We start from the raw sequence: 249910 nt of genomic DNA on the forward strand, positions 1-249910 counted from the left end.
TGCAACATACTAAGCAATAGCATGCTTTTGGCTTAGTATAATATCTGAAGCCAGTAATTATATTTAAACCATAGTTTAAAGCTAATGGCTAAATGAGATGTACAAAGACAGCCAGTGGAAATTACGTCTGACTAGACCTGCACGGGAGCGATTGCTACAATTGTGTAAGATCGGATACTATGGCCATTGTCCGAAGGTGATCTTGTGCAGAAAAACACAACTTCCTTGTGAATGTTTTCCCTAAGACAGACTCATGTCAAGTGATCTCTGTTGGGAGCCGTACTTGGCTGCAAAGCTCCCCTTAACGTTACTGGCAGTTCCTCTCATATGCTTTGACAGAAAAGATCTGCCTATGTCTATATTTTTGGATGGCACAATAGCATCCATCCACATTTTGTTCCAGTCTTTCTGAGTGTGGGGCTCTTTTGGCTTAGCTTTATGTGTGAGCCAGAACATGATGTACTGTTCCACAAGCTATGGTTAAATGAGGCCACCACTGATAGCAACAGACATAAGGGTTCATTTTGAGACTGGGGGATGAATATGGATTTTAATAAGATTATGCCCATTTTTCATTACACTGTATACATCAGGAATGTTGGCAGGAAGGGTTAAAAAAGACAAGATGGCAACTGGAACTGTGCTGTTGAAGCCCTGCCTCTTTCTTATATGCTTCATGTATGCGAGGCACGTAAGAAGGGTAAGGGCTTTATTTGGGCTTTAAACTAGTTTGCATTGTTCAAATCTGTTACTAATTATTTTGTAAGGCTTTTTATATATTTAAATGCTTTCTTCATTCGTATTTCTCATACTGTATTATACACTTAATCTTATTCTTGACAATATGGTATTTAGTTTTAAGTCTGTTAAATGAAAAAAACAGTTTAAGGGTAAAATCATCTCCCATCTACTTGGTAAATAGTAACTGGGCTTATCATAAAAATGTACTATAATAAAGGGAACAATCAAGTTGTCCCCTCTCTCCTCCCTGATTTCTACTGGCATTAGAATCATTGGCAAATAAAATATGACAAGAAAATAAAATTTCAGGAATTAAATTATCCAATCAAGAACCAATTATAATTATATGCAGATGATATTGTACTTATAGTTACCTGCCCAAAGGACTCTTTAGAACTGATTATGGAATATATACAGCAGCATAATTATCTCAATATCAGTTTAATAATAAAACTCAAATTATGATACAGAACTTATCTGAAGAGGAAAAACAGTACTTATAGCAAATAATGGCTTAGGGTTAATGAATGTCGGTATTTTACAGAAAATAATAAAGATTTAATCAAGAACAATTATTCCCAGACTTGGAAAAGTAAAATGGTAGATATCTTAAGATGGAGAAAACTGAAACTGTTGTGGTTTGGTAAAATTGCAGTAGTAAAAATGAACATTTTACCTATGCTTAATTTTTTGTTTCAAATGATTCCAGTAAGAATTGAAGACAAACTATTGGCAAAAAAAAAAAAAATCAACTAATTTTATATGGTCTAATAAAAGATCTCAGGTAAAGCTTAAGATCATACAAAATTTAAAATATCAAGGTAGACAGGATCAGATTTTAAATTGGACTAGTGTGCTTGTTGCTTAACTCCAATAGTAAACTGGATTATAACACTTTATGGTCAGATTGCTTCTATGAACTTCCAGATAGTTTGCACAAATATCTTAGGTCTGATACAAATAGAAAAATACAACTTATCAGGGATATTCAATAATAAGTAGCATTCCAAAATTATATGATAAATACAGACTAGAAAAATAATAGTCCAGGTTTATCACCTTTTGCTTCAATACTAACTGTCTATGAAGAAGAATGTACAAAGAATTTGACCAGCGGAGGGATAATAATACTTCATACAGATTACAAGATTTAATTATTAATAGAACAAAGATGAAATCCTTTGAGATTGTCTCATCAGCATGGCTCGAACCCCACTCACTGGTTTCAATAGTTACATACTGAAAACAGTATAGTCTTAAAGAAAATTACAAAAACAAGGTGAAACACTTAGAGATTTCACCAAATTCAAAAACCTATTCACATAAAACTCAGATAATTTATTGCTGGTGAAGTACAATTCAGAAAGTGAACAAGTTAAGGATTTATAATCAAATGGATGCAAAATCTGAACAACTGATATTCAATAAGGGAGATATCAACAGAAGAAAAATATCAAATTTACAGTTAATATTACACTTAGAGAAAATTGGTATAAAATATTCTACTGATGGTATTACTCCAGTGCTAATTGCCAAAATAGACAATTCATTTTCTAAAACTGTTTAAAATGCAATAATCAGGTCCCACATTTGGTGGCAGTGTTGTAAGGCAAAACAATTCTGGAAAATAATTGATAATAGAATAAAATAGATTTTAAAGGTGGATTTGTTTTTTAGCCTGTTATCTTTTTACTAAATATTACTAAATCTTATATTCCTACAAAATATATTACTGGCTTTGTACGTGGTTAACAGCTTTTTCATGAAAACATGACTAATTCCATCCATACAAAAATGGCAAATTAAGTTATGGGGGTATGCACTGAATTAAAAAAACAAATCTGATATAGAATTTAATTTAACGTGGAAACCATTTTTGGATTATAATCTTACAAACTCGTTGCTAACATATCCAAAATTTGGGTTTCTCCCAATATAAGATTATTTCTCCCTGCTCCTGCCTTTTTTCCCTTTTTTCCTGATTTGCCAAATTTGTTAATTTTTTTTCAGACAGGTAGAACTGTATTTTTTTTCTGTTTGTGAATCAAATCTTGCTGATTAAAGCTGTCAGTTACTGTACATTATTCCAATTTTAATATTTATTTTAACACTGATTTTAATTGCTATAAGATACAGTACTTATAAACTTCCTCTTTATTTGCAACTTGCTTTCTTTTTCTGATTATATGTGTTAATTTAATAAATACTAATTAAAAAAAGAAAAGGATCAGGGCTTTGATCATTCACTTTTGGTCAGCACCTTGACTTTTTTTTTTTAACCTCCCTTTGTGGATGACCCCAGTAAAACTTTCAAAAGGTCTTTACTTTTGTTGCAAAAATCAAACAACACAGACTATTAGTTTCTAAAAACAAAGGATCTCTGTGTTAGCTGGCCCTGGGTGCAAGGCAGCACACATACGAAGAACACTGTCAGGGAAGGAATTGTATTGAGGGAGATTCTTAGGGTCTGGTTTCATTGACAGGTTTGTAGTTGGAGTGGTAAAAAAACATAAACTCGGTATACGAATATCATCCTTCATTGTGAAACTAAAGTAATAATTCTGTTCACTGACTGATCTGCTTATTGAAGGCAAGTCTCTTAAGTGCATGACATCAGTTCAGCTAAGCCTGATTATCGGGTTTTTCTATAACATATTTTATGTTCAGAAGGGAAGTGTAATATCTTGCTCTGCTCAAACTTAAGGAACAGAAAGCAAGACCTTTTACAACTAAAACATGTGATGACAGCCTGTCCTTGAAACAAAAAGCTGCTTGTTGGTTTAATTATGATTTTAACTGACCTTGCCAATTTGGTCACTATATGTAGTAGAAATCTTTTGCTGCTGTTGCTTCCATTAATTGCATTAAACCAGTTTGTTTTTTGACATCAAGTCTAGCGTCAGACCAGTCCCTTCAAAGATTCAAAAATGATAAAGAAACCTACCACCACTGGCAGCATACTCCAAGTTGCCCTTTTAGTGGATACTCGCCCATCCTTACTAATCCAACACTACCTTAGTCCTGTCTTTACAGTCTTTAGTTATTGCAGTGGTTCAAACATGGAAAGAAATATTAAATTTGTCCAACCTCTAGACAACACTCCCACCATGTGGCCGGTGGAAACTTCCTGCCACTGATTAATCAAATATGAGTGGTCATATCTAATTCAAGTCAACTTTTTACCTTTAAGACTTTTATTTAAATGTGAGTATTCTTACACTCTTCCTTCACTCTCATCAGATATTTGCATTTTTGAATTGTGCTAGCAGCAGGCTCCCTGCAAGAGAGGCAGAGCAGTTTTAAAACCAGTGATGTGGAAAAGAAGAAAATTACTGTACACAGACAGCAGTCCCCCTGTAATTTTATTTTGACATAAGGCTGTCAAGGTTTCTTCTCTCCTTCTTTAGGTTTTATTGAATTTCAACACAAGTCTCAGGAAAAGTGCACCACAGCAAGAAAGCAATTCACTTTTCAAGGCTCATTTTTTTATTTTGCTCAAGGGATTTATCTCTTTTTCAAGGATGGTAACCTTGAGAAGATCAAAACAAAAATGACTCAAGAGCAGAACGAGTATTCTCACTTTTGTAAAGCTATTATTTGCAGAAGAAGTCCTTTTCCCCCTTTTCAAATGAGCCAAGCTAAGTTGTATTTTTGTTCCAATACATTCAAACGTTTTAGCATAAATTCCATTACTGGTCACAGCACTTTAGGAAATTGGAGGCATCTGGCTAACAAGTATGTAAGATATGTTTTATGAGAAATCACAATGCTATGTTTTTTGGAAGATTATGTTCTCTGTTCATTTCTACCTAATGAAGGGTGGGATGATAGATGGAGAATTATAATTAAGCCTGGATCCAAATAACAGCAGAGGCATGGATGCATCATTTGCTTTTATAAGCGATTCTTCTCAACCACAATATTCAATAGCTGGGCTCACAGTAACGCTAAGCCATAGTTAGCTGCAGAAGCCAGATACTGAAAAAATAGTGTCCTGCTTCTCATATAGCACTAAACCATAAACTGTGGCTTAAACTTCACAACAGCCATTATGTTATAACAAACCAAACCAAATTAGGGATACCAGAATAAGTAACCATGAGATGCCATCCAGAATTCTGTAGTATCCACTGCAGAAACACACAAGGAAGCTCCCTTGTCCTGCAACATGACAGTGTGGAGACTTTCTAGTCACAGCTGGTGCAAAAGAGACAGACACAAGGGCAAAGGAGCAAGTAGAAAGCAATAGCCATGCAGGACAGTTTCAGGAAACTTAAAAACATAGTACTAGTTCCCAGACTCAGCTAGATAATCCTTTATATAGCTCCTGCAAGGACAAGATTACTCTATGTCTAGTATTCCAGGATTTATTCTGTAATCAAGGTAAAAAATCATGCATGATCTTTGCAGCAATGTAACTGAGAGTCTTAAAGGAATTTGTTGCTTACCCACAGTAAAAGTTACCTATATGTATGCTATTCAGCTCAGGCAAATGGCACATAGCAAGCCTGGTCTTCATGTTTTCAACTAATTTATTTTTAATATTCTTAAGACTGCTGTACTTGTACTTTATGCATGAAGGAATGGGTAATAAATTTGAAGGTGAGAAATCATGGGCATAATTAGGTATGCATGATCCATTAGGCACAATTATTAGGCACAATTCTTTGTGATCTATTTTCCAGAAAGAAACAAGGTTGGCCTAATCTAAAGTCTACAGAGCAGTTCTTCTCTGGAACAGAAGTCCATTCGGAAGGCATACAATCTAAAAGACTATAGGCCGTTCACATGTAATTCTAATCCATAGCTAACATTACCCATAAGGAAAACTCAGCCATGCACAGTGCATCAAGTAGCACATCAAACTGCTCTTGGTATGGTTTGCTGGTCATTCATCTCCCTGGCTGATCGCCCAGCCATCTTTCTGGTGGGTGGCCAGCTGGCACATCCTACATTTTGTTTTTTTTTTAATAAAGAAAACTGGCATATGGCACTCAAGAGTGGAATGAGGCCAAGCTTTAAGGTTAAGAAAGGATAAATCTTTCACTAATTTGATTATAAAAATACCCCCACCCCACTCTGCAAATCCTGGCACAACTGCAAATACCACTTTCTGCTCTTTTTCATCCACCCCACCATTGTCCAGAAAGCATATGGGATAAGACTCCACCTTAGCCTCAACCTTAGCACAATTCCTCATCTGAACAAGGAATCTAATCACAGCATGCTTCCCACCTCACCCATAGTGCGGGGCTTGCCTAACCTGTTTAGAGAGCCTTTTCCAATCAGGTTGAAATGGGTTGCCCTTCAGTTCCATGATACTCAGCCAGCACGGCCAATGCATTTGGAGACCACCAGGTTATGGAAGGCCACTATTTCCTCTATCAAAGAAGTTTATATATCATTGTCAAGCCCCACCCAGCTAGACAAGATAAGGAAGCAAGAACTACAGTGATTTCAATAAAGTATCTTCACTGCTCATCTGGGGTAATTACAGAAACTTGGAAATTCCCATGCTTATTTATAATGGGTTCATTAAAGGAGAATCTCTTTGAATGATTTGAAATGCTTCTTCACAGGTTTTTTTTTCACCTGGGCTAAGATGCTATTTATGAGATAAGCTGCCAATTGACTCACCTGCTATCTCGATTGTTTATGTCTGCTCTCTCTTCCATTCCTTTCCTAGCATCCTTGCGATTTCTCAGGTCTGTCACTAACATCTGTACTAGGTAGCCTATTGATCTCTGGAGGCTGAAATAGATATCCTGACCTGTGAAAGGAAGTTGAATGAGAACTAGATGATCTTCAGCTCTTTCTTCCAAATCAAATTCAAGGCTTCCACAATTTCATGCAGGTGATTTACTCCTGTCCTATCCCATATTGCACATTGTATAACATTGTTGGTTTCAGACCCAGGGTTTTGAAACAATCTCTTCACTGAAGGCAGTTTAGCTGGACAATTTTATAGTTTAAATATCTGCAGCAAAAACCTAACTCTGGCACTTTATTGATATCCATCTGTGTACTGTAATACGATATAATATGTAAGATGTACATTCACTTTCAAATTAATCATTTTGCAGAGAAATTGCTTATTACCCCGCAGCAATCATATCATATTGATTATCTTCTTGGCCAATCTCCGGTAATAAGAATTTAGATTGTGTATAATTGGTAGAAATGCCTGGGAACAAAAATATACAACTATGGACTTATTTAATCCTTTTCATCTTCCCGTTCAGTAGAGAACTGCCAAAGTGCCTAATAGCAATCATATAAAAACAAGTGTTGGACCATTTTTCCCCTGCCTGGTACCCTCAACTATATTGGGGCTACAATGCAGCCATTTATAGCGTAACATTTCCACAGATAGGGAAAAGCTATGCAGTAATATTAAAACAAGGTTCTTCTAGATCAAACTCATGGCTTAATTCATTCTATAGAAATGTACTATGTTTGAAGAAATATAGCTTAAGTATGTATCAGTGATATATACAATGAACGTTTATCCTGTGTTCTCAACTTCAGTTTTTCTTTTATCCTAATGTAACTCTTCCAAAAGTTCTCTTATAAATTCACCTCTTCCTGCATCCATAGGCTCTGATTTTTAGTTTTTTTCCCCCTTAAGAAGTGCTGAACTTACACAGTGACATTCTTCTCTAATACACATTTGTCTCCCGCTATTCGTACACAACATAGTTTTGCTGTGAAAAAAATACATGAAAGAATATTTCATCCAATAATATATATTTAATAAATTAATTAGATGGAATGGTATAATATATATTATTTCATCCAATAATATAGAAGAAGTTGAACAATGGTTATGAAAAAGATAACTTAAGAGTTCAACCATCAAACCAACTGTACAGAAATGAATACCCACTAATTTATTATTAAAATTATATCTAATTTGGGATCCAATGCATTCTTCAAGTGTTAACATTCATAGTGAAAGGACCATAAAACATATTATTATTTCTCTAATTAAAGTAATCCTACAATTAGAATCAATGCATGCCACAACTAAAATAATCTGTTAAGAGCATTTAGAGAGCTATACTCATTCCCAAAGATAACTTTCTAAAAAGCTGTTAACATTTTGCATTTAGTACTGTATAGAATTTTAGTATAGATATTTCTTCAGTGATCCTGCTTAGTGAATAAAGCTACTAATGTTTCAACCAACTTATTGCATCTTTCAATACAGTAACATCTTGATGGGAATGTTTAAGTAAAATAATGTTTACTTATAAAAGTCTTCTGTGGCAGATGGCTGTGTCCATACATTGGAAGGCTGGACATCTGAAATCTCTCCTTTTTCTCTCCCTGAAGCTCCCTGGGTCTTCAAGGTCTGGCCAGCCTCCTCCTTTGAGGTAATGTCTTGATAGTCCCCCCTTGATCACCTATCTTCCAAGGGATGCCTCACCTGGTGTTTGAGAAACAGGGCTCTCACAACCTGTGCTGCCTTTCTGCAGATAACGTACAGTGAAATACAGAAAGTCAGACAACACAACAAGGGAAACAAATCAACAATCTGGTGCAAAATCCTGGCTAAACGTTTACCTATTTCTACAGAAAGCAAGGGCTCTTAAATAGGTGTTCTCTCTGATTCAATTACCTGGACTTTTGCCTTGATTTCTGGAGTCATATTTCAGAGGTTGTCTAGGGACATGTTAAACTCTACACTTTTCCACCCTTAGTTCAGCAACTTGTCTCTAAGTTTCTCTTCAAGTTTTGCCACTTGTTTTTAAAAGGATTCTAATTTTCTATCTCCAGCAGAGAAATCTGATACTGTATGTGACCAAGAGCCGAGTTTCACTCACGGATGTGGAACGATTGTCCAACTGGCTTTGAATGTCAGAGTTGCAGCGTCCGCATTCACAACACCTTGATCTCTGCCCAGTTAGGGAACTACACCTAGTCGACTATGGCTAATACAGTAAGCAGGGATACACCTAGTTAGCATTTGGATGAGAGACCACAATGAAAAAAACAGGGCTGTACATTAGACTGAGAAGTTTAAAAAAATCCTGGAAAAAGGTAATAGCAAACCATTTTGTGATTTATTTATAAGTATTTTCATATTTATATCCTGCCACAAACCCAAAGAACTCCATATTGCTATCAAGAACTTACATGAATGTATCCACCATCATTAGGAATTGGGCTCAACATGAATGAGATTTGTTACTGATTTCTACATTTTACACTTCCCTTAAAAGCACAATGGCAAACAACGGAGCTCCCCAAATATTTCACAACCAGGTTATTTACTTTTTGAATGTCTCTCATGCATCTGCTTAACATGTCATAATCCCTTGGGAACTCCAGGCAGAATGCTAAATCCAAACACAAATGTAGTATTATTTTTAAAAGTTGGTTTCAGTTGCAATGGAGCCTAGTCTAAAAATGAGCATGCAAAACAAGTGTTTGAGCCAGTTTCACCTTAAACTGACGGTCTTTCAAAGAATGAAACAAAAGAGATTGCACGGTAACAACCCCTCTTCTTACAATAAATGATGGTAAATGAACAAAGACTGCCTTCAGGCTGGTTTTTTTTTTTTGGGAAGGCTCCCTATCTTTGATTGAAATTTTTAGCTGGTTAAGATCTGAATAAATGACAGTTATGGGTCATTGAGTATCAGTGCAAGCAATTTTATTGTGATTATTGCACCTCTGAAATTTGAAAATGGATCAGACAATCTGACATTTCTGAAATAAATGGGAGGCAGAGCTGCAGTACAAAACAATCAAGTATAAGCACACAATAAACTGATGAACAGCAATCCAACAACTTCACATTCCCATGACAGGGTAACTTTAAAAGAAAAGGCAGTTAAAACAGTTTGAACAGCTGCTTGGTTAGGTCTAAAACACCCCTAGGATTTGGAGAAGTACTACTACTGTGAGGGACCCATTATAAGAAATTGCAATCATAAGTCATTCTACTAGAGAGAAAGATGTATGTGGTGAGATTTGGTCTATCTCAATTTTTGTTTGTTTTTGGACTCACTAGCCTGCCTGGGATCTTTAGAAAGGGTCTCTCCTCCAACCTGGAAAATACTTGTATGGTACATCACATATTAGAGCTCTTATGTTTCATAATAATGATAAACATTTCCTTGTTGAAACAATCTCTAATGAAATAATTTTCTGGACTTCCATCTACAGCCATGCACATTTCAAATACTGATTTGGAAGTACTGTTTCAGATCTCCAAGTGAGAGCACGGTATCTCTCTGACATTAATTCAGGTACACCATGTGATCCAAGAAAAATATTGAAATAAATAAAGCTTGGCATCTTTAAATACAACTCTTAAAGCAGCAGCATCTTTTTTCAGAGTCGTGTGGAAGTGAAAAAAATATGTGCACTTTAACAAATAGCAGAGCGATACTGCTTCACATAAGGTCCAAAATATTTCTTCCAAGTATTTTCAAAGGTTACACAGTTCTACTCCATCTACTCATAGGACAATTCCATGGACATCTTCTCAGAACTCTTGCTGCATTCAGTGAAGTTGATGTATATAAAATCCATTAGTCTTATTTCCAGGAAGACATAATGACTACCTTAAGCAGAATTCCCCAACCTGGGTGACCACCAGACATTTTTGGCTAATTCCCATCCAGCGTGCCTAATTTAGTTATGATGAGAATTATAGTACAAATGTTTAAGGGGATATCATTGGGGAAACCTGCCCTTCACCATGCTTCCAAAATGTCCTACTTTCTAGCTTTCTTAGCCATACTTCTGAAACAATCATGTTGCCTTGACCACTCTTTTTTATAAAGAACAAAACATGGAGTTCTATTTTGAAATACTGTTATGTGGGCAGCTCTAATGAAACATACTTAAAATGTAATACTACTAATTGAGGGGGAAAAGAAACTCCCTTGTTATGGCCATTAGTCATGAGTAAACTTATCTGATAATTAGGATGAATTCGCATATCACATGAAGCCATAATTTCTTGTTGAACTTCATCAGGAGAGCAATCTGACTCTTGTGTGGGCTGCAGAAAGAACTTCAGGTAAAGACTTGTGCCCTTCAGATTTGAAAAGGCAATTAATCTGGGGCATATTTAAACCACAGAATCAGGAAGAATATTAAGCCAAAATTCATAGCCTTTGCTGACCATACAGCATATTCCCATATTCAGTGGGAAACAAGATAAGCTTGTACTGGAAAGCAGATACTGTGTACACAACAAAGAACATTTGATGGTTTCAAATTCAAACAAAATACATTGTGCCTCAGAAGTTCTGCCAAACGATTCTACATGTTCTACAGTTCAGCAGAACTGAAATCCAGAACATTTTCAGTGTTTGAAACAAAATCTGGAGAAATCTTATTGGGTGAGTAGAGAAAATATGGTGTACCTTGTCTCTCTCTCTCTCTTCTCCTATCCTATCCTGCATGGCCTATGTGCTGGTTTACCTGCACTTTATTATCCCCACATCTGTTGGGAGACAAACCCTGAAAGCATGGTCCTTCCAAGATTTCCTGACTGTCTTGCTAACAATCTTTTTTCCATCAGAGTTGTGGAAGAGGCTGTCAAACCCTGCCAAGCATGGAACTTCCAAGAAATGAAAGAACTGTTGTATTGACTAGTTTTATTTACACCCTTCTCATTCAGAAGAGGAAGACTATCTCTGATTTGATCCTAACCCTTAGGAAAAACTTAGCAGGCAAATATAAGAAAAAGGAACTGGGGGTGGGAATGAGCAGCTAATGCAAGAATTTTTGATGTTAAGGAAAAATGAAGCTGAGTGGCATATTTTGAACTTTAAAAAAAGATTATTTTTATGTATTCAGAGCAATTATAAGCAGGATTCCACCACAAGAGAAGCTAATGGGAAAAAGAGCACAAGATGGATAGGAATTCTAAAAATGAAATACTGAAAGCACAATCACAAACAATTCCAATGAGGAAAAATGGAAACCAATAGAAGAAGGTCAGTGTGACTACCCAAAAACATTTGTGAAAAACAGAAAATCAAAAGACACATGCAAGAAGTAGAAAGAGGGACAGGTCACCAAAGAAGGATACATATGGCAATTTGGGTTTGTGGAGATGATGCCAGGAAAGCAAATGCTCAGAATAAATCCACGTTAACAAAAGATACTAAGAATAAATGGCTTTGTCATGTATGTTGAAAAGAAAGGGATGAGAAAAGAAACCATGTCAGCTGTTCAACAAAGATAGCAAAAGGATATCAGATCAGAAAGAAAAAGCAGAACTCAACTCTTGTTTTGGCACAATCTTTTCTGAGCAGTGTTCCCTCTGACAATTTAATTAGTTATTAATAGTTAAAAGAGCAAAATTCCAACTTGACAGGAACACAGTTCAGATCTCCAGGACCAGATGGATCACATCCTAAATGTTCAGCTCTTCACAGCAGAAGCAAGAATTACATAGCCCACAATATTGATTAGCAAGCTAGTTAAGTATGGCTACATGGCATGCCTGTTAGGTGGATCCACAACTGTCTCGAAAATGATACTCAAAGTATGTTCATAAATGGTTCCCCATCAAACTGGAGTGATATATTGAGGGAAACATTCAGCTAAATGGTACCAGCTACAGGACCCTGGATAATCTCAAAAACACTAAGCAAGATTTCACTTGGTTAAAATTTTAGTGGGAGACCACATAGAATCCCTGGACTATAGGCTAGACTGGAAGGATTGAAATTGGTATTTTTGTTCCCGCCTCCCATATATGCAGGAACCTTTTCTAAGACGCTGATGTGAACAGCCCCGTATTTTTATCTCCTCTACCAGGGAATATTTTTGTTGTTTTTGTATAATATTTAAAGCTAAAAAGACATTGCATTTCCTTTTTAAAAAATAAAGTTTGATTCTATTAATCTCTTCTACCCACAAAGGAAAATGGGCTGATTTCCCCTTGCACACAATTACAGACCTAGAGATGGCTACAGAATTTCTCCTTTTATCATTTTTTTTCCTTTACTCAACAAGATGCACATGCTGTGGGAACCCCTTTTCTCTCATACACTGGAGGTAGTGGAGAAGAGGCTAAGCAAATGTTTCCTCTTGGAAGATGGCGGGAGCCATAAGAACTACCAAGCTACTGCGCACCAAGGAAGGGGCTGACCATGGGTGTGCAGACCTAAAAGGTTTCTGGGACAGGAAGTTTGAAACTTCCAAACTTTCACCATATGGGCTCCACCATGCTGCTATATACTGGCAACAAGATAAATCTTGGAATTATAGTTGATCCCAAGAGCCGGTTTGGTGTAGTGGTTAAAGGCAGGAGGCTAAAAACCAGGAGACTGTGAGTTGTAGCCCTGCCTTAGGCATGAAGCCAGCTGGGTGTCCTTGGGCCAGTCTCTCTCTCTCTCAGCCTTGGAAGCAGGAAAGGGCAAACCACCTTGCCAAGAAAATTGCAGAGACTTGTCCAGGCAGTCCCTGATTTGAAGTTATCCAATCAAAAAAAAAAAAAGTTGATCCCAAACTAAGTATGAGTTACAGTATAACATTGCTGCTAAAAAGTCAAATGTACTTTTAGGTTGCACTGACTTAGGTTTCCAGAAACTACGCATTCACTTACTTTTGAGCGGAATTTATGTAACAGATCTAAAGAGTTTTCACAAAAGGGACACACAGATGCTGTTGCATCAACCAAGACAAACAAAAACTGTTCACGTGATGCCCTTACTCATCATCAACTGAGCCAGATTACTCAGTTGGGCCACTTTTCTGATTTTTCATGGCACGTTGAACCGCAAATCCCTCAGCTACGTTGTGGCTGAATGAAGAAACCTCTCTTCCCCTCTTTTGCAGCCAAACTCAACCAAACCATTAGCTCCCTATTTAAAACTACCCCAGCTCTTTCAGGGCAATAGCGACACAAAACCATCACAAGCCAGCCTCGCTCCAGAAACCCTCGCGCGCTAAGGCGGGGCACGGCACGGCACGAGCCATCCCGGAGGCAGAGAAAGAAGGAGGAGCCACCCGTCCTCGCCCCACCCAAACCTGTCCAGCCTCATTCGTGGAGCAGGGAATAAAAAGAGCGGCCGGAAGTGAGGCAGCGTGCATGCGCGTGAAGGGGGCAGCGTGGCTGGGAAGGCCTTTTCCGCACGTGACTGTTAGCAGCTGAGGGGTTGGTTTTGTAGGTAACGGGCGCTCACGTGGTGTCGAGGGTTTCGCTTCTCATCTCTCTCTTTCCCCGATATGGGGTAGTGTTTTCCAAAGGGCAGCCCCCCCTTTATTAATTTCCCGCGCCTTCTGGGGCTTTTCTCCCGTCCTCCGCCGAGCACCTCCATCGTTCCCGCGATGAGGGTATAGACTCCCGCGCTCACTGGTGAGCCTGCGGGCCTCCATCTGCTCGCGGAGATGTGCGAAAGAGGGGAGCCGTGGGAAACAGGATTGACCCGGGCCTTGTCCTACCTCGTTTCTGTTACTTGTTCGTTTATTAGACTTCTACCCCCTTTTCTTCTGGGAGCGCCAAGCGGTGTACGAGGCATTCGATTCCATTTTTCCTCACAACAATTACTCTGCAGCAATGGCTTCCCTTTGGAGCGTCGTCTTTCTCTAGGATGCGTGGGTTTAGAGTGGCTTAGTGATGGTCCTCTTTCTCTTGGTATATTTAGTCCAGCTATTTCCCAGTTGACAGTGACATCCAGAGCTTCATGTCTCCAGAACCAGCAATTTATCTGCTTCTGAAATGTTATCTTCCCCTTTCGATCCTGGCTCTCAAAATTTAAAATGGAAACAGTATGTGGTTGCAGCATTTTTCACACGTGTCCTATCTATGCCTGTTCGATTTCCTGTTTTTCTTCTCTCTGGCTTCCATCTGTTTCCCCCTTTACGGTTTCATATAAGTTCAAGAGCAGTTATAAATCCAATTCTTGTCAAAAGAGCTATTCTGGTAGTAATTTTTCTGGTGTTCTTTCACTGAGGTCAGTCCTCTGAGCCGGTGTAATCACCTCATTATTTGTCAGATAATGTCTCTGTTCAAGTGGCTTTATAATTTGGCTTTTGGCTCACCCGCAAGGCTGTTTTAAGGGCTGTAGACATCTTTCCCACTTTTATCCAGGAAATATATTGTGTCAGGATCTTCTGTACTACCATTTGGAAAGCAGGCTATTATCATTTTATTGCACTTTCTGATGATAGAATGTTACAGCAACTGTCCTATAATTCTTTCAAATGGTCTTAGGGCAAGCTGTCACATGTGCTTTGTACTATAGAGTTATTGTTGATGTAATTTTTTTATAGAGATTAATTATACTTTTGTAAATACTAAAAGGTTTACTGAGCAAGAACATACGAATAATGCTGTCTTTAAAGTGTCTTAGATTTTTTTAATTAAGTAGACTTAGGTTGCAAATTTGTACAAGTATTTTATATCTTTTGAATAGCAAAATGGCAAGACTTGGAAAAATATTTTTGCATATACAGTATTTATGTAATGCTAGAGAAACTTTAGGAAAATATATGCAATTGACATTTTATTCCTGGAAGGTGAAAATGTATTCCCCTGTTCATCTCCATTCAATCTGCCCATACAGTGATGTGAAAAAGTAAATACACCCCATTGAAATGTTTGACTTTTTCAACATTTTTCAACATACATATATCTGATCTTCATTTTAACAATACAGTGGTACCTCTAGTTATGAACTTAATCCATTCCGTGACTCTGGTTGCAACTCGAGTTGGTCTCAAGTCGAGGTAAAGTTTCCCATAAGGTTCAATGTAAATACGGTTAATCCGTTCCGCCCTCCGAATTTGGTCGCACCACGAGGCAAATTTCCCCATAAGGTTCAGTGTAAATACGGCTAATCCGCCCTCCGAATTTAGTCGCACCCCGAGGTAAATTTCCCCCATAAGGTTCAATGTAAATACGGCTAAACAGTTCTGAAACATGCATTTTATTTTTAAACCTCAAAAACATGAAAAAAAAGTACAGTACAGCACAGTATGAAGAGGGAGAATGGGGTGGAGAGGCAGTTATTGTTTGGAGGGAGAGTCCCCCTCCAAAGGGACATCGGGGAGATCTCCTTCAGGGGTTTCCTCTCTTCTTTGCCTCTTAGCTGCAGGCTCAGTTCTGGGGAAAAACCTGTCTAAAGTCAGTTGCCAGCCTGCTCTGCATTTTCTTTGGAGCCATGCTGACAAGCACACCAAAAACCTTCCAAACGCCACAAAACACACCACAAGCCTCACCGAACGTCTCCTTGCTACCGCGATCTTGCCCACAGGAAGCCGCGACCGCGTGGCAGCAGGGAAAATGGCTGCGGATCCGGTTCGTAACTCGAGGCGGAGTTCGCAAGTCGAGGTAAATTTTTGGGGCCGGAGCTGGTCGTATCTCGAAAAATTCGTAAGGAGGGGCATTCCTAACTAGAGGTACTACTGTATTGATAAAGGGGATATAATAACAGATCATGCACCATTTACATTTTGTAGTCTGTTGTATAATTTTAATAAACCTAAATGTGAATTTCACATGTGGAAAAAGTAAATACATCCTTACATTTATCACTGCCTCAGGTACCTTAAATTAGAATCAAGTGTACCAGATCAGGTGTAAATGATTAGAACATTAGAGAGAATCTGGGAGCAACCTGTCTTATTTAAACCTCAGACCTTTAGTTTGATTTACTCTTTATTGTTGAAGTATATGGAGGCAAAGATAGAGTTATTTGGCCACAGTATCAGAAGACATTTTTGATGAAAACCAAAGACAGCATTTCACCAGAAGAACCTGATGTCAACTGTAAAACATGGTGGTGGAAATGTTATGGTTTGAGGCTAGTTTGCTGCATCAGGACCTGGGCATCAGGACCTGGGCTAGTTTGCTGCATCAGGACCTTTTGTTCAGTTACTCAACTTTATATGCTGTTTGAATGAAGCTAAAATGCTGATATGTCCACATATTGTAAAAAAAAAAAAAACTTGGGGTGCACTTATTTTTTCACATGACTGGAGTTCTATGAAAGGGTTTTATTAATACAGCCGATTCTTGTTATTCGTGGTAGCTACATTCTCTAAAGTTGCTGTGAACACTGAAATAGCAAATACTGAACCATTGCTCCTAGGAGAAATAAAGGACATTTGTTTACAGTATGAAAACTGAAACAAGATTGAGTGTGGCCTTGTTTGACCTCAACTGGGAATGTGTGCATGGGACGACTCAATTTTTTTGCCCTCTGTACATGTCTGCAAAATACCACAAAACTGCCATGAGTATTGATTTTGGGGTTACAAATGCACTTTAGCAAGTAGGTGAATTTGCAAATATGGAATCTGTAAATAATGAGGATCAACTGTATCTGGTTTGTTTTGCTTAGAGTTAGCATTTTGTCTGAATCCAGCTACTGTTGTTTCTGCTTCATGATTTATAGCTTGGTTTATTGTGCAAATTTGAGAAGCTATTGTAAACAAATTATAATCCAAGGTGCAAATTAGGCCCCAGTCCAGTATCTCATGAGAAAGTGAAGTAAGCTGCTTTCATGTCAAGCACAAGCTCTGTTGGTAGAGTGTACTCTGGAAAGAACCACTAATCAACTGCTATTGTATCTGTGTTTTAAAATGCTCACTGTAGCATCATAGGAGTAAAAGGACTATATTGTAATGTATCTTGAGCTGAAAGACAACTTTTCTGCATCAACTGTCTATTGTCTTCTCATTTAAACAGTTAACAGCTGTTTGTTTCAACGTAGTGCTTTCCTTGTGCATATAACTCATCCTGGTTGTGCTGAAAACAGAGAGATAGAAATTCAGACAAAATTGAGTTCTTAATGACAGTGTTTGAAAATTCTGAGCAATCTTTTTGTGCCTTATTTTTTGTGCTAACATGAATAACAGTAATCTTAACAATAACCTTAAGAAATGAGTTATTTCAGGTTTGAGCCTTGTACCCTTTTTTACTTTGTTGATGTTCTCAACCCAGAGATCATTTTCTTTTATCCCAATTGTTTTGCTACCCAAATAGCACTTTTGGGTGTAAGCTGTAATATTCTAGTATATCGTATAAGTTATTTCAATATCTTGTTGGAATCACAGTAATTGCTCAAAGGAAAGGTACCAAAAAGTATTTTAGGGACCACTGGTTGTTGGCTGCACACTAGGAGACAATGCTGCTTTATCCTTTCCCCTGGTGTACACTCCCTCCCAATTATTATTTTTTTTATAATGGTTGAAATCTTAGGTGATCTCCAAATCTCACAGGTTTTTGGCATTCTTGCCTCATATATCTCAAGGCTTAAATTGGGAACACAAAAATCTTGCAAGGTTTGGCACTCTTGCACAAGTTGAACCATTTTATGTGTAAGAATTAAGGATATTTTATGAAGCAGGAACACTGAATTATGGCCCATAGGTACCAGTATGCCACTTTTAACACAAATAGTGGTCTTCAGTTTTCGATTATGATACAGTCTACATAAAGGAAAATGTGGTGAATTGCTTTACAAAATTAGGGAGTGTGTTTTTGGCTGTAATCTTTTTTCAAACATTTAATTCATGCAAAGGTTTGTAGGGGAGAAAATCTGTTCTTAGAGTTTACTGTATATGGCAGAAACCTTTTTTAAGACGAGAAGTGTAAGTATAGGTAAGGATCTACATCTCAGTAGTTCACTGGACTAAATCCATATACCCCCAGTTCCAAAGTTGGGTATTGTGAAGAAATTTTGATTGAAGAGAGGACTTCCTAGCAGTCCTCTTTGGAAGATGGAGATTCGGTCTCTCAAATTCTTATTTTCTCCTGAAGTACTTTTCCTGCAAATTGTTGGCCAGGATTTTAAGTAATAGGGCTTTTATCTTGCATCTTTTTCCCTATCAGCAGCATCAGCGCTATGACACTGAAACACAATTTCAAACACATTTGAGTTCATAGTTCCAGAGAAGTAATATGTGGTGAGTTAATTCTGTTGGTCTGAAACAGAATAAACAAAATTTGTATATGTTCTTGCTCCCCCAAACTCCTGAAGCCTGTGGCTAAAACACTGTTACTTCTGCTCCCCTACCCCAATTCAGTAGGTTTTTCTTATCCCACAGACAAATTAACAAACCTAATTAGAGCCTGACAGAAAGCTGGAAGATTAGACTGATTGTCTAATGTATTTATTGGCTACCTGTGAACCTGCACATTAAAAAAAAATCTATTTGTATTAACTGCTCTAGTAAATATGGCCTTCTAATTTTTATGCCAAGTCAACAACTAGCAAAAAACAGGGTAATTGTAAGTATAACTGACTTTATTGTAGAACATATCTGAGTCTGTTTCTTTTATTACCTATTATGAAAACTAAATAAAATACCACTTTCTTTTAGAATTGGTAGCCAACAGTTCTGGGGCCCATTTAGAGAGTATAAGAGGTATGTGTAATAGTTATTTGCTGGATTATTTGAAGTTTCTCACAACTTCTCTGTATGATTGCCTCCCACCCAGCTTTTCGGACAACTATTTGTTATATGTGTAATAGCTGTATGAACTATAAAAGGTATTAATTGAAATAATTTTCATTATATCCTGGCTTCTACTGTTTAGAAGATTGGACTCACAGCAGAGTTAACATAGTTTTGTGGAGGCTTCTATCAGTTTCCAAACTATGGATAGAGAAGACAGCTATGGTAAGATAAATTTAGATTAATGAAAGTGGCTGCTAGATGTGACTCTGCATGAATGAATATCATGTGTTTGTTTCTCCTTAATCTTAGCTGCCACCTGGGGTCCTCTTCATAGTCATCCCTGAGCAACTTGGAAATTAAGGGAAAAAGAAGACATTACATATCCAAGGGGAGGGAGGAATAAATATAAATAAATGCAATAAAGTTTGGTGACATCAAGGCTCACACACATTATGGTGGGTCTTCATAGTCAAAAGTTTGTGTTGAGCAGAACCCTAACTTTCCTACTAGATCAGGAGCAGGGGGGAATATTTTGTCCTTGACCTTGTGCAGTTCTAAAACACAACAGAATGCCAAGGACAATTCCTTGTTCCATTGTCATCTCAGTGATTGAGAGTAGAGTGCACTAATCTAGTAGCATTACTGCTCATCTTCATTGTATTGCATTTCTGCAGTGCTAACAGTTTTTCAAAAGTATAGTGTGGTGCAGAAAACCTCCAGCTGTGTTTGAGCTGGTTGACTAGTCTGGAATCATCTCTGTAGGTCACTGAGCTTCTGAGTCCCATTAAACACCTCTGCAATTACAGTAATGATTCTCACATCCTCTCCAGCTTAAAGCTTAACAGAAAATCTGCTTTCCATTTCAAAGGCATCCAGAACACTCAAAAGCGCAGTGAAATTGTACATATAATTCCACTTGTGAACTTCACATTGGGGGTAGTGCTGAAATTCAGTTGTACCTGCTCTGCTTAAATGTGCTGTGAGCTATAGAAATGATTCCTCCACCCATAATCCAGTCCCAGAGTCAGGAGAAAGGCATGTCATACTCGGGCTTTCTTTCTACAACACGTTTCATTATATGAAGAGAAGATAACATGCTGTGTGAACTCATTAACCCAGTCAGTGGGTGGGAGGGGGCTTATAAACTCAGTTTGCCCCCAAACAACTCTGTAGGATGAGACTATCTCCCTAGGGCAGCCATGTTATACATATGGAACAAGAGAGTTGATAGAGAGTTATCCTTCCCATCCAGCTGTTGAAGCAGATGAAGTCTTAAGACTGGGGCTTCTTGTAGGCACTCAGTTCCTTCTATGCCCCTAGCAGCCAACTGGGAGTTGGGAATAAAAAGGTGGGTAAGTCCCAACCCTAATCAGGGTAATGCAGAATTTTAAACATTTTTTCTTCTCTGAGGGGAAAAAACCAAGTGACAGCCTCCTTTGTGGCAACTAGAAGGACTTTGCAAATACCAATTTTCAATTTTACCAAGACATTGAAGAACATGCACTTCCAGTGCATGGGGTAAGTCAGTTGCCAGAGGAATGTTTGGGCTGATTTAGTTTACTAGTAATAGGCATGAGATATAACAGGAATTGGATGCCTTTGTTTAAAAGCATCGCGTGCTTTCAACTATAGATCATACCTCTAAAAACATGTCAAGTAGATATGATTTTGCTGCACTTGGGGCAGTGTTCTGTTGAATTGTTTCATTTCTAAATGGAGTATAAATATACTAAATTATATTTCAGTTGTACAATCCAAGAGCATCTCACGTATGCTATTTTGTTAAATGCAATCTTTTACACTGATGGAAGAAATTTTGTTCATATAGCATTTCATTGGAAATACCCATACTGAAGAAAAGAAAAAAGAATCAGAACAGTCTGCTAGTAAAGATTCAATCTTAGACTTGCTTTTTATAGAACACTTGAGATTTTAATGATGTTCTCAGATTTTTCCTGTAACAATGTGTTGTTGTGGTCTCTAAATTGAAAGCACAGAGGATTTTGCTAAAGGTGTAGTCCAACACAGTGACTCCCCCACTTGGCTCAGAGATAGTCAAACAAATGCCACTTATCTTGTAAGGCCAGTGGGGACCATGCAGCAGCACCTCTTCAATTTTCTTGAATAACTCTTTTAATTGGACTGTCTAATTGAGTAGCTTCAGGGATGCAGATTCTCTGCAGCTCTCTGTTCATTTCATAAATGTGCTCATTAACATCTGCAGCACTGTCTTGCGCTACTGAGTACATTTCTTTGTTTAGTACCCTAATCACCTAAACCTTCTGAGTGAATTTAATTAGCCACCAAACTTGAAGTAATTTTGTGGTTATGGAATACTAAGAACTGATAGCTTTTCTTACCTATCTGATTAATTCCAATACATTAGTGTGTTTTTGCATTTCATTTACAAGAATACTTTTGGGATATTCAATAGACTTCCATGTTCTTTTCTAATAGATGCTTTGGATCCTGAAAAGCCAGTGCAATGTCCATATGACAAAAACCACCAGATCAGGGCTTGTAGATTCCCTTACCATCTTGTCAAGTGTCGTAAGGTAAGGTATGGAAATATTTTGTTTAAATGTAGTTGCTGATACAGGATATCTGCCTACTTGCTTATTTCCCAAATGATACATTTACTTCTTTTTTGGGTATGTCAGTGTTACTGCTCTTTCCCAATTTCTTCAGGGTATGTTTCAGTCATTCTTAATCTCCCTCATTCCATTCCCTCCTTTTTAAAATGTGGCCCTTTTTTCTATGTATTTCCAAATGACAGAGAAAGATTTGGCTATCCGCATTGGGTCTGAGTGGTACCAAATTCAAAACTGCATTTTTAGTCTTATAAATATGATTCTAGTATGAATCATTTTCCAGAACTTTACAACAATGTCACCAAATAATGAAAACATAATCTGACCTGCTCATTACATTTCCAGCAATTTTTAAAGAATTAATAAGCCATTTTAACCATTAAGACTGGAATAATATACCAACGATGGAAAAGTAGTATACTGAGTAGCTGGATCTGGAAAGTAGTCAATGGCTTGAAGGGAGAGGGGATGTTGCCAGCTACTTTGAAAGAGCTGGTAGTATGCCCTCTTGGATCCAACCAATTTAGACAGATGTTGCTGAGTCTTCAATCTTCCTTTTTTAGGAAGGTTGCTGAGAAGATGGTGAGGCTTCAGTTGCAGTGTGCCCTAAGTGAAGTGAATTATCTGGATTCCTTCCAGTCAGTATTCAAGCCTGGGAATGTACAGAAATATAATTATTTGCTCTGGTCGAAAACCTTGTCAGGGCTTGGATGGAAGGAGAATATGTCCCTCCTGGTCCTCTTAAACTTCACAGTGGTTTTCAGTATCGTTGACTGTGGTATCCTTTTGTACTGCCTATGAGGGTTGGGTGTCAGTGGTACTGTGCTTCAGTGGTTCTGCTCCTTCCTAAGCAAGACAGTTCTAGTCAGTAGAGTGGAGTGAGGAGGAAATGTCAACCCAGCAGTTACTCCATGTTGTCAAAAGTAAACAGTCTGGCCACTCCATTATCAGAAAGAGAGAAAGAGTTGGAAACAGAGTCTCTTACCCCCCAAAAAGAATGGCATTTAACCTTTATGGATAGAATGCCTGGAACCTGTGAGGGACTGAATGAGTAAGAACAAGATGGAAGTGCCATAAGGCTCTCTTGGCTTTTGGTTACTATCCTGAAGGAACAGGTCTGTGGCTCGGTCATGCTATTCATGGTTACTGCTAGATAGGCAGGTGGAGGCCATGGCGGGGGAGGGGGGGACTTTGCCCAAATTTGGCTGGTGCACCAGTTTCAGCCTACCTGGAACAGAAAACCTTGATAACAGTTACACCACCTCAATCCATTTAGACTCTGGATGGATGGATGGATGGATGGATGGATGGATGGATGGATGGATGGATGGATGGCAGGCAGGCAGGCAGGCAGGCAGGCAGGCAGGCAGGAAGGAAGGAAGGAAGGAAGGAAGGAAGGAAGGAAGGAAGGAAGGAAGGAAGGATAATGTAACAATATAAAAGTATAGTGAAACTTCTAGGCTGGACTACTGCAATGCACTCTGTATGGAACTACTTTTGGAAACTATTCTGAACTTATGCCTGGTACAGCCTGTCTGCTAGTGTGTGAAAGCTTTCTGAATTATGTAACACTGATGTTGTGAGCATTGCATTGGTTGCCAAAGCCCTACATGCTTTGACACTTAGGTAGCTTTAGGACCAGTTGGTTCAAGTGGAGTGGACCCACTCAGTGAGTGCTTCCCATCGGGGATAGTGAGTATCCTTACATGTTAAATCAAGGTACAGTGGGTTAGAAAACAATGTTTCTTAGTTTGTGCACCATCCCTGTTTAACAGCTTAACTCCCAGAACTTCAGATGACATCCCCTGCTTGCTTTTAGAAAGATAGTTAAAACAGAACAGTTCTAAAGAACATTCTTAATTGATGTTTTAATTAATATTTTATGGTACTATTATTTGGTGACTTTATATAAATTGCCAAGAGTCCATATATAGTTAGCAATATACAAATGTTGTAATAAATAAATATTTGTAGACTAAATCCTTTTCAGTATAAAGTTACAGTAATTATAGCCCCATTTGTGGTTCAAAAAAGATGGCCTCTGGGTTCATGGAAAGTATCAGAGTAATTCTTGATGGTATGTGTAATAACTCCACGTAAATATAATTCTTATTTAAAATAAAGGGCTTCTCTAATTGAACACTTTTATTTTATATTCTGCAAATAAAAAGCTAGGTCAGAAAAGAAATTAAGATAGAAATGTTCTATGAGATAGTGTATTTACTTATAGGGCTTTTTTTTGTATGGGAGATGTTTCAGACATATGTAGCCCATGCAACTGCAGACCTAAGTGGCATATCTCAGAAATAGGTTCATCAGTTTAGTGAGAATTAGGCCATAGGCATCTGCTGTGAGAAATTAGGAAGGGATGTGAAATAGTATATCTTCATTTACAAAAATCTGCCTATGCAGGTGCTGATTCAATCCCTTGGCCTGTTTAATGTAAGCTGCTTATTTATTTATTTATATTTCAAATTTAGTCACTGCCCATCTCACTCAGAGAGCAACTCTGGGCAGTTTACAATAAAATAAGAATAAAAACCAGTAAAAATACAATAAAAATAGTATTCATAAATACATATAATATTTTATATTAAAGATAGTTTATAATATTATTCAGATGTTATTCCAGTATACTTCATAGCTCCTAAATAAGCAATCATGCATCAGCTCACACAGCCGAGGCACAATCTGCTTTATCTGAGAATGTATTTGGGAGTTCCTTATTCCCCGCCCCCCCCCCCCAAATACAGTATGGCATAAGCTATCCATTTATTGTTAGGTTGATGTAATGTGGAAACCTTACAATCAATGATTTTATCTACCTGTAAAAAGCTAGAGAAGAAACGTTCGCTTAAACTTTAAAAATAGTGAATTCCCTTTCTGGCTTTCTTCCAGCTGGGAGAAACTGCCAAACTTGTATCTTTTTCAGTGAATCTAAACACTTCAGCATATTGTCTTAGCTTAGCCAGCATACTCCTCAATAATGAGCCAAATCTTCATGTTCTTCTTTGAGATCTTTTCATAATTTTCTTAAACTGAAGGTTCCTAAAAATGAGCCACAAATCCTTTCTTAGTACCAACAAGATCAATGACCCATCAGCAGCACTGAGACAAGTGAGTTTTTATATGATAAAGGTTTGCATTGCAAGCAAGAGTTACATTTGGAAAACTCAGACTCATACATTCTTTGATAATCTCCAGAGATTAAGTTCCATACAAGCAGTAGTCAGTTGAGCAGAATAGTTTGTCAATTGTCTCATCACCAGCCTTAGCAGTAGAAGACTGACTCTGAAGTAGTTTGTCCTCAGCCAGTCCTTGAATTGTGACAGTATCCTCAGAACCTAACATGTTTAATCTCTATTCCTATTGCCAGGGAAAATGCATTTTTAACCACACTTTACAAACTGGTCCCTTAATTGCAAACTCTGTCTTCTTCCAGTAAATTTGCTTTCTTAAACTAATACAAATTGTATTAGCTTCTGAACATTTTGAATTTGATAAAACATTTCAAACTGAATTCAACTTCTTTTTAGACACTATTCCTTTCCCAGGAGCCCCTGGCCTTCAATTTCTTCATGTAACTGAGACTTGGCATTATAATCTCTTTCAATGTTTACTTCATCAGAGCAACTGATTCATTGGTAATGAAGCAAACTGGCTGGCCTTTCACCTCCCTGCAAAATAAATCAGTTGTCTAATTCTCTTTTAAAATATGGCCCTCAAAATGAAATGATAGAAATTCAAGTTACCTCACTTCAAGAAAAGCACTATCAGTATGTCACCATCATGCAGCTACAAGCTTTTCCTATGTAAATCTGCTCAAAAGTGAAATCAGCATTACAGATATCCCCAGTACCTATCAGTGCTGAAATACCTAGCCTGTGCATGCCTACTCAGAAAGAAGTGCAAATAACAGCCCCAAATGAAATGTTGTCAAACTAATTTCTCTTCATAAATTACAAAGCCACATCTTTAACCTTATAAATAGGTAGATTTATTGTATTAATGCACTGATTAAGATTTAGTCATGTCCAAGAAGCAGTTTATAGAGGTGCATTGGCAGCTCTGGAGAATAATGAAAAGGCTTTGGAAAATAATAGACTGCCTAAGGTATGGGGAAAGCCCCCAAAATCAAGAATACATAGGAGTAATATGTCTTGCTAATCAAAACCCACCTAATAGATCAAAGAGAGGGAGAAAGATAAGGAGAATGATGGAAACTAGTATGCCAAGCATGAAGGGGAAATCCCAGTTTCAAATCATGATTTGGATGACCAGATAAATTTTTTGAATGTGACCACTATGTAGGGATTTTTGCTTGTTGAGCTGGTGGTGGTGGCAGTATGGAGAATCCAACAGGAAGAGATTTCTGGGATAATTTTTTTCCTGTGTCCTATCCCTCTATAGAGTTATTTTAAGAGAATATAACTGCGCTTGTTTTATACCGCCCAACTAAGTAATGGCACTTAGCTACCTTTGGCTGATCTTGAAAAACAAAGCAAGATTGGATGTGGTTAGTAGTTGGGCTGTAAGCCAAACGGGGAAATTTAAAAAAAAAATTCCCTGAAGAAGATGATGGCAAACCACTTCTTATTTGTGCCAAATGGATGTTTCATGAAGAAATAAAGTCGCTACTTATTTTGTCTCATAGCTATATTTCACTGTTTGTTAAAAATTTGTTAAATGTTAAAACAGCATCCTGGTGGTGTGTCAGTGAGACAACTGTGACTTTGTTATCTGTACTTGTCTTCCTAGAATCACCCTGAGATAGTGCAACAGCTGGTCACTTGCCCATTTAATGCTCGTCATCAAGTCCCCAGGGAAGAGATCAGCCAACACATATCAAGCTGCGATGACAAACGATGCATTGAGCAGGACATTGGTAAAAATAAATCTTGTGAATTGACTGTTGACAGCTATAACTGCACCTTACTTTGTTGTTAGGATTTCAGAAATGGTTTGTTGAATGAGTTGTCTTCTGTCTTTAAAAGACCTTTCAGCATCTATTATAGGTATTATAGACTGTCTGGTTCTCTGTTGATTGTGATTTGGAGTGGCATAGGTGGAATAACTGTCTTTTTTCTTGATGACATAGCAGATCCTTTGAGCCTTTAGCTTCATAAACCAGTGACTTTTTATTGTTAAACATTGCAACATAAATTGTGCACGTTATAGTAAAAGCTACTTGGGGTTAGGGTTATTACCAGCAGAAAAGAGCAGTGGTAATAATACAGTCAGGTCCAGAAATATTGGGACATCGACACAATTCTAACATCTTTGGCTCTATACACCACCACAATGGATTTGGAATGAAACAAACACAATGTGCGTTAACTGCAGACTGTCAGCTTTAATTTGAGGGTATGTACATCCAACTCAGGTGAACGGTGTAGGAATTACAACAGTTTGCATATGTGCCTCCCACTTGTTAAGGGACCAAAAGTAATGGGACAGAATAATAATCATACATCAAACTTTCCCCTTTTAATACTTGGTTGCAAATCTGTTGCAGTCAATCACAGCCTGAAGTCTGGAACGCATAGACATCACCAGACGCTGGGTTTCATCCCTGGTGATGCTCTGCCAGGCCTCTACTGCAACTGTCTTCAGTTCCTGCTTGTTCTTGGGGCATTTTCCCTTCAGTTTTGTCTTCAGCAAGTGAAATGCATGCTCAATGGGATTCCGGTCAGGTGATTGACTTGGCCATTGCATAACATTCCACTTCTGTCCCTTCAAAAACTCTTTGGTTGCTTTTGCAGTATGCTTTGGGTCATTGTCCATCTGTACTGTGAAGCGCCGTCCAATGAGTTCTGCAGCATTTGGCTGAATGTGAGCAGATAATATTGCCCGAAACACTGCAGAATTCATCCTGCTGCTTTTGTCAGCAGTCACATCATCAATAAATACAAGAGAACTAGTTCCATTGGCAGCCATACGTGCCCACGCCATGACACTACCACCACCATGCTTCACTGATGAGGTGGTATGCTTAGGATCATGAGCAGTTCCTTTCCTTCTCCATACTCTTCTCTTCCCATCACTCTGGTACAAGTTGATCTTGGTCTCATCTGTCCATAGGATGTTGTTCCAGAACTGTGAAGGCTTTTTTAGATGTCGTTTGGCAAACTCTAATCTGGCCTTCCTGTTTTTGAGGCTCACCAATGGTTTACATCTTGTGGTGAACCCTCTGTATTCACTCTGGTGAAGTCGTCTTTTGATTGTTGACTTTGACACACATACACCTACCTCCTGGAGAGTGTTCTTGAATCTGGCCAACTGTTGTGAAGGGTGTTTTCTTCACCAGGGAAAGGATTCTTCGGTCATCCACCACAGTTGTTTTCTGTTGTCTCCCGGGTCTTTTGGTGTTGCTGAGCTCACCGGTGCGTTCCTTCTTTTTGAGAATGTTCCAAACAGTTGTTTTGGCCACGCCTAATGTTCTTGCTACCTCTCTGATGGGTTTATTTTGTTCCTTCAGCCTAATGATGGCTTGCTTCACTGATAGTGACAGCTCTTTAGATCTCATCTTGAGAGTTGACAGCAACAGATTCCAAATGCAAATAGCACACTTGAAATGAACTCTGGGCCTTTTATCTGCACATTGTAATTGGGGTACTGAGGGGATATCACACACCTGGCCATGGAACAGCTGAGGAGCCAATTGTCCCATTACTTTTGGTCCCTTCACAAGTGGGAGCCACATATGCAAACTGTTGTAATTCCTACACCGTTCACCTGAGTTGGATGTACATACCCTCAAATTAAAGCTGACAGTCTGCAGTTAACGCACATTGTGTTTGTTTCATTCCAAATCCATTGTGGTGGTGTATAGAGCCAAAGATGTTAGAATTGTGTCGATGTCCCAATATTTCTGGACCTGACTGTAGTTCTGGGTCACTGGCATCTCCTGTTCAGTGGAGTGAAGCAAGCAGGGCCAAAAGCTATATATTACTTGCCCTTTTATGAAATAAGCAAATGTCATTGTGTTCTTAGTCCACAAACATCTAACAGACACTAAGCAAGGAAACTAAACATGAGTATCATACTTCGAGGTTTATTGATTGATTGATATAATCATTTGTAGACTGTCCATTCCCTAAATAACTCCAGATGGTTTACAGTGCTGTACAGTGATTAAAAACCATCAGAAACCATTTAAAAAGCTAATGGAGACAGCCCAGTACTATCAGCACCCAAATGATCCTGAGGCAGCTCCCAACCCCTTCCCTTGCTGTGCTATGGAAACCCTCACTTTTAAAAGATTGCATGGAGCAGATTGAATCTGGACAGGATAGACAGTTCTGTAGGTACCTGGGTAACTTTTCCCATCTGCAAGCTGGACTTATACTGCAAAGAGAAAGCATTCTCTCATTTTGCTCTTTTGATTGAAAAAAGTAGCAAAGATTTAACCACTTTTGTCATGTTGAAGTACTTTGGTAATCAAAACCTCACTAGATGTTTAAGGCCTCTTCTCTAATATGTGTAGAAGTGTGCCAGGATAAGTAAGTGTGAAAGAACCAATACAGCTTGAATATCATTTGGCATAAACCTGAATACTTAACCCTAATTCATGTACTGTAATATTGAGAATAACTACTGCTGTAACCAGGCCAGTGCAGCTGTACCTCATAGTAAGTGAGTATTAGATTGAGGCCTGTATTTGACAGAATATCATCACACTGACTTAATTGTCAAAAGGTTTATTTATTTATTTATTTTATTTTCAGACTTGTATGCTGCCCATCTCCCCCAACGGGTGACTCTGGGCGGCTCACAATAATAAAAAAGAAGAAAAAACACAGGTCTCTCCAAACATGGATAAAATCTATAAATGATTAAAAAAACATATATTAAAAATGCCCTAAAAACCTCCTGTGATTTTAGCCCTAAAAAACCTGTAAGATGCTGGGGGGGGGGGACAACCCATCACCCCATCACCCCACCAGCCATCTCCACAGGTGCGGGGCCCCCTCTGGCCCCCAGGCCTTCTGACAGAGCCAGGATTTGATCCCTTTCCTGAAGGCCATGAGGGAGGGGGCACACCGCACCTCAGGAGGCAGGATGTTCCATAGGGCAGGCGCTGCAGCAGAAAAGGCTCTCTGCCTAGACTCCACCAATCGAAATTCCTTGACTGGTGGGGTCTGCAACCTGCCCCTTCTGCTGGACCGAGTGGGGCAGGCTGAAATGACTGGGGCGAGGCAGTTTCTCAGATAACCTGGTCCCGTGCCATGAAGGGCTTTAAAGGTGATGACCAACACCTTGAATTGGACCCGGAAACAAACTCGTAACCAATGCAGCTCACGCAACAGTGGTGTTATACGTGCCCTCCTAGGGGCATTAAGAACTGTCCGTGCCACCACATTCTGCACCAGCTGTAGCTTCCGGATACTCTTCAAGGGTAGCCCCATGTAGAGCGCATTACAGTAGTCCAACCTGGAGGTGACCAGGGCATGAGTGACCGTGCGGAGGTGGTCCTGATCCAGGAGGGAGCGTAACTGCCGCATAACACGAAGTCGTGCAAAGGCCCTCCTAGCCACGACTGCCACCTGCTCTTTGAGCAGGAGTTGTGAGTCCAGGAGAACCCCCAGATTACGCACCGGGTCTGTCTGGGGTAGTGCAACCCCATCAAGAACCAAAGATGACAAGCTCCTAGATCTTGAGGCTCCCCGTATCCACAGCCACTCCGCCTTACCAGGGTTCAGCTGAAGCCTGTTGTCCCCCATCCAGACCCCCACAGCCTCCAGGCACCGCAAGAGGGCAGTCACAGCGTCACTTAAGGCACCTGGGATGGAGATGTATAGTTGGGTATCATCAGCATACTGATGATACCTCACCCCATGGTGCTGGATGATCTCACCCAGCGGTTTCATGTAGATATTAAATAGGAGCAGTGAAAGCACTGACCCCTGTGGCACCCCACAAAGTAGGGGCCAGGGGCTGGACCTCTCGCTCCCTATCAACTCTGATTGGGTTCGGCCTTGGAGAAAGGAGCTGAACCAGCACAACATTGTGCCACCCAGCCCCAACTCCTGCAGCCGACCCAAAAGGATACCATGGTCGATGGTATCGAAAGCCAGCGAAAGGTCAAGAAGAGCAAGGATGGATGCACTGCCCCCATCCTGCTCTCGCCAGAGATCATCTAAAAGTGCGACCAATGCTGTTTCTGTCCCATAACCGGGCCTGAATCCTGACTGATAGGGGTCCAGATAATCCGTTTCCTCCAGGATCCTCTGAAGCTGCCACGCGACCACCTTTTCTACCACCTTTCCTAAAAAGGGGAGGTGGGAGACTGGACGAAAATTGTCCAGGAGGGTGGGGTCTAGCAACGGTTTCTTGAGTGGGCAGACCAAAGCCTCTTTAAAAGGCTTCGGAAACACCCCCTCCTGCAAGGATGAAAACCACCGCCAGAACCCACCCTTAAAGTCACCTCCTTGGTAGCTTTAACTAACCAGGAGGGACAAGGATCTAAACCACAGGTGGTCGCACTGACAGCCCCGAGGACCCTGTCCACTTCCTCAGGGGCAACAGGATCAAACTGTTCCCAGATAACTGGGCAAGAACGCTCCCTGGGCAACTCCCCTGGACCTACTCCACGCTTGGCTTCCAACTGAGAATGGATCTGAGCGATTTTATCCATCAGGTGTTCAGCAAATTCCTCTGCACGACCCTGCAAGTACTCCTCCGCCCCCCCTTTTCCCAGGAGAGCCTGGGTGACCCTAAACAGGGCTCCAGGGCGACACTCTGAGGATGCAATGAGAGCGGAGAAATGTTGACGTTTCGCCATCCTTGCCGCCACTAGGTAGGCCTTAATAGCAGCTCTAACCCGTGTTCGGTCTGATTCGTCCCCAGTTTTCTGCCAGCGGGGCTCTAGACTTCTCTTAGCCCTTTTCAGCTCCCTCAGCTCCTCCGTGAACCACAGGGAGTGCTGGGGGTGATGGGCCAAGAGAGGATGCACAGGCGCAATCCTGTCCAAGGCCCCAGCCGCCTCCTTGTTCCAGGCTGCGGCCAGAGCCTCCGCTGGGCCGTGCAGCAAGGCCTCAGGAACAACCCCCAGCTCCCTTTGGAACCCATGCGGGTCCATCAGTCGCCGGGGGCAGACCGTTCGAATAGGTCCCACCTCCCTGCGGAGGGGGGCAGCATAGGAGAATCCCGCCGCCACCAGGGAGTAATCTGACCATGACAGGGGGGGTAATATAAAATCCCCCACCAGATCACGCTGCCACTGCTCCGACAAGAAAACCATGTCTGGAGTGTGACCACTGTCCCAGTCGGGCCATCGATGACCTGGGATAGGCCCATGGTAGCCATGAACTCCCGAGCCGCCTCCGAGGCCAACCCCAGGGACAGCAGATTAAAATCCCCCAAGACCATAAGTCTGGGGAACTCCACTGCCAACCCCAAGATGGCCTCCAGCAGCTCAGGTAGGGAGGCTGCTATGCAGCAGGGAAGCTGGTACACTAGCAGCACTCCCAACTGATCCCATGTGCCCAACCTCAGGAACAGGATTTCACATCCAGCAACTTGTGGAGCAGGGCCCCTGAACTCCAATAGGGATTCCCTGATGACTACTGCCACTCCCCCTCCCCTGCCCTGGGGTCTCGGCTGGTGCCACACCCTAAACCCGGCTGGACACAGTTCCAAGAGGGCTACTCCCCCCTCTGGTGCCAGCCAGGTCTCAGTGATGCACGCCAGGTCAGCCTGCTCCTCCCCAATAAGGTCGTGAATAAGGGGGGCCTTATTATTGACTGACCTGGCATTCAGCAGCAACAGTCGAAAGCCCGGGCCTCTGTAGGCCTGCTGACCAGGGTCTGGGTTTGAGCTCTGAGGGCCAGAACACGCCACCGGTATAACGCATCGGGGGCGTCTTCCCCTGAAACGGCCTGCCCTACCAACCTTTGTTGGTACCAACATTAATTGCAGTTAAGATTGGCCAAGGATTCCCTTGATCTGAATCTGAAATTCTCTTCACACAATTTTAACTTGAACTTTATTGGCTACAATGTAGTATATATCCAGAATTAAAGGCAGGAGAAGGGAATTATTCTGGGGAAGTAATATATGTTCTTGCAGCTTGACTCCTGATTGTAAAAAGAAGTAAATTGGGATATCAGGAATAAAGAGAACTAGTATATTTGTAGTTGCCTTCAGACATGCTTACAAAATGAAAAACAGACAGGTCTGCATGTTGAGCTTCTTTTGAAAGGGAGTACAGTGTAATAAAAGGAAATGCTTCTGTCCTGTTTAAATTAGGAGAGTGTATATTTTGAACTCAGAATGTATTTTAGAGTTTTGGTTTGGAGCTTGAAGGAAAACAGGGTGCTTTAGTTTCATGTTCTAAGTGTTCATGTGTAGGAAGCAATGAGGACCTGAAATGAACTCTTCTTCATTTTCTAGGACCTCCAGATAGATGTTATAGAAGATGTAAACCATGCTGAGTGCTACTTATCACTCAACCAATGGAAGAAATGGTCAAGAGGATTTTTTTTTACAATATTTTAAACATTATTAAATTCCTGTAAAAGCAATGGAAGCAACAGTTAAACCCACTTGTTATAACGTACTGACTTCAATATTTTTAAAAAATTAAAACTCATTTCTTGGTCAGTTTTTCTGTGGGGTAGATGGTAGGTGCTGCTTTATATAGATTACCAGCTCACCTACATTTATAGCCTTATAACAAGTAAGAAGCAAGAAGCTTAGTTTGAATTCCAGTTGTTTATATGGCAGAGCACTTGAAGCATTTTGAGTTTGTTTGAACTGAGCACAATCCACTTAAGAGTAGGGATGTTTTTATTTCAAGTGCAGAAATATTTTGTTTTGTGTATATTCCTACTTATTGCTGTTTAAAATGAGTAAGATCACATTTTGTTGCTATTATCATATTGTTTATTAAATTTTTGTGCCATGAAATCAATAGACTAATGGCAACTTACCAACATAAAATACAATAAAACATCCATGGTAAAGTAACAAAACAGTTCATAAATCAATTACAACAATATACAACATAATGCAAAATAAGCATGCAGGTAGTCCTCAGTTAACTACGGCAATTGGGACTGGAATTGCAACACGGTCGTAAACCGCAACATCACATGACCATGTTGCTTAGCAATGGCAATTCCAGCACTCCTGGTTACCGGTGTTAAGCAAATCAACACAGATCGTTAAGTGAGGACTTCACATGGTCACCATTTGTGACCTCCTGCTGGTTTCCCCATTGACTTTGCTTGTTGGCAGCTGGCAAAGGCCACAAATGGTAACCATGGGACACTGCAATGTTGTAATTGTGAGCTGGATGCCAAGCACCTGGATCACAATCACATGACTGCAGGGATGCTGCAACAGTCAGAACTCTGAGGACCGGTCATCAGTACCACTCATTCAGCACTGTTACAAGTTCGAAAGGTCACTGAATGAGTGGTCATTAACTGAGCACCAATTACAAATAAACTGGCTAATAAAATCCAGGTTCATACAATATATAGTCATTGCCTAAGAGCCTCTGGAAGAGTATGAACCTTCTGGAAGGCTAGCATTGAGCAGGCCAGCCTGGCTCTTTGAGAGAGGCTGTTCCAGAGTATTGGCTCCGTAGTTGAAAAACAGTATTTTCTGATTTCAGCCACCTTGATCTCACAAAACTGGGATACTACAAGCTCCTTTTTCCAGGAGAATCTCCACTTATAGGTCAACTCTGACTGGAGTAGGTGATTCTGAAGATATCTTGGTACCAAGTCATTTAAATAAAAACTAGGGAATCTTTTGGTAACCAGTATAGGCCCCTGCAAAATAGATGGAAATATCTGAAGTGAGTAGTTCCAGTCAGCAGGCAGACTGCTTTGTTTTGGACCAACTGTAGCTTTTGAGATTTCTTCAAAGGTGGCTCCATGTGGAGCACATTGCGGAAGTCTGAATATGTGGTGATAAGGCATGAGGCATAGTTAATATTTGGGTGGACCCATGTCAAGCACATGAATGAGGTCAAGATTTACTGTACTTCCTTGACTGGGGAGAGTGCCTATTTTTAAAAATGACATTAAACCCATGTTAGTGTATGGTTTTTGTATGTTTCCAGCTCCAAATGGAGCAAAATAATGTCAGTTGTTCTTGGAGGCAGCCGTCTGAGTGGGCTGGGTGATGCAAAAAAGAGGATCATCTAAAGAATAAGCCTGCAGAGCATGTCTTTATTGAATATGAAGTCTTTTCAGATGAAGTACTTTAGTTGCTGAAACTCTGGAGGTGGTTTTGCAATATACTCTTTATATATTTCACATAGTTTATAGTAGTACTTATGAAAATGCCTTAAAACGGGGTTTTAAGAGTAGGTTTTTATCATTTAAATAATACTTTCATGTTAATGCAGAGTAGATGTTACAGTATAACCAGAATATATATCTGAGTAAACATAATTTAATCTGATTTTTCAGATATAAGAAACAAAAAACATTGATTAATACCACCTATTCAGTATTTCAAACATGGTTCTACAGGTTTAAAAATAAAACAGGAGTGAGATAATATATGTTATGGCATCAACTAGTATTTTAAGATGCTATGAATAAGTTCCTAAAACTCCACAGAACTGCCCTTCAGTTCTTCATGCATAGAGTAAAATAGAATGACTTGATAGCCTAATTGGATTCTAGAACTAGTATTGAATTTGAGCAAACAGTAGTAATTACATTCAAACCAAGAGTCTATTCCAGGTATTTGTAATTTTTTGTATACACACATGTGTGTGCATGCACACACACACACACACACACACACACACACAAGCAGTGCCCTGCTGAATTGGACCCCTGGCCCATTAGTTCAGCAGTCTGTTCTCACAGTGACCAACCAGGTATACAAGGAAGCCTCCCAGCAGATGACCTTCAGAAGCAGTTACACAGCCACCAAGCCTAGTAGCTGTTGAGCCCCATGACTTCTGTGAATTGAAGCCATTTGTAGGTTACCCCTTAAGATAGGTTTTGTATAATGTAGCCATGTGTAGTTCCAAAAGATGCGTGCTGACAGCATAATGCAAAATTTGGTTCATCTTAAAAGCATTTTTTTTCTCCTCATGAGTCTTTTTTGTTATAGCGAGTCAGGCAAAGAAAAAAAGAGAAGTGAATATGATAAGTTCATGGCAGTCTCCTCCATGTGAAGAAGATTGGGACAAAGGTGAGGACCATGTAGTTGATACTTTATTAGAATACTGCAAGATTGAGCCTTCCCTCTTCAAACTTTAATATTTAATATGAAAATGTACTCCTACCAAACATCTGTTCTTCCATATCCATTATTTTCTACCACCTGTGCTAAGCAGAAATTGGAATGTTTTACAACCCAGGGTTATGCAGTCTCATGTTAATTAATTATATTTTTGCACTGCTTCCTTTGACAACAAACCCTAGATCAGTTTTATTCTTCTCAATAAAATAAAGAATTTCTTTTCTTTTCCACAAGTAAGAACTGTAATTGATATTTTTGTGCCATAACAGATATAGGAGATCAGTCAGATTCTACCTTCATTTGGGGCACAAGCTGCTATACAATGAACAGGTAAGTTGTGTTTCCTTTCTATTCCTAAACTAAAGGTCATTCTCCCCACTCCTGTGCATTCCTGTTTGCTCTATATAGAGAAGTGGTTTTTAGGACTTTTTATTGAAAAGTTTTGCTATAAATTAGAGACATTGTGACTTTTTGTTGACATTTAAGAAAGATATTTCTTTGTTCTTTGGTATACTGTTACACATTTCTATTTCCATCCTAGTGGGAAGTTGGGGGAAAATATATAAAGGGGCTCAGGACTCTATCCATCTGTCTTAGGACCAAATTTGCTACGGTGAGATAAGCCAGCAAACAAAAGGGCATGTTTGAAAATGGGCCAGCTGGGGCTGCAGGGAAAATCATTCCAGAAGATGTTTCTCTGAGACACCCCTACGAGAGAGATAGTTGGGCATTACTCAGGATATTGCCATCTCCATTTCTAAGTCGTCTTCCATTTTCTCTCTGGTTATGTGACCCAGAGTGTGGCATATGATCCCACCATGTGCTGTGCTTGCCCATGCATATACACACACAAACAAACATAAATAAAACATGAGGGGAAAGCAGAGATGCACCACATTATTTTGTTACTCAGTAGAAAATACAGACACCACCTATAGCCATTGTTGGTAAAGAATCTGGAAAGAATTCAAAAAGCCAAATTGGAAACTAATGATGTGAAGTGGGTCAAGACTATCCATCAGCATGTCAAGTTTCAGAAAACAGGAGAAGTGGGGGGAGAAGCTGGCAAAATAAAGATAGAATTCAAAACTGAACTAGATCTTGCCATGGGCTGCGGAGGAGAAATTCTATGATAATTTCCTCAATTCATCTCTTATGGAAGAGGCAGTTGGGCCTCTTCCACTCCAGACTGGAATGTTGCTGACTCCTTTTTGTAAGCCCTCCTACCTCCCAAAGCAGAACTACTGTTAAGGGGTTGGAAATAATTTTAGAAGCCATGCACTGCAAACTCCCCAATCCCACCCCGATATTGAGAATGACAGGGTACAGTACAACCTGACACCAGCTACAGTTCCCTAGCTTTATTCAAGATGGCTTATTTCATGTGTTCTAGAAGCAGGACCTGGAAAAATTAGGATTACTACTATCTGGAAAAGCTAGCTTCAGTTTATTTTTCCTCTATTGTATAAGCACAGAGAGGTCAGACCCTCCTTAAACTTTTGGATTGTTTTTTCCTTGAGACTTCTCTTGTCTTTTGCTCTCTTCCCCAACCCCAAATTAAAGTTAGCTGTATAGGTCAAATGATGCTTTTAGGCATTAGCTAACAGTACAGATAGCACCAGATCCCCCCCAAAGCATAGTCAGTGTTCCTAATAACCACTCTTGAAAATTCAGGAGAGCAAGACTAACACTCTCCTCCTCCTGATCCTGATTTCTTGATGAGACTATTTCTTTTCACCTTCCCACTATCACCACCAAGTGGATGGCCAGTTGACTTGTCTGCATTAGGCAAGCAGTGGCAAAAGAAATTGGGATATTTGAAATCATCTTTCCTCACAGAGGTCAAGAGTTACTCATCTCAGGAAAGCCACTTTTACAGTCCAAAATAGTTTTCTGTGCCATCCATTTATATGGGTCAATTACATGTTTGTCTTACTCCAATATCTGTGAAGACATTTGGAATCATCGTTCTGGAGGTTCTTAATGGAGCTCTTCTGCTTTCTGGTAGTGACTAGCCTCAGTCTGTTTGTGCAGATTTAATAGTTAGCATCCTGACTCTGTTACGGCAGAAGGTCAGACATGATGATCCTCACTCTGTAGAACTCAGCAGAGACAATAAGGCCATACAATGTGGATTTTTGCTCTTAATGCATAGCCAACCCAATGGATGAAACCTAGTTATTGTCAAAAAGAGCATCTCAATACCTGTGACTGAGAGGTATGGGGATGTAGGAAAAGCAAACACTGCATTTAATAAAGCAATTAGGATACAAAGCTAAGTGGTCCGGAGCAGTGTTCCACAACTTTATTTATGACAGGTATTTGATTTTCCTATGATAAGCATGATGGACCCCAGTGTTCCTCCCAGATTTGAATTGAGGCATGGGATAGTTTGAGAAACTTTTATAGTGTTTAAAGCCTAGGGTGATCCCCATCTTTGGAGGACTGTATCTTATTCTGCTCCTAATTGCAGGAATGGATGCTCAAGTCCAAGCTGGAGTTTGGCTGTGGGGTGGGGGAATTTTTCTTATCTTTTAGTCAGTGTCAGGAGTTCATATCTTTCAGGAGCAGACCTAATAGCCACACATTTTTAGTTGTCTACCATGTCCAGTCAAAATTAGTGGACTCCATGGAAGGGGTTTACATACAGGTAGTCCTCACTTAACGACCATTTGTTCAGCGACTGTTCAAAGTTACAATGGCGCTGAATGAATGGTAGTTACAGCCGCTCCTCAAAGTTAAAGCTGTTGCAGTGTCCCTGCAGTCACATGATCAAAATTTGGGCACTTCGCCTAAATGTATGACCTGTAATGGTATGTGGAAATGATCTTGGGAGATGGGGGGAAGAGATGCTGCCTAGGGAATGATCAGATAAGAAAGGGCATAGCCCAAAGCTGCAGAATGGGTAGAGAAAGAGACTCAAAAAGGAACCACCCTAAATTCTCAGGTGGTAAAAGGGACAGTGGGAGATTTGTACTATCAGACTTGCAAGATTCTGTTAATATAGCCTTACAATAATGTAGAATTAGGTTATCTGGTTGTGTTTCCTGTCTGGTCTACCTGGGATGCCTGACATCAATCTTGTAAGTCTGAAAGTACAATTCTCCCGCCATCTCCTTTACAGCCCAAGAAACTTGGGAGGGTCTCTTCTGAGCCTCTTGCCCCATCCACTGTTCAGCTGTGGGCTATGCTGTCTCTTATCTGATCATTCCCTAGGCAGCATCTCTTCCTCCGTCTCCCAAGGTCATTCCCATGTACCATTACACGACCACAGTGTATGCTTCAACATGCTGCGGCCTCGCAAACGGCCAGCAGCTGCCTCAACCGGACGTACCTCAGCAGCAGCAGCAGGAGGAAGATGGAAAAGGTCAGCTGGGATCGGTAGGGGTAGGCAGCAGTGGTGGAGTGCCGGGTAGCCAAAAGGGCAGAGAGTGGGGGAGAGATAGGTGGGTGGGGGAAGTTGAAGCAGAGGTGAGTGCAGCAGGGCAGGAGAAGCATCAGGTCCTCACCTAATGACAGCATGGTCCTTGCCTAATGACCACAACTGGGACTACCAGAACTGCTGTTGCTAAGCAGTGTGGTCACGTGATGTTTCATCTAACGACCACGTCACTTAGCGACAGAAATTCCGGTCCCAGGTAGGGTCATTAAGTGAGGACTACCTGTAGCTTTCCATCCCTCAAATTGTAATTTTGTTTTGAGTACACATACTGTGGAACTCAAATGGTTCCAAGTTTTAATGAACTATGTTAGGTAGTTCCCTGCAATGCTTCTTCCTGCCACCACTTCATTGTAACACTGAAGAACATTTGCTGCTACACCTGTTTTGTTTTGTTTTTTTATTAAGGCCATCTGATATTAAATTTGTCATGACTGAGATGTGAAAAGTACTTCCCAGGCTGATAAGGGGATTAGCAATTATCAAAATTACGAGCATTTGCAGGTTGCCATTTCTCCTCACCCCTCTAAGCCTGTTGCATTGCAAGAATGCCAAAAAGCACTACCCAAATAGAATATATATAAAGAGGTTTCATTTGAAAGTAGTTAATCACTCAAATTTTTGTGCTGTGATCTAATTGTTTTTTTTCCTAATAAACCACAGCAATCTGAGTTTTTTAGGTTGATTTCTTAGATTGACTATTTCCTGCTGGATTTGGAGGAAGACTATTTGAGATTAATTCCAATGACTCCTTACTTCCTCTACAAGGGGAACTATCTTGCTGCAAGTTTTGATATCTGGACCATCCTCTTATTATGCTGTTGACTGCTGAACAAATTGTTATCCAGGAGACCTGCTCTAGAACCAGGTAGACATCCAGATTGACCAACTGGCTCAAGCAGTCACCCGTATGATGCAGCAGACAAGAAAGATTCAACTCCCGTTGCCTGTCGCACTCGTGATTATAGTGCCTCCTGTGACTATGCTTTTTCGACCTGGTTCCTTGCTTGATAAATATGATGGAACTCTAGAGAAATTTAAAGCATTCATCATTAACATTTTATATGAATTACATATATCCTTGGGACTAAGTTTCCCAGTTCTCAGATAGGATTTCCTGTTAAGAGACAGAGCTGCCAGATAGGCAAATCCAGTTTTAGACAATCTGTTCTGAACAGTTATAGCAATGTTATGCTTAAAATTGACATCTACCTTTAATGATTCAGCCAGAAGGGTGACAGCTAATTGAAATGTACTGATGGTACCAAGGTAAAATCAAAAGTGTGGGTGTATGTAGCTGTCTTCCAACTTTACTCCAGAGATGTGGGCTAGAATAAAGCAAGTTTAGTTGACTAATTTAAAGAGGGCCTTTCTAATGAACTGCATCATAAGCTGGTTTGATAGGGCACTCCAGGCATCTTAGCATAGCTAATCTAATGCTGCATATCCATAGGCAGAAAATTAGATAGACCTGGGATGGAAGGAGGGGAGATTTTATATCCTATTGGCATCTCTTCTCTTTTCTTCTGCCTGCTCTTCAGAAAATCCTGAAGATGAGCCTATGCAGCTGGGAGCAAGTAGACCTCCACTGTCAGCTACAGAAAAGCAATACAGATGCATGCTAGGTCTCTGTATTATGGAGTTTCGGGATATTTTGCATTTATTTGCCCTGCTAAACTTTCTTTCTCTGAAGTGTTTTTGTGGAATGAGAGGTTGCTATGCAAATAAATGCCCAAACCAACCAAGCTGGGTTTTGGGGAAAACAAACCAAGCCTTTGGTTCAACAGCCCAGAAAGGGGACCAGTGAACAGTTAATAGGACCTTGCATGTACAACTCAGTGCAACAGAAATTTATTCTACACGTTATTCTTCACTTTCAAATAGGCTCAGACAATCCATCTTTCTGCCCTACTGGATTTTGGAGCCATAACCAACTTCACTATAGCATGCAGGTATGGCTTGGCCACTGAGGCAATAGATGCACTGATGCAAGTAGAATGGAAAGCCCCTACACTCTGGTCTGATTATTGAATATACCGTTCCTCTTCATCTTTTTATTTCCAACCTTCAGAAAAATCTTATAGTTCTAATTACCTTTTTCTTTGCATGTCCCAGTAGTATTGGGACTTAAATCCATAACCTAAAGATTGACTGGGAGCAGGAAGCCATTTTATTTAACTCCCAGAATTGCCAAGATCTCTCTCTGCAGCAGTGTTTCTCAACCTCAGCAACTTTAAGATATGTGGACTTCAACTCCCAGAATTCCCAACCAGCATTCTGGCTGGGGAATTCTGGGAGTTGAAGTCCACATATCTTAAAGTTGCCGAGGTTGAGAAACACTGCTCTGCAGGGTTTACATTCTCACCATCCTATTCCCACTGACAAAGACACTTCTCCTGCTTTACCTGTAAAATATGCTGTTATTTTTGGAAAAGAAGAGGCACTCACATTGTGTCCCCCATCATTCTAGTGATTGGGTTCAGGAGCTCAGATCCCTACTAAATGCTGATATTCTGCGTCTTCTCTTCACAAAAATTGGCTTGTGTAAAGGACTTTGTGATGATAATTTACATAAGGGATTTATTAGGTACTCTGCTAATCCAGATTCTGCTCTAATGTTTTGTCAAAAAAAAATGATTACTCTCTTGAGTTCAGTCCATGGTTTCAGACTCTTGAACTCTTAACTATTAGGGATCAGTACTCCTTCCCACTTATTGCTGAACTTTTGGAACAGTTGCAAAAGGCAAAATGTTTTTGCTAGGAGGGAAACCAGATTCATTTGAATAATGGCCACAAATATTTAACACTTTTGTTAAATATGCTTTTGATACATTTTATATAAAGTTGAAACTCTGCTTTTCAGTTTGGTGAACGTCTCTTTGATATTTATGAGATTCATGAATGAGATTTTTATGATATTTTGGACTCTTTTATGGTTGCTTATTTAGATGATATTCAGATGGATTTCAAAAATCCATCTATTTACAATAAACATGTCAACACTGTCCTTGAATGCCTTCATCAGCACAATTATATGCTAACCTTGAGAAATGTATCCTTGATGTTCCTGTGTTGGATTATTTGGGATATCACACCTTTACTGTTAGCATCCAGATGACCCTGTTAAGGTGAACCCTATCCTGTCCTGGCATCCTCCACGAAATGTCAAAGAAGTCTAGCATTTGGGGAGATGTTATAAATTTTATTAGCATTTTGTACCTGATATATCCAACTTACTGAGATTCCATACAAGTGGGATTTCTAAGCATAGGCATTTTTAGTATTGAAATGTATATTTACCTCCCAACCCCTGCTTTGCCACCCATTCCCAAGACATTCCTCTGTTGTTCAGATGGATGCACCTGACATTGCTCTAGGAGCTATTTCTCAAACTGCTGATGACTTGGGATACAATATTTTACCTTGTGTCTTTTATTTAAGACAGCAAAGGGAATGCTATGTATACTATATATGTATACTACCTTGAGCTTCTAGCAAAAAAGGCAGAATATAAACCCAAAAATAAATAAAATAGCAAATACAAAACAAGGAACTCTTAACAGTAAAATATGATTTTCAAAATTGGAAAAACTCTTGGAGCTTGTACATATCATCCATCTCTGTATGGCCATAAAAATCTGGAAGTTCTACAGACCTCACAGTAACTCATGCGGTAGTTAAATGGTGGCCAGTGCAGCTCCTGCTGCAGTGGTGTTACATGGGAAGACTTTGATACCCTTGTAACTACTCAAGCTGCTGCAGGTTGTACCAGGTGAAGCTTTTAGGTGATTTTCAGGGGCAGCCCCATGTAGAGCATATTGCAGTAATCCAGCCACAAGGTGACAAAGTCATGAGTCTGAGTAAAGTCTCCTGATCCAGGAAAGGCCACTGGCAGACAAGATGTAATTGGGCAAAAGCCAAAGATGGACTGTCTGGATTCAGTTGACTTTTGTATTCATAGTGGAGGTTGGAGACCAGTCAATAGTTAATTAGAATTGCTAGGCATCAGTCACACTAGTTACAGCACACCAGGAAGTCAATTCCACAGGAAGACTAGAGCTACTTTTATTGAGATTAGCTACAATAACAGTCTCACAAGTCTGATTGTGCTGTACCCCCCAATGTGCTAGTGAAGCAGGTGGTCTCTGCCTGAGCTGCTTCCGAATGTTATCTTGTGTCAGGGCTTAAAAAATGTTTCCAACCCCCTTTGCCTAGGTAACAGTTCTTATATATTTCTGTCAAGATCATATTCTATACTCTGCACTAGGTCTACTAATGACTTCTTGAGAGGGAATGCACCATCAAACAAGGTAGGCGGCACCACCACTTGATTTAAGGTTGCATTGTCTGGCCATGGCATAGCGCCTTGTTATCTGAGGGACCACCTATCTCCAATAGTTTCTGTCTGCCTGGTATATTCAGACAGAGTGGATGTGCTCTAGGTTACCTCCATTAACTATTAACTTTTGGGATCAAGTGTGCCTTCTCTGTCACTGCCCTTCCCTCTGGAGCAGCGTCTCTCCAGAGATACGTATGGCACCCATTTTCCTGGGGTTCCAGTAGGTCCTTAAGATCTGGCTCTATTCTCAGGCTGGGGATCACTGTGTCTGTGGAGCTCCTGTTGTCTTTTTATTGTTACAGTTGATTTTAGTCTGGGCTGTGTTACACACACTGCTCCCAGGTTCGGCTTATGGTCACTCACTCACACACTCACAGCCTGTTGAAGCACGCGGATCTTGCAAGCCCCCCTTGTTTTCTACCTGGTTTTTCCTGATAGGTGCGGCTACAGCAGACAAGACACACAGCCCTGGTCAACAGCCTGGAAATAATTAGGGACACACACAAATCACTTCCAACCTAACAGGCACAAGAGGTTCTTTGTAATACATGGAGACCCAGTGAATTTAAAGTAACAGCAAAACTCTACTGGTTGCAAGATACATTTGCTCTTTCTCACACACATGCACACACATGCACTCATCCGCACTTGCCCATGTCCTTCCCAACTAGGCTGCCAGGCACTAGCTAGAGGGATAAGCTACCAAGTCTGGATCCAAAGATGACTCAGATGACTCAGCTCAGAGGACTCAGAGTGGGCAGGCTTTGGGACCCCTTTTATCCCCAAAGGTCCTTGCTTGGTTGATTTACAAGTTGATGGGATTGGGATGAGGGTTTCCATGTGCTCAGGCCCAACTTCTTTTGTCTGGTTCAGGTCCTTTGTTTCCTTAACGACTTGCTTCCTTCTTATCTACCTCCCCAAAGGGATCTCATAGACAAGTTTCCTGGCTTTTGTCCTCTCTGCTTACATGCCTGCTTCATCTTTAGGTTATGGCAGCTTCAGCCTAGTCTCATTGCTGCCACATTCTGTTTCATGCTTTTAACATTTTAATTGTGGATATTGTAAGCCACCTAGAGTTTTCTGGAGTGGGAGGCTATAATAAAATTCTTATTAACATCTGCCCACAACTAGCTGCCTGTCACCTCCCTAGTCATTTTTACCATCCAGGTAGAGGAAGGATCTAATCCACAGGTGGCAAAATTCATTGCACAGAGGATCCTGGCTACTTCCTCAGGATCTAGAGGTTCAAACTGATTCCAGAGAACTCCAAAGATGAAGCCTCTGTAATCTCAAGTCAGTTTGCCCAACTGTGTCTAACTCCTAGTGAATGCAAGCAATCTTATCTTCCAGAGGCTTAGCAAATTCATTGCAACAGCCCAGCAGACTTTCTGGTTCAGTTTTCTATTATGGGTACCAAGTCACTTTAAACAATGCTGTTAGGTGGCTATTCTGTATCAGTAAGAGCAAAGAAGTAAGCTCACTTTGCTACTTTTACCACCATGATATAGGTCAATGTTGAGTTCTTACCTATATTTGGTCACATTTGTTTTTTATGCCAGTGTTATTGTATGCATCTCTTCTGTCACTTCATCTTCCAGAGCTTCTCAGTAAACCAGGTTGCTCCCATGGATCAGCAGCAAAGGAGAAGTCACTCAGGAGCAATCCTGTCAAATGGCATTGCCAACCTTTTATTTCAAAGGTTGACTAGCCACTCAGCATAACTACTTGTCAGGGCAAGAAACTCCCCAAATGCGCTTGGGAAGCCAAAAGGATCCATTAGTAATCTGGGGCAAACTAGTTGAATAGGTCCTTCCCCTCTGCTGAAATCCATGCATCAGCTACCTCCATGGAAACCAGAAACTGATCATGGCAAGGGACTGATGAAAATGTTCCCCATCCTCAGTTCAAGCAGACCCAGAGTTCAGTTCAGTTTTTAAAACTGCCTGCATTTCACTTCAATATTTTTGGTAGTCTCATGTTGCAGTAAGTTACAGCCTGTTTTCTTGCCACACCTGTCATTGTGCCAAGGCTTTGGCAATTGAGCTAGTTGGTTTGTTAGCTGAAGATATTAAACCAGGAAATTGATTTGGATAATTTTTTCTTACTGGATATACAAAAGAACTTGGTTATGGCTTTGAAAGACTTCATTACAAGTGACAAACACAAGGAAAAACTCTACTTATTGGATATACAAAAGAAACTTGTTGAAGTTCTGAAAGATATTTGCCTTGAAACACAGATGACCAGCAAACTACCTCTGGGACTCTCTTTGAAGGGGCTAAAGAATACTTTTAAAAACTCTAGGAAGGAATACAAGGCTGGTTTGTTCGATCAGGGATAAAAGAGGAAAATAGTTACATCTGGTTGCCTTTACTGGAGTTTTGCTGACAAAGAATGATTGACAAAGCATTTGGATTTTGTTTTTTTACTTAACAGATGAGTTATGGGGAGAAGAGAGATGTTGTATTTAGAGATGGTGACAGGCTATTAAAATTGTCTTTACTTGCTAGGATGAAGAGGGAAGTTACTTCTTTTTTTATATATTCTGTATTGGCTTTTATTCTTTCTATTTATAATTCTAAATAAAATTATTTGGAAAAAAATACTAGCAACAGAATTTGTGTGACCTTCTGCCTCAGTGTAAATTTACATATAACAATTCAGTTCATACTTCTACTTGCATGTCACCTTTTCGGGTTTCTTATGGCTACTACCTGTACTTCTACCACTCTTTTTCTCATTCCTGAGACCTCAGACTTTCTGCAGAAACTCCATACAGCTCGCCCTATGGAAGGCTTCAAAGCTTCATGAGAAGGCTGCACGCGATTGCGCCTTGCCCAAATTCTGTGTGGCCTTCTCATGAGGCTTTGACGCCTTCCAAAGCCTTGTGAGAAAGCTGCACACAATTTGGAGAAGGCTGTATGCGGTCTCAGGAAGGCCTGGCGCGGCCAACAGCCGCCTTTGAAGGGCCACGCCGGGTGTGCCTCACCAGCAGCAGGAAGAAGACGACAGCAAAGGTCATTTGGGGGCAGCAGAGCCAGCAGGGCGAGTGAAGCCCAGGGCGGCAGAGGCAGGGGAGTATAGGGCGGCCAAAAGGGGAGATAAGTGGGTGGGGGAATTGAAGCACCCCTGCAGTTGTAAGTGTGGGTGGGTTGCCAAGCGCCTGAATTTTGATCACGTAACCACAGAGGCACTGCAATGGCTATAACTTCAGGGACTGAGTATAACTGCCATTCATTCAAGCACCGCCATAACTTCAAACAGCCACTGAACAAATGGTGGTTAAATGAGGGCTACCTGTATATTAAAGATGCTTCTCCCTCCTGTAAAAATAAATATGAAATAAGAAAAGCAAGAGCACAAATGTTTCCTTTTTTCTTTTCCCTAGCCCAAGATCCAACGCAATAATGGGACATAGGAGCCACCTAGCTTTAGGTCTGCGAGCTCCTAGAACCTTGCCTTACATTCTACCATGGAAGAACAGTAAGTAATGTGGGGATGTTCTCTGCATAGTAGACATCGGATTGTGTACCCTGAAGCACTTCCATACAACACAGCGTTTCTTATTAAAATCCCCCAACTCTTGTTTTTCTTAAAAAACAAAACAAAAACCCAAAGCCCTTAACCTCAGTGCAGTATGTGCTGCAAGCTATGTCTGTCCTTCCTTCCTTCCTTCCTTCCTTCCTTCCTTCCTTCCTTCCTTCCTTCCTTCCTATATTATAGATAAATAGATAAGAATCTGGGAAGACTTATGTATGCACTTAACCTGAAATTAATTATATAGTTTATTATTTATTGATAACATCTGATAGAAGTATTTATATGCCTGAGCTTTATAGCAATCATTATTTGTCATTAAGAGGAACTCATAATTGCTGTTCGGTATATGAATGTATACTGTCTGTTCGCCTTGATCAGAGGCAGCTGTCTCTCCTAAGGGGTAAGGGTCGCGCCTTAGAAGTAAGACGTGGCCCGGCTGCATATGCAACTAACTAATGTGAATGTGGGTCAATAAATATGAGACATATTTAAAAATAATAAGATTTTATGAGAACAAGCTAATTTTAATTGTCATCAAATTGAATGCTTATTATGAAAGCCAGTCACTGTATTGTGAAAAAATGAAATTGGTTTTCAAATGAATAGGGATTCTGTTTATGGGAATTATTCTCTAGGCATATAATTAATAAAATTAAAAAATGCTGTGCTGCTCTGTTTGTCTCAGTTGATGCAGGAATAGAAGGCAAGTAGACTCCATTGCTAGCCTTGCTAACAAACAGCAACAATTGTTTTACAAGAAGATTGCCACTTACATAATGACCATGTTTCAGACAGAATGCTAATCCATGATTATGTGGTCTGTGAGTAGGTTTTTCCTCCTTTTGCTACTTAGCTAAGGGAAAAGGAATTTAGAAACTTTCACCTGTAGTTACTTTGAACTTGGCTGGTTTAAAGTTTATAAAAATTATAACAGGATTGTGCAAAGCAACTAAAGGTAACTCCTGTTTTGCCACATAGCTGTAGCTCAAAAAAAAAGGTAGATTTGTTCTTATAGTGGTAAACCATAGGTAAGTAATATAAAGCCACATTTTCTTGGTTTCTTTTTCTTTGACATCCCCTGTTGATCAATCCTGAGATTTTTTTCTTCCCATTCTTTGTTTTCCATCCTTAGCCCATCAATGTGCCATGAGTACTACATTTAAAAAATATGTGTATATTCTGATTCCACTTGATAAGAAGCCAGTCTTGATTCATATTTTAGTCATTTCATTCTGGAATCCACATCTAAGTGCATGATTATTAAGGGCAGTTAAAATTTCCAATCACTCATGGCCCTCCTCCTGAATATTTCTGGAAAGGGATGAGTTTCTTATATGTGCTGGCTATCCTGGGGCATCAGATCCCCACATGATACCAGGTAACCACATTTGTAGATCCATCTTCCATGTTCGATGTTGCATCTCTCTCAACGTTAGTGGTCCTTTATCTGCATTGGCCAGGTAGGGAGCAGTAGTGGGCACAGTTTGACCACTGCAATGCGGGAGGCATTTGCAGATACTCCCATGCCTTAGTTGTAGATTCTATAAAGAAGCAGGTAATGTTTCCGCTGCTCTGCAACTCCAGCTTTCTGCGCCCCATCCAGTGACTAGTTGTATATGTTTTAGACCACAGTTGACTAGAAGGAATAATTTAATGAACAACTGATTTGTCCCCAGGTAGTTTGGGGTTAACAAGAAGCTTTTTCTGCCCAAGACTGACTAGTTTGGTATGCTTGCACAATGTGCTGCCCCCCATCAGTGACCTGTTTAAGCCTGTTGAGTGGAATCCAGCCTTTATGTAGCTGTAATGGAAGAAGAGTTTTATTTTACTCGTGTCTCACTAGACAAGAGAGGGCGCCATTTACCTCTAACTTCCCTGAAACAGCTGCTTTGAAATATAAGTGCTTGAGAAGAAGGGGCATAAATAGTATCTAACAGTTGTTAGATTTTCGGTATTAATTCCTGTTAAATTTGGTAGGAGCTTCATAGTGAACAGCTGCATTAGGCTTGGTTTGTAGAGTCTTTCCCTGTTCAGCTCTCATAGACTATAACAATCTGGAATATGTTGCATCGTTATTCTTGTCTCTCCTTGGGTGGGACAAAGGGGAATGACTGGACTAGCATCATTTTTTTTCCTTTCCTGTTTTATCCCTGAGGTAACAAAATGCTTCTTCCATTTCTAAAGTTATAAACAGATACAAGGAAGAATGCAAAGGTTTTCCCATGCTTCTTTTTTCTGGTTATAACACATGGCTGGGTTCATGCAAAATGGGACCTCACAATTTCGGGAGAGCTAAAATTATGATTGCTCCTTGTGTGTCCCAAAGATTATATTTGCAAAACTAACGTGCAACAAAGATTTAAAAATTGGGCTGGGACAACATTGGTTGAAATTTAAATATAAATAATATTATCTATATTTAAATTACTTCCTATGAATGCAATTATTTTCCTCTTCTGTCAAATTAAAGATTTGTGGTATAAATGCAAGGATATCTTCTTACATTTCCCACTTAAACATTGAGATAGGTGAAGATGTAGGAGGATTATTTTGGAATTTTTGCCTTTTTGAACAAAAGAGACCCATCTTTTCTTAGATAGTGGCATCCATGAATCAAGTGATTCCAGCCATGAAATATTGAAGGAATAGAACTATCTACCCATTCCTTAATGAGTCCATCCTCCAATTTCTCAGGAGATCAGGTGTCAAGCCAACGTAACTAAAGTAGATTTGGCTATGTAGACGTATGCAACATAAATCAATTTATAAATCAGCTTGCAGTAGATGAGAATGAATGTATGAAATATGAAAAGGTGTTTGGGGAAAAGTAATAGATAATTTTCTCTGGCATGTAGGTACATGCATATTTGCATATGTGCTAAAGGAAAGGGAGGGAGAGAAAGATAATTGAGGTTGTAATAAGTAATTATTTTCCTTGGGAGATCTTTGGATAGCTAAAAAAGGCTATTCAGCCTAAAGGAAATTTGAGCTGGGAAAATACATGCAAGAGGTAAGTCTTAAGATCCTCAATCTTTTTCTTGTGCTTTTATTGAAAGTTCTGAATTTTTCAGAATACAACTTCACTGGTCTTATTGGTGCAAGGCAGCTTCCCTTCTAGCTGTGTGAGGCTAGAACATTTACAGTGGAGTGCAAGACATTAACTTAGCCTGCGTAAGGTAATCAAGGAAATAGTAACAACATCAGCATTTGAGTTGAGTCATGGTGTCATTGAAAGTAACTTAAGAGTCGCTCTTCACTTTAAAATGCTCCATTAAGCACAGTGTTTTTAGAATAGCAATCCAAATGTCTCTTCTTTTCTTTTTCATTAATCTATCTAATTGAACTTTCTGGAGAAAATTGTATAGTGGGAGTTGTATGTCAAATCTGCTACACATTTTTTAGGAAAAAGTATGTGTTGTATAGATTATTCTCATCTCTTTAATCTATCCAGAAGTATATGTGGGGGGAGACTTCTCTGCTCCGTAGTCTGCTTTAATTGCTGCCATCATTTCTTAGCTGGCTCTGGTGATTTTTCCTAAACAGTAGAAATAATAATACTTTCAAAGTGTTCAAAAGAAGGCCTGGATCCAGACATTGTGTCATGCAGACTTTAAGGCTCATCTGCTTGCCTTGCCCCAACTGTGACCTGCTAACAGTTTCTCAAAGACAGGAACACATGACATTATTCTCAACCCATTCCAGCCCATTGCAAAGGAACCTTTGCCCATCTTTTCTTGCTTTGCTTCCAAAGTAGTGTTTTCAACTTCTGATAGCACAAGTCATGCTATGTACTCTGGTGGTGTACTTAATTTCATTGTAACCAAATGCCTTCACTCCAATTGGCTACTATATGCTTTGACAAGAATACCCCCCCGCTTCTTGTCACTGGTTGCTACCCTCCCTGGATGTGTTGTGTTAGGCTGCTCGCCTCCTTATGAAGGGACTTTCCCGTAACAGACCAGTAAAACTCTGCACTCTTTTTGGGGTTTTTTTGTTTTGTTTTGTTTTTTTTAGGTTCAGTGGACTAGTGAAATACTGGACTTTTTAAAAATTTCTTTGTGGATCTTTCCTTTTTTAACCTTTCCTTTGTATGAAATTGACAGAGTTCTACTAGTTTCCCTTTCTAGCCTTAGAGAGAAGAAGGAAAGTAAAACTGGTGGGGGTTTGGGGTTGTTTTTTAACTTGTCCACCAGTGAATGAGCCAGAAGGAAGGTGTCAAGTATGAGGAGGGTTCAAGAGAGGGTGCCTTATGGAAATGGAAGCCATGTATCCTCAGAGACCAGTCCATGAAAAGGAAAGCATTTGGGAACGGTAAAGAAGCAGGGGAGTGTAGTAATTGAGGCCCTGATAACTGCTATGCACAAAGACCATATGACTGGCATTGATCAGTTGGTGAATGTTTGTTTGTTTGTTTGTTTGTTTATTTAAAAGATTTGTGTGGCTACCCATCTTAAAGCACAACTGTGAGCGGCTCACAGCAACAATAAAGCCACAGAACCATAAAAAGCATAAAACAAAAACCAGTCACTGCAGCCATTCTCCTGGGATGCCCCAACAACCAACCTCAGACACCCTCACTCTACCCTTGTGCCTGGGTAAAAAGCTAGGTCTTGATGGCTTTTCAGAAGGTTAAAAGGATGCGGGCCTGTCAGATCACTGGGGGGTAGGTGAATATGGTGAATTCTGAACAGAATTTCTTAAGCAGTCTTTATTTCCAATCAGGTTTGGCATGGGAGACAAGCAGCTTAAGGGTGCTGTGCAGGAGAGCCCACAGCAGATAGAAACTACAGTGACAAATCTCTGATTTAGAAAGACCTTAATTTTCTGCAGAATGTCTGCTGGAATTAAATGTCTTGAAATAAAAGGCTTTGAATGGAAGGTAATTCCAGTTAACAGAACTAAGTAATTCAGTATCAGTATGGGTATTTGGATTGTGTGGATAATTAAATCATTAATAATTAGATAAATAAGTTTAAGTGTTATGTAATCACTGCATTTTTGAGACAACAAAATGAATTGGTATGTGAATTTCACTGTCTTCAAAGGTAACTGTGGTAGTTCTTTTGGTTCGTAAACTTTCCTAACGTAACTTTAGGAATGCTGCATTTCAGCATCAAACCTCTCAAGGCATCTGGAATATGAAAATAGTATTTGTTATTCTGTATATACCTAGAACTCTGCTACTGCCTTTCAGATGTTCAGTGTACTTTCCAGTATGACTGTAATCCTTACTGTAACTAAGACAGCGTTATTCTCGAACTACAGTTGGGGATCTGAGACCAAGAGAACATTTGTTAATACAGTAGTACCAGTGAGCCATAGATGGTAGTGAAATTGAAACTGACCCAGGTTCAAGTCCTGCTTCCATTCAGCTATGGAAGCTTATTGGGTGATTTTGGGCTCTCAGCTCAACCTACCTCTTAAGATGGTTGTTGTGGGGGAAAAGAGAATGATGTGTATGCCACCTTGAGTTCCTGGAAGAAAGGCATGATATAAATCTAATCCACACAGGTTTTAAAACTAACTCTGTGGTTGTATGTACAAATTCCACTTTCTTCTCCAAGGGTAAATGTTACCTTCCACAAGAGTCACAATCTCTGCCTATCTTTGTTTCTGCTTGTGTCCAGCCATATTGCTAGAGAAGTGGAGGCCTAAGTTGGATATCCAAAGAGCCATCAAGGTCTGCCTCAAAAGGACCAAGGATTGGTACTGATCAGACTTCTCTTAGATAAGATCCATTCAAACACAAGGGGCCTTATGCAACAATTACTAGGTGGATCCAAATCTGCATTTTTCATAGCTAGAAAACCCTGGTCTAGCAGATATCACAACCTTTACAAAAAGGAGCATGGGAACACTGCTATCTCTGTCATCTTTTCTACCTCCACTGAGCAGCATTTGCAGGGCATCAGCATGGTTTTCAGTCTCTTTCTTTGTTCTCTTAATTCTAAAAACTCAGTGCATCTTCAGCAGAAGAATCCTGTGACAAGTAGTGCCTCGTTTGTAAGTCTGTGTAGCATGTAAGTTACCTTTATAGTGGCCCCACTGTTCTAAGTTACAGCTAAGATTACCTTCCAGCTACTTAGAAAAAATAAACATTGGGCTAAATGTGAATTTCTTTTTTTAATATTGGTTCCTTGCATCTGTTCCTTTTATGAAACTTACGTTAATATTGCTTCTGAGTCCTTAAACCGGCTAGAGGTTGCTCTCTACTGCCACTTAGGGGTTTGCTGAAGAAAAATAGTTGGTTCTTCCTGCTGGAGCAAATGAAAGAGTAACGCTACTAAGTCAGTTGTGCTCCAGCCACAGCAGAAGGAATTTTCATGGAAAGGCGAGTGTTCTGTTCAAAGCCTTTTATTTGGTCACTGTTGTTGTTTAGTCGTTAAGTCGTGTCCGACTCTTCGTGACCCTATGAACCATATTGCGCCAGGCCTTCCTGTCCTTCACTGCCTCCCTGAGTTTGCTCAGTTTCATGCTCATTGCTTCAGTGATACTATCTAACCATCTCATCCTCTGCCGTCCTCTTCTCCTTTTGCCTTCGATCTTTCCCAGCATCAGGGTCTTCTCCAAAGAGATCTCTCTTCGCATTAGGTGACCAAAGTATCTGAGCTTGAGCTTCATTATCGATCCTTCCAATGAGCAATCAGGGTTGATTTCCTTTAAGATTGACTGGTTTGACCTCCTAGCAGTCCAGGGGACTCTGAAGAGTCTTCTCCAGCACCACAGTTCAAAGGCATCAATTCTTCGGCACTCGGCCTTTTTTATGGTCCAGCTCTCACAGCCATACATTACTACTGGAATTTGGTCACTAGAAATATGCAAACAAAATTTTGTGTTTTAGCAAGTTATTTTCAAGACTTCTGTTAGATCAAAGGTGAGGGACTTTGTCCCCTCCAGAAGTTTTGAACAATCCCACGTAATTTTGTCATTAACCAAATCTAATGGAAGTTTAAGTCCGAAACATAGAAAATACTAGGCAGCCAGTGCCTCTGTGTTAGACATTGTGCAACTATTGTGAAAGTGCTTTGAAAGCTAATGCATAATAGCTAAGTATTAACTACCGATAGCTTTCTGTGTTATCTTCTGATAGGGAAGTACGTCATGAGAAAACAATCATCTTATTTATTTATTTATTTATTTACTTACTTACTCCCCCGCCCATCTCCCACCAATGAGGGACTCTGGGCGACTCACACAAAACATTAAAACCATAAATACATATAAATACATAAAACATCAAAATTTAAAAACATTACTAAAAAAGAGGAAAAGGAGGGTCCAAGATGAAGAATCAGGGGCTGAAGACAGCAGGCCTCTATGGGGCTAGCCATCCTCACGCTTGAAGTATTCCCTCCCCACCCCAGGCCAAGTGACAGAACCAGGTCTTCAAAGCCCTTTGGAAGGCCAAGAGTGAGGGGGCCAATCACACCTCCCAGGGCAGAATGTTCCAAAGAGCAGGGGCTACTGCAGAGAAGGTCCACCTTCTGGACCCCACTAATTGGAGTTCTTTTACTGAGGGGGTCCAAAGCATGCCCTCTCTGTGTGATTGGGTGGGATGGGTTGAAGTCATGGGGGAGAGGCAGTTCCTTAGGTAACCTGGTCCTATGCCATGTAGGGCTTTAAAGATGATGACCAACACCTTGAATTGGACCCGGAAGCAAACTGGTACCCAATGCAGCTCGCAGAGCAACGGCTTTACATGGGCCCTTCTTGGGGCTCCAAAAATAGCCCGCGCAGCTGCATTCTGGACCAGCTGTAGCTTCCGGATACTCTTCAAGGGTAGCCCCATGTAGAGCGCATTGCAGTAGTCTATCTGGGAGATAACAAGGGCATGAGTCACTGTTCAAAGGGCATCCTGATCCAGGAAAGGGCATAACTGATGCACAACCTGAAGTTGTGCAAAGGCCCTCCTTGCCACGGCTTCCACCTGCTCTTCAAGCAGGAGCCTTGAGTCTAGGAGGACCCCCAGATTGCACACTAGATCTTTCTGGGGCAGTGCTACCCCATCCAGCACCAAAGATGACCAGTCCCGGATATAGAGGAGCCATTAACCCACAGCCACTCCATCTTACCAGGGTTCAGCTGAAGCCTGTTGTTCCCCATCCAGACCCTTACAGCCTCCAGGCACCGCGAAAAGGCGGTCATGGCATCACTTACTTCACCTGGGATGGAGATGTATAATTGTGTATCATCAGCATACTGATAATACCTCATCCCATGATGGTGGATGATCTCACCCAGCGGTTTCATGTAGATGTTGAAAAGGAGCGGAGAGAGAACCGAACCCTGTGGCACCCCACAAAGGAGGGGCCGAGGATGGGACCTCTCACTCCGTATCACCACCGATTGGGATCGGCCCTGAAGAAAGGAAGTGACCCAGCACAATACTGTGCCGCCCACCCCCAATTCCCTAAGTCGTCCCAACAGGATACTGTGGTCAACAGTATCGAAAGCCGCTGAGAGATCAAGGATGGTCACACTTCCACCATCCCGCTCCCACCAGAGATCATCCATAAGTGTGACCAATGCCATTTCTGTTCCATAACCGGGCTTGAAACCTGACTGGAAGGGGTCCAGATAATCTGTTTCCTCCAGAACCCTTTGGAGCTATGATGTCACCACTTTCTCAACCGCCTTCCCCAAAAAGGGGAGGTGGGAGACTGGATGAAAATTGTCCAATACAGATCTAGAGAGGGTTTCTTGAGGATGGGGTGCACCAATGCCTCCTTAAAGGCAGCTGGAAACACTCCCTCCTGCAAGGATGTATTAACCATCGCCTGGATCCAACCACATGTCACCTCCCGAACTGCTTTCACCAGCCAGGAGGGGCATGGGTCAAGATAGCAAGTGGTGGCCTTCACAGTCCCCAGGATCCTGTCCACTTCCTCAGGATCAACAGGATCAAACTGTTCCCAGATAACTGGGTAAGAACGGTCCCCCAGTATCTCCCCAGACCCTGCCCCACGCTCAGAGTCTAGCTTGGAATGAATCCGAGTAACTTTGTCCTGCAGGTGCTCCGAAAATTCCTTCGCACGGCCCTGCAAATGAATCCCCACATCCCCCTTGCCAAGGAGGGACCTAGTGATCCTGAACAGGGCCGCCGGGTGGCATTCTGCGGACACAATAAGGGCAGAGAAGTATTGGCGCTTCGCCGCTCTTATCGCCACAGTGTAGGCCTTGATAGTGGCTCTAACCTGTGTTCGGTCAGATTCTATCTTTGTCTTCTTCCAGTGGCGCTCTAGACTTCTCTTGACCCTCTTCAGCAGCCTCAACTCCTCCGTAAACCACAGGGAGTGTCGGGGCCGATGTGGCAAGAGAGGTCGCGTAGGCGCGATCCTGTCCAAGGCCCCAGCCACCTCCCTGTTCCAGGCAGCAGCCAAGGCCTCTGCTGGACCGTGTAGCAGATCCATGGGAATACTGTCCAGCTCCCTCTGAAACCCTGACGGGTCCATCAGGCACCGGGGGCGGACCAATCGCATGGGTCCTGCCTCCCTGCGGAGGGGGGTGGCATAGGAGAAATTCAGGGTCACCATGACGTGATCTGACCATGACAATGGGGAAAGCTGTAAATCTCCCCTCAGATCACTTTGCTATTGCTCCGACAAAAAGACCAAATCCGGCATGTAGCCACTGTCTCGGGTTGGGTCCAGCACAATTTGAGACAGGCCCATGGCTGCCATGGTAGCCATGAACTCCCGAGCTGCATTTGAGGACTGTCCCAGGGGCAGCAGGTTGAAGTCCCCCAGAACCATAAGCCTGGGGAACTCCACCACCAGCCCTGAGATGGCCTCCAGCAGCTCAGGCAGGGAGGCTGCCACGCATCAGGAAGGCTGATACAATAGCAGAACTCCCAACTGTTCACGGGAACCCAACCTAATGAACAGTGTCTTACAGCCAGAAACTTGTGGAGCAATGCCCCTGAAGGCCACTAGAGATTCCTGGATCACAACAGCCACCCCTCCTCCCCTGCCCTGGCATCTTGGCTGGTGCCACACCATGAACCCAGCTGGGCACATTTCCGAGAGGGGCACCCCCCCCGGGCCCCAGCCAGGTCTCAGTAATGCATGCCAGGTCTGCCCCCTCCTCACTGATCAAGTCACATAGGAGGGGGGCCTTGTTGTTAACTGACTCGGCATTAAGCAGCAGTAGCAGCCGAAGGCCAGGGCTCCTACGAACCTGCTGACCAGGGCCTGGGAATGAGCCAGGAGGGGCAGAACACGCCACCGGTAACACACACCAGGGGCGTCTTCCCCAAAGATGGCCTGCCCTCCAGCTCCCACCATATTGTCCCCTACCCGTCACCACATTAATAGTGTAGCCCAACGCATAGTCCCCAGGGGTTCCAGGCCCAGATGCCTCCAATCCTGGATCTCCAGGGTCTCTAATCCGGGGCAAGGGTCCCTCCTTCCAACCAGTCATCCTCATTCACACCCAAATGCTCACAGGTGAGGGAGGGTCGCCCCAGCACACCAGCTCACGCTCTCGGCGCTGCCAGGACCCACCCCCCACTGAACCTTACACTCCCTCACACCCTCTGCCCTCCTGCACGACCTCTCTCACTAGTTGGCAGGGTGGGCATCCCGCCCACTCCCTCACACCTCCTGTCTCTCACCCACAAGGTGGATCCTAGTATCCTCATGCACTCCCAGACTTCCTCCCAGACTCTGACTCCCAGGATACAAGAAAATAGCTTAATTACAGAAATAACTGTTGTTCCTTGGTATATTATTTAGCTTGATTTTTTTCTAACACTTTACTGCAGCTTAGCCATAATGACTAGATACAGATAGGATCTGATTGTAAAGGATCCCCAGCTTAACATTTCTGTTCTAGGGACTTGCTTATCTTTCATCAAATATTGTGATTTTGCTAAGTGCAGATATATACTGTAATAATTCTGCCTTCACTATATTTCCAGTTTTGTTTTTGTCCTACCCTCTGTTTCCTACTTTTATTCTAATTCTACTGGGGAGCAGTGGGTGAGAAATTAGCAGAGAACGTATGGAACTTTTCCCCCCAAAAAGACTATGCCTTAGGATTACAGTTTCTCCATGACAAATATAAATATTTATGCATTCGTTAATTTGATTTATACCCCATCTTTCATCCAGGAGCTGAAAGGAGCATGTATAGCGCCCTTTCTTCCTATTTTTCCTCAGAACAGTAAGCTTATGAGCAGCTTAGTCTGAGACATAGTTATACATTCATTAATTTGATTTATACCCCATCTTTCATCCAGGAGCTGAAGGGAACATGCATAGTACCCTCTCCTATTTTCCCCAGAATAGTAACTTTATGAGTAGCTTAGTCTGAGACATTGTTACCCACTGAGCTTCCAATGGCAGGGATGGATTTCAATTGGGTTCTCCCTACTAGTCTCCCAATATCTCAACTATTGTGCCAAATATGGAAAAGAATAGGGGAGAGCTGCTTCCAAACTATTTTCCTGAGTGCTTCAACCATTGCTTCAAACTATAGCTTAGAAAGACTCTTCTAGGAATATATTTGTCAGACTAGGGTTAATTCAAAGAATGGTTTGACAGAACTTGCTTTGTTCAAGTAGATTGCAAAAATCTCAACCAATTTCCAGTTCCTTGGATGACTATAAGATCTGTAACTTCAGGCCACAATACATATTGGTAAGACAGATTCTGCACTTGCTTATCATTCTGGTTAAGATGTTTTGTTTGACCTACCTATCACTATAAGCGTGCTGTGTAAAGAATTGGTGGTGTTTTCTTGAGGTAATGGCTGTTATGCAGCCACAAAACTGGTTTGCCTGACACTTCCTGTGTGTGGATTATCATAGCTTCTATTTTGAGATCTAAAACTGCTTGCTTTTAATTTAATTGCAGATGCTGAAAATTGAAGGCCATGGCAGAAGCTGTTCCTTCCATTGGTTCTCAAGTATTCATTACCTACTCTCAGAAAGATTGAAGTGCCAGCAAAGAGACTGAGACCAAATTGCTTTCCTCTTTGAGGTGGCAAAACTAAACAATTCAAGCTCTTAACTGTATATGCAGCAGTTAACAATATAGTTGCCAACAGTCTATTACTTAATTGTTACTATGCACACAGAACCTCACACCTAAAAGCCCCGTAAAATAAATGAGCTTTATATAAAAGCAAGGATAAAAAGTAGGAGAAATTTCCAGACAATGAAAATGCTTTACTTTAGTGTTGAGGACCCTGGAGCTTTCTAGATGTTATTGAAGTGCAATTCCCAGCATTCCTTATCATTGACAATGCTGGCTGCAGCTCCCAAGAATTGGAATCCTGCAACATTTGGAAAGCCACGTATTTTCCACTCCAGTTAAATGCCTTGATATGAAGAATCAAGATTCATCCCCTTTTCCAAGATAATCTATTTCCTAGCACACAAATCTGATGCTGCAATTTTGGGTTATTTTCCTGAATGATTTATGATTTAATTATTTGATTTAATTAAGAATAATTCTTAATTATTTTGCTTTTTGTTGGTTTATTTTATAGAAACAAGACAAGAAGCAGTGCTCTACTCGTATTCCTTACACCTTTGTATATGCAGAAAGCTGTCTTTTAGCACGTTCAGATGTATTTTGATAAATATAAGTTGGTCATTGATGGTCCCTCCTACAGGTTTTGGGGGTCTGTAATTTGAGGGGAAATGACATCTTCAGTTGCTGAATCAAGACTGACAGTTTATTTGAAGAATTTCTTCATTGCCCCACTCTGGCTAGTTTCAGTGGTTAAGCCCAAATACAAATGTATTCTTGTTTAGGAAGGTTGTAAATTTTTATGTTGATACAGTCATTCTAGATGCTGAGGAGCAGTTATTTCAATTTCTGGTAAAATATCTTTGTCCCTTTTTCTGACTGTTTCTGCAAAAAAGATTACTGAAACTCAATTTAAAAGTTTTATTAAAACATTTCTTAGTAATCAAGTTGTTGACTCTTAATTTTATGAAAAGCAGTTAACACAGAATATTGGAAGGCAACCAGTTGGTGTGGATGAGAGGCCATTTTCTAGCCCTCAGAAGTATTCTGGTCCCCTTACTACTTATTTAGCTATCTGAGCAGTACTGCAAGGAGGAATAAGTGCAGAGTTCATTTCTGTTGGTGTGCAAAATAGGATTCTATAGCACATTGAATTTGCCTTAGAGCATGGAGGGGTGCACATGCACAGCAACTCCATATACCAAGCAATTTTTCTCAGGGTCTCACTGTGGCTAATGTGATCCTGGAAGAATTACACAGATACTTTAAGGAGTTGTGGGGAAGAGCTGCGCAAACATCCCAGCACAATCTGGGGGAGATCTCTACCTTTAAATCCAAAGTGCTGCACAGCCATAGAGTCAAATATGTCAGTAGTTTGGACTTTGAAGAGCTTATTTTTTGAAACTCAAAACTTACTTTCTTCCAACCAAAGTTAACCTAATCAAAGAGGTTGGTATTTATTTTTTATCAATACAGCAAAAGCTATCTCTAATAACCTTAAAAATATTTATATCTCCAACAGTGACTGCAGCAAACCATAACACTATCAAAAGGTTAAAATGCACAAGTGACATAATCGTACTTGTCTGATGCAAGTTTGTAAGTTATGGTACTTGTATGATAACATCACTTGCATATCAGTTGGATATGCATGCAAGGGGACCCCTTGCATGCATATCCACATACAGGTAGTCCTTGTTTAGCAACCACGATTGGGACTGGCAACTTGGTCGTTAAGCAAAGCAGTTGCTAAGTGAAACTGCGATTGTGCTCATGATCTTACTTCAGCTTTCCTTTATTTTACAGACCTGCGAAAATCATAAATGTGAGGATTGGTCGCAAAGTTACTTTTTCATCACTGCCGTAACTGCAAATGGTCGCTAAACAAGGCAGTCGCTAAATGAGGACTACCTGTATACCCCTACCAGAGCTGTATTGCAAAAGATTTCCTCAATTAAAAAAAAAAAGACAATAGGTTGACACCTCTCAAGTTGAAGTAACTGAAGTTCATTATCTGTCCAACTTGCACTATCTGCAAGTTCTAAACTATTCTGCCAGACTCCTCCTTTCGGTTCCTTTCCCCTCCTTTCTAGGGGAAAGACTCCCCCTCCCCTTCCAAGTCTAGATATTCTTCCTCCAAACCCAAAACATAAATGTGAAAATGCTGTGAATGTAAGGGGTAATTGTGTACTATACAATCTTGCATTTGAGGAGGTCTTTAGTGTTTCCTTTTGAAATAATAAAACCAAAATTTTAGATATATAAAAGTTTATTTGGAGAAAAGGAAAACAGAACAAGGTAAGTAAACAACTAACTGTATTATATTCCAAATCAAAGTCAAAGTTAGTTACATATGAACTGCTTGTATAGAATTTTGGGCTTCTGAACAAACTGCAGAGACAGCTGCTAGAGCATCTTAGCCTCCTGCTTAAATGCTATTAGGTAGGCTCTTCAATTCATATAAATCTCTGTGGTTAGTCCCTTAGAGGAGAGGTGCATTTGTTGCCTGCCCAATGATTTATGTCATCCCTGTTATCAGAAGCCTAGCCAGCAATTATAAAATTTCCTAAGTGGGCTAGGTCCATCTAAGCAAACCTATATCTGAATAATGGAGTTAGCCAATTAAAATTAGACAGGCTACTGTGCAAAAGAGTTTTGCCTTGAAAAGGCACTAAGAATTTGAGCCTCTCAGACTTTCCATTTTGGGAAACAGGGCATTTGGGGGTTCTGTCAAGCTTTAAAAGCATGTCAGGGTTTGTCACAAAATGATACTTCAGTGTCATGTGACACTGGAGAGGCTAAAAAGACCAGTTGGGATTCCAAGGATGCTTAGATTCATTTAGACAGATGGCGGTGGTAAACATTTTTAAATACACAAGTCCTGTTGTCCTGCTTGGCTGGAATGTTCCGTATCACTGGAATGTCACCTGTAAATCAGCCTTGTGCTCCTTTGTGCCACAGGCTTGTAACTGTTAGTCAGTTACAAGATAACACTTCGTTAAAGCACCAGTAGAAAATCAATTGGTAACTTCACGCTCTTATAATTTGCTAGATAGTCTTCAATAGGAATGTGGTGGCAGCTGAGAGAGCTGGTCTGCTCTTTTTCATGTAAAGTCAGTCTTCTGTCTGCAAAAGTAGACTTTGCTGCATTACAGCATCTGTGATTCCTTTCTCCTCCGCCCCATGGAACATTTGGGAAGTAATACATGGACTGAAACAACACTGTTGTTTCCATCCATATATTCTGAGTGCAGCTTGTTCCTAGTACTAAAACATTCATTTAAATTATCAAAGTTTACTGCAAATATGGGACTTCAGATAGCATCTTAATTAAGATGGCTTAACTTCTTGTAACTGCTTATTCAAAAATGCACTGACTGTTCATATAGACATAGCAGTTGGAATAACAAATGTATTTCTGCAGTGGTATAGGTTTCTAGGGCATGACACTTTACAAAAATGAATAGTCTGTATACAACTAGAAGAAATACTCAATGTTAGCAAAAATTCTTAATTTTTTGAAAATGTAAACTAATACAGAAGGCTGAAGACCCTATCTTTGATATTTATAGTGTAGAGTTGGTTTTTCATTTATTTATTTATTTATTTATACACAAACGTAATACTTTTTTCTGTTCCTTAAAATGAGCAGAGAATGGAAGAGTCTTGAGTGAGAATGAATTACTGATCCTTTCTCGCAATGGTGTGATATGTCACAGGTAGGAAGAGAGTAATGTTTTATTATGTACTGTGGCTAGGATAGGCAACTTTTGGGTGAAATTGTGGACAGCTCTGAAATGCTGAGAGCATGTCGTAGATCTTTCTCTCAAAATGGTCGCCATGGGGAGGGAAAAGATGAGGTTGTTTCCCATTCATCCCTCTAACCTTCTACCGTGCTCTCTCTCATCCCAGTTTACCTTTATGCTGTTTCTAGGCAAGTGAGCATATGGCCATACAAATGCTATACTGCAACCACACATCATTTCTATTTTCTGGGAATGCCAGTAATATCTCTCTCATCCATAACTGGACTATGGATGAGAGGGCTGACTTGACATACATAACTGAGACCTGGGTTGAAGACAAGGATGATTGGGGGGCGGGGGCGGTATTAGTCTCTCCCAGCTGAGCCTCCCTGGATACTCTGCAACACCACCAAAACAGGTTTGGGGTTGAGAAAGAGGAGTTGATGTAGGAGTTTACAGCATTTATGTCTTCGGTATCTAGGAAAAACTCGGGATTTTGCTGAACTGGCAGAAATACTAATGTATGTTTCTTGTCAATTACTGTCTTACCCCATTCTTTGTGTGAACAGATCACCGGTACAAGTATACTATCACATCTAATGTCTGTTTTTTAAATGACCATTGTCAAGAAAGTAATCACTATCTGAAACTTCTGCTTTTCATCTCCTTCCTGACCCTAATTTAAGCAACCAACCATTGCAGGATAACATTCAGTGCTTCTAATAAAAGGGACCGTATGCCACAAAAGTTTGTGTCATGAGAGTTCTCCTTGTTTTCAATTCTGTGATTTAGGTAGGCTCACTTTAGTAAAAGTCTCACCTATCTTAATAGCATGTTAATATTGAAAAGGTGTACATTTCCTTTATTAGAGGGAATCGAGATTGTGGCTATCCCAAAGAGCCTTTGTTGCTTATGTTTGAAGTAGCACCGGCTAAGTCCATGAACTTTATTCCTTTTTGCAAGAGGATCTTTCCAACTTCTTGTGCAATTTTATAGAAATGAGTTAATTGTAAGTAGCACTCTACAGCTGTGAAGTTAGAAGGGCATTACAAGTAAACATGAATATAGTCAAGGCTCTCCTTTGGATAAATATTTCTCAATCTAAATACAGGCCAAATTTTGCACTATAATTATTCTGTCTATGACAGATGCTGAAGCCTGTCTCATGAATAAACAGAGAGAGATACTTTTGCCATGACTTTATTTGTGGAACTACATATTGATTAATAATGGTGGGCTTTGCTTAATGTGAGAGTTCTGCATATTACAAGTCTCACCTGTACTAAGTGACTGACATATTCTTACATTCAATCTTGTAGTTCACTACTTACAGTACATGAGATAATTGAGTTGAAGGAATTCATGTTTTTCCTATTATTTAAGGGTGCTCAGGTCAGTACATAATATAGAGTAGAACTAAAGTCTTTTATTAAAGTTAATTTATATGAAAACAGCTGTAGCTTCTCATCTAGACAATAGTATATAAGGAGTCAGTTGATTCCATCAGTAATATTTTAGTCCCTTATCAGTTCTTGTTCAAAAAAAACAAGACTGACAAAAAAAGTAACTTGGTTATTCTGAGAAAGGAACAAGAAGAAATTAAAGGTTTTTACTGTTGGTACTTTAAAAAAACAAAAATGATGATGGACAAGAATCTGCAATCATGACCTGTAGTGTTTGGGTTCCTGCCTGAAAATAACCTGGCATACTTTTGCACCAAGGTCAAGCCTGCAACATCCTTGAAGACAACACTGGAGGAGTGAAGCAGTGAATGGCCACATTTCAGTACACGAGGAGAATGAAGATTTATCAAGTCAAATAAAGGAAGTGCTACAACAGAAACTGTTAGAGGAAGCAATACATAAGAAAAATGACAAAAGAGCAAGTTCAGGGGATGAGAATAACAACTAGAAGCAAAAGATACAAAAGGTAACCTACATCACGAACTCAGGAATCATTTTCAGGGCCTCACGCAAGAACCATCTCTTGATTCTTCAGGGTTACTGAAGATGCTATGGAACAGGAGCTAGGATGATGGATCTCTGAAAGGCAAGGGATTGGCGAGATTGATGTCAGGTTCAGCCCAATAATCACCACGAGACAGTCCAGAATTCAGCTCAGCTTCTTTATTAGCTTGCATCTAATAGACAGAATCTTGCCAGACTAACTCTAATCCCCCAACGACAGCAACTATAACCATCATGCCCTTTGGGGGGTGCCAGACTCCTCCTCTTGACTTTTATCCTGTCCATCTGGGGCCAGAGGAGTTGCTTTCCTTGAAATGTCTCTCCCTCCCCCCTGCAACCTTGAAACTCCATTCCAGAATCCTCCCGGCTCATGCCCTCCATCACAGGTGGGGATATAATTGTGTAATGCTGGTGTTCTTGATTAGAAGGGAAATAAAAGCTGAGTGTAGTTGAACAATGGTGCAATATACAATGGAGGTCCAATATGGTGTGAGTCAAACCCAGCATAGACAGAGTTTGTCATGACTGGCAAAATTTTCTACAGATATTAATAGAAGAAATATGAAGCAGTCAAGGAATATAGTAGTAAATAGAATACAGGTAGTTCCTGGGTTAAGAACGCCCAGTTTAAGGATGACCCATAGATAAAAATGGAGCCTATTGTGGCAAAATTTGAGTTAAATACACAATGGTTCAAGTTAATTATACAATACTACTTATACAATATTATACAATAATACTGTTCTAGCTTACGTACAAATTTGACTTATGGACAGACCTTGGGAACGGAGCTTGTTCTTAAACTGGGGACTACCTGTAACAGAACCCCAGACTTAGACAGAGCAAATCCACCAGCTGCTATAGCCACTGCTATAGTTAAACATTTTGTGACCTTAGCTATTTCAATATATTGGTCTTGTAGCTGCTTTATAATCACTGATTATGATAGGTGGGAAAGCTTGCTAACAACTAATTGTATAAGTTCAAGATGGGTGTGATATAATGGGCAATTTAGCAACACATGTGCCACAAGTTTGATATCTGAGTATACCCAGAGGTAATCCTGGTAGGGAATCTTGTTACCTAGTTTCATCACTGAGGGTGGGACATCAGTATCTAGATATAACAAAAGGAGCATGCACAACCTCATGATACTGGAGATGCGAAACTTTCTATCTTTTTGCTCTGCCTTAGCTTTCCCAAAGAGCATATAGCTAGGGGATAACCCCAATAAACCAAATAATAATCTATCTGTTTTTTCAAGGAAGAAATGCGACTAAGAGTGTGAGCTGGACCATGGACTCACTCTAACATTTGTGTTTGAACCAGAATTGATGTTGGCAGAGTCCCAGTCAGACCTTAAGAGATGTAGGCAAGAATAGATCCTTTTGGCTACTTGGAAGCCTTTCAGGAGAGCTTCCTTCACAATGGAAATCCTTCCACAATAGAAAGATTTGCCCCAAACAGCTATTTATTACCTGCAATATCAGGTCCATCACATTTTGGCCTCTCTCTTGCACCCATTTATTATTATTTATTGTTAGATACATAGTTTGCCTTTCTGTTTATGTAGCCACTCAAGATAGCTTATGCAGTAGAACAAAATACAGAATCTAAAACCATAGGAAAATCAGTTAAAATCAGTATTTAAACTTGAAACAGGCTCCTCCTTTGCTGTCATCAGGCAATACTTTTTTCCAACCTTTTGTGAAAGGCCTAGTACATCTCTATGTCCCATCATTCCTCTTGTTTCTGACCTGGGGCATCTCCTGTTCCCTCTGTGTTTATTATCACTATCCTTTAAGATATCCACTGGTCTGATGATCCTCATGGAAGATTGATTTGTTTTGATAGTGTGACATAAGCTCAACCAGGAGATCTTCTCTTCCTTAATGAAGATGGGAAGGTTGGAAAGATTGAGCTTACAACCAATCATGCTTATATTTTGATCATAGTGGTGTTATTGCTTTTCTCAGGATAAGGAACCTAGTCTGAATTCAACTTCCAGCAGCTCCAGCCAGCCTAGCAAATGATGACGTGTTGAGAGCTGAGTTTTAGCAGTATGGAACACCACTAGTTCCCCATCCTTCTTAGTAAACTACTGTATTCTGAAAGGATACTACTTCTAAATAACAGAATTTTAAAAAGATATTATGGATAATTGTCAAGTGTATTTTAACTGCATTTGTACTTTATAAAAGTTACTTTAAAATACAGCTTTTAAATGCAGGAGAATCACCATCTCTCTTCTACAAATTGATGTGCTTTGATGTCATACAATACTTGGAGTTTGGGAAGTTTCCAACTCCTAATTAGAATCATAGATATCCCTAATAAGTAGCCCTGGACAAATAACTGTATTGTCAGTTCCATCTCCTGCCACTGCTACCCTCAGATCATAGAAATGGTGACCAATAAATAGCGGTGATCTGTCAATCTGGAACAGATGTTTAAACAGATTTTTATTCTATGGGAAAATATTCTCTATAATAACAATATTGGAGGAGCTACTGGAAATGCATACAATTCCACTAAAAGTAAAAAACCTTTGTTGAGTTATTTTGGAAATAGATTTGGCACCAGATGAATAGGAACTGGAATGGAAGTTTTTCTAAATAGAAAAATATATTTTCAAATGGCTGAGAATATGGAGTGGGTGTTTGTGACATATTTGATGTGGGTGGGAACTATTTTGATTTTGGATACATGATGTTGACTGACTCTTGGAAGTCTTCCAGACATACCTATTAAACCTTTCCTATAATTTGTTTTTTATGTAGTCAAAATTGGGTATCTTATGGTGCCATTTGCCTTGATTGCATCTCGAGTTCTTGAGGTTTTGTTTTTTTCCTGGATTATTTGAATTTACGTAAAAGCAATTTTCTTGTTTGAAATCAAAACCAAAAGAGTTGTTTGGCATATTCACTGCATAAATTTGTTACTTCCTGAATTATCCTGCTGATGTATCCACCCTACCTGCTTTTTAATTTTTAAAAATGTAATAAAGAAATAATACACAATTACTTGGGGTAGTATAAAAGAACTTCAGATACGGTATGCGATTCGGTATGGACGTAAATCATTGGTGGATAGTAGAAGCTGAAAGTAACTTGCATTGTGCTCCCAATCTTGCCATGAAAACGAAAATGAATGTTATATTAGTTTTAATCAGCCTCCAGAGCTCCAGGCCCTTATCATTCATACACAAGCAGAATTTGAGACCGAAATCTCTCATGCTAGGTTTAATAAGGTTATGTTTATAAAGTGTAACCAATATATTTTCACCCAAGGTGTGGGGACTCTGGGGCAACGTGGCTGTGGGACCTACTCTTGCTGTCACTTGTGGGCTCATACCTTTGTCTGTGGGTTTAATTCTTGCTGCTCCTCAAAAGGAAAAGGGCAAGGGAGTAGGCTGCTGTTCATTGTTAAAACATGTCTTAGCTTAAGGTTATGTTCAGAAATGTCAAGGAAGAGTAGCTGCAAAAGCAGAAAACTTTAGCAGTCAGTCATGGGAATATGTAGAGACACTAGCCTTGGCAGATGCTTTATAATGCCACATCCTGATCTGTTATTTCATTATGGCCAGGGTTGTCACAGGGGCGCACTGTAGAGTAACCTTTCCTGACCATGTTTGTCCCATAGACACTTTGCAGCTCCCATCCACAATATAACCAACAGCTGCCATGAAAAGCTGTATTTTCTGATGTTGGTCACTATAGCTTCTTGAAGCAACTAGTTAGTTTGGTTTGATGCAAACAATCATCATCAATATCATCATCAAAATTGGTCAAATCGCTGTTTCTTCCAAAAGGCTTATTCAAAACTTAAGCTACTCAGTGACTTGCCTAGCTGTTTTATAATTAGAGTGCACAGGACTGTAATTAAGATGATGAACTCATTTGCTAAGTGCTTTGCTAGTTTCTTAGCTAGATGTCAATCATCGGAAATGGAAGCAGGGTGGTAAGAGCTCTCTTTAAAGTGACTGGCTTGAGTTATGGATGCAAGCATGCCTACCTAGTCTGGAGTTAGCTTAATTCTGGCTTCATTTCAATCAAATATCGTCTTTAGGAGACCTGACCCCAAATTCATAGCATCCTTAAAGCCCAACTATGGTAGATCTGCTTTCCCAATGTGTTCAAGATCCAGAGATGGTTCAGAGTACACATAGGTGTGGGACTGACATCCTCCAAGGAATCTGCATGGGGGTGAGGGTGTACAGCTTAGGGACCCCTGAGGTAAATACCTAAGCTTTCTTCTTGCTCATAGGAGCAGCCCTTACAAATTAAGAGCTTATTGGCTGGATGGCTGATGCTGCCATGGTCTGTTAGTAAAGAAGCTAAAAATCTTCTCTCAGTGGGTGTAGGTATAAGAGGTGGTACTGGTGAATGAACAGCAAATGTTCAGTATGTGTATGAAAGAGAAATACTTGTAGAGAGGAAGAGAGTCTGTGAGGTTTGGTGACTACACATCTAACGTTACTTTTTATTGTTACAGGATTTGTTGTTGTTAGATTCATTTGTTAAAAGAAACCACAAACAAACTGCTGTTCTTTTTATCATGTCCTCCTCTTGGGGGGAATTTTAAGGTCCACCCTATTTGATCCAGGCCTCAGTCCCTAGCCTGCGGTCCCATATTCTTAGAGCATGGCCAGACTAACAAAATAAAAGCTAACCTGCTGGACATACAGGCCTGCTCTGCTACCTACTAAGTTCCTCAGCATTCCATTTGATTTTGCTGAATTATTTTTCTTCAGGAGTTTGGGTGAGAAAACCTGAGGTGCCTGCTAAGTGGATGGAAAGAAGCCATAAACTATTAATAAAGGTGTATTAACATATTTCAAAAATATGATTTCACTGCAGCAAAATTCAATCAATGTGAAAACAGGGAAAGCTGCTCATATATCATGGAAGGAGGCCAGCTCCAAGAACTGCATCACAAATATTTAAATGCTTCATCCTGTTATAAGAAGCACTTTTATGGGATATCACCTGCAGCAGATGGATATATATTGTGTTGGACTATGAAATATAGCTGAGCTCCCAAGAGCACGGTCTCATTCTACTTGTTTTTCAGTTGAGTACACTAGACACAATGGAAGTGATGTTCCCACACCGTTACCACCACCTTGTTTTACATAGGGCCCAAACTACGTATTACATGAAGCAATTGATGTAATGTTGAGGGTAACTAATTTTTATTAGAATTAGTAGCTGCAGGGTGCTCAAAACAAGCTTAAGGTGGCTGATAGATGGTGGGATGAGTTTAAACCTTTACCCCATGTCCATCTAAATAAAATTTTCTATCAGAAATGCTATTTGCAACAGGATAAAAATTCTCATCAGCTGTTCAGAGAGTGATGGTGTGGGCAGGGCCCAGGGACTCATTTCTATTCAGGATTTGAGCCAGCGGTAATAGGATGGAATTAGAAAAGCAAAGAGACAGAAAAAGAAAGAAAAGAGGAAAGGATGCCTAGGAGAATTCCACACACACCCCTTGTTTTCCCTTTGAACGACTAAAAACTGAGAAGAAAAAAATGTGTCTCTTAATAAAATTCATATAAGAAAAAAAGTTTTAAAACATAAAAACTAACACAAACTAATACAGAATAAAGAGAACAAAGACAGAAAGAAAAAAGTTCAGAAAGAAGGATTAAAAAGAAATAGAAGCAGCTTCCGATTTCCTTTGCAGCAAATATAAGCATGATTACAAAATTATTTCTTACTCTGATTACAAAAAAAAAGTGCTCTTTTCTATTATCTTGTTTTTTCCTAATCATCAAAACCACAAGTCATAAGTGCATCTTTTCCCATTTCATGCAAAAAAGTCTATAAGGGGTTTCCAGTCAGCCATAAATCTAGATATTGTCTTAGCTCTGATCAAAGAAGTTAATTTAGCATCTCTGTAAGTTCCATCATCTTCACCAACCATTCCCCCATTGTGGGTAGTTGCAAACCTTTCCACTTTTGAACATATAATCTCACTGCAGTTGTCATATATAAAAACAAAGGTTCCATGACTTTTTTCCAGTTGCCTGTCCATTAGTCTGAAAAGAAGTCTCTGGTTTCAGTTGTACTTTAACCTTTAAAATCTTCAGAATTAATTTATGCATTTGTATCCAAATTTTTTTAGCCTTTTTACATGTCCACCAAACATGAAAAATGTTCATGTTGTACACATTTCCAGCAAAGATTCGAAGTACTTTTATACATTCTAGACAATTTTCTGGTGACAAATACCAATGATACATCATTTTATAAAAATTCTCTTTAAGGCTAAAATTTAATGTGAATTTCAGTCCTTTCAACCACATATTTTCCCATTGATCCATTTGTACATTATAGCCAAAATTTTTAGCCCATTTTATCATACATTATTTTACTTGCTCTTCTTCTGTTTCATATTTCAGCAAAGGTTTATACATTTTAGCAATAACACGTTCATCATTGGTGCATAATTCTGTTTCAAACTAAGTCTGTCTTGTTCAAAACCATAAAATCTTTTATCCACTTTAAACCTTTCTAATAATTGTACATAAGAAAACCATTGACCTTCTGTTGTCAAATTTTCCTTTTGTCAAATTTTCTCTTGATTTCATTTTACAATCCCCTTGAGAAAAATCTAGTACATCATGATAAGTTAACCATCTATGTTTACTTATCATTTCTCGGCCTCAAAATGCTTCTTGTGTTGATAGCCACAGAGGTATTTTTGGGCACAACCTAGATTTATATTTATTCCATACAGATAGTCCTCAACTTACAATGACAATTGGGACCGGAATTTCCGTCACTAAGCTATGCGGTCATAAAGCGTGACCACATTGGTTAGTGATGGCAATTCCTGCTGTCCTGGTTGCTGCTGTTAACTGAATCCCATGGTCGTTAGGCGAGGCAACTTCCTGCCAACTTTTCACAACCAAAATCAGTGGGGAAGTTGCAGTCCAGGCTGGCAGGCAGGTAAGTGGCTATTGCTGGATGGGGTAGGGAGTGCGGGGGTGCAGGAGAGGGTGCACAGGAGTGCATAGGGTATGCAAGAGGTGCTGTGCAAGTTGGGGAGGGTGTGCGGCAGTGCAGTGTGGGTCAGGGAGAGTGCATGAGGATGCAAGAGGTGCTGTGCAGCACAAGCGCAGAGGGGCTGGGGAAGAGTGTGCAAGTGGGGGTGTGGTGCAGGTCAGGGAGGGTGCATGGGGATGTGCAAAAGGTGCTGTGCACTGTGAGCACAGAGGGGCTGGGGAAGGGTGTGCAGGTGGGGGAGACTTACCCCAGCAACTTGCGATCTCTGCCAGCTTCCCCTTTGACTTTCTGGAGAAGCCAGCATGGAAGGTTGCAAATGGTAATCATGTGATCATGGAGTGCTTGGCAATTGATCATAAGTGTGAACGGGTTGCCAAGTACCCAGATCGCAATCACATGACCATGGGGGTGCTGGGATGGCCACAACTTCGAGGACCAGTCGTAAGTCTCCTTTTTCAGCACCATCATAACTTCAAATGGTGGTAAGTCAAGGACTACCTGTACTGTAGGATGGCCCGACTGACATAATGATTTTTGAAATCTATGTTAACCTTAGCTTTGTCATACCATAGGTATTCATGCCACCCAAATCTCAAATCATGTCCTTTCTAAGTGGAAAAAACATGTTGGCCTGACCCAGCAACAGAGCTGCTTGTCCATTAGTTCCACAAGATGGAGATTTGCATACAGGTAGTCCTTGCTTAGCAACCACAATTGGGACCAGCAACTCCATTGCTAAGCGGTTGCTAAGCAGAAAATCACATGACTGCAATGGGCTTATGACGTCACTTCCCATTTAGCTGTTAAGTGAGACATCACGGGACCACAACTTACAATTTTACTTCCACGTTCTTCGTTAACTCTGCTTGTCAGAAGCTGGTTGTGAAGTGCACAAATGGAGATCACATGACCACAGGACACTGCAAAGTTCGTAAATGTGAGGATTGGTCACAAAGCTTTTTTTTTACACCATCATAACTTTGGACAGTCACTAAATGAGGCAGTCAGTGAGTGAGGCCTACCTGTAAATGCATACCTGGCAAAAAGTCGATAGGCTGCGCTCTTGCATTCACTCTCTGAAGGAGCTTCTGGCACAGCTGCCTGTTGCATTTCCCTATTTTATTTCCTTGACGCTCAACTGTTCTCAATGGATGCTCCTAGCACCTGCTTTCGTTGTTCATTTAATAGCTATTGATCCCCCCGGATCAAATCAATAGCTTAATGCAGCTGCCATGGCTACAGTTTCCTCTCTCTCTCTCAGCTCCTTTCCAGCACTTGCCTTCCCCTGGAGGGCTTGGAGGAAAAGCGATGGATTGGCTGGGCTGAAGCTATTTCCGCGCAGCTGCACGGAAGCTTTGGCGAAAGATGGGATTTATTGGCCTCAATCGTTTGTTTGTTCTTTGTGCATCCTCCTCTAATGTCTTCCCTACAAGGGTCTACATTGGAGCCAGAGTGTGATGTAGTACTGGAGACTGCTGATAGATGGCAGCGCAGCGCTATTTTGTTTCTACAGGGGCTATTGTTAGAAAGCCAGCCCTGCTGCAAAGGAGAAATAGTTTATAGCCAGCCAGGATTGCTGGGTTTACTTATTTATATTAGGGAAGCTTTATAATAGGAAACTTCCCTCAGGATGGAGAACAAATGTTTAAGCTTAGCCAGTTGCTAAATCAAAAGCTGCCACACCACAACAAGCAGGCATTCTCATCACTGAAACATCTCCTTTTCAGTCCCTGATAGGAAGGGCAACAAAGCTGCTGTGGTTGGTAAGCAGTTGGAGTGCTGTGTGTGCACGGACATTCTCTTAATTCCTGCATGGTTGAGAAAGTTGGGTCATGCAAGTGGAAAAGAAGATTGAATTGCCCGTCCTCTGAAGAAGAAGCAATACAGGAGTGGTTCCAGGTCAGCGTTGACTTCCAGAACCACCGATGAGGAAGAAAGAAGAGGCTCGTAAACGGTGGCATGAACTTTGAGAGAAAGTGAGGACAGCAGAGGCAGCAATTATGAGCTTACGCTGCATTTAGCAGAAATAGGATTGGAAACTTTTAAGGGAAATGGCAAGGCAGGGGATTGTTCCTGTAAGCAGGGCTACCATATCTGGGCTGCAAAACTCAGGCCAATGGCTGGAGGGCAACAAGCAGGGACTTATCTCTTCAGTACTGTAGTTGGCTGGGTTTTTGCGCCCAGATATGGTAGCCCTGTTGCCAGCACCAGACATTGGAACATTCTGCTACAATCAGGGGTAAAGCACGTGCATTATCTCCAAATGTCTGGCATTTGATCCATAGCACCTCCATATGTAGGACTTGGAAAATCCCTGCCTGAAATCCTGGAGCACTATTGCTAATATGTGTAGATAACACTGGACTAGATGGGGCAATCTGTTCTGTGCATTTCTTTTCGCACATTCTTAAGCAATTCTTGTTTTTTGGTTCAGAAGCCAAAAAGAAAAAAAACCCAAAACCAAAAAACCCTCTTTTGTTTTCCTGTACTGCCTTATGGTAGCAATCAATTTTAGATTTTGCAACTGGGAGCAAAGAAATGTCTGATGATGTCCTTTTAACAACCCTTACAGTTGCCAATTCCTGCAGGATAAAGCAGGCTGGCTGACATCACTGAGCAGTCCCACTTTAGAGCAGGAGGGCACAAAAGTATAGGTAGTTCTTGTTTAGCAACCACAACTGGGAACAGCAACTTGGCCATTAAGCAAAGTGGTCACTAAGTGAAACCGCAAGTGTGCTTATGATCTTACTTCAGCTTTCCTTTGCTTTACAGACCTGCGAAGGTTGTAAATGTGAGGATTGGTCGCAAAGTTACTTTTTCATCACTGTTATAACTGCAAACGGTCATGCCACCAGTGGGCTCATTAGTATTCAATCCTTGGGGTTGGGGTGGGGTAGGAATATAATAAGGTGCCATATACTGTATAACCATGGATTCATCTAATCATATAGCTTTATTGATTAGTCAATTGACCATATCAAGGGGATTCGCCTAATCCTGCATCATTGAATTAAACCATAATGTGACATTTGATCAGTTTATAGTAGGAAGCCCAAACCTGTACCCTGTGGGCCACAGGTAGCTCTCCAAGTAATTTTTTGTAGCCTGGAAGAATACTGTGTAGGCCCTGCGGATGCTGCCCTGGGAGACCACAGCACCGAGAGCCACAGAGACATAAGGCCTGGGCTATGGAAAATACTCCAGGAAGATGAGGGGCCTCAAAACTCACCTCAGCACATCCACATGGATCTCCTGGGGCCTGTGGGGCCGGTTAGCCAGGCCTCACCATTGGCACCCTGAGGCCTAAGCTGCGCTGCTCCCTGGGAACCCCCACCTACTCTCGGGCTCCATGGCAGTGCTGCACCTGAGGGCAGTCCTGGATTTCTCCAGGTAGGGGTAGTGGGGAAGACAGGCAGGCCAGGAAGATGGGGCTGCCTAAGGGAAGGAGGTGGCCAAGGAGGAGGGCTGGGATCCGGCTGCCCCGCTGCAAGGATCTCTGTGCCAGAAGGAGCAGAAAGACCGCAAGCAAGTGAGATTGCTCCCTCAGGCAAAGGAGCGAAGGATGGACTCAGCCAGGCAAGGGGAGAGAAAGGCAGGAAAAACAAACAAGACTGAAGGCAAGAAAGTTCTCTGCTTAGCCAGAAGAAAGAAAACCACAGGTTTTGTTGGCAGCTCTTAGTGTGGTTTATCTAGTTTAGTTCTCTGAGAGATGATCTTGAAATCAGCCCAGGAATTAAAAAATACTAGTGTTCTAATTAATAAAAGTCTGGGGACGTGGTGGTGCAGTGGCTTAATGACGCTGAAAGTTGCCGGCCAGAAATGGTCGACACTTCAGCGGTTCGAGCCCAGCTCCACGCAGCAGAGCGAGCTCCTGCTTCCTCCCCAGCTCCTGCCAACCCAGCAGCTCGAAAACTTACGTGAGTAGATAAACAGGTACTCTCACCCTGGTGGGAGGAAAAATGCTGGCGGCGCCTTGCAAAGGAGATGGGAGCAGTTGCTGGTAGCACAGAAGCTGCGCATGCCCAAAAAAGGCGTGAAGCAACGGAAACCCCGCCTCCTGCGCTCGCCAGCTGGAAGTGGCCAGCTGCGCTCGCCAGCTCTAGGAAGGAGGCCATGGCAAACCACTTCCGAAACACCTTGCCGTGAAAACTGCAGTGACTCATCCAGGCAGTCGCCGCAGAATCGGTAATGATTGAGTGTGGATAGAAAAATAATAATAATAATAATAATAATAATAATAATAATAAATGCTGCCAGCTAAGTCGCCAAAGTGAAATGGCTCTGTTTCACAGCTGTTTTCCATGTAGCTCTGGTGTGTGTGTGTGCGTTTAAAAAAATTAATAAAGGTATGTTTGAAGGAAATTGGGATAATCTTCATTCTTGACTTAAGGCTTTTGTATCTATGTATGAAATGGCTTTGGTATCCCATCCCTCAGGCTAGTGAATTAGTTCTCATGAGGCATTTCTGACGATTTGAGTCTGAGACCTTTTGTTTAGAGCTTAGTGTTTGATGTATGAATCCAGCAATTGTGATTTGTTGACGCCACAGCTAAAACAAGGCAGGTTCCCAGCTATGTAGGAGATGCTAAGGATGGGACCTGGGATCTTTGGCATTGCAAAGCACATGCTCCGTCCTAGAGCTACAGCAGGGAGACACCAAGTCTGCTCCTGGACAGCCACTTTCAACAAAATGGAACTAGCAGCTCATACCCAGTAGTTCCATTTTACTAATTTAGTCCCTCACCCACTTTCTCCTTTCCACTCCTATTCATTGCTGGACACCAGCTGGACCTTCTCTCAATTCCAATGGTTAGACCCAGAGAAGGAAGTTCCATTGAAGTTCCATTCCTACCCATTGGGTAGGCAGTATGGAAGGAAAATAATTTGGGAAACTTGCAAAAAGATTGGAAAATTGATGTTGACTGGAGGACTGAAAAGAAGAACAGATGGATTTTGGTCTTTATTATCAGCATTAACTTTGCTTTACCATCACCCCGCCCCCAGCAGCATCTAGCTACCAATTACTGCTAAAATTACTTAAGGACAGAGTTATGGCTCCATAAAAAGGGCAGGCATGTTTTTCTTTTGAATCATGGATGCTAGTCTTTGTCAGCGCATTGATAAGGAGGGGGAAGAGATGACACAGCAGTTTTCTGCATATCCAGAGAGAATTCCCACGATGACTTCACTTGCTGGCCAGCCCAGAGCATGTGTAGGTGGTTCGAGCCACCCACAATAAAGTATCTGGCTTGGACTTGTGGGAAGATCCCAAACTCCTCAGTTTCAGGGTTGAGCAGGTCATCAGCAGGGGAATTGACTTACCATAACTAAGTCTGTGGGCTGAGGTTGCTTGTCTGTGCTGTCTTTAAAAAGCCAGCTCTGATTTCAAAACAATCTCACTCTTTACAGAATGTCTTTTTGTACTGAAGCTGCCCTGTAATGAGCTGGAACAGAAAATAGAAATAATTCAGAGCTACTGTAACATAAGATTTGGAGGGGGGAACTGATATACTCTCTATCATGTATTATTGTCTATCATTTGTCTCAAGTTCTTGAAGGGTTGGCAAACAGCAGAATGCCATAACCTATGTTATTCCAGAGTGTAGGGTGCAGAGCATTGGTCTTAAGTTACAGGAAGGCAGAGTTTGGTTAAATGCTAGGAAAAACTTCTTTATAGTAAGGTCTGTTTGACAGTGGAAATCATTACCCAAAAATGTAATGATGTGTCTGAGCAGAGGCTAGACAGCTATCTCTCAAGGATGCTTAATCTGGATTTCTGCACTGAACAGCAGTTTAGACTCAGAGTTGGAAGGGTTAAAACCCCTTCCAACACTAAGGCTAGGTTCACAAAACACACACACACACAACATGTCTCCTGGGTTCACAAACATGCTATCCCAAACAAATCAACCATATTATGGCTTAAAAAGATGGCCTAGTTCCTATAACATGCTCTTAACAATGACTACGTTTCTGCGACATGCTAAACTTAAAATATCCAACTCCCTCTTAGTGTAGTGTTTGGTTTTGAATCCAGCCAATTATTCTAAGTCCTAATGTATTTTCCAAGGGTGGATTCTTTTGTAGCCAAAGTGGCATTATCCATCTCCAAGAGGAAGATAATCAGCAAGTTTCTGGAAATGTCAAGGTTTATAGAAGTACAAAGTCTTATTGAGAAGGAAAAGTGTCATACTAACCCCACTATGTTTAGCTGTTCTAAAGGGAGCAGATTCATAACTGTTTTCCTTTTAACTATAGGAGATGTATCAATAAGCAACAAGCCATCTTTTTGAAAATTATAACCTTAAAGCAAGCTGGTTTGGTGTAGTGGCTAAGGCATCAGGCTAGAAACTGAGGGACTGAGTTCTAGCTTTGCCTTAGGCACAAAGCCCGTCGGGTGACCTTGGGCCAGCCACTCTCTCTCAGCCCTGGGAAGGAGGCAAGGGCAAACCACTTCTGAAAAACCTTGCCAAGAAAACTGCAGGGACTGGTTCAGGAGTCAACGTTACTGGAAGGCACCAAAAAAGCCCCCAACCTTAAAGCATGATCTTAGTTACATTGATTGCATTTCTGTTAGCTGAAAAGGCACCTCCTAGACTGGATTAGCAATAAAAGCACTCCAACAATAGAATCCATTAATTCATTCTACCTCTGCATTAATGAGGGGGTTGAACTACAAAGCTCCCTCCAGCTCTGTGATTCTACACCAGCCTTCCCAAATCTGGTGCTCTCCAGAAATGTTGAGACGATCTGGAAAAATTAGGTATTGCAGTCCCACTCATGAGTTTTGCCAAGGGTAGTCTACACCGCTGGAGATGTATTTTGCTCTGTAATCTGCACTGGGACAGTTTGTTCTATGAAATGTGGTTTTAAAATATATTAAATAGTCAAACAAAGGTGCTTGGTTAGACCAGACTTCATGAGGACATCTGCAGCAGTGATTAATCTTGCTAGGGCATTCCAAAGGAACGAGGCAAACAATGGAGATGGAGGCTGCTGAGTTTTTCCTCTTCTTGATAAGTCGAGGCCAGTCTGTGTCTCACTGCCCTGCTGCAGGACACTGAGGGCGCCAGCCTGCTAAGTCAGCATCTTTATCTGGTGAGGTTCATTTGTTATTATAACATAAGCAGGCTTCACGTCTGCCAAAAGGAGTAGCTGCTTTGTTGAAAATAGGCTACAGTTCTTCCCTAAGGGTAATGTTGCATTTCTAAACTGAAGACATACTGTATACCCCAGGATTTCAAAACCTGGTGTCTGGACTATAGTTTCTAACATCCTGAGAGCAAGATTGTGGATTAAGAAGGAAGTGCGTGACTGTTTCTCCCAATATTTTTATTTTTCCTAAACAGGGAATTGTAGGCAAGGGGGAGCTTCAGTTTGATTAGACCATTGATCCTGAAAAAAGGATGTTTAATACTTCTCTCTTGTGACATTTTCCTGGCATGACTCTATACCCAATGCTTTACCTGCCTTTCTTGATTGATCAAAGGCATGGTCAGAGAACAGCAGAGCATGCAGAGATGCAGCATCACCCATGTATGGGATTAAGGAGCTTCCCCCACTCCTGAGTTACTGTGCGCTCCACCCATCCTTGAGTTGGCACAAAACTGACTCCGTATGAGATTTTCCCTCCCCGTTGTCAGTCCCTATCCAGCTGATTTTGCCTTTGTTCCCAGTCATTGCAGTCCCTATAAGGTAATAGATGACAAAGATGAAGGGAATGCACACCCCTTGAAGATGTCCTAAGTAACAATAGTAAGAAGGGGGTAAATCCTGCTTTAACACAGGTAAAGCTAAGGATGACTTAGCCCTCTCTCACTCACAGGCTGGGATGAGAGGCTGTTACTCTGGTGCCATAAGTATTGCCAGGCCTTGATTTCAGGTTCAAGTGGAGACATAATGCATGTGGCCTGTCCATTATTTTCTATAGGCGGAGATAACTCTGCTGTATAGCAGTGTGGCCACCAATCTGCCTTGGGTGACTGACCAACGAGAGGAAAGATAGGGTTAGGATTAGGGTTAGGTTAGGGTTAGGCAAATTTGGGAACTGAAATACTGTATGAATAGTGCAGCAATATTTTATAACGTGGCGGCCTCACTGAGTGGCAGCAAAGGGCAGGGAGGAAGACATTTGGCTCAACTACTTGCAGCAAAATCTCTGGCTTGTCATCATCCTTAAGAACACCATGTTGCTGCTCAATTTATGTATGTATTTTAAAAATAGGCTGCCGCAATCTATCATGATTTTGGATGGCCTACAAAATACAAATAACAACAACACTTAGAGGCCACCCAACTCCAGATGACTCTGGGCAGCTTGCAATTGAAAATGAGAAAGGAACATAAAACCGAGCAAAAAAGAACCACGCATGTCCAGAGAACATACAAAAACAACCCACGGGGTGACAACATCCACTATTGCCACAAGCCTGGGAGAAGAGCCAGGGTCTTCACGGACTTCCAGAGTGTCACCAGGGTGGGAGCCATATGGATCTCTGGGGGGAAAGTGTTCCAAAGGTGCACGCATCCAAAGTCCCCAAAGGTGGCACTCTTTCATCGAAGGGACTGGAGTACACCCACTCTGCCCAATCTCACTGGCCAGGCAAAAGCAGTTGGAGACAGAAAGTCCTTCAAATAGCCCAGCCCCATGCCATGAAGGGCTTTATAGGAGCTACCCAGCACCATGAATTGTACCTGGAAGCAAACAGGCAACCAGTGCAGCTCACAGAGCTGTGGAGACACATGGGTATACTGTGGCATGCCCCTAGGATAAGCAACAGATCTCAGACCTGGAGCTTCTGCCGAGATATCAGCAAACAATTTTGAATTAACGGAGAAAGATTCAGTGCTGCAACAATGAAAGGAATATTCTGCAACATAAATATAAGTTAAGGTGGTTTGCTTGCTGTCTCTTTCAGTACAGGATAGGCTTTGGTTTTGAAGTAACGCCCTGCCCAAATTTTAGATTTCGTTCTTATAACTGTGCTTTTCACATAATTCAAACTAATCTTGGACTACACCCCCATCTGCAAAAATAACAGAGAGAAATGGAACAGAGTCAGTCCATGGGCCAACTTGCTGCATGAGGAAATAGGCCTGGGAAGTTCGGGAAATGGTTGCACAGCAGCTGTTTGGGCTTGGAAAGCATGTCTGCAGTGAGATAATAATGGTTGGGTGAAGGGTCCCCTCAAACTGCAGCTGGTGACTCCATTAACCACTTCCAGCCCCTGACTTGATTCTCTGTGGCAGGAAACGGTGATGTGTTTTACACAGGAATGTCTGACCTAGACTGAATGGTCAGGCTGTGGGTAGGCCTGCTTTTTTTCACTGGAACCGAGTGGCCACATTTCCCATCCACTCAACTGAAAGCTACGTGCTCCCCAGTGTCCACACATTAATTCCTTTAAAACATTTTCTTTTCCTGCTTTCTCTTAAAAAGTCCATAGCAGTTAATGAGGAAGAAACACTGTGATTCTGTTTATGCACACATACATATGCATGCATGCTCACACTAAGATTCAAGAAGTAAAAGAAGGGTGATAACTTTTGGCATGTTGGTGCTGCTTAATTGGACCGAGGGCTGTAGGGCAAAGCAGTGACGTAAAGTGGGTGGTCCCTTCCAGCCAGGGGCAAGATGAAAACCGAAACGGATCCTTTTTCTTCTTTTTCAAAAGTGTTAAATTCATTTTCATCGCAAGTCTATGTCCTTTTTATTGCATAGCTGCTTTGATTTTTGATTGTATGCTTTGATTTTTGATTGTATTTGCTGTATTTTTTTTGTTTGTTAAATTCATGATTTTTAAAAAATAAATATAAATTCTCATGGGCAAGATAAGGTTTTCTTGGGGAGGGGGAGAGTTTCTTTCTTTCTGAACCTGTGTTAATGTTGTAGAGGCAGTTGAGTCCATGGAGTAAAAGCTTGGAGGTTTCTACCTCCTTTCCCAGATGAGTATACACACTTTAGCTCTGCCTCTTACCTTGATGTGGTGATTTGGGGATGTCTTTCCCTAATATCCTCCTCCTTAACCCCAACGTCTGGGAAATATGGGATTCCCCACAACTTCTACCCTTACTGACCAATACAAAGGATGATAACAATGGAATTCTACAGCACCACGACCCAGACCTGAATCATGGAGGTGTGTGACTAGGGGAAATCAGCACCACCACCTCTGAGAGGCAGATCAATCTCACAAGGGATAATCAAAATCGATATTTATTTAAAAAAAAGAAAAGTAAGACTGTAAAAGAATCCTTTGTAACTTTAGTCATGTGTGGATCCATTCCTTGTTGGAGCAATTAAATATATAGCACTGCTAAAATTACATAGTGTTTTAAAGGACTCTCTTGTAGAAAGTTACGGGGGAGAGGGGAAAGTTTGGGACAGGCTCAAGATGATGTTGGTTTTCCCTTAATTTAGAGACTTCCTCTGTAAAGAGGTTCCAAGCTGCATAAAAACACAAAAAGTACTGAGTATGTAAACATAAATACCATATGTAATAATCAGCGGCGATAAAGTACACTTAGATACACAGAAAAGACATTAAAAGTAATCTTACATAATGCTTCTAGCTAAGCATGTTTTGAGACCCAGTTTGGTGTAGTGGTTTAGGCACCAGGTGAGAAACCAGGAGACGGTGAGTTCTAGTCCCACCTTCCCCACAAAGCCAGCTGGGTGACCTTGGGCCAGTCACTCTCTCTCAGCCCTGGGAAGGAGGCAAGACCAAACCATTTCCAAAATCTTGCCAAGAAAACTGCAGGGACTTGTTTAGGTAGTTGCCAGGAGTTAACATTGACTTGAAGGCACCAAAAAAGTTTTACTTATCCTTTCAAAATAGCAGCTCTTCCCAGTTTTTCCTAGACTCCCTCCAGACCCCTGATGATTCAGTCAGTTAATTCTGAGACAGCTTGGAAGGCAGAAGGTCCCTCTTTTCTCTTCTCACCCTCGGCTCCCAACTTCTTGCTCCTTTTCTCTCTGAGCCTTGGCTGCAGAACCATCTTTTACAAACCACGCTTTGCAGAGGAGCAGATGCTCTTTCATTTGGAAGAGGAAAAGGTGAAGGGAACCTCTTTTGGCAATGGGATTCAGGACATACAACTGACCCTCCTGTAAATGCAAATTGGGAGGTTGAAAGAATATGTATTGGAAATATTTGTGCACTGCCAGCTGGCATGAGATGCTGGCAAGCAGACAGCGGTCTTGGAAAGCAAGCTGGCTGTTCACAGCTGGTTGGGTGAGCCCAATCTACCGCAAAGGATGATGGGGGGGGAGAAATAAAATGGAGCCCCAGGTGTGTTGCCTTCAGCTCATAAATGAAAGGTAGGATAGCAAGCTAATAAGTCAATAAGCAAGTCCGTTGCCATGTTTACATCATGACGTTGGAGTGGCAAGAAAACCCCACCGCTGCATTTTAGCAGAGGGATTCTGAAAGCCACAAAAAAGGGGTTTCAGAGGCTTCTTGTAGGCCGTGGGTTGAGGCCGCCTTTCTTTGAAATAGGCTATGACAACTCTAGGAAGTAAAAATCTGGAAAGGGCAAAGTAAAAACAACAACAGCTAGACGGAGAGAATACAGCAAACAATATTTCCCCAGGGCTTTTTTTTTTAGTTCTTCTGAGAATTGCCCCTTTTCCAAAAAAAAAAAAAAATTCTCTGCATTCTTCAATGGCAGCCCTTAGGTGGTTCTCAGGATATTCCAGATTGATGCTCAATATGGGAGCTTTGTGGGAGATGCAGGATGTTGGACAGGCTGCCAACACAGTTGCTCTTTTGAGTAATAGCAGAAGATAAAGATGTTTCGGAAAAGAGAAGTCAGGCTGCTGCCATGATAGGCTAATGCTCCCCCCACCCAAAAAAAAATTTGGAAAACATCTCCTTCCACTGGAGAATATTAGAAAAGTCCCTGTGCCTTGTGGCTGTCAAATAGGGTGGAGGCCTAGGAGGGGTGTGTTTCGATTCCATTCTGTGGCATCGTTAAAATTTCTCCAAGCAGCAGAGTTAAATCTACAAGCCAAATTCCTGTATCCTACCAAGAATGCTGAGACGGAGATTTGGACTCAAGCAAAACACACTAAGGGTCAGAAAGCTGGGGTCTCAAAAAAAGTCACAGAATTTCCCAATCAAGGGACAGGGCAAAGCAAGAAACGATATATTTTTTTCTGGGCCTAAGAGGGGCTGTGCTTTTGACAGGAAGGGCGGAAGAATGAAGGGAACTTTGGCAGCTGGGAGAGTAAGATCCAGGAAAGTTTATGAAGCAGGATGTGACCTTAAATATCCCATAATTTTAACCATTCCGCCAAATCTTTGTTTGGTGCTTTGTTAGTTTATATTTCCCATCCTTCTAAGTTCAGATTGGGTGGGTGATCTGAGTTGTGCACACAGAGGAGTTTCAGGCAGGTAAATATGTATTGACACCCAAACCAGTTTATGTGATTGATGCTTTTGTTATTCCAATCTCGCTTCAAGATGAAGAACGTTGGGATCTGCCATCTTTGCAGAGATGCCGAATTATTCATGCGTACCTTGGAATCACCTTCCCTTAAACTGGCTCTCTCCCTGGCCACTTCTCTGTGGGTGCCCTCAGTTTTCCTCTTCCATAAAATGAAACAAGCAAAGTCTGTGCTTCCACTGAGCTTTGCCCATAATACATTCTTTCTTTAAAAAAAAAAAAAAGTGAGGGGTTTGGGCATTTCTGGAAGGAGCATTTCTGTTTGGAAGTCCTTCCTAGCCTGCAATGCACATTGCTTTTCTGAAGCAAAAGAAATGCCCTTGGCGCCTGTTCAGAGACCCTTCATTTATTCCAATTTTATTTATTTGGAATTAGAAAAAAAGGCTGGGGTGGAGTCCTGGCCACAAGCCCTGATCCTAATAAGTCCTACATTCAGCAACAGAAAGGGGAGGAGTCCTCCTTCTTCCTGCCTTGCCAATTTCTACATCTTCCTCTGTAATGCCACAGGAGGGGCACCGGTCACCTTTCCAGAGGCATGTTTTGCCCCCTGGCAGGCGGAGCACGCTCGCGCCATCTGTTTGCTTTTTCAGAGGCAAAGGAAAGCTGCTTCTCTCAGCCAGAGCTGCGTCAGGCTGGATTTATGCTCCTTGTTCTGCTGGGGGAGCGCAAACCAGATGGAGCACTGGCGGTCTGATTACCTTTGGCTGCCTCCAATGCTCTGCCCATGCGGGAATGCTTTCTTCTGCCTTCCCCAGAGGCTTGGGGGAAGAAGGAGCCAGGGTGGGGCTGCCGGGCTTGGGGAAGGAGGTCCGACTAACACACCCGGATTGGCGAGGCTTCAGCTGCTGCAACGAAAAGAGCAGGGAATGGGAAGGGAGAGAGTGGGTTTCCTTGGAGCACATCTCCAGCCTATCGTTGTGGATGGAACAGCCACAGCGAAACCAGGTGCTGCAGGAAATAGCTCTAGCCAACAGGGAAACAGCAAATAAATCTCCTTCACTAGAGAAAGGAAAATGGCACGTACTTTTCCAAAAAGTAAAAACGCGCCCCTTCTTTCTTCCTCTCCTTCCCATTCCTGACCTATGTCAGACCATTTTGCCTAGTGCTGGGAAGCCTTTGAATGTGACCAGCTGCCATTTGCAGGACTGGCCTTCTTCTTCTCTGATGCCCTCATCAAGAGGTCCTCTCCATCCTTATAATGGATTGAAATGGGGCACTTGGCGGGCAGTTTGTCTGCAACCAGTGGGTGAGAAAAATGCTCACATGGATTAGCCTTAAATCTGGAACCATCTAAGGACGCAGCAGAGGATGATGGTTGTCCCCAGTTTCTTGATAAGCCAGATGTAATTAATGAGCTTGATGAAATGAAGTCTCTTCTTGGGTCATTCTTGCAAGCTGTTCCTGTCTGAATCCTGATGGTGATGCCTAGGTTCTGGTCCAGAGAGATAGGAAGGACCCTGCTTCTCCCCTTGATATTCATTGGCCTCCCTAAGTAGCCTAGAGATGGCTACAAGTGGGTCCTTGGAGAAAGGGCTCCACATAGCTGCCAGCTTCATTGTGACCTTGGGGACCATGAACATGAGCATTGTACAAAAGGCTTTCCCTTACCATTGCTTAATCCAACCAACCTCACAGCATCAGTGATCAGGGGGTGGAGCTTCTGAGCCAAAAGCTGATGCCTCCACTTTGCCTGGCAGATGTTTGAGAACTGCTACAAATATGCCTGGTACTAGTGGTGTATGGGCATTTGCAGCCTATCTCTGCTCACTAGGAAGGAAGAAGGTAGCAAGAGCCAATGCTGGCTCCCTCAGTGGTCTCTGTACCCTGTGGTTGACTTTGCCAGTTGCTGATGCTAAGAAGGAGAGGGTTATTTTGGAATCCACTAACACAGGTGAACTTTCACCCTGGTTTGGTCCGGTCCCTGGAGAATCTTCCCTGGAAAAAGTAGACTTAATAAGCTAATCTACTCAATTATTTCTGGATGAATAGTGAGGGAAATCAACTCCTCTATATTATTTCACATACATTGAAGCTTTTATGTAATTTTCACATTGTGTTTTTTTCTGCTTTGCATTTCGCTCCAAACTCACTGCATACTTTTTCCCTTATGTGTATATATGCCTGCCAGCTAAGAGTAACTAGTCAAGAATCTACTGTAATTAAATAGTCTCTGCTAATCTACAAAAGCTCACCCTGGGACCAATTTGTCAAACTGCCACAAGACTCTTGTGTTTTCACCATATCCATACAATTTCTTCACCTAATCTATCTCTAAGGGAGCTCCTTGGAAGAAAAGTGGGATAAAAATGTCAAACACAAAGAGCAGAAGGAGAAGAGGCTCCAATGGATGGTCAGCAAAAACAGCATGATTCCTATTGTTACAGCGGGGATGGGGAAACTTTGGCCATTGAGATCCATCAGGCCACAGGAGAGGTCCTACCACCTCCCTCAAAGCCTCCCTTATCCCCTAGTATTATTTGTTTGTTTCTTTGTTTTATGACATTTATTATGGCTGCCTACTCCAGAAGACTTTGGGCAGCTCACAGTATCCAAATACAAAATTACAACAGTTAAATTCAGGCCTGGGAACAGAACCAGGTCTTAAGGGCCTTCCAGAACCCCAGGAGAATGGGTGCCATAGATTTCTCACCATATGGGGGATGCTGTTGCAGAGGGCAAGGGCAGCAACAGAGTTGGCCACCCCACTATGGTCTGTCCATGTCATGCCTTTCCTCCTGAAAGGGAAAAATAGATGTATGGCAAAAACAGCAGAAGGTGATCTTGTTGACAAAAGTATAACAAACTGCAGAGTCCATTGCATTTCATCCCTGCCCTGTCTTTGCTCTTTGAGAGACAAGCGTGGGGCACAGATGAAGCCAAGAGGGTCTTGGGAGCTGGCCTAAACTTCCTCCTAATAGAGAACATGTGGTGTGGCACCTGTCAAATGTATTTATTTATTTGAATTATAGACCTACCCAACCAGCTAGCGACCCAAGATGGTGTACAAGAGGGTTAAAAACATAATTCAAGGCTACAAGACAAAGCAGCAACCATGTCAGGGCAAGATAAAAAGCTAAAACACAGACCATCCAGCCTTGGCCATGTAGCTGCTGGAAGAGTCAGGGTTTTAAGACCTTCCTAAAGGACAGCAGAGGCAGGACCATATGGACTTCAGGGGGAATGCTATTCCAAAGAGCAGGCATGTTTACAGATAAGGAACATCTTCTGAGTCCTATAAGATGACACGGTTTTGTTGATGGGACCTGAAGCATGCCACCCCTGTCAGACGTTATAGGATCAGCAGAGATAATTCGAGCTGGGTGATCTTGCAGATACTGTATATAAACCATGAAATGCCTAGACACCCTAAGCCATGAAGGACCAGGTACTTTGAATTGTACCTAGAAGCCAGTTGGCAACCAATATAGCCCACAAAGTACAGGCATCACATGAACATACGAAGGTGCGCTACATTCTGGACCACCTGCAACTTCTTAACGGTCTTTGAGGAAGTGAAGGATCTCTGTCAATTCATCCCAGAACGCAATACATAGTGAATGAAACAATACTTCTTTTTGCACCAGCTGAAAGAACATGCCAACTTTTCAGCATTTTTTTTAATCAGGCAGAATAGTGGAAGGTGGGGAGGCGAAAACATATTTAGCCTTATTTTCACTTTTGCTGAATAAGCAGACCCCAAGATGCCACTGAGTTCTACTCACGTTTATTCAGAGAAGGGAGGAGGGGGAAGTCAAGAAAGTGCTTTCACACAGAAAGCCACATGACCCCGTTGTGCGCAGCTCTCCCAAGGACTCCAAGTCCCAGCGTTCCAGCCCAAAACATCCGAGCACATGAGGGAAAAGTTAGCATGAGACGAAGACGCAATAGACACCAGATTTTGCTGGCAAGGCTGGAGAAAATTTAAGCCAAGAAAACAGAAACAAAGCCAGACAGTTCAGGACTGGCGAGAGGGAGGGAGGAGGGAGAATCTAATCAGGACCTTTCCAAGATTTACACAAAGGAATCCAACCCGGAAATCTTAGGCATGAACAAAACAACATCGTTAGGAAAACAACTAGTCCTGATAGAACACCCTCAGAAAACAACAGTAAGTCTCCTGGGCACCTCAAGACAATAGGGCACGCTACGGTGGGACCCCGGCTGGAATGCAAAACCAGGAAGTTGCATGAATTCCAAGTGTTCAGCCAGCTGGGATGCTGAAATGCCAGATTTGGATGCTTTCAAGATGCTCTTGATGAAACAATTCACATCTTAATTGGGTAGCCTTGGAGAAGTCAATTGCTGTTAATTTGCCATCTTGTAAACCCAAAACAAAAAAGGACCCTTGCATGTTTACTTAGAATTTCCACTGCTCAGTTTCCACGTGGTACTGAGGTCCTAATATGGTCCTTTGGTTGACTCACTCAACAGATTGTGATTAAGACAAACTCAGAGTTGAAGTGTGAATAGTGGAGGGATGAAGTGTGATGCAAACTCATTCAGTTGCATGAAGACTCCATTAATGTTTTCCATGTGAAAGGGACAATTTAGTAAACCTCTGAATCTCTCTTGCTCTGCTGATTAGGAATTTTATTTGTGACTGTTTTATCATGCTTCTCTTCCAAGGATCTCGGAGCAGAGTGAATGGCTTCTCTTAGCCAAGCTTATCCTCCTAACAATTCTAGGAAGTGGATTACGCTGAGAGATAATGTGAGACAGGGTGAGCTTCATTTGAATGGCAAAGTGGAGAGAGTCTTGTACACTTGGCTGTCCTGTCCCTGTGCAGTTTTTGGCCATCATAGGAGAATCAACGTTCTGGTATTGTTTGTGAAATGTTTGTTCCATCTTTCCGCCAAGACCTCAAGGTCAATACAGAGCATTCCCTTCTTCATCTTTTCCTTACAAGAAGAAGCCTATGGGGTAGACTGGGTCACCTCTTGAGCTTTTCTGGCTGAAGGTGGATTCACACTTGGGGCTCCCCAGTCCTTTGCGACACCTTAACACACTGGGTATCATTTATTCAAATGCTGGAGCTGAAGCAAAGAACATTGTGTTATGATCCCTAATGTTTTATGAGGACCAAAGAAGGTCAGGGTTGAGTCCTTGGGGTTCTCTGAGCTTGGTTGTTTTCTTGCAAAGGTTTCATTACCCGGCTAGGTAACATCTTCAGTGCATGATGGTCAATGTTCAACAGCTGGAGCTTTGCCTAGCGGGAAAAAATAAAAATGCCCCTGACAAATGTGATCCTACTTCAGAGTTGTTCATGGGGAAGGTGCTCTCTCCCTGTGTGGAATAGAGTCATACTGTCCTGCACTTTGTGAAGGAGGGAAGATGATGTTGAGGCATGCAAGCAAGACTTCGCCATTAGGGGGCAACCTTGTTCTAATCAGTAGAGTTTGCTCCCCAAATAGGAAAGGGAGCAGCATTTGTTTAAAGGAGGCTCGAAATGTACACATTAACATTTCTCTTGGGAATACTGAGTCAGCACTCTGTAAACAGACCATCCCCAAAGTGAAACATTCCCTTAGAACTCAAAATGACCTACAGGCTTTTCATGTAAGAGCGGTTTGCTATTCAGGCTGCTCCCATCCTGTACTCTCTGCCCTCAGGAAAGATCACACTACACTCCGTGAGGTGACATGCTTTGCAGCAAGCACACAGCGGCAGGGCTCCACCGCCAGGTGTTGACATTTTGCAACATCCCACAAGGGAGACAATTGTGGACAGAGGATCTGATTGTGCAGAAACGGAGCCAGTGCTCTCTTTATCTACCCCTGTCCCTCTCCATCACTTCATCTCAGTTCCAGTATGGGCGCTCTTGTAACAAACAGAAGAGCCTAGGAGCCCAAGTGATGTGGTCCTGCCTATGCTACATCATTGGCCCTGGTCACCAAAGCCTTAACTGGAAGGTACACTGCCTCTGAAAAACGCAGGTTGCAAATCACATTGCTTTATATATGTATATGCTTTATATCAGCTTATATATTTATGTGCATATATATATATATATATATATATATGTGTGTGTGTGTGTGTGTGTGTCTGTTTCAAATTTAGTCACTGCCCATCTCACTCAAAGAGTGACTCTGGGCAGTTTACAATAAAACCACAATAAATACAGATTAAAATACAATAAAAACAATGTCCATAAATAAACAATGTCTTCCAAGGCACTGATGGTAAATAAAGGTTATTAACCTACAGGAGCGTCTTCAGGGTGCCAGCCACCCCGAGGGTTGGTTACCCCCCTTCACGCCCCACACAAGTTGGCAGAGCCAGGTCCTCAGCCCTTTCCAGAAGGCCGGGAGAGTGGGGGCCTGCCTCACCTCTGGGGGGAGAGTGTTCCAGAGGGCAGGGGCCACAGCAGAGAAGGCTCTCCTTTTGGGCCCCACCAGTGGACATTCTGTCACAGATGGGGTCTGTAACAGACCTTCTCTGCCTGACCGGGTGGGACAGGTCGACGTAATGGGGATGAGACGGTCCCTCAGGTAACCTGGTCCCATGCCATGTACATATGCTCATAACCCTAAAAGACTTTCAAAGTCTAGAGGCCAGGATTATATCTTACAGCAACAGGTCCTATCGCTTAACTCTTTGCTGCGGGCCTTTCTTTATCCTGAATCTCCCACTTCACTGGATGACCCCCGCGTTCAACTATTCTGAGAAGGAGCCACACGTGTCTCTAGCCACGCTCTGTAACTTTATTGTTTGCGCGTAAGAGGCGTAAACACAAGCCTCGAAACAAACAGCCCTGCTATGCAGGCACATATATCATGTTTCTCCCTTGGCTCCAGACCAGACTGGTTCCTGGAGACAGAATGTCGTGCCCTTGGCAGAATCGAAGGAAACACCTTGTTCCTTGGAAGGCTGTATTGCTGGCCAGGCACAGCGGCCTCTTCCTTCGGCTGCATTGTTTGGAAGTTGGATTTCCCTTTTTATTGCCTTAGAGCGACTCGTGAGGGAACCCCATGCATAAAATGTATGTAAATGCACCTATGTAGATTTATTGGGAGCAAGTAGGCTCTGAGGCCTATTGAAAACAATACATTTTTTTTCTTTTTTAGTTTCAGTGGTATTAAGGCACAATCATCACTTGGCCGAGAGCCCCCCCAAGTTGTGTTCACATGATACACTGAGTCACCAACTTAGTCAACAACAGGACAAGTTACAATAGAGTAGTACACAAACTCAAGCTGCTTGGTTAGTTTATAGTTCATGTGTTGCAAAAATCCAGAAAACTGCCTGTCAGGGTGATGCGAATAGAGCCCCTGGGGTTTATTTTCAGAACAGGTAGGATTTCAACCTAAGTCATGATTAAGTTACTCTGGAGTAAGCTTCATGGAATTTAGTGGGACTTGTTTTTGAATAAACCTGGGATCCTCAGTGTAAACTCAGTTTGTTGTAGGTGACCGTCAGGTTTGTATCATCAAGTGGTTGACAGCCAATACTTCAGGCACAGAGGACTAGAGGCATTTGTAACCTATTATGCAGGTTTCCTTAACCTGACACTCTCCAGATGTGTAGAGACTGCAGTTCCCAGAATTCTAGAATGGCAGCAAGAAGACATCTGGAGGGCGCCCAGTCAGGGAAGGGTGTACTAGGAGTCCTAGCGATTCTACACTAGGAATGTTGTACATTTGGCCTTCTCCTGTTCTTGAGGTGCTACCAGGTAAAGTCTGAGTGAAGCTCAACTCCTGGCAACTTCACAGACACATCCATGTCATTTCTTGCCAGTAATATAGAAGTGATTCGCCACTGAATTTTCCCAGGATGCATTTTTCCCTCTAAGTCTAGCCCACTACCCAAGGATTACCTGGTGGTCTCCCACCCAAGCACTCACGAGGTGTGATCTTGCTTAGCTTTTCCAAATCCGTGGAGGTCAGCTAGGTGCTTCTATCTATCTGGGCCCTGTAATATTATAGACTGGGATCAACCCACTTTTTTTCACTGCTGTTTGCCATTCATAAAGTAGAACTAGTAAGCCATAAAATGAGAATGGCTGATTTACTGAGTTGTTTTGAGAAAGAACATAAAGGTTAAGTTATTCCATCCAAAGGAAAGCACTTTATGTCCCACTGGTTTCAGCAGAAGCTGTTTGGGTTCAGTCACCGGTACTTACAAAATGTATGGAAGGATAATTTGATGTGGCTGGCTTTTTACATATCATGCTGATGGAATAACAGGATCCTTTAAATCAGTGTTTCTTAAACTTTTTGCTTTCAGGACCCCTTCCCACTTTTAAAAATGACAGAGGACCCCAAAAGGGCTTTTGTTTGTATGAGTTATGTTTATCAATATTTAGCGTATTCAAAATTAAAACTGATGCATTTGTGGAATATTTATTTATTGACTCATTTAAAAAGAACAATATTAAACCCAATAGATATTAACATAAATAAAATATTTTTATTTAAAAAAAACTAGTTTTTTTAACAAATAAAAATAATAATGAGAAGAGTGACATTGTTTTAAATTTTTGCAAATATCTTCAATGTCTGCCAAATCATTCTGATTTCGCAGACCTCTGACAGCATCTCAGACCACATTTTAAGAAACACTGCTTTAAATAACCAATTATTTATTACTGAAAACATGATGTTGGACCCAAAACGGGGTTCTTGCCCGGAGACAACTGCCAATAACTTCACCAGACATGAGAAACCTTTAGAAGTTTCCTTTATTGTTGCGCAGCAGTAAAGGGGCTACCTCTGTCAAAAGAGGCACCCCGAACACAAAGAAATTGGGTTTTTTTATACATGGAGTTCAAGAAAACAGAATCAAGAGGAAGGATAACGATTGGTTAGGAGCCTCTTTATGAACTCGTGCATTGGATGGCATCTTGTTATCAGGGAAGGTAATTTACTTACTTTGCATTTCTCTCTCTCTACCATAAGGGAGGGGCACCGAAAGGAAAGCAAAATTACAAGCTAATTCCTCCATGCCTTGGGAGGTTTCAGATATGGGTTACTGCACCCCTGCCCTAATGACAGATGGGTCACTAAGATTAAAAGACCCATTTAGGTTAAGGCCAGGAGGGATTAACTATAGATTCTTGCTTTTCCACAGGAATTGCTCATACAGTGTTTCTCCATTTCATGCCCCTCAATGATGCAATCCATTAGATCATGCATAGTAATGAATGCAGATCAGTTAACTTTTTACCATTCCTGTATGATATATATACAATTCCAATAGAAATCATTATATATATAAAAATCACTCGTCATACCAAGTATTGTAAGAGTTGCTCCCTGTGAATCTGCAACTCTAGCAATCTTCTGTTGGAATAATGTGTTCACACATTTGCAAAAGGAAACTAGCTATGAATTCTTCAGCTCCACCTAACCTCTCCTGCAAGGCTTCCTGTGGGTTTTTTGGTCTTTGAAATGGTAATGATTTGACCCCACAGCACAACCCTCCCCCCCACTTTTTTCCTCCTTGCTCTTATAATGTTGTTGTTACCTGAAGAAGTGTGTTTATGTGTGTGTTCTCCTGTAGCTTTGCTTGCAATAAATAATTCTAAGTTACTTACCTAGCGTTTTTTTAAAATAAAAAGCAAAACTAAAAGATTTAATCATTGGGCAAAAACAACCAATAATAATAACAACAACAAATGCATATAAAGCCATAATTGAAAAGACAGCAAATGCCGCCTCTGCAAAGAAGCTGAAGAAACAGTGGACCACCTAGTTAGCTGCTGCAAGAAGATCACACAGACTGACTACAAACAACGGCATGAAAAGTACCAACAATTGTGCATTGGAATATCTGCAAGAAATACCGTTTGCCTGCAAGCAAGAATTCGTAGGATTACAAAACAGACACAGTAATAGAGAATGAAGAAGCTAAAGTGCTCTGGGACTTTAGAATTCAAACAGACAAGCACCTGCCACATAACACCCCAGACTTAACAATTGTTGATAAGAAACATGAAAAAGTCTAGATAATGGACATTGCAATACCTGGAGACAGCAGAAGAGAGGAGAAAGAGAGGAGAAAATCACAAAATACAAAGACCTGCAAATAGAAATAGAACAACTGTAACAAAAGAAAGCAAAGATAGTACCAATAGTAAGAGCCGCCTTGGGTGCAATCCCAGAACATCTGGAGCACCACTTGAAGACCATCAGCATTGACCATCAGTCAATTGCAAAAGGCACCTTTACTTGGAACAGCTTATATCCTGCGACGATACCTTTACCACCATCAAATAACGCCTATCCCAGGTCCTTGGGAAGGACTCAATAGGTGGATAAAAATGCCAGATCCAGCCTAAACATCTGGCTGACTGTGCAACCAACCATAATTTCTTAAATGTATATGCCGCCTGATTCCCAGCGACTCTGGGCAGAATCCAATGGGACTAGGATTTCATTTCTACTGCTGGGATTCAAATTTGCATAGGAAGTTGCATCCTCAGGACTGGAAGATTAATTTCTGGAGGATGAGGAATTGAATACCATGGCTAGAAATGCCGTCAGCGGTGATCTTCTTTGTCAAGTGCAAACCATTCTCAATATGCTCAGATACTCTCATCACTGCACATTTTCCTAAACTGAGCCCAAACCTTGAAAACCAGCTTCACCGCTAAGCCCTGATAATTTTTGACTGGGATTTCAGTTCTGAATCCATTGCCTACCCCTGAGTCCATGGGTCCAAGCTTTTAGAACACAAGCCAATGTTTGATCAACTGCCTTCTTTCATCTGGAAGCCTGTATGCACTGGTGTCTGCCTTACTGGGGTTGAAATTACACCTAGATGATTGCAACAGAGCTGACAGCTTTTTCCTCTCAGGATGATTGGAAGGGATGTGAACAAGACTGCAGTTAATCAGTTTCGTGCAAAAGATGCTGTCATTGCATTCTTAGAGAACAGGCTCAAGTCTGTGTGTTTGTGAACATTCATTCTTCCCAGAAGCCTCTTCGCATTCTAAGACATCCAGCAAATTCCAGTCTATCTCCCACTGAAGCAAGGGACACATTTCAGATCTTTGTATGTTGTACCCGCTATATTCACTGAACCCACTGATGGCTTCACAATGATTATAATGAAGATTATACAGGCAGAAGGCTCACACAGCCAATTGGTTCCTTTTCTGTGTTCCTTTAGATAACCAGGATTCTCTGAGTTAAGGGGTTTTTTAAAACAAGCAGTAATCAAGTCAGGATCTCCAAGCCCTCTTGGGAGACATCTCCTTCCTGCATCCCCCGCTTCAGTTGTGTTTCTCTGAACTTACGATCCAAATCCAGGTCCCAGGCCTGGTTATCCCATTCCTCCCCAATCTACACACACAAACACAAATACACACATCAAAGGGAAATGTCAAGGATGGTGTCTCGGCCACAGCGCCGCCTCGGTCTCCGGGGCGGAAGGGATGTTGATTTAACAGCAGCAGCTTGGGGGCAAAAGCCAAGGGGAGGCCGCCTGCGTTTGGCTGATCGGCAGGGGTGTGGATGCCTGCCCAGCGGCAGAGGCTGCCAGAGTGTTGAAAGAGCCCCAGTGACAGAAGAAGGAGCCAGCTGCTCTGCCGAATGCCAGCTTTCCCGCAGAAGCAGTCATGTGACAGCCAGGCTCCAGCCAAACCAAACGGGCCACCCTAGGGAATTGGGTAACGTCTTCCTTTTCTTCTTTCCTCTTCCGTTCCTTAGCGATGGCTTTCTCTCTCACACACACACACACACGTTGACATTTAACGGTGTGCAATTTTAACAAAATCCACCAACACCTAGGACTGCCTTGGTGGATCATTTCACGCATTGCCTGATTCCAACACAAGTGGCCCAAGGCAATTTGGTTCCATAGCTTTCCTGGCCAGGGACAGATAATGTACTCGAAAACCAAATGTGTATGAGAATCCACAATTCATTCCTGCTCCAACTTCTACTCCACACTGGGGTTGTTGGTAACGTCTGAGGTGATAACTTCTCTAGCAACCACTTCCTTATGGGATGAAACTATTCCTAGGCGTTATGGCTTCAGGCTCTAAAGAAGGGTGTTGGCAGGAGAATGACATGAATGAAAACTCGGATATTGAAAAGGGAACTACTAGAAGCCAGGTGAAGAAGAGTTCAAATTCAGCCTTTCCTCCAATCTTCTAGTTTTCTGTGGTGGACTTTAGAGACATTCCATCTTGCAGACCCCTCCCCCCCATATGCCGTGTGAAAAATGGTATAGTCCGAAACGTTATGAATTGTTTTCATTGACAGAGCTCCCACCTGGAATGTGTGATGTCACAATAATGAATTGAATATAGATTCACACAAGACCATACCATTAGGCAAAGCGAGGAGGCGGCCACATCTCACAGGAGATGCCGGGTGACAGGAAACAGCAAGAATCTGCAACGTCCTTCAGTCTTGAAGGAAAGAAAGGGTTGATTTAAGATGCAGGAAAATATTAGCCCTTACAATATATCCAGGCTCCACTTTTTAAGGGGTGGGACAGTGTAAAAGACTTCTCTTTCCCCAACAAACTCATTCTTCAGTTGTTATTTTTGGTCAGAGACCCATTGTGCAGAAGAAGGTCAAAGCCAGTTTTTCATTCCAGAATGCAGGACCCTGAACAATGAGAGGCATTCTAGGAAGGCAGATTCTGACTGAATGTTAGAATGAACCTAATAATACAAGCAAATTATCCAGAGAGGTTGGGGGGCTCACCTTCTCAGATGTGGTCCAGGGGAGGCTGGAATGCCATTTGTCAGCAATGCCTTAATTTGGATTTCTGTATTGAATTGGGGGGGGGAGGGGCGGTACTTGGATTTAAGAGTCTTGGTGGTCTCTTCCAACTCGGTTATGTATGGTCTAGTGCTGGTGGTTTCTGGAGAGACATCTTGCTTAGTGGTGACCCCCAAATTGTGTGGGATTGTAGGACTACCCTGAAACTATCAGAGGAGTCTTCCCAGGCTATTAATGGCCAAAGTTCGGCAGCAGAGGCTCCCTCTTTCTTGAAGATGCTGTGTTAATCCCTGAGCCCTCCAGCAACAGGAGTTTGGGGCAGCGGGCAATAGGAAAGACCCCTGTTAGAAGCACTGTAGCCTGAGTAGAAAATGCTAATTAAGACAGACAAAGAGTCTCTTCCTACATTTGGAGGGTTGTTAACAGCCGCATTTTAAAAACCGAGGAATCTTTTGCTCAGTTTTTGTTACTTATAGGCAATTTGGAAAACTGCATCCTTATTGCTGTGATGTTCCTTTATATATCCTAAAGAAACCATTAAATAGCCCAGGGCTATTTGGCAAACTGACCAGGTGGGGGGGCGGGAAGCTAACTGTGGAAAGTGGTTTCCCCAAGGAATGGAGAACTGTACAGTTGTCACACCCAGCATGTCTCTGCCTGACCCAACAAGAAGGAACCGGAAAGAAACTTTTCCTAGGCATATTAGTTTAAAACCCTTTGCCTCTGCGAGGAAGAAACTCAAAAGCCCATCAAAACTGCACATTCCTACAACTGGATATCCAGTTGGAAGCATCCATGTGCTTGGTCTGTTCTGACTCAGCAGTTGAAACTTGAGGAATATCCAAGGTTTCCAAAGGATACTTGGAAAATCTGACCTTGGGGTTTCCTGTTGGACAACAGAGAGTGTGGGATGTTCATGTTCTCTCTCTCTCTCCCCCTCTTTTCTCAGCTGATCCTTACAAGAGTCTGTTCCATCCCACCTTCTGTGCAGCTGCTTTTTCCATATTTAATGGGCAACTTGTGTTCTAAAACTCCTTCATTGGACTGTCTTCCAGGGGGAGGATGGTGGGGGATAAGGTCATCTTCCCTCTCCTTCTGGTGTCCCCCCCCCCCTTCTTTTCCTTGATTTTTTTTTTTTTTAATACTCGTGTGTATGTGTGAGTGATGTCATCTGGCTATTAAGATGCACGTTCTCCTCTAAGAATTCAGACAGAATGTTGGACGCCTTAACCGCGCAGTCCTACGGAGATTACTCAGAAGGAGACCCCCTTGAGTTAACTGGTGATTGCTTCAAGGCAACTGGGAATAGGATTGTAGCCTAAATATCTGTATAAATTTGCTGACCTGCCTGATTTATGGTGTTCTGCTGCAGTGATTTGTTTGGAATAATGTTGGGAGGAGGGAAGGGAAAAATAGGAGGGGGTTTATTGTCATCATAGTTTCCATAGTGGAAGAATAAGAAGCGGTAATGCTTATTTAAAATGTGGGGAGCTGCAGACAGGTCCTGCATAATTGTGCAGCCCCCTCCATCCTGCATAAAGTGTGTGCAACACAGAGACCCTTACGTGGCAAAGGTTTTCCATCAGACCTGCCTTCCAAACAATAAAAGAATTGAGCTTAGCTGCAGGGCCAGCAAGCCAGGGACCCGGAAAGACCTGGTCAATTGTGGCTGATCTCAAAAGTCAAAGAGAAATAGACCTGGTTAGGACTTTGATAGGCAACCACCAGGAAACCCCAGAACTGTAGGCTAGGTTGGGAAGTTGTCCATGAAATCACCAGAAGTCAAGCTTGACTTGAACAATTTTTTTCTATCAAGCTCAAAGAGGTCAAATGTAGACACAAGCTTTTTTTTTTTTCCCCTATGGTGGTGTCATTTTTTATTTCTGCTATTGCCGGGGACCTCAAAAGCTGGCCCTCTCTGACTCTCTGAGTTCTTGCGTCTTCCCTCTTCCCAGCTGCAGCAGGTCAGGTGACCACAATGGAAGATTCCTACATGCTCCATTAAATACTGGTGCTTCTCCTCCCAGTGCCACCCCCCTTGGCCCCAGATGTGATCTCCGATGGGTTCTGAAGACGTTAACCTGTTGCTTATCCATATATAGCTGCCTTCTCCTCCTCCCGTCCCAGGGACTGGGATTCCTGGACTCATGCCCAGGCTCAGGGGTGCGATTCTAGGGAGTATCTTCATTTGGGCATTTCCGAGTACCATTTTGTGTGTCTCTGGGATGGGCTCTTCACAGTGCAAAGCTGACTCAGAGATGTTGTAACATCCTACCAGTTGGGACTTAGTCCCTAAGTTAGACCTCTATTTCAAACCTAACAATTCTCAGTTCTCAGGAAAGGGTGCTGAGAGTCAGCTACCCTTCTATTTTATTTCTCTTCCATTTCTCTTTTCCTTTTGAAAAAATGATGATTGGAGGAATTCTAGGAAATGGTACATGGGTATATGAGCACCAGCCTCGAGTGTGAAGAGGCAACCATAGAAGGAGGAAGCATGAGAACTTTGGTTCCCCCATCCAACTCCTCTCCTAATTCCACTGCTGTTGCCAGAAGAGAGTTCTCAAGGTGCCCTTTTTCTCCTTAAGCGTGGGTATGATCAGGGGGTGACAAAAGACCGTTCTTTCTGCTTCTCCTGTGCTTGACCTGGTGGTTGGCTGACCACAAGCTAGAGTCAAGATAACTAGAGCAGCCTTCTTAATGAATCTCTGGGAGGAAATGATGGCTTGTTTCCTTCCACTACAAACACACGTTCCCTTCAAATGGACTTTTTGGCTAGTTGATGGGGTGTAGCAGTAAGAGCAAAATCGACTAGGCCTTCATCAGACTCTCGCCCGGTGGCTCTCAGCCACTTTGCTGACAGTCTGAGATAACCCTTGGAGCCAGAAACTGGCCTGAGACGTTGGGGCTCCCTCCTTGGCCAAGCATAGACTGCTGTTTCTTAAGCTTACCTCATTTATCTCTCTGTCAGCTACTGCAGAACCTGTGCCTGATTTACTGTATAACAGGCCACCTCTCCTCCATTTTCTACATCTGCATTATCAGAGGCAGGAACAGAATTAAGAAACTTTGCAAACCTGGGTTCCACAGCCTCTCATCCCATTTCCTCCAAGGAGCTGGGAACAGGATATTAGAGCAGGGCTGCGTTCTTTTAAAAAAACAATACATGCATTCACATCTATATTGTACATACACATAAACCCAAAGAAACAGCCTCCTGTTAAAGGGAAGGGGAGTTTGCAGCATGGAAATATTCCTTTTGAATTGCCTAATTTATTGCATTAAGTATGATTTCAGGTTTTTCAAGAACAAACTTTTCGTAAGAACATAGCGAAGATAGGAATTGGGGAAGTTTAATCGCTAGCCATTTTGAAGATTTTACTGTAACTGTGAGGACTAGGAACTTGATTAAAGAAAGCAAAGCATAGTTTCTCACACTTCCATTTAGGATTCCAAATTCTATCATGATATACTTGCAGATGATGAATGACAGCAGTTGGGTAATCCATATTAACCACTATCAGTCACTTTCCTCCTGCATAAAGAGTTCTGTAAGAGCCAGGTTGGTGTAGTGGTGAAGGCATCAGGCTAGAAACCAGGAGACCACGAGTTCTAGTTCTGCCTTAGGCACAAAGCCAGGTGGGTGATCTTCAGCCAGTCCCCCTCTCTCAGCCCTAGGATGGCGGAAGGGCAAGCCACTTCCAAAAAACCTTGCCAAGAACTGTCCAGGCAGTTGCCAGGAGTCAATGCTGACTTGAAGGCACAAAAACAAAAAACCAAAACTTTTGAATATCCATCCTCTTTTCCCATTTTCACTGACATAGGTTTAAATCCAGAATTTGAAGTTTTGTTTTATAATTTAATTGCAATTTAATAATAAAAGAATCTAGCAAGACTGTTACTCCTTTCTGTTGGCCTCAGTCAAAATGAAGGCTCAGTTTATGGCCTTCAGCTGCTAATGACGATAGAATCATTTTTAGCGTTTTTGAGCTACAGTGGTACCTCGGTTCACGAACTTAATTCGTTCCACGATTCTGGTCGCGAGCCGAATTGGTCGCGAACCGAATCACATTTTCCCATAAGGCTCAATGTAAATAAGGTTAATCTGTTCTGAACCATATGTATTTTTTTTTTAACCACAAAAATATGAAACAAAGTACAGTACAGTACAGTATGAAGAGAGAGAACGCTAACCTTGCTTGAGGCGACACCAAAAAGCTTCACAGCAAGTGTCTGTCTGCGACCGTGATCTCGCCTAGAGGAAGCCACGACCACGTGTCAGAGCAGGGAAGATGGCCGCAGGTCGTGTTCGTCACCCGATGCGGAGTTCACAAACGGAAGCAACATTTTGCGAATGCTGCTGTTCGCGAACCGAATTGTTCGTGAACAGAAGCATTCGTGAACCGAGGTATTACTGTATTTGCCAGCTCACAAAAATACACACAATCTGATATTATGCCTTCAAGAGGCAGCTTAGCTGCTTTATAGAAATCGGGGGATTTTTTTTTTCCACATAGCACTATACAGTAGTGTATTCTGCAGTGTTATGTAGCGTAGTATTTTGTAACGGACTATCCTGTGAGTTCCTATAAATGTGGTGGTTAGAATGCTAGAATTGGCCTAAGAAGGGAAGAGTTTAAACGGTCTTAGAAATATGAAATTCACTGAGTGACTTTAGCCTAGTCATAGTCTCCTGATCATTACCTCTCAAGGTTTTTTAAAGACAAATTCAGAGAAGAAGGAAAATCATTTATCCAACCTGCAATTCTTGGAGGAACAGTGAGATATAAAATTGTGAAATATACATGCAGGGACATAGAAAAGTCAAAAGTTCATTGTTCTATTTCAAAAATATCCAACAAAACCAGGGCAAAGTAATGAACATCCTTTATTAAGATGTTTTTTAAAAAAAGTCACAGATCAATGCGTTCGTTCTGGAACTTTTCGGAATTTTTCTTCTGTGAACACCTCAGGCTTTAACATGCGGCTCTAATATGCTTAGCCTTTTGTTTTACTTAACATCCACCCTGGAGAATTCAAAAGAATGTTCATTGGTCCTCGGATAATAAGCCATTACCATGCAGGAATCTGAGCATAGCCACCTTGTGACAAATAGCTCGTGAAAATAAACCCTCCTTCAAGTCAGGCATGACCCCCGATGACTTCCGAGATGCAGCCCCCTCGTTTTCTTGGCAACGGTACCAGAGAGGGGGGAGTTGCCTTTGGCATCTTCTGGGATGATCCCACATGAAGTGAGGGGTGCTGGGAGTGATAAATCAGCACGATCTGCAGGGGAACAACTTCCCTGACTCTGTGCTACACCAAATAGGCTAAGTGGACCATTCCAGTTGCCTTCAAAACAAGAAGAGCTTCTCCAGTAGATTCCCAAGGAACAGACCTCTCTTAAAGAGACAGGGCTGGCTGCTGGACCTTTCCCTCCTTCCTTTCCTCTTGCCAGCTGGCAACCTGATCAGTGCTTAACTGGGTTACTCCAATTCCAGTTTCATTCCCCTGAATGGGCTACAACTTCCAACCCCTGCCTGTCCATTCTGCTGAGCCAAGCTGGGTCTCGACCATGTCCTCTCCTTATCTTTCCACCCTCCCTCCCCAGATGCCTGTTATTCCAAATATATCTTATCAGCCCCAAGAATCCAGTTTGGCCCCTGGTGATTAAATAGCTGCAACCCCATGGCTTCTCTAAACCCCCCTTAATGACCCCAAGATTTGGCCCAGCTCTTTCCTTGGCTTCTTTTTTAGTACGATTTATGCTTTGCTAGATTCTGATGTGCAGCCCGGACACCTTTGTTGGGTCACAATTCAGCCAGAATGTCCAAATGGAGAGGAAGAGGGGCGGAAAAAGATCTGCCTTCACACCAATTTTTTTTAATTTTTTTTTTTTGTGCTCCGCAGTGATTTATGCCTTTGGAGTCAGGATGTCTTCAACGTCCTCGCTCGGGTGATAGCAAATGTCCCTGTGGCTCCAATTCACATTCCATTTCAGTGACACCAAATGGATGTCGAATAAAGCCACCATGTGTGGGCTGAAAAAATCCAGACATCACCAGATGGCAGCAAAGAAATACAGAAAACCCTAACTCTGCTCCCATCTAGTGGTCATCTAGATGTTTGCAGGCCAGATTTGATAGTCCTAGTCCTAGGATCCTTGTTCTTGTTATCGTTGCAGAGTAATCACCATGATATCCTACTACACTATTCCTTCCTCCACATAATTAAGAATGCATGTCCTTTCCTTTCGTATTAACCTTTCAAGTGAGAACAGGCAGAAAGGAGATTAGGATCGATTGAAGATTTCCAGGTGGTTTAAAGCAAACACGCATGCATTTCTGTCTCCTCATTGTTGTGCAACAGCAACAAAGCAATCCTAAATGAACTGCTCAACAAAACGCATAGAAGGGCAGCGAAGCTCAACCTTAGCCTCGGCTTCATAATTCTTAAATTCTCAGGATTCTAGGTTTGTTTTTGTTTTAAGCAGACCAACATCTTAGCCTGCCAGAAGGGAGCTGCAAAAATCTGAATAACCACCAGATGGAAACAAAGAATTATTCTGTAGCTCTTTGCTGTTATTCAAGGTGGCTTCAAGATTTGCAGCCCAGATCTGGTAGCTACCCTTGTTTAAAGCAAACCACCTCCTGGTAGACCAAGGAGTACTCTTTCCCACATTTAATTAGTCCTCATGTTTAACTATTTCAGGGGTTAAAATACTCCACATAGTGGGAAACACATATCACAAATCTGGAGTTACTGTGACTGGAGATAGCTCTGGGGATGGCAACAAAAGATACTGGAGGACTGCACAGCCCTAGTTTATGCACAAGCAGCATGTGTGAACTCAGCTAATTGGGGCCTACATGGTAAAATATGGAAAACCAGTTGTGGCCTTTGCATAATTATACAGTATGATAACTTGATGCGATAAGTCAACCTAGCCCGGGTTTCTGGAATCCTGGTCCAGACTGAATATTACTTATTCTGATTGGAAGGAAGGGGGAGAAAAAATCTCTCTCTGTCTCTCTCTTGTGATAATCAGTCCCTTGCTGAGAAACATTTGTCTCTAGTTTCCGGTGTGAATTGGTGACATTTGTAGTGGGCAAAAGGGCTTTGAAGTTGAACAGATGGAAGGAAGGGCTGGTCCTCACCAAAGCGGGCACGATTCCTTGGTTTGGAACTCTCCCCAGCCCACCGAGGAACGGGAGGCAACGGCTGCAGTTCCATTTTGTACCTCTCCAGCTGTAGCCTGCTGACTTTTATTAGCAGGCAGGGATGTTTGTATTTTGCAATTCTGCAAAGCTGTTTGGTGTGGACTTTGGATGCCTGAAAATTTCCATCACTGGAAAACACAATGTGATCTGAAGGTTCAAATGGGTAAATTGCATTCATTGGACACCCTTCAACATCTCCATGCCACTACTATATATCACAGCCACGGTTAGAGCCAAGAGTCGTCTGCCAGACGTCGTTAAAATAAAAAACTGAGGAGGAGTTTTTAAAATTTGGTCAGACAATATTGTCTCTCGGTCAGCGATGATAAATCAATAGGTATAGGCTGGATGAAACCTTTGAAATAATATTCTTTGTTCTACAAGTTACATATAACTGACTCGTTCAATATCAAAAAGGGAATAATTTATTTTTTAAATTGCAGTAGTAGTCTAGCTGATAGGCATTCAGACACTGATAACTGCATTACACATTGAGGGAAGCTTATAATTTTTAAAGATTGATTAACTAGTTACAGTTTTCAGCTGCATTCAAATATGATTAATCTAATTAATCCATATCTGGATTTGCATAATACATAATAAAGTAATCAACCAGACTGGGTTCGTACAACATGATAAATTATTACAAACCTAACCAAAATTAATGCTAACCTAGCTTTACAGTTGCATCTACAACTGCATCTAGGTTAAATATATTGATTCAATATGTTGCATGCACAAAACCATAATGCTGATTGACCAATAAAAGGAATTTTCTCTCCTTTGAAGTTGCAATGGTTTTTATAGTGTTACCATAAATAAGAAGGAAAACAGAAATTATTAAAGATGTTTTGACTTCTAAAAAGAAATTTTAATTTTTGCTGATTAAATCTTCTCACTTGATGCTATATTGAAACATTTGTTATGTGTAAATGTCCTGAATTGTCCTACGTTCAAAAAATAAATATTAATAAAAGAGCCTTTAACTTTTGGGCAGTCAGGGCTAGAAATTACATTTCTGGCCTTCAGCCTGAAAAATGGAGTGGCGCCTTACTCTTCAGAAGTTTTAAGAGTCTTACCTGCCCTTACTTGGGAGAAAATCCTACTGAATTCAGAAGGTTTTTTTTTTCTGAGTCAACCTGAATAGGACTGCACTCTAAGTGGGTAAGTGAGGAATGAAATCCAAAAGGTCAAGGGACAAGGGAGAACGTACTGCAACCAAGACCTTAATGGTGGTTCAGATAATGTGAGCAGAGAATTGGACAACTCTGAAGGAAAGGCATCCTTGTCAAAAAAGAAAAGGGTGGGATGAGGGTAGAGACCGCTCCAAAGATGGGGACCAGCATGACAGAAAGTTTAGTATTAGCGGTGATGTCTGAGCAACAATAAAAGCCACTAAAAAGGTTCTTTTTAAATGGGGAACCCAGAAGATCTTCTACCTCATCAAATTACTCAGCTTTGGGAAAGATTGCTCCTGGAGCTATGTTAGAACTCAGAAGTCTAATTGCTCCTGTAATAAATCTGTTTAAAAGCATCCTGTCCCCAAGAAAATAATTAGAAACTCTTCTCAGGAACATGGGATGGCAGCCATTCACACAGGGCCATGAAATCTTCCAAGGACTTGTGGATGATTTAAGTATTATTGGACTGGCTATTCACTCAGAATGTAAAATTCCTGCCTTCACTACATTTAAAGAGCCCGTTTGGTGCAGTGGAAAAGGGGCTGGCCTAGAAACCAGGAAACTGTGAGTTCTAGGCCTCCCTTAGGCATGAAAACCGGCTAGGTGACTTTGGGCCGGTCGCTCTGTCTTAGCCCAGCCCACCTCACAGGGTTGTGGTTGTTGTTGTGGGGAAAATAGGAGGCAGGAGTATTAGGCATGTTTGCCATCTTGGGCTGACCCAAATAAATAGATAGAAGATAAGTTAGATAGATAGATAGATAGATAGATAGATAGATAGATAGATAGATAGATAGCTAGCTAGCTAGCTAGCTAGCTAGGCAGGATAAAAATCAAATAATAATAATAATAATAATAATAATAATAATAATAATAATAATAATAATAATGCATACATTTCAAATACTTTCATCCTTAAGGCAGAGTTGGACACAGCAGGTAGTATTGCCCAGCCAACTGATCTTGAAAAAGTCCAACAGGGTCTGGCTTCATTTGTATTTGGATGGGAGACCACCAGGAAATGCAAGGGCTCCAAATTAGCGAGTTGGCAAAATATCCTGCAAAAAGACAACAGCAAATCATTTCTGTAATGCTGCCAAGAACGCTTCTTGGACGCAGTCCCCAGAACTGAGCTCAACTCAAGGGAGACTTTAAAAATCCAGTGTGCTTTATTTGGATCCTACAGGGAGGAAATATATTAGAGTCGGTGTGATCAGGTTCTTGGTCGAAGCAAAAACAAAGCACAATATCCAAGGAGGCAGTCTGCTGTATAGTAGGGAAGAAGTAGAAAAAGGAGGATGAAAGCTGGTTGTTAAGGGCAGCAATGTTACCTTGGAGTTTATACCCCAAAACACTTCTGCATTAAAATACCCCATCCGTACCCAGAAATACAACATGATATTAGTAAGGATAGTGTTGCCATCTAATTTGCAAGATCCAGAGCGTGGATGGTGGAGGAATGGATTAGTAATAATACCTGATGTCAACCCCCATCCACAACCCAGAGTGGGAGAGATTCAGTCCAGAAAGAAACAAGGGATCCCTCTATCTGCTCTTTGGAATGAGGGCTAAGGATACATCCAGAGAGATGGCTCCAACTGCCGCCACCAAGGAAAAGGCCATTATTTTGCTTTTCCCTTCTTCTCTGGGGGAAGAAAAGGGGGAAGAAATGGCAGGAAAACACGGGGAGGTTATAAATCAGAGACAGTGTCTTCCCCATAAATTCTGTGTTGGGATGGCGAAATAATGATGATGAAGATGATGATGATAGTAATAGTAATAATAATAATCATCATTGAGAGCCTGGGGAATTTGTAGCATACAAAATAAATAAATAAACACATCGATGGCTGGTGTGGGTCTTCCGGGCTATGTGGCTGTGTTCTGGAAGTTTTGTTTCCTAACGTTTCGCCAGCACCTGTGACCGGCATCTTCAGAGGGCAGGAGCACAGGCAGGAGCGGTTCTCTCTGTGGCCAGGATGAGGTGACCCTTTTGTGGGTATTTATAGAGATCAGCGAGGGTGCCTGAAGGGGGTGGGGGAGGTTGGGGGGTGGGGGGTTGGGTTAATGAGTGGCTGCTTGTGCCACCCCACCCCCTTCAGGCACCCTCGCTGATCTCTATAAATACCCACAAAAGGGTCACATCATCCTGGGCACAGAGAGAACTGCTCCTGTCTGTGCTCCTGCACTCTGAAGATGCCGGTCACAGGTGCTGGCGAAACGTTAGGAAACAAAACTTCCAGAACACAGCCACACAGCCCGGAAGAACCACACCAGCCATCGTATTCCAGCCGTGAAAGCCTTTGACAACACAAATAAACACATCCTTTGAGTTCCACTTCAAGGGCTTGTTTTTACAACAAAGATGGACTGGGTCCATATGTGTTTGACCATAATGTTTTCACTATACTATGATTGGCTGGACCGACACATAAAGCCAAGCTATATAACACAGCTTACAAACCACAACAGCCGAATACATAACCAACTTAAGCCTCCCACCCTCCCAAAATACATTATGCAGTAGCACAGTATACAAACTCAGACGGGGATCATTTCTTGCCTTTCCATTCAGAATGAAGTCAGCCTGATTCCAACCTCTGGAATCCAGTTTATGACATCCGTCAAGTTTTCACTGATGGTTGTCAGCTTCTGAAATACCATGTTGCAGCTGGATCTCTCGGTGGAGTTTGAGGGAGCCAAAGGATGGCTCTCACAAAAGATGCTCAAATAGGTATAGAGCAGGGGAGAACATCCTTTTGGGGCAAACAGACATGCTTAACCTTTTTGGAGAGTGGAGGGTTTCAAAGCAGGGGAAACCACATCACACATGAAAGATGCTTTTGTGAGGGACTTTGTTTTTTTAAAACTGATAGGCCTATTCCAGAGCTCACACTATAGGTCTCATCTGCTTTTCATCTCAAGCTGGGAGGAAACAGTATTGTCAGTTTTAAGCAAAAGGTCAGAGGAGTCTCCAAAGGCCACGAAAAGGCAATTTGAGGGCCACGTAAGGTCCTGGGATTGCCCACGGTTGATGTCCATCTTGCTCAAGTCCAAGCCCTGCCAACAAAGTAATATAATCATGCCTTTTGTTTCTTTATTGAAAAAAACAAAACCCTGCACCATCTCCAACTGACAAGGATCAATATAGCCCAATTCAAACAACACCTGTACTTTCAATAATCTGCACATTTGGGAGCTTTAACGAGATTATAGATTAAAACAGAGCTACACACTTGATTGCAATTAGATGGCTGCTGAATTTTTGCAGCCCAGATCTGGTATGCTGTGGTGGCTAAGGTTTTGAACTAAAACCCAGGGAAATTCAGGTTCAAATCTACCGCCAGCCACAGAAGTTCTTCTCTCACCCTAACCTCTTGTTTGTTTGTTTGTTTAGTATATTTACATGGACACCCATCTATCAAAGGGACTCTGTTGATAAAATAGGAGGGAGACCCTACGGTATGTACAGCATCTTGAGCTCCTGAAAGAAAAACAGGCTATAAATCTTAACAAATGAAAAAGTAAAATAAAATAAAACAATGAAATAAAATAAAGGTATATAATCCTGAAAATTTATTTTAAAGGGCCACCCACAGTATTCCAAAGGCTTAAAACCCCTTAATATTCCGCCCTTGACTGTTGTTATGTGACATTCCTAATTTCATCAATTTACAGGATTGGAGCACACCAGAACACAATTCCTCTTTCTGAGCTCAAGCCTATTTGGTTTGATTTACAACAAACCTCTGATCTGAGCACTTACTGGAGCTGCTAAAAAGGAAGCAGCCTCAGACTGGGCCAACGGAGTCAGAGCTGCACCCAGATGTGTGGGAGAGTAAATGAGACAGCCCTCTTGCTGTGAACGGGCTGGCTCCTTTTCCTGCCTCCCTGGAGTCCTTCACGCTGTGTGGAAGAGATTTAAGAAAAGGGAATCTGAGACTAGGGCAGAAGAAAGCCGAGGGCTCTCTGGAGCCATGCCAGGCGCACTTCCTTGGCACATCTTTGTCAGGCAAGACATCCTGGGAGAACGCACATCAGTTCTTCACTGTTCCGGTACGCCAACATTTGGCTTCCGTTCCCATGGGGTTCCCCAGGGACGCAGGATTTATAGCTCCCAGCTGGGGAGCATGTGGTGACTGCTTGATTGCTCGCACATTTCTTGCTTCCTCTGGAGGGATCTCATCAATTAACTCTTTTTGTTTTGCTACTTCCTTGGTTCAGGGAAGGAGACTTTCTGATAGGCTGGGAGAGAAAAATCTGGGTTAATCCACCCAAAGGAATGGGTCAGACATCTCACTAATTCTTTATAATTTAGCACTGAGGCTTGGAAGTTCCAGTCCAGGGCCTGCATTAAGCAATCATAGGGCACTTCTGGTCATGCACAGAGCAGCTTCTCCATCCTTAGGAACAGTGGCTGAATAAAGCAAACTGAAGCAGCAAGGGGGAGATTCCACAAGCTTTACAGGACAAATTAATCCCCTACTTTGCATCTTTCTGGTGTAATCCTATCCATCTTCTGTCACTGCTGTTAACGTTCTCGCTACTGAAAGTGGTAGTACACATCTGAAGATCTGGATTTGGAGATATCACAAACATTAAGCTTTTTGTAAATGCCTTTTAGTACTACAATGCATATGTGTGTGTTCGCACAAATTCTGCCCAACCATTTAGGAATGTAGGGGTTCTAATATATGTTGCTCTTCCCTCCTATTTTTCGCACAACCATAACCGTGTGAAGTAGGTTGAGCTGAATGGGAGAGACTAACCCAAAGTCCCCCAAGCAGCTTCTGTGGCTGAGGGTAGACAAGAACCTGGGTCTTCTCATTCTCAGTCCAATGCCATCAGATTTTCTTCCAGCAGAACCTGTGATCACCTTCAAAGTGGTTCTGAGTATCATTGTTTGAGCTACTATAGATGTGATTGCCTCCCACAGACCCATTCCAGCACCTTCTTGGCACAACAACACCTTTTTACAATTCTCATCCATGCAACCTGCCCCACAAAGTCTTAAAATGGGCTACGAACATTAGAGAGGACTATTTCTCTGGAGTTAGCATGGCGTTACTACATTAGCTACTCTGCTTGCTTGGTCTGAGGCAATGTTCTCCAGCCTGGCCCTCTCCAAATATATTGGATTACAATTTCCATCATCCCCCACCCAGGCCATATTGCCTGGGGGCAATGGGAACTACAGTTCAATATATCTAAAAGCTGTTGTATCAGGGAGGCAGGAAGCTGCTCAGCTCTTGGAAAAGCAACCTCAGCTTTATCATCCTACCCAAAGAGCGTGTGGTTAGTTATCAGCAGCGATTGTGCAGCGAAAGAGAAAATTCCCAAATGAAAAATCTTCCTTCACGGAGAGCAGCAGCTAATGAATTTCCTGGGGGTGGGGGGAGGAGGAATGGAGTGAGGAGAGGATCTAAAAGCTTTGTCTAAGCCAAGAGATTTGTAATGGCATCCTCCGGCCTTGAAAAACTTGTGGAGAATGGGCAAGCTGGATCATTTCAACCTCAGAGTTCCCAGACCAAACTGAGCACTGACCCTGAAAAAGGTCATTTTGGAACCTTCCAGAACTCTTCATCCAAACGATTGTCTCTGGTGTTTGCTCTTTTTCTTCAAACTTTTGTTTGAGGGTGAGCCTTGCTCAGAGCCAAAGCCGACTCTGCTGGGAATCTTTCTGCTGTGAAACCTTAAAGGGAGGAGCCCTCCTTTTCCTTCCTTGCAGGACAGAAGTGAGTGTTACCCTAGCAGAATTTATGTTTCTTATAATGCTCCTGATACATTATTTCCTAATAGGCTATTTATTAATCTTTCCTATAATGCTTATTTCTGTTTCCTACAATGCTCCTATCATGGTGTTATTCGGGTGGTGCTGGGGGTGGTTGAGAGAAATCTAGGATCGTGGCGGTACTTAGTCATGTTTCGCTCATCTCAGAAGCTAAGCAGGGTGGCCCTCATGGAGAGAGACTCATCTGGGAATTCCAGATGATTAGGAAGTCCCCCAAAAATCCCCCAAATAAGGAACTGGCAAACCCACTTCTGTATTGCTGCCAATTGCAGTCACTGGGAATCAAGTTTTATTTCCTAGTCACCCCTGAAGAATGTCATTTTAATGTGGAAATGTATCTCCAGAAGGATTGGCTTTTTGCACGGTTTACCCTGTTGACCACTAAGGCACTGTGAGTATACAAACATGCAAGGAACTCATTCTTTCCTCATATTCTCTCTCCGTTGCTTTCCTCTGACTGGAAGACTGACCCGCTAGGCTTTCCCCCTTCCTATAGTCCTGATTTCCTTCCTTCCATTTACCTAATATGAGAATGGGAAGCTCAGAAATGCAGGCTTTCTGCAGAACGTGTAACTTACTTAATATACTTGACTTATCCTTATGGACCTGAAGCATCTGTTGTAACATCTGGGCTTGGTTCTACTCACACCCTGCTAAATACAGTTCCCAATAAATGAAGTGGAGGTTTCCAACCGAGATTACTTTAATCGTTTTCCTACAAGCCATTCTGTAGGACATTTAAACGGCAACTTCTAGCTTCACCTCCCTCCCTGGCACTAATTAAAACAAAATCAAGGTAAAAGGCTTACTCATCCCTCCTATCGCCCAAGGAATTGTATGAGCTAATACTGGCGTGCAAACCACCAAGCATATATATTGTGGCTTGCCAACTGTTTGACAATCACTGGTTTTTGGTAGGAGGTGTTTTGTTTTTTTAGTGCCAGGCAGACTCTGTTTTGTGTGCCAGAAGGTAGGGTAAACTTTTCCTAGTGACATATGCCTTTTTGTAAGGGGAAAAAAAATCCCAAGAAGCTGATGGCCTCTAGACAAGCTGAACAACAGCTTCTATCAACTGCTGTAGGCTGTCCAAGTACTGTCCAAGAGTGTTCAAAACACAATTGATCAAGACCCTCCCCTTAAACCCATCTCTAGAAATAAAAATAAATAAGAGCTTTGGCTTTACTTATCCAAGGCCCACCAGATTATGGGAACTTTGCTATTGATGCCAGTGCAATTCTGACAAATCAATGAAACCAACTATCAAAATACAAATAATATTTTGAAATTAGGGGTTGGCGAAGGGGGAAGATAGCAGTCATAATGTTGATTCACACATCATTCTAAACCAGAGTGTGGTCTGTTTTCTTTGGCTACGACTGATGTGTGAATCAGGCTATCGTGACTTGGAAACTATTGTTTAAGGCTTAGCATTATGTGTGTGAACCCAGCATTGTGATTTATCTTACAACTTGTGGCTTAGTAATATATTTGAATTCAAGAGTTCAAATTAAAAGGAAAAAAAAAGCTGATAACTTATATTTTACCTGCTTGAGTGAAATCTTAAATTTCAGAATTCATTGTAGGAAGAATGATCAGAGAGAGAGAGAGAGAGAGCACACAAAAAGATCCTTGGACTTCTGCATTGAATGGCTCCAAATAGCCCTTGCTGGCTACTTAAGAATGTATTTAGAGGCTGGTTTCATCCCTTCAGTTATCTATGCATTACAAAAGAACTAGCTAAGTCCAACCAGATGTGTTATTGTAAGGAAACAAAAACAAACCCTGTTCGTGCACATGTGAAAATAAAAGACATGAGAATTCAGGACTTCACCCCTCAGCCACTAGGATGCCAATCACAAACACTCAAGATAGTGTTATTAGGGATTCCTAAAACCCAAGATAGGAAGCTTGGCTGGCAGACATTTTGTTTGATGGATGTCTAATATAGACCTGACACAGAGATGAAACCCAAATGCCAGCAGACTCTTCAAGAACCGGCAAGTGTTCCATGTGTACTAGGGCGTACTAGGACTACTACAGGTAGTCCTCACTTAATGACCCTAATTGGGACCAGAATTTCCATTGCTAAGCAAAGCAAAGCAGTTGTTAGGCAAAACATCATGTGACTGCACCGCTTAGCAACAGCAGTCCTGGTAGTCCCAGTTGCAGTTGTTAGGTGAAGACCACACTGTTGTTAGGCAAGGACTTCACGCTTCTCCTGCTCTGCCATGCTTGCCTCCACTTCAACTCCCCCCCCATTCTCCCCCCCCCCCATCTCTGCCCTTTTGGCATACCTCATCAACAGCAGAAGATGGTGAAAGTCAGTTGGGGGCAGCGGCAGAGTGCAGGGCAGCCAAAAGAACAGAGATGGGGGGGGGAGATAGGTGGGTGGGAGGAGTTGAAGCTCACCCTGCGGTTGTAAATGCGGGTCGGTTGCCAATCGCCCAAATCTTGATCACGTGACCACAGGAGTGCTACAACAGCTGTAACTTTGAGGACCAGCCATAACTACTATTCGTTCAGCGGCATCGTAACTTTGAAAAGTCACTGAACGAATGGTTGTTGAGCGAGAACTACCTGTAGTTGCTCAGATATCCAAACCTGGCCTTACTTCCTCTTGGTGCTGCTTTTTCCCAAGATTTCTCCATCACTAACGTCCTTACCTGGGCTGAGTCAACTCATGTGTGTGAAGTATGTGAAGCCCATTTGTCTCCAAACCTGGGAGGGGTGTGTCTTAGTTCTGGGACTGCTCTCTGTGTCTGCTTTTTTTTCCCATCCAATTTGCCAGTGATTATTCTGTACCAGTATGTACTAGGAGTGTTATAGAACAGGTCCAATGGGGTTTCTGTGAGCCTGCCACTTTAGGGGGGGACCCTGGATTGTATCTCACCAAGAGTCCACCCAGATGGCTTTCATTTGCAGTGATCAGGCGAAAAATGTTTTATGGCATAATGCTGTTTTATGTTATAGCTTTTAAAAAAGGAACTGAACAGCTGTTTTTGACATTCTGCATTAGATGGGGGATAGTTACAAATCAATGTATGAAGCTATTGTTCATTGAGTGGGATTTTGGAAAAGCTCTCTGAATCGGTATATATGGTACAATTCTTAATGATACACCTATATCAAAAAGAAACTGGCTGGTTTGTTTAAGTTTAGATGCCACTCCATTCCCCAAAGTTCTGCATGTCCTTAATGCAGAGCAAGATGGAATAAGATTAAAACAATAGAAGTAACAGGACAAATTAAGGAACAACCTTAACAACCAGCACGCTGTGCCTCCACTTCATACATTCCCTCTCCCCTCAAATGGTCTCCTGAAAAGCTGTGTTTTCACAACTCTTCAGAAATATAGTAAGGAGAGAGCAGTCTGAATATCAGAGGACAAGCTCTTCCAAAAGTTTAACAATCATTCACTCTCCTGAGAGAATCCTGAGAACTATAATTCATAAAGGAGGTAGCTAAGGATCCCTAAAAGTGAATTCGTGTCTTCAGCAAATCATAATTCCTAGGGATTTTGAGAAGGCCCATCACCATTAAGAAATAATAAAGCAGAAACGGAACAAAACCCTTCAACACTGAATATGCATCAGGAGTGCAAACTTTCAACACTAAATGTACATCTTTAATGCAGATATACTTTCATTGAACTTAGGTTCATTACTACAAGCCATCACCTATTATGGACTGATGAGGTAAATGTTCATATGCTTACATGATGAAATCCATATTACCTTGAAGAAAACTGAGAAACTACAGTTCAGCAAGATTTAGAGATTTACAGGTTTTCCATTCCTGCTTTTAAAAAGATCAAAAGACGGACTTATCTGTACATATGCACATTATGGTACACCATATAGACACAAAGTGGAACCCATCCACTCACCCCCAAACATAAGCAAGTTTAAGAGAGCTTTAGATTTCATAGAATTACAAACCAGTGATGGGAGGGAACCCCCAAAACAGAACAGAGAGGATGGACCTCTTCAGTAGGCAAGAAACGTTGGCTAACTTGGGAGAGATCTTCAAAAATCATAGGTCTCACTTACTTCACAATATTTTACATAAAGGATATCTGATCTCCAATCCTATGTTAGCATTTTTATTAATAACATTTCTGCGTGCATGTTTTTAAAGGAGATACTGTTTTAATATTTCCAATTTATGTTATCTCTCTCTCTCTGTGCATCCAAGCTGGCGCTGATGGACCCCTATTAAAAATCTTAACCACGAAGTGTTAAGGTTTTCTGGCTTAATATCTTGTGTTCTTGCTTAAGATCCTGTTAGATAAGCATCGATATGTTTATTCTTAAAACATTTTAAACTTTCAGTTTAAAAAATCACAATCATTGGGGTGCTTGTGCATCACACAAAATTGTACTAACAGCGGCAACTGTCTAGGCACGTTCCTGTTGCTAACTCCTTAGTGCAAGGTGTGAGCCAGTTTGATGTATTCTTCACGCATTGTTCCTCACCCCAGCTCTCTTGGGACGAGCAGGCTAGCCATTCAGATAAAAACTAGTAAGCAAACAAAGTGGAACATTTATTGGGAGAGTTGTTACTCCTGCAATCCAGACTGCTGACTTCAGGAGAACCAATTGCAAGGGAAGGCCCCTGCTGGGCTGTGGAGAAGACCCAGACAAAGAGGAACGGAGGCAGGAATAGACAATGTTTCTGTTTGCCTGGGCCTTCTTCTTCCTTAATTAAGGAATGCTTGTTGCCTGGGCTGGAGAGAATTTTCCAGCTGCAACAGGAGCTTGAGGAGGTGGAAATGACAGTTCAGAAAAGTGTAGAAATGACATCAGCTAATCAGGTATTAACTTGTACTCCTGGCCACTTTGATGTCCTGTTAAGTTCCATCTCTATACATTACATTTGCTGCCAACTGCATCCAGAGGGTTGCAGCGCTCCTGTCCTCCCAGCCAACCCTTGCCATACAGTACAGTCGCTGGGAGGTAGGTGGCATATAAATTTAATAAATTGCTACTGGTCGCACCGTCAGTCAGATGTTTAGACTGGATTTGGCATTTTTATCCCCTATTGAGTTCTTCCCAAGGACCTGGGATAGGCTGATGCTGTTGTTTGATGGTGTTAAAAGTATCAGTGCAGGACGTAAGCTGTTCCAAGCAAAGCTTCCTCTTGCAATTGACTGATGGTGATTTTGTCAATGCCGATGGGGTTCAGGTGGTACTCCAGATGTTTTGGGATTGTACCCAAGGCGCCTAATACTATTGCAGGCCTTCCACCAAGGAGCAGACGCCTTACCTGCAGGATTGGAATGTGGCTCCTCCGTTTACATATTTCCCAGGCCCAAGGTATGCAACGTTGGGAATGAGCTGCTGGACAAATGCTCAGGTGGAGGGGGAGAAGTTTTAAAGAAGGCAGGTTGGAATGAAGGCCTTGTTTTACTCTGAACATTGAACCCTGTGAAATGAGGGCGCAATGTTTACGATGATTTATATAGCCTTTTATAAGGTGTTCATGTTTAATTAGCCCACTTTGTTTGGGAAAACAAATATTTTCAGTACAAATATTTGAGCAATTATGGATGGCAGGCAGGTTTCTTTTGTCCCTCTTATGGATGTGGCACAGAGCAGGATAAGGAGGAGGAGGTTAAAATAGGTCCTAGAATGTCACCCAGAAGCAGAAACTGAAAATGGGACTATTTTCAACAGTGTGTATTAATGATGCACATGTGTTCTGGTTTAATAGGGCTTATCAGCCATGCTGTCTTTAATTGGTGGGTGCCTGAATTACTATCATTGTTAAGTGCCTCTCAGTGCAAATCTTTTTTGTTTAGTTTTGGCTTACGATATGTGAACCTAGTCATTTTGGCTTATGGCTAGATGAGCAACCATTGACAAAAGTCTTCAACTATTGATGGCAAAACTGTAGGAAAACACCAGCCTCAGCAACCATGCTGGCCAATCCTAGCAGAGAAGGGGGTGAGTCAAGGTTGTATCTGGGCCCTTTTTCTGTTTAATATTTATATACATTCCTTAGTTAGCTGTCTGCAAGGCCCAGACAAATTGCTACCAGTTTTCTTTTATGCAGATGATGCTGCAGTCTTGTTCCTGGAACGAGGTTGACCTCAGGAGAAGGCTCAGTACTATAAGGAGGAAGATCTGACCATAAACTAATAGAAGAAAAAAGTCATGGCATTCTCAGAGAGCAATAAACCCCATAATTGCCACAGAGATCATGATAAAAACCAAACAAGTGTTTTAAATATTTAGTCATGCTATTTCAAGCCTCTAGAAACAATAAAGCTCACGCAAATTATACTTCCAATATGAGCCATTTTATGTTTCTATCAGAGCCAGAGAGAGCGCTTGATCCCAGCTACTAATAAATGGTTCGGTGCAAAATCTGCTATTCAGCTATGATATGAAATGCAGCTGGCATCTCATTCCAGTTTTGTATCCTATGAAAAAATGCAGCCTGCGTTTATGAAAACTGTGTTTATGATAGCCAGATGTATGTGCAGTGCAGCACTGAGATTGGAACCAGGATGCACCAGAATGGAGGCCAGGGTTTGGCTATTGATCCTATGTATGTGGCTACAGATTCACCTGACTCCAACTGGGTTGATTTCCCTAATTACAGGGGATAGATTTAAAGTAAGATGATGGATGCATGCAATAAGTAAAAAGTCATCTAACTGGACTGAATTTCTGCTAGATTTTGGTTTGAATAAGGCCAAGGAATTGATTGGATAACGGATATGAGCTGAGCCATATTACGATTCCCAACCATAGAGGGAAATACAGATGCTTGCACCTGGAAAGTACTTGTATTCTCTATATATTTCAATTATAGATGGCCTCACTTTAATACTATCCCTTCTACCTACTTGGAGGGCAGATTTTAAAAAATGCCAGTATTGCAGAGGTAATGCCCAAGTGGATCAGATGTGATTCAATCTATGCAGCACCTTTTTTAGATTGTGCTTTTTATTCTGGTGTGAGATGGCAGCTCCTTTAGCCATTATTAAAGAATCTCCTAGGTCACCCGGAGAATTTTATGTAGGTTGCCATATAGCTGACCGAAATCCTAAAGTCATCTATTCTGTGGCAAAATGTGGTTAAGAAGCAACAGGGATAATGCCATGAGAAGGTCATCATTATGGGACAGAATGATCACTGGCAATTTTGCTTATGTATGAGAAATGGCAAATATATTAAAATATTTTAGGTTTTATTTATTATATTGGATTCCTGGCCAATGACTATAATAAAGTTTGACGTTAAAGTCTGGACATCTTTCCAGTCCTAGTATATATCAAGAAGGTTAGAAACTGCCTAATAGATGATTAAGCCTCTATAACTATAGAAGATTTATGCCTTTATCTCCCTCCCTAAAAGATTTTCTATTAGACTATTTTGATTTCTCTTAGAAAACTTGGCAATGGTCATAGAGGATCTTGTGCCAGATAGGCTGTGGCCACAGCATCAAGTAATGACTTTCAAGTGTGAAAGAGGTATCACAGTTCCAAAAAGCCAAGCAATGACCTTATCACAGAACTTTTTTCAGTGAAGGCAGTTTCCACAATGCACTGAAACAATCAAGTGATGTATTACTGAACCATGTATATATCAGCCATTATGTTTCTGCATTGTCATCCAGTGGAGAAGGTGTGGCCAAGAGATCATTTCCAATGGTATGGGAATGAGGGGTTATCGTATGTTCGAAATGAGGATAAGATAAGATAGAAGTTGGCACAGGTACTTCACCTCCTACTAACCTCTGACCGATCTCCACACTCCAGGAATCGTATGCTTCTTTGCCCAAATCCAGCAGAGGCCCCAAAGGCATATAATGATAACAATGTAGATAACATTCACTCTCTACTGGAGAATTTCCAACAACCTAAAAGAAGGAGCCCCCATATTCCCCATAAATCCTGCTTTGATCAGGACTGCTTATTGGCTAGAACAGATTTAATTTCAGCCTTTAAGGCACACAGAGTAAGCAACTGCCCCCTCACTAGGAATCTTCTAAACTGTCCAAATAAGAGTTATGAAAAATTAATTTCAAGGAAAAAGCAAGCTTTTATTCAAGTTAGTGGGGAGCAACTTTTCCTGGCTGCTAAGGACAAGCATTCTTCTTTCTTCTGGAAACTGGCTGGTGGCCTGTCCTACAGAGGCAAGTGTTGCTTAGAGGCTAAGATTTCTGCCACTACTTGGGAAGAACATTTTGGTTCCCTATATAATCCCCCTCTTTCTACTGTGCAGTCCCCACCCATTAGATACCACTGTATTCCAGTCTCCCATTTGGAGATCACCAAATTAATTAACCAACTAAAATATAGGAAAGCAGCTGGTAGTAACTATATGACTGGCATGCCCCTATTTTGGTAGACTCCCTGTTTATCCATATCAACAATACTTAAGCTGAGTGAGTGAAGTTGCTTTGTTATTATTCTGATTCTCCAAAATGGAAGTGGAACCCCTCAGACTGCAGCGCGGTCAGCCTCTTAAGGATTCCTAGTAAAATCTATGCTCTCTTCCTTTACAAGTGACTCCTGGATTACCTCAATGAGCAAGTAGGCATTAGATCCACTAGGGATCATTGTGCCCTCATGCAGTTTTTAGTTGGTAAATACGCATGCAGGCAACATCATCCCCTTTAAATTGCCTACATTGATCTAAAGTCAGCCTCTGATTTTGTTCCATGTGACAAACTCTGGTGGAAGCTGTCAAGCATCACCATAGAGTGGTGGCTTCTCATGCAACTCCTTGTATCTGTCATATCCCTAGGACATTGCCCATTTCATCCCTTACACATCAGTGAGATAGATTGAAAGCACCCTGACCAGGGCTGTACTTAAATAGCATTTCCCCTTAAATTATGGGCAGTCTCCAAGAATATAAAATTGATGAGGTTTGGTACCCACTACTTTGAAGGAAAGTCAAATGACTGGGAACAGAGGCAATAAAGACGGGATAAGGATTGGCAGTGAGGACAGCAAGCCTCATGCCTGTAGTTTTCTGCCAGCTCAAGGATGAGTGGGAAGCACTTCAGTTCAATAGCAGGAACAGTCCTGGAGAGACTTCAGTTGGTTATGCAGAGCGCAACAGCAGAGCAAGAAAGATGTCCCTTCAAAAGGCAAGTGCACAGTATTGAAGTAGTCCTACCAAAACCATGAGAGAAACTGCACTGTTACACCTGGCATTTGGCAATTTGGTGCAGACTTTTTAAAGGGGGTGAGTGGGAGGTGGGAACAATTGCTCAGGGCCCCATCTGAAGTACAACTCAATATTTGAAATGATCACATGGATCAATATTTTTCATTCAAAGCAGAAAACCAAATCAGCTAAAATGTCATTTTTTGACTGATTATGCCATCAAGTCAGTGTTATTGATCACAAAGACCGATTTTCTCCATGATGATCTGCCCCTAACCTGCTCCTTCAGGTCTTCCAACAGGGCACTCATCACCACTGCTGCTGGTCGTCCTCTTCTTCTCTTTCCTTGCACCTTTCCCAGGATTAGCGCCTTCTCCAGAGAGCTAGGTGTTCGCATAATATAATGTCTAGTGCTATTTTATTATTTCAGGTTTCTGCACACACTTGAGACACAAGCAACTGACTTCAGTGAAAAGAGAAAACATTTCAGTGACATAGGATCCAGTGAGACGAAATAGTGGTGTGTGAGAGGAGTTTCAGATTGTTTTGCTTTGTTTTGGTTTTTTTTGCCCCCAGGCTGCACAAAGCCAGATTCTGTACTTGAGTAACTCTGGAGTAAATGCTACCCCTTGGTTCTGCAGCCACAAATGGCTATTACTGATTGGAATCCTTACCCATAGTTCAATCACAAGGAAGAGGAGGGAAATCCACTTGCTTACGTATCACTCTGAATATACAAGCAAAAGAGATGACACTAAGATGCTTTAAATCTCAGTAGTACACTTCTTACTTTCATATAGAAGGTCTGAGGATCAGTCATCTGTCTTTCTAGTTATAGCATCCTTAGACAGCAGAGCTGGGACTAAAGGGTCAAACAATGGTCTGATTCAGCATCAGACAGCTTTGTATGAGCTGGGATCTCCCAGTCCACAAAGCCTTCCGGTGACTTGTTTGGCTTGTGTATCTTATGTTGTGTGAACCTGGCCATCATGACTGGTGAACAACAATTTATGCTTGATCTCTCCCTGTTGACCACTGCTTGGCATTCTGCTCCTGATGAGCTATTCCACATAGCTAGCTGACTGTAGTGGGCTCAGTCCCTTATGCTCTGCTCCTCTAAGTCTTTCCAACTGGGTTCTGGTAGGGGATGCTCCTCTGAGCCATCACAACAAGCCATATCCCGCCAACTAGGCAAGCAGATCACCAGGACTGTATTTCTCCTCTTATGGCAGGGGGGGGGGCGGGGAATCTAGCAATGCTCTGGTGTCAACCCCACCTCAAATCCCACTCTCCCAGGCTGAAGTCATCATGGTTACCGTTGTGTTTGTTTACATTGCTCCCCATCATCTCTGAGGACCCGCCTCTCTCTCTCTCTCAGGCTCCCCATGTCGGGCCTCTCCTGGACCCTGTACAGGAGGCGGGGATGGGATTCAGTGATGACTCACCTCATTTTGGGGGAGGGAGGAGGGCGGGAAGGAATTAGGCTTAGAGAGAAGGCCTTCAAATCAGCTGCTCTAACACCATTTGCTGCTTTGCCAAAATTAAGGAGCTGCACGTGTGGCTGGGCACCATTCCCATTCCCAAAACTCAGCTCAGCTCAGAGCATCACCATATGTCCCCTCCCCTCCTGCCCCCCCCCCAAGCAGAAGGAGGGGGAAGCCTGGAGGCACCAAAATTCCCAAATGCCAAGGAAGAGTACCCTGAGACCAACAAATTCAAATCAAGATCCTTAAAAAAGGTATTTTCCCTTTCAGCTCAAACCAACACATTTGCAAACTTGGAGGCACACCATCATTTCTATTACTGAATGAAGAAGAAAAGGTGTTTATCTGTTTTCTTTATGCTTACTGAATTGAAGCCATGGCTGTGTAAAGGTGGCTTCTTGAAGGAGCCACACTTGGCTTGGTTCACAGATTGTGCTAAGCCACCATTCAGAGGTACAGAAAGTACAGCGCCAGGGCTGCATGCAGACAATCACCATCCTTTCTGTGGGCCCTTTGGCACTCCCGACTTATGGCTGAGCACATAATCCCTTAAGGCAGTGTTGTCCAAACTTGGCCACTTTAAGATGAGTGGACTTCAACTCCCAGAATTCCCCAGCCAGCCATGCTGGCTGGGGAATTCTGGGAGTTGAAGTCCACTCATCTTAAAGTGGCCAAGTTTGGACAACACTGCCTTAAGCTGAGTGGGGCGAAACAATTTTTAGAATGAGGAGCTTATTTGGCAAAGTAAGAGCCTTAAAACTTGATTTAGGCATCCACTTTGCCCCTTAAAAACCCCAACTTCTCTCAAAATTATCCTGGCAATACACACTTTTAAAGTCCCTCCCTAAAAGCATCAGAATTGTTATATGCTAGCGTAGTAACAATAGTAACATGCGTTTACAAAACACAGTGGCTGGGTTCACACAAACAAGCAACCTGCGTTACTGTATATTTGAGTGCAATATGTGAACCCAGGTATAGAATGCTCTCTGTATGGTACAGCAGGTAAACAAGAATATGTCTAGGAGATCCAGGATTACAGAGTCTATTAGGTATATCTGAACAGTTCTCCCAGATATCAGTCTGTAGGACAGTCATTCTGAGAAGCTGTCTGCTGGGCCCATCCCTCAGATATATAGTTACTTATTTCACATATTAACAGTCATCCTAATTCAGGCATATTCAACCTTTCTGAGATAGTAAGAATCTTTTTTGTTCTGAAAAAGCATCATAAGTGACACCACAAAATGTCTGCAATGGGATAAGGTGCTCATTTACAAAATGGCAACTGGAGTAGGTATAATCATGAAAGATAAGCATTTGTATCTTTGAATAATGCATCAAGAAACCTAACCAAGACTGACACTAATCAAGCTGAATATCTCATGGTGAATGCATCCACCAGGACTTCTCCTTGCCTGGCTAAGCATGTTGTATGAACTCATCTTTAGTGTGTCTGTAAGCATGTTCAAAGTCTTTTGATCCCTCCTGAATTATCATTATCAGTAGCTAACTATTCATCATCTGTCAACAAATGTCTAAGTTTGGCTCCTGGCACATCCCCAAACTTCAGATTTAAGTATGCATCTTTTTTGTTAGAAATTAACTTCTACTAACATTAATAGTCTCATCTCGTCTCTTTGGTTGTCTCTGTGCAAGGGCGATATTGTGTTGCTAAGCAACCACAAGGTGTGGACCAAGAGACATGCCTTCTTTCCTTTCAAAACTGGACAGGAAACAATGGCAGAGGTGAGTAATACAGCCAGCCAGAATCATTTTCAAGATACAGCCAGCACAAAATAGTGATAGAGATGAAGGAAGTTCTGGAACACCGTATCCAGGAGAATATTGGAAAAGGCCACTACAGAATTTCCAATGGATTTCTTGAATGGAGGGTCTGTTCCATTCAAGAAAGCAATCTGTCTGTCTATCTGCACAGCTTGACCTACAAGATCCTTGGAGACTGAAACTGCTAAAGCAGAATGGCATTTATTACACTCGTATTTAAAAAGAAACCAGTATAAAAATAAGTTCCCCACAAAATTACAAGGATAAAAATGCATTAAAGCAGTTGAAGGCTGCATCGGCTTTGGTGGGGCAGAAGAACATTATGCAGCAGATTATAGTTTTGGGTAGGAAAACTCTGCATCTCGCATCCTCTGCCTTCTTCCACAACTGGATGTAATTAAAGGGACAGCAAGGGACACATCCCCCCATGTGATCCCTTGAGGGGAGGACTCATACAGATGGGTATGCAAACAGCTGGTCTAGTTCAAGAACTCAGCAAACATCCCATGATATGTAAAGAGAGAAAGAGCTCACCAAGTGTGAATTGGATCCAAACAGCATCCTATGGCATGGGGTAAAACCTAAGATACCAGGATGGCATCTGAGAGACCCAGGTTCTAGTTTGCCCTTAGCTGTGGAAGCTCACGGGGTGACTTTGGGCCAGTTACCCTTTCTTGCCCAACCTTTTTCATAGGGTTGTTGTTGTGGCACAAAAATGGGAGCATTATGAACTGTCTTGACTCCACAGCTGTCCGCAGGGGTGTCAAGGGGAGAGAAAGGCAAAACAGCCTTGCCCTGTGGCATGGCAAGCTCTGCTCCTTTCGCACATGCATTGTGACATCACATGCCCATACAAAAGGGGTGGAACTTACCGTGAGACTCTGCTGTCATCATTTCAACCAAGGCATTGAATGCTGCAAGTGCCTCTGCTTGACTCCTGAACAAAAGATGGGGCTATAAATCTAATCCATAAATTTTAAATGTATGGCTGGCTTCATGCATCATACTAAGCCATGATGTTCAAACCATGATTTCTTGTGTGAGTCACCATTGGCTACATTCACCCAACAAGCTAAGCCCAAATCAAATACGATTAGCCCAATTCCTGAACCCAGCTAGGCTGTCTCAACTTTTCTGAGGAAACCTTGTGCAGAAGTTGTCATTTGAGGTTGCCATCCGCAGGGACAGGCACTTTGGGGTGTTGCTCCACAGGTATTGTGGCTCCTTAGTACCAGCCTTGCAAAGTCAGTGTCTCCCCTCTCCTCAAACACACCCTGATACAAGAGAGGGTTTTACATCTGAATTAAGAACAGCAACAGAAAAGTTTCAGGGTAGGGTGGGGTGCAGGAAAATAAAATTTGATTCAAAAGCAGATAATTTCCTGACCAGTCAAAATGCCAATTGATTAGCCAATCTGATCACTTGAGCTTTTCTGAAGAGTGGCTGTGTTTATATAATGCATTATGCCATGGTTTGCTTAATCATAATTTATTGAATAAACCATAACTGGGGTGCACAACACCAAGCTACAAACTATACATTGCAAAGTACATTGGTTGAGTTCTACAGCATGCTTAGCCCAAAACAAATTACATTATGGTGAATATATTGTGTGAGCCCAACCAACTGTGGTTTATGAAATAAGCTGTAGTTAAGTACAACATTGGCTTAATACAGAGAATGAACCCAGTCAAATTCTGGGATATATGCTAACTACACAATGTGCAACTTCTGTTCTGGGATATTTTGGAGGAAATTATTTTCAGTGGGTAATACATCCAAGCTTTACCAGCTGGATAAAATGGTATTCTGAGCCAAGGAATTAGGAAATTCAGCTACATTTGTCACTTCCAGTTCTGACCCAGTTCAGTCTCTAGGTCTTTTAAAAGCTACTAGTTCTTCTTGTTTATTTATTGAAAAGATGTGTATGGCCACCCATGTTATATAAAATAACTCTGGGCAGCTAACAACAGTTAAACAAATAACAAAAGGTAAAATAATTTAAAACCTTTTCAAACCACCAAGTGCCATAACAATCACATTACAGAACCACAAATGTTGGGCTTTCCTCCCCATCCCTCCTGACTGAGCACCAGACCCTAAGCCAGGTCTTACTGGCCTTCTGGAAGGTAGGGAAGGTAGGGGCCACCCATATCTCAGGGGAGAGGCTGTTCCATAAGGTAGGCACAGCTACAGAAAGGGCTCACTTCCTAGGTCCCACCAGGTGACAACATTTAAGAGAGGAGGCCTGGAGCAAGCCCACCCTATCCAACCTAATGGGGTGGGTTGATGTCCTCAGGCAGAGGCAGTCCTGCAGGCAATTTGGCCTCATGCCATATAGGCTTTAAAGGTGGTAACCAGCTTTAAATTGCACCCAGAAAGAAACTGAGAGCCAATGCAGCTCACCCAGCACACAGTGTAACATGGGCAAACTGTGGGGCATCCAGAACTGCACATGCTACTGCTTTCTGGCACAGTTGAAGTTTATGGGTGGTCTTCAAGGGCAGCCCCATGTAGAGCACATTGCAGTAGTCCAAACAAGAAGTGACTAGGGCATGAGTAACTGTAGAGCAGGGCTCAAGGAATGGGTGCACTTGGTGTACAAGATGAACTTGTGCAAAGATACCTCTGGTCATGGCTGCCACCTGCTCTTTGAGTAGGAGCTGCAAGTCCAGGAGGACCCCCAAATTTTGTGCCAACTGTGTCCAAGGGAGTGCTACCCCATCAAGAGGTAAATATGGTCTCTCCCCAGATCCAAGGGACCCCAAAACCAAAGCCACTCAGTCTTGCTAGGATTGAGTTGTAGCCAGTTCCTCCCTAACCAGATCCTCACAGCCTCCAGGCACTGGGTAAGAACCTAAACAACATCACCTGTCCAGCTGAGGTGGAAATGTACAACTGAGTATCATCAGTGTACTGATCATACTGCACCCCATGCTACTGAATAACCTTACTCAGGGGCTTCATGTAGCTGCTAAATAGGAGGGTGAGAGAATTGAGCCCTGAGGCACCCCACATAAGAGAGGCCTAGACCTTGACCTCTTCCACCCCCCAACTCCCACTGGAACTGGCCATGGATGAAGGAGGAAAATCAACAGTGTCCCCCACCCCCAAACCCCTAAGCCAGTCTAGAAGGATACCATGGTCGCTAGTATCAAAAGCCACCAAGGAAGGCTAGGATGGACACACCACCCCCATCCTGAGCCCTCCAGAGGTCATCCACAAGCACAACAATGCCATTTTGGTACTATATCCTGACCTGAACCCCAACTGAAAAGGAGTCCAACTTCATCCATTTCATCCAGGGCCCTCTGAAGCTGAGGGCTTACCACCATCTCAACAACTTTCCCTAGAAAAGTTGTCCAATGGTCAGGTCTAAGGATAGACGCTTAAGAAGGGGACAAATCACCACCTCCTTCAAAGTTGGCAGAACCACCCCTCCTGGAAAGAGGTAACCATTGCTTGCACCCAACAACACATCATCTCCTGGGAGGCCTTAACCAATTGGAACACAGGTGGCAGAACTCACAGCCACAAGGACCCTGACCGCTTCTTCAGGACCAACTAGCTGAAACTCCACCCAAATAACTGACCAAGAATGTGCCTGAATCACTTCAGCAGGACCTGCCCAGCTGGAATCCAATTCAGAGTAAATTCTAGTGATTGTATCTGACAGATGTTGAGAATAGTCCCTAAGGTGCCCAGCAGGAGTTCCTCCAATCTTTCCTTACCAAGAAGGAACCTGGCCACCCAAAAGAGGGCCACTGGCTGGCCAGCTGCAGATGCAATAAGAGTGGAGAAGTCAGTCCGCTTTCCCACTCTTTTCACCACAAGGTAGTCCTAATCAAGGCTCACATGGGTTCCATCAGATTCACTCCTTGTCTTTCTCCAGTAGTGCTCTAGGCATCTCTTGCGTTGCTTCATCTCCTGTAGCACCTCTATAAAACAGGGGATTCTAGTGGAATCCATAAGCACAAAGAGTCTGCACAGGAGCATTGTAGTCTGATCCAAGGCCCTGGTTGCACACTTGTTCCAAGCTGTGACTGAGGTCTTAGCTGAACCAGGCACCAAGACTTTGGGAATAACCTCAGGTTCCCTCTGGAACCCCACTGGGTCCATCAGATACCTGGGGTGGCCCTTCCTCCTTGCAGCAGTGGGCAGCTACAGAAAACTCCAGGACCAAAAGAAGGTCCGCTGTCCATGGCAGCCCTTTTCCAAGGGTTTGCATGCAACTTTTCCCAATATACTGTATATCCCATATATCCTACCCTTGCAAGTGTCCATAGCGTGTCTCTCTCTGAGTCTTTGCAATACATTTTTTAACCACCAGATGTCCTTGCATATTGCATTGTACTTGCACTTGGGAGATGTCCTGAGCACCCCATGTGTGAGGTACTTTGTACCAAAATTAGATGTATACTGAAATTACTTGCTGGTTGCAACAATGATAGTATAAGATTTGCAACTACCAAATGAAGAGCCTCCACATAATGCAACAATTCAGGGCTAATGTGGATAGGACCCAGGCCAGAGGGGTACTTCCCTCTGTACTTCCCAAGGGCTTCACCTTGGATCTGGTTGTCAACAATCCTCCTAGCTTTTGAATACCTTCTTTTTCAATTACATTTCTAGCTTACTTCACAACTCTTTTATACTGTCATATAAAAGATTCAACATTCTTCTAGGGCAGGGGTTCCTAAACCTTTTGTATCATACCTCCCTTTAGTGTAGTCTTAATGTACACACCTCCCCTAAAAATCCAAAGACCAAAATGAACACAAATGAACAATGAAAACAATACAATGAAACCTTGGGAGATGTGGATTTATTGTATCAATGTACAACTAAAAGGTTCTTCACACATCTCCTGGACAATGTCTACACCTCCCCAAGGGAGGAACACCTCACAGTCCTGGAAACCTTATTCTGGGAGACTAAAGAAGTAACACAACACTGGACTGCAGGTCAATGCTGCTAGTCTGCCAAGTAAATGTGACTATTTCCCTTGCTAGAATTACACCTCTCAGGCTTCCTGAGACAAGGATCTTCCAAGCTCAAAGTCCCCGGAAGTTGCTGGGGGATCTGCTCTTAAATGCAGCCCTGGTTCTGTCTGCTCAATAACCCTGAATAATCACAGCCATTGCCATGAAAGATATGGCTTTTAGACTGCTTGGATTCACAATGGATCAGTGTCAGAATATAACACTAATATGACATTGAAATCTTTTCAGTAAATGCACAAAGTTCTTTAAATTACAAATTAGTGCAACAAACTATACAGTCCTGTTAGGTAGGCTACTGTCATGATCTTCAAGACTCAGTTTATCCCATCCTGTGCAGATTTTCCTGCTGGCTGAAATTGAAAATAATTATTTTTATTTGCTCACAGAGCCACGAATGCTGGACTGTTTTATGGTGGCAGGTTAGACTCTTGAATGGCCCAAAGAGTCTGTATTTACAATCCCATGTTCCTTCGCTTTATTTTACAGTGGGGTCTGCCCCATCTGCCATCAGTACAGTTTTTGGCAAAAGAACGGGGATAAAGGGTGTTGGTGTGTGTTCCCCATACTGAAAAATTCAGAACAATGAGTAGAGGAAATGAGCATGGGAGGCCCTGCCCATCTGAAGCAGCACAAATTGCACCAGAATGGGCCAGCAGACAAGGGACCTATATGCCCTCTGCGCCCTCCCCTGGTCTGCTGACACCAGCTGGGCAGGCCTGCCAAGAGGGTTATCTTGGCAGTTGGCCAAGGAGATCTGCAATAGCTAGGCATCCCTCGCCTATCCTGGCCCAGTCAGTCAAAAAGGGAAATGTTAAGTAAGGCTGATTTCTTTAAGCTGCAGCAGTAGGGTGTAGGATTACACCTCTCATCATTCTCAGCCAGAAGAGCTTGCTGTCCGGAGATGATGGGAGCTGAAGTCCAAACACCTCTGGACAGCAGCAGCTGGGACTGTGTCAGTGGTAGTTGATAAGCCCATTCCAAGCTCCCTTGGGAAAATTTGCCTTTGAAAGGCAGTGGGCCCCTTTTTAAAATCAAATAAAGAGTATATGATCAACACACCTAAGTGATCAAGGGGATACTGCATTGTCTCACTTAAAGACATGAAGAGAGACTAGATGTTTAGCATTTGCATGTGCATCTGCCTTTGGGTCAATATTGACTTCTGGTGACTGCCTGGACAAGTCCCTTCAGTTTTCTTGGCAAGATTTCGGAAGTGGTTTGCCCTTGCCTCCTTTCCAGAGTTGAGAGAGAGTGACTGGCTCAGGATCACCCAGATGGCTTTGTGCCTAAGGCAGGACTAGGACTCATGGTCTCCCAGCTTCTAGCTGATGCCTTAGCCAGTACACCAAATTTAGCATTTGCTCCCCCCACCAAAAAAAAGGTTGCACTTTTTAAGTCCAGTCCTCTCTTTGCAAAATGCCAGTTCAGCAAGGGCTCTGGGTCTAGATGTTCTCTGTGCAAGCTGGTTTCCTCTTCCACTGTCACCACCACTCCTGCCCTAGCCCTGAACAGACTCCCCAGCCACCAACTGTGTGAGCGGATGATGATGGTGAATTGTAGTCCAATGTGTCAAGAAGAGAAGGCTGCTGCTGTAGTTATAAACACAGTTATACTGTAAACATAACCATAACAGGGCTTTATTTCCCTTCTTTCTCATGTACTCATTGAAATAGTCATGAAGTTGCTCTGAACACAGTGGAACTTATTTTCTGAGTCAGACTGAAGTCCCTACTCTAGCAAAGAACTGACTGGATCAGCCAGTTTCTCTCTCAGCCCAACCTCCTTACAGAGTTTTTGCAACGGGGGGAAAAATGAGAGGAGCCCCCTTCGATATCTACTACCTTGAGTTCCCCAAGGAAAGGTGGCATTTAAGTACAATCAGTAAAATACAGAGGAAATAACAGGTACCAGATTGCACGGTTCATCTCTTTGCTCCTTCATGGGAAGAGCTCCTTGCTACACTGCAGAAGCCCCATGGTTTGGCTAAGGAAGGGGCAAAGCCCTGAACATCTCAGATTAGAACAAAAGCATTACCCTGACAAAAGCATGACTTACCCTAAGTAAACACATCTGGTGGTGCAAGGGCAACATCAGTCTTGCTAATCCCCAGCCAGCATGGATTTCTGCTGACAAGGAACAAAGCCAAAATGATAGGTTTTCTGTGATTCATTCCATGGGGTAAGATGTACTGAGTAGGTTCTTACCCAGAGAAGTATTTGAGGGAGATATTTCTCAAGAACTCTCTTTTTTTCATGACTCAAGAAAAATGTTCCAGTCTCAATCAACCCTCAATCGAGTGACTCAGGGCCTGGTTGGTTCAGAAAAAAGTGCCTTAGGGGCAGAGCTAGCAATGATACAGCAGGGTTTCTCTGTGCTCTCGTTTCCTTACTAATATTGTGGCACTTCAGTGATCAGTATTAATCTTCAGGATCCAGGCACCAGCAACCGGATGAGTTTGCCCAAGCAGGCAATAGGGCTGTTTGGAGGGCACCAGGTTTCCTTATGCTGTTTTAAGGCCTGTTTAAAACTAACCCTAAGGCTAACACACTGTTTTTCTTTTAATGTTGGAATGTACATAATTTGGCAATTTGTTCATAAATTTCAGCCATACAATTTTGTTCAATCCTCAAGGCTGCAGAAAAAGAGTCGCGGGTATGACAGATTGCCTGTAATCCTGGGAAGGCTGCTTGGCCCATCTGTAAGTCAAAAGTGGGCAATATGGTGCTTTGTTCTTGGATCTGCAATCCTCATCACCCCCCTTGTTGGCTTGTTGGTTGGGCTTTGGAAAGTCTGAATTCAACAACATCTAAAGGGCTAAATGTAGCCCACTCATGTAACAAACATACCCTTATCAGGAAGTATTCAATAGGTTTTATTTTTAAATAGGCATGTGCCTATTAGTCACTTTACTCTTTCCTAAAATACCCAGAAAGCCACACTAAAATTATATTAACAAGGACAAGATCTAAAAAAAACAGGAAAAACATACAATGCTGAACTTCACAAGGTCTGTGGTAGTCTCTGCAAAAACACTATGGATTGTCTGTTGCTTCCCAACTGATGATTTGGACTAGTAACATGTTCTCTGATAGCCTAGGTAACTGTCCCACCATTCAGGATGGTTGGGGCAGGCAACGCATTAAATATAAACCAGAAGAAATGTGTCTTTCCAAAAGACTACAATGGTAAAGGAGCCAGCAGGCAAGAAATACCCCACAGACCAGCACTTGGTAAAGCAGCAATGAAGCCCTCAGAAAGGATATTCAGATGCCAGGATGGGTCTATACTTACAAAGAGAAGAATCAAGCTGGCAGTGGTTTTCCCTGTGTCACTCTATGGAAGTGAAAGTTGGACTCTGAAGAAGCAGGGCAGAAAGAGTATTGACACTTATAAAATTTGGTGTTGGGGAAGACACCTGAGAATACCAGGGATAGCCAAGAAAACAAACAAATGGATCATTGAAGAAATCAATGCAGAGTTCTCACTTGAGGTACAAATGACTAGGCTTAAATTATCACATTTTGGATACATTATGCAAAGGCATAGCTCTCTTGAGAAGTTATAATGCTGGGAAAGGTGGAAGGAAAGAGGAAAGTAAGATGACCAACAGGATGGATAGACTCAATGACAGTAGCAATGGATTGAAAGAACTAAGGACCAAGATTAGGATGGATCCTCCTGGAGAAGATCTGTGTGGTTGCTAAGAATCGATATCAGCTTGACAACACACAACCGTCAATCAGCACTCCATGTCTACCATATATCCAGAGATACATATTCCCTTCTCTATGGGTTTATGTGTTTACTATGGTAAATAGGAATATCCCCCCCGCCCCCGGTTTAGGAGTGTCTTGGATAAGACCCCTTCCCTGGTTATCTCCTCCTCATTCTCCCCATTTGTAATGGTATGTGGGAAGAAAGAGAGATGCTGCCTAGGGAATGGTCAGATAAGAGACAGCACAGCCCTCAGCTGCATAGTGGGAGGAGCAAGAGGCTCAGAAGGGACCCTCCCTAGTTTCTCAGGCTGTAAAGGTAACAACAGGAGAATTGTAGTTTCAGATTTGCAAGGTTCTGTTAATGTAGCTTTACAATAAAGTAGAATTAGCTCATCTGGTCGTGTTTCCTGTCTGGTCTATCTGGTAAGGCTGACACCATTGCTGGTGCCCTCTCTTACAGAAAGTAAGCAAAAAAGCAGCATCAGAAAGAAAGAGAAGAATCTAGACTCCCCTGCTGTTGTTGTGGGGGAACCTTGGAATGAATCCAGCAATGTCAACTTCTGCTTAACAGCTTTCTTGCTCTAAAACATGCAATTCCACTCTGAGATAAGTTACCAATGTTTAAGCCAAACTTTAGAGGTTTCGACTTCCACAGAGCCAGTGTGGTATAGTGGCACTGGGAGACCCAGGATCAGGTCTACCCATTTGGTGACTTTGGGCCAGTCGCATTCTCTCAGCCCAGGCTACCTCACAGGCTGTTGTTGCAGGGAAAATGGGGGGGGGGGGAGTGCTATCTACACCATCTTGAGCTCCTGAACAGAAGATGGGATATAAATCTAACAAACAATACAATGAAGCAATCAATAAGGCAGCAACCTGTAGGTAACTGATTAGATAATTCCAAAGGTTCACTATTGTGCAGCACAGGGGATCCTGGAAAATTCAGCAGCAAGAGTTTTTTGATGGAAAGATTAAATCAGATGGGCACACTTTCCAGGAAAGTTCTTTTGCCTGTTGTTTTTGGTGCACCGCCACTGAGTGTTAGAGCTTGCTGCTTTGACAACTGGTTGTACTCCTTTTTCGGGGGGCAGCAAACTCTGATAGTCAGTCAGCCAGGACTTACCTTCATGTTAGGGAAAGCTTTACTTAAGGTCCATAGTTCCAGTGGTGGTTAAAGACCCAATAAACTAGGTGTGATTTTAATTACAAACCCTAGTTGGATACATGCCAAAGGGCACTCTTTTTCTCATACCAGTTGCCTGCCAGCTAAGGAAAGGAACGTGGTTGGAACATGCTGAGAAAAGTTGGAAGATTTGGAGCAGGAGTCATTGGCAACATTCTCACTTGTCCTATTTCCCTGAACTGTCCAGCCACCCTCTGTGTGTGTACTCAGCGACCAGGCTGTTGAATTCAATTCCAGTCCATCATACTGTTGTATGACAGTTTTTGGCAGCTTTCTGGACTACAATTCCCATAACTGTTTGCCATGCTGCTTGGGGTTAGTGGGATTTGTAGTCCAAAGACTCTGGAGCACACTGCATTGCTGCTCCTATGCAATCCATACATTGCTCTAAAAATGTCCCTACTTGTCATGTGCCCTATTCATGAGGAATTGTCCTTATTTTCTGGCATTTGGTAAATCTCACACACACACACCCATTTTGCTCTTTAAAGAGATTTGGTAAAAAAAAGGTTCCTTCTCCCTCTACTCTCAGATTGTTATTAACTGCTCTTAATCCCAGCCAGTCCAGCTGATCAATAATGCCATATGTGACTATTGTAAAATAAGCATGTCCAGGATCCGTTGTTAGACTTAAGATGGTGTTGCATCCTTCAGCTCTAAAGAAGGAAATGGCTGTGGTCAGTTTAGTCACACCCTCTCCTCTGAAAGCTAACACAAGGCAGCTGATTGTAGACTATAGTACATAGCAAACATCTTCAGAAGTGTGTAATATTACAAATCATAAATCTGTTTCCATAACACACTCAACCCACTCAGCCACCAAGGAAGTCAAAGATCTGACTAATGCATCTGAGATCACACAGTCACACTGAGTGGGACAAAAGTGCCCATTGGGGGAATGTAAAATCTTCTCCCACTTTCTCAAAGAAGTGCATAGGACCAAATGAACCCATGGAGCAGGAGACTACTGGCAAGGCTTCATTACATCACTAGCCCTATTGCCATCAGCCAGCCCAGCAGCAGGAAGTGTACCCTGGCTGCTGCAGCCAGGGAGCATTCAAGAGGTATGCTCTGTGCTACGAAGATTTGAGGGTAAATTCAGTACTGAAAAAACTTGCTTTCTTCTGCTGTTCTTTCTCTCGAGTTCATTCTCTCTCTCTCTCTCTCTCTTTTAGAGGACTAGGTATGCACAACAGTTAATTGAGTGGGTTCCATGGTTCCATGATGTAGCTGTCTCAGTGTAGTTTAAGTCTATGTAAGACTGGGACTCTTTGGGTCAGCTGAAATGTTTTTTTTTTCTGTTCCCACAAAACCTAGCCCCCCATTCGGCATGTTGTGAGAACAGGGCCTGCATGTCCATCTAAATTTTTGGTTGAAGCAGTGGCTTCTGGAGAAAGGGAGGCATTTTCATGCAGCCTTCCCTAGTTTGGGATCACAAGTGCCAGCCAGCAGGAGCAGACCCAATTAGAGCAGTATTTTATTTCTAATTTAAATGTACAAGGCCACCAAACTCACGGCGACTCTGGGTGGCATATGAATTAAAAACGATGTACTACATCAGTAAACAAAATAAAAAACTAAAAAAAAGATGCCTATAATCGGGGGAACAAACAGATCACAAGTATACTTAGGCCGCCAGAGTCGCTTGTTTTGTGAGATGGGTGGCTATATCAATCAGACAACTAAATAAAACATTTTATTTATTTATTTATTTATTTATTTATTTATTTATTTATTTGGTATGCTGTCCATCTCCCCCAAAATAAATAAATTAAGTAAAATACTAAATGTAATCCTGTTCAGGTGGACACCCACCCGAGCCTAATTCGGAGCCTGGGGAAAAAGCCAAAAACTTGGATCTCTGTGGGCAGCTTCACTGTATCTTTCAGCTTCTTAAATCAATTGCTCTTTTTCCTGAGCTCACACAGAAGCTGTGCAGGCTCAGGAAAGGACTTATCTGAGTTAAGGAGGTAGTAAGGAGCTGGTGACAGGACAGCAACACGTGGTCGTACCCTGCCACCGCCTGCTGCACTCATATTTTCCTGATTCTGTACAGCTACTGTGCAAGCCCAGAAAAAGCACGTCTTCTCCTTAAGAAGAAACAGATATTGGAATCAAAATCGCTTGGAGAACCATCGACAACCTCAGATATGCTGACGATACCACTTTGATGGCTAGAAGTAAGGAAGACTTAGAGGAATCTCTTGTCAAAGATGAAAGAAGAGACTGCAAAAGCAGGCCTGCTTCTCAATATTAAAAAGAAAAAAAACACCCTAAGATGATATGCCAGCTCAGTGCAAACCAGAAGAGACATTGGTTGCAGTAACAAACTAGACTTTAAATTCCACAGGGATAGCAGCTATAATAATGAAATATAGGGTTATGTGCGACTTGGGTGGAAGACTGACTAAATAAATAAATAAATAAAGTACAGAAACTTCGCCCTGATGACAAAGGCATGTTTTGTCAAGTTCAACAAATGGCTGTGAAAGGTGGGGCATCAGACAGGCTGAACAAAGAAAACTTGATGCCTCTGAACTGTAGTGCTGGGGGAAATTGTCGAGAATGCCTTCGACTGCAAAAAGAACAAATCATTCACAACCAGACAAAGTAAAGTCAGACTGCTCACTAGAAGCACTAATAATGAAGCTAAAACTTAGACACCAAGTGTGAAGGCTCAATGGAGAACACCCTAATGCTGGGGAAAATCAGTGATAATAGAAAAAGAGGTAAAAGAAGAGAAAATGGCTAGTGATGGCTCAAGCATCAATTTACAAGAATTCAAAGAAGAGTTATGGACAGACATTCCTGGCAAAATTATGTCCATCAGATCACAAAAGGTCACGGGGGACTGAATGATATAGCCCATTGTTTCCCTGAAGGAAGTCCATATTCAATCCTCAGTATCTTGAAGTAGAGATGAGAGCCACTTGTTAGGCAAAATAATGATTCGTAGATAGATGGGCTCCAGCGATATGATTTTCTTGTTATGTTCATATAAGACACTTAACTATATTGCTTCCAGCCATAGCATTGCAGTCATAGAATACACTGCACCTGGCTGGTATTAAATGTAGTTGTTTTTTATATAGCATAGCATGCTATGTGAATGCTGATGTTCCTAAGACAAACTAAGATGAAAAGTAAATGTAGCCTGGATTGTTCCTTATGGGTGAGACTCTAAAATGTCAAGGAGCCAAATCACATCAGTCACCACCCAACTGTGATAACAAAAGGGAGCTATTAATACTGATTATGCTTTTGTTGAGACCTGCAGTCTTTTATTTTGAGACATTGCCCCTTTGATTCACAGCAGCTTCTCCTCTGTTTACATGCTGAAGGGGTGAATCAGAGTCTGGATTCAAGGAAATTGCTAGCAAGATAAGGGTATCAATTATCTTGATTCACCTAGGTTCCAGAAATTATATAAACAACAGCAGAATTGTTATCTGGAGTCTGTAAGGGTGGCCAGACCATCAGAGATCTATAAAGACTCACAATATCTTATGGACAGACCATCCCAGCTTAGGTCTTCTTTCAACAGTAGAAAACAAATGTTGGGTTTAACAATTCCTTCCTTTGAGGAATACAGGAAGCTGCTTTCTACTAAGCCAGACTATTTGTTCATCTAACTCAGTATTTGTCTGCATCTGTGATTTTTTAAAAAAACAACAAGTTGCAGATGATTTTGGATTAAATTCATTATCAGCCCCAACCATCATGGGTATTACCTGGAATCATGAGGTCTGAAGTTCCTATCAGCTGCCTGATCTCCAACATTTCTGGAGGCCTTCAGGGCTGAACTTGGGATCTTTTTCAAGGGAAAGCATGGACTCAGTGGCTGAAGTGTGGCCATCTTTAGGGGTAAAGAAGCCCACTCCAGTATCCACAAGTAAGGGTCACGGGGCCTCAGGACACCAAACAGACGCCCTTTAGGAAGTGAGCCTAATTGAACCACGAGCTCCAAATAATCTGGACCAAGGGTCCAATTGATCCATGAGGCATGAAAATGGAAGGCTGCCATAAATACAACAGGCAAGTGCAGCTTCATAGACAACAGGGGCTCTTGCTCCATAACAGGGACTATGGCAACCCAATGGTGGAGGAGACTGAGCAAAGTTGGCTGGTTGGGTGCAGAGATTTTGGGCACCCACAAGCAGCAGAAAATGCTCAGCCCTCTTGATTGCATCTATTGGTACCTTGCCCTTGCCAACCTACCCAGAGTGCCATATGCAGCTACACCGGTTCACATGACAAGACTTTGATTTAGGGTAACCATCTCAAGGCTGCAAAAATCTGAACGATGGGCAGCAAAGAGATACTGGAAACTTTTAACACTTTGCTTCTACCTAGCAGTGGTCTGGATGTTTGCAGCCCAGATATGGAAGTCCCTGATCATCATCATTACTCATGTAATTCAAGTTATTTTAGCAACATCAGTGTCCTTTTGGAGGTATCTTACAGAAGCATAATGGAAATCACCAAGACCACTAGAGAACTGCTTTCTACAAAGTCCTTGGCCCAAGGAGCATTGCAATTCAAATACAATTTGAGTGTTCTTATATTGCTAGATTTTTCATCACTTAAATCCTCAAAACATTAGGGATTGGATATGCAAGTGATCTGGATGCAGTGGTGTATCTCATTAAACTGTAAGATAGTTTGTTTAGTTTGGCTCAGTATGTTGTGTGAACCCTAAGTGGAGTGTGTAGCTTAGCATTATTTATGAAGTTAGCTAATTGTGGTTGAGTTAATAAACCATGGTTAAATAATCCAGGGCTTAGTGCAACATGTAGATGAATTGCGATATGTGTTGTTGTGCAGGATTGCCTGTGTCTAATCATACTGGAACAACATGAACCACATACTACAGATACAGTTGACATCACCTAAACCGCAATTTGCAGGACATTAGAACGGGGATCAATACAGGTCTGAGCAAAGAGTTCTATGTCCCAAAACTGACTTGTCCGAACTGCAGCACAGAATATGGTGGCAACATCTCCTTCTAGAGAATCTCCGGTTATTGCCCCATTAAAATCTCTGAACCATAACTCCTTGTTTCTGGGAAGGAGGGAATGACTGCAAAACAACTTGTTTTGAGCGGATGTTTTCTCCGGTGTCAGTAATGGCACTTGTGTTCTTTGAGTCAAGCCAGACAGTGGCAGTGGCCCTTATTTCATTCCCTTGGATCTAGGCCGAGCCTGACGGAAACCAGGTTCTAAACATAAGGCAAGCTCCATTGTTTGCTTTATGGCCTTCTCTTCTTTGAAGTCGCTGGAAGTTAAACACAGGCAAGCGGGCAGTTCTCTCCTACAGGCATCTAAGCCTCTCTTCCTGATAAGGAAATAGCATGCTGCAGGAAAGGAGGGCCAAGGGGATTAGGGGACATAGCAGAAGCTTGAGGGCAGGCAATGGGCAGCAGCGCTGATGTCATTGCATCGTATTCCCGGAGGCATGGTGTCTACGGATTCCATTTTCTGTATGCAACAGGAAGGCACTGCAGATGTGTTTCTGACCATAGGGTGAAAAGGAATTGTGTTACAGGAAAACCAGAAGTCTACAACCCAAAATCTGCCTGGTTAGTTCCAAGCCATTTATCAACATCAGCTTCTCTTACTTCTGTAGCCAATACAGTTTCTCTTTTCTGATTTCCCTTCCTGTGTCAGGCGCCTTTTCCTTTCCTATCTTTCTTATTTTCCTTGGGCTACATCCTCTTTTTCTCACTCTTCTGGCTGCCTTGCTTTCTCTGGAAGCAGAGAAGTTCAACCTACTGCAGCCAGAGATGTGTGCAGTTAGAATAGCTCAGCCCCAGAGGAGCCATTTGGTTCAGAGGAACAGTTAACTGCAGTCATTCCCAACCGGTGCTCTCCTGATGCGCTGGATTACAGTTCCCATAATCCTTAGGATTTGTAGTCTAGTCTTTCTGGAAAGTATCAGACAGAGGAAGGTTAGGCTACAACCTCCAGACATGTGGCTTCATGCCCAACACAGAATCTGTTAGCGCATAAAAATCATAGATTAGTAGATTACAGAAAGGGATTACCCAAATGGAACAGTACAGACCTAACCTTGCCTGAAATTTAGATATTAAAGATGAATGCCCCTGAGTTTGTGTGAATTTTCCTCTCCCACTTCTTCCTTTCTCACACACAGATCCCCTTCTATTTTTGGTCAGGAAGAAAAATCATAGCTAGCCTTAAAATGTGTATGCTCTGGCTGGTTTTGCACATTGTGCTATGCCAGGATTTTAAAAACACGTTTTATTGAGCTAATTCATACAGTTCAGCCAAAATGAGTGGGTTCATCATTCAGCTTTTGAAGCCAAAGGCTTGAGTCCAGCCACTCCAATGCGAACCACAAGTAGTGCCTAAACATGATTTGTAACCATAAATAGAAGTGGGTTTGCAAACAGTGTTGAGCATTAAGACTGGTGCTATAAAGAAATGTTCACATGAGAGGAAGGAAGAAGGGAGAAAGATGACTAACCATGGTTATGCAAGAGAGCATCATTGCATCAGCACTGGGCCTACAAAGTATACAGCAGTGTCGCTGAGAGAGGCACCAGTAGAAAGGCAGACGGTGCTTCTGAGCTGCTTCTGTAGAGGTTCACCACAGTACGGAGAAGTTCAAATGCTTGCACATTGTCCACCAAGCCATACTTTTATTACTATATAAGATACAACATGTATGATGACATATGCCCAGATATATGTATCTGAGTGTATGGATATATGTATGTAATAGAATACACATACATACATGGAAACACAGAGGTAAGCTATATACACAGAAGTAAGCTATATATAGAGGTATATATACACACACATACTCACAATAGAAACGTGATTTTAAAAATAAATACTCATTCTCTCTACTTTGAATCTCCTATCCTTGGGATCAACAGTGCTAACCTCTGTCTGCTCCATTTCCTAATAGAATCCTGTTTGGGTTTTATAGGCAAAGGTCACCCTCCCAGCCCCCTTCAACTATGCACACAGTTTCACCCACCAGTACAAAAAAGAACAAATAGAGTCACCTTCTGGGAAGTCAAGAGGACGTAGCCTCTGCAAGAGGAAATGACACACAGGAACTTTCTGCTGGTGGCAACACCAGACCCCCAAGTCCCATCCCCAGCTGTTCAGTTCCCCCACACACACACACTTAGGGTCTTTGTTTTCACTGCTACTACTACCACCACCTCCAGGAAGTAGTGTGAGGGTTTCTTGAACTCTTATTTTAAAATGGGCTTATGTGTGCAACAGGAAACAAATTTATGCTAAGACAGACCGGTATGTTGTAGTGGTTAAGAAGTTGGATTGGGAGGGGGAAGTACAGGGTCAGATCTATCTCAGCCAGAGCAGCTCAATGGATGCCTATTGGGCCAGGTATTATATCTCTGCCCAACCTTCCTTTCAGGGTACATGTTCTGGAGAAATATTGGAGGAGGGAATGCAACTTCTGTTGTCCTGAGCACCTGGAGAAAAGGTGAGAAATGAATAAATAAAATACAAGGACTGGCCCACCTAGCTCAACATTACCCAAAGTTGCAGCATCTCTCCAGGTTAATGAACAGGGTCTTTTCCCACCAGCCTAGAGAGGCGAGGAACTTCAGATCTTGCACTTGGATGTAATTACCGAGCTATGGCCTCTGGCCTTGTTCTGAGTCAGAACATACAGGCCGAAAACAAACTTTGATCTGGTTCACACATTGCACTAAACTGTAATATAAACTCCAACCAACTGTAGTTTATTTAATCAGTGAACTTGTTCAATGAATATGGTTGTGTTTTAGTCAATGAAAGTGAAGTGTAAATTGAAGGTGATTTGAAAGAAGAATCAAATGGATGTTTGACTTGTAGCAAATCCGATCCTGATGAAATTTAAAAAAAGGGGGCTTCTGATGCTACTGATCAAAAGACATTGTGTTCACATCTCATCTTTCCATCTTTGATGGGGTTTCTGTAGAAAAGAAAAAAATGAAACAAGCGGAAAAAAAACACAGGAGAATTACTAGGGGATGACATTGTCATCTGGGCCTCTCCATAAACTTCCCCAAACAAAGCAGGTCTATTCTACCATAGAGGCCTCATCTGGAACCATTCTTGGTCTATCTAACTAATCTGGGCGGCAACGGCTCTTCATCAAGGCACCCCATAACTGGCATTTCACCAATAAAAAAGTATCTTGTATATGCATGTTATTATGCAGCCTAATCCAGACAGCCTAATTCTAAACAAACAATCCTAAACAGGCCAGGCAATCTTCTCCTGCATGGCATCCTCCATTCCAACTCTTGAAATCTCCAATGAATGCCTGCTGAAGATAACAGAATTTGAAGGGGAAGGAACCATGTGGGACAAGCTGCAGCCTCGCCGAAAACAGCAAGACTTTATTCTTGATCAATTTGCACACACGCATAAATATGCTGGGATGCAACTTCTAAATCAACACATGCTTCGTTATAGCTTAGCGGGTTATACAATTCTATAATTATGGTTTATGCACATAACTAATTGTGGTTTATTTAATAAAACATAGATATGCATCTCATGGCTTACTTAGCATAACATATGAAGCTAGATTTCACCAGAAACTAATGTCAGCAGCATCACAGGGTCAGGACATACATTCCACTCCTTTTCTGTGTGTGTCATGATGTTGTGTGGCCATGCAAAAAGTGTGACACTGCTTTTGTCATTCTGGTGAAAGCAGTGATTTCATGTGAACATTGCTGTCAGACCTTCTTACCAATGGTTATTGTGATAGCATACCACCAGAATTCAGTCATGGCTTGGCATAAGTCAAAGGTTACCCTTTTGGGAATGCAGAGTCCCCATCCATTTATATTGAGTAGGGACTCTGTATTCCCCAAATGGTATTGCACCAGAAGAATTAAAGCAAGACATCATGACATCACCAGCCCCTTCCCCATTGGCCAGGCATGCAGCAGTAGGTGGGACTTGGCCACTGCAGTCATTCAGTATGTGGGAAGAGTATTGTGCGCCACCAGGACTTGACAATGAAATCTGTAATGGAGAGACTGACTTTTTCAGCTGCTCTTTCTCTGCAGAATGTCTGTGTGTATATAGGATGTGATTAAAAAAGAGGGGAATTGGCTGGTGTTCTATGTTCCCCCAGCATAGCTGACTGATGGAGTTAATTTAACCCTATGCAACATTTGGGCTAAATCTAACCCCCTCAGGCAGCCAGTCAAATTGCAGTGATGACACAAGCATGATGATGTCGTAACCTAAGTGCCATCGTTGCACACTGGTGTCCCTCTGTCTGGCACAATTAGGTGGCATTTGCATGATGACATATTACCACCTCAGGCCGAGCTGAAGATGCTGTGGAGATCTTCAGCCAGCATCTGGAGCCTGTGAGAGACCGGATGTGGACAACAAGCTGAAATTAAATCGTAGCAAAAGGGAGTTACGGTTCGTTCAGAAATATCTTGGCACTCATTTGGTTCCAGCGATAGCTCTGGTTGGAGTTGCACTCCCCAGAAGAACATACCTCAGACTTGGGGGCTTTCCTAGCCATGCAGGTCCTTCTAGATCAGCAGGTAGGGATAGTGGCTAGGACAGGCTTCGCCCAGCTGGTGCTGGCCCTTCCTGGACCATGAGGCTTGCCAATAGTGACTCATGCCTTTATCTCCGCACAGACCTCTGTAACACGCGCTGCGGCAGTTGCCTTTGAAGATGGCTTGGAAGCTTTAATTGGCACGAAAGGCAGTGGTTAGGCTGCTGGCAGGAAAATGCTGCTTTGGCATATAACAGCAATTCTTTGACTGCTCTGCTGGTTACCTATAAACCTCTGGGTCCAATTCCCAGTGCTAGTTATTATCTGTAAAGCCTTATCCAACATGGTGCCAAGTTAGTTGAGGGACTGTCTCTTTCCAAATGATTCTTCTCATCCCGTGAGGTCATCAAGAGTGGTGCTGCTGTTAAGGTGAAGGGAGCTTGGACATAGAGGCAGGCTTCCTCCACGGCAGCCTTCATGTTTTGTAGCACCGTGCCTCAGAGATATGACGGGTCCCCTTGTTGGCCTTTTGCAAAGCCATCAAAACCATTTTATTTAGCCTGGGCTGTGGTTTTGAGGTTTGGTTTAGTTTTGTTTGATGTTGGTGATTTATATTAAAAACTCTCCTGTGACTGGGGCAGTATACAAACATTTGTAATCATCACAATAACCATGATAATAATATGCCCCAAACCCACTAATGCATTATAGCGTGGACTAAGCTCTAGATAGGTCCAACCCAAACATTAGGCAAAGTGAACCATCTTGAGCATCTGATCACGGAAGTACTGAAAATGATTAAATATTGCATAAGAGAGGAGGAGCACTGTGGAATGCTATGCTTGATATTTTGAAGGGGGGAGACAGGGGTGTCCTTTGCTGGCCTTGGTCATAGATACTAGGCAACTGCCCCCACAGGGCCAGTCATGGACCATTTTATCTTGAGAGGAAGACAAAAAAGATGCTCCCTCCCTACCTGTTTAAAAAATGTAAACAGTTTTAGGACATTTATGTAAAGAGCAGCATATAAATACCTTGTTTAGTGAATTAACTGGGGCTGCTACCCACAGCTTTCCCTTGTTCTAATGTATTATGGCAGCGACAGTGTTCTTTGGTTGGGAACTTAAGGAAGGGCAACATCTCTTACAATCTTGTGCTAAAGCCGCACATGGCTCCATGCAAAATTTTAGGATGCCGATGTACTATCCTCAAAACACCATAAATGTGCCTACATGTTGTTTTGTTGGAAAACAGAGGAGCACGCACCATTTTAAGTTAACAATATTTCCAAAAGTTAAAAAAGGAAGTCCTTTGGCAAGGCGCACCAACAGACTCCACAGAAGTTGCTCACATATTTGGCTGGCTCACCATCGTTGCTATAAATCCCTTGTTTCCTTAATGCAAAACAAGTGTTCTTATTTTCCACTGTAAAATATAGAAGGGGATAGTTGCTGAACAGAATGTATGGCCAAGAATTTGAGCTGGGAAGCCCTTGGTTTCAGCATATAGCCCTAGCAAATATACCTGGGAGTAAATCCCTTTGAAATTAACAGCATTTACTTCTCATTAGTTATGTATATGATGGCACTACATGATGGCTGGGAATTATCCACTTTCTATTAACCACCTTCTCTTATCTAAACATAAGAACTGGCAATACTGGCCTGTTTCATAGGATTGTTGCAGAGATTACTTTATTTCCCAACGAGCTGGTAAGCAAAGATCTTTTTTAAAATCTGAAACATGCTTTATCTTACATCTGGGAAAGGTTTAAGGGTACCAACATTTGAGCCATCCATCCATAGATGAATTGCTGTATTCCCATTCTCTGCGAGCACCGGTAGGATGACTTCTCGTCACGCGCTTGAATAAGCTGATCATAATGCATAGAGACAGCTGTACTCACCATCCCCAGAAAGCCAGAGCACAGGTGCATGCAGAGACACAACAGCAAAACTCCTTAGGGGGTATAGCTGCTTTTGGGCCACCCATAGTGCAAGCCTATGCATGATTACCAAGAGGTTAGTCCCATGGCATTTGCTGGGGCTTAGCTACTGGTATGTGTGCCTGGAATTGCAGCCTTAATTATTCAGACCATGCGTTTCTCAGTGCAGCAGAACTGATTCTTGGCTGCCAGTTTTCACTGAACGAGGCTCAGAGCCACTAACTGAAGCGGCCATTTTGTGGGCCTCTGCTCAGGCCTGCTTGGAGAAAGATAAGCCTTGGAGAAAGGGTCAGCTGAACTCTCGGCCTCTATTGATGATTTCATTTAGATATATATCCCATCATCGCTCCAGGAGCTCAAGGACGCACTCCCTCCTTCTATTTTGCCCCACAACAACAGCCCTGTGAGGGGGGAAAGAACCATCCGCCTAAAGTCACCCAAGGAGCTTCCATGGCTGAGGGTGAGCCCAAACCTCTCTATTCCTAATACAACCCGTTAACTACCACATCACCCTGGCTCTCTTGAAACTTTCTGCTTCTCCGCTCAAAAGTCAGGAGAAAACCCTCAGATTGTTTACACACCCGTGCAGTTTCCGGTGGGCTGAGGAGAGGAACTGCCTTGCTGCTGTGCACTCGGTCAAAAAAAAATGTGCTTGCAAGGCTACGCTCACAGGGACGCACAAAGTGTGGTCAGGGTAACTTCTAAAATTATTAACGTTAAGAAATAATATGGATTAATAGAAATAACGGAATTGAGGTTTTGAATTTAGAGTAAGAGTTTGGTGTATATTGTTCCTTATATCTGTTGCAAGCAGGGTCGGAAATCATTTTTTTTTCCTTTTGTTGTTTCCCTCTTTTCCTTTTCCTTTTTGCCCCTTTGATCTTTACAATCTTCTTTTTTCCAGTTTTCTTTTTCTTGTTCCTACTCTTCCTCCTATTAATATTTGTTAGTTCTTACTGTTTTTTTTTAAATCAATAGAGTTATTTAAAAAATAAAATGATAAAAGTTAGGCCTCATCGAGGACAGAAACTGGGAGCTTGTCTCAGTGCTCCACTCCATATATGAGGGGCTGCTGGTGAACAGCAATGAAAAATAAAGTCTGTATGTGCTCTGAGGCGATCGCTTAGAATTTCTTAAGCCCCTAAAAGGGAGGTCAAGCGTTGGCCTCCCGTTTAGACTTCAAATGCATTGTCAAATACCTTGATCAGTAGGCCAAAACTGAGGGTATGTTTGTGTGGGGGGTATGTTTGTGTGTGTGTGTGTTTGCATTCACTCAATCTGTTCAGAAATAACAGTCTACCCTAAATGGAGCTAAAATTTAAATGAAGTGAGATGAGAAATAGTTAACGGCTGTTGTCCTCCTGAGCAGCATTCCTCACAAGGGACAACATTATGTGTAAAAAAGTAAATTCAGACATGATTGCAATTCGTTCTCTAGACAAAATAGATCCCAAATGGGGAAAAATTCTAAAAACAACATGCCCAGATGAGAACTGAGCATATTCAGTAACCATAGAATGTTGAATGCCAATTTCTAACAACAACAACAACAACAATATCAATAATGAAGCAAGAGGGACGCAGCAGAGTATACTAAAGAAGGGCATAATTGAATGGCAGAAATCATGAGCAACAGTCTGGGTTTTTTTTCAGGATGTATGATTTCATTAGAACATTTTGTTACAGGGAACATATGAAGTGGTAATATAAGTGCTTTAAAGACCCTGTCATCCTGAAAGACAGATAAATCTATGTCGCATTCATAGTAACTGTAAGGGTGATTCCTCTGAGAATATGCAGAATACTTTTCATCTTACCGCTGAGAGTGGCCACGCCTAATTCCCCCACACCTTTTGGGGAAATGGGGGAGATCTGTCCTTTGTCAAAGTGTACAATTTCCAGGCAGGCTCGAGTGCCGGGCCTTATAAAAAGTTGCATATTGCAAGAAACCCTGAGGTTTGTTTTCAAGGGAGACTCAGATCAGTTTTTGGCATGCCTCATATATATAAGTCCAACATAAAATTTAAATTGGCTGCACTGTACATCCAGCTTCAAAATGGCCACCTTCCAGGGGTTATTGTTCATTACCGAGACATTTGGGTTTTTTGGCCGTAATAAACATTACATTCATACATACGTTACAAAGACATAATGGATCCACCCTGAGGCCTCGTGCCTGGCTGAAAGCCTCGTCTGGAAGTCTCTCTTCTTTGGAGAAAGAGATCATCTTCCTCCTTTCTCCAGCTAGATTTTCTGAACAGGGGAACTGGGAAGTAGTTCTGTGTGTTTCTCTAACACAGAGAGCTGTTCCTGGCATTTGCACCATAGCGCCAGGCTTTCCAATAGCTCCCTCCAGATGTTTGTGTCTACAGCTGCCCATTCCCATACCAATGACCGTGCTGGCTGAGACAGGTTGGCATTGGAACCCCAGTCATCTGGAGGACCTCAGCTTGCCTGCCTCTGGTCTTAGGCACCGAGGATGAAGTTGATGACATTGCTATGCTCTGGATGTGGTTACCATTGAACTGAGGGGCCTAGGGATGGCATCAGTGAGATTTCATCTCTCCAACTTCTATATGGATGAGGCCACAATAGGCCGAGGAATGTTGCTGCAAAAGGCAAAGTGATCACCATTCCTTTGTGACTCCTCTGTGCCTTTATTTAAACCAGGCTTTAGCTTGGCTTGACCTATCTCAGAAAGTTAAATAGGTTAGTCCTTGCATGTGGTTAGTCCTTGGATAGGAGATCACCAGGAAATACCAGGGTTGTACATAGAAGTCAAATAAATTTCCAGAAAAAGTCAGTAGCAAACTCCTCTCATGTTATTACCAAGAAATCTACTCAGACATTCAGAGAAAGTGCTTTGGACTTTCTGTGAATGCAAGTGCTGCATCTCCCTGACACTCATTAAAGTAGCCCCATTTTGTTCAGGCTTCCTTGTGAGCCTGAAAAAAAGACACTGCAGCTTTAAGAAATTCATAGATTAAAGTGACCACAGTTATTAAAGCAGCCATGCCTCTCACCCACCCTTGGTTCTTGGGAAGCCTGAAAAAGCTGAACTGCTTTAATGAGCAGGAGAGAGGCGTGGGGGTAGTGCAAGGTCTGAAGCACAACTTCCAAATAGCCTTTGAACCCTGTGGCATGTCCATAAAGTCAGAGTCAAGGTTGGCTCAGCATCCTGAGGCCCAGCTCTTGGGTCTCAGATCAACCATTCTTTGTGAGGGAGACAGTGAATTCACCATCCACCATATCCCTTGATATTTCATGGATAGAAGCTGACGTTTCAAGGGTTTCCCTGAAAGGAGAGCCATCCAGCTGAGGACAGGAGTAGATGTAGGCCAGGCTGTTTTGTGAGAAAAGGAGGCTGAAAAAGATGGACAGAGACTGGGATGTAGATCAGGAGCAGGGAGGTGTCCTGGAAACCACAAGCAAATTTTGAGGGTACTGCCACCCTAACAACTGGCATTAGATGATAACTGGCTTAATATAGTACCTAGAATGACTGATAGCCCCTAGTAACCTTAACCTCCATGAGTTTGCCTAATTCCCTATTCAAACCTTCTAAATTGGTGGCCACCATTCTATTCTGGGGTAACACATTCCAAAGAGTAACTTAGTGAATTGAAGGAAAGTGTTTTCTCTCATCTGTCCTGAATCTCCCATGATCTCACTTCATCAGAAGATGCAGTGTTCTAGTATTTCAAGAAAGAGTTATTCACTTTTCACCACACCCCATGTACCCATCACACTATGCCCTTCCAAGTGAGCAGGATTGTGCAAAATGCAGAAAAAGAGGAAGAGGTGGTGAGCAAAGGAAATTAAAAGCAGGTGACAAGAGAGGAGAAAAGAAAAAGAAATTTGACTAAATATAGTTTACAGTAACCACTGTAACACCACTCAGTATACTGCATCTCACTATTTATTTATTTAGTCCTGGCAAAGCATCCTTGCTTCTGCCCCATTCACGCACCACTTCATACCCCACCTTTTGTTCTTCAACCTACTCACTTCTCCCTTTCTGAGGATCTTCTCAGGTCATTCTAACCACAATTTTCTCAGTCACCTTCTTCCTCCTGACCTGCTCATTTTTCTTTCAGACATTTGTCTATAGCATATCTCCTCTGTCATTTGTAGGTGCATAAATCAAGATTTTGCTTAATTAATTAATTTGTATATTTACTAATATTCCCATGATGGCCAACAACATTTTAAAAGTAAACCAAGCCAATACTACAAAGACAGCTTAAGTCCTTTGTTCTCTTTCATCAAAATGGAAATCAAGATAAAAAGCTTTCATCTTGCCAGAAGAGGCAATCATCTTTCACTAGAGCTGAAGGATAAAGAGCTGCAAGACAGGAAATAAGAATGGCCAGCATGGCGTACTATTTGACTAGGACTGGGAAGGGCCTGATTTGAATCCCCGCTCAGCTTTTTAGCTCATTCAGTGTCACCATCTTTTGGCTTAGCCTACCTCACAGGATTGCTTGAAGAGATAAAGTTGGGGAAGGGATCTCAATAGTTGCAACATGAATGCAGTTAATCTATTTGCAAGGAAGGATCTGCTTCTGTATTTCTCTTTTTAAGAAAGGAACTTGAATAGAGTTGTTGGAGTGCCACCATACACATTTGGTTCAGTTCTGAAGTCTTTGCACGGCACAAGAGAGACAGGACACTGCCTTTGGCAGATGAGAAACGTTAGCTTTCCTTCTTGCCTTGTTTAGCAAGGAAAACCCCCTAGCTCTCCTCCCTATCTTCGTAATAACTCCCTCCCTTCCCCATGCAGCCCACATTTGCCTTTTCAGAAAAGCAACAAGTGTTAGAGCCATGAAGTTCTAAGCAAAAACATTTCCTTCTTGGAAACGGGGTTGTTGTGGGTTCCCGTTTTCTGCCCATCTCTCTGACTAAGGAGTGATGGGGAGATTTGCATTCCTTTACTTGTATGGTAAAGGCAGGCTGGATCCCCAGGGTTGGGAGGGATGAAAAGGGAGCCGACGTGCTGGGCTTCTGAGCAAGCACGGATATATCAGTGCCAAGGGCCCCTGACAGGCTGCGTGCAGGCAAAAACACCCTGGGTTGCTTCACAAAGCCTGGGCTGACACACTGGGATGAGGTTGTGCCAGAGATCAGAAGACAGAAACAGGCACCTGCATGTTCCCCAGACATAAGAGAACCCACATTTCTCTGGGTGCCTTAAACACCCCTGGGATCAGAGCCAGGTCTTTTTTAGGCACAGCAGCAAAGCACAATATTAGATCCTACTCCCAGGATCTCAGAAAAGCACTGATTCACTGCAATCAGTCATCCTGGGTCCAACTCACCAGACATCCTGATTCATGAGACATCAACAGCTAGAGAACTTCAGGGAGAAGTTAGACATTCCTGCTGACATGGAACAAAGTTGGACCCAGTTTTCCTGCAGGAGCACAACTTCAATAGCCATGACTCAAACCAGCAGTTTCCCCCGCTATTGTTTTCTTGAAATGGCTACTCTTTGTTCTTCTGTGGCCTGTCCACGTGGTCTTCATCCAATAATCATCCCTGAATTTTCCCTTTTCTTTTAGGAGTTCATGAAATTGGAGGAGGAGGACTGTAACCCCAATACAAACTGCCTTAATGTAAAGCCTCCATCTTCCACAAGAGGTTCATTTTCACATATACAGTAATGCCACTCAGTGATAGTGTTCATTATTAGGATTGAGAACCCTTTGAAAGTGATTTGGAAGATGGGCTTTGGACCTCTCTGCTATTCATTAAGGCAGCTGAACTTTTTTCCACATGAGCCTGGAAAAAAAAGGTGTGGCTACTTTAATGAGTGGATACTTTAAAGCAGCAGCATCCTTTTTTCCAGACTCAGAAGAAAACCTGAAAAAAGGTGACTTTAAGGAATAGCAGAGAGGTGCTGTGCTTGCGTGAGATTCCAAGCCCTTTTCTGAATAATTTTCGGAGGGTGAACAGACATATTAGATACTAAATTCCTGATTACTGCTACTTTGGCATCATGTTTTTCTAATTTATTTTTTTCATTTCAAAACATTAGAAGTATAGGCTTATGCAATAGCACTTATGTGAAAAAGCACTGTAGTGCAAATGTTAAAATAAAACTTTAAAAACACCATTGAAAGGGTTACTAAAGTACACTGGCCACTCCCTGGTCATATTTGCACAGTTTAGAGTTACCAAATCTGGGGTGCAAAAGTCCCAAGAACTCTCTGCTGCCATCCAATGGGCATCTGCATTTTTGCTGCCCAGATATGGTTGCCCTAGCACAGCTGAGTTAAACCCAACAGCATGACTGGAACACAGGATGTAAAAACCAATTTCTCCCCTCCCCCACAAAGTGTTGAAAACTTATATTCCAAGCCTTGTACTCTATTTGCCAAAAACTACAGAGAGGGAATTTCATTTAAAACAGTTTTGATGCCTAGATATGAGCCAGCTGCCTTGTGTCCTTTAGAATCCTCCTTAGTACTTGAGTCTTTAACAAATTATAGGCAAAATAAGCCTATAGCATGTATTTATGTTTATTAAATTGAATACACTAAATTAGAAATCCAAGAGTATGCAGAGACATGGAATAAGAAGCTAAAGCAGGTATCTGATGTCAATGAAGGCCCATTTTGTCATCCATATGTCTCATTTCTATAGATTTAAAATTACAATTAGAGTTAATTCAACAAAGGTGCTATTTCGCATTTATACATCTTCATGTGAAGGAACAACCTGATCATGCTCTATGAATTCCTTTGACTATCTTGTCAGAGGATTTTAGGATCCTAGTTAAAAGGAATATAGATTGTTCATGTGCCTAAAGTTTAACCATCTGACTCTGATTGAGAAAATACTCATTCTTTTAGACAGTAGTGAGAAATCTGTGACCTGTAGCGTGGGGGGTAGGGCAATCAACTACAAGTGCATCATGTTATCGTCACACGAAAGGATGTGACTTATGTGGTTGAATCAGACATCATTTATTTATTTATTTAAAGAACTGATATGGCCACCTATCTCACATAGTGATTCTAGATAGCTCACAACAACCAATAAAAACAGGAAAAAAATAGAACAAGCCTTCCTACCAGGTGCAAGACTAACCAAACTATTAGCCTCCTGACTCATACCCCATCCTAACTCAATGCTTAGGGGAAGAGCCAGAAGAATAAAAGGATAGGGGCCTCTTGAATCTCAGGTGGGAGAGTATTCCAAGGGCTGAGTAGCTACAGAGAAGGTGTGCCTCCAAGGTCCCATCAGATGACAGCATTTAAGGGAGGGACCTGAAACACACCCACCCTGACAGGAAGATACCCTCAAGGAAAGGCAGTCTTGCAAATAACCTGGTCCTGTACCACGTAGGGCTTCAACAGTGATAACCAGCACCTTAAATTGCACCCAGAAAGCAACTGTGAACAGGTGCAGCTCACGCAACAGTGGCCTAACTCAGGAGAACCGCGGGGCACCCAGACCTGCACATACCACTGCATTCTGGAACAGCTGCAATATCCAGATGGCCTTCAAGGGCAGCCCCATGTAGAATGCATTGTAGTAATCCAATCAGGAAGTGACTAAGGCATAAATGACCATGAGCAAGGCATAATTTCAATGGCGTCATGACAGGCAGATTATCATTTTGACATACTTGTTACAGGCACCTACAATACCTCTCCTTCCGCCTATTTACCTACAGTAGAACTGATCTCCAATTCAAGAGAAAGTAGGATTACATGACTGAAATAAAGGAAGCACATTGATTGACCTGAAGACCTGGAGATCAGAATACATGCTCCGAATTTACCTTGCAGAAAAAAAAAAAAAACACCACTTCCAGGATCTTTCTAGTAAGTGTCATAAACTCCATGAAGGCTCCATACATATTTGCATACTGTGTGCCCAGAAAACATCCTGTTCACAGCAAGCACATGTTCACTACACTGCCACCATTCCCATGTGAAGCTTTATTCTAGGACATTTATAGATGTTTAGGACATTTATAGATGTCCTACAATATTATTCATACATATATTAAAGTACAGGATCTGTTGGTTTTTTTATCAAAACATTCTGACAACAGGCCCAGACTATTACAATGTTGGCTCCATAGTAACTCTAAAAAGAGAAAAAGGTGATCTTACTTACATGAACATTGGTAATCAAAAGTATAATGAGCTTTGTTCTTCAGATTATTCAAGAGAAGGTTCTTACCTTTTTTGAATGCATCAGGATGCTCTCTTCCTTGTGTTTTTCACCTACAGGGATCAAATGCAATGCAGGTAAAAGACATTATTTCAGAATTTTTTTTTAGGGATAAGTGCATATGTGGGTTAGACTGGAAAGAAAACTTCACTGTATGGCAGATGAAGGCACCCTAGCAAAGTGTGATATAGATTGAACCCTGTACAGTAATATAGAGGAACAAATCAATCGGGTTCATTGCATTCAGTTTCTCATTTTTCTCATCTTAAATTTGTTTTATTTCTGCATTAGTTAAGCTTTTTTGTTTTTAACAGACTACCCAGAAATGTGTATGCATCGTCATGCACCGTTTTTCCTAATGTTTCCCCCAATATCCACATTTAATGTAATATTTCTGTAATTAAAATCTGATTTGGTGCAAATCTGTCATAGTCCTACACACACATACAACATATATGCCCACAAACACATATTTTGAATACAAATTATAATTCAGCTGCTCATTGCATGGTCCAAATTCAAAAGAGTGTGGACCTGGGGGAATAACTTCTTCAGCTCTGTATAGATTTGAGAAGTGTTCATGGTGAAGTGTAAATCTAAGCCGTCACTTGTACATTTCGATAGGATACCGCCAGGAATCTCAGGGCTGGGAAGCTGAAAAAAACATCCTAGAAGACGAGAGCAAGTTGCTTCATTTTTGTTGCTAAGAAAACTATGGTACCTGGGTATATCCAGGAGTTGAGCTGGACTGTAGGGAATCTGTACTTTTATTGCATTAATATGTAAACGGAGTAAAGAAGAAGATTCTTTTAAAAGACCCAATCTCTTAAAGATCCGATCTTTCCTACCTTTCTCTCACTTCATTAAATAGTAACGCTTTTCCATTCATTTAAATATTTTCCAGATGGATAAATAATTATTTTGGTGACTTTTTTTTTTTTTAATTGCAATATTAGGATTGCCCATTCACTTGTGGCCACACAGCCTGTTTATTCAGGAGTAACGTCCACCGTCCTGATGGAACTTAACTCCAAGTAAGTGCATAGGACTCCACCCTTAATCCAGAAGCCTGATGGGTGGGGAGCAGACTTGGCAGGACTTCTTGGGTCTGGCCAATATCAGAAGGCAGCCTGGGGTCACCCCGACTCCGACTCCTTGATCTTACACACAGGCACCCATTGCCTTCCAGCCTGCACAGGAACATCCCGCGAGGGGGAGATGCTGAGAATCACGTCCCACATGCAGGATGGGCCCCTGCTTCCTTCGGCCTACCTCCCATGGCTATATAGGGTCTGTGCTGCATTCACTGGCTGCCAAAGTCTGGGTCAGGCCTGGCTCCCTGTAGCACAGAGGGGCTGCGGTTGAGCAATGACTCAAAGGAAACTCTTTGTAAACACAGGTCTGGGATGGAGATCACCATAATTAGCCAAGGAGAAGAGCAGTTGACCCTCTCCCCCACCCCCATCAGACTAGGAGGCCTTCACAAAGCCCCATTTCCCCTGGCAGTCTACCCTCTCCACCCACCAGCCCCGTGTCACTCTCAGCCTCCCACTTTCCATGAACAGATTAATGCCGACGAGCCGCACCACGGATAGGGCTCCAAGCCACGTTATACGACCTCCCATGATCCTGCATCTGGGAGGATGGTGCTCTTGTGCAGTTACATCCAAAGGGCTGCCATCCTGCACACGCTGACATTGTTCTCAGTAAAGTAGCTAAACGCTGTGAGTGTGCAAACGTCTCAGAACACAGTGAGTGTGGGCTTTTCTTCAGGGCACGTTCAGCTTACTAATACAGCCAGCTTCTGAAGCCATCGCCAAGCCCAAGTTCTTGCTGAGTAAGATAATACCGCTTATTATAGCATGCAGAGAAGTCTTTTTAGCACTGTTCAAAAAGATTGGGAGAAGGTTCGTGTTGTGATCCTTGGCATAAAGATAGAGATAGGGCTGTTATAAGTGCAAACTTCATTATTTCAACATCAAGTTGAAACAGACATTCTCTCTCTCTCTCTCTCTCTCTCTCTCTCCTTCTGTCTCCCTCACTACACACCCATCCATGTATATAACGTCAGCCTTCCTCCCTTAAGCCCCTGCCCTTCCCCAACTTGCTTTTTACAACATCTTGCCTGATTAAGATATTTGGAGATCTTTAAATCTGGCCCAATATTTTCTACCCCTTCATTCTAATACTTGTATTTGGCTGACTATGGTTTGGAATTTTTCTTATCAACCAGCACGGCTTCCTTTCTTTCAAAGGAAACCCATTTTTGCCTGCAAAAAGTTGGAATGCATCTATTTCTTCTTTGGGTCAGGATATACCATTGTTATCAGCAACTCTAAAACAGACCCACATGTTTTCTTAAGGTCCTGAACAACAGGAATTGCAGGTCTTCTGACTGATGTAATGGCTTGGTGTACAGGGACATATACATTTGCATAGGGAACAGCCTTATACCAAGTTAAATTGTTGGACAAGCTAACCAGTATTGTCTGCAAGGTTTCTCCAGAGTTTTAGCCAGTAGTCTTTCACATCACCTGACTGAATTTCCTTTTAACTAGAACTTAAACCTGGGACCTTCTACACCCAAAAAATGAGGTCTGTTGATGAATTGGAGCTACCAGACCTTGGCTGCAAAACGTCAGCCCCCCACTAGATGGGAATAAAGAGTTACAGACAAATCTCTTTGCTGCCATCTAGTGACTTACCAGATATTTGCAACTCAGGTCTGGTAGTGTTGAGCTATAGTCCCTCCCTGCATGCACTTGTCAACGAGATGTTGCAGCTCTCCTACTGCCCTGCTATTGACAGGACAGGCTCCAGATCTCAGAGCATGCTGGGCAAATGAACCTGACAGGCTTGAAGTTCATTCTTGGCAGAGCTGGTATTCAATAGCCATGAATGGCATGACTCAGAATGTCCAAGGGTCACTGTGTCATGCAAATTGTGAGAAATTATATGGCAGTTACAGTCAGCCATTGGGTGCTGGGTCCATTAAGGTAGGATAGACATCAATACCCAGAAGTCATCTTTCTAGAGAAAGGGAAATGCTTGTCAAGCTTTCTCCTTACTGTCTTCTATCAGCCTTTCCCAATCTCATGCCCTTCAAAAGTACTGGTCTCATCCTCCAGTGCCACACACTGGCTGGGGTTGAATATTCATGTGGCATGGCCTGGGGAGCACTTGAGGGGGTACTCTAAAGGAGATCAGGTGAGCTGTGTGTTTTGCAGCCTGCCCACCTCTGTCTTAACAACTGAACTTCACCAAATGAAGTTCATAATTGGTCTGCACTTGGAAATGTCTTATGAGAAGAGGCGCATCCTCCATCCCCTTCTTGCATTTGTTCCATTTCAGGAAACCTTAGGTTTAGAAAATTCTGTTTTACAACTTCAGTGCAGGATTTGCCTGAATGACGTATCCTGTCATATGAGATGATGAATTTCACCCGGGATCACAGCCATTTCCAATCAGTCACAGAGCTGGTTGAAAAGGGGAAGCGACTATGTAAATATTCCAGGGGGAAAAATAAAATAACATAAATTCTACACTGACCATGCAGGTCATTATTATCCACTTTACGAGTGAATACGCACTCAGCAGCTAAGAGGACAGTTGATTCAGTAGCTCATCACCAAAGCTGGTTCCAGGCTTTAGGTGGGCCTTGGCAAAGGACCCACCAGTCAACCCAGGCAGGCTGCCGTTTTAGAGTACCAATAATGCTTTGGAGCGGCTGACACTGCAGTGCTCTGAAATAGCCATCTGTAGCAGCACACTAAGGATCAGTGTTTCTCAACCTCAGCAACTTTAATATGTGCAGACTTCAACTCCCAGAATTCCCTAGCCAGCATGTCCACACACATTAAAGTTGCTGAGGTTGGGAAATACTGCTATAGATCAAGACAAAATAGATCAGCTTCTTACACTCCCTAACCTATCTGGCATCCTCAGCCACAGAAGCATAAAACTTGCTTATTGGATCAGGCCTTAAATTGAGAGCGTGTGCTTACAAACAGCTTGTCCTTGGGAAGGGAAGTTGGTGGCAATTACTAGGCTGTGTGGTTACACACCATGCCTGAAAGGCAGAGCTCCACATGAAGACAGCCAGCTCCTAGGAGAGAGAGAGAGGGAAAAAAAACCACTGCGGGAACAGACCAGAGCAATAATGGGAGGGAAGGACAAGATGCCTGGGAAAAGGAGTTAAGGATAGGGAGGAGATGGCTGTGGGCCAAGAGCGAAATGGCTGAAACCTAGGCTCCAACAAACCTATCCTTCCACATGGTTCGGTGTTTCATAATCGCATGGGAACATCAAACTGTTGGGAACTCATATTCTTCCCTTCTCTTATTTTCCCCCAGTGTCTTCTGTCCTTCCCTATCCCAGCCAGTTGCAAACAGTTTCCAAAGCTACTTCCTAGATTTCGTGGTTCCGGAAGGCAAAATTCCAGGGTGCTGACGATGCTCTCTGGAGAGGCAGCCGAATTGCATTAATAGTAGTAAGAGTGATGATGCACATCCAGAGAAGATACTAGTTGGCTGAGTAAGACGGACCCACACACATAAACACGCACATGCATACCCAATCACGTGACAGTCACTTTTCTCCTTCTCAGAATTGTTTGGCTGCTGAGCGATGTGTATGCAAACAGATAATCTGTGCCCTGCCAGGCCAACGTCTGCTTGTGGCTACCCACACAACTGGTCCTTGTGCTCTTTGCCAGGAGTGGATACTGACTATGCCCACAACAGCACTGGGAAAGGGCAGGGAAGGTATGCCAGGGCACCTCCCATACTTCAACACAACTCTTGACCAATCTTTCCTAATCTAGTGTCCTCTGGAGGTATTAGGATGGCAGTGCCCACCATTCTCAGCCAGCATCCTAACACACGTGGAGGGCAGCAGATTAGGGAAGGTTGTGGCAGAGAGCAGAAACGAAATGGGGGGGGGGAGGAAAAAAAAGCTTGTCCAAAACCCTTTGGGCCCCTTTTGAAGGACAATGAGGTGAAGGTGGCACTGTTCTTTCTACACTTTCTACCGTTCCAGGGCTGAGCAATGGTTTTCTCTCTCTTCCTCCTTCTCAAGGCCAACTACATTCTACATCTATGCCTGAACCCCTCCCCCAACTGGTGCCCTACCAATATCTACAGCTCCTACCTTCTGCCCTTCTGTGCAGAGTAATGAGAACTCTGGCCCAAACTATCCAAAGGATGTCAACTTGGAGAAAGCTGCTGAGTTGAAGTACTGTCTGCCCATCCATGAGTTGGTAGAAAATTACTGGGGTCAAGTGACTGGCCCTGTTCCCAATCCTTATGTTCCCAGTCCCCTGACTTCCTTCCAAATAATGGCTGAGAAAGCCTAAAAGAACTGACACACCTTGGATTGTATTAGAATAATGCTATATTAACAGTAGTACAGCTAAGCATGGCTTAAGGATGATGTCTCATTCTCAGGCTGAAAATGAGATGAAGGAAACCTGCAGAAAAAAGAGGTTACCAGGTATGTTTGTGCTGTGCATAGGTGCAGGTAGGAAAAGGCTCTTGGGCAACAAGGTTAGTCTTATATCCTTAAGGCAAGCTTTGCCTTTGGCACAAATTTGGATTTAAAGGGCAACATGTGATTGAAAACACAGTAGCACCTGAAGAAAGAGAGAGAGAGGGAGAGAGATGGAAAAGTACTAGCATGGAGGAAAAAGTATAAAACCCACCAATAAATCACAAACTGTAATGACTGTACCTTGTCCAGGTGGAACTTGTGGTAAGACTCCTAAGACAGAGCCGGATGGAATATCAGAGGAGTAGATGCTGCCAGAAATAGCATGGTTTTCAGACCACAATGTCTGAATTCAAACATTTTGCTAAGCCAAAACCAAACCAGACCAGACCAAACCCTCTATTAGCACCATCTATGAGCCTAATCTGCATGGCCATAAAACTTAGGCAGCATCTTCGTAGTATTCCCTGAAGTCAATCTAAGCACCACATTTCCCCAGATCTCTTCCCTGCCCTAGGGAAAAACCCTGCCCCATTGAGAGGTTTATTATTTTTCTACTTACCTATGTTCACTACGCAGTGACCAGGAGAGTGAAAAATCTAGTAGCTTTCCCTATACAACGTGAGCAACTGAATTAATTTGATGAGGTTTGGGAGAAGTATAGCCTGAAGTGGAAACCCAGACTGTGTGAGTAATTTATAGTTCAAGGTATTTTGCCAGCCTAGGAAAGGAGCCGATTCTGTAACCAACTTAAACATGCCATGCAAATGCAATTATCCAATTCAGTTGCCAACAGATGAGTGGAATTTGAATTGTGCCTCCATGGTTCAACAGATAAACAGCCACTGTGGAAGGGAAAAGGAGATGTACCATAATACATTTTTTTTCAAGTCACCACTTGTAGGTTCAGTGTAATCTTTCACTGAGCCTTGGATGTAACCTTGGATGGATAAGCAAACATCACAGAAGGCAGACAAAAGATTTTATCGGTCTTGGTATCTTCCTATAATTCCTAGCTAACCTGGGAGTTCTGTTCTAACACATCTGGTGGGTGTCAGGTTAGAGGAAAACTGTTTTAAATCAAACCTAGAGTAGGCCAACATGCAAAGGAGGTTCAGCCTGACAGCAGTTATGAAGATTTTGGTTACAGCTTTAAAAGGAATTGGAACTTGTGTATGGCCTTTGCTGTCTATAACCGACTCTCTCCTTTGTTATTCTTTAGTTCACATTTAATCCACTCACATTGTTCTTTACTGAACAGAAGGGTTGCCACCCTTGGATACAACAAAGCCATACAATGTGCCCGATAAAATTAGAGCATCCATAGCAAGCATTGGTCCTCTTCAAGCCAACTGAAGAGAATGACCATATGGGGTGGAAGAAATCCAGGGACATTGACTCTCCTGGAAGAATCCTCCAAGGAGAACTTAATTCCTCCCAGCCTTTAGTGGAACATAATTAAACATAACTACAATTTATGAAGTGAGAGCTAAAGCATAATGTAACTCTCCAGGCAGCCTGGCCAATTCTACTGCCAACCCTCTCACAGCTGCCAACTGGAACGATTGGATGGACCTCTGCACTTTTTATAGTGATGTAGAAGAAGGAATCTCACTGGACTTGCTGGTATATTTTTTCAAATCCCAGCTGCATGTTCAGTGCAACATCTCATTGATGCATAGATATATCTTGCGTTTTGTCCATATAATTGCAAAGGTGCATGATCCCTGCCTTCCTTTGCAACTAGCCTAGGTTCCTCTGCTGGTTTCTGGAGATCAGACCTCTGTTAAACACAGAGAAGCTTTTCCGTATCGATCACCAAGGGTTGCCAGCTTCTTTGTAACAGCAGCCTGAACTCCAGAAATCATAGGTGACATTTTCATAATACTACATAGTGATATGATTAGGATAATCTTCACGGTTCTTAATTCTTATTCATATTCTTTCATCCTACAGTATTATCTCATTTCTAAAGTGCTCAAGGTGGTCAGCAGGCTAATATAAATAAAAGAGTATAAATAAAATACTTGAAATGAGATCATCAGATGAACCCAGCTCAATAAGTCCAGCTTTAAAAGGCTTGGCTGGCATCTGCTTAGGCACCCCAGAAAACAGGAAGATTGATCTTCAGTCCTATGCAGCAGGTGCTTCTTCATGCTTTCAGAACTGCTCTTGCATTACTCCACCATGATGATTTCTTCTCCACCAAGAAGATTTCTTCTTAAGAGGAAGTTGCAAAGAAGAGCTGGGTGGGATTCAGTTTTTGCAGTTTTGGGGCCCAGAAATGCACAGTGATTATGGACATGGGACCGTTCTGTACTCTTTGAGGCCAAAGCTATTATGACTCAGCCAAGGTTTTGTGACTTCCTGGATGGTTGGAATCCAGTATCTTAAATCTGGAACAGCTGGATGATGAGGATTAAATTTAAGCCAGTGTATGCCAAGGTTAAGAATTACATTCAGATCCAGGCAGAGATTAAAATGGTTTTTACACTATTTGTCAGCACCTGGGAAATGTTGCTTTGTTATTGCTCAATAACACATTTTCTTGTTACATAAAGGGACTGTAATTGATTAATGGGAGGAATGGCCTGGAATCAACTCCCAGGAAGGAGGGGTGAGTATTTGATGCAAATGTGCAAGTCTGCAAGCACTCCAGCTCAAATTGCTATGTGCAAACTCAAGGGGAAGTCAGCCCAATTGAAGCATCCTGCTCTTCCCCTGCTTTGATTCTGCTCATATCCAATCAGTCTTTCTCTGCAGGCAACTGCTTCCTACTTTCCAAAGGTGGAAGAATAAGAGGAGAAAATCAGGGGTCATCTCAGCTGAAGGACCAGGAATGTTCCCAGGCTCAGCTTAAGCATAATAACATATTTCAGCCTGATGCCCACATACTTAAAGGCAAGGTTCCCTACCAGACTGTTAAGGAAGAGTAAGTTGAGATTCTCCTTAGTTGGGACTTCGTTTCTGAGCATCATTTCCAAAGAGGTATGACATGACTTCAGCCTTATCTTCCTTCATGGGAAAAGAAGCTCAAGGAATAACATTTCTACAGGATAGATGGAGAGATGTGGAAGCTTAGTAGGGAAGGGGACAGTATCAGAACAATATTCTTCCCCATCCATTTTCTCTACCCTAGATCTTCCTTTTGAAATGTATAACACCTTCTGAAGTCAGGAAAAAAGAGCATAGGTGAGAAAATAGGGGATCCTAAATTTTTATAGTTGTTTGTCCTCGAATCCCTCATAGCTCTAGACAGGAGATGTCTCCTTGACATCTACTACTTCTTGGTACATACATACAGTACATATTCCTTTTTAGAATAGGTAACTTTATGACAAGCACAGAAGAAGAGTAAGAGATAGTAAGCAAAAAAAATCAGATATTGATTATGTGTCATCAAGTTGTTTTTGACTCCTAGTGACCACATAGACAGATTTTCTCCATAAATTAGATGTAAGAAAATATAAAAGAAAATATGAAATTAAATCTAGTTTACATTCATTATATCTTACTACATCTCTCCATGCCTTTTCAGCCTTGTGAACCATCTTTATTTCTACCACATCTATACATCAATTCATATGTTGTCTTTTGTTCTTTAAACATCTTGCCTCTCTCATCTTGAAAATCTCATCTCCATTCAGTCACAAGTTTCTTGGTCTTCTCCTTCCTCAACCCATTTGCTTTTAGTTTTATTGTTTGATCCTCTTTCATTTTCTCTGTATAATCCAGCCACCTCAACAGATTTCACTTGTACTAAGCACTCATTTTTATATCTTCACTCATTCAATATCCATTCCTTCTTGACCCTATCTTATTACACACACCTTAGGTACCCCATTCCTACTGCACTGCTTTTATGTTTCTCCTGATACACTGAGCTCTGACTGAGCTCTTTCATATAAAAAGTGAGCAGATGCATGCTCTTATATAGAACCATTTTTGCTTCTTTTGACATATTCATTCATTTGAGCAGACCACATACTACCTACTTCTTGTCTACCAGTCCTTGCATCTGTTAACGTTTTTCCATCCTTTCCCCCTCTTTCATAAATATTCTATCAAGGTCTACCTATTTGTATAGTTGCTTTACTTCTTTATCATTTATGTATAACTTGCAATTGATAGTCCATTTTCACTGTCAAATGCAACTATCTTGATTTATCACTTTCTACATTTACTCAGGGCCCCAGGTTGAGAAGCCTGCTCTGTGTTTTGTTTTTATGATTTTAATTATTGATTAAATATTATCAGGTCAATGTCAACTCATAGCAACCACATAGTTAGACCTTCTCCAGGATGACCTGTCCCAAACCTGGCCCTTCAAGTTGGTGCGCCCATCACCCCTGTAATTGAGTCCATCCATCTAGCTGCTGGTTATATGATCCATTGGTTGGTTTTCCTGTCTACCTATCATATCCTCAAGAGTCATCTCAAGCACTAACATTCAAAATGTTCATGTTCTTTACTACTTCTTCAAAGTCCAACTTTTGAATTCATGGAGTGTCATATGGAAAACCATTGTCTGAACAATGCTAATCTTTGTAGGTATAGACACATCACAGCATCTGAATATTCCTTCCAAAAGTTTCATTGCACCCCTACCAACTGCTAGTCTGTGGCATACAGGTAGTCCTCAGGTTACAACCACTTGTTCAGCGATGGTTCAAGCTTATGATGGTGCTGAACAAGGGGGACTTACAACTGGTCCATGAAGTTGCAGCCATCATAGCGTCCCCACGGTCATGTTATTGCAATCCAGGCACTCAGTGCCCAGCTTGCGATTATGATATCACAGAGAGCCACAGTCACATGATCGTGATTTCCGACATTCTCTGCCGGCTTCCCACAAGCAAAGTCAATGGGGAAGCTGGCAGGAAGTCTGAAGTTACTCCCACTGCTGCCACTTTTTTGTCCGTCCTCAGTACACACACCCTCCTCAGCACTTGCACACCTGCCTGCACTCCCTAGCACCTGCCTATGGCATCCTCTGCAGCACCCATGCACCTGCCCATGCTCTGTGACACCTGCCCATGGCATCCCCCCACCCTGTGGCACCTGCATACCTGCCTGCACTCCGTAACACCAGCCTGCGGCACCCCCACCCCCCACGGCACTCGCACACCCACCCACACAGTAGCACCTGCCTATGGCACCCCCCTGCCCACCTGTAGCTCTCACCCGCAGCTCTCACCTGCTGGCCTGCTTGCCTGGGACTCCCGTCTCTTCCCACTTAACGACCCACGTGGTCCTGGGGTTACAATGGCAACCAGGACTGCTGGGATTGCCGTCACTAAGCAATGTGGTCACTTGACGTTGCGCTTTACGACCACATCGCTTAGCAACAGAAATTCCAGTCCCAGTTGCCATCATAACCCCAGGACTATCTGTATTTCATGACTGCTGGATTCTTTACTGTTGACGGTTGATCCTAAAAGGCAGAAGCTATCCACCATTTACACTTTTATATATCAGCCAGTCCTACTCCAGTTGTGAGAGATTGCCTTTGAACCCCAATAATATGGATACATTAGGCCACAGGAGATTGTCAGAACCCTGGACAGGCTCAACTAGTATATAACTAGCTCTTAACTAGAAACATCACTTGCAAAAAGCACCCAGGTTGAAGAAAGCACATGGAGTATTCTGCATACTGTATTGTAGTGGGATTGCTTCATACTTTGGACTCAACTTGTAGCACCCTTCCCAAAAAGATTGGCCATGACTGCCATGGAAGCGGCTGTGTCTCAACTTCCTGAAGGAAGAAGGAATGTACTTGTGATAAATAAGTCACAACCTCCAACAAACTCCAGCCCTGATATCTCTTTGGTGCTTAGATTTTAGAGCCTGTGTATGTCTGGCCCCATCCCAAGATCACTGGAATTCTTTGGACCCTGTGGGTATCCAACTACAAGTTCTCCTGATTATCCCAAACACCAGGGTTGTAAGAATCTGCCATATACAGTATTATTCATCTCCAGTCTCTCTTGACATCTGTTTGGGCACATATATCTGCATCTTCCAGATATATGTGCCAGACACACAATCTCTACATCTTCCAGCATGAAGACAGAGGCAAATATTTATCACACTGGCAGCCTGTCTTTCCCATGAACTCAAGGTAACTTGAGGCTCTCCCTCCATTTTATCACCTCAATGACCCTGTGAGGTGGGGTTGGGCCAGAGAGAAGACAACTGGTCCCCCTGAAAGTTTATAGGAGAATAGGAATTTGAATCTGGGCTTTACTGACCCAAATCCAACCCCTGAACCACTATATTTTATTCGGTCTCTCTGCAATCACTTTACACTATTTTAGAATATCTTTCACAACCTTATTCTCTAGTGGTCTAACCACTTCCTATACCATGTGCTGCCAGTGCTGTGTTTAAATGTTTGTTATTGTTGGTTTAAATATTTTAGTGATATAGTTGGTGTTATCACAGCCTTATTTTCTGTTTGCATTTCTTTTACCAAAAATTTGTATTCCTCCTTGTTAGCTCTGTAACATTTTACTAATTTTTATTACTGTTGGTTGCCTTGAGAGTTAAACTGAATAGAAAGGTGAAATTTAAACCAAGTCAATCAATCTATCTATCCATTCTTCCCACTTCGTTGAAACAGTCTTGACTTTCCACATTAATTATATAAATTGGTGAATTTTGGTGGGATTCTTCCCGAACTAAAAAATATATTCCAGCTAAGCTTTTCTTTTCAAGATTTTGAATAACCCTGAGATATGACCTTCTTAGCTTTCCCTTTTGAATTCCTCCTTACCAAGCTTTTCACTTTTTAGAAGATCCCTCTTTTAATGTTAATTTCCATTTATATGTCCGCCTACCTAAAAATTGAATTTTGTATCACTATGGTAAAAGTTTCTTGTTAGGTCAATGACATATGTGTCACACAAGATCTGGGACTTCACTGATGATTAAGCTTTGAGAGATCATCCCTCTCTTCATTCATTGCCCAAGTGTAACACAGTTGTGGGGCATAGTTCTTCAAGATACTTAGGGATATTCTCTCTTTGTTCTACCTTTGCCAGTATATGAAGTCATCCATTACTATAGCAGTTCTTCTATAAATGACCTCTGTGTTTTATCTGGTTTCATTTCATTGCAAGGAGATCTAGTTTCTTTTCTTCAGGTCTGGTTTGTCCCTACCAAATCCAAATCCATACTCTCTAACACCTCAGCTCTACCACTTCTAGCTGCTGTCCTGTACATTAGACAGATAACATTTCAGACCAAAATAGAATTATAAAGTTGGAAGGGATCTAGTCAATCCCCCTGCTCAATGTAGAATCCGCTAAAACTTCTCTGACAGATGACATCCGGCTGCTGTTTGGAGACCTCCACCAAAGGAGAGCTCACCACTTCATACCACTGGCTGACAACTTATACAGTCAGGAAGTTCCTCCTGATGTCTAGTCTGAACCTACTTCCTTATAGTTTTAACCCATTAATGTTGATCCTGTCCTCTTGAGTGATGGATAATAACTCCATTCTATCTTCTACATAGTATCTGAAGACTGTTATGGTATTTCCCTCAGTTGTCTCTTCTGTGAAGTAAACATACCCAGATCTTTAAACTGTTCTCATAGGGCTTGGTTTCCAGACCCCTTACTATTTTGGTAGCCCATCTCTGAACTTGCTACAATTTATCAGTATCCTTTCTGAATTGTAGTGCTTGCACCTGGGTATATATTTCAGATAGATTCTGACCAGGTAGAGTGGAGCAATTACTTCCCAGGATCTTGACTCTATGCTTCTGTTAATGCACCCACGGTAGCATTTGCCTTTTTAGTAGCTGCACCACATTGCTGGCTGATGTTTAAATTGTGGATGAGGAAAGCACCTATACATTTAAGTCCTGGATTTCAGCTTCCTATCCAGTAACCTGCATATTTTTTCCAGCACCACATATTCCCCATATCATTGGTGCCACTGCAGGCTAGGGCCACTGAGTATGTTCTTACAGACCTATCACAATGAAGTGCTGCCCTACTGTTGCATCAGACAGGGAAGTCATCATACCACCTCTCACCAATCCATCTTTGTGAAACATTTCTTACAAGGTTCCTACTGGAAGTGCATCCTTGACACAAGAGGACATAGCATGTCTCCAAGTTATGGGTTCTTTCTGTTCCTTTTCCAAGACCTCTGTGACAGCAGCGAAGGCTATCCCACCTTAAATGACAGTCTTGTCCCCAGCCTGCCTCTGGCTGTGTGTTGTACCACAGACCAATCCACCATTCTCGACTACATTTTAATCTAATATATTGTGCCAATTTCAGTCAATGTGATTACCGTATGGTTTAGGGAATCATACAAAACCTGAAAAATAGGTTCATTAAGTAAGGTATGCTTAAGTTAACCACGGGTAAATATTTTGTGTAAAGACGATCTTTGCCCCTCCAAGATAGTTGCCTGGGCTTCAAAGAAATAAATTTGTTCTGTGGGAGGCAAGAATACATTGCACTGAGCGCACATCCATGACATCAGTCCACCAAGAAGAAAGTGTCACGTGTGATATTCTGCACAATAATTTAGACATCTCTCCCTGCCCTACACACATACACCTATGCCTTGATTATATTTAGCCTCCTAGCTGGGTCACATAGGCATCTCATACGATAACTTGAAGGGTCGGGGTCGGGGCGGGGCGTGTGAGCCAGCACAAATCAAGCACAACATGTTGAAATTTCACTTGCCTCAAACTCAAGGCATTTCAATGACGTCAGTTCAGGCAGCAAATCTGTACCTCATCAAATAAAAAGTAACCAAGCAATGCGTAAACGTGCATGAACAATATAAGTTGACGGCTTTAAACTAATGTACCTGAGGCCCCTCTGTTAAGAGAAGAGCACATCTACATTTCTCCAATGATCTGAATGCCAAATCAGATTCAAGCCTCTGTTTGGAAATGCTGCTGTGTGCAGCTTATTTAACATTTTTGCTTGCAGGGGGCCCAAACAACAGTGAAAATTAAGTTCGCGTTGAGGGCAGCTCTGAGCCCCAAGGAGTGAGTGGGGTTCTGCCTAAGCATCACTTTGTAGCACGTTGTGCCATGTGACCCCAAGTGGTGAACGATGGAACGGCATCTGTTTATACCCTACGGTATTAACTTTCTAGGGAGGAACGAAACAGAGATTAGAGGAAAAGGGGGGAACAATATGAATCACAGAGGATAGCAGAATGGGAATGAATGAGAGACGCAGAAAGGGAAAGTAATACCGTATCCAGAGCTGACGGGATATTAACGAAAGATCCACCAAAGGATAGTAGGAAAAGTTAAGCGGTGGGTGGAGGTGCAGAGGAGATGGTGTGTCGCCTGTTATGTCCGTGCAAAGAAATCACGCTCTCATATGCGAAACTGTGCTGCGTGGAGGTGTGCGTGAAGGTAAATATGGCATTTTTAAATGTGCCCAACCTGAAGAAGAGATGCTTTTGTATCAGAAGCATTCTAAAACGTACATATAAAGACAACGTAGGTAAAAAGCTTCTTGGGTAGCGTAAGCCAGCTTTGCTTTCTGTAACAGCACGCACATTATAGAAAGAAACATAATTTTTCATCATGGGGCATGGTGAAAAAAGGAGAGAGTGAGATAGCACACAAACAGTTGCATCAAATCGTAGCTCGGTCGGTACGTGTCAAACGTTTGGTCACTTGAGATACACAGATAACAACCTTGTCATACTGTTTCCAAGTCCAACGTATATCAGTCATTGCATCTCTCTAGGACTGTCCATCTGTCCGTCCAGCCATCCACCAATCTCTACAAGGTCTCAGCCCAATTAAAGCACCTGCTCTTATACTTCACTGAAATTAAGGAAGGTTGGCCATATCAAACCCATCTGACTCATTTCAGTGGGCCTCTCAATCATAGTTAGCTTCTTTTGGATTGAAGCCAGAAAAGTTGCATGGGAGTTGGAACTGCACTCTCTTCGATACAGCTGGAAATGAGTTTTCTTCAGCCACTTGGCAAAATTGTCTACCCAAACTCAAAGAGTTCCATCTGCCCTAGCCAGCATGTCCAGAACTAAGAGAGGAGGGGAGCCAGGGTTTCTCAACCTCAGCAACTTTAAGGTGTGTGGACTTCAACTCCCAGAATTCCCCAGCCAGCATGGCTGGCTGGGGAATTCTGGGTGTTGAAGTCCACACATCTTAAAGTTGCTGAGGTTGAGAAACACAGCTCTAGACGGTCCTCATGAGCAGGTAGAATTCTGGCAAGGGGGATCTTGATGATCTTTAAATTCTCAGGCAGGTTTTTTTCTGCACAGCCCTAATGCCACATGAATGCTGGGAAACACTTGCTGAACTTCTGATAAGCTGAACATTCAAATATGGCAATCTATCAAATGGCAGAGGAGAGATGATGCCTCCTTCCAGTATTATTGCACAAATACTTTTGCAATCAAAAGCAGTTGTGAGATTAATTTTTTTCTGGCTGCCTGACAAATCCCTAAGTACTTGAATACACTTACAGGAGTACATGAATCTAAACCCAAGTTAATGCCACCACCCAAAGAGGAGTTAGAATAGGGCTTGTCCACCACCCTGGTTGAGAGGGAAGCAGGACATTTCTATCCCCATCCGGACTGTCTCCCTTTCTCAGACAGCTTTGTCCAGCTGGGCAAGACTAGGATCATGTCATCCCAACTAGCAAACTGTTGGGGGATGATGGAACTTGTTGTCTTACATATCTGGAGAACCCCAGACGGGGAAGTCTGCTATAAAGTAAAGAAGAAACCTAATTTTGAAAGCAGATATGGAGGTTGAGGAACTAGGGAAGATTTTTAATGTCTCTAAGGGCTATTCAACATAGACGGGGCTATTTTTAGTCCGGCAGGTCACAAATCATGCTGATGGATCCTGATTTTGCAAACATATAAAAACCCAAGTCCTGGAATATAATCTTTCCAGGACAGATCTCTTCGGCACAGCAATACCCCGCAGCACAATGATCAGGAACCTACTTATCAATTAAATATTCTCACATTTTGCCAAATGCCAGGATGTTGATGGCACAACATCAATAAGTAATAATAAGATAGTTGACATAATTTCTCCTAAATGTCCACAGCACACTGGCTCATTCAAATGAGCTGCCAGAATGTTTTTCAGAGATATAAGGGGAAGGAAGTATTCCAGTAACAGACAGAGGTGGGATAGAGACTTGGAGGCAAAATTTCTGGAACAGGAATAGGAAGCATTTCTTCCTAAAGAAACGCAAGGTTCAGCTCCCTTGCCTTTAGATTACCCTCTTGTTTGCTGTCATTTTTATTGTCTGGACACCACAGATTAATCTGTGTCTCCATGTGGAAGGAGAACAGACCAAAAGAATTTATTTTAACAGTTTCCCAGCAGCTCAAAATTCATCTGGTGAAGATTCATCCCCATGACAAGAAAACATCTCCACTTGAATTTCTGCCTACCCTTCTGCCATTAAGCATGGAAACCTTGACAGGAAAAAGAAAATAAAGCTGGCAACCCAATTCTTGAGACCTGAACCAGGAGGAGGAAAATGTGGGACAGGTATCTGACACGCCTGGATGGGACCTTGAAACTTGGGGCCTCCCTTCAGAAGAGTTATTAAGCAGAGCTGTGACATCAATGAGGCAAGAAACGATTTTCTCTTGCCCCAGCCTTCTGTCCTGCAACATGAAGAGAACTCTTGAATCCCCTGCAAAAGATTTCTGTGATAAAATTCCAGCAAGATAATCTGAATATTTGAAAGGAATTATTTCAATATTATAGTGCTTGAAGACTCTAGGGGGGACTTCTCTTCCTCCTCCTTCCTTCTTTATTTTCATAGGCACCAGCCACAGCTCCCTGTAGGCATTCAAAGTAGGTTGCAGGGTGGTGTCCCGGCTCAAAAGAGCTCCTGATGACCATCTAAAGACAATCAGCTTTTCTCCTGAGGATTTGCATCAGGCTCAGATCCAGGGTGGGACATGAAGGCTTTCTTTGGGGCCAAGAATGCATAAGCTGTGGAACTGGTCTGTCCCCAATTCAGTTCTCACCTCCACAGGCCATTGGTTATTTATTATTAGCATGTAATGTTTTCCAAGGCTTTTGCCTAAGCAAATGTTTTGCAACATTGGCTGAACCCGTTCCTTTCCATGAGCTCAGCCGAGTCAGAGAAGAAGCTTGGCCCGCCTTCTGCCCGAACACCCCACCCAGGGGCCCAATTAGAAAGGGTGGGCAAGCAAACAAAGCCATGGCTGCCTGTGGGGAAGCTGAGCCCAAAATCCCACCCGCCTGCTATTGACTGCAACCGGAGAGCTGATTTTTGTTCCTAAGAAAAGGCTGTTCTTGACCTGTGACTGACAGCTCTCAACACTCTCTCCTCCCTTCTGCCAGCACTAGCGACAGTTTGGAAAAAATTATGCCACTCGAAGTTGCTACGGTGCTTAAAAAAATAAAATAAAATAAAGAGCTGCACCAAATTGCTCGTTTTCTCCACAAGGAGTCTATGAGTCAGCTGCTTCTTCCCATTTTACAGCTGGGGGAAGTGAGGCTCAGAAATCCAAACTAGGTGGCTGCGGTGGGGCTTGAACTCAAGACTCCCCGACTTTATTTAAAAGATCTGCACCAAAAAAACCCCAGCACTAACAATAAATAGCAACTTTCCCTCTAGTTCTTAGCATTCCCTGCCTGTTGCTCTGCAAACCTTTGACTCATGTGCATTAAGGGGTATCCCAGTGATATGGCTGCCTCTATATGAAGAGTTGCACATGTAAAGCTCCACCCCCCTGCACAGTTCCACACTGTAGGCAGGGGGTGGGGCTTTACGATGCAGGTAACTAAGGGTGGAGCTATACAACCTGGTCCCATTTCTCCGCCGCTGTTTAAGCAACCATTCCTGATCATCTCCACACTAATGATGCGGAGCAGCAGAAACCGCCAGAAGGGACAGCAAAGCTCCTAAGACAGGTTTATTTGATCCAGGGTGGCTGAAGGTGCATTAGTTAAGAAGTAATTCTGCAGGTATGAATGAGCCATTTGAAACCAGGCAAAAAGTTCCCTTTCATGCCCGTTCCCCACTTAAAGGGTCAGGCCATTTACATCGCTCTCTGCGAGAACATGGTTCTTGGCACATCTCTTGAGATCGGAATCCTCTTGCATCCATACCAAGCTCTTGTTCAGTTCCCGGCTTCTCCCAATCTGCCCATTTACTGAAGACAGTGAGTTTTCCAAACAGGGTCTTTGTCACGTCTAGCTTCCCCAGCCTGCTGGCTGTCTGAATCTGTTGCAGAAAACTTGGCTAAATTCTTGCGACACCTTGAACGTTAACCACTTTATTTTGGTATAAACTTTCATCATGGGCCAGTGCCCGCTCTTGGTCATCCAGCATTGGCAAAGAGATATACACACACAGACAGAAAGAGAAAATCAATGTTAAACTATTGGGTCTGTGACAGCAGTTAGCACATCTGACCTTTTCTTCCATTAACAGCTGCAGAATTAATAGAGAGGCTTTTGTTTATACAGCAATGAAGTAGGTCTCTCCAGATTTCCCCAGTGCTGCTTCTTTCCATATGATTCCACCCACCCCCTTTAACTAATAATCATTATAAACACAGCCACACACATGGGAAATGTTCACAGTTGCATAAAACCTCGGCTGAAGCCAAATGTTGAAATCTGCAGCAATAATCACCGTTACATAAAAAGTATTGTTGGTTGACATTACTTAATGAATCTGATAGACGAGTGGGAGGAAGGTTCACCTAGTACTGCGTGGTTGCTTTTTATGTTGGTAAATAATGTGACAGCCTTCCCCATCCTGGCTTCCCCAAATATGTTGGGCCTACAATTCCCAGAATACCATAGTCTTTGGAAAGGCTGGAATGGACAGTACAGGGGCGGAGACAAACAGCAGATCCACAGAAATTCAGCAGTGCTCTATAGAAAGAAGGGATGATTCCGGGATTATGAAATTCACAACCTACATTGCACCCCTCGTAGCCAAATCACTTATCTCACCCATAGCTTTTTTAAAAAACAGTACCTGCAAAACAGGATGGGTCTAAGGTAAAAAAAAGGGGGGGGGGACCTCTGATCGACAGCAGCCATGATGATGTAGATGAAGTCTCATGACCATCTCAGAAATACAGAGAAGGAATTAGATGGGGGGGAGGTTTAATGAACTCCATAAGTCTGATCCTTGATTGATGGATCAAGTTGCACACATCCCGTTGTGAGTAGCTAAGGATATTGTACCAAATGTAAGGTCCCTCTGTAATTCAAGTGCTGCTCCATCTCCATCTGTTTTGTTCCTTATGGCACCTTTTGTTCAAATAGAAATCCAGTCTCCTCTTGGTAAACATAGCAGTTGAATCCTATCACCACCCACATGCCTTTTTCAGTACACTGAGGTGCTCAGCCTGTGCAATTCCAGATGTTGCTGAACGACAGCTCCCACCATCTTTCACCATTGGCCTTGTGGTCTACAGCTGTTGGGAGCTGTCGTTCATCAACATCTGGAGCTTTCCTGGAAAACAAGGAGATGGAACTGGAGGCTGTGCACCAGTGACTAGTTCAACCTTCTTCAACTTCGTATTGATTTGAAGTTTTCATACAATGGATAAGAAAGGCTTGTTAAAGTGGGCAACCTATGGCCACAGGGCTACGTGTCATTCACTGAGCAACTTTTTTGCACTCTTCAACCCTAACTGGAATACACAAAAAGTTTAGTGCAAATGCTAACTCCAGGAAAATCGGAAAATCCTGGCTTTGTCCCTATACAACCCCACCCCCATTTTACATCATTACCTCACCCACTGTAGCCTTTGTTTTCACACACACACTAAATAAGTGAAGTATAGCCTCCAGCCATCAACAGGTTACTCTAAGCAGTGTTTCTCAACCTTGGCAACTTTAAGTTGTGTGGACTTCAACTTCCAGAATTCCCCAGCCAGCATGCTGGCTGGGGAATTCTGGGAATTGAAGTCCACACATCTTAAAGTTGCCAAGGTTGAGAAACACTGCCCTAAGGACTAGCAGCCTTTATTCCATTCACCAAACAGGTTCCTATTGATGGGACAAAACCATAGAATGGAAGCTAGAGTGACCTTGTGAATCTGCAAGGTCTTGTCTTCCTTTCACTTGCTTGGGATTGTTAAACTCCAGTATCTTAAGGATGTAGGTATCATATCTCACCAGCAAAAGTTGCTGGTCTATTTCATCTAAGCCAGAAGACGATAAACTGGTGTCCTCCAGGCTGACTGCAAGAGCACACTGGATAATTTTGGGCCAGCCACTCTCCCTGCTTAACCCACATGACATGTGGTAATAAGATTAGAAGAGGCCTTTTAGTATGCTGCTTTAAGCTTTCAGAAAAAAGGGAACCATATAAATGTAATAAATAAATAAAGCCTTGGTCAACATGGTGTGTAGTTCAGGGTTGGTTGGAAGGGCACCCATGTGCTTATGCCTAAGGAGATTTTTTAGGAAACCAACCTATTGTGCTTCTTTAATTCTGAAACCATCTGACAACATGATTGGAGGGTTGGCAGTGCATATCTTAATACATAAATAACATTTCCATGGTGGAGTTTGGGAGCAACCTTGAACAAAGGATGCAGTTTTGTACCTGTCTAAATGTAAGTGCACTGTTTTCAAGGGTGTTTTCTCACGGGTGGGTGTGTCTAAGACTGCAGGCTGAAAACATACGTCTACTTGTTTGCAAACAGAACCCTCTTCCATTCATTCTGCCACACATCTCCAGCTTAGAAGCATTCAGAAAACCTGAATGGCTGCCACTTATGAGGAGCACCACTGGATGAACCAAAATGGGCTGACTCTTTGTAACGAACCTTTTCAGATTTAAATTCCTGCAACGCAGCCAGAATGCTCAGCACATTTCTTTTTTTTGGGGGGGGGGGAAGGGTATCCCTCACATTTGATTGGATTATGCTATATTAATCGGGTTAAGATTGGGAGTAAAGTCACACAAGACTTTCCTCTGCCCAAAGTCACAGCATCCTGGATGATGTGCAAACAGTTTTCCAGTGAATTGACAATTCAAATGTGGTGAATTTGGCAACTGAATCTTAAGGGTGGGGCAAGACTTTAGTGAATCGGAGAGGACCAAAGATGTCTGTATCTTGCTTATAAGGTTGGAGGAATAGTATACCTGGGAATTCATTCATTGAATTCAGTGGGATTTATTTCCAAGTTGACTTGCATAGGGTTGCACAGTGAAAGGTTAAACCAGGGACAGATCAGGATCAGTCGTTGGCACCACCAGAACCTCACCCATGAACACAACCAATTTGGATTTCTGGTCCTTGTTTTCGGATCCTTGAAATAGTCTGGTTTGCGGGAGGGGGGGGGAGGATAAAAAAAGCGCCACACTTGACTGGGTACCCTATTTTTTTTCCTCAGCTGAGCATAATTTCGTTTTTATGGTAACGCGGGGCAACCAATCACGACCAAACCGTCCGACTTTGGCACCGAGCGCTCGATTCCCTTGCAGGAAGGAAAACCCCAACGTTACATCATCCGCGCTGCACAGCCGAAGAACAAGAAGTTCAACACAAATCTCAGACAGAGCAGTTAACATTTTTGGAAAATTCGCTGCTTTGCTTTCAACCCCCCACCCCGCTATATCGAAGTATTCATCGGAGCTCTTCCTGGCTCCTCTCCAAAATTTCCAGCGCTGGCAGTTTAATGAGATCCATCCTGCCCCCCACCCCACCCCACCCCACCCCGCGTCCCGTCGAGGGGGAGGGCGAGAAACTCCTCCTTTTGTGAGTCATTCCCGGGGAAGAAGCGAGAGAGGCGGGGAGGCGCCGAGCACTCACGTTCCGGGCGGCTTGGAGAACGATTGGCGCAAACGCTCGTGGCGACCCGGCTGGGATGGTTTGGGGCTCCGTGGCCTGCCGCGCATCCAGAGCACCGTTTCTTCCCCCGAGCCCAGCCATGCTTTACCGGGCGCTGCTGTTCCTTTTCAGCGGGCTCGGCGCTTGGGGCTTCAACCTGGATTCCAAGGCGCCGACGGTTTTGCTCGGCCCCCCAGGCAGCTTTTTTGGGTTCTCAGTGGACTTTTACCTCCCGGAAGAACAGAGGTGGGTCCGATTTAGGCGGCGCGACCAAGAGCGCACCGGGGGGCATTTCGCACTTCTGCGAGAAGGGGGAGCCCAGCTGGGTACTCTCAACCCCACTGCGCCCCCCTCCCGTAATTCGGGGATCCTGAGTGAAAGGATTAGTGATCGGACGCGGGGGGGCGCATACGGTCGCAGGCACGGTTAAAGGTGTTGGACCCTTTGGTAACACTTGGATCATTTAGCCCGGGGAAGTGAAATTGCATTGGCTTTGCTTGAATTGGCTGAGAGAGCCGCGTTCTCCCTTCCAAATCACGCCCCCTCCACTTGGCCTGGCCTGGCGCCCGCTCCCTCTTGCTAGCCCCACTAAGTGGTTGCAGACCCACCGTCCCTGCCTGTTGCGCGCTTCCTCCAACCCGCTCCCGTTAGTGGGGTCTCCACCCCGCACGCTCCCCCTTGGCGGTAGCGGCGGCGGCTTTTTCCACGGGAGGGGACGCGCGACGGTCCAACTTTTCCGCAGGCGAGCCTGGCGGATTTTCCGTGCGCATCCCCCCTTTTCCTCTCCACTCGTTCTCGCCCCCAACAGGCTCGGAACCAAGCATTTCCTGTAATCGGAGCTCAGCCCCGCCGCTCTTGCTTCCAGGGGTGGGGGGGGAGAGAAAGAGGGGGATCGGGCTTGGGCGGGGAGAGCTGGAGTGGGGGAGAGAACCCGTGCCCTTTGTGGGGGAGGTCTAAAAAACTTGCTATTTGTCCTGGGAGGGAATGGTGGAAGAAGGGGGGGAAGCTCTGACCTGGACTCCACCAGGTGTGTGTTTGGCCAAAGGATTTGGCAAAATAACCAGCCCGCGTGCTCTCCCTCCTCACGTACGGCGTCAGGGAAGGGGGAATCCGGCAAGGGAACTGGCTGGAAATGAGATGGGGGGTGCTATTCTCGGATCTCCTCCCTCTCCTTGGGCTGTGCTGAACTAGAAGCCTCATCCTGAGCCGAACGTCCAACTTGTCTCCCTCTCCGGTGTAAGCCTTGGCAAAGCTGATGGGGCCTGGCAGAAACTCTGTGGGATCTCCTTCCCCTTGAGCTGGGATGTTCCTGGCATCCTGAGGGCTGGCTGTGGACTCCCCATTTCCATTCTGGGGTGGCTTGCAAGAAAGAAAGGATGCTGCTGGAGACTACCCCATCCTGAGTGGCTAGTTCTGCATTTGCACGTGCTTTTACACATTAATTGGGAAGGCTTGTGAAAGTCAGCTGCTATCTGGCAGCAAAGGGAGGAACATGGGGACAGTGTGTGCATTACACCCAGATCTCACCCATTCCAGATTGAAAAGCTGATGCTGGGCAAGTGGGTTGGGTGGTTGATAAGTGTGCTAAAGTGCACACACAAAGACACTGCCCCGCCCCCCATATCGCAGAGAGTAGATTTAGCACCAAATTTCTTCTTCTGGACTAACTTTCCAAAAGACTTGTCCATAGTTGCTGGCAAACAAGTCTCTTAATTTATTAGGGCTTATTAAACATGTACAAAAGGGCTGAAAACTTCTAGGTGCAGGCTAAGCACTTAAGTTAATCGACTGACTAGCTGCCTTGCTCCTCTGCTCTGCTGACAAGTAGAGAGACATCTTTCAAAGGAGGGCTGAAAGATTTTTTTCTTGTAAACCCTCTCAGGTTCCCCTTTAAACATTCCAGGATGGTGTGAAGAAAAGAATGGGTTTTGTGAAGAAAAATGTGTAGAAAAGAATGGGTTCTGAGCATTGTTTTTAAAGCCGTAACTAATCAGCAGCGATGATCTTCAGGCCACACCCTACTAATGTGACCATTATGCCTGAAGCTTAAATGAGCCAGCACAACTTGGCAACCAGAGAGTAAGGTTAGGAAGAGCTGGGAAACCCAGTCTCAAATCCTCACCTCAGATTTTACAGAATGAAGTGAGGAGGGAAAAAGAAGTGGGGGGGGAAGGCACTCTCTCAGCTGAATTCTAGTGATTGTGAAGCTGGAGAGACCCAGATATCAACCCTTTGGCCTGATAGGCAGGGCTGGAGAAAGACTTCTCTTTAGGATAGCCATCCTTAATGTGCTGCTCAAACTGATATCCACGTGAAACACAAATGTTTGTCTGCTGCAAAATGGGATGTTAGCTGGGAATGATGCAATTGTGGTCCAGTGGATCTAGAGGGATCCAAACTGATACCTTCTATTCATTATGGCTTGCTCAGTGCAGTGGGTTTCTCCAGCCTTGAGGGACTCCCTGTCCTAAACAACCCCTTTTGTCAAAAGGCCGACATTCCTAGTTACAATAGTAGCATTGCTTCAAGCACCATTGGGTGGACAGGTCTGATCAACTACCCCGTGCTCTGGATGATGCTGGGCTAGGGGTATTGCGCAAGAGGAGAAAACAAGGGGGTGCAGAAGAGCAGATACCCAAGGATGTCAGGATGCTGACATTGGTGCTATATGCAGTCTCCTCCTCCTGACTTGCTCTCTTTCTAGTCTTCTAGGGAGATGGGGGTGGCTGGTGTCCTTCTCCACATGTCCTGGGAAAGAAGAAACTAAGGTCTAATCGGGGGGAAAAAATCAGTCTATGCTCATCACTTCCTTGGCTAACTCCAGTTGTCCCAGTGAGGTTGCCACAAATGACAGCAATGTGTCCCTGCCAGATTCTTGTATGTAGCTGAGGGACAGATGTCAAATTTCATCTGAAATATTCCTTTTGTGCATCTCCCAATGCTACTTTCGCCACAAAAAAAGTTCCCATTGAGTCATGCTTGCAGTGAGCTTCAAAGAAGCCAACAGGGCTGTTGGCTGTACTCCCTTCTCTACTTTGCTGATCAGAAAAAACTTGGTCATCCTGGGCAGGCTGTCCTTCCTTGGTGTTATGCCCTGGCCCTGAACCAGTCCTTCCTGCAACCCTCCAGGCCTTGTCCTTTCTCCAAGAGCTCAAGCTACAGTTGGATCCCCTTCCTTCCTTCCTTTACCGGGCCGGGCCAGGTTGTACCGTCACTCAGAGCTTCTAGCCACAGTCCTCCGGCTGAAAGAAGTCAGCTGCAGTATGTGATGCTCCGACCAGCACTAAGTCTGTAACTCTGTGGCCTGTCGCAGGCACTTCCACAGCGTTAGCAGGATATTCTGAGGTCAATGCCCTGAGGTCTGATGGGAAGATTTTCTAAGGGAGCTTTGCCAGCAGGGCTGGCTGAGATGCAGCACAGCTTCCTAGCTGGAAACATTTGCGCAGAACACAAACCAGGACATGGACCATCACCAATGTTTGACGCCTATGTGCGTGCACTCCCATACTGCAGAGTCACACCCGTGCATGGGCGTGTAGCATATCATCTGTGTGGAGAAACACCCTCCAGCAAGTCTCTGGATAGCATATTGTTTTCTACATACAAGGGGCTTGTCTAGGAATTTTTGTTACTTTGAAGGCAGTGCTGGCATTTCCACGCCTGAGCTCAGGTTATTGTCAATTGTTGTATACTTGATTTGTTCTGATTAGACTGGTAAGCAAGAGAGTGGAGTGTTGATTTTTCCTCCACTGCTGGATGCATTTGCACGTACGTTAAGCCCCAGCAAGCACTGCATCTTTTCTATGGACAAGCAGAGGAGCCTTTCCCAACCTGGGGTTCTCCTTGTGTTGAAATACAGTCCCTAAGAATTCCCAACCAGGTTACAATATAGACAGAGAAAAATGCAAAGATGTATAACCAGTATCTGCCTCTCTGCTTGAACTGCAGAGCAGGTGCTCGACTGTTGATCAGGATCATGAGGATAAGATGAACTCCTCCGTAATTTAGTATAGGTTTTCCACTTGCCCCCTAAACTCCTATTGAAGTCCTCTGCTTGATATTAGTTCAACTTTCTCTTGTGTCAAGCTTAACATCTTTGGACCCCTCTGACACCTCCATGTAATTTTCTGGATTGCATGATGGAATCTATGGTTGGCCATTGTCTTCTTCTGGAATGTTTTTCAACTTCCACATGTAACCGTGGGATTCCTTGTAGTCCCCCTTCAAAAACAAACCAGGTCTGAACCTGCTTAGTTTCCAAACCCAAGCAAGACCCACCAGCTGCTGCAACATTGGACTTTCTGGGCCTTTGCTCCAGTGCTGATTTTGGAATCTCTGCCCTCTCGGACTTCCTAACCTTTTTGTCAAGCAGGCACAACTTTGATTGTCCCAATGCCCTCTTTTAGTTAATTGGAGGGCTGGAAGGGGTCTGTTGATGCCATGGCATGCAACCCTGCCCGCTCAGTGCAGGAACCCAAATTGTCTACCTTGCTCAGAACAGCCTTCTCTGTTTGACAATTACTCATCAAGATCCAAAGCAGAGGTCTTTTTCTCCCAATGCGAGATTCCAAAGACTGAACCTGGGATTTAAAGGGAGGACCTGCAAGTCTTCCTTCAACAACTGGGCTATTGGTTTGTCCGTTATTGTGCCAAGCAATGTAAGATGTGCCAAATGTGTCCTTTCCCCCCAAGCAGCCCCATCATCGGAAAGTGCAAAATGCAGTAGCTCTTGCAAATGTGATCTTTTTTATGGGCTGCAGAGGAAAGCTTGTTCTAGGGCCAGGAAGCAACAGCATTTGCCTTTTTATTGCAGGAAGGGGCAGGAGGTGAGTTTGCTGTAGGCTGCCCTAGCAGGAGCTTCCTGCCAGGCTCCTTAGGCTAGATTTTTAGGCATCAAATGTCTGTTTTATGGATCCTATGCCTGGTGAATCACTGCCTTCCTTTGGCCTCTTGAGAAGGCAGTGCAAATGCGTTTTTTAAAAATAACCACTTGTGTGTGTTACAATTCCACAAACTCCCTCTTTCTCTGATTCTTAAGAGCCTGTGTGTGTTTGTGTGTGCGTGTGCATGCAGATCTTGATGGGCAGGCATGTAAATATGCACCCGTGGACACCCAGATCCAATTTATTGCTTCCTTTTCTTCCTTCCTTCCCATTTCTGCCTATTTGAACAGTAAATGTAACTGAATGTGGTAGCCATTGTAGCACTAAGTACAATCAGACTCACTGTAAAATTGGAACAGTCTATTAAGCTTCTTAGAGGGAAGGGAAGGGGGAGAAATTGTATGGGGCAAAAAAAAAAAGAAAAGAAAAAAGACTTCCAAAATCAGAGTAGGGCAAACTGCAGCCAAATAAACAGTAGCAGTGCTTGGATCTGCTAGCATAGTGGATAGAGCTAGCAACCCCAGTGCTGTGGGTTCAAAACTTGTGAAGGGAACCCTGGAGAGTTTCAAGCAACCACTGTAAGCCTCCACATTCAAGGACAATCATTGAGAAAGAAGGGTGGGGAGTTAGTCCCGCTCTTTGCCAACCATCTTGTGTTGCATATGGAAAAGGGAGAACTTGCCTACTGACCTACCTCACGTTGCCAGGACCCCTGGTTGAAGACTGCTGGTTTCCCACTGCAAAACGCCAGTTGTTTCTAGCGGGATCACTGGGAGGGGAGAGAGGGCTCCCTTGGCCCAAGTTTGAGATAGCTGCCCCACCCCCAGCTCAATACTGCTAATTTTTTCCGTTATTGTTAGTGAAATAGCAGTGGTCTATTCTCAGCAGCCCAGCTGATTGCTCCTTCCCTGGACAGTGGGAAGCTGCATGAACCGAGGGCCTTCCAGGAATAGCAAGAGGAGCGCCTTGAGCAATGCGTGCCAGAATAGAGGCATGCCCCTGTTTAGTCTTAGAGGGCATGCTGGTAGTCCCAGTCTAGTCTTACCATATCTGGGTTGTAGGAATCCAATGGCCACAGGTTTATCCCTCTCTGTGCTGGCATGTAGTGGTCATCTTGATTTTTGCAGCCTGAATATATTAGGCCTATTTTAAGTTTGTTACCAATACTTTTCTTGCCTAGCAAAGAGTGTGCAGTTGTTCTAAACTGTCAGTCCTGTATTTAATTCCACAACTACTATTGTTGTTATGGTCCTTTGACCGTGGTCCATATCCCCTTCCCAGGGCTGAGAGTGAGTGACTGGCCCAAGGTCACCATGCTGACTTTGTGCCCAAGGGAGGACTAGAACTCAAGTTCCCCCACTCCTACTCCAGTGCCTTTAACCACCACACCAAACTGGCTCCTACAACTGCTATTTCTTCATGCTTGTTTAATATCAGTGATTTGTTCCCTGTTAAGTGACATATCTCTGTCCCAAAGAGCTTACAAAAAGATTAGCAAGGCGATGGTGTAGCATTTACTAGAGAATCCTATACATATTTACTGGAAGTTCATTTCTGTTGCCCAGGCTTATCCTCATTGGAGCATATTGCTGACCTTGGAATTAGTCTCATTAGATGCACTGGGACTTCTCTCTGACTAAATCCTGCATTGTAAATGTTTAGAATGGAAATCATTGGAGTTCACATCTTCTGTGAAGCTGCTGAAGATCTGGCAGTCTTGTCCTCAAAGCCCAGATCACTGTGGGTACCTGTGAGAGACAGCTCAATAAAACCTCCCTGTTTAATAGCAGTATAGCTCTGAGTACTAGATGGTAGGGACAAACAAGGGTAATCATGCTTGTAAGAGTCTAAAGGCATCTGGCTAACCAATATTTAAAAAACAGAATGAAGGGCTAATTGGAACTTCTGTCTGATTCTGTAGAGTTGTTCTTAAGATACAATCAGTGTGTCCAGAGATACGTTGCATGTGTGTTAAGCCTCCTTTTCTTTGCTCAGAGACATGAGTAGCATGCATGGGATAATGGCATAACAGTGGTAAGGCTAGGATTTGTTCAAGAACTATGGTTCTTGCACACAGCTGTTTCCCATTCCCTGGTGGAAATTGTTTCTTGCTTTTCTGTGGATTGCCTTTGCAAAGGTGAAATCCTTCTGTTCCCTCCCCAGTTACATATAATTGCTAGCTCTGAGAGGGGATGCTGGTAATTATTAGGTTTGTATGGAGGGTGGGAATGGGATGGATACAAATTATAGGACTCTCAACCACCTAGTAGGTTGAATGGAGAGTTGTTAATTAGCCCATTGTACGGAAGAGGAGATGATAGCTGGGAGAGAGAAAATGCCATGGGTTACCCTTGATTTAAGCATTTTAAATCAGATTTAAAACTCTTTTTCTGATCTTCCTGAAGCTCATAACTAGTTGACTGGTTTGAGGGAAATGGGAAACTATTGTGAAGTAGCAATGCCCTAGGTTGATTGCTTGGGCCATTGATGGGAAGAGTGGAGGAGTCATTTGCATTTTGTCTTAGTAAGTTGTAATACGGTGGTCTGAACCAGGCCATGGAGTCAGTATTTGTATTCAGAGTTGAATATATAAGCCATCTGCATTCACTGTGAATTAAGAAATAGGGCACATGTGTATCATGGCCATTGCACACATCCATAAGCTCCTGGTTCTTAGCTGGTAGTACTCTGGCTTCCAGCTGTGGCCAGTGGGACTCTTTGGGTATGTGGTTTGCTGGTTGTTCCCTCAAACCATTCCCCATGCAACTCATGGGGCTGGGTGGGAGGCAGAAATCAGCTACAGACTGAGTAGGGAAGTTCAAGAGGACTAGAGATGTTGGCAGAGTGAGAGGGGAGAACTCTTGCACAAGTTTAGGGTAGCATTCAGCCCCACCACAGAAAGTGTGAATGATGTGATAGGGCAAGTCCTTACCATTGATTCTAGGGGAGAATTAGAAGGAGAATAGGGACTGACTGCTGCTGGTTTGGTCTTTGCTCATCAGCCAGGGGTGTGCACCTCCTCTGCTCCATTGGCATGACCCCAAATGGCATCAGGCCAGAGTTGGCTTTGTGCACTCTTTCCCTCTGTCCCATTCCACACACACACACCCCATGTGGTTTTATCAAAGGCAGGCTGGGCTGGGTCTGAAGAGCGTAAAATTCCTAGCTGTGGAGGGATGAGACCAGGAGGTACATACAGTTAGGCGGGTAAGCTAGCTGTACCTCGTTGTTCCTAAATATTTTCCATCTGCGTTCACTGCTGAAAAAAAAATCATTAACTTTTGCTAAGGCAACCTCCTTTGCGAGTGCTTTGACTCATTTTCCTTTCATGTTAAGTGGCCACTTCAAAGCAGAGAAGAACTTCATAAGGAGGGATACCACTGGAGAAATGGCAACATTTGGGCACGTCCTTTTCCTGGAATGACGTACTCTGGGCCTTTATCCAGCCTGTACTGTAAGATAACTCCTACCGCTCCTCTGATCAACAGGGCCAGTGGTAATTCTGACTGGGGATGGTGGGAGTTGTAGTTGGTCACATCTTAAAAGAAGTGAATTGAGAAGGAAGGATGCTGTGAAAACTAGAGCAATGGGCACAGAGAGAATTGGCTCCTTCCACCTCCCAGGAGACTCCTTAGCTGTGACTGAGATCCATCTATGTAGGAGGTCAGGAAAGGACTTCTCCCTGACCTCTGCTCTGCTACTGACCTCTCCTCACTTCAGCCTCTGACCTCTGTCACCTTTTTTGCCTTCTTCATGTCAGATGCCTAAATAGGCTGGCTTCATCTATAGGGGGCAGCTATGGCCACTAACCCAAACAGATTCCTTTGGAAATGGTTGTGCCCTCTGGGCTTACTTGCTATCTTTTACCCTTTGCCCTTCTTTCTTCTATGCCCAAATGAGAGGCTCTGCCTAGCCAGCTCAGCTTCAGTTGCTCAATGTCATGACAACTTGGGTTGGGTTCCTAAAGGTCCATCCTCCAAGCATGGAAGGGTGGCTTGGAGTAACACAAAGTTGTCATTGAAAAGCCATATCTCTGAGTCAAAAATATCCACACCCGTCTACAAAGTTTTACAGAGTAGTCGTTGTGTTCCACTCAACATAATCTCTCATAAAATATATCTTTCCCTTTGCCTCCTCACATAAGCTGCCATGTGTCCACCACACCTGCTCTGGTGTGTCCCCCAATCCTCTGGGATGGGTTTGGGTGAGCACAGGGAGAAGAAATGTTCCCCTTGCTCTGCCAGTGGTTTTCTTCTGCTAATGGGAGGAACAGTCCTATATGCCATGTCTGGAGTTTGCATTCTAAGGACGTCCAACCATAGAGTTAAATTGGGTTTTTAGTTGTTACTTCCTTTTGAAGATCCAGGACATGATGGATACAGTTCCACACTGTGTCAAACTATGATTCCTAGTAACATTTGTAGGAAAGACTAAAAAATGGCAAAAAAGTTATGTCACAGTTTGGGGACAAGCATTGCTGCATGTTATGGAAGTGAAGCTGATGGACTGACCCGGTAACAGGAGGTTCATGGACAGCCCTGGGTCTCCTGTAACATGTGCTGCCTTCCGGTCTGGCTTCTAAGTTGCCCAGCTGCTTTGTCTTTTCAATTCCTTTTTTAGGCTGAGGGAGCTGAATTTCTTTCAGTGGCTGGGAGAAGCGGATGCTTATTGAATCCAGCCATTTATTTCTTAATTTTAGTTCATTTCAATGCTGCCTTTTTTATTGTCATGGAAATCAAGTAGAATACATGGAGGTTTAAAAATCAGAATAATCCAAAATATTGGGAGGTTAAAAAAATACCCAGAAAAAAATGCAGGGAATTTTTTCCCCCTCTCACAACTCCCTGATCAGCTATACTTACAGTTCTCAAGAATTGGGGTCTGCCCTTTACCTCAATAGAAAAAGCTTTGAAAGCCAAGATTGTATGCCTAGCGTGTTTGCCATTTTCAAAGTACCGTTCTGTCCTGCTGGTGTGAAAAGAGATCTATAACAGCCTTTTCTGCCCCAGGAGGAACATGTCTCTCTGGGTGTGCATGCACTTCCAAGTCACCAATCTAGAACGGGATGTGAGCTGGGAATTATGGGTGTTGAAGTCTCCACTACATCTGGAGGACACAGGAGGAAAGCTGTAGCAGCTTCTCAGGTTGTTCTCCTTCCCTCTTTTGAAACCGACAGTGACCAGTGGGTGGTAAAACGGGCTGAGGAAATGAAGGAAAAGGAAACTGATAACATCTAAATGACTCTGGCCTGGTTTGTGGAGAATTATCTGTGGTAGGAAGCTGATTATGTATTTGATGTTCAAATACTAGGGTTACACTTTCCCTATCAAAGTTATTCCAGCCTCTGAAAGCTAAAGTTTATGTTAAAACAAGAGGCCATGCTGTGCATATTTAGGAAAGATAATTTGCCCATTTGGCTGAGAATAATCAGGGATCTGATGATGTATACTTATATATTAATAATTGATCCCAAGGAGCTTATTGTGTCTCAAGCTTCTGGAGGCAATTTGCATCTTCTCACTCATGAAATGGATTCAGAAAGCAGCAGCTAGAATGGATCTCCTTTACTGGATCAGACCATTGGTGCATCTCAATCTATGGAATCTGCCTGAAGGGAAGCCACTTGGTGCCCTCTGGAAGTTTTGCATTACGTTCCCATCAGCCCCAACTAGCTTGGCGGATGGTCAGGGATTCTGGGACCTATAGCTCCAAATAATGGAAGGTTGGTGGACACTGACCAGCAATGGATGTCAGGTAGGGATCAGTCTTAGCTGTGCCCGGAGACGTTAGAGCAGTGTTTCTCAACTTTGGCAACTTTAAGATGTGTGGACTTCAACTCCCAGAATTCCCCAGCCAGCCATGAAGTCCACACGCCTGAAAGTTGCTATGGCTGAAAAACACTGTGCTGGAGATTGACCCTGGGACTTTAGCTGGCAAAGCAGCCACTCTGTCACTAAGCTACAGCCTTCCATCTTGTTTTACAACTCTGAAAATAAGCTGCGTCCCCTTTCCCAGGAAAACATTTAGCTCTCTTTACATGCCATCATTATCATCAAAGGCCTTGCAGGGGACCAGTGGCCTTTCCAGCAGGTTGCAGATTAACCAGTCCTGCTTAGTTTGGGCTATTGATTCACCCACCTGAGAACAGCGGTCCTCTTCAGAGAATGGCCATGGCCCCAGGGCAGGCACAACCCCACTGTCAGATTTATTTGGCCTCCTGGCATGTGACCAAGGGGGCCCAGATTGTGGCATGCAATGGGGAGGAGGAAGCCCTTGGCTGCCTAAGCAGAAGTCGCTCTGCTTTTCAGCTTCTTTTCATGCTTGGCAAGCCACTCTTACGATCATATCTGCTTGCATAACCCTGCCAGTGCCTTCTGTAACTCTCCAGGCTGCCTTTAAGATGGAAGCTTGTCATAAATAATGCCCTTAAGGGAGCGTTTTGCCTCCTGATGTATGCAGAGATAGTCAGACATGCTGCTGATGGAGAATGAGGGTCAGTGGGGTACTTTCCCAGACGACTGGGTTGCGAGGAAGTATCTGGAAGCAAACTCACCTGTGCTAAGCAGCACCTGTCCTTTGAGAGAGCAGTTCCCAACTGGGAGTTCATCTGCGCAGGAGCCCTTCATGCGGCGTGCCTCACCTGTGATCAACGGTGCATCTCAATCACTTTGCATGCCACACTTAATGAACTTCCTCCCCCTTGTCTTTGGAAGGCCAGGGGTATCATTTTTCTTCCTTGCTCCCCCATCCTCAGACAACTGTTTCAGAGTTACCGGCCACTGCTGCTGCTGCATTCCTGATAGGTGAGAACAAAGGTAATTTTCTAAGTGCTTGTTGGCTTGGATAACCCAAGGAGTCATCTCAGCACATTCTCTGTGGCACATTTTAAATCCCCGTATATCACAGCACTGTCGTGGCCACAGGGAGAAAATGGGAGTTTTTACTTTTTCTTTGAAATATTTGTAGTCTGCCTGTGAGCCAAAGGATCTTGTCACGGGTTACAATCCGTCAGATAGGCAAAGTAGAACATCAGGTAAAATATGTAATAATTTAAATCTGAATCAGGGTTGGGTGGTGACTTGCTTCTGAAGGAGCAGAGAGGTTTGGAGCGTGCATGGGCGCTAACCCTGGGTGCTCCAGCAGATGAAATGTATCTTTTCCTGGGATTGTGCTGCAGCTGCAAAATTAATCCAGGAAAAGGCACAGCTGTTTTATGAAGGAGTGAGCACCCCCCCGAAGCATCCTATGAATCCAAAGCATTGCCCAACCCTAACAACAATTGTAATGACCCTGATAGAGAAATCTTTAAGAGACAGAATATTTTCCCTATGCATGAAAGTACCTTAAATTTGTTTTTTTCCCCCTAAATCTCATCTGTGGAGCCCTAAGTGAGAATGAATTCCATAGTGAAATCAGTGGCAGGTCAAAAGTGCCCCAAATATCCCCAGGGGATGTTGGGTATAAGGAGTGAGAATGAAGACACCTTCCCCCCCCAGCAAAGCTCGGATGAACCATTGAGAGCATTGCCCAGAATCCTTTGCAAAATAAAGGTGCGCTTTGCTGAAAGTTCAATGGCAACCACTTTGTGTTTGCATGTCACAAGTCATACAATAGTTAAGCAGTGGTTGCTCCTTGCTGGTGCCCCATGGGCACATACTGGCTTCTTCCCTGAATATGGTTTCCATCCACTGATTTCCACCCATTCTGACCAGATGATTTCCATCCATGTTCCTGAATGGAGTTCAGGATGATTGATTCCACTAGTTTATTAAACACAAGCTAACCTATGACAAATCATGTGTCCTTGGTTGGGAGCAGGAGGGAGTCTCAGTGTGCTGTGTTTGGAAGATACAGGTAATCAAGATAAATGAATATAACAGGATATAGAGTGAAGCTGAGTACTCTCGCCATATACAGGCGACATGGAATGGACAGCAGAAAGATGTGTATCCTGTGTTTTTATGGGCCCAGCATAATGTGGGAATGGGCTTGTGGATGTGGAAAGAGGTCCTTGAGTGCAGAAACTTGAAACCCCAAAGCTTGGGTTTGATTTGGCACCACCATCCCTGAAAATAAATTAATTGCTTTCCCACATCTTTCAAAAGTCAGTTTAGGCTACAGCATGTAAATTGACCACATGGTGGTTTCTTGCAGCAGTTTTTCACAGTGAGTTAGATCATGAGATGATGGCTTGTTCACTCAGAACATTGTGGCTCTGAAAGTATTGGAGTCTGGTTTCACCACCTATCTGTTTGGCCTTCCAATCACTTTGAACCACTCACATGTTTCCATTTGAGACCGGGACACTGCCGTTGTGTCACAACATCTCTATTTCCTCCTAAGTAAGGTTCATTTTGCTGAGCTGGAACTGGATTGAGTGGCTTCCTCGGGAAGCATCAACCCCAGGACTCTCAGCCAACCTGACCAAAAGAACACCAGGAATTGTAGTCCCAACATTTCAAAGAGATGCCAGTTTGGAGAAGGCTGGGCATGTAAGCGAACATGGGTTTGGGCCACATGGGCCCCCAAGAAAGGTGGAAGATTACAACAAGCATATATAGCTATATGGTTACTTCTGGGTGGCTAGCAACCACAATTAACTCCTTTGGAAAGGCTGAGAAGCATGGAGGACGAAGGGATGATGGAGAGTCCAAGGGGGTGTGTCAGCATCTAGGCAAACCTGGAATTGTCCTTCATTCAGATAAAAAGTGGATTAAAAAGAAGACGTTTCTGTAGTTTGGTGGGAAAAACAGCGGCAAATGCTTCCATATTGTTGCCAAGAGAACGATGTGGATCCGTCATGTGAAATGCCAAGGAGTCAAGCTTGACTTAAGGAGACTTCGCTTTTCCAGTGTCACTTTGGGCTCTCCAATACAATTTCTGTGCCTTTCTTCCCTCAAAATGGAAACTGTACTATTAATTCTTTGCCACTGTGATTTTCAGCAATCGTGTTCAACAGGACTTTGGTAAGCTCCAGAGGGAGCAGAGCTCATTCTTCCAGCAGTCACCTAAAGTGATGCATATTTATTTGCTATGTTTCTGTTGCGCCTCGGTGCCAAAGAACACAGGGGGATGGGCAGAATTCTCCTCCCTAATTTTTTGTCCTTGCAACAACTCTACAAGGTTAGTTGTTGTTGCCTCTTTTTGTCCATCTTTTTTTTCTCAGCACGCACAAACAATATTAAGTAACAATACAGTGAAGACCTTAGTATTAAGAAGTCAGCTTAAGACAGAAGCCGGTATTGTACAACAAATATTTTGATGTAATTTGCAGCTGCTTCTTAATGTTATATTCAGCTTTGGCTGTAAAAGCGAAATAATCTTATGCTTATTAACATCAACATTTAAAATCATAGTTAATACTGATATAATACCTCCTTAAATCTTTAATGGTCAAAGGTATCTAAGCATTAGAGCGCTCATCATCTCTAGTCAACACTGTATAAATAGCAATGTATCGAAATAATATAATGGATTAAGCATGTCTTATAACAATATAATAAAACTTTTTTTAAAAAAAGGTTAACTGAACTCAAAGATGGTGACTGTTAGAAGATCACCCAGACAGTTTCTTGGCTAAATGGGAACGTGAACCAGGATTTCTCTGTTTCAGGTGGGGCTCTCTAGCCTCTACACCACACCGGCATGACCTTTTGTAGTGACGCTATGTGTGACAGTCTTTTGTACATGTGTACTCATAAAGGGGTTATGCAGTTCAGATTATGCGTGTTAGCTAAAAATGCTGCTACAGACTTTTTCTTAAACAAAGCCAAGCTTGGCTTTGATATTCAAGATTCTGATCACTGTCTCCACACAGTTAACTTTATTTCATGCTTTGAACATTTCCCTGGATTGTCTGACATTTTTTTTCTGATCACAAAAGGCTTTCCTCTTTGAAACTAGAAGCAGAGTACATCTCTCCCAGTGGGCAGGTCAGAGGATTGAGTCTTATGTGGGCAGTGGACTGGATTAAGTTTTTCTCTATTTGAACTCCAAAAGTCAAAGGAATCCAAATGTCTGAAAAAATGTAAGTGCCCCAAAGTAATAAAATGCATATATAAACCAAATATTATCTGTTTTATGATAAAATACAAATTCCATAGATGTTCATCGGCATACCAACCTAATCCTTCCCTTTGAAACCCATCCTAGTCTAGTATCTTCTGATATTTCTAGAATATGTTCATATTTCTGCACGCCTGCAGTAGAAGGGAATTCTAACTCCACAGTGAGGGGACTATATAGCCAAAGAATGCCTCTCCAAATGATGTTGGGGGGGCAAGATACTGGACCCCAATATAAAACAAACATATAAGCAACATGGATCATATTTATGAGAACATTCTCTGCTCTTATATACTTGAGATTATATTCTATATAATAATCATGGTTTTGTACTCCCATGTTTTAGCTAAGGCTGTACAGCTTGTATCTCTCCCTGTGATGATCAGGAAGGCAACTTTGCTGTTGACAAGATACAAAGGAAACAGTGGTCTTTTTGCAATGGAGGAACTTATCTTTCTTTAAAAAAAAAAAAAACTTGCATGGTGTCTGGAAAACACCTAGAGAGCCCACACAGAGGCTGCCGTGTGTTTAGCTCCATTAACTTCTGTGTTACCGCACAGCAGCAGTAGGCAACCTGTGCCATCTGTCCCCCAACCCGCTGATCATTTGATGGGCAAGCTGCAGGAATTCACTTCGCTACGATGAGGGAGCATGATGTAAGACCAGAGGCATCTGCGGGGGGGGGGGGGGGCGGTCAAGGGGATGAAAGGAGCCTCACGCCAATGTGGTGCAAGTTCCTCTGTCTTTTGCATGCGCTGTGACCACACTTGCTTGAAAGGGGTGGGGTTCATGTCATGGCACTGCGGCTTTTGTGATTGCCACTGCATAAAGTTTCCTTTTTCCTCCTAGCATGGTAATCCTGTATCATTGCCTTCTGGTTGACCCAGGGGAATGAAAAGGTTGCCATGTTGCCCTTCTTCACTTGGAGGTCAAAGGGAGTCCCAGTTAGGGCTGTGCAGCGCTTCAGGCCCCAAAACAAAAAGATGCTTAGCAGCATGTGGGCCACTCAAGTAGTACTTGTCTACCCCTCCTTCTACCAAATCAGTCTTTTCCTGGGATTGTGATGTGAAGGGCAACTGTGCAATCCTGGGAAAAGATGCAGCTGGTTGCAGGTAGGGACTACGTGAGCCCCCTTGGGTGCACCTTCTGGTATCTGAATGCAAAGTGCTGCAGAGCTCTAGCAGATGACCCCTCTGGATCCCTGAGGCTCCCTGATCTCTCTGTTGGAAGCTGTTCTTGCATGGAAGATTGGTCATGCCCTGCAGTGAGTGGCAAGGGTCTCAACTGCCAATACTACCCCCCGAAGTATCTGTCAGGAGCATGGAGCTACACACTTCCCACTTAGATCAGGACTGGTAACCTGGTGCCTTCCCTCGAGGTAGCCATGTTTAGATGGCAGTCCCTGACATTCTTGCTCATTTGTCATTCTGTTTCTCCTATATACAGAGCTGTGGTCTGAAATACCTGCAAGTAGCCACTTTGCCTGTTTCTAAAGTGCTTACTTACTGGCTTTCCCCAGGCTTGAGTCCTGTAATGGGGACAGTGGGAATTGCAGTGTGTGCAACATCTGGGGACCAGACAGAGAAAAATGGTAGATATTTCCTGATGCTTAACAGCTCTCTTTAAGAGCCCTGCTAGATTATAGCAGAAGCCCATCATTTAGTTGAGTGTCCTCAAATCGTTTAGTTGAGTGTCCCACAGGCATCCAGAGCCTTCAGGTGCTGCTCTTTTCAGCTATTGTTAACCTTAACCCAGAAACAGGTACTGAGAGGTATCGTTTCTAGCAATCATTTTGCAATGAGCTGTTCACAAAATGAAGTGAGCATTTCATGCTACAAGTCAGCAAGAAACCAGCGTGCTTGGCCCCGAAAGCCTAATTCCCAAATAGGAAGAGCAATGAGTTTGATCTCTCCACTCCATTAAAGATGATATGAAGAGTAACAACCATCTCCAACTTGCTGCCCTCCAGATGTGTAGGGATTATAACTCTTGGTGGCTGGGAATTCGGAATATTGCTGCTCCATCCCAAGGGCCACCCTGCTAGGGAAGGCCAGCGCGAATGTTATAATCCAGAAGAGTGGAATCTCCTAAGGAATCCAGCTGCTGCAGGATCTTTCTGTATATGGTTCCCATGTGATAATATCCACAACATGTCCTCCTGCCTCAAGCTTACTGAGATGCATGGTTGACTTTCTGTTGAGTGCGTACAGCATCTCTCCTCTAATCTGTGGTGGATGTTTACCTTCTGTCATACCAGAGTAGTTTATATGGAGGAGGACCTTGTTCCTCAATGCTGATGATACCTCTTGACTCTCAGTTGTTCTGTGAGGTGTCCACCTGCTTGCCCCTCTGGAACCAAAGAGAGAGAGTGGATGAATCCTGATGTCTCCACTGCCGGTCTTGGTGCCAAGAAGATTAGCTGAAGGAGGAATCAGGTTCAGCAAACAGAGATTAGATAAAGACTTCAGACATGACAGTTTGTGCTGCTTACTTGTAGGAAGCTTGATAGAGAGACTGGTTGAAGCATTGGGGAAGGGAAAAATCAAGTCTACATTGAATCCCATTCTCAATAAGACGGGTGCTCTAAATTATGGTCAGATTGCTACACTGGTACCAGTGCTGAACCAGGAGTGAGCACTGAACTTAAATCTTAATTCCTAATGTGATACCTGCGAGACCTCAGACTTGTGATATCATATCTAGAAGAGCATGTTCCATTATCTCACTTCCCCTGGATCTTGTACTCCAATTATTAATGTAGACTGCAAGTCCAAACATGATCTTCCATATTTCTGTAATCCTTTATTTAAGATTTCCTAAAAGTGATTTATGTTTGTGCACAGCCTTTTGCAACATGTTAATTAATTATTAACTAATAATTAATAAGTAATTTTGCATTCTATGGAAAGTAGTTTCTTTTTTGTTGTCTTATCTTTAGCATTGCTGGAAGAGGGAATTTTGGGAGATGGCACTCCTGCTACTCTCTGCATTATGATGAGCAAGAGATTCTCCACCCGGGTTAAGTCCAGGTTAGGAATGTTTCCATGATCACAGATACTGATTGCCATTCAGTGGTGGAAGGTCTTGGCTTCTGAGATCTGGTTCAGTCTGGTGGTTCTGTACAAGAGTCAAACTCTGTAGGACTTCTCCAGGTATTAATATTTGCAAGCCAGGCCACAGCTACAGAAGAAATCAAATCCCATTTAGGAATCCTGCGGAATGATTGCACCCAAATTCCTTTGTTCGCTTTCTTGTACCCTGCTACCTTGATTTTGAGCTGGACAGAGTATACTACCTGAAGATTTGACTTGCCCTGTGGGTAAAGCTATGCTTGATACCATTGATACATTTTGCTCTAGGATGCAAAAGTAATTTTGCAGGGGGAGTTTGCCCTTGATCTCCAGTTTCCACTTTTCCTTCTATTCTTGTTTCTCTTGATCCCAGATTTATAGTTCTTAAGCTTCTCAGAGGTATGAGTTTTTCTGTCAAAGTTTGAAGTGAGGCTGGGAATCCTTGCACAGTTCTCCCAGTGACTTATGCTTTGGCTAGTACTTGGCCGCCAGCTCCCTGCAGAGACTGAAATGGGAGATGGTTTGAGTTCCCACAGATCACTTTAGCATCAAATGCATCTGGCAGGTTTGCAGGAAGGAGGCTGCAGAGGCAGAGATTCTCCTTGCTATCGTGCCTGTCCTCTCTGCTTTCCTACGACGGGACTTTCTCGGCCACTGTGGAGTATTTTAAGCTCTTTCCCAGGCCTGTGGGCCCCAAGAGGGGTGGATTCACTGCTTGCTTGCAGCTGCTGAACCGTACACCTGACTGCCTGCACAAGGATCCTTTGTCCTGCACCAGGGAATTCTACGGAGGGGGGATGGTGAGTGGGCTGGGGGGAGAGGGTAGTTTGAAGGGAAATGGGGAGGTAGCCAGGAGTTGGGGAGCAGAGGAGGAGGAGGAGACTGGAGTGAACGTGCTTCCATTTTACGCAACCTGTTCCTCACATAACAAGCCGAAGATCCTAACCAATCTGCAGATATTCTAAAAGGAAGGGACCTATCTATCAGGTTCTCACCTAGGGGAGATACATTGCAAGATATAAGGGGGAGGGCAAGAAGTCTCCCTGTGGAGCACTATGCTGAAAGTACTGCATGATTTTAACAGACCAGAGTTTAACCAAACCAGAGTTCTCAGCACCATCACACAAAAACAATTCCTTGGCAGAAGATCTGGTGCTTAGAGTGGCTTCAGTTCAGTTTAGGTGCATGTTAGAGATGTGGCTCCAATCAGGGTTATAATTAAACTGGAAGGTAAGCCACTTTGGCCCATAATCCACCCTGTTATTGCCACTGTCTCTATTTGGAAGGGATTGGGTAGGGGTCAGTAAAGTTATTGAAAGAAATAATACGGTCTGGTGTGTCCTGAATTGCCCCTTGAAGAAGGAGAATCTCAGCCACTGTTTCCCAGCTTGTTGCCTCATTGAGTGGACTACAATGTCCAGAATTCTCACTTGGACTTTCTCAGGGATTACCCACCAAGAGCTGTCTACCTTTTTGTTTATTCCTCAGACTCGTTATTCCTTGTGGGAAAATTGAAAAGAGAAAGAGAGTGAAGAACATTGATCAGGGTGTGCTGAGATCATACAATGGGGCCTGGATACCAGATTGCCAGGGAATGGGGAATGCAGATGATCAGGGCAAGTCCCAAGCAAGGTGTTGTAGGAGGCACCCTGTCCTAATCCAATTTCTTCCATCGAGGCTCAGCTTTCCAGGAAAACATGTCTATTCCAGTTCAAAATTACATTCTTAGTTCAGAGTGAACTTAGCAGGTTGATCCGTTTTTGTTCATAGCTGATTCTGATTTTGCAAAGCTCGGGAAAAGGTTATGCGTTAATTGGAGTACTGAAGCTGGCATTACTCTTCTACTTTTAAGCACAGGTTTGTCATCCTGCGGATTAGAAACCTCTTCCGTCTATTTAAATGAAAACTGTGATTCTCTAAACAAAAGCATACTGTATTATACATTTGGTGGTGAGGAATAGCTCTCTAAAGGACAAGGATCCTGGTCACAGACCAAATGGTTTTTCTTAGTTTCTATTGTGTTTTGTGGCCAACCAAATTGTGCAACTATAAAAATATCACTCTCAAAGATGCACATTTATTTGTATTCACTTATTTCAGTTATTGTCACCCTTTCTCTAATAATGATCTCAGTTGGTGAGGGCCAGTAGAATTGAAGCCAGAAGAGAGCTATTGAGAAACAAGGAGGTATGAAATGTTTAGCCTCTCATCTTTTACTTTAAAGAGGAAGGGATTTAAAGGGGTGTAGATGGGTTGTCTGAAAACACTGTTTTACTCTCCAAGAGAGGTGTGTACCCAAAAGACAGCTTCTACTATTTTCTCCACATTGCTTAGCATCTGCAGTCTACAGCTACCAGTTCAGTTTTGCCCAATGGTTGGGCTGGCCATAATTGGCACCACTCAATTGGTGGTCCCTGGTACTCCACATTGGCATACATAGAAGACTTGCCTTGTCAGTACCAGATGGGTCTGTCGGTAACAAGCTGGTAAGAAAAAGCAGATAGAGAAGAGCTCTGTTTTGCTTTAGTATGTTTTTGGATTAGCCTCCCCTTTTAATTCCTGTCTCTTTTTTTTCCCTTTCAGTGTCAGTATCCTCGTTGGGGCGCCCAAGGCTAAAACAAACCAGCCACAAGTTAAGCAAGGGGGTGCTGTTTTCTATTGTCCCTGGCATCTTGGCAACAACAGCTGCACACCCATTGAATTTGATAGCAGCAAAGGTAAGCTGGGTAGATCTCAAGTGGAAGGCTAGCTATCTGCCTGTTCTTCCCCCTAAGTTTGTAGCTGGGTGTCCTAGACCCTGAGGTAACCCACATTCGACCTAGACCCATTTTCTTCCTTTTACTGGTTTAGATCTTTTTAACAGTATGGTTTTCCTACATCGACAGAATTTGCTGAAGTATGAATTCAGGCTTCCTGAACCAATGTAGCCAACAGTGAAGGATGCCAGGAGTTGCAGTTGAGCAACCTCCTGTCCTACCTTCAGAGCACTTTTGTGTGTGTTTCTAGGAGACACACAGCTGGCCATAGAGGTTTGATGGGAAAACCAAAGCAATGCTGGGAGATCTGTCATCTTTAGCCAGCCTTTGCTGCTACCATCTGGAATCTGGAACAAAGTCCCATGAAGATCTGCCAGCCACATCGATTTAAAATATAATCAGATACCGATGTTGACTGCCAAGCCTATTAAGTTGATGCGGCCCTCAACTCTCATTGTCATTTGTAAGATGCAAGCCCTGTTTCTCTGCCGCTAACGATCTGAGTGGTGTGTGTCTTCAATTTGATATTGCGAGCACTAATGGTACTATGCTGGCGTTGGAGTCCCTTCCTAGGCATTTCTGGCTGGGAGAAAGTATGCAAGGAGTTTGGTCTGTGGCAAGACCTCAGTGAAATTTTTGGTGTTCAGCTGTAACTGATTGCCACTTCAGAGACTAATGCCAGTTTTGCTAAATAAGTACTAAATGAAAATCCACAAACGTGTCACTCTCAGTCAGCCCTTCCCAACCCGATGGCCCGCCTGGAGTATTGGAATACAACTCCCAGCATCCCCAGCTATCAGGGCGAGTAGGAATGACTGCAGTTCCAGCACAATACATTGGGAGGGCAACGAGCCGGCGGTGGCGGCTCTCGATTCTTTTTCTCCCTCTGCGGTTGATGGAGCTATCAGTTGCAAACAGGAAGTTCAGAGTGCTACAACTCTTCTTGCCTATCTGTGGTTGCTTAGCAGCAAAGGACCGCCCGTTTCCTCCCTAGGTAGCTTAGTGTGACAAACAACATTAGCTGCTGATTGGCCGGGCTGAGCTCAGGAGGGAATGGAGAATTGCTGAATGTTGGGATCCTGATTTTTGCCATCTGCCTGGGGCCGCCGATTTTACAGCCCTAAGCAGGGAAAAAATGGGGCAGAACTGTCAAGGATCACATTCATATTTTTACAGAGGGCTCTCCCTTACTGTTCAAAAGTGAGTAGTAACAAGGGAGAACTTCTAGTAAAAGCTGCTTCTCCCATCATAATGACGGGAGGCAGTGGTACCTGCTGATATTCTCTTGTTTGTGCTGGTACTAAAAACATAAGAGGGTATTACCCCACTATTTGGCCAGGATGCTGTCTTTCCTCAAAGATTTCCTTGTGGTGGAGGAAATGATTTTAGGCATCTGAAATTTGAGTATTTCTGTCATAAGGGACTGTCTTAAATCTGGTTTATAGACTGAAATCTATAAACTTATAGATGTATAGACAGGTTTATAGACTGAAATCTATACGTTTATACAGGTAGTGCTTGTTTAGCGACCACAACTGGGACTGGGAACTCAGTCATTAAGCAAAGTGGTCACTAAGTGGAACCGCGATTGTGCTTATGCTCTTACTTCAGCTTTTCTTTGCTTTACAGACCTGGGAAGGTCGTTAATGTGAGAACTGATCACAGGTTACTTTTTCATCACCATAGTAACTGTGAATGGTTGCTAAACAAGGCAGTCGCTACAGACTACCTGTAGATGTATAGACTGGTTTATAGATGGAAATCTATACATTTATAGATTTACAGACTGAAATCTATACATTTATAGGCATACAGACTGGTTTATAGACATATCTACAAACGTATAGGTGTATAGCTTATATACTTAAATTTATAAATTTATAGAGTTACAGTCTGAAATCTGTAAATAAATAGATTTATATCCTGCCTTTCCTTCAGGAGCTCAAGCTGGCATACATTAGCATTTCTTCCTTCCATTTTCCTCACAGCAACAACTCTGTGAGGTAGATTGGGCTGAGAGAATGACTGCTCCAAAGTCCCCCAGGAAGCATCTATGTCTCAGGGTAGACTTGAACCTGGGTCTTGCTAGTGCCAGCCCAGCACCTTGACTTCTCCATCATATTGGCTCTCTAATGCAGTGTTTCTCAACCTCAGCAACTTTAAGATGTGTGGACTTCAATGCCCAGAATTCCCCAGCCAGCCATGCTGGCTGGGGAATTTTGGGCATTGAAGTCCACACATCTTAAAGTTGCTGAGATTGAGAAAGGCTTCTCTAATGTATGTAAGGGCAGTTTTAGGATCCGGGATAGGACAAGCATGCAATCTCTGGAAAGCCAGATTGGTAAAGGTGTCATATTGAGCCTGGAAAGGCTGGTATTCATGAAAATTCTTCTAGTCCCCCAACAGGAGAAGCTGCTTTGTTTGTACCGAAATCCCATTTTGCTCTTTGTTGCCAATGCTGACTGGCAGAGACTTCAGGATGTTATAGCTGTGTCTGGAGAAGCCAAAGAGTGAAATGGGAGTCAAAATAGTTGCCCTGCAGAGAGCCACAGTCCCTTCCCATAGTTGGGATAATGAGGCTCTTCTTTCAGGCCCACTTTAAAGGGCTGTTGTAAGGATAGAATGGGAAAGGGGAGAATCACATGCACCACTCTGAGCTCAGGATAAGCATAGAAAATACGGAAGTTATAGGGCCATGTGGTGCTTTGGATTTGAAGGCAAAATATTTGGCACATATATGGGCCAGCTTGGTGACTCCTTAAAATAACAGCATCTTCACCAAATCCCACTGCAGCTGTGGAAAGCAGCCGCGTGATCCCTAGAGAAGATGCAGCTGCTTTAAGGGGTTGCCGACAGATGCTACACAAGCGCCTCGGCGCACTCCAAACAATCATTTTCTTTTTGAATCCAAAATGCTGCATAGCGCTAGGGGGAAAAAAGTGCTGAGATAATGCTCGGTCAGTGGCCTGTTTTTAATTTGCACATGCTGAGACTTGCGTATTGTAGGCCCTGACGTATTCTGTGTAGCAGCAGAATTCTAGATTCCCCAAGCACGCCCTCTCTCACGCATACATGCACGCACACACGCATATGCACACACACATGTGCACACTTGAAAAACCTGGACCTTTGGTGGCCTGAACTGGCACTGGGTTTCCCTGCCTTGGCACTGTAGCCTTAACTTGGACAGTCCCTGATGGAGATGGGCCAGAAATGCAGAGATCAGATTTCAGCCAGAGAGGAGAACAGATCCCTGCGTTGGGAGGCAGTGTAATCTGATCTGGGGGAACCGGGTAGCTGGTAATATCTAGGCACCTCTATGTTGGAAGCGGCCCTCCGCTTGTATTATATCAACTACTGTTCGCAATCTTGGAAGCCGGCCTTTTATTTATGTAGACTGATGTAATTTTGTGGCAGAATCGCTCAAAGCAAGGGGGAAAAAACCCAGAAGGAAATGAACAGCTAGAATCTGGAATGCGTAAATATCAGTCCAAAAAGGCTGGTGCAAAAAACAAAATTTAAGAAATTTCCAGTCACAACGCCGGCCCTCTGGAAGAGCATTCCCCTGACATTTGGAGGACTCTAACCCTGTTCGCCTTTCGGAAAGCCTTAAAAACCCGGCTCTTCCCCCAAACCCTGTGGGCAGGACGCGAGGTGAGCCTGACCTGAGCAGTTTGAATAAGAAACCTTTTTCGCAGGCTCCGGTGCACTTTATATTGTACATTTGTTTGTTGGTTTCTTTGTTGGTTTTAACATATTGTTAGCCACCCAGAGTTGTGAACACGAGATGGTGGCCATATAAATTGCTGAAATAACTCCAATCCAGAGAGTGAACAGGTATTTTAAACCTCCTCTGTCAGCTGAGCCTACCACAACTGACTAACAGTAAAAAACCTTATCTGATCATATACCAAATCAGCTGCATGTGTTAGAGTAAACAGGATACCCGGAAAACTTCTTAGGTGAGGAGAAAAGGTCTAATCAGTGTTTTATTTAATATCCACTGGGGGGGGGGGGGTTGGTGTCCCCACAGAGCAAAAGTGTGATGTCAGTTGACCAATTATACAAAAATTCCCAACAGTCCAATAATGTCATGGAATCATGGTCTAACTTAAGTGCTCTTAGCATAGGGGTTTTTGATGACGGTTTTCATGATGACGGTTTTTGTAATTTTCCCCTCCTTTCTTCTGAAAAGTTTAGTAGGACACCTGCTAATTTCCTATCCTGTCATCTCTTTTTAGTCCTGTGAACTGGCTAGACTGAGAGAGATGCTGAAAGGGATTGTACATAAATAACAAATAAGTTGCACCAGACGGGCCCAGGATGCATCCTGAGAAAGCAAGGATTTGAATCCTTTTCCAGCACTCTTTTCAATCACACCTTGCTCTCTTCCTTTGGTGGATTCTTTGTGTCTTCATAGAAGAAAGCAGAGATTTTTGACTTTCAGGGAATTTATTTCCCTGTTGAACTTGCACAAGTTGGACATGTGTGGGCTGTAGAACTCCAACTGACTGCTAGATATCAGTAGGGGGTTCGTTTTCTGTATCTCTTTGCTATCATCTAATGGCCACTCCGTTTTTTGCAGGCTAGAAATGGCAACCCTACATGAGCCTGACTGCCAAGTAACACACACACACACGTCACAAGCATCTGCAATATATGTACTACGACATGGGTGGGCAAGTTTTGTGCAGTGGTGGGCCACACAACTTTCACTTCATTGTTGCTTTTTTGATCTCCAAGGGTGAAGAGGACATGTCCAGTAGTTCCACAATCCTTCAGTGGTGGGCAAGGATAGTTTGATCCTTTTGGGGCATGGTTTAAGTGGTGAAATGATTGCCTTACATAGAAACCTAAGGGAGTTATTTTGTCCCTTAAAACTATAAAAAAGTAGCTTGGGGAGGGGGTTTAAAGACAAACTCCCTGCAAATTGAAATTCTCTCCCAAGCTTTCAGAAAGGGCCACAGATCTTAACCCTGCTTGCTGGGGGATGCTCTAGAGAATATAAATAGGTTTGCTAGGGAGACCACATGTGCTTGCAAGACACAGATTAACCATCTCTGTAGTAAGGCAACGCCTTAAATCCCATAGGGCATTGGCCTTGTTGGCTAATTGTTGCCTCTCATCATTGAATCCTGGCCAGGCTTGGGTGTAGACATACGAAGGTCCAGAGCAAAGTAGCTTCAGTCAGTTTCATTCGGTGCTGGTGGGACTCTTCCTTTTTACCCATCCATAACCCCAAGCAGCTGGATTCTAGAGCTTTGATTTCAGTTGACCACAATGCTCCCAATTTAATATCACTCGGGAACATTGTGGAAAATTAAAATGGCAACTGCTGGTTTTTTAAAAAGGAGGGCACTGGGCAGGTGTCGGGGGGACCCTACTGGGGTCCTGGCAGCTGCCCAGAGATGTGGGATGTGAATACTAGATTAGATCATAGCCCACCCTCCCCTCTCCTGCATGATGTAGGGAAAGAACAGATCTTTTGATGCAGGACTTTTGGAAAGCTCCAAGGGGCCTTGGGGTATCGTGGATCACAATTTGGAGAATTACAGCAATCATAGGTGTAAGACAGATCAGGAGGATTGTGGTGGTGGACTTCAGGGTGGGGGTCAAGGGGGTCATCTGCCTTTTTGATTCGCAAGAACTTCCTCTGCCATTCTTTGCCCTATTTTGATTCCTCCCCTCCTCGCCAAAGGGAAACAATGGGAAATTTGGGTGGGGGGAATGGAAAACAATATTGTATTATGACATATTTTTCTCTCTGAATAAACAGTGAAAGAATTTCTGGAGTCTTGTTCAGAGCAGCGTTGTGGGATTTTTGAAATCATAAACAATGAAAGGGTTTTGCTTGGTTTTTTTTAACTTTTCAGGCACCGGTGTCAACTGAATAAAGCAGATGGGTGGAAGTGGAGAGATTTGTATAGAATCAAACAGAATTTTTGGCAGTGGAGGAAGAGAAATGGAAAGGCCTTTCCAGACCAAAAATAACTGGTAACCCTTTGGATTGCTTGCACCTGGTCTGCAGCAATTCGCTGAGTTCACCCCCTAATGGGATTTTGGGGAGAGGAAGAGGACAACATGGAGTCTTATTCCAAGACCCCAGGATGCATTGCTCTGTTCTTCTGGATTGTTGCCGTGGTGCTGAGCAGTGGGAATGTTAGCGAACTTCTCTAGTTCAGAGGCAGTGGGATGCCTTTTCAGGTCTGGATTGAAACCAACAGAAACAGTTACCAGGAAAATCAAGGTCCTTGCTTAAAATCTCTAGGCCAGGTTTTTTGGAATTTCTGACAGCTGAGGTACCTCTTCCCCCCCCCCCCCCAATTCTCAATTAAAATGTGATGAGTGTCTTCAGGAAAAGTGTACTTTTAGAAAGTGCTTAATAAGAGAGCTTCTGCTTGAGTTGCTGATCAGGACAAGTTTAGTCTTTGGAAGAAGCACTGAATCATGCCGGGAGACAACAGAAAACCTCCTCCAGGTGTTTCTGCACCGTCCAGGATAGAACAGTTTAGTACAGTGTTGTCCAAACTTGGCCACTTTAAGATGAGTGGACTTCAACTCCCAGAATTCCCCATGGCTGGCTGGGGAATTCTGGGAGTTGAAGTCCACTCATCTTAAAGTGGCCAAGTTTGGACAACACTGGTTTAGTATATCCTGATGTGGCAGAATTTCTCAAAAGCTGAGGAAGCAAAGCCAAAACAGTAACTCATGCAGAAACCTAGGAGCATAGGAGACCATACATAGGAGACAGATTCTAGGGTGGAGGCTGGTTGCTTTGATTCAGATTACTTTATTGGTTCCTTTTCAAGCCAGCAATTTTTGGGGGACGGAAGGTGCTAGACTGCAATGTTTACAGAATCTCAGGACTGAGATTTCAGGTGTTAAACAAAAGCCCCAGCAGAAACTACAGCTGAAATGTTTATCCACCCTGACTCTGTTGTGTGAACTCAGCTCATTCGGTGTATTCTTTAAACCTTGGCTAAGGAAAGCTTAGTGCAGTATTTAAACCCTAGCAATTTTTTCTTGTCTTGAGACTAAAACCTGGCTTTTCACCAAAGACAAAAATTGTGTCCCAAATACTGAAATGTTTAAAAATGCATATTTAGGCCACGTTTGTCCTTTGTGTTACAGGATCCCGTTTGGAAGAATTCAATGGGACGCAGGAGCAAATGGAATTTAAATCCTTTCAATGGTTTGGCGCCACAGTGCGATCGCACGCCAACTCCATCTTGGTAAGTGTTGGGTGCCATAATGGATAATTGAGCAGGAGGTGCTGTGCAAATGTCTGGAGTTCAGTCCCAGACACTTTGCTTGCTCCCTTCAGCGATGGGGATCCTTTGGATTGGAGATGTGGGAGTGGGAGCACAAGGATCTCTGATCCCAATAAAGATGCTGCAAGCTGGTTGAAGTTGTCATAACCCTGTTGTTGGCTGTTGCACAACCAGCTGAATTCTGAGAATGATGAAATTGGACTCCAGAAATAATGTATTTCTTCCTATGTCTTGAGAAACAAAAACCACAGTGCCGCTGTATTGATTCTGGAGAAACTTGCCCTTCTGACCTACTGTGTGGAAATAGTAGGTCTTTCATCCTCATGGACTCATGGCAAGTTTATAGCTTTGCAGTGACATATACCCTTATCTAGGAGTAAGGCTCTTTGACCAAAGCTGGACTTAACTTCTTAGTAAACAAGCTTAAGACACTGCTAACTCCACTGTCTCTCCCTCCCTTCTGAGCACCTTCCTTTTAATTCATGTGCATGTTTGAAGACCAGGCGTCTCACTGTTGGAAATTCTTGTTTAGGCTACCGTTGCAACTCTACGTCTGTGGTCACATCATATTAAGAAATTTTGTGACAGACAATTTTAAGGATGACTGCAGAGCACCCTTCTCCAGTCTGGTGTTCTTTCCTATTGTGCCAGCAGTGCAACTCCCATAACCCCAGCCAGTACTGCTGTTCTGGCTGCATGATGGGAGCTGTTGTTGAACTTATCTGGATGGGGAAATCAACGCAGATTATTCTTATGCTGGTCTTGCAAACAACTTTTTAAAAGGCATGGTCAATAAAGGAAAATGGAAACTCTGGATAAGCCAACTCCTAGGTTAGTCTTTCTGTTGGTAAACATACTACTTATTTCCCAGTTGCTAAGATTGTTCCGTGTTCTTCTTCAAACTTTGTTTTAGGGTTGCCAAACTTTTAGGTAACTCCCTTGGAAACAAGGAATTCAGGATTGGACATATTCTGAATTGGTTTTCATTTTTTAAAAAATATGTAAGTAGCCAAGGGCAGGCTTTCGGAGCAAAATCCCGCTCCTAACAACAGAGCAGACTAAATTATGCCAATCAAGCATACATTTGCAAATCCCTTTGATCTGGCAGATTTGTAAAATTCATCTTATCTGGATGCAGAGTTTTGGTTACCTTAGGTGGGAATCTTACTGTGGGGGCTGTCTAGTATGTGCTGCTCTCTTTTAACCACATGTACTGGTGAGAGGAGCCTGTACAGACTGAGTTACCTCTGACAGTTTAGACTGCAAAGATAGGAAAAATACATGGTACAACACCCAGCCCTGCCATTAGCGTGCCTCTTGCCTTGTGATTTTAGGGCAGAAACAGATTACCCCTTGCTGCTTGCTCTTTCTTTTAAAATGCCCCATGTGATTTCTCTAAGCACTTCCGGAACTGGATCATGGTCTGCAAGCTTAGGGAGCAATAGGGATGTGCCACGCTGAACAGCATGGCAAGATTTGTCCTGCTTTGTTGCCTGAACTAGTTTCCTATCAGCTGCTCCTGCTAAGTGAGGGTCAGTTCTTTGTTTCTGGGCTCTAAATAAGGAGAGCCCTAAGACAGGAGCCAGTGTGGTGTCATGGTTAAAGGTGTTGGAGTAGGAAGATCCAGGTTTATGCCCACCCCACTCTTGGCCACAGAAGCTCCTTTTTGGGGACTTTAGGATAGTCGCCCTTTCTCGCCCTACCTAACTCAAAGGGTTGTTGTTTGGGGGAAAAATGGAAGAAGGAGTGCTCTGTATGCCACCTTGAGCTCCTGAAGGAAAGGGGAGAGAATAACAAGCAAGCAAAAAATAAAATCAGGCAGTTGAGGATGCCCCCAGTGTGTCTGTTTTCTTCCCTCTCACTACAGGCTGCAAGAGTGTGTGCAACCTGTGTCTGAAAGTTGCATAGAAGCGCCTGAAACTGCAGCTGTGTTTGCAGCCTGCCCTCAAAGCCAAGTGTGACTCTCTGCTCCCCCCAAATTGCACTGACTTCCAGACTGGAATGCCCCCAAAGGCCCAGAATTCTCAGCAACGGCCATACGGGCTGGGGAATTCTGGGAGTTGAAGTCCACACATCTGGAGATCGCCAACATTAGGAAAAGCTGCTCTATAAGGTCAATTCAATATTCAAGATGACCTAGGCAACTTATGGATTGGCCCTTTCCATTTTTTAATTTGGAAATACTTGTTCTTCCATTCTTAACACTATTCTTGAGTCAACCTTCCTGCCATTTAAGGAATTGGCTCCTTGTCCAGTTGTTTGTGGTAGCAGTGGTCTTCCTCCTCTTTGAAGCAGCTAAGTATTTAAGGATAGCTATCCAGACCTGCTTATTCCATTGCTCACAGGCTGTCTCCTTAATGGCGGGGCTTTTCAACAAAAAGAAGCTGGCCCATGTTTTATGCCAGCTGCTTTCAAATCAACAATGTGTGGAGGGATCTGAGTTGTTGTAAACTCCTGCGTGCATGAAATGGCTTTATCATGCTAATTGTTTATTCCTTCTGCTTGTTTTTTTTTTTAAAAGAAAGAACATTGCAAAATGTATATATTTTATTCATTGTTCTGCTTGTGCTATTCAATGGGAGGGGCAGGTCTATACAGGGCGATGAAATCCAAACCCTGACATTTTGGACTGCGGAGAATCCTGCTTAGATTCCCTCCCCCACCTTTTAACCCCTCTCTACATACAGTATATTTGTCTTCTAAATCTATGGATCCCAGCATTTTCAGCATATGAAACGTTTTCATATTTTCATAGTTAGCAACGTTGCAGATTAATCCTGTTGCCACGAGCAGTGAGCAGAGAAACTGGCTGATCCAAACCCCTGCCAGCCTTGTGCCAAAAGGGAAGAAGAGATAAAGGAGTGGCCTTTGAGGTTTTCATCAACCCAGCACCACTTTCTAGTTTAAAAAAAAAAAAAATTGTTCCATAAGTTTTAATGGGAGAAAGTTGCTCAACATCATTTTTAGGGTTGGTGTGAATATAATGCTGGTCTGAGATCATGCCAATCCGTTGCTTCTTCCAGGAAGCCTCTACATACATTTGGAATGAAGAATGTTTTTCTGGCTACTTCAAGGGGAATTTCAGAAGAGTTTTCCCCTTTCTGGAGGGGGGGGACCCCACTCTGGAAAGGCAGAGGCACAGAAAAGCAAAGGGATATACTATGATACTTAGATTATCCTAGGGCTGATAGGAGTGCCACTTTTTTAAAAAAGTTTTTCATTTGATATATTCTTGATTACCACATGTCTCAAAACAAAACTTAGAAAAGATTTTCTTTATTGACATTTGCATTTAGTTTACCTGACACTGACTGCAGGGTCTCACGGGTCAAGAAAGCTATTGCTAGGAGGGCTGTTGTTTTTTTCCTACTTTAATCATCGCCTTGCTATACTGCAAATTGCTGCTTCAACTCTACAACTTCCTAAATTCAAGAGAAAGAGAGGTGGAGCTGAAATGGCAATTTCAGGAAAAAAAAAAAAAAGACCCTCCAGCTCTTTAGGTATGTGGGTTTGGGGTTTGGGGCCATTGTACAGGGAAGGAATTCCTTTCTCTTCTGGTGTCATTGGGTCTCCCCCATCCTAAATTATATTGGAGACATATTTTACTTTGTAATTTGTTTAAAATGTAAGGATGTAGGTAGAAAGCTAGGTAGATAGATTGTTCTTCCTCAAATTTGTTTTCAGGGTGCTTTACAAAACCAAACTCTCAAAGCTTGAAATACAGATAGCTCCTGTAAGAAAGAAGTAACAGCAAAAAATAGAAATAGTCCCAGGGAGAAGCAAGAATGGGTTTTAGCCAATGGTGAGGCTTTTAAGCAACTTTCATGCTTGTCAGCTTTAGCAGAGGCTGCATTGGGAAGTCTCCAAGCAGTATTTATGTATTTTAAAAACTTATATCCAACACAGGAACTCATGTTGATTAACAAATCAGAAGACACCTTAACAGGGTTTTAAAAGCACTGTCAAACTCATCATGTCTTAAACCTATTGCCTCCAGTGATGAGGCTAGAGAGATAGGTGTGGCCTTATTTTTCTAGATGTGCAGTCAGGACTGAATCAAGGCATTTTGATGCTTCAGCTGAAGGAGAGATTATCAATCACTTTCTTATTCCACAGAAGTAAGCTGACTTTTGTCAGCATCAGCAACAGAACAGGATTTTCCATTGCAACTTAAGACAGAGACATAGCAAGTCTCTCTGTGTGTATGTGTGTATAGGCCACATGGCCTCCAACATCTGGCTGCTACCTCCTAACATCTGCTGCCTGAGTTGGCTGCCTGAGAGGAAGGCTGATCCGGCATGGGAATTGGATAGTGTAAGAACACATTTGCTTGTGAATGAAGGTGCTGGAAAGGAAGTTGGTTGTGGGAGAAGCTGTGGAATAGTGATTCTCTGAAGGTGGAGTTTCCCTCTGGTAGTGCCTGGCCTGATTGATCTAATGACAACAGTGGAAAAGTTGACTGTGGGTCAGATGTCACTCAGTGACCCTTGAGCTCTCTGCCTTTGCTTACTAGGCTGATCTTTTTCCCACTAGGCCTGTGCCCCCTTGTACAGCTGGCGAACAACTAAGGATGAACCTCAACGTGAAGTTGTGGGCACATGCTACCTGTCAGTCAACAACTTTACTAAGTTTGTGGAATATGCTCCTTGCCGCTCAGGTAACACACAGTCTACGTGAGGAGGGATTGTTGATGAAAATACTATTGAATAACTTCAACCTCTAAAATCATGAATAGTCACTGGGGCAGGGGAGGCTCAGCACATCTGGCTGGGGACTCCAATGTTTGAGGACTATTGGACAATTTGGTATATTGAGAACATGCTGTGGGCCCTCTTACAAAATGGCTTCCGTAGGGGAGCTTGCCCATTTGCAGAACAGCAGCCATGGGCCATATCTCTTCCTTGTATAGCCTCTCTTCACAGAAGACAATCACTATTATCCCTGGTTGCTTATGACTTTTTTCTGAACAGGTGGTCCAAAAATGGCCCACTGGCACTGCTAGGTTCCATGTTGGAGGCCTTTATGGCTCATGGTAGTCTTCTCAACTTGATTCTTTCCAAATGTGAATTCTAAACTGTAATCCCAAAACACTTGTGGAAGCATGAGACTAGGGAACGTTGCTCCATGTTTGTGCCTTCTGGAAGGTACAACTAGTACCTCTTTCCAGATGGCAGTGAATTAAAATATTGTTTTAACTGCTTCCTAGCAGAATTCTCTTTCTAACTTCTGTCATAACTACAGATGTGGAAAACTACTTTGGGAATGAAACATTCCTTTGAACTAAAGAACATTCTATTCCCCTCTGGACCATGCCATTCTGGTGCAGTATGGTTGTTTCTGAAAGTAAATTCTCTGAATTGGAAACAGTTCAATGTATCCTAGACATGGCATTCTGGACAAAACAGGCCTGTTTCATGCCCAGACCACACCCAGGATGCCTCAAACTGCTTCCAGTTTAGAGGATTTACTTCTGAAAACCACCAAACCACCCCTGGAGTGGCATGGTCCAAAGGAGATTGGCCTAGTTTAGAGAAGAAGCAGAATGTTCCTTTCCCAAATAGATGAACTTTGCACATCCCTACTCTTAACCCATTTTTCCATTTTTATCATTCAGGAAGTGTTAATGAAGTGTTTAAAGAAATACATTCCACTGTGTTACTAGAATAAGCAATTTGTGTAAGGCTTTTTTTAGCTCTGCACTACAGGATGGAAAACCTGTGGCCCTCCTGATTGTTAATGAACACCACATGTTCCCCATGTCTGATGCTCATTCATTATGATTATGAAACTTTGCTCAGTTTAGCTCAGATTAAATGATGGATTTAATTTGAAGGACAAAGAAGCAAGGGAGGTAGAAGAGATAATTTTGGAGTCTTACTTCTTGATGCCTAAGTAGGAGTTTTGCCCTGACCCTTCCCATGTGCAGAAAACACAACTGAAAGACATCTCATCAAAAAATTCAAACTGAAATATCAGTGGTTCCTTATATTACCCACATGTTGTTGCACCATGATTTGATGCCACTCATTTCTTGTTCAGCTTCTCTGAATTTCCCATCTCTCTTCTTCCTGTTCTTTCTCCTGCCAGACCTGAACTCACCTGCTGGACAAGGGTACTGTCAGAGTGGTTTTAGTGCTGAATTCACAAAGGTCAGTTTCCATCCTTCTTGAGTGTGGGGCAGATGGTACTAAGCTTCTGCATTAATACACAGGAGAGAAAGAGGATGCCTTGACAAGGCTGTTAGTCTGCAATTGCTGTGCCTTATGGGAAGGGGCGTCCCTCCATAGTAGAGCACATGCTTCCTATGTAAAAGATCCCTGAAATCTCTAGGAATGGCTGGAAAAACTCCTGCCTGAAATTCTAGAGGCCTGCTGCTGGACAATATGGGCAACACCAGGATGTGTCTGACTGAGCATAAGGTAGCTTAAAGAAGACCAAACTAAGGACAACAGGTACAGCAACCAACCTTAGAACTGACAGTGAAGATCAGTATCTTGTGGTGGATAGCTTCTGCCTTTTAGGATAGACGTATTAACAGTAAAGGAAGCAGCAGTCAAGAAATATGCCACAGACTAACACTTGGAAAGGTAGTGATGAAAGCCTTGGAAAAGATATTCAGATGTCATGATATATCTGTATCTACAAAGATCAGAATTGTGTAGGTAATTATTGTTCCTGTGACACTCTATGAAAGCAAAAGTTGGACTTTGAAGATGCAGGACAGAAAGAGTATTAATGCTTTTGAACTTTGGTGTTGGAGAAGACTCTTAAGAGTACCAAGAAAGCAAACAAACAGGTCTCAGAACAAATAAATCTGGAGTTCTTACTTGAGTCACAAATTACCAGATTTAAATTATCATATCTTGGACACATTATGGGAAGACCCAACTCCCTTGAGAAGTTCATAATGCTGAGAAAGGTAGACAGAAAGAGGAGAAGAGGAGAAGAGGAAGGTCAGCAGCAAGGTGGATGGACTCAGTTATTGCAGTGATGGGTATAATGTTGGAAGACGTGAAGGGCCAGGTTGGGGACAAATAATCCTGAAGAAAGCCTATCTATATGATCACTGAGTCAATGCCAACTTGATGGCACATAAGCAGCCAGTCAATAGGTACAAAAAAGGTACTATGGTTATAATAACATGAAATTTGCTGCCCCAGAGGTGGAAATGTCTACAGAAACATTGTGGACATGAAGTGGTACATATCAGCAGTGATGGAGAGAAATTCCCCTTGTGGAAGCTGCAAGTGTTGATTAAGCCTCAAAAAATTTCCAACAGTCATTCATATAAGAAGGGAAAAAGCACAAGCTGAAATTTATAGCGGCATGAGCTATGCAAGTCAGGTGCTCCCCAAGGAAGTGCCATGTAGAATAAACCTGCATCTTGGCTTTTTTGCTGTTAATGCATGAAGTTTCTGCTTGACAGCCATAGTTAGATGTTGATTCCAGGAGCATTTGTTCTCTTGGTTTAGTATTTGGGTTATACTGAATAGGGAAAGAACTTGCTAAAAGTTTGAGGAGACACTAAATCCCCTAATACTTGTATGTATGTAAGTTGAGGTGTCAGCTGAAGGCACTTGGGTTATTGATTTCAGGCCTCTAGAGCAGCATTTCTCAACCTTGGCAGCTTGAAGATGTGTGGACTTCAACAATAAGAGCTCTGTGGCTTCTAAAATTGTCTTTCTCTCAGCAGGCAGGACGAGTTCTTCTTGGTGGCCCTGGAAGCTATTTCTGGCAAGGTGAGTGGGCACCCCCAAGCACTAGGACTAAGCCTACCCATGAACACAGGATGTAGGTCAGCCACGCCTTCCCAAGGATAGCTTGCTTTCATCTCCTTCACCTTCAGCCCAGGTTATGGTGGGAAACAGCGCTGTGAGGAATTTTAGTTTGGAATGAAGGAAGGGAAGGGAAAAGGCAGCAGAGTGAAAGACACTAGGGAAATATAGATATATCTTTAAAAAAAGAATACTGGGAATTCGGGATAACAGCTATAATGATTTTTGTACGTATGGGGCTTTCTGACTGGAGCAAGATGGATGTTGCCATATTGTCGAAGTGGCTGTTCATGCCCTAGAGGAGTCTGTTTTAGCAAAGCTTGCAAAGGAGAGCCAGTTGGGTCTAGTGGCTAAGGCACCAGGCTAGAAACCAGGAGACGGTGAGTTCTAGTCCCGCCTTAGGCATGAAAAACCAACTGGGTGACTTTGGTCCAGTCACACTCTCTCGGCCCAGCCCACCTCACAGGGTTGTGGTTGTGGGAAAATAAGAGGAGGAAGGAGTATTAGGTATGTTTGCCACCTTAAGTTATTTATAAAAATAATAAAGGGGGGATAAAAAAAAATCTTTTTTTAAAAAAGCAGATCTCATGGAAATATACCTTTCTTTTGCTTCCATGTCTCCTTTTCCTCCCTCCTCTCCCTCCCCTGTGGTGTCTGAGAACATGCATTGGCTGACATAAAGGGCCCTCACAGAAAACTAATGACTTTGACTCAGAACGCTTGTATCAATTTGATGTAGAGAAAAGGAGGCCTCCATGGGATCCAGTACAATCCCCTTTTGAGGACTAGGGAGGGACTGGAATCTTTCTGAAGCATATTTCCCTCTGTTTTTGTTACTTGAAATAAATTGTGTTTTATGTGTTTATTATATGACAATGTTTATTTGCCTGATCAGAAAAATCCTATTATTATTTGTTCTGTTTTCGAGCATACCTTCTCATCCATGTGGTTGGAATTCCTTTCTTTAGTTAGAACAGGAAAATGACAGCTAATATTCACAAACAGCATTATTTGAATATATTTTCTTTGCACTGAGTTTATAATTATTTGAATATATTTTCTTTGCAACTTCTGTGTGACTGTTGATATCCATAAGCACCAGCTGCCTCAAATATCTGAATATTGTCTCCTACAATCTTTCTCTGACATCTCTCAAATGTGACATTACATTTTCAATGTGTTATTTTATTTCTTGCCTTTTTTTTCCCCAAGAAGCATGCGTCATCCCCTCTCTCATGTGTATCTTCATCTCAATCCTGTTGTGGTAACTTGGGTTGCAAGAGATTAATAGTTTCTCTTGCCCAAGGAGTTTCCACCTTAAGTGGGGATTTGAACCTGGGTCTCTCTGATCCTAGTCCAATGCCCTAACCATTGCGCCCTGCTTGTTCTTTAGGCCAGGTGCTCTCGGCAACTCAAGATGCCATTGAAGAATCTTACGACCCAGAATATTTAATCGTTGTGGTTAGAGGGCAGCTCGAGACACGTCAAGCTCACATCAAAGCAGATGACAGTTACCTAGGTGAGTTCTGTAGAGAGGACAGATGGTGCAGAAGCAGCTGTGACTCTGAAGAATTTTTTTTTTCCTGGTGGCCGTCTGCTTCAGTTCATTTTGTGTGGCATGGATGGGAATCCTAGATTATAGAGCCTGTTTCACAGGACTGATTTTTCTCAGATGTTGACTCCTTGGTTGACTTCATCCCCGGATCTGTTTACACCAGGAATAGGCTGCTGGACTTGGGAAAGTCAGATCCCTAAGGTGTTCTACTTTGCCCCTGATTCCAAAGAACTCAACATACACATTCAGTTCAACTATCTTCCCCCGAGTTGAAAATTCCGGCTCCTTCCCTAGTAGAAAACTCAGGCAGGAAGCTCATTGATCCCTTCCGAAATGTAGCACTTCCCTCAACAGATCTTTTGGTTATTCATTCCTGCAGGCAAGCTAAGGACATAAATGGAGCCACCGCTGAGCCCCTGAGGTGCTCCTTACGCAAAGGCCAGCTGCATGAAAGCATCGACTATTGTTCACATTGGGAGAGAGGGTTAAAGAGTTCTTGGCCTGTCTGATTCTTCTAGCACAGAGGTCAGCCACTTTACACACCCTCAGTTCAGAGTAAGGCCCGTTAATGAGCTGACAATCAAGCCCACGCACTTGTAAGGTGAATCAGAGGTCACTGTAAACTGCAAAGAGACAAAATGCTCTGATTGACCTCTGGTTCTTCATTTCTAGGTGGAAGTGATGTCTCTGATGTGTGTCATTCCCCAATATTAAGGTCCATAAATGACTCACCATAGTCAGCAAAGTTGCCCTAGAACAGTGTTTCTCAACCTTAGCAACTTTAAGATGTGTGGACTGCAACTCCCAGAATTCCCCAGCCAGCCCTAGAATATTGCCAACACCGTGGACTTCCTTTCTTTCTGATTGGCTGCCTTTTCAGGATAACAAACCAATGACGATTCACACTGGAAGGCAAATGAGCTCTTTCCATGAGTTGATCTTTCTTTGGTGCCAGGCGCAACCATTTTTCACCTTGTGGTGGTTTGTTTTTTCTCTATGGCATATGCTGATCTTTGGGGAAACCACAAGGACTGACTGTTCTGAATCCAGCTGGGATGAGGCTGTGCTCCTTAGGTGATACTGAGTAGAGGTTGCATTATTTTGTGATCTAGGACACTCGGTTGTGCTGCACACCGTGCTGGAAAAGGACAAGAGAACCCTCAAATGGTCTCAGTAGATATAAGAGACAAATTGTCATCCATTGCTTTATTCCTTGTGTTTGTTCCTAGGCTATTCTGTGGCTGTAGGTGAATTCAGCAGAGATGCCACTGAAGGTACTAAGGGGTGTAAGGGAGGGCTAGCACGTTCGCTGCTGTGGTAGATCGTACATGTATGCTTTCGGGGGAGTAAGGAGCTGGGATTGTATATGATTCTGCGCTAATAATACACAATTACATTGTGTTCTGAATGAAATGCCCGCATTAAATTTGCCAGATAAACCTTTTCTAAAATAAAATATTTCCCAGTTGTCTATAATTCAGTTTTTGTTCATTGGCTGCCTCGTTTTGGTCACCAACAAATTGAGGCTGCGCATACTTTCAAGAGCAAGTGTTGTCATGGTGAATAACATAGATTTCCTCTTCTTCCATGAGGAGTAGGAACTTGCTTTGCACTACAAGGATCCGTGCTGTAACGCTGTACTATATATCTTGTGTCGCTTTGCTTCTTACAGATTTTGTGGCTGGTGTTCCCAAAGGAAACCTCACCTATGGATATGTAAGAGCCATACCCATGTCACTTTCTTTCTTTCTTTCTTTCTTTCTTTCTTTCTTTCTTTCTTTCTTTCTTTCTTTCTTTCTTTCTTTCTTTCTTTCTTTCTTTCTTTCTTTCTTTCTTTTGCTGTTCTCAAACACTCTCTGACATCACCGTTTTCCCCCCTTCATAGAGCTGCTAGCTTTGGCCGTATAATTCCATTGAAAATTACTTGTAGTGGGCCATGGGCTGGTACAGAATTTTGGCCCCTCACACATGGCTGAGAACACATGCAAGCTTACAGTTCCCTCCAGGTGTAATTTAATGCCACCCCCTCCCAAATCACTACACGTCTTAAGTCTTGAAAAGCACTTCCTATCTTCTGTTCTATGAACTTAAAGCATTCATTTAACTTCCCCTGCTACCCAGTTTATCCAGCAAGGGAGCATAATAAGGTCTTTTGAATGCCTGATCCATAAACTGGGAAACCCCTCCTTTGCAAAAATTTGCCGAAGGCCAGATTGAAGCAGTGTCCCTTTCTCTCAAGAAGTACAATATCTCCGTGCTGCTTGGAAGCAGAGTTTTTAAAAGTGTAAACTCCTCATTTCAACCTTAGTATGCCCCTGTTTTGGAGTTTTCTGTACAGTGCTATCTTCTTCAAAAATACAACCGCCTGATCCTTCAGGAGTTGGTGGCATTACTAAAAAAGAAGGCAAGCCATTCACTTCCTTAATACCTGAGTAGGGTTACTTTAACAGAGATTGTAAGGTTTGTGGGAAGGGGTGATGCACATTTGCAACAGGTGTTATGTCTGATAGCATCCAGTTAGCCAGCATGCAACTGCACAGTATTCTTAGGTTGTAGTTTTGGTGCCATGGCATCAGTTGGTGTGTTCCTGGAAGTTGATCCATATTTCCCCTTCTGGTACGCTTGATGGACTTGCATGGTAAAAGCAGCAGCGGACACAGATTCTCTTAGAAACATCAGCCCTTTCTATGACCCCCAGTCATCTGCTGTAGCTATGTCTGGATGTGATATGAGAGAAATGAGTTAACCTGGTCACCCCTTTTGTGTACGCTAAACAAGACATTGCCTTGTGGTTACGAGGGGTTGCTTCCTCCGTCCCATCCTCATTTCATGGAACTGCTTGTTTGTTGTTGATCCCCATGGCTGCTATAGCAACTGATGTATTTTTAAAAAGGAGGGGAATTGTAGAGGCCCCTAACTGAAGAAATCTGATTTCCCCAAGGCGCTTTGATTATGGATGAACACAGACCCATGATGTGGAAATGATGTTGCATTCTTTCTTTCACTGCCTGCAACTTGTGACCTGGCCTCCCATCCTCCTTCTCTCTTGATGTTCCCTTCTCCCCTATAACTTCACAGCAGTTTGCTCAAATAGGACAATTGACAGGAGCTACAGCTACCAAATCCTTGATGACCGAGCGCCTATATTAACAGCCACTTCCTCTCAAGGTTTTCACAACCCAGATATGCTAACTCAGTTTATGTGGGTGGCTTTATGACCTACAAGTGACATTTATTTTTTTTAAAAAAATCCAGAATAAATCTCTAAATTCAAACAAGCAATGCTTACCCCAAGATTATCTCCCAATGTACTCTACTAATAGTTGGGAAACGAGCAAAGGAGATGGGTGAAGCAAAATGTTAGTGTGAGAAGAGGGACACGTTATGGCCACTTGAATGAAATATATACAAAAGCTACAACTATAGCTTGGTGGCCCGGTGTGCTTCTAGATAAGATTACTCTCAGCTGTACCAGCCCAAATGCAAAATCTTGTGACTGTTTCCCCTCCTTATCCATTTTTGGTAGGAAAAAAAGAAACTAGAAGGAGCTGTGGGAAAAATTTTTAGCATTTGTGTCAAGAGGAACTGTTTGGCTTTTTCTTCACAAAGCAAAAAGCATTTGATGATTCTCTGTGGAGAGATGTTGTTGGATACCACATCTATTTTTGCTCTTTTTTTTCCTCACCAGGTGACAATTCTAAATGGAAGTGACATTCGACCATTATACAACTTCTCTGGAGAACAGGTGAAGAGCTTCATTTGTTACACCGAAAGCAGGAAGAGGGAGTAGATGCAAGAACTGATTCAGGCCCATTACTGAAAAAAGCCCCTTAAATCAGAATAATTTGTTCTCCCTTACAGTGCTACATGGTCTGCCCCTGTTCACTAGCAGATCATAGTGAACTGCTACTGAGACTTATTTCAGTTAGGAGAGAAAGACACACAAATGAAGTAAGCTTTCCTTGTGGAGTACCTGCATCCCTCCTTATCCTCTCCACTTGTTCAGACTCATAGCAAAATTATATATATATATATATAAAAAAGTGTGTTTGGGTAATGAATTCTGTTTGCTGAAACTCTGAGCTTCCACTTCAGTGTCACAAGTTTTATTTATTTATATTTATTAAGAATTTTACATGAAGCGAAAGACAAATCTAAAGAAAAAGAAAGAAAAAAGAGATAAAGGTGCAGGAAAAGAAAAAAAGGAAAAGAAACTAAAGTTATGAAATATAATGACTTCCAACCTTCTCTTCAACAGATAAATACGATCTTATAATCTTCCCTCCCTCTCAGATGTTATACAAATCCCTTTGGCTACTCACTTAGTCCACATCTTTTTTAATCCTCAAACCCATAAATCATTTTTTTTTCTTTCAGCAAAAAGTCCATATAAGGTTTCTAGTCTTTCAGAAAAGTTTTGTTGTTTTTTCTCTGAACAAACAGGTCAGCTTTGCCATTTCAGCAAATTCTGACATTTTCACAATCCATTCCACCACTGTGGGAATTTCATTGTTCTTCCCTCACTGTCACAGTTTCTAGCCCTTAGGACTGCGAAGATATGTTCAAAACATAGGGCCTATTAGGAACTAGAGGTGGGGCTGAGCAACTTTTGAGAACTCCTGCATAGCCCCAACTTCTATAGTGTAATTCCAACTTCTACAGCATCTACTGTAAGATCGTGAGAAATGGGCTTTTATACAGTAATTATTTCCTGGTACAGATTTTGAAGTGCTTTATGCAAGATTTTAACCTTTTTCCTGCCTTTATTTCTTTGTTTATATTCCTGTTGTTTATTTCTCAGATTTACTGTACCACTGGTTTCTGACTTCTCTTGGCAGTAGTGCACTGTAAAATCTCAGGGGCCTGTATATAAGAGGGGAAGGCACTTCCATCTAAAATGAACTTGAATGTAGTCCATTAAAGCAGCTGGCAAATTTGAGTAGTGGAAGCTGAGCAGAAGTGAGGAAATTGTGGCCCTCACAACTCCCATCATTGCTCACTACTGGCCATGTTGGCTGGACCTGTTGGGAACTGCAGTTCAACATCACTTGTGAGGCCATAGGTTCTTCATCCTTGCTGTAAAGCCTCAAGAATGCAGACAATCAGCCTCTTGGGGAATATTCTTTCCTGGGTTCTAAAACCATGATGGAAGTGGGCAAATACCACAGTGAGGACAGGTATGAGGAGGATGTAGGAGTGGTGTCAGGGAACTGGACAGCCCCAGACAATCTTCTGTGATCCCAGAATGTCTCTACTATGCTGACATTCTTGATCCTTGTCACTTGTCTCAACAGATGGCTGCCTATTTTGGGTATGCTGTGGCTGCCACGGACATCAATGGTGATGGGTGAGTATTGGGAGGGGCTGCTTAGTCAACAGTAAGTTTGGGGTGGGGTGGAAGTAGCTCTTCTCAACTTCTGAGGAAATTGGGGGGATGTGTGATAATAGGTTTGAGTTTGGGTGAGGTTTTGGAGCACACCAAACAGAAGATAAAAGTGGAGCATCTATCTGCAGGGGAGATTAAGAGAAGGACAGCCTGAGCCCCATGGAAGCAGTCAGGATACAATGGAGAAGGGGGTCTCCTGTATCCCATGTTGTCTGAGAATTCTGGGAGGGCAGCCATACTGAGAAAATCTAGATCCTGTTTCTCTCCCTCTTTCAGGCAATTCTACAATGATCTCTAGATCCCAGCCATGTGTGATTTATCTCTTAGAGCTTGGAGTTGGTGATTTCATTTCTTTCCTTTCTCCCCTCTCTCCTGCCATGCAGACTGGATGACTTGCTGATTGGTGCCCCCTTGTTTATGGAAAAAACAGAAGATGGCCGTGTTCAGGAGGTGGGCAGGGTCTATATCTACCTGCAAAAGACATATGGCATGGAGCCCATCGCATCAGCTGTACTGACCGGTCACCAAGAGTTTGGCCGCTTTGGCAGTGCTATAGCCTCACTGGGAGACCTCAACCAGGATGGCTACAATGGTATGAGAGCTGGACAGAAGGTGCATGGCACGGGGGGAAGGAACAGAATGCTTCCAAATTTGAGTTGTCTCCGTGACTAAGAGTGTACATTGATGAGTGTCAATGTAAGTTTTACAATGTAAGAGGAAGGAAACGGGAATATCCAGCAGTTTCTTTGCAAACTAGAGATTTCCACTACTACAGTTTTGATTTGTTACTAAATGCTTGCCCTTCCTCAGGGTTCACGGAACAGCTCATTAGTTCTTGGTTTATCTTATTTCACAATCAAACAAGAAACTGATGTTAAATCTATGTTCCAATTAAAGGGATACTTTCCAAATTACTCATAGTTGAGAATGAGGCATGTTGTTTTGGCGTATGAAAGGAACCTGGGGGGTTTCCATCATTCCTGACCATTGGTCCTACTTCCAGTGATTAATGGGTGTTGGAGACCCAACATTATCCAGAGGATTATGGGTTCTCCACTCCTGGTAAATGATATAAAAATGGAAGCACATTTCAATCATATACCCATCCAGTCAAAAATGGATCTGCATGTATTTTGCTGTTTTGGACATGCCTTCTCATTGGAAAGAGGCATTGCCGAGCTAATCTATCTGGTAACTTTGGTTTATTTGCATGGAGGGTGACTAAATCCATCGCATTCAGTGCAGAGACACAACAAAACTATCTAATCTCTGGCAGAGACATCTGGAGAAAGGCAGCCTTTACTACACAGAGAGACAGCGAGGAACTTTCTCTGTGGATGTTTTAAAGAGGGACTGTAGCTTGTGACTTGCAGACAAAAGTTCCCAGATTTTATTCTTTCTCTTTCCTGCCTAAAAGAATCTTAGATAGCAGGATATCCACCTGAACTTTTTTGCCAGCTGAAAGGGCTAGAGGGAGCAATGGTTTGATCTGGATGAAACCATCCTATATGTTTTATGGGGGGTGGGGGGTGGATAACACAACAATAAGAGCATGTGGTTTGCAGGTGAAAGGTCCCAAGTTAAGTCCCTGGTATCTTGCGCCCCCAAGCTCTGAGTGCTGCAGAAGATGTTGAGAAAAAACTAGGCTTTTAGTTGGGTTTCTAGGAAGCTTTAATTTCTTTCACTCATCACGCTGATGCACTCTAGCTGTGCAATGTACTGCATCAGTAAAAAGAAGGATTTCAGGGATATGGCCAGCTTTCAGCGGAGAAACTTGGGTAGCTTTGATGATGGGGTGGGTGAGAACATTTAGCAGAATCTGTTTTTCAAGCCAGCATCTTGCCGAGTTGCAAATTATACTTCCAGAAATGCTCTGTCCTTAGTTCCCTGGTTAAACGTGATGGTGCTCTAGGTGCAAAAAGCTGGCACTCTGCAGAGTTCAGTCCTCCTTGGTTTCCTTATCGCTCCTCTTGCTGCAGCCTCTCCGTAGGGAAACTCAGTCGGATCAATCTGATGGCACAGAATTGAGGCTTGGACTGGAGACAGTCAGGGTGGGGACAGATTTAAAGTGGTACAAAGGAAGTCCAAGCAGGAGTCAGCTAAACAGAAAGAGGGGGCTGAAAGCTCCCCACCCTGTCCATAGTGTGCATATCCAAGATAACGTAGTTACATTACCCTTTAACAGCCATGCTTTTCCCAGTGGCTGCAGGAGCATCAAGAGGTGGCTTTTCCTCCTCCTTCATGTTGATAGGCAAAGCGGGAATCCTGATCCACTTAAGCATGCCTTCGGGGCAACCCTTTTTAATGAAATCATGTGCCAGAAGAGGGAGTTTGCGTGTTCCGTTGCTGCCATCTGCTGTCGGGTATTTCTAATACAGCTCACACCAGATTTCTTTTTCTAAACAGCAACAATCAACACCACGCCGTCCATTAAGCAAAAGAAAGCGCACAGTCTGCTTAGGCACTTTGGATGGTGGAACACAACAGGGGGCCAAATGGGGACAAGGGCCAACCATGGCCGCCATGGGTGTCCCCAGAAGCCTCCTGCTTCTGTCAAAAGGATGAAGGGAGCACAGCATGCATATGAAAGGGGAGGGGGCTATGACATGACGGGTGGTGCTACTTTTCTCGTCCTGCCTCCCCCAGTGGATGCTGCTGACTGCCACCCCAGTCTGCTGCCCGAGGGCATGCAGGTCTCTCCAGTTGGTGTGCCACTCTGGCTGGCCACCCACCTGCTCCTATGCACTGTTCTGAGAGAGTCCTTGGAGGGATGCATGGTGAGGTGGCTGTGGCATCAGCCTATATAGGCAGCTGTACAGGGAGCCATCAGGGACAATTTGCAATGTGTTGCTGTGGGGATTCTGTCCACGTAGGATGAGGGGTAGCATGGCTTCCCCTGCAAGGCATATAAGAGAAGAATAGTGCAGAGGGAGCATTGTTTCCTTCAGCTGCCTCAGGCAGCAGGTCCTCTTGGGCCTCTACAAATTAAACATGCAAATCTCATGTGCAAGTCTGGTGAAACGATCAGTCTCATCTTGGAGCTGCTCTGACAAGACTCTCTGGCACAGGATCTAATCAGGGAAGGGGGAAATTGTTCTCATTTAGAAAACTAATGAGGACCTGACCTCCCTGAGGCCTGATCCTTCAGGCTACAGCCCAATACATCTAAGGAAGACGGCTCCGAATATAGAGTGGAATAAACTCCTGTACCTGACAATGCTCAATTGTACCATTTTGGCCCCTTGAATGGGTAAATAAGCTTATGAAGTTCAATTTTGCCCTCACTGGAGTGTAAGCAGATGAACAGCTCCAAACTGTGATTTGCCTACTGTCTACCTGGCCATGCTGTAGCTTCTAGATAGTCTTTCAAGAAATCATGAGAGAGTCTCACCCCATGTTTCCAGAACAGTTTTTTTTTATGTATATGGTGGCTAGTCTCCTTTTCATTTCCTTTTACCCAATATATTGCTCATCTTGGCTTCTGTTTCCTGCAATAACCCTACAAACAGTGCTGCTGACCAAGGTGTTTGTTCCCACAGATGTGGCCATCGGAGTGCCATTTGGCGGCATGACGAAGCAAGGAGTGATCTATGTGTATAACGGCCAACCGAATGGGCTGCACGCCAAGCCTTCTCAGGTATTGCAAGGCCACTGGCCACCTGGTCAAGTCCCAGACTTCTATGGATTTGCCCTGCGTGGGGCCAAAGATCTGGATGGAAACGGTTACCCAGGTGAGGATGACCTGTGAAGTAGTAACAGAAGCACATCTGAACTTGGGAGAGTGCATGTTTGGCAGGTCTGAGGCTGCAGATATGATGCCTATCATCTGGTGAACTCTTACAACATTCAATTCCATAGGAGCACTAAATATGTCCATGTGAAGTAACATAGCTGTTTTAATGAAACCCCATACTTCCATTGCAACCTGTAACAAAAAGATTGCAGTATGAAATACTCCCATTCACTGTTCAGTTTTCCTCTAACATAATTCCATTTCCCTTCTCACCTGGATTTCTATTCCCCCCTGCCTCCAGTTGCTGAACATTTTAGGGTCACTAATCATGTTTAGTCCCTTTGGGTTCATTTGGGGGGGGGTTTCCTGATGATTTCTTATACTTTTTAATATTTTCAGCCCCCACACCTACTGATTCCTTCTTTTGTATGGGAGGTGCCATTTTGACAGTCACACTGGAACACTGAAAGTAGCTGATTATATTCTTGATAGCTCTTAAATGGATGGCTGATTGAATGCCCTTGTTCAGTTTTCCACAGCTTAATTGTTTAGTGGGAGTGAGGCAACTTCTCTGTGTCCTTTCAGAAGTCACACAGAGGAAGAAGAAAGTCTTCAAATGATATTGTCAAATTCACTGCACCTAACTCATTCCCCAATAGTGTCTTTCAAAGAGGTTTTGTCACCAGTTTTCCAAAAGAAGTTTTTGCAGTTGGCAATAACCAAAATGTCTTAAGCTATCAAGAAATTATCACTCTTACAAGTTCATGAGATCTACCAATCTTAGATTCATACACCTATTAGCTATACAGAGCACTCAGAGGAGACTCCTCCAAATCAAACAGTTGGAGTATTGAGGCAGCCCTGTCTCTTGAAAGTTAGTTGTAATTGCTTTGAGGCCTTTTCCCCAAGTTTTGAGTGTGTTTGTGTGCACAGGCAGTTATTTCCCTCCACTGATGCAGTCATGCTCCAATGATTGGGGAAGGGTCCTGAAGCAGCCGCAGCAAGCTTTCAAAAGATGCACGTACCTTGATGCTCCAAGCGATAGATTCATATTCTTTGCATGGCCATAATACAAAGGTTGTCCTCTGTTCTAAGCATGCTGTTGTTTCAGACTTATCTGAATCATCTAGCCCTTCCAAAAATGATGTTTTGATGTGAAAGGTCACCAAGATGCCTTTCAGCATGCACTGTATTTTTCCCATAACCTGTGAGAAATTACTGGGTTTCACAGTATGTTATTTAGGCAAGCAAGTGTGTTTTTTCCCCTTTGCTTTAAAAACAGCTTCCTGAAATTATATCATGATTTGCAGTCACCATTTTTGGTTACCCGTCAAGTGCTCAGCAGACTGTCTCCTTTTTTGTCCTGCAGATCTAATTGTGGGGGCCTTTGGAGTGGATAGAACCATGGTTTACAGGTAGGTAAAGTGTCTGGAAACAATAAAGATGAGTCTTCCTTGGCCCTGTGCTGCTTGGAGCATATGGGAGTGGAAATGCAACACATCTAAAGCATAGTAAATTAAAGAAAATGATGAAGCAAATTTCCTCTAGAATAAGTGATGAGATTATGACTCCGTTGCAGGGTTCTATTTCTCTGTGTCTCTCTCTTGGATGCTGACTCTTTGTTTGAACACTCAGACATATCACGTTACTTGGCTGTCTTTGTAACTCCCCTTCTTCTGGAACTGCCAAGACAAGTCATGAATCAGGCTGTCTCATAAATCACTGGAAAGGTCCTGCTTATCGATGTATAATCATACAAATCTGCTCTTGAATTCCTAACCCTAGCCATGGGGCTGCTGCCATCTTGGATAACTGCCTCCAAGGAGTTTGTAGACAGAGATTTGAGCGGACTTCCCTCAGCCAGTGTGACTGTCTTGCCAAGCTTGATAGTAACTAAGTAAACCATCAACTTCCTAAGTCTTACGTTTCTCATTCCAAATAGAAAATTGCTTCCACTTTCTCACTTCTCTTATGCTTCCTTCCACAGAGGCCGCCCCATTGTTCATGCCAGTGCCACTCTCAGCATCTTCCCCACTATGTTTAATCCTGAGGAACGTGCATGCACACTGGAGGGAACTGGCACCCCTGTGGCATGGTGAGTAATACTGGAAGTGATCTTCTCACCGTGTCTCTTTGTGGCTCTCTAGAGCTACAGCTCTTAGGTCAGTTCTGGAGCATTTTCTCCCCAGTTCTCAAATAGTTAGTGGAGGGCTTGTGTTTGCATCCTGGTGTGCATGTTAATTTCTATACCACATTGGGCATATATGTATAAGAAAAATGGTTTAGGATATTTGAACATATCTGCCTGTTTTAACTATACAGTGGGCTGATCTGTATGTTGGTGAATAAAATAGTGAGAGCAGAAGGAGGTACAAGTGTTTGTGCCAGCTGTCATTACCAGCAGCTGCTATTCTTACCTGTAGGCTCCTAACCAGTGTTTCTCAACCTTGGCATCTTTAAGATGGGTGGACTTCAACTCCCAGAATTCCCCAACCAGTATGGCTGGCTGGGGCATTCTGGGAGTTGAAGTCCACCCTTCTTAAAGTTGTCAAGGTTGAGAAACACTGCTTATCACCATATAAGGTCTTATCTAGGCAGTCCTGAATCTGTAGTTCAGTCTTCTCACCCTGACCCCCTACAGATGTTAGGGAAGAAAACGTACAGAATCCAGAGCTTCACATGCTGGCTAAGAATTCTGGGAGTCCTGACCATCTGAGAAATACGCAGTTAGGAACACAGACTTAGTTATCCTGCCTATCTCCAGTCAATCACTCTATTCAAAGCTATCTAAAAGCAGGAGCCATTTGGAGTGAATCATCGAAAGGTGGTGAGATGTGTTCAAGAAGAGGCTAGACAGCCATGTGCCTGGAATGCATTAATTTGGATTCCTGCACAGAGCAGGGGGACGGTGGCCTTAATGTCCCCTTCCAAGATTCCATGACTCTAAGAAAGCAGTGTCTAGTATGATATTTTATGGCAGCAGTGGAGTAAGTTATCACAGGACATTTTCAACTTGTCTCTGTGTGCCAAAAATAACATGGAGACCAGCCATGTGTCTTGCAGATTTGCTTGGCTAAGTAGTGCGGGTTCTCCATCTGTGACAGGGATAGTAGAGGAATTTATTTATAGACAGTTTTTTCAAAAACTCAGCTCCATGGGGCTGTTCTGGCTGCTTGTCAAATCTGTCCTTGAACTGGGTGATTGTCCAGCTCATGACCCAGCCGGGACCACATGGCTGGGAGGAGAGGCTGAGTAAGCCAGACAGAGCCCTGCCTGCCCCTGTTTACCCCAGTCAGGGTGTGATGATTTTATTTTCTCCACTGTTACAGCCAAGAAAGGTCCATAGAATAACCCTCTCCTTCTACCCTTCCTCTTCTTGCTGGGCAGAGCTGTGTTTCCATTTGGGTTGCAATACTGGACAATCTGGTCCTCCAGGCACATATCAAGTTTCCTTTTTGTTGTGACAAAATACTTTTCAGTAATGGATGTAGCCTCAACCAGTCTTTTGAAATAGGCCCATACTAAGCCCCATTCTATTGCCCAGGAGATTTTTCAGCCTGAGCATTCCCATTCATGCCTAACTCTCTTCTCTTCAGAGTCCACCGTCTCTCACAGATTTCTTACGTTGGCTTATTGCTCCTTTTTTCTCACATGTCAACAGCATCAACTTGAGCTTCTGTCTGAATGCATCTGGGAAACATGTGCCTGATTCCATTGGTGAGTAACTGAGGGCAAAAAGGGAAAAGATTTTGCAGCTGTTGGGCCAATCTACTTGTCCTCACACATCTATATTGTTGTCAGTTTCGGAATCTACACATAGATCCAGGAGTTGGTCCAAGCTCAGTGGAGATCAAGCTGAAGTCACTTTACCAGTTCTGTCTTAGGAGGGCTCTATACTCAGAAGCTGGCAGTGAGACCCTGGAGTGGTTTTGGAGAATAGAAAGACAGCTAAAACACAAGCAGTGCTGTAATCAGAAAGCTATCAAATGGTAGACAGGCCTTGATAAAGCTAGAATGGTCAAGAAAGAAGCAAGATGTTTTGCCTTTGCTGATGAGGAATGTTGGGAGTTTTAGTTCATCATTATAGAGAAGGCCAAAATTATGGCTTATGGGATTTGCTTTTCTTTCAGATAGATCCTTGAGATTCATCAACTAGAGTCAAACATGGTAAACAATGCTGTATCTCAGTTGGCTCTGCTTTCTCTCTTACCTGGACAGGATTCACTGTGGAGCTGCATCTCGACCACCTCAAACACAAAGGAGCAGTAAAGCGGGCCCTCTTCCTGCGTTCCCAGCAATCCCACCTCATTCAGACTCTCCAAGTCCGCAATGGAGCCAGTTCAGAGTGCCGTGAGATGAAGATCTACCTCAGGGTGAGTCTACCTCTATGAATCCTGACTTTCCCTCTTGTTGTCAACTGCCTTCTCCAGAATGAGAAACATCCCATGACTCCTCTGATGATGTTCACTTTTGCCATGCTGTCCCAAATAGAAGAACTATGTGTTGTGATGGTTGGGAAGTATTTAGAAAATGACCCTTGCTTTGTGCCCCATTGGGACAGTAGACTTGCTCCAAGTGGAGGCCTTCAGCAGATCTGTGTACTGGAGCCTTGCCCACTAATGAAACTATTAGAAAACACCCTGATGTGTAGAACTACGCACCTAAGTCATTAAATATCTGCTAAGATGGACATGTATTTAAAAGACTCAAAACAGAACGGTATATAGAGTAGAATATCAAATTAGGCCTGGGAAGGCTCAGGTTCCATCTCTTCCCAGCCACTCCACCCCCCGCATCCAAACTACTGCGCAGGGTCCTTAGGATAAAATTGGAGGTAGCAGAAGGAGAATCATGGACAACCACCATGAGCATCTTTTGAGGAACAGTGGAATACAGATGCAACCAGTTCTGTTTGTCATAGACATACTGACATTGTTTACAGACAAGAGAGACAGCAAGAAGAGGTCTCTGCCTCAAGAGCTTGCCATTTTCAACTACAGAGCAATAACTGAGGGATAGGAGTGTAGGAATATTGTAACTATAGTGCAGCTGGGATGTTGTTGGTTATGAAGCTCTGGTTGCTGAGGAGCCAAAAGAGAGCAAGCAAGCCCATATTACAGCATGTATTTCTTCATGGCATTTGGTGGCTTATTCCTCACCATGCCCAATGTCTTTTTCTGTCTCTCCAGAATGAGTCAGAATTCCGGGACAAGCTCTCCCCCATCCACCTGTCACTGAACTTCTCACTGGATCCAGAGGCGCCACGTGATGCATATGGTCTTCAGCCCATCCTTAACTACCACACACGCAACCACATTGAACAGAAGGTATGATCTAGGCAGCCTTTGAAGGCATCAAAGAAGGCTGTGCTTAGTAGAATAATGGAAGCTGTGAGTGTTGCTTGCAAATGAATTGGATGCTAGCAACTCAGAAGGAACTTCTGTTGTTCTTGGTGGGATTGACTGAAATACAACTTTAACCATCTGGCAGGAGAAGAAAGGCCATGTGGGGTCAATAGGTAAATGAATGAGGTCCATGATTCCTTTTTCCCCCACCCAGCTTAATTTATGATTGAACACTTTTCAATCCCAAAAGAGCTCCAGTGGGAGGTCTTATTTTCTCCAATGCTGGAGAGGCTGTTGTGTAATAGAGTGGGATGCCCTGGCAGATACGTACCTTTATGAAAATGAAATCATATTTTATAATGGATGGGCTATTGATTTCATTTGCTTGTGTAACTTTCCCAGAATGTGTGATTCAGTTGGTTTGTTCATGCAATTGGAGACTCTAATCTGAGAACAACCTTTTCTGTGCAAGTGTATTCTAGGTGTATTCTAGGCATGACTTTGGAGGATGGAGCAGCTGCTAGGTGGATTAAAGATGAACTACCAGTTTTTAATCCCTATATACCTTTTCCATGGGGTTGCCAGTCTGGGATTCGTAGGATAGTTCATGAATGAAAGACATAAATCAGTATAATCCTTCTAACACAGGTGAGCATGTAGAGTTTCGTTTGACTCATAGTTGGAATTCTTTCCCAGGCCCAGATTCAGCTTGACTGTGGAGAGGACAACGTCTGTGTCCCTGACCTGCAACTTGATGTCTTTGGGTAAGTCTCTGCCATGTCATCTCCTGCTGTGTCGCAAACAAGGATGAAGGTGGACAACTGTACTGCTTGTGCGTAGAGGAATGTAGCTGTCAGAATCCTCGCAATCGATTGTCTTGCTAGTTTCCTTGCTACATTTCTGCCGTTACAGAGACAAGGGTGGGGGGCAGGTTGGAAGGTGAACTGTTAGGCGCAGATGGACTGTTATCGGGTTCTCAGGAATGCCCAAGGCTGTATCAGCGTGAGACCAGGGGAGTACCATTGACATGTGTAAGAGAGACTCAGAGACAGAAGGGGGAAGGTGAAATGGGAATGGGGTAAAATCAAGTTTTGGTGCACGCAGGACTCAGTTCCAGCAATGCTCTAGATCTGTATGCTACTTCGCAATAAATGAACTTTTCTTTGAACCTGCAACAGTTTCAAGGGGAGTTGCTTTCATTGGGAACTGAGTACCACAATTTCTTACAGTAGCTTTGGCCTTCAGGAGGAGGAGGGAGGGGGAAAGTGGTTGTTCAACCCCAGAAAGGTAGAAAGTGTAAGAAAGAAACTCAGAACAGCCCTGCCTTCACCTCGTTGTCCTTCAAAAGGGGCCCAAAGGGTTTTGGACAAGCTTTCAAGATTCTGTTACTAGGCCCTACAACAATAAAGCAGCCCTCCCGGAACCTCTCCTGGGTCTGTTTCTTGATCCAGGCTATCTCAAAGGACTGCCATTGTGTTTTCTTGATATCCCATCCCTCAGGAAATCTGAGCAGACTCCTCTCCCTAAATCTAATATTTTGCATCCTGTTTTGAGCACAAGCTTGACTTTGGGACAGTGAAGCAATGGAAGTGGTCTGTGTCCCATTCAGTAATGCTGGCCTCCATTATCTGCTCGTTTGCAAATCAACTCTACCTTTTTAGTAGTGGTGTGCTTAACATCGTGCATTTAAAATGGCTGTTCTGAGGTTGAGAGGGTTGTTCTTTCCTTTAGCAGCAGACACCTTCTGTCTGAATCTCTACACCAGTCAAAAGAGGAAATGTGCAGTCGTAGAGTACATGCTTTGCATGCCAAAAATGTTCCATTTTAAAGCTTGGCTAAGAAAGAAATGTCAGAAAGCCTTTGCTGATCAGTGTGGACAAGAATGAGCTAAATCATAGCTGTACTATCTGACCCCTTCTTGAGTGCAGATCCCAGAGATGTCCAAAAACAATTATTATGTTATAATTTTTAGTATTTCAGAGAGTCAATGTATTAACTGTATTTAACTTTAATTAAATGTGGTTGGAAATGAAATGAAATTGCCCTGCCTCTCTTGATTACTGTCTGAAAGGCAGGGTGCACAATACCTCTCAGCCTGAAAGAAGTTGCACCACTCTGGAATTAAGTGGATCAACAGTCTGACCTGGTCAAAGGCATCTTCTTAAGTTCCAGAGTTTCTTCAGAAGCAATTTGAGAACCTTTTCCTTCTGATCCTCTTTGATACTATTAAAGAAACTCTTGTTTCATGGTGTGAGGAAGCCTTCTCTAATCTCATACCTTCCAGATGTGTTCTCAAAATACCAACTAGGAGCAGTGGACTTGTAGTCCAGTCACACCTGGAGAGGACCAGATTGGGAATGCTCATGTAGGGAGTCATCTGCATTTTGATAGCCAAGGGAAACACAATTGAGCACATTCCAAATGCCTGGTGTGGCTCTATCTGCTTGTGATAAAAATGGAAACTTCTAATGTTTGTTGTGGTCTTTTTCCATCAAGTTTATGCTTCATAATAACTGTTAATACAGAACAAAACAGGAATCCTTTTTCTATGCTGCAGGATTTTTATCTGGCATGGACACCAAGCACAGTGATTTGATTCATGTGCATAAAACCTAGGAATCAACCAAAGTTTCAGGTGCTTGAGAAGAACAAACATTTTCACATGTTACAGGGGAAAAAAAAACTTGAAACACTCCAGGGCTTGTTGGCTCATAGGTTGTAGAACACCTTCCTACCAAGGTGGTGGAGAGTGGTGTGCATTTCAGATTGATTTAAATTGTATGCCTGAAAATTCAGATGACTAGGGTCATCTGAGAGGGAAAAGGGCTACCTTCCCTGAGCTCTCTGAATGGTGTGCCTGAATGTTAGCTTTGGAGCGCTTCGTTTTAATGTGTGCTCTTATTTGTTTTGGATTTCACCCTTTGCAGGGACCATACTGTTGTCTATCTGGGAGATAAAAATGCACTGAACCTTTCATTCCATGCGGTGAATCGCGGAGAAGGTGGCGCCTATGAAGCTGAACTCCATGTTACAATCCCACCTGAGGCAGACTACACAGGAGTTCAACGCAACTATGGGGTAGGTGCTCGATAATAAACCTTCTTCCTCAAACCCAATGACGTTACATCCTATTGGTTGTAAAAATAGAGCATGAGTTTAGTATGGAGACTTTCCTTCAGAGATAGACAGTCTGGGACACATCTTCTGTACTTCGAGCAAAGTGTACAAGATTGTGAATTGTGGGTGTATGTTGTGAATTCCTGCATGTCATTATAGGTAGTCCCCAGTTTAAGAACGAGTTCCATTCCCAAGGTCTGTCTTTAAGTCCAATTTGTATGTAAGCCAAAACAGTATTATTGTATAATACAGTACTGTATAAGTAGTATTGTGTATTTAACTCGAATCATTGTGTATTTAATTCGAATTTTGCTACAATAATCTCCATTCTTAACTATGGGTCATCTGTAAACTGGGCATTCTTAACCCAGGGACTACCTGTATTCCAGACTTCTAGAGGAGCAGAAATACAGGAGTTTTATGGCATCTTAAAAACCAACACATTAAATTAGTCTTCAAAAGCTTATGCCGTAATAAGTGTGCTAGCCAAAGGTACCATACAACTCATTATTTCCAAGCGTGCAAGCCTTCATAAGGTGACTCTATTTCAGTTGCCAATCAGTATTGATTTGGTAGTTGTTCATGCTCCTCCCCCACCACTACAATAGTTAGTCTATTTGGTTATTCTATGAAAAAAGTGCATTTTTAAAGTGTCCCTGATTAATCACAGGCACATTTTTAAAAATAATAAATATTTTAAAATTGAAGAATTAACAAAAAGTATGGTGGCAAACACCATTTTAGAAAATCTCTTTGGGGGTGAAATTGTGTATATCATGGAAATCCAACAGTGAATAAATAAAAACCTTCTTTTCTCTCTTTCTTTCCCATCCCAGAAGGGAATGCTTTTACTAAGCTGGGTCCTATTTGTGTTAGGTATACATCATTATAAATAACTATTTCATCAGAACAGTTTTTACTTATGTACAAACTGGTCGCAAATGAAGTGGATTAAAGCTCATATGACAAGTCTGTTAAGTTTTCTATCGTAACAGTGAGCATTGGGGGAATTCTCACAAGTAGGACAAGAGAATGGTAGCCTTCATCCACCTTTGCTCTTTAGCCATTGGCATCCAAAGCTTTTTACCTTTAATGCTGATGATAACATATGACTAGTAGCTACTGATGGCCTGCTCCTCCATGGATTTGTTTAAATGTGTTTCTTCTTTGTCTTTCCTTTAGAACATTTCCAGCCAGAGCTGCCGCTATGACACCGTGAATGACACAAATATGGTTATCTGTGACCTTGGCAATCCAATGAAAGCAGGTGTCAGTGTGAGTGTTTGTGTTATGCGCTAAGGTGTGTGCTTGGGTCAATCAACATGTGACTATTGCAACCAAAACAGCCCACTCTCCCTTGCACTGATGATGTTGCCTAGCTGGGTAATGAAACATTGGCATCCAAAGCTTTTTACCTTTAATTGAGAAGATAAAAAGAACAAGAAAACAGCCACGTTCGGAGAGCACCAAGAACCCAACATTTGCAACCACTGATGGAAGAAAACTGGATAAAGAACTTGATTTGAACGCCTCTTTTTTTCTTTATTCTTTCTAGCTCTGGGGTGGCCTGCGCTTTACCGTGCCTCGTGTCACCGATGCTAAGCCATCCATCCAGTTTGACTTCCAGATTCACAGGTAAAAATGCCCTAAAGAATCTGTCAGTACCCCCTACTCCCTTCATCTTGAGCTCATGGACAGGTCTGGCTGCCCTTGAGGTCCTGTGAACTTTCTTTCTTGCACAATATTTTAGCCTGCACACCTCACTAGTCCCACATAGCCATATCTGTTTTTCACAGCAAGAACGCAAACAATTCTCATAGCGAAGTGGAATCTTTCATCCTGCGGGTTGAGGCTGCCTTTCGCATTTCATCCCATGGGTAAGTATCATGCCAGGAGTAATTTTTTATCTTCAATTATTCAAAGAATGTCAAAGGCCCATCGTTGCCTGCAAGCCGTGCAAATGCTACAGGTTAATCCCAGATGGATGAGGGCAAATCACTCCTTACTCAGTAGCAAAGATAAGCATCCTGGCTGGGGAATTGTGAGAGTTGAAGTCCACACATCTTAAAATTGCCAAGGTTGAGAAACACTGGTTTATACAAATGTAAACAAACCTGCTTCAGCCATTGCCCTATACAACACTGAACCTCTTAGATAAATTGAGCTGCTAAAGGAATCATTTGCCTATGGTAGGTTTTTCTACTGATGTCCACTATAATAGTGAGTGGCAAATGAGGCAGACCTTTTTTCATAGCATAGTAGCTCTCTGAATTCCCTCATATCAGCAAACAGGTAGCACTAGAACTTTTTGAGTAAAACAAAAATGTCTCCAATTTTTTCGCCATTGAAAGAATTTCATCTGATACAGGCTTTCATGGCTGTTATCTGTTGGGCAGCGTTGAGCTTCAGGGTTTAGTGACTGTAGTCTAGACAACAGGTTTCCTGACATTTTTGCCAGCAACTATGGCATCTTCAAAGGCAAGGTGGTCTGCTACTCTGGCAAAACATTCAGAAATCTACTGTCTAGACCACAGTCACTAAACCCTGAAGCTCAACACTGCCTAATTTCACCTGAATTCCCCAAGTACAGCTGAAATCAGAGTTTTAAGATGGGTGAAATAACTAAGAAATGGTCTGTTTTGGATCTTCACTATATTTGTCAAAGATCTTTTTCTGTTCTCCCTGAAATGAAGACATGGTCTGCTTTTAGAAGAGAACTCTTTGATCACCACTTGCTGCTATATTTATTGCTTGGGAAATATGCACATCTGAATCTGTCTCATGCAACCAAGTCTTCCACATCTGTATCGGAGAGGTAATGTTAGAAACAGTGTTGACATCCAACACGGGACACTAAGTTTAGTTGAGTTGACTGAGAAAAGTGGTAAATCAGAAGGAAACACAAAAATCTTGCAATATTTTAAGGTGCTATAAAAATCAGTCAGTATGACAATCCTCTTAGCCAAGGATGCATGGCCCATAGGTCAATTTTCACTGTGCTGATTGCATGAGTTCTGTCTGGAACTCACTCCCATGGTCTTATTTGACAACAGTGAAACACTACTTGCCTTGACATTTTCTTATGGAAATGCAAGTGCTCCCCCATGTGGTAGCAACTGGTATTTACCCAAGGAGAGCTGTTTTTCTTCTGAAACATTTCATGTAGCGAGCAGGATTATCTCCTTCAGGAAGAACAAACAGGTCATTCAACTAGATTTACCTAAAGCTTGGTTAGCTTATATTCAAAGAATATGCACCCGGAGAGACAATATGATTTTCCATGTGATTTTACGTCCCATTTTGGAATGTATGAATCAGCTTTTAATTCAAATACTTCGAGAAGACAATCCATTTGATTACAGTGATTAGCAAATGTCCTTGATTAGTTAGCATTCTCTTGAACAAAAACTGTACAGTTATTTAAGTCACTAGTCAAAACTTGAAACTGTTGGTCAAAAGTTTAGAGAAGCTTTCTTCCTGCAGTAGTCCTCATGAATCTTAATAGCAACTTCTACATCCAGTGGTTTCCTAAAAAATGCCTGTTCCTTAACTGGCAATTGCCTCTAGGCAGGCTAGTAGCTTTTACAGGAGTAGATTAGAATAATCTAATTGAAGCAATTTAAATGAATACTGTCTTAATCATAGAAGACACACGTGTGATGGAATTTCAAGAGACTTAAAAGCCAGGAACGGGGAAGCACTAGCCTACAGCCCTGAAGCCTCTCTACTTCTCATGCTTGGAATTTTAGGAAGATCCTGTCTCTTCCTTTCTCAACCCTGCCCCTGAGAGCCACACTGTTCCATGTGTCTCTCTGTTCCTGTTTCCAAAAAACCCAGAGTTTTTCACAGGCTTCAGGGAAGGGAGAGCCTCTGGCAGTAGTCTCCAAGACCTGCTGGTGAACTTCTTCCCCAACATTTGCTGTTTAAAATGCCAAGAATTAAATCCTAGAGGTTCTTCAGGCAGAGCTTACGTTATCTCCACAACTAACCACTACCTTCCTTCTATACCTAGGCTTCCTAGACATTTCCTGTTTAATTTATAAAACCGTTTTGGGTTAATGCCTCCTAATTTATCAAGTGGTAGAACATTAATGAAAAAAATACCATTTCAGGGGGTTATAATCCGAGGAAGTCTGACCGTATGCAAACTTCTGTTTTATGATAACTTTATTAAATTTTTGAATACAAAAAGATAAAAACTAACAAGAGCTAGAAATCAAGAAGAGAAATAGAAAAGAAGAAAGAATAAAGAGAGAGAGGAAAAAGTGCAGGAAAGTAAAGAAAAAGGAAACAGAAATACAGAAAAATTATTTCTGACTTCTTTTGCAACAGATATAAGTAAAACATACACTAAATTCTTACTCTATGATTTCAAGTTAACATCCATTTTTTCTATAATCTATTAATTTGACTAAGCATCAAATCCATATATCATAATTTCATTTTTTTCTGTTTCCTGCAAAAACTCCAAAAGGGGTTTCCAATTAGCTTTAATATTAGCCAATGTCTTTGCTCTAATCAAAGCTGTCAATTTCTCCATCTCAGCCAGCTCCATCAGCTTTACAATCTGTTCTTCCATCGTAGGTAATATCAAGTCTTTCCATCTTTGGGCATATAAAAGCCCCACTGCAGTTATCATATATAAAAACAAAAGTCCATGAGATTTTTCCAGTTGTTTCTCCATCAGCCCCAAAAGAAATGTCTCTGGTTTCGATTGTATATTAATCTTCCAAATCTTCTGAATTAGTATGTGTATTTGAGTCCAACATTTTTTAGCGTTATTACATGTCCACCAAAAGTGTATGCAAACTTTTCTCATCAAACTCTTGATTGAAGGATGTGTTGATTTATCAGACAAGGTGGACGAGATCAAAATGTTGAGTAGAGCAACCCATTTGCAGACCATGGTCTTAAGACCTATAATTCAGCAATTACATTCAAGACCAGGTCTGGGCCTGGTCAATTCTTGAATAGGAGATGTTAAGTAATCTCATATATACCATCTTGAGTTTCATCGTGGGCTGAAGGCAAACCGTAAATGCACAACTGGTAACACCCAGTCAACCTTGGCTGAGCTCAAAAACATCTTAGCAGGACTCCCTCCAAGGGGTGCTTGGATGGGAGACCACCAAGCAGCCACAGGGTAGCAAGCTGGATGGGGAAGACTGACTATACTTTTATTTATAAATGTATCAAAACAAGATGTATTAAAACAAAGGTGCAAAACTTCTGTTGGCTCAGGGGCTGCAGTGGGCTTTGAATAGCGCTATGGCAGCCATATTCTAAAAGGGGCAGAGCTAGGGCCGCTTTTAATATTTTTATTGAGGGGGAGAACCAAAATATTTTTATTATTGATTTTTAGTAGGTATTTTATTCCATAATGTTTCAATCTGTATGCACTGTTATTTTAGTAACGAAAATGAAGTTGCATACAAGACTGAAACAGCTGATTGTTAATTCGTCGTATCATATAGTTTTAATTTTTTTGCACTCTATTTAATAAAACAGAACAAAGAGAAGAATAAAACAATAACAAAAGGAAAAAACACAGGAAACAACAACGAAAGTTTTATATATATAAGGGTTTCTCGTGCGTGCGTGTGTGTGTATGAAATTTTATATAACAGTTCATATTTCATTATATCTGTCCCTATACATCAGATCTTCAATTCTCTCAGTAATTGAGGCCATAAATTTGTCTTTTCAGTGTTAAAGAACTAGTCTATTAGCAGTAAGAAGGAAATGGAAAATCCATTGGCATAGTTCAGCTGTCAATTACCATGTAATAAGTATGTAGTTCAAAAGAATATGGACATATAAAAATATTAAGCTTCATTTCAAAGTCAGTTTAATACATATGTAATTACTTTTTTCCAGAACATAATAACCTTAGGACATAAAAAACATATATTTTAATAAAGCATTATTCTTGTTGCATGCTTTTTTGTTACTATTTTATTATTTATCTCTTTGTTCTGTTTTACTACATAAATAAAACACACATAAAAATAATCATCATTATCATTGTATTGCTTAATCCTGAATTAAGTCCACTGCCTTGGGCAATTTATAGAAAAATGGGATAAAAATAATCAAATAATCAAATCATATTGGTGTAAAACATTAGTTTTGCAATTTGATTCTCGGTGAGAAAAAATAGAAAACTAGAAGGAGTTCAGTTTGGAAATTTATTCAGAAGAACACACATGTTCTGATTTCCATACTTACACATCACAGTAAAGGTCACTGCTACATTAGCAGACATCAGAATCATCTTCATGTGACATTTTAACTTGATTACTATCATTTTGAATTTGCTTGAATTTTGCCTCAAATCATTGAGAAATGGTTTGTTTTGGTCTTTTTAATTGCTCTAGTCCCTAGTCAACTGTGCATGTCTAAAATATTTTTTTCTACCGCTTCCGTAGAGCATCCATGCCAGACGCTGTATCTCTTCCCGGGTCTGGCTGGATCCCAGGTAGATCGGTGCAGCGTGAACAAGATGTTGGCCCTGGCGTCTGTCACGTCTATGAGGTGGGTGTTTGTTTCCTGCTGAGTAGAAGAAGCTGATAGAATAGCTGGAACTAGTTTATGGGCCAGATGTCCTTTGGGGAGCATATCTTTTTTGGGGAACAAATTCAGTTCCTGGAAGGTCCTTCTGTACCAGCCTTTTCCAACGTGGTATCTTCCAAATGAATTTAGCCTCAGCTCCCAAAATTCTTAAGGAACACGGCTGTAAGTTGTGCTGGTAGGAATTCCTGGAGTTTCAATCCTGTACATCTGAAAGACACTAAGAATAGGAAGACAGACCTAGTGCCACAAAAGCCAGATAGAACCTCAACATTCAAAGCAATATACCTGCATATGGTGGGGAAACATCAGGTGTAAGGGAGAAGTGAATTTTTCGTATCCTACTTGGGGTATTTCCAAAAGCAGTGGTTGGCTAGCCATGGAAACATTACTGATTTACTGACTATTCTTATGGCGCTATACTTTCTTTAGTTGCTGATCATTATATCTTTACGAGATGGCTACAGCTTGTCTGAGGGGAGGTCTTGTAGCTCAGTGGGACCTGTTTTGCATATGAAAAGTCCCAAGTTCAGCCCCTGGTCTCTCTGGCTAGCAAGGTCACTTAGCATGTGATAGGCTTCTCTGCATCTCAGCCTTGAAAGTCCAAGTAAACAAGCAGTCTCACCTAGGATGAAGCAGTTTCTTGATTCGTGGGGTAATTTCCTCTATTTTTTAATTTTCTCTTGTGCAGTTTGTCAATGAGGGGCCCAGTGCCATCAGTGAAGGAGTTTTAGACATCAGCTGTCCTCTCCGAGTACAAGGGCGAACTGTACTGTATGTCACACGCTACATGGTGCCAGCAAATTGTACCTCCAGCAGCCTCATCAATCCATCACGTCTGCAGGTAAAAGCTGACCTCCAATTGTGAGGGAGGGGGGAATACAAAGGATGGGAGTGGAGTGACTCCAAATGTTGAGTCTGGAGTTCAGCCACTGAAACTTAAAGGCTGCAGCTGAGATTGTTTAGAGACCCAAAATAAACATGGAGAGGGAAAAAATAATAAATTGAGAAAGACAGGAAATTTCCCAGTTTTGGCTACAAGTTATTTAGTTGCTTTCATAACTTGCCATGCTCTTCTCAGCAATGGGAATTTTGTCTGTTGCCCTGTCCCAAATCTTTTCCCTTTGGTAAGCTGCTTGGGTGGTTTGCCTGCAGATTTTATCAACATTTCAACAAGTAGCTTGTTTCCACAAAACATTTGCCTTTGCTCTATCTGGAACACAGACACGGCCAGTCACAGAGTTGTAAGAACAAAGGAGGACTCTCTGTCATCAGGATGTCTGCATCACGCAAGAGCCCTGTTCCTTGGGGTCTGCCAAAGCAATACTGGCATTCAAAAGAAGGCCCTTTTCGGATTGTCAGGTGCATTAAGATGCCCTTTGATACCTTGTAATCAGATCGCAAGGAAAGCGTTTTTTTTATAGGCCACAGAGAACTCTACTAACTTAATCAACCAGACTGGTGGCTGTAGAGAATTAATTTATGAAGATGACCAAATTCACGCTCTCTCTCTCTCTCTCTCTCTCTCTCTCTCTCTCTGGATGTTTAGCTAGAGCAGCCTCCAACACCTGTTCCTGGGCAAGAGCAGCACTATGTGCAGAAGCAAGATGGAGGATGGAACACCGGCAACATTGGGGGTACTTTCCCCCTGGTAAGCCCTGCACCACCCTTAGGAGGGTTTAAGGAACTCCTTAAAAAACACAAAGCTGTGCTCCTTAACCGTGACTCCTTTAGGATGTCTTAGGACCAGCCTCCCATTATCCCCAGCATCATGACCCATAGTCTTGCGGCTGAGGATGATAATTCCAAGGCAACTGGAAGATACAGGATGGGGAAAGCTGCACTAATGATTTCCTTAGACCACAGCTTTTGCTCATACCCTAATTTCACATTGTTCTTGTTACCGCTGTTGGCCGCCCAGAGTCTTGTTACCATTATTGGCTGCCCTGAGTTCATGGGAGTTGGGCAGCCAATAAATTTAAACAAATAAATACATGTGGAAGTGGTTTTCAAAAAGCAATACTATATACTACACGCAGTTCTATAGCTTATTTCCAAATCTAATTATTATTTTCCTTCTTTGCTATAGCTCTTAGGGATAAAGATGCATCTACAGCATATAAGAAGTTAGGCTTAATCTTCTGGCTCCCATTCACTTGGCTTTAATCACTAGAACAGCCTTCCCCATTCTGATGTCCTCCAGATATTAGACTGTAATTCTCATTTGTTGCATTGTTTGGGAATTCTCATAGTTCTAATCCAACCCATCAAGAGGACACTGAATCAAGTAAGGCCACACATTCAGGTTCACAAAGATGCTTGGTTCAAATTCGGTCTTGGAGTTGGTAGGATATTTTAATCTGATCTCTTATCTGATCATTCAACTTTCTTGCACTGCAGAAATGTGATGAGGACGAGTGTTTCCAACTGCACTGCCGCATGGGAGCACTGCAACGGCAAGAAAGCGTTAGCTTGCGTCTCTATTTCCGTATCTGGTCCAAAAGTTTTCAACAGGTAAAACTTGTTATTCCATTTTTGGTGTTCACCGAGCCTCAATTGTTTGTTTGTTTGGAACAAGTGTGTGTCTGCACCCAACCACTTTTTTTTTTCATCTTCCTTACTTGGCTGGTCTCGGATGTAGCAGTAGCTGGCACAGAAAGGAATGAAAGTTGAGGGAATAGCATAAATAAGGCTAAAAGTTCACGATTACCCACCTCTGATCTATATAAGTACTTGCAGAAAAAGTGTAATTAATAGTCCCAGCAGGAAAACTGTGGCTGCTCCCTCCCATTCATTTAGTATGAGTATTAGCTTTCATGGTATTAAGCCTTTGGGAATGAGGGTAGGGCGTTTGACTCAACGTTAGATGCACCAGAAGGGAAAGAACCTTAATATGGAGGAGTCAGCTATGGAGGAGTCAGCTGCCAAGGTTGAGAAACACTGTCTTAACGTTTGTGTAGAGCCATTTCTCATTGTTGTTTCCCCACTTGCAGAAAGAGAACAATCCCCATGCTATCCAGTGTGAAGCTGTCTACCATATGCAAAAGGTGCCCTACAAAATCCAGCCTCTAGAGCACCCCACCGCTAATCTGAAGGTCAGTACTAGTAGTAATGCAATAGTAGTAACATTCTGCCCTTCAGGATACCAGTTCTGCTAAGACACTGTTTCTCAACCTTGGCAGCTTTAAGGGGTGTGGACTTCAACTCCCAGAATTCCCCATCCAGCATTATAGTTGCCAAGGTTGAGGAGCACTGTTCTGAGATGATCATTCCAATTATATTAGTAAAATTAGAAGACATTTTGCCAAAACAGAGTGAGTGATTGGGATCAGCTCCCCACAGAGCAGCAGGTGGCTGTTAGCTCTGAATGAGGTGGGGTCAGTGCAACTTGGATATATTCTTGAAAAATGCATAAAAGGGAAGGTATGGAAAGAGTGCAAAAAGTGGAGTGGGATAAGTTATTCTCCTTCTCATAATTCTGGAACTCAGGTACTAGATTGCCTAATGAGGCTGAATGATGGGGAATCTAGGAAAATTAAGGAAGGACATCCTCTTTCCAGTGGCCTATTTTGAAGTTTATGAGAATGCCATACTTGGCACCATGGTGGATTTAGGATGCCTTATTCTTACTGATTTATTAGATTTATATCCCATCTTTGTTTTTCTACAGCTCAAGGCAGTGTACATGGTGTTCCCTCCTCCTATTTTCCCCCAAACAAGAACTCATACTCTCCCAGTTTCTTATTTACTGATACTACATAGGGTAAAATGATCCTCCTGTAACATTTTGAAGAATGATTGTATAGTATATATGCTAATCCAGCAGGGGTTAAATGCTACCAGTGTAACACCTTCAGTTACAGCTTTTGGATATCTCTTCTCTTATTCTTGCTTCCTTCGTGGTGGCAGGTGTCAACATCACTTCACTGGGCTAAGGCAGAGACTAGCCAAGGTGTTCCTCTATGGATCATCATCTTAGCCATTCTGATTGGACTGCTGCTGCTGGCACTGCTCATCTATGTGTTGTACAAGGTGAGCTCATGGAACAGTCTAGTAGGGGAGGAATTCAGGGTTGGGGAGGAGATGTTAAAGCTCAGATGTAAATTGGCTGTAAGGACTGCAGATGTAAGAAAAATATGAGTAAATAAGGAGGTGAAATCTCAGAAGCCAGCTGAAAGCTGTACAGGATTTTAAGAGGTGTCAGTGGGGAGTGGCTTCAGCACCCTGGACAGTACCTGACCCTTTGGCAACACCTGTGATTTTCTAGCCCTACCCTGGTGTATTCACTCTGAGTCATTTCCCTTGTTGAACAAGTCTACAGTTTGGCCTGCAACAGAGAGTTGCAGCCCCAAAGCACATATAACTACATTTTTAGCATTCAGTCCCTGCATGAAGCAGCCTTTATACAGTAACAAAAATGGCTTGAATCAATGTTTAGTGTTTTTAAGGGAGATGGTTTCCAATATTCAACTGAAACTCAGCAATTGGGGCATGATGCATGTGAATATGTGATTGAGCCAAGAGTGTTTAATTTTTATGGCTCCAGTCCTCATGAGAACTATGAACTTAATTAGATAGTACTAACCAGTGGGTTGAAAGCCAGTTTGGCGTGGTGGTTTAAGGCATCAGGCTAGAAATTGGAAGACTCTGAACTCGAGTCCTGCCTTAGACACAAAGCCAGCTGGGTGACCTTGGGCCAGTCACCCTCTCTCAGCCCTAGGAAGGAGACAATGGCAAACCACTTCCAAAAATGTTGCCAAGAAAACTGCAGGGGCTTGTCCAGGTAGCCTCTAAGAATCAGGAATCACTCAAAGGCAGTAAAAAACAACAACGGTGGGTTCATATTGTGAGATACTTAAGAGGGCTGGAAAGAGAAAACTGTCTCTTGTTTTTAGGTAAAATCTGGAAGTATTTCTGCACTAATTTGATTACAGGGGACTTAAGCAGGAACCGTAAACGTGCTTCCACAAGACCCACTCTATTGCAGTGGAATTTGCCCTAAAAAAGAATCCAGTGGGGGAAGTCTTGCAGAGATGCTGACCTGTCTCTCTTTCTTCTTTCCTAGCTGGGCTTTTTTAAACGCTCCCTCCCTTACGGCACAGCCATGGAGAAAGCTCAGCTGAAGCCACAAGCAACTTCGGAGGCCTAGCAGGCTCAGCGTTGCCCTCTGTGTATGTGTGTTGCTGCTGCCGCCGCCGCCCTGCAGAGAGGCACTAGGATCGCCCATCAAGAGCACCGGGGAGGAGGGGGGATTCCAGCCAACACTAGCAAGGCGTAGGAGGGCAGGGCCACAGACGCTGGGCCCCTGGACGGCGGCAGGGATCAGTGCACCAAGCACCTCTGCTTCCCCTCCGCAGAAGAGGCTCCAACCTCGACACTAGGTGCCCTCCGTTCCCACCCACCCCCGTCCCCTGGGGCTTCGATCCTACAAACAGCTCGTGTCCTGAACTGAGGTTTGCAGCAGGCATTTGCTTCCAGCCCAAGGGAATACTTGAAGCCGCCGGAGCGGCCGGTGCTGGCCTGATCTCAGGCCCCTTAAGTCAAGCTGTCTGTTCCGTCCGTCTGTGGGGAAGGGATTGTTGTTGTGGACAGTTTTTCAAGCTGCTGGTCTTCTTTAAATTGACACAGCTTGACTGAAAAAAAGAAAAGCACAATCACCTCCTGAGTCCAGCTCTTTCTCCTCCGAGGGCCAGAATGGAGGATCCTGGGCTCTCTCCTTTCCTGTCTTCCCCGGTTTGCTTCCTGTGGGGGACGACGTGGGGCAGAGACTTTAGCTGGGAAAGCTGGGTGCTCCCACAATGCCAAAGATTTGCCACGTTAGGAAGCCAAGCCATCACCCGGTGTCGGCCCGGACTCGCCGACAGTCTTCGCACTGATCTCCGGAAACCGCTAGAGATTTTTATTTTTCAGATGCCACTTTAATTAAAAGAGGAAGGAATGAGGAAGCTAGTGCCACCTCTTAGTAGCAGAGACAGGGGTTGCTGTTTTAATTTAAAATGTCCAATGTGCAATAAATGCTTCCCTATTTTCTACTTTGTCTGTTTACTTAGTAAAAGTTAGCAGCATGTGGTGGGGTAGGGGCGATATCCTCCAGAACTGCTCGCTTCTGTCCAAGGGAGCTGGAACGTTGATGGCGCAAATAAACAATAGGAGTCACATAAAAGGAAACAACTAAGCAAGAGACCTTTGTCAGAAGTAAATTATTTGGGATGGTTGTGAAGAATGAAGGAAAGCCTCACAAAACAGAATGCAGAAACCATTTTAGGAGGCCCTGAGGACCTTCCATGCCCATTGGGATTCATGTTATATGTCCCCAATCAGTATCTAACCTAATATGAAAGTAAAGGCATCGTAGCTGCACAAGTATTTATTTATTTAGGTCCTGCAGATATGTCTTAACATTTCTGTTGAGGCAGGTATGGGCAGCCTTTTTCAGCCTTGTTCTTCGTGTGCCCTGTTCTGGCTCTTGGTGTTGCAGGAATGCATGGGGCTAAATTTTCAGCCTGGTTTTTTTGGGTGGGGGGATTTTAAAGACTGGGTGTCTTAAGTATTTAAAAAAGCAGCATGAAGTGGGGCAAGTCAGCCTGATTTTGAAGGGAAGGGAATGGTTTCAAGGGGTGCAATGAGTGATCTAAATCCCTGCAAGAGTTAAGGCACTTGGTTTGCTCCTTAACTCTTCACTGCCCCAGTATTAAAAGTACAAGCAACTGAACATCAAATCTAGGGTTACTGCTTGTTTTTACAATGTCTTAGATACAGAATAGGAAAATTAATTAGGTGTGTTCAATGAAGCTAAGCTACTATAGACTAACTCCATCTATAGTAGGAGTGTAGGCAGAGAAGGAGACAGCTGACAGATACATTATGGTTGTCAAATAAGGAAATAGGGATTTGGCAGGTAGACGGAATCACAAACACCACAGGAAAACAAGGTGTAATAATGCAAAGCTGGGCAATAAAGAGGAGTAGAGCAATGACAGCAATTTGAGCTGTGAAAGTGATTAAAACACTGACCTTGATTTTTCAAGAAGAGAATATAGAGAACAGGTTTGGAATATTGTTGGTCAGAGCTTCGTGGGCTGACCCGTGAGCTTTCAGCATGAGAATGGCTAATAGCCATGCAAAAGCCATTTAATTTTTATTGCAGTTTTTTAGGCCTTTTGTGGAAAAACCTGAAAAGATAACGTCGTGTTGACTAGACATTTTAGGCCTCAACCAATAGCAAAATAACAGAACTACAGGGAAGATCCAATAAAATCTAGAAGGCTGAGTGACCAAATTACAGGGTACGTAGCTGGGTTCTTTCATTCTATTGCACCAGAACTGAACAATCCACACTGCTTAATGCGATGTGCGAACCCGTTCCAATAAATGGTTTAAGTGTTTCCTGCAGAGCTTTAAACTGGCTATTTCAGAATGTGCCTAAGGAGCTTGAATGGTTGGTTACACAGCACTTGGGGTGATTGCTCTCAACTTTATTCCTTACATAGCCTTGGGGATGAACGTGCATTAATCCTTGGTTACTGAAGTCGGCCCGATACACCAATCACAAGCCTCCATGTGGCAAAGTGGAAACTCTGGAATCATTGACTTGGTTCATACATAGTATTAAGCCTTGATGACACTAATTTGGTTTTGGCTTAGCAGATTGTTTGAACCCAACCCAATGGGGTTTGTTCAAAAACCATGATGAGTTGTGTCTAAATGCTATGTAAGCCTTACCCCAAATTAAGAGTTTAACAGCACCATGGGGCTTTGGACAACCAAAGGTTATTCTGGGGGATATGCTATCCTATAGCTTTCCACCCCAACACTCATTTCAACTTGATAGGCCTTGCTTAGAAAGAACTTCTAAGGTAGGTTGCAGCTAGATATATGGGTGCAAGCAAGGCAGGTTTTATTCTAAAATGCTTTGCCAACATGTGCATGGAATGTTCAGATAGGTTAAGACTGACCCACTTGTCAGGAGAGGAAGAGTTAAAATTTTTATTTTCCTCTGCAAGCATGTGGGGGGTGGGGTTGCAGCCCTTCTCATTTTTTTTAACCCAACTCAAGGGTCCTCCAACATCATTACCCAATTGGTGCCCTGCACGGAGGGGCTTTCAATAAAGCGCCAGCCGGGTGACCGGGAGAACATACCCCGGTGAATGTTTCTAAACCTCAGAGAAGAGAAAGTGGCACCATTGCGTTATTGAGTATGGTTGCTCACAGAGTAGCTTTGCCCTGTTACCACTGAATAAGCTACGAGTTCCACAATCCATGTTAAATGAAGCTTTAAAAACACAAGCCACAGGACATCCCTAAGGGGATATGCCCCATCCATCTGTACCTTTTAAACTCTGTCAGTGGGGATTAATTTGCATTAACTAACATCAGGAACAAATCTTAACTGCAATTTGCTGAGCATTTGCACGGGAAGCAACCTGTGGCCAGTGAGGCTTAATGGCAAGATAACTTTTTCGGCGCTGGCTGTCTAGCCCTACTGCCTATTTCCAAAATGAGCCCTGTAACAGTCCATTTATGTTTTCAGAGCACTGGATGCTTTTTAGCAGATGTGGAAGAGTGGGTTTCTCCTGCTTTTCCCTTCACCTTTATCTTTGGCCCTTCCATAAGAAAACACACATGCACACACACGAAAGTTAAGCCATTTACTATCAAAGATTGGAAGAAAACTTTTATTTCAAATAAAATGGACACCATGTGGAGTTTTTTAAAATATTCACAGACTGACTTGCTTTGTGCTCCTGCCCAACTCTGCTCCCATGTTACCTCTTCTATTCGAGACAGGTAGACTGCAATTCCCATCATCTTTAACTAGTACAGTATGATCATTGATAGAAGTTGCTGTCTCCTGTAACACACCCATGTGAAATTCCCCCCCCCATTCCCCTGTCCTTCAATATAAAATGTTTCCAGCCTTAGTTTTGATTGAAAATGTGACCTAATTATATGCAAATAGCAAGAGGGGTGAACAATACAACAGGGCAGCTTTAAAACAATGTGAAGATTACAAACTGCAATCCTGAGTGGGTCATTTCTACATACAGTGGTCTAAAAGAGCTGGACTTCTTGCCCACCGTAGCTTGGGAAAGCTGCTTTCCAGAGATCTGAACTGTTGCCTCTTTTCAACAGCTGCTCCTACTGACAGGGTACTGTCAAGGCCACACAATTCCATGTGAGCAAGTTCCTTTTCCCTCAAGTTGTGGAGGAAAAGGGAATGCAGTTGGAGCGTGCCTTGCTTTTTCTCCTTGATCATATCTCATACGTGATTCAGTGGCAACATTTTGTGATGTTCTAAAGCAGCTATGGACTTCCGGTTGCAGCTGGACTGCAAGTTCCACCAGCCTCATCCAGCATGGCCAAAAAGGGCTGATGGGAGCTGTAGTCCATGGGTTTCTGACAGACAAATTCTTCCTTCTAGAAAAAAGTCCAGTGAGAAAACAAAGGCATCTCTTCCCTCTCTCCTGCCCTGTGGCTCATCATCTTAGCTAAATTAAGAAAGGCTCATTGGATTCAGGCACTTTAAAACCATTAGGACTTCCATCTCAAGACTACGCCAACCTAGTTCGACAGCACATCTGAAGATTCAGACACCAGCTTTCCATCCCGGGTTTCAATCTTCTTGATGACAATGGCTTTGGTCTTGCTGATGGCCGAGCTCTCCAGTGGCAATGCATTTATGGAGTATCCACCACTTGAGTAGGAAGAGCTGTAGCCACCCCCATAGCTACTGAAGCCACTGCTTAGGCCACCTGGACAAGACAGAGAAGACTGATCAAGGACAGAAGTGCAGTTCCCAGCATCCAGTACCTTGCTTTAGTTTTTCTCTCCAAAACTAGAAATGGGAGGTGTCACACTTAAAGCAAGCAGTGGTCATACGCACATTTTCCTCATTCCCTTCCCAGATGGAGGAGAGACACCCTCTTGGTATCTTGCCAGTTATGGTGGCACCTCCTGCCATGCCAAATTCCCAAAGGTGAAGATTGGGAGATGAAGGGAACAATGCTTTCAGGACAAGGATGATCAGACTCAGATTTCCCCTACTCCTTTCATCTTACAGACTGTGTCAACCTTATGCTTATTTTCCCAGCTGAAGTCACATAGAAAAGAGGAAAGGATAAGTAGCAGGCCATTCCATCAAGCTTAGGGGAATGGATACAGCCCCATCTTTTGTCCTTTTCTTTCTCTCTCTCTCTTTCTCTCTTCCTCTCTCCCCCTCCCTCCATACACACATTTTTTTCTCGTGGCACAATACAGCTTTTGGAGATCAATGACTTAGAAACTTGGACAATAAGGCTTCAGAACTGCAAATGGAGGGGGGAACAATATTTTGCACACCTCCTCAAAAGACCTCACCAAAAGTTGCTATCTCAGTCTTTATGAGCCCGATGCTCTCCAAATGCATTGGACTGTAACTTTTATCAGTTTCCCATCCAGCTGGGGATAACAGAAATTTAGCTGAACACACTTGGAAGACACCAGGTTAATGAAACTGTTCTAAACAACTTCCAAGCAATAGATCTCACATATGTTTGCAGGCTCCATGCTTTGGGCAAGAAATGGGCAATCCCTGCCCCCAAGCCTCTTTTTCTGCCAGTCATGGTGCAGCTCCCCAGTTTACACTTGAAGTTTTCTTCCATTTGGAAGATTAAAAACAAAAATAGGCTTAACACACCAATTTTAATTTTTGAAAAGCCAACCTCTGCGCCCATAAAGTTTCAAAAATTGTGTCCCAGCAATTCCTGGTGACATAATCTATCACTGGTACATCCTTGCAACCAACTTTATGGTAAAGCCGATTTTCATCTTTGATCTTTAAAAGTATCTTTGGAGAAAAAAACAATTTCACAGTGCCAATTTTTTTATCACTATTATTTCTGCAAAGTAAAAGAGGGCTTTTTTATGCAGGAAACCAGTCTTCTTCAACCTGGTGCCCTCCAGATCTACTGGAACAAGGCTCACGGATGGGGAAAGCTGCAGGGAACAGATGCCAAAAGCTAAAAAAGAAACCATTTATTGCCCAGCCAACTCCCTAAACATGCTTCAACTATGATGGTTTGTCCCCTGAAATGGTTGTTTGTCTTCATGCTGGCATGTGTTCCTTTGCCAACTGATCTGCAGTTATTTTCAACTGCTATGGGAAACAAGAAAACTGGAAAATGATAATGTAATAAAATAGAGCTTGGGTGAGATCACATAGGCCATAAAATCCAACCCTCACTCAGGGCAGGAATCCAAATTAATATGCTAAAGTATTGTTAGAATTCTGATTATTACAACAGTTTGTAAAACAGAGGAAGTGAAATTTTATTTCACTTCCTCTGAAGAAAAAAAAGTATTTGCCAGAAGACAAGCCATTCTTTTTCAAGATCAGGGTAGGTATCAAGTTACACAGGTTCACAAATGAAAGCAAGGAAATAAACATCACTTAATATTGTTGAAACATGTTGAGATTTAACCTGGCAATCAAATATTTGTATATGATGTATGCCACCCAGAATTGCAATTATGCAAGTTGGGTGGCTATCTAAATCTTCTAAATAAACAAAGTATTCCCTGCTCTGGTTAATTTTTGGCATTTGCATTGATATCTTGATCACCCTTACTCTCTCCTTCAACAAAGTGTGACATTTGCTTACCAGACACTTGCTTACCTGAATAACCAGTTGTCTTGGTTTGAATGCTGAGATTCTGCATCCCAGACTCCAGTCTATAAAAGAGGGAGGATTGGGGAAGAGACCCCCACACACAAAAAATCAGTCAAGAAATGGCATAAGTAGGACAAAATGTGCATAAATAGGACAAAATGTAAGCCCCAGCAGATCAAGGACTGCAGCCAAGTTGAACTTGAACAGTTTCTTGATGCACCAGTGACCTCAACTGCTGTGTGATGCTAGAGTGCAGAACGCTGGTCTATATATTACATTGATTGGGCAGATCTTTACCTGCTCTCCTCTCCCTCCAGCAGCTTCCTGTAGGTGGCGATCTCTATATCTAGGGCCAGCTTGACGTTCATCAGCTCCTGATACTCCCGCAGCTGGCGGGCCATGTCTTGCTTGGCTCGCTGCAAGGCAGCCTCCAACTCAGCGAGCTTGTTGTTGGCATCCTTCACAGCCAGCTCCCCACGCTCCTCTGCTTCAGTGATTGCAGCTTCCAAGCTTGCACGCTGCATGGGGGCAAGGAAGAGAGAGTTCAAAAGGCAGCTCAAATCTCAAAAACCAGGAAAAAGGCAGGGGTGGGGAGGACACGGCATTTTACAGTATTCCCACCCTTCCACAATATGGGAAATGAGATTCAGTGGAGAGACTTGTCCCTGGAAAGATAGCCTAAAGTTAAGAAAAGAGAACTCCATGCTGTCTCCTCCCAGATGAGGATGTCACTGAAACAATTACAGCTGATCAAAACAGTATTTTGTTGGACCAAATGACTCCTGTATATCCCATCTAATTCTCCAAGAAGCTGAAGGACACAAGCAAGGTCCTCTGTCCACTCCTTCCCTTATTCCTGTAAAAAAGCTACACTATAAATTAAAGTGAGGACCTGTGCAGAGTCCCAAAGGAACTAAATTTCATAGGTGGAAATAACAAGAACTTGCAGGAATAAAATGGAGGAGCAGAAATGACCACAGATCCTACCCCGCACCCCACCCCACTACTCTCAGAAAACAAGAAAGGCTCAAAATCCATCCTCTCTGCTTAATATGCTGCCTTTCACCTCCAAAAGCACCCACCCACATTTCTTTCCAGGCCTTCAATTGTGCCAGCAACCCCCACCCATACCCTGCTAGATCAAATGATAAAACCCAGACATTTGCCACCCACTTCATGTGGTCACAAAGGAAAAAGACA

At 42.7% G+C, this 249910-nt stretch overlaps 3 protein-coding genes and 2 long non-coding RNA genes across 6 annotated transcripts in view; 2 read left to right on the top strand and 3 right to left on the bottom strand.

The window, feature by feature from the left end:
• Positions 1-13802: 13802 nt before the first annotated feature.
• On the top strand, positions 13803-60125 carry LOC103048463 (gametocyte-specific factor 1). The gene is made up of 8 exons (XM_088138520.1): positions 13803-13886; positions 19265-19347; positions 21583-21680; positions 26475-26601; positions 35802-35882; positions 36203-36263; positions 47100-47194; positions 59107-60125. The coding sequence occupies exons 2-8, from the start codon at positions 19326-19328 to the stop codon at positions 59118-59120; spliced, it is 498 nt and encodes a 165-aa protein (XP_087994646.1). The 5' UTR covers positions 13803-13886; positions 19265-19325; the 3' UTR covers positions 59121-60125.
• A 24977-nt stretch (positions 60126-85102) lies between these two features.
• LOC148216281 (uncharacterized) lies at positions 85103-88291 on the bottom strand. The gene is made up of 3 exons (XR_015795766.1): positions 88122-88291; positions 87050-87134; positions 85103-85244 (listed from the first exon to the last, which is right to left on the bottom strand). It is a non-coding gene; the product is annotated as an uncharacterized LOC148216281 (long non-coding RNA).
• A 16425-nt stretch (positions 88292-104716) lies between these two features.
• LOC148216282 (uncharacterized) lies at positions 104717-175659 on the bottom strand. Its single transcript, XR_015795664.1, has 3 exons — positions 175518-175659; positions 153228-153271; positions 104717-106526 (listed from the first exon to the last, which is right to left on the bottom strand). It is a non-coding gene; the product is annotated as an uncharacterized LOC148216282 (long non-coding RNA).
• On the top strand, positions 175481-243094 carry ITGA5 (integrin subunit alpha 5). 2 transcript variants are annotated; one of them, XM_088137932.1, is made up of 30 exons: positions 175481-175781; positions 196138-196271; positions 203442-203542; positions 208115-208238; positions 209669-209730; positions 211272-211320; positions 212750-212875; positions 214141-214185; positions 214584-214627; positions 216600-216656; positions 218206-218258; positions 218681-218889; positions 221837-222028; positions 223400-223445; positions 224018-224125; positions 225692-225747; positions 226249-226403; positions 227220-227357; positions 228072-228139; positions 230303-230453; positions 231675-231767; positions 232048-232127; positions 232289-232369; positions 236921-237026; positions 237754-237906; positions 238612-238713; positions 239463-239576; positions 240056-240157; positions 240972-241094; positions 242128-243094. In XM_088137932.1, exons 1-30 carry the CDS (start codon positions 175573-175575, stop codon positions 242209-242211), a joined length of 3165 nt encoding a protein of 1054 aa, XP_087994058.1. In that variant the 5' UTR covers positions 175481-175572; the 3' UTR covers positions 242212-243094. The 2 variants fall into 2 exon arrangements, with proteins under 2 accessions (XP_087994058.1, XP_087994059.1); XM_088137933.1 differs by having other exon boundaries at positions 175482-175781; positions 211275-211320.
• Positions 243095-245709: 2615 nt separating this feature from the next.
• The window catches only part of KRT8 (keratin 8), a 16325-nt gene continuing 12124 nt past the window's right edge, over positions 245710-249910 (bottom strand). Inside the window, exons 7-9 of the mRNA XM_007435677.4 lie at positions 249008-249228; positions 248717-248772; positions 245710-246814 (exon numbers count right to left, since the gene is read on the bottom strand). Coding sequence (XP_007435739.1) covers positions 246624-246814; positions 248717-248772; positions 249008-249228 — 468 coding nt within the window. The 3' untranslated portion in view covers positions 245710-246623. The remainder of the gene's footprint in view (positions 246815-248716; positions 248773-249007; positions 249229-249910) is intronic.

Source organism: Python bivittatus, unplaced genomic scaffold, assembly GCF_059951505.1.
Source record: "Python bivittatus isolate LINGU-HERP-01145 unplaced genomic scaffold, Pbiv_v1 ctg000220_np1212, whole genome shotgun sequence".
In the NCBI taxonomy this organism is placed as follows: domain Eukaryota; kingdom Metazoa; phylum Chordata; class Lepidosauria; order Squamata; family Pythonidae; genus Python; species Python bivittatus.

Coding starts and splice junctions, on each gene's coding strand:
- LOC103048463 (XM_088138520.1), top strand. CDS start 19,326: ATGGATAGAGAAGACAGCTATG. Junction 26,602..35,801: donor ATGCATTGAGCAGGACATTG/GTAAAAATAAAT, acceptor TTTTTGTTATAG/CGAGTCAGGCAAAGAAAAAA. Junction 35,883..36,202: donor TGAAGAAGATTGGGACAAAG/GTGAGGACCATG, acceptor GTGCCATAACAG/ATATAGGAGATCAGTCAGAT.
- ITGA5 (XM_088137932.1), top strand. CDS start 175,573: ATGGTTTGGGGCTCCGTGGCCTGCCGCGCATCCAGAGCACCGTTTCTT. Junction 225,748..226,248: donor ACATGTGCCTGATTCCATTG/GTGAGTAACTGA, acceptor TTACCTGGACAG/GATTCACTGTGGAGCTGCAT. Junction 231,768..232,047: donor CAATGAAAGCAGGTGTCAGT/GTGAGTGTTTGT, acceptor TATTCTTTCTAG/CTCTGGGGTGGCCTGCGCTT.